The sequence below is a fragment of the Numenius arquata genome, chromosome 10, assembly GCF_964106895.1.
Source record: "Numenius arquata chromosome 10, bNumArq3.hap1.1, whole genome shotgun sequence".
In the NCBI taxonomy this organism is placed as follows: domain Eukaryota; kingdom Metazoa; phylum Chordata; class Aves; order Charadriiformes; family Scolopacidae; genus Numenius; species Numenius arquata.
In genome coordinates this window covers 3,296,999-3,541,831 of record NC_133585.1, presented here as the reverse complement: position 1 = coordinate 3,541,831, position 244,833 = coordinate 3,296,999, and the positions used below count along the sequence as shown (strand labels likewise).

The 244,833-nt window shown below is 46.3% G+C and overlaps 5 protein-coding genes across 14 annotated transcripts; 2 read left to right on the top strand and 3 right to left on the bottom strand.

The window, feature by feature from the left end:
- Positions 1–12,906: 12,906 nt before the first annotated feature.
- LOC141469064 (broad substrate specificity ATP-binding cassette transporter ABCG2-like) lies at positions 12,907–31,571 on the top strand. Its single transcript, XM_074154346.1, has 15 exons — positions 12,907–13,190; positions 13,761–13,820; positions 15,092–15,206; positions 17,441–17,593; positions 18,371–18,528; positions 19,369–19,520; positions 20,987–21,103; positions 21,944–22,209; positions 22,782–22,864; positions 23,222–23,311; positions 24,612–24,736; positions 25,104–25,258; positions 27,717–27,806; positions 28,935–29,047; positions 30,226–31,571. Exons 1-15 carry the CDS (start codon positions 12,907–12,909, stop codon positions 30,371–30,373), a joined length of 2,109 nt encoding a protein of 702 aa, XP_074010447.1. The 3' UTR covers positions 30,374–31,571.
- A 305-nt stretch (positions 31,572–31,876) lies between these two features.
- Positions 31,877–36,442, top strand: BLOC1S2 (biogenesis of lysosomal organelles complex 1 subunit 2). 3 transcript variants are annotated; one of them, XM_074154343.1, is made up of 5 exons: positions 31,877–31,995; positions 32,747–32,863; positions 33,730–33,849; positions 34,353–34,457; positions 35,015–36,442. In XM_074154343.1, exons 1-5 carry the CDS (start codon positions 31,944–31,946, stop codon positions 35,044–35,046), a joined length of 426 nt encoding a protein of 141 aa, XP_074010444.1. In that variant the 5' UTR covers positions 31,877–31,943; the 3' UTR covers positions 35,047–36,442. The 3 variants fall into 3 exon arrangements, with proteins under 3 accessions (XP_074010444.1, XP_074010445.1, XP_074010446.1); XM_074154344.1 differs by lacking the exon at positions 31,877–31,995 and adding an exon at positions 32,143–32,377; XM_074154345.1 differs by lacking the exon at positions 31,877–31,995 and having other exon boundaries at positions 32,761–32,863; positions 35,018–35,559.
- Positions 36,443–41,228: 4,786 nt separating this feature from the next.
- LOC141469213 (cytochrome P450 2H1-like) lies at positions 41,229–59,133 on the bottom strand. 4 transcript variants are annotated; one of them, XM_074154625.1, is made up of 9 exons: positions 59,125–59,133; positions 49,127–49,238; positions 48,125–48,274; positions 45,629–45,798; positions 44,948–45,124; positions 44,386–44,527; positions 43,779–43,966; positions 43,149–43,290; positions 41,229–42,007 (listed from the first exon to the last, which is right to left on the bottom strand). In XM_074154625.1, the coding sequence occupies exons 1-9, from the start codon at positions 59,131–59,133 to the stop codon at positions 41,826–41,828; spliced, it is 1,272 nt and encodes a 423-aa protein (XP_074010726.1). In that variant the 3' UTR covers positions 41,229–41,825. The 4 variants fall into 4 exon arrangements, with proteins under 4 accessions (XP_074010726.1, XP_074010723.1, XP_074010724.1 ...); XM_074154622.1 differs by lacking the exon at positions 59,125–59,133 and adding an exon at positions 51,197–51,376 and having other exon boundaries at positions 49,127–49,289; XM_074154623.1 differs by lacking the exon at positions 59,125–59,133 and adding an exon at positions 51,197–51,376 and having other exon boundaries at positions 45,638–45,798; positions 49,127–49,289.
- A 33,520-nt stretch (positions 59,134–92,653) lies between these two features.
- ALOX5 (arachidonate 5-lipoxygenase) lies at positions 92,654–123,354 on the bottom strand. Of its 4 annotated transcripts, XM_074154575.1 has the most exons (15): positions 123,155–123,304; positions 116,113–116,311; positions 113,917–113,998; positions 112,333–112,455; positions 109,140–109,246; positions 105,937–106,109; positions 105,065–105,211; positions 104,762–104,965; positions 104,480–104,566; positions 103,942–103,944; positions 102,496–102,584; positions 99,348–99,469; positions 97,146–97,246; positions 95,074–95,244; positions 93,821–94,000 (listed from the first exon to the last, which is right to left on the bottom strand). In XM_074154575.1, the coding sequence occupies exons 1-15, from the start codon at positions 123,302–123,304 to the stop codon at positions 93,821–93,823; spliced, it is 1,938 nt and encodes a 645-aa protein (XP_074010676.1). The 4 variants fall into 4 exon arrangements, with proteins under 4 accessions (XP_074010675.1, XP_074010676.1, XP_074010677.1 ...); XM_074154574.1 differs by lacking the exon at positions 103,942–103,944 and having other exon boundaries at positions 92,654–94,000; positions 102,496–102,674; positions 123,155–123,354; XM_074154576.1 differs by lacking the exon at positions 103,942–103,944.
- Positions 123,355–134,482: 11,128 nt separating this feature from the next.
- Positions 134,483–233,020, bottom strand: MARCHF8 (membrane associated ring-CH-type finger 8). 2 transcript variants are annotated; one of them, XM_074154460.1, is made up of 8 exons: positions 232,791–232,957; positions 210,641–210,819; positions 160,136–160,186; positions 148,544–148,623; positions 147,380–148,225; positions 145,249–145,429; positions 142,482–142,629; positions 134,483–139,450 (listed from the first exon to the last, which is right to left on the bottom strand). In XM_074154460.1, exons 2-8 carry the CDS (start codon positions 210,734–210,736, stop codon positions 139,146–139,148), a joined length of 1,707 nt encoding a protein of 568 aa, XP_074010561.1. In that variant the 5' UTR covers positions 210,737–210,819; positions 232,791–232,957; the 3' UTR covers positions 134,483–139,145. The 2 variants fall into 2 exon arrangements, with proteins under 2 accessions (XP_074010561.1, XP_074010562.1); XM_074154461.1 differs by lacking the exon at positions 147,380–148,225 and having other exon boundaries at positions 232,791–233,020.
- Between the last annotated feature and the right edge of the window lie 11,813 nt (positions 233,021–244,833).

Below are 244,833 nucleotides of genomic sequence, written 5' to 3'. Positions count from 1 at the left end.
TCTTATTCGGAAGAAAATGGCCTAGGTCAGGAGAAATTCCTGAAATAAGCCCTTTTATTTGCAAATTTTAATTGAACAGAAAATCTGTATGCTAAACCGTAATTGAACAGAGGAGCTATGTGCCCTCTAATGGGTTTGAAGAGTGCACACAGCTCCTTAGGGTTAATGAATTGGGTGCTCTGTGTGTTGAAAAGCACAGATGGAGGCTTTTCCTGAAATTAATTTCCAAGTTCCTGTTTTAGATCCTGGCTCAATAGCTGACTATGGCTACTGAGGCCTAACTGGAAAATCAAAAATTTGCTCTTTTGAAATCTCTGAAGGGGTGCCTGCCTTTTCCAGAGGCTCAGAACACTGGGTGAGGCCCTGAGTCTGCGTTACTGCATAGATATCATACTTGGGATGCTGATCTGTGAAGAACTAAGCTTAGCAGCATGGAATAGATCCAAGCAGCAACTGTCTGCTTCATGGGGTTAATCCTGTGCTGGTAGAGCCAGCGGAAGATATATTGCTGGCTGGGGCTCAGGTCCTCAACATAGCAACAACTGCTGTGGGGACAACAGGATCCTGAAATAGGGTCCTGCTAAGAAAACGAAGTCGAGAGTGATTAACTGTGAAGCCTGGCTTTCTAGAGCCTTAGGCTTCGTTGTTCTGCTCAACAGAAAAGGTGGCACAAGACCTCCCTCTTTGCACTGCCCCGTGTTTCCATTCCCCTCCCGAGCTGTGCCAAGCATCTGCAGGACCAGTCCCAGGGTTAACTCACCCCCTGAGCCAGGGGATGCTGCAGCCTCTGTCATTTTGCACCAGGAGGCAACCTCCACTGCTCCCTTCTGCACAGAGGCCACCATAAATGCCACCTTAATGCCAGGGAAGGCAGGTGAGGCAAGAGGACAATGGTGTGACAGCCGGACTCAGCTCCATGGGACAGTGGTCATCAGCTTCAGGTAACCAGGGCTCAGGCACTGTAGGCTTTACCTACAGGAGGAGGTAAATGGTTGTGTTTGTGCTGCAGAGGTTGTTCTGGGATTTTGCTGCCCAGCTCTGGTGCCCTGAGCCAGCTCTGGCTGGGATCAGAGAAGAACTGGAGGCTACAGTGATCTCCTGGGTCCATCAGCAGCCTGGTCAGGGAGCTCCTTTCCCCTTTTCAGGCAGAAAGATCACTCTCTTCACCCCGTGCTGGGATTTTGGTGGTGCCAACGCTGCTGAGTGTAAAACAGGTTCTGTCACTGGTATGTGTCTCTTCCTGCATTAATGTCTTCTCTCTCTTACTTGTACATCTCAATGCAACTGTGGCTTGTCTGCTCCTTGTCAACATGCTGTCACGTATATGATGTGTCCTAGAGTAGGGCAAGGCAATTAATTACTTGTCCCCGGCAATTGCTTGTGTGTAACTGTCAATTGTGTCCTCCAGCTGGTTGAGAAATAACATAAATAGCACTGAATGGTAAGTTCATCCAGCTTCTCTTTTCACATGTGTGTTGTCAGCCCTCCCAGCGAGAGCTGGTGTTATTTAGGTGATATATGACTCACGGGGAAAGTAAAGTTGTTGGTTTGTTTTTTTTTTTTTCCTCGATAGCGGGTGAATGGCTGTGTTTTGTTCCAATGTGCCTTCCCATCTGCAGCGTCACCCCAGAGCCCTCCCAAACACAGCCCAGCTTCTGGAGTTACCTTATCAACGGTGTTTAGTTTACCAGCAGATGTCAGTCAGCACCGCTCACAGCCCTGCGGCCCCTTCTCTGCTCCCTTTTCGAAGGAGGTTGGTGGCAAATCTCCCATTTGAGAGAAAACTGAGAGATGGAAAAATTACTTTCTCGGTGGCAAAATGTCAGAAGCAAATCCAGGGTTTCCAAAACATGCTTTGTGATACTACATCCTTTCTACCTGAGTATTCCTTGCGAGCTTTGACCATCTCTGGCAGGTTACAGCTGTTCTCTCCCCAACCTTTGAAACAGGGTTAGTACAGGTTTTGCTCATTTTATTTTTTTTTTAATTTTTTTTTTTTTTGCAGGCTTTTGAAAAGTCCTTAATAAGTGGTGGTATCAGCCTAGAGCTGCTGCTGCTGCCTGGTCAGCCTCTAGCACAGGAGATCGTTGGCTGGAAACCACCTTGCCCCTGCCTGTTCTACAAACACATGGTGGCAGGAGGCACTTTAGAAAAGAGCAACATCAGGGAACAATTACCAGTATTCACAGAGCTTATCAGTAACCGGGGAGAAGGGAGGGCATCATCTGATGAGCCAGCTGATTACAAACCCATCTTAAGTACCATGCCATCCTTTTGCTGGTCACAAAAACCCTAATTCAGGGCCTCCAAGCCTGGGAGCAAGGAGCCCAGCGCTGGGAGAGCAGAAGAAGCAGGAGGAATTCCAGTGAGTGCCAGGTCCAGCCCCTTTCCTAGGCTCAAAGGCCAAGGGATATATTAAAAAGAATACGCCAGGTTTTGGAGAGAGGTGCCAGAATTTAACAGTTGAGGAACTGACTAGGAGGACTTGCTTGGGGCCCAGTTTCAGAGGTGGCAAATGCCAGGCGTAGCTGGTGGCCAGCCAGCCGTGCTGCACACATGCCAGGCGCCCAAGCGGGTGGCAGAAGGGTACCAGCCCCCGGGGTGCGGCCAGCAAAGGCCAAGCCCTGGCCCAGGAGAGCTGAAGGAAGAATGCAAATGCTCAGCTGACAAAACAACGCGGGTGTTCAGTGACAGGTCTCCAGCCTGAGGTCACGCTGGGCTTTGCTGAGACATGCTACTGCGAGCCACCAAGAGAGATGGTGAGGCTGGCAGCGACAGGGCTCTACAGCCCAGAATCATAGAATGGTTTGGGTTGGAAGGGACCTTAAAGATCATCGAGTTCCAACCCCCCCTGCCATGGGCAGGGACACCTCCCACCAGACCAGGTTGCTCAAAGCCCCATCCAGCCTGGTCTTGAACACCTCCAGGGAAGGGCCAGCAACAGCTTCTCTGGGAAACCTGTTCCAGTGCCTCACCACCCTCACAGCAAAGAATTCCTTCCTAAGATCTAATCTAGATCTCCCCTCTTCCAGTTTAAAACCATTCCCCCTCGTCCTATGGCTCCCCTCCCTGATCAAGAGTCCCTCCCCATCTCTCCTGTAGCCCCTTTAGGGACTGGAAGGGGCTCTAAGGTCTCCCCGGAGCCTTCTCTTCTCCAGGCTGAACAACCCCAACTCTTTCAGCCTGTCCTCATAGGAGAGGTGCTCCAGCCCGCTGAGAATCTTCTTGGCCCTCAAAGGAAATGGAAGCTCTTGGGATATCCAACCCACGTCTAGATTTTCCAAGAGCAAGGTGGAGGGGATGTGCACAGTACAGCACTGGAAAATTCTCCTTGATCACCTTCTCCGTATGATGGACACGCTTTATTAAAGGCCTTTCCAGCTCTGATTTCGCCAGCCTTCTCAGGTTTGGCTGGATTTGTGGGACAGGGCTGAGAGATCTCTCAGGAAGGAAAACCTCGGGAGCCAAGTTGCACGCTTGCCTGTTTCTTGCGCTAGGGAGAAGGAAGGCCTTCTATGGGAATGGCCCATCCTGGTGAACAGACCTGTAGGCTTTGATGGAAGGTAGTGGTCTGTGGGCCATGTTCTGGCTGCAGAACCAGGCTATGGAGGTCTTTAGCTCCGGTGTGAGACACGAGTGGCCTTGGTAAGGCTGTTGCTGAGGAGCTGCTGAAAGTAGAGCAGAAGAGATGGCTGAATTGGACAGAGATCAGTGCAGAGGTGGGCAATGCAAGCACCAGGAGCAGGGGAAAAATTGCAGCAAAGCTCGATGGTTCCTTCATCTTAAAACAGAATCAAATGCACTCACTTCTGTTCTCCTCCCTGCGTACCCATGAGCACTAAGAGATGTGTCCAAATGTGCTGTTAGGGATTTGGGCACCAAGGTCCAGGTGCTGTGGTCAGGGGTCCTCGTGATGACACAGAACAAGGAACACCAGTTATGGAGTTCTCACGGTCTTCTGCATTCTTGGCCTGGTGATCGTGGCTTGTTTTTGAACGTGCCTTTTCATACCCTTTAGGAAATGACAGTGTTCAGTTTCTTATCCTGTCCCTCCTCTGTGAGTCATTGAGATTCACTTGTTGTCCTTTCTTTCACAGTCTGAGAGCCTGGAGGAGCTCCCCCTACATGTGTACTCACCTACCCTGGTGAGCTGCTAAGCACAGTGCCATCAGCACCTGCCACTCCTGGCCTTCCACACCCAGGCTTTCATTTACCCTCCATTCAGACCTATCTTAGCTTTTCTGTCACGATTCTCTACTCCCCCTGCCTCTCCCAAATTACTGCCAACTGTCTCCTGCCCTAGGACACCCAGCTGCCCTTTAGTGGTTCCTGAGTAGCTCTGGACAACCTCTGCCCCTCATCTCGACTAACACAGCAGTTTTCAGCCTAGGAGAGAAAAATTAGGTCTGGAGAGGAGCAGAGCAGCACTGTCAAAAAAACTTGGGACACCTTGGCCAAGACAAACACCAGGCAGTGGCTCCGTTGAAAGGAATAGCTGAGTATTGAGGTGCACCTGAGACCTGTGGAACATAACCAGTTGGGCCAGCTGGAAGGTGGGTACAAAGAGCTCGGGCATAAGTGGCTTAGGAGCGTAGAGCTTTTTGCTGTGGTGTTGCTGGGTGAGCTGCGCACCCAAGTTCCTCCTCCTTTTTGTTCTCCCCTTTATCTGTGTTACTGCCTTCATCCCTAAGTCAAACACCTAGCCTGGCCTACTGCTTTGGGTTCTCTTGGATAACACTCGCCACCTGGTGATTGCCCATCTTTTTACCTCGGCTTCCCTGCTGGTGAATGTGATTTTCCTGGCGTCTGCACCAGAGTAGGGGACAGCTGAGATTTCTGAGCCTTTTTCCTTTACTCTGCCCTGTGTTGGAAGCACGTGGCACGGTAGTTCTCTGTCAAGGTCATGCCAGCACCATTAGGCATCAAGGAAGTCACCAAGGAAGGCGGAAGTTATGGATGAGACAGAGCGAATTTCTTCTCTCTCCTTCTCCAGAGCACAAGCTGTTTGCTGTCACGCTATCCCATGTTCTGCTGTTGTGGGGCGTCCCCTCGGGGAAGGACACTCTGCGACTCCGGGTGTACAGCACCGACTGCAAACAAGTCTGAATCCCTTCGGGGCTGCTACAAAAAAATACTAATGGCAGCAGCCCAGGCCTTGGGAGTAGATAAAAGTTAAACAGTTTTTAGGAATGGTTGGTGGAGCAGCCTGGACTTTGCTCCTGAGGGAGGAGATGAAATATCTACGTAACGTTGTGAATGTCAACATTCGTGTCTAGGGAGGGGGCTGACCTCTGGGGAGGTGAGTTGGGACAGATAAAACACACTTTAATCCTGTTAACCTGCTGCGGGCACTGGGGCCCTGGGAAGGGAAGCAGGATGATGGAGTGCCTGTTCCTGACTTGCAAACAGCAACACCAACGGTACTGGAGGGAGTCCTGCCCCAGCAGCTTGGGCTGAGAGGCAGAAGCTTGTGTTGCTGCCCCAGCTTTGCTCAGTGGCTCTTCTTAGTCTTCCCAGTCCCAGGCTTTGGTGTCCTAAGTCCTAAAGGTGTAAAAACATGGGACAGTCATGACTGTTGTCCCTCCAGAGCTGCTTTTCTTAGAGGATGTGGGAGCTTCCTTTCTTCTTAGCAGGCTCCCAAAGCTTGTCTCCACAGCTAAGATGTATCCCCAGTTCAGGTCTCTTTTTCCCAGCTTTCCCATCACACCTCACCATCTCTGCTCCTTCTGCCTGTGTTACCCCTCTCTCTCTCTTTGTCTGTCTGGACTGTGAAGGAAAGGGCTGTCTCTCTGTATTTTTATTGTACATTGAATGGCTGAGAGAGCTGGGACTCTTTAGCCTGGAGAAGAGAAGGCTGAGGGGAGACCTTATTAATGCCTATAAGTATCTAAAGGGTGGGTTGAAGGAGGATGGAGCCGGACTCTTTTCAGTGATTCCTGGTGACAGGACGAGGGGCAACGGGCACAAGCTGGAACATAGGAAGCTCCATTCAAATACGAGGAGGAACTTCTTTCCTTTGAGGGTGCCAGAGCCCTGGAACAGGCTGCCCAGGGAGGGTGTGGAGTCCCCTTCTCTGGAGATCTTTGATACCCACCTGGATGCAGTCCTGAGTGATGTGCTCTGGGCAACCCTGCTTTGGCAGGGGAGTTGGACTAGAGGGTCTCTAGAGGTCCCTTCCAACTCTGACAATTCCATGATCTTATGGCAGTCCCAGGTTCTCTATAACGTTACTGAGAACAGCAAATCGGAGCTGTAAATATCTGAGCACGTTTATGGTGTCAGCTTTGCAACTACTGAAGAACTGCTATGGTGGCTTAGATGCGCTAGATACATTAGGGTGCAGGTATTATATCCTTGTCTGACTACTCGCTTATCCCAGATAACACCCATGTATAGTTCTACTGATCCTATAGTTTAGCTATCCGTGATTTCTGTCGGAGTCAAGCCCAGGATATCTCTCAGTGGAGCGCATTAGATAAATATTGATTTCCTTTACTCTTAGATTTGCTTGAATCCTTTCTTATCTTCAGCCAATTAAGGTTTTAGTGCTTCTATAAATTCAGATAATGGACTAAATGATTAACAAAACTTGACAAAGTCAGATTTCTTCTGCATAATCTGCAACTCTTGCAAAAGCCAGCTTCCCCAAGGCAAGCAGCACTTTAACCACGGAAGGGAGGCCAGTCAGCACTAGCTTCGGCGTGATGAGCAATCAGGGTGGAAAAAGGCAAGATGAGATACTTTCTTTTTTTTTTGTGCCTGGGGTGGTGAATTTGTAGATGCATCAGATTCAGCACAGGCATACACATCTGTACAGGGTGTGTCCTTTAGAAGGGATTACGGGAGCTTTTGGGAAGGAAGAGCTAGGAAATCTCTCTCACTCGTGCACCACGTCTGATATCGCTGTCTTCTGTGTGGATCTCAAGAGCTGTTTTTTGTTCAGAGAGCATTGGGGTCTGCTTCTTGCTGCATTCGGGGGAGAAGGCAATAGTACTCGTCAGCAGACCCCGTTCCTCCTGGACATATTTCTCGTGGACTCTCTTGCTGGCCCAAGCCCCTGAAATATTTTACGAGCCTTATGAAATTCAGCATTAGGCAGGATTAAAAAAAAAACCAAACAACCTGGATCCTTAGGGCAATGAGAGCAGCATCCTAAAGAAAAGCAGTGGAGAAACGGATCTGAAAATTTTGTGTCCGGCTGTTCTGCTAGACAAAGCCATGCCTGACTCGATCGAGTGGTGGCAAGTCCTGGCCCGTGTGGAAAGCTGGACCAGAGGGAACCCTCAGCACCGCCTTCAAACGGGTGTTATTTTGTGATGCTGTGGCTCAGGCTGCAGGAAGAAGAGACGGACAGATAGGAGGCTCAAGGCAGCAGGGGCTAAGGAGCAAAAGCCAAGATCCCAAACCTGTGCTAAAACCTCCATGAGATCTCAAACATGACCCAGGTTGCTCCTGCCGTGCTATCACAGCGTATCAAGGCAAGGTCTGTCGCATTGTTTGTTTAACATCACTCAGTAAAGGCAAAGGGCTTCGTGGCTTGGTGCTTGATAGAGCTTTACACTGGGCTAATGCCTTTGTTGTCTTTCTGTAAAGGCCACGTCCTTCAACCAGAAGCAAAGGGTGACAGTTGACAGAGAAAATGCCCCTCTCTGTGGATGAGCAGCAGAAAGCGGTGCCAGCACCCGCCGACCTACAGAGTGGTGAGAGAGAAATACCGGGTGTAACATCAGGCTCTCCTCAGGCTCGTGATGAGTATTCGTCTTAAAAAGAAAAAACCACCACACCCCAGGCCACTGTTTTCTACCTTGGTACTGGCAGAAAGCTTCCTCAGCGACAGCAGGAGCTAGGTCAACCGGGTCAGTAAAATGGTACAGTTGAAAAATACTCCCAGCTTGGGTGGGAGATGGAACAGACTGAGGATCAAAAAGCCTTTGAAGAAGCCCAGAAGACTGTTGGTTGAAGAACAGGCTCGAGGAAAGCCAGAGCCTCCAGCCCGATGCTGTAGTCGGCAGATCTGGTTCCTCCCCGTATCTTGGGGTCTCTATTTCTGTGCCACGGGGATGTGCTTAGGCACAGGGGGACAGAAAAGTGGGGTTTTTTTCCATTCCATGAAGCATGGGAGGAGCAGTGCTGCTCCCTGAGACCGCCAGCACGAAGGCATCCATCACCTCTGTCGGAGGAGCCGCCGAGCACCTGAAACGAGCCGTCAAGAGTCACCTGAACCTTTAATTGTGCTCCTTCAGCGAGAGCTTCTCCTGCAGCACCGTGCAGGCACTGCGTGGAGCAGCAAACTCATGACTCAGAAAAGGTTCACCTCTGCTCCCAAGCGCACGGGGTATTTTTTTTTTTTCCTCACATGACGGGAGGATTGTCAGTGCAGCAGACTGAGGGCTAGTGAGCATTTAGGGTTGAAATATGCTTGGAGACAGAGACACGGCTGCACCGGGTGAAACACTAGGGTAAAAGTTTTCTACGTAGGCAGATTTTCCTCGAAAGAGGAAGTCAAATCACAACCGAAACATGAACTCAAGTCTGCTTCTGACCTGCAGGGCGACCGAAGATAACATTCTTATTCAGCAAGCCTGATCCTTGGGCGTACCTATGGAAAAACACGCTCCCCTGGCTATATCTAAGGCTATTTCAATACCTCCTTAATTCCACCTGCTCTGGACTCCCGTCAGCCCTGTAGAACACGCAGCCACATGAGATGTGTCTTCTGCCTAGTGCATCGAGGGCATCGGGTGCATCGAGGGCATCGGGTGCATTGACGTGCATGGAGAGAGGAAGGAGTTGGAAAGGGGACAGGTGAACCTTGAGAGTTTTTATTATTGGTATTGATAGGGCAGCTGGAGGTGCACTTTGGCTTAGCTGAGCTGTAAATCGATATAGGAAGCGATGTGGTATGGAACTGCAGATGGTAGTCAAGCCAGAGGCAATTAACGTGGTGACTTGACAGCTCTGCTATAAATCATATTTATAAACCATAAAAAAAAAAAAAAAATTGGGTTTTTCCTGCGTTCACAACACCAAGGAGTCTGGGGAGAGTGAGTTTATTTATAAAGACAATAGCGCTTGGGAACATGGGGCCAACGAGAAGCCTCAACAACAAATGGAAGGAAATCCAGCCTTCCTGCTTTCACACATTCTCCTAGCTGGGACCACATGGCAGCACTCAGAGCTCGCCCCATGGGCAACGGGTGACCCCAGTGGGCTGCCGGGAGCCCCTTGGGCCCAGCGGCACCTGAGGAGCACACTGCCTCCGAGCGTGTGACATCAGGGTGGCAGTGTCACGCTTGGAGGGGCTCCCAGGCCTGCCTGTGGCCTCAGCTGGACTGGAACCGTCCCTTGGGTGCGATGACCGGGGTGCGATGACCTTTCCAGAAGGTGGGAGACAGAGCGGGTGCTGCTTCCCACCCTCCACGTGCCGGACCTGGGATGTGCGGGCTGGGAGGGAAATTAACCGGCCACATCCGACGCCCTTTCCCCCCCCCCCCCCCCCCGCTTCGGTGGTTTCCAACGAGAGAACCACGTTGCTTCCCCCCTTCCTCTCTCCCCACTCCTCCTCCTCTCCCCGCCCCGGGGAGGGCGGGCTGATATCGCGGGGCTGCCCTCGCCATCCCGGGGGAACGGAGGGGCTCGGCTACTCCGGGGGAACCGGCTCCCCCAGCTCCATCCAGGCAGCCGGGGGCGGTCCGGCTTCGGCAGTGGGGGGGGGGGGGGGGTGGCACCGTCCCGGGGGTCGCGCAGCCGCGGGGCCGGGCCGGGCGGGGCTGAAGCGTAGGGGGGTTGCGTTGGGAAGCGGGGCTCCATCACCGCCGCGTCCCGGCGGGGTTTGCGTGACAGCGGCGGGCACTCCCCGCCGCCCGTTTATGTAACCCGCCGCCCGGACCCGGTTATAAAACGCCCGCCGAGGCAGAGACACCGACCAGAGCTTGGCGGCCGCCGCCGGGAGGTAACGGAGCCGGGAGCGGAGCGGCGGAGCCCTCCGGGTGCGGGGCTCGCTGCGGGTGCGGGGCTGTCACCGCTGCGGGGGTGGGCTCGGGGAGGAACGCGGGGTCTGGGTCGGGTCGGGGCGGTTGACGGCTCCGGTTTAGCGGCGGTACCGGCCCGTGGGGGCGAGGGTGAGGGTCCCGGGGGAGGTGTGGGGGGAACACACATTGCTTGTGAGGTGCTTCTGCTGCTCGGTCCTACCTGTAGCCTCCGCTAAGCCTTCCTCATCCTCTTCTCATCCTCGCACACACCCGCGGCAGCGGTGTAACTGGCCAGTGCTAATTAGTAACTTTGCAAAAAAAAAAAAAAAAAACAAACCGGTATAGCAGCGTTTTTGGTGGAATAAACTACAGAACCCACCCAGAAGAGATGCGAGGTGTACGAGACAGCTCAGTATTCAAAAGTTCTAACCGGGTCTTTGCCCCTGGTGTCACTGTCATCCCGACTTTTTTTTTTTTTCCTTCTCATCTGTTGTGCAACCTTTCGAGCATATAAGCCTTCTCTTGCTGATGTAACCAGCATATCCCTTCTTGTTTCCCATAAGCAAGGCTTTCCCAGGGGTGACCAGCCTTAGAATTCAGGATGTCTCCAAGCTAAACAACCCTTCCTTCTCCCCACCGCTTTTATTTTACTTATATGGGAAAAAAAAAAAAACTACTGCAACTTCTTGAGCTTTAAGTGAAGAGGTGGAGAGGAAAGGGCAATTCCTGTTTCTTTAAATCTGGCTCTTCCAGAAGAAGAAGTTCCAGTCTTTTAAAAGGATGATCATCTCCCTCCCAGAGAAATCCACTTCTTCTGCAGTGGTGGATATTGTTGGTCCTACTGGTTATCGCTCCCTCGGTCCTGGGAGGAAAGAAGTGCAGGTGGTGGGAAAAAGGTGATGTTGGGACGTATTTACTTTCCCACAGAACCCATGTGGATGTCTTTGCGGGCGCTTCTCTGTCTTTGCTCTCTTGGTCAGCCTGGTGACCGCTTTCTGCAACATGACAGTAAATTTTTACCTTTCCAACAGACACACTAATGCCAGCAGCTAGAAGGGAAGTAAATGATTAGACTAACTTGTGTTAGTCTGACCTATTGTGTTCGATTTCTGGAAAGGGCATGCAGTAATTCCTCTTCCTTGCTGGAGTTACCTGGAAAGGGGGTAGGAAGGTTTACGGCTACGGGGGCACCCGGCTAAAAGGCAGGGTACAAGCCCAGGCCTTGCACAGGCTGCAGAACTTGGAGACTGCAGGGTTTCTAAGTTCTTCACGTGCGACATCAAGGCAAGTACCTTATACTTTTTTGTTTTCTTTTTTTTTTTGTTTTTATTTCTTAAATGAGGTAAGGAATCCAAGCTTGGTCTCCATCAGTTACAGCAACAGAAGGGGATGCAGCCCCTTGGCCTCTGCTGCTGTGACTAATAAGTGAGTCAATATGAATGGTTATACCCATGTTGATATGTTTCCTACTATGTAGACTCTGATCCGTGGGCAGGGAGAACAGTTCCCTCCCTTTGCTGTTCACGTGTCCTCCCTTTTCAGGTGCTCCCATCCTGAGCTACAGGGCAGCTTATCTGCTTGAACCAAAAAGCTTTATAACTTTGTGACTACAAATAGATCTTTGTGATTGCAAATAGATCGGAGGTCATCCTCCCCCTCTGCTCTTCCCTCGTGAGGCCCCATTTGGAGCAGTGTCCAGTTCTGGGCTCCCCAGTTCAAGAAGGACAGGGAACTGCTGGAGAGGGGACAGCAGAGGACCAGAAAGATGATGAAGGGATTAGAACATCTCTCTTATGAGGAAAGGCTGAGGGACTTGGGTCTTCTTAGTCTGGAGAAGAGAAGGCTGAGGGGGGATCTGATCAACGCCTATAAATACTCAAAGGGTGGGTGTCAGGAGGATGGGGCCAGTCTTTCTTCAGTGGTGCCCAGGGACAGGACAAGAGGAAACGGGCACAAACTGGAACATAAGAAGCTCCATCTAAACATGAGGAGGAACTTCTTTCCTGTGAGGGTGGCAGAGCCCTGGAAGAGGGTGCCCAGAGAGGTGGTGGAGTCTCCATCTCTGGAGACATTCCAAACCCGCCTGGACACGTTCCTGTGCAACCTGCTCTGGGTGACCCTGCTTTGGCAGGGCGTTGGACTGGATGATCTCCAGAGGTCCCTTCCAACCCCATATCATTCTGTGATTCTGTGAAATAGATACCATATTTAATTTTCTTTATGTACCAGTTTATACCATGTTTTTCCTTATTGTGGCATGATCCCTTCCTGCAGTTCTTCAGGGTAAACGGTGCCTGCAGACAAATCCAAATTTCCTCTTCCTATTTGTAGTCGTGAAGTATCTTGATACTGGTGTGACTGAAACATGATAAGCAACGTGTAATTGTTATTTTAATCTCACTGGTATCTCTGAAACAAACTTGTGCCAGCAAGTGAGGTGCGTGTGACTGGCCTTCATTTTCATAAGCACAGCCATTTGTCTTCCTGTGGTTCTTCAGACAGATTCATTAATAGGTTTTCTCTGGAGGCTTTGGGGGTGTGTGAAGCACGTTACGTCTGAAGGAAGGGAGCTTATGTCTCTTTAGCTTAAGTGGTAGCAGCTTCCATTTGTAGTCCCCACTGTGTTGAGCAAGACAGTGACCATCACAGATGGGCTTGGTTTGGACTTCATTAGATGCTCTTTGAGCTCGCGTCGCTTCAAGAACATACACGTCTTGTTCTTAAAGGCCATGTGTATTGTTCTAAATCTGTGGGCTTCTGTGCCTTTGGGGACTACTGGATGCCTTCCAGTGCGGATGTCCATCCTATTGGAAACTTGGCACGGGCGAGGACTGGTGTGGTGTGCGTGAACTTGCTTTTTCAAGACACTTTCTGCAGAAACCTTTGCTCACATGTCTCCTTCCCCGCATGTTGTCGTGTTTCTTTGTCTCAACAGATGGGAACTGCTCAAAACAACAGTGACCTTAAAAAACTCCATGCAGTGGAGCTTGACCTGTGTAACAAGGACATGATGGCGGACACATTTGACCACAGCATTATTTCTGTTGGGGAAGAAGAAGGAGTGGGCAATTTCCAACGTTCTATTCCAACGCAAGAGTCCCTCCGATCTCCTCGGGGCTCTGTTGTGAGTTTCCATAACATCCAGTACTCCGTTAAGCAGTCCAGTGGATTCCTATGTAAACGGAAAACTGTGGAAAAGAAGATCCTTCATAACGTTTAGTAAGTTCTGGCTTAAATAAAATACCGGAGGGTAGGAATTAATCTGCTGCTGTGAATCAGTGACCTTAGTGTCACCTTCCAGATCCAGCTGTGCTTGTAAAGAAATGAGTACCCTCCTGCCAGTCCACAGTTCATGTGAGCGCTTTATAATTTGCTTTTGGGCAAAGTAACCGGGATTTAGCTGCAGCAGTTTCAGATACTGATCTGAGCAAATTAGGACCAAACTTGTGCGAACTCTTCTGCCAGAAGATCTGGGGGTTCCCGTAGCTGTGGTTCAAGCTGTAGTTGGAGGAAATAAGCAGCAGAGAGAAGTTGTGTCTTGTTTTCGAGACTCAGCTCAGCAGGAAAGACATTTAATTTTTGCCTTTTGTCGATCGCTTTTTATGTCCAGTTCTGGTTCTGGCAGTCTGGGACAAGAAAGGAAAAATGCTTATTGATTTCAGATTGAAGGAGAAGTTTTTAATAATCTCTAAGTTTTCCTTTCCAACAGCATTTTGTTCACACCTTACCTCTACTATGAGCTGCATGTGAACAGTCCTCCATTTGGAAATAACTCTTTCCTTCTTCCAGTGGCATTATGAAGCCAGGCTTGAATGCTATCCTGGGGCCAACAGGGAGCGGTAAATCTTCGTGAGTACTTTCTTCTGCTCCTTTGGAGGGACAGTCAGCTCCTCAAAGAGGGTTTGGGGTTCTGAGGGGTGGGGGAGATGTGAGGCTCAGACCTTTGCATGCCCGTGAGAAACTGGGTGATGCAATCTGACCTTGTGGCCCGTTGCTGTCACCTTTGCTGGAGTTCTTGCCCTGCAGAGGTGTCACACCCCATATCTGCTCCGATTTATGGTCCATATTGCTGCAGTCACCTTGGTGGTGGCCTGAGTTAAGATATTGGGCTGACTGGAACTTGGATGTAGGCTCTGTCCTAGACTTGTAATGGGGTGGGGAGGGGGGTGTAAAGTCCCTCGGGGCAGGAGAGATCTCATCCCCCGTGAAGTCACTGCAGCAAGACTTCCTTGGAGATGCAAAGCCAAACCCCTCTCTGACAAGTGACAGGAATGTGGTGTAAAGTCAATCTGTGGGATGCTCTGGCTCCTCACCCCAACTTGGCTGTGGCCTGGTGGTGGTGGTGGTGGTGGTGCATGTGTGCTTGAGTTCTTTGGGTGAAAACACAGAGAAATACCATGCAGGCTGTCTCCAGCCAGTGCTGATGCTGTTTTCTCCCCCGTATAACCATGGTAAGAGAGCTCTTTGTCACTCTCTGCCTTTGAGAATGTCAGAGACCAGGCAAGTACAGCCAGAGTTCACAGAGGTATATCTTTGTGATGACCCTTGATATTCCTCTCTAAGGAGACTCCTGGCTAATCAGGATGTTTTCGAGAGCAGCACTTCATCAGGGCGGTGTTTACTTAGCCAGCAGACAGGCTGGCCTCTGCTTTGGCGGGGAGGGGAATCCAGTGATACGTTAAAACAGAATTACTTTATAGAATTAGTCCCAGCTCTGGTCTTGTTTATGCCCATTTGGATTAATTTCCTTGAGATCAAAGCGGTTACTTCTGTGCTCCCCTGGCTGGAGAGCAGACTGCGGGGGGCTTTTGTCTGTGTGCATTTGAGGTCGGCTGTTAATTCGGAGGCTGAGTTCATGTCTGTAGGGGGCTGACTGCAGTAAACTATGGGGGGGTCCATATACTACCATACTGCTGGGGCACACCTTCTGCTGGAAAACCCTGTGTTTTTGTACAGGCTTTCTGTGCAAAGAGCTGAAGCTGCCAGAGTAGAGGCTGCCCCTCTGGTTTGCAGCACGCCGTGAGCAGGCTGTAACCGCAGCCCAGCCTGGTGGTTCTTATCCAATTAAAGGCAAAAGCAGCTGTTATGGCAAAAACCTAACGCCTGGTGTTTGTCTGAAGTCTCCTAGATGTGCTGGCTGCCAGAAAGGACCCAGCAGGCCTGTCTGGAGAAGTGCTTATAGATGGCATCCCACAACCGCCGAATTTCAAGTGCATCTCGGGGTACGTTGTGCAGGTGAGTAACTGCCTTCGGCGGAGGCCTGGGGGCCCTCAGGAGGGAAGAAGATGAGCAAAGCATAAACTACTAGGTTAGGTAATTTTCCATGATGCTTAGAGACTCTAATTTGATAGCTCAGATGTTCTTTTTCTGGGATATGGAAGACAAGAGGATCAAACTGTTACTCCAGCCAAGTCAAGCAGGGAGGGGTTTGTCTTCCCAAAGCCACATGGATGCCCAAACCATGGGGCTACTGTGGCTTGTTCTTTCTGCTCTGCCCTGAAGTACTAGCAAGAGTTTAAAAAAAATAATAAAATATATATATAAAAAGGTGAGGAAAAAACCCACAACGCCCAAAAATCTCTTGTTGTAAAACTCAGAAGGAGTTCTGGCTGGCAGAAGTACCTTCAAGCTATCAGGCAATAATTCTAGGAAGTAAATAGATCCCTGCTGTTCTTCCTCTGATTCTGGCTGGCTGGGACAGAGCTTCGTTCCACGCGGAGACAGGAAAAGCCGGCTGAATCTGCGGAAGTGGGTGGAGGCTGGGACCAATAATAGACCCTCAAAGCCCTGGGGGAGCTGAGGAGAAGGGGATTCTTGGCAGCTGTGTGAGCAGCCCAATCTGGAAACCATCCAGGCTTCTGACTGCAGGCAGATGTGAAATAGGCAGCTTTTCTGAGAGCTGCCAGCTTGGGGGGCTCTGGGAGGATGCATGTGATGAGAGCGATGCCCAGTCTTGATCCTGCAGGTCAAAGATCCCCAAATCCTCAGTGTTTCGTGAATGGCCAGGAAGCTTCTTGCAGGTGGTCCCAGTTTGAGGCATTTGTCTCTCAAATGCCCAAAGCAACAAAACTTAACCTTAAAATGATAGGCAACGAGGCAAGACATTAAATGGTCTTCCCTCCCAAACAATCCTCAATGCCTAAATACGTACTTACGGGGCCAGTTTTATGCAGATGAGCATACAGACATGCTAAGTCATGTGTTATTCCTGTAAAACTGCCGGTGGTCTCTCCACTCACTCATGCCTTGCAAGTGAGGGTGTCACGCCACAGTTTGTTGCCTTTGGTGTTAAAATAGCTTAAATTCCCAGTTTAGTTTCCAGTGTGGTGACCCAGCAGTTGTATTGGTGGATCTGAGGATGGTCAATGGGAAGATGAGGTGAGAGACCGAGGAGGGTGTGGGAAGGGAAAGGATGGTAGGAAATGCCTAAACCAGCTTTGGCAGCAAAGCCAGTTTATCACAACGCTACCCCATGATAATCTCTCACATAATTCTAGCACAGCAGCATGTTCAGTCTCTCTCTGTTAACTCCAGTGCCAAACGCTGTTGGTTGGCACGTCCTTTCTTTGTGCTGCTGATCAACCACATCTGATGTGGAAGGAGTCCCACAGCGGGCAAGAATCTGCTGTGGGGCTGTGTCTTCTTCCAAAAGGCCATTAGATTTGAAAGGTGCCTGATTAACGGGCGTGTTCCCCAGCAGCTCCCCAGTGTTGCAGCCCTTCTGCCATCATATGGTGGGATGCAGAGTTGGCTGGAACATCAAAGCAGGGATGCTGGAGAGGGATGGACCTCTGGATGGGCCTGACCTCAACTCTGTTTGGCTGGTGGTTGTTACAGGTTGGTGTAGGCTGCCCAGATGTTTGTCAACTGGACAGATTTGAGTCTTACTCAAAAAGCGCCCGACTGTTGAAGATTTTCTGAAGGGGTAGCCCTTAGAATAAGGTCACCCTTAGAATAAAGTCTTGTGCCCAAGCATTATGGATAGTTGAGAGATGGAAAAAATCAGGAGTATCTTGGTGCAACTCTCTTATTTCTCTGAGGAGCTGCTGCCAGCTGCTGACTTCTTGAGTCCCTCCCTTGAATACTCAGCACTAGCAATCTCCTTTGGCTTCAGCTGGACTGATAGAAGTTTAACTCTTTACAAAACCTGCTCTGCCTCCCTTTGGCTGGTAAGGAAGGTCCATGTGAGGTACAAAATGGTACCATCTGCCCTTGAACTGAGCCTGAAAGTGGGCTGAGGTGGTGCTGGGTGTAAGCTGGAAGCCTCCAGAGCTGCCTTCTCCCCTTCACTGCTATCGAGTGACCTGGAATTTCCTGTCATGTAAGTTTTGAAGCAGGAGTTGTCCCTCAGTCCAGTTTCCACCCTGGTCCACAAACAACTTATCTGGCAACTGCCACTACAGGGATTCTGGTGCCCGGTCAGGTAGCTGAGAAGGAGGCTTCCAACTGTCCCCTTATACTGCTTTCAGGATGATGTTGTCATGGGCACCATGACGGTGAGGGAGAACCTACACTTCTCAGCTGCCCTGCGACTCCCCAGCTCCATCAGCGTTAAAGAGAAGGAGGAGCGAGTCACCCAGATAATCAGCGAGCTGGGATTAAACAAAGTGGCTGATGCGAAGGTGAGTGGTGAGAACATCTTTCTCAGAAATCATACTGCCTCTGGAAACCCAACTGCTTGGCTCTGGGCCATACGGCATACGTAAAGCAGCTACACTAAGATAAGCAGGAACCCAATTAAACCATACCGTGCACAAGAAATCAGTCTCCAGCTCAGGAGACAGCTTGGAAAAGAGGTGTGAATATTTGCTACTAAAAGGGGAAGATTTTTGGTCCACATCCAGCATGTTGCATAAGTTCAGACCCCGGGGGGAGGGAAAAAGTCGCCTAGTCATTGCACCTTGGAAAGCTGCTCAGTCACTTCCTGGCTTTGTGGGACAAGACAGGGAAATTGTTTTTTTTTTACAGTGCTGAAAGCTGTGAGGGGTGGAAAGCTGGGCTGTGATGGAGAAGTTCTGTGCAGAATTTGTTCCTCCCAGCAGCATTTTTACTCTGCTTTTACTTACGCCCTCTTACTTGAGCAGCAGGTGAGCTACCAGCTAAAGGCATCTCTGAACATCGATGCCAGCTCTGACTGCTGTCATCTCATTTGTCCCTTCTTTGTCTGTGTCATCCTTGTTCCCTGAAGCCATAAGGTGTCTGGTACCTCTGAAAAATCAGGCTGTGCTTACTGCTACGTGGTCCCTTTCACTAAGTCAGACCCATCGTCTGTTGCTGGCCCTAGAGCTCACTTATGGGGCTCTGAAAATGAAAAGGGCTGCTGGGTGTGGAGAGCCCTCAACTCCAGAGCACGCGCTGACTAGCTCTTGTTGCAAATACCCAGTTTCTTCTCCTTGTAGGTAGGAACCGAATTGATCCGGGGAGTGTCTGGAGGGGAACGGAAGAGAACCAACATTGGGATGGAGCTCATCACGGAGCCACCAGTCCTTTTTCTGGATGAGCCAACGACTGGCCTTGATGCCAGCACAGCCAATGCAGTCCTCATCCTCTTGAAGAAGTAAGAGTCAGTTCTTCAGGGCTCTGCTGCAATCTTCTTGTCAGCTCATTAGTTAAAAAAAGGAATGTGGTTATGACTGAGTAGCTACATTGCTTCTTTTTTTTTTTTTTTTTAAAAAAAAAAAGCTAGACAAATAGGGTCAGAAGTTGGTAGTAAATTATTTATCTGGGTCTTGTCCAAAGCCTTTTGAAGTTGATGGGAGTCTTTCCACAGCAAGCATTGGATTGGAGCCCAAAAAGCAGATGTAGCTTGGATGGCTTCCCTTTGCCACAGAGAGGGGTGGACTGAGAGGTCAGGCCTTGTAATCGTAATTTCTTGGCCTTCCAGCTGAGTCAATTACAAAGTCTCTTCCTCCCCTCTGGCAACGGCCTTGAACTCAGATCAGACTTCACCTGCAGGTTTACCCTCAGTGTTTACCTTCATCTCCTGTGTTTTGGAGACAAACTGTTTTCTGGTACAAAGAGGACCAAACAAAGCTTATTTAATGAGTTCCTAACCCTCCTCCTGGGTCTTGTTCTGCTTTTGGGGACGCATTTTTCTCTGCTGTTTGTGGATAGAGGTCTTGGATGGGCAAGGATTCTTGTTGGGCACCATACTTTGTCTACACAGACTGCGATGACAGTCTCTTGTAGCGATGGGTGCTGTCTTGATGGTCTTGCAGGCAGCATCTGACACAGCATCTGAGAGAGAAGGGGGAACTACACCTTTTCTGGGTCGAGACCCTGAGAAGCTGACAAGTAATTGTCTTTGATTCAGACGCTTATTTTTCGCTTGGGTTAACCTGACCTTTGTGAAATGCAAAGTGTGGTGTATTTGGGAGATGTTTCGTTTCTCTTTCAGGCTCTCAAGAAGAGGGCGAACCATCATATTTTCCATCCACCAGCCCCGCTATTCCATATTCAAGCTGTTTGACAGTCTGACATTACTAGCTCTGGGAAAGGTGCTGTACCACGGTCCTGCGAAGCACGCCCTGGAGTACTTCAGTTCTATCGGTAAGTCTTCTGTGCCAGGAGTAAAGGCAACTGGCTAATGAGTTTAATCTGTGGGTAGACTCTTACCCTACCACTGGAAAACAGTCCTGTGCTGGTCCAAATTGTGTCATGTTAGAACAGGAAAAAAATTAAAACGATAAAAATGACAATTTTAAGACAGCACAGAGCATGGTGCTCTCCTGCCTTCGTTTTGCCTTGCGTCGGGACAAAACTCCCAAATGGTTTGGACATCTAGAAGCATGATGCACAACAGACAAGATGATGCTTGTAGTTCTGCCCTGGTCTGGTTGGCAGAGCCAGTGGGTTTTGAACTGCAGCTGGCAGATTGGCAGCAGTCGGTAGGGGCTGATCCAAGAATCTGCTCTAGTCTGAGTGCAGGTGGGTGACCAGGAGGACAAAATCACGGTGTGTCTTAAGATGGGTTAATAATTGCACTGCTGGGTGGCTGCTCCCGCTCCAAGTAAGCAGGGTGAGGTTTTCTGACTGTAACGGACAGAGAATGCAGAGTGAATTTCTAATCTAGTGTAGGTGCAGCCATGGACACGTTGGATTGTAAGCTTTCCCTGGCTTTAAGGGAAATGCTTTAACCAATCTCACTACTTCTACTCCTCCTCTTGGTGTCCCACGTAACTTCCTTTCTCACAGGAATGCTATAGAATAAGCATCACAGAATCACAGAATGGTAGGGCTTGGAAGTGACCTTCTGAGATCATCTAGTCCAAGCCCCTGCCAAAGCAGGTCCACCTAGAGCAGGCTGGACAGGACTGCATCCAGGCGGGTTTTGAGCATCTCCAGAGATGGAGACTCCACACCCTCTCTGGGCAGCCTGTTGCAGTGCTCTGTCACCCTCAAAGTATGAAGTTTTTCCTCATCTTGAGATGTAATTTCCTGTGTTCCAGTTTGTGCCTGTTGCCCCTTGTCCTGTCACTGCATCCTTGCCTTTTTTTTTTTTTTTTTTTCCTCTTTTTAACCTCCTTGTCCCATAGCTAGAACTATATTATAAGAAGTTGCTCTTGGACAGCCCTTTCTCTTCCTTGTGACCAAGGAAACACAAGCAAGACCTGAGCTTCAAGAGCAAGCATCTGAGGCTGTAGAGCAGACATCCAGCAACCTCTACTGAGGAACTGTGTGTCTTTCAGAGTGGGATGTGGTTGAACAGGTACTGAGGAGGAAGCAAGAGTTGTCCGCGCTGAACTGTGTAGAAGCAAGTTAAAGATTTCTCCTCACCTGAAATCAGTGGAGAATAAGCAACTTTGAAGCTCTGTATAGATACCTCAGATTCACCATCTCCTAAATCCTGCCCATTCTACTGCTGTAAACTAATGCTCATGGAAAGCAGCAAAGTTTTCTGATAACAGGCTTGTGAATGAGTGATACAGCATCAGACCTGACCTTCCAAGGTGTGCTCTGTGCATTACAAACACGTTGCATGTGTGTTTTTTGGGTTTGTGGTTGTTTTTCTTTAGGGTATGAATGTGAACCCTTCAACAATCCAGCTGACTTCTTCCTTGATATCATAAATGGTGATTCAACTGCTGTGGCAGCAAGCAAGGAAGATCACAGACCTGTGGACACAGGGAAAGGTAATTTGTGAAGGAGAAATCCACTGTTGGCTGGTGTAGAAGGGAATTTGTATGTGGTGATGGCAAACTTTTATTCTCTGAGTTTCCTCCAGTCTAAGGGCACTTCACTATCTTTTTATTTTTTCCTACTAATAGATATATTTTGCTTTGGGCTTCTTTAGGGAGCTCAGAAAACTTGTGAAAGGGGTATTTTTTCCCTTCCTTTAGTAATATAAGAGAGCAGTGATAAATGTCAGTAATTTACAAAACCCACGTGGGAAAGACTGAAAAACTAGAAGTGCTTAGTCCCAAGAGACAGCTGGCAGAAGTTTTCCGTCACACCAGAAGCTGCTGCAGAGCAGAGTAGACAGGCTAAGGAGTAATGGATTTACAGGGCAGCGAGAAAGAGAGTTTGTTCTCTAAGCTAGTTCCAGTCTAACAATATAGTGAACGAAATGTTTGGAAATGTTTGGGGATGCTGTAGCACATCGGTGACTGAAGGGTTATAAGGGAACAGTTTTCATAATGGTGCTTTTTTGGGGATGGGGAAATTGATCAGAGCAAACATTGATTTCCCCCAAATTCAGTGGAACAAAGGTTTTCTGGTGCCTCATTTTAAGAGTAAGGCCATTTTTTATGCCACAAAAAACAAGCAGACTAGCTAGGAAACTGTAGGGAAACCCTCTCGCTCAAGCTCACCTCTTAAGCTCAGAGCTAAGGCTTGAACAATTCAAATTCTCTGGTCATTCCTGCTTTTTTTTTTTTTATTCAGCCTCCAAAGTGGCTGAGCACGTTGATGGGCCATGTCTGAAGGCAGGGTTCGTGGGGAATCACAAGCCATATATTGTCTTTCTCGCTCAGAGGTGAGCACTGAAAATGGAGTGGCAGAAGATAACGTGGACAGCAGCGTGGTAGATGTGCTGCACCAGAAGTATCTCAACTCCAGCCTGTATCAGAGCACGAAGGAAGCGCTGGGGAAAGTGGAGCTCGGACGGGGAAGCAAGCAGAGAGTATCCAAGCAGGGGCATGAGATCACCTATGCGAACGGCTTCCTCACCCAGCTGTACTGGGTGTCCAAGCGTTCCCTGAAGAACCTCATCAGGAGCCCACAGGCCTCCATTGCACAAGTAGGTAACGATTACTGAAAACCTCAGGCTCTCAGTCCCGCAATCTGACGTTATTAGGACAGACTTGTTTTCAGAGGCAGCTCGGGAAACAGGAAAGTCCTGTGCCACTGCCATTTAAGTGGAGTGAGATGCCCAACTACCTTTGTTGCCTTTAAAAAAGATAATTTCCATTTTAGTTTAGCACAAGGACTACTGCTCTCAAGACTGGGGAGAGAGGAGTAAAAGCTTCATTCTCTGGTTCGCATGGGGAGCTTCTAGGGTGCCTTTCTATCATGATTCTATGATTCTATGACTTTCACTTGAAATATTAAGCTGGGTTATTCTTTGAGTGTGCTTCTACTAACCTTCCCCAGCCCAAGAAGATCAGAGGAAGGAGAAAAGTGAAGTGGCTAAACCCGGAAGATTTGCCATAAGATTTTTAATTGTGTGTCTCATAGGTATATATTGACCCACAACAGCAAAGTTTTAAGCAGGTGTAAGCCTTAAACCCTGCCATAAGCCTTAATAATGAGTTTGTCCCTATTTAATTATCTGAAGGACTGACTTTTCCCTTTCTTTCTTTTCACTTCCAGATTGCAGTGACCATAATTCTAGCCTTGGTTGTGGGTGCTATTTTTTTTGGTGTAAAATTGGATCGAAGTGGCATTCAGAATCGGTAAGTTGGTGAAGCTTTGCTCATTTTTTTTTCTATCTGTAGCAGACAGGTTTCAGCCACGGGGAGGGCCTTGGGATCCGCTTGGACCACAAAGGAAGGAGGATTGGGTTCACGTGCCTCAGGACACTGCAGGGTGGGGTTTCTGGATTCTTTAAGTTCTGTGCAAAGGAGATATGAAAGGGAAGATAAAGGAATAAACCTGGTTTTACAGTTAATATTACAATAGCACAATTAAATATCTCCATTCTGTGGACAGAGACAGAAGAACACTGACTTGATGGTATGATGACATCTGAGGCTGCCCGTGTTGATCTAGGCTGTTTCCTCACTTTTTGACTGTTCTGTTTCGCCTTCCAGGGTTGGATCCTTGTTTTTTGTCACCACAAACCAGTGTTTTTCCAGCGTCTCGGCAATTGAGCTGTTCATCAGAGACAAGAAACTATTTGTGTAAGTAGCGAGGCGCTTAGACTGTCTCATTCCCTGGAGTGAGGTGGCAGGAGGAGTATCTTGCAGGCTAAACAAAATTGTTTTCCACCAAAGACTTGATTGCTCCCTTGCAACATCAGATTGTAATAGTAATGCTAAATTGGCTTGTAGGACAGGGAGCTGTAATGCTGTGAGGTGGGGGAAGGAGGGGAGAACTAAAATGCTTTTACTTGCTTGCTGGGTCACAGTTTGCTGAGAAGTGCTTTTCCTACACACTTCTGGTAATGGCTATTTTTGAAGTCTGCACGTGAGTCCTGCAGACACCGATCCCTGCCCGCCCTCTCGCTGACAGGGCTGAAACGCTGTCTCGCGGTGGTCCTAAAGTGGTAAAACTGCAAAGATGAAGGGGCAGTTCTTGGAAAAGCTTGGCAAGGGATGCTCAGATGAAGAGGGCTGCTGGCTGGCTGACAGGAGCTCCCCAATGATCAATTAAGTGCATCTCTTTATCTATATATATATGTATATGTGTTTGTGGGTGTATATATATGTAAATGTGTGTATATATTATATACACACATGTATATATACATATATGTTGAAAATGTAGTTTGGAATAGCCTCCAGCTCATGGGATGAAAGGGCAAGAGACGGATTCTTTGCGGTAAAGAATAAATTAGGGATTTGTGCCTGGAATGCACACGTCGACCTGCAGGTTGCTCAGAGCAGCTTCATATTGCCCCTAGTGGCAATCTCCCCGACACTGTCACTTCTTGCCAGTCTGCCCTGCTCACCAGCTGTGTCAATGGCCTTTTGGCACCCCCCCAATTAAAGCATCTTTTAATGAGCTCCATTAAGCAGCAAAGCAATCATAATGACAGTTAATTGCCCTGTGAACTGGAGGCGAGTTGATGTCCTAAAGGTGTTTTTGCATTGTTGGGTATCATTCCTTCTAGCTGTGGATGAAGTGTTCCTCCAGTTAACAGCAGTCTAATACTTTCCCATGCTCTCATGTTAAGGATCATTCTCTTTGAAAAGAGATTTAGGAGCTTTTTTTCCAATATGTTATATAGCAGTCATGTAGCCTTTGATTCATTTTCCTCGGAGGGCTCTCAGTATGACTGCAGAGCCTGGGAGATACATCAGCCCTTGCGTTACAGAGTGGGAAGTGATAAGACAGAGAAAATAAGCAACTATTGTATAGAGGAGGAGGCAGTGGTAGAGAGAGCAGAAACCGAATGAGGATAAACCAGACACAGAAGCTGAGCCTGCTTCCCAGATAACCTCTAAACTTGTGCAACTCCCCTCCTTCCTGTCCTCGCAGCCATCAGTACACCAGTGGATATTACCGTGTGTCTGCCTACTTCCTCGCCTTGATGATAGGAGATCTGCTGCCCATGAGAACTGCTCCAGCCATCATATTCTCATGCATCACTTACTGGATGATTGGTAAAGAATCGATGCTTTCGTTGAACCTGTCATCTTCCAACACGTTTGATTTCTGACTTAGCCACAGTTTAGTTCCTGTATCTATAACATGAAACTAGTTGAACCTTCAACTGATTTAAGTGCTTGGCATCGTAACTTCAGAGGACTCTGGGGCAGGGGCAGAGACACCAGCAATCTAAGACAGGGATCTGCCTGACCAACATCTTTCTGTGGGCTCTTTGGGCCTTTGGAGCATGCATAGTTCCTGCCAACTCCAAACTTGGTCTTTCTTCCTGCTTTCCCTGTCTTGCATAGGAGTCCAAGGGTACCTCTCTGGGATCCATAAAGTGGTTGTTTACTGGCCTCTTTCCTTTCTTTTTTTTGACAGGATACCAAGCTGTTGCAGGCCGGTTCTTCTTCTTTATGCTGACCCTCATAATGGTGTCTTACACTGCCACGGCCATGTCTCTGGCTATCAGTGCTGGGATGGATGTGGTGGCTGTGGCCAATCTGCTCATCACAATTTGTTTTGTCCTGATGCTTGTAAGTATGTCAGGGTGTGGGGGCTCCTTGGGTGGAGGTGAGGAAGCAGTTGAGACGGGCTGAGAATCCGCAGTCCCATTTATCGATTTTATTGTCACTATAGTCAATGATGTACTTCTGCCAACTTCTAATCTAAGGGTCAAATCATTGCTCAGGTGCAATTCAGTAGGTGAGATGCCACCAGAGATTTGCAAACAGTGTGTCCCAAAAAAGTGTGTGGTTTTGTGGTTTTTTTTTCTTAATTTTCCTTACAAAAATTGATTTAAAAAAATCTTGCATTTCCAGTAATAGAAATCTAAGTCATCAGCTAGATAATTTAAAAGGAAAAAAAATCTTGAAATCATCTTTAGATTGATTTTATTGCATTAATTTTTGTTGCCCAGTGGGATTAGCAGGAACATACCCTCTCTTTATTTTAATTCGTTATTGCCCTTGGGTTCCAGAAATTACTTCAATACTCTTCTTCAAGGACTTCTGAGGAAGGCAGCAAGTGAGAGAGAAAGGAATTTTGACTACTTATAGATGAGGGATATGGATTCTTTTCCAAAGAGATGATGCTAGTGATGAAACTTCTTGACTCTGAGGCCTATCAAGTTACCTTAGAGTAAAAAGTACCTTCTGTAGGTGGTTCTTGGTAACTGTCTGCCTACATATTCTGAGCCCTCAGCGCAGCCCTTATTCTTCGATTTGCGACTTAAGCCGCTTTCTGCAATAAGTTAAGAGATGGCCTATCGCTTCAAATGCTTGCTGTGGGCGAGAAATGCATGTGTAATGATGGGCAGCTGATGTACATTAAGTCATGGTGTATAAAGAATGGCCCGTGCACCTCCTGAAAGACAGCAGGGTGAGCACAAAAACGCTTGTGATGAAGCACAGCCTGAAGCGTCGTATTTAGCTATGAAGTCCGACTGTGCTAAGGAGTAAAAGAGCAAACCTTGTTCCAGGCAAAAGGGAGCGCAGTTAAAAGATTGTAGGTCAGAGGAGAAAGCTGAAACGGTAACAGCCCTTAAGGCGCCCCGTGGTTTCCTTCTTGTTTCTCCACTTCCTCATCTCATTTAAGCATGGCCATCAGGTTGAGGGAGGGGATTCTACCCCTCTACTCTGCTCTGGTGAGACCTCACCTGGAGCACTGCGTCTAGCTCTGGAGTCCCCATCATAAGAAGGACATGGACCTGCTGGAACAGGTCCAAAGGAGGACCAAGAAGATGCTCAGAGGGCTGGAGCACCTCTGCTATGAAAACAGTCTGAGAGAGTGGGGGTTGTTCCGCCTTGGAGAAGGCTCCGGGGAGACCTTAGAGCCCCTTCCAGTCCCTAAAGGGGCTACAGGAGAGATGGGGAGGGACTCTTGATCAGGGAGTGCAGCGACAGGACAAGGGGTAACGCTTTTAAACTGAAAGAGGGGAGATTTAGATTAGATATTAGAAAAAATTCTTTGCTGTGAGGGTGGTGAGACACTGGAACAGGTTGCCCAGAGAAGCTGTGGCTGCCCCATCCCTGGAGGGGTTCAAGGCCAGGCTGGATGGGGCTTTGAGCAACCTGGTCTGGTGGGAGGTGTCCCTGCCCATGGCAGGGGGGTGGAACTCGATGATTTTTAAGGTCACAGAATCACAGAATATTTTTGGTTGGATGGGACTTTTGAGATCATAGAGTCCAACCAACAAAAAAAACCCCAAAAAACTAACCAACGAAACAAAAAAACCCACCACAACCAACAACAAAAAACCACCACACCCCAAAAATCCCAGAACACCAACACCAAAACCAAACCCAACGCCCACAACCACACCCCACCCCACCCACAAACAGACACAAACCAACAATCTCGGGCACTAGAGCATGCCCTGAAGTGCCATGTCTACACGTTTCTTAAATACCTCCAGGGATGGCGACTCCACCACCTCCCTGGGCAGGCTGTTCCAGTGCCTGACCACTCTCTCAGTAAAGTAATTTCTTCCTAATATCTAATCTAAACCTCCCCTGCCGCAACTTCAGACCGTTTCCTCTGGTCCTGCCGTTATTCACTTGGGAGAAGAGGCCAACACCCACCTCTCTACAACCTCCTTTTAGGTAGTTGTAGAGGGCAATGAGGTCCCCCCTCAGGTCCCTTCCAACCCAAACCATTCTATGATCTGCCAGTCATCCTTCAGCCTCTGGCTGGCTCTACCACAGGACACGGTCCTCCAGAGTGACAGGTTGATAGCGTGCATGCTTCTTAGCTCACATGTGGATGTAGAAGACCTTTCGGACCTCTTTACAAGCAGTTAAACTGGAGTACTCAGGTGTTCTGTTGAGCTGCAAGGTTTGAACCTGATGCCTGTAGACACAGCCACAACAGCAGCAGGAAGTCTATCCACCCCAGCAAACCTCTGCTGGGCAACTGCAAGATCTGTGCAGGAATGGCATTGTTTGCAGAAAACAGAGTTTGTGACCCATTTTAATCTCTTCTGTTCTGTTTCAGATCTTTTCAGGCCTTTTGGTGAACCTCCCTTCCGTAATGGGCTGGCTGAACTGGCTCAAGTACTTCAGCATCCCCCGATACGGCCTCACTGTGAGTAGAAAGTAGCGTCAATCTCCCATGAGTAGCTTCTTGCAGAGGTTTTGAGTGTAAACGAAGCTCTCTTAAAAGTCATATTTGGTTTCTTTTCTTGCATGAACATGGTAAAAGAAGAACAAATCTGGCAACCCCCAAAAGGAAGCAAAAAATCTCTGTGAGAGGTGCAAATCTCAGAGACTGAACAAATCCTTTGTGCCGCAAAAATGGCGCTGCTTGGACAGCGTTGGAGCGAGGTGTCCAGTGAGGCACTAACTCCTAGCCTGAAGAGTTGATCCCTGTGGTTTAGAATACAGTCAAATATTGTATGGCCTCTCCAGAGGCTGCTGTTTGGGTGGCCAGTCTGAGACTGTCCAGCTGGTTAAAGGATTTACCATAATGCCTGACAGTCTCAGTCTTCAGTGGGGCTTCCTCTGAAGTGAAGTATGACTTACTGCCAGTTCTGAATAAGCTGAGGAGCTGGGGTACCAGAAAGCTTCCCTCTCTGATCTTCATCCTGGCCAAGCCTATTTGGGAGGAATAGTTTGGGTAAAAATGAGTGAAACGAATGCTGGAGCTGATGCAGGATGGTGCGGGCAGGACCATGTTGACCAGCAGTGCAAAAGAAAGGTAGGACTAGGGAGTGGGAGATGTGAGACCTCCCCTGTTTTGGGTATCACTGAGATATTTTGTCAGTGTGGCTGAAGGTGGAAGTGTCCCCTGAGACTTCGGTTAGCTCAGGATGCCACAGTGCAAAGGGACCCTTCCCTTCTGGCCGACTGGGCCACTTGCTTTATTGTGCTGGTCCTGGGGTGTCTGCAGTGCAACCACCTGGTTTTCTGGGGCAGTAGATTGACCCAGATGAAAGTGGGTGGACATGAACCCGTACCTGGCAAGATAGAAACCCATGGCTAAATCACTGACATGAACTTCAAAGCCAAAGCCTTGAACACCAAACCATCCCGCGTGTGGAACCTGGAGCAGTTCCTCAGAAAGGCAGCGATTGAAGAGCTTCAAAATAAAAAGCTCTTAAACATACAATCCCAAGAATGGTGATATGTGTCTTCTAATAATCAATTTCCTTTGAGATGCTTCAGTTTTAGCATCCCAAATCACTAACTCTATAAAAATCTAATGTTTCCCTAGGCTCTCCAAGTGAATGAGTACAGAGATCTCTACTTCTGTGGTGAGATGAATCCAAACGTCACAGCGCCTGTGGCAGATGCGGGCAGTTGTCCACCCGATATTTCAGGAGAAATGTGAGTCCCTAATTCATGGGGGTTCCTGGCCCTGAATGGTGATGGCTTGTTTAAAGAGAAGTCTGACTGTTTCAAATTTTTGTATTATTCACAGAATAACCACTCACAGGCCAGTCTCAGTAATACATCCCAAAATAATGTATTTTAGGATTATATAGTAAAACTTCACAATTATCCCAGAGTGAAGTAGGGGTCAAGCTTTACTCCTAAAAATAGGCAGAGGAGCTAAATTAAATTTTGGTTTGGATAACCTAGCCCTGGCTTAGCAGTTTTCTTAAAGAAACCCGGGGTCACTCAGGAATGGAAATGCAACATGTGGACGGCTACAGAGTTGTTGGGAAGCAGGAGGGCTGTGATCAGAAACTGTGATCACCTATCTCCCAGTGCTACTGCCCCATTTGAAATACCCTTCACTATGAATAGCTTAAGCTGTAGCAACACAAGTATTTAATAACATATACTAGAGGGCTGGCAAACTGAGGAACAGCACGAGAATCGTTGTTTCCACAGCTTTTGGACCCCAACCCCCTGCTATGGATCTCCAGTGATTGCTGTGCAAAACTAATGCTTTGGCATTTAATCACGATTTAATGTGGTTCTGAGGTTGACTCATAAATTGTCAACTACCTGTAAACAAAAATTACAGAATCACAGAATGACAGGGATTGGAAGGTCCCTTCCAACCCCATATCGTTCTGTGATTCTGTGACCTCTGGAGATCATCTAGTCCAACCCCCTGCCAGAGCAGGGTCACCCAGAGCAGGTTGCACAGGAACGTGTCCAGGCGGGTTTTGAATGTCTCCAGAGATGGAGACTCCACCACCTCTCTGGACAGCCTCTTCCAGGGCTCTGCCACCCTCAAAGTGAAGAAGTTCCTCCTCACGTTTAGATGGAACTTTCTATGTTTAAGTTTGTGCCTCATGTCCTGTCCACTGGGCACCACTGAAAAAAGACTGGCCCCATCCCGTCTTTTTAGTAGTGGGATACTACTGAAAAATGATGAGAACCAGAGATCTAGATTTGTCCCTTAAGCTTTTTTTAGTGATAGGTTATGAAGTTTCTGTCACCTGTTTTGCAGAGTTGAGGGTAGAAGAATCTTTGTGGAATGGGAATAAAAGTAACTACGTGAAAACTTGCACCACGTAGTAATAAAACTTCTGCCCCACGCTTTTCTGCAGGTGTTCCGGTGAAGCCTATCTGTGCAGCCAAGGGATCGCGCCTACCGACTGGGCAATGTGGGAAAACATAGTGGCTCTCTTCTGCATGACCGTTATCTTCCTTATCATTGCCTACGCAAAACTTCGGTTTATGAAAAAGTTCACATAGGCTCCTGCGTTGCCTTGCTCTGCAGCTTCTCCGGTCTTAAAAAACCGCAGAGTTTGCCAGAGCCTCCTGGAGATTGCCAAAAGATTTCAACTGACTTTTACTGGACTTCAGATGGGAACCCTGTCCCCTTATTCCTGGAGCACGATCTCCACAAGATTGTATGGTTTTGGGTTTTTAAGAAGAAATGCAATAAGGTGCATTGCATAAGTCTTTTTTTTTTTTTTTTTTTTTGTAAGAGAATATAATTTTCGTAATTCCTTAGGTACATATCAAACTATGTATTGTAAAGTGTTATTCTTCTGTGGCCAACTTAGACAGGAAATGTCCATAGGGAAACATTTTTCCCTTGAACACGTGAGCTCCTCCATCACAAATGGTATAAGGTGATGAGGGCATTTATGCGTTGATATGTTGCCCCTTGTTTGTGCCTGTCACACCTGAGGAGAGACGGAGGCCGTTCACAGCGCGTTGGGAGCTGCGTTTGAGTTAAAAGTCAGTACAGGGACTGAGCGCTCCTTGCCAAGCAAGAGCAGTTATACTTCTAGTGCCTTCTCTGTGGAAGCTACTTGCAGAAGCGACTTTTGATGATTAAAAACTAAACAGCAGTGGTGTAAAACGTCTCATCTAAGAAGAGTGAGAAATACATGCTGTTGTACTGTAAAAAAAAAAAACAAAACACACGAAAAACCCCACACCAACAGCAAAAAAATACGTTTACTACTTATGAGAAGGGAGGAAATTCCCTTTCTTTTTTTCTAATAAAAGTTTGTATGCTTAGTAATAGCAGATCTTTTCAACAGCCTTAGTGCACTGTATATAGTGCTACTTAACACTACGGGACTGAGTAAAACCACGGAGACACTGCTGGGGTAGCTACGGCAGCGCTTACCCCAGTCACCGCAGCGCAGCCTGCAGCGCGCTAGCAGTTATCTCCTCACCGCATCATTAGCAAGAGCAGAGCTGCTTTTAAGCTGCATTAAGACCCTCAGACGGAAACGGAGCAGCGAAACCAAAGGAAAAACATCCTCAAACGCAAGGCTGGAGGAGAGTCTGCAGCAACGGCCTGCAGCACGAGAGGCATTCTGGTGCTCTTGCAATAAATGGTTCGGTCGTGGTGGCTGAAAGAGGGAAATAAGCCGCTCTTTTCTGTGCGGCTTCACTGCCTTTTACAGCTGCTAACAAGTAAACTCGTGCCACGCTTTACATCTCGGTGTTTGTCTTTCTACCCCTGTTCTCGCTTGCTCCTCAAGCGAAGCTGCTGCCCACCAGCCACCTGCTGCAGGCGACAGCGGCGGCCCCCCCCCCCTCACGACGCGGCCAGAAGCGGGGGGACAGGCCTCGACCTACGCAAAGGACCGGCTGTCAGGCCCCGCCGGGGCGCGGGCCGGAGCTGGCAAGTGGCTGCCATCGCCCAGGCCCCAGCCATCACGGCCGCGGCCTACCCCAGCCCCGCCGCCACCCGGCCCGGCCCGCCGGCAGCCGCGCATGCGCCGCGGCGGCGAGGGGCGGGGCCGCGGCCTGGCGCGGGGTTGAAGGCGGAAGCGGGCGCCGCGGGAGGGGGCCTGTCGCCATGGCGACCGCGGCGGAGGGGCTGCCGGAGGCCGGCGCGCAGCCCGCCAAGCGTAAGGGGCCGGGGCCGCGGGGGGCCGTCTCCGGGTTTGCCCCTTGGCGGCCTGGCGGTGGCCGGGCCCTGCCAGGCCGCGGCCTGCTCCCGGCGGTGGGGTGGGGGCCGGTTGCGGGGCGGGCCCGGGCCTTCGCGTATGCCGGCCGGCCCGGCGGCTCCCTTGGAGCCCGGCGGCTGCATCCCGTTGCTCCGCCGGCGGGAGCGGCGGGCCTGGGCCCAGCCTTTGAGTTCGAGCCGGCAAATGCTGCCGACAGAGCCTAGAAGAGCCCGTCGGGCTGAGGAGGAGGTGCCGAACTGCTCCTGAGAGCAGAGTAAAGGCGGGCTGTGGTAGCGATAGGTGTGGAGGAGAAAAGCGGTAAAAAAATTATCGCTTTCCACAGGTGGGGATCTGTTGTATCTGCTCGTGAAACTGACTCGGAGCGGGGGGGCTGTGCTCGTATTCTGGATCGGTCGCTAGAAATAAACATCATTGTGCACAAAGTTGCTCAGAAGTTGCTTCCCGAATTCCTCTCCTGTATTCTAAGCACAGGAGGGGGCTGATATTTGCAAGTGTGGTCAGGCCACTGTCCCTTAAATGTTCCCTAAAGCATTATTTTGAAATAATCTTGATGCTGCTTTAAGGAAACTGCCTAGGTTCGTTAGCCCTTGGTGTAAAGTAGGCAAGTTATATGGAAAATAGGTGTAGTCAATTTTTATGGTGTGTTTCTGTACCTACTAACTTTCCCCTGTAACGTCTGTACCCTGATTAGAAGATCCCGCTGTTGAAACAGCGGAGGAAGCTAAGGAACCAGCAGAGGCAGACATCAATGAACTGTGTAAAGACATGTTCAACAAAATGGCCATCTATTTAACGGGTGAACTGACAGGTAAGTCACTGCCATACTGACCTGCAAGTAAGTTTCTGTTTCTTTTAAAGAAATCTGTTGTGTAGTTTGTCTAAACTATACCTATTTACACAGAGCATATTTAGAGCATGTCTGGCATGTTGCTCAACTGCTAACAACACTGAGGTTAATCATATTAATGAAGTTCCAGATTAACACAAATACTTTCCAAAAGAATTCAGTCTGATATCAGCAACTTCAAAAAAAAATAAAATCTTTTCAGTCTTGCGGAAGATTGTACATGGAAAAATGAACACACAAAGGGGGTGTAGGTTAAGAAGGACTGGAGAAGCACAGCTGAGAGTGGAATGTGTGCAGCTGTTTTGTTTCTGAGAGCAAGGATCATACACATGTTTTCCAGCATTCATGCTTTAGAATAAACTGCTATGCAACATTAACTGCAGTGAAGTAAACTGCTCAACAAGTTGGTGGATCCCATAGGCTCTAATTTTGAAAACACTCCACAGCGCTCCTGATTGGCATGGACTTGAAGGGTATATGGTATAGATTACCATCTGGATTTGTGCTATCGGTTTTGTAAACATAAGTGTTTAACTGACAGAATAAGAGTAGAAATGTGAGGAATTAGTCAACTTTTCTCTCTCTCAAATGTAAATTGCAATTGAGTAAGTATTCATCGATCCAGTTGATTTTTACAGTTCACAAAATATCATCTCGCTTTTTGTAGAGCATTATACTAAGTATACTTAGTAATACTGAGTATTACCATCTCAACTATTCTGTGTTACTTTTAGCTGTTGGTTTGAAATCTCTTGTCCTGTTGAAGAGTCTGCACCCAATTCAAACCACATCACCTTTGAATTAAAATAAACTCTATTCTTTTTAAGCCACCAGTGAAGACTACAAACTCTTGGAAAACATGAATAAGCTGACTAGCTTGAAGTACCTAGAAATGAAAGATATTGCTATAAACATCAGTAGAAATCTGAAGGATTTAAATCAAAAATGTAAGTAAATCAAGCAAGGTAGGGGTATAATGAATGATATGCTTGTTTGGGAAATGCAGCATCTAAAAGTTGGATGGTTCACACTCCATTAGGTGCTGAAGGAAAGAAAACTCGCTGAAATACCCGTGCTGCTGTACAACGCCAATCTTGTGTATTTCTGTACAGCTCTAGACTACGTAGACTAGCATAAGAGAAAACACATCTCAGTTTATGTGCTGTCTTACCCCAGATGATTTTGGATCTGATAGGAATGAAATAAGACTTCTTTTGATTCACATTGCGTTGTTACTTGTGTTGAGTTTAGCCAGTACTCTGTAACATTTCATACTTTGCTGGAACATGGCTATCAGTATCACCACTTGGTTTTGGGGCAGGGGAAGGAATGAGCTTTTAAAGTGTTTTATCTGAAGAATGTAATGAGAAGTTCGTGTTTCAAGTGTGAACTGTTTCTTGAAAGTGAATTGCTAAGAACTGACAGATATGATTTTTCTGCTTTTTTTAAGATGCTGCTCTGCAGCCATATCTGGAACAGATCAACCTAATTGAGGAGCAGGTTGCAGCGCTCGAGCAAGCGGCTTATAAATTGGATGCATATTCCAAAAAACTTGGTAACTACCGTCCTCTAGTGTTACTACCGTGCAGCATAGTCCCTTGCAAGGGAATTTAAAAAGATTAAGTGAACTCCTCCTTTATTTAACAAGTCTGAGCTGCGGAGTTGCCTGTGCAGCGTAGCGTTGCCCTGCTTTTGAACAGCAAACATTGTATGTGAAGTGGCAAGTGTTGGGAAAAGATTAATATATCAAGTTATAACAAGGTGGACTAGTACAGGCATTACTGAACTACAGCTTATTAGTGAGGCTTGATTTCTGTTTTACAGTGTGCACTGACCCAGATTTTAAAGACAGGTGTTTAATCCTGCAAATAGAGGGATTCACAAAGTTCCACCAGACACCCATTTGACTTAAATCAATATTAGTGGTCTGATTAAAAAACTTGGTTCTTAAAAATGTTATTTTACAATTATATTTGCCTAAATGCTTCAGGAAAAAAAAATGACCTGGAGTGATCCTCTAAATTAACTTGAGTTTTAAGATGTATAGCAGCTTACAAGATTCAAAGCTTTTACCTATTTAGTCCTAAAATATTGTTGTTTTTCCTTCTGCAGAAGCCAAGTACAAAAAACTGGAGAAACGATGAAATTGCAACAGTCTTTAAGTTGAAGTTGGGCTATGAGTCAGACTGATCTCTGTTGAAGCTGCACAACAGCAATTCTATATGTTGCTGAGGATTTGGTTACAGCTAACATCAGGACTGGTAACTTCTGGCTGTTGAATACAGTAGGCTGTATTCAGGCTTAAAGACTGAACGGTATTTTCCTCTTCTCAAGTGGTTCTGTTGCCTCCGTTGTTCTGCGGTGAAAAGCTGAAACCCATCCCTAACCCGTACGTTGATTCTGGCTATCTGTGTGTTAGTCCTATGTCCCACGTGAAATACTCTCTAGGAAAAGCCCTCCATAACCTATAAGGATGTTTTACCTTAGTAGCAGCAGGACCTAAACATCATGTTTTTTCTTTCATTGAGCTCTGCTTTGAGAAGATACCCGGACCTTTGGAGCTATGAGCATGGTATTGAAAACACTTCAGTTTAGTATCCATCTTTATCTGTTTGAAACAGAGAGACTAGTTATTATAAATTTACAATAAAAGAACTTGCTGCATTTGTCGCTCTGGAATCTCAAATTCCTGTTGGAAAAATTATGTAAGTTGCCTTTTTATTTTTTCAAAGGGTCTGTTAATAAAGACAAACTCCTTCCAGCTACTGGAGATCATAGAAGAGAACGTGCTTTAAATTCTGCGTCAGGTATTCCTGCCATTATATTCTTTGAATGTCTGGACCTCAGGTGAAATTGCAAGAAGTATTGCTTTATCACATGCTCAGTTAACTTAGCAGATCTTAGAGATACTGTGTTATATGGCCTTGAGGTAGGATTTAAGAGAGAGAGAGTTGAGTTCACTATGAAGAAAAGGCCTTTTTGGAATGAGCATCTTTAAGGAACAGGGTTGAGTCTATCAGAGGTATCCCGCTGTTTGCATCTTTTATCCATAGTTAGTTGCTGATGACTTTTATATCTATGAAAGCAAATCAGACATTTTAGTACTGTTATCAAAGCAACATCCTCCAACCCAACAGGAAGAGGTACCAACAGATGAGTTACCATTTCCGTGTTGCAGGAAATTAGACCGTGTAGAGCAGCAGCCTGGTTTACAATCTGACAGATTGTTGCCTTCTCAGGATTCGTGGTGTGTTTGCAGCTCTGCTGGATAAGAGGATCTGAGCAGCCAGACCTAAAATCTTCCTGCCTAGAGACTGGACAGTGGCCTGCTTGGTGATCTCTGGCGCTGTGAAGCGTAATACACCAAGAGCAAAAAGACGAGGTGGCAGACAATCTAAAAGTCCTGCTTCAGTGTTTCACGCTAGACGCGGTACAGCCAGATCCCATGGGGGTTTTGGTAGTACCATCCTTTCTCTTTGCCGTTATGGAGGACAATCACAGGTGTTTGGCTGCAAATGTAAAAGCTTAAGGATGGTGCTCGGAGCTCCTCTGTTCCCTGGAAGAATGTGGATTTTTGTTACAGCATAAAGCACTTGCACATGGCTGGGAACTTAGTCCCTGATCCCCTGGAAGGCCCCTGTCTGGCCTCAACCCATAGAATCATAGAATGGTTTGGGTTGGAAGGGACCTTAAAGATCGAGTTCCAATCCCCTGCCATGGGCAGGGACACCTCCCACTAGAGCAGGTTGCTCAAAGCCCCATCCAGCCTGGCCTTGAGAACAACCCTATGTCTAAGAACAGAAAAGTTACTGATTCATATCAGGTTGGAAATGATTCTGCATATGTGGGCATCATCTAGAGCTGACTGCCCACTAAATCTTTCCCAGGGCTGGTCATTTCAGGATTGAAATAAGACCATTGTTCTTCCAGTACTGACGATTTCTGGATCCCAGCTCTTCTGGGAGGGTGGTGCCAGAGGCACAGAGTGGGTGGTAGGACACAGAGGGATTATTTTCCACTGATCCTGCACTTTGGCTGGGTGCCGAGGCCCAAATGAAGGGGTGATGAGAGTTGCCACCCTAAGGAGATGCTGGCCACCTGCTCTCTAGTGAATTGTGATCATATCCATGTGGTAAGGATAATCGCCAAGCCCTGAGTACCGGTGACTTGTCCCATTGCATGACAGCAAGCCAAATAAGTTCTGCTTGTGGCACATGGCCTGCAAATAAGTATTGAACGTAGAATGGAGCATGGCCCGGACACACTCCATACTCTAATGCCAAGGTAGTTGCAGTTTCACCCCCTTATTGGACATGGACCGTACTCTCAGATCCTCAATGGGAGATAGGCTCCACAGGTCCAAGCTGGGTGCGGAACTGTCTGCCTGACAGTCCTGCTCCGGCTTTAGGATGCATCCCGGTCACCATCCTATTTTCCCTAACACATACTGCCCACATTCCAGTTGGGATGCCAAAACCCATAGTTGCGTCGTACGAAGGATTCACTGTAGCAGGGATGGTAACAGCAGCCTTTCTGTGTGAATTCCTGAAACGGCCAAGAAGAACAGAGTGGCCCTCGTCTCTGTTTTGTGTTTACATCCTCTTGAGCTTCCAGCTGGGGCTGCCTTGCACCCAGGAGCGCACCTTTTTATCTGGAGGGCATGGGGAGGCACGTAATAGTGAAGATGTCTCCAGGCTGCTAGTCTTAATAGAAAAGAGGAGACAGTTATGTGCCTCACCCTTCTTAAGCATGCTTTAATGTACCAAGCTCATCCTGCAGCAGCAAGGCTGGCCTTCCAGGGCGCGTGCCTGGAGCATGATAGGCTGCCAAAGGCAGCTACGGACATGACAGACCCCCAGAAAGAAGTTTTCCTAACGCTGGAGTTAGATACAAGGATGTCCAGAGTGTTTGGGCAGAAAGGGTTGCGTTCAAGGAGAGGCTAGTGAGCATGAGAAGCACGAAGGCTAGAGTTTGTCTTCTGCTCAGCAGAGGGCTGGAAATTTGCGATGAAGCGATTTGTGACTGTACAAAAACCCACCCTGCAGTACATGCATGCTAGCTGTGAGCCCTGATCAGCGCTTCTCAGATCTCCAAAGACATGTCTGAAAGCAGAGGATGCTGTCAGTGTCATGACTAACGTTGGAATGTTGCCCTCTAAGACAGCATCCGTGCATCCGTACTGCTCAAGGGAAGGGGATCAAGGGGACTGAGTGACAGTGGACAGGTAAATACAGTCACACGCGAGTGAAATTGTAGTATCTTGTTCCTTCTACTTACTTCATCTGGGGAAGGCTCAGTCTTGATGGAGCTTCCTGGCTTCCCCCATCCCACCTCTTCATAGTCCAAGGCCTGGGGTCTTCTGGTTTGTATCTTTATAGCAAGGCAAAGAGCAGGCTCAAAAATAGGTTTAAATACGCTCTTATTTGGATCCACTTTTGTAGGACAGTTGACTTAGCCGTGCTTTGTTTTACTCACAGGTGCATTTGACATTTGCTTTGATGAAGAGATCTTCTCCCCACGCGCAACCCAGCCTGCTGTTGGAAGGTTTGAGAGTCTGTGTCACCGGGGCATAAAACGTTCCAAAGAAAAATAATACGGCATTTCTCCGCTCGTTGTCTTCCTTTGGCAGGATTGCAGGAGGACCACAAGAGGGCGATGTCTCAGCAGAGAAAACTTCCACAAGATAAAGCAGTAAAGGCAAAGGACCAAATCTAGTTCTTGTTGAAAAAGATGCTTTCCTACTTACAGAAAATACAATGCTATTTTAAAGCTACAAAGACAAAAACCTCCAAGAACTCTGAAGGTGGAAATCCATCTAGCATGGATCTACCATCCGTGCATTGCCATTGTTTTCTGGTAAGAAAACTAAGAAATAGCAAATTCCTTCACAAACTGTTGAATATCCCACCTCCAGGAAGCAGAAATGGGAAGAGGAGCTTGTCCCACAAGTGAGTCTTTATTGGAAGGAAATTTTAGGGACTGACCACCTGATTGAGTGACGGTGGCATCCCAATTAGGCCAAGAGTTAGCAGCTGTTTTTCTCAGTTCTGTCTCTTAGTAACCATTCCCCTCTCCAGCTGAGGGCCCTCTCTGTGACCGGTAGAATCCAAATCACGGCAAGGATGGCAGATCCTTGGAGAGCAGCACCACAGAAGAGACATAGCATTGTACTGGGAAAATGCATAGTCCAAAAGCAGAGGTGCAACTTGGTTGCTGCTCAAACGTTTCTCCTGGAGAACCCATGAGAAGTTCTAGAGGAGGTACAGGGGGAGACTAAATCTCTCTCTCTTCTGTTCTGCAGCATTTCCTGGTGGAAAAGATAATAAGAAAGTAGCGGGTGCTTGAAGGGAAGAACACGGAAAAGAACAGAGGAAAGGGCAGGTTGATGGATGAGAGTCAAGGGGTGAGGGATCTCATCCAAGCAGTCTATGCAACTGGTTTGAAGCAGTTCCCGAGGACTTGGACTGAAACAAACCAGGGGGTGAATCAGCCTTGCCAATACAGCTCTTTAGGCAGAAACAAAAGAGTTCAGTTCCAGAGGAGGATTTTTTCCCCTGGCACCTCAACGCAGTTCTGCCCCGCTGCTCTAACAGGTTATTCTGAAGTCATCCAACTTTCAGAGCAGAACTTTGTGGAGATGTCTGGAGTCTTCAAAATGGGTTCTTAATTCATTAGTGAAAACTGCAACATGTTCAACAGCTGAAATACAACTCTTCTAGAATGGAGTTTACTTTTTAACCTGGAACTTGGTGTTCAATAGAAATGATAAACATATTCAATGGGATGTTCATCACAAGTGTATATAATGGCCTGAAGATAAATACATTTTTTTATTTGCAGCATCCCATCAGAGGACAAACATATGAACAACAGCGATAGGCAGAAGACCAGTGTGCTATTAAAGTGTGACAAGGTTTGTTAATGGTTAGTGTTTGTCCCTGCTTTCTGATATTACAGTAGAACAAGGTTGACCTTTAAAAAGGTCACATAGACTTAAAAATTAAAGCAGTTCATCCAAGTTTGTTGGGAGCAAGTAATTTTTTCTCACCAGTAAGTCTAACCCAGAAGAAATGAGAGCAACTATTGGTTAGCTGTGTCCGGTTTTGGGCTGCTTACCACGGTTTAGTGGTCAACAAAGGTTGCTGAGATAAATCCTAGTCATTAAGCATTCTAATTTTTTAAAATCTGATACTTAGTCTTCCAGAAGGAAGACTTGTTGCTAAATTAAGTTAACCCAGAGGAAATGTGAGCAGCTCTTGGTTATCCATTTGTACCACAGGTGACACAAAGTGAGGCTTCCAGGACTCAGATTAACCGTCCTCTAATCTCAAAGCCCCACTGTGTGTCACGGTGGAGTCTCTGGGAAATAAAGCTGTTGCTGATTTGCATTGGGTGCCTCCGTGTCTTTCCAGCATGGGGGAAAGATGTCTGGAACAGGGAAGCTGCCCCAGGGCCATTCTAGGGCTTTGCCTATTTTAGTTGTGGCGCAGCTGAAGAGGAAGCATGGGGTGCTTTCTTTTTTTTATCTGGTGAGAAGACTTGTAATAGTTGATCCTTTTTGCTTTACGGCGATCAAGTGGATAATATTTTCATATATCTTTCTTTCATTCGTAGTTCTGTGATTCTGTGGCATTTGTGGCTTTTGCCTTTACAATGCCATGCTACCAACTCATGGTACATCAAGCTTATTAATACTTGTTAAAGGAAAGAAGTTTTGTCTGTCTCATATAAATAGTTAATGCTTTTGTGGTAATATTACAGTTGCTGTCTTTTTCCACATAGCACAAATTCAGCTCTCTGCCTTCAATGTAACCGCTATAAATTATACACGGCAGGGAATGTCATCAAGTTGAGAAAAGTCAGTCGTGCATGTGTACAGGTGTGCTCCGCAACTCATGTAAACCCTTTTTTTTTTTCTTTTTTTTTGCTTGATTGTAACATTCCTTTAGTGATCTTTCCGTGCTTCATAAAATAATGGGAAGATACAAGCTGCCATTCATCTAGTAAATGGCACTGGGGGGGGGGGGGGGGGGGGGCGGAAACCCAGTATTATTTGGCTTGTCTTCTTTTGCCAAAACAGGCAGTTGGGGTTCTGATAGGTCTCCTAGGGTCAGTCCAGCCTTCTCCCATGTTGGTACTGAGAACAGAAGTTTTATGGGTGATGGACCAACTCAGTCTTCCATCCATAATACATTTCATATAAATGAGCGAAATACAACAAGCAGATATATACAAGTCTTGGAAAATATTTGGGAGTATAAGCATTGTGGTGGCAGGTTTTTCACGAAAAGGTGTTCTTCTGGGATCTCAGAAATAAACAACAATTCAGTGTACTACTTTATTTTGCAATTGAAATTTTAATTTCACAAACCTTCATTATGATCACACAGGAGAGGACCCGTATGCCCAGTCATCAATAAACTCCCTCCCCACCACAAAAGGCAACATGTAATGGGGCAAGAATACAGTAGATTATCATCTTCTGACAGAATTCCCCCCACACTGTTTTATGCTTCCCTTTACAAATAGGTCACAAACAGACTGAAAATACAGAGGAGAGAGGTACCTCAAGCAGAGTCTCTGGAAACCCGGGAGTATGAGCATCTGTACAGACCCTGAGCCGTCAGGATGTCAGGAGCCAGGTAGGAACCTGAGCGAGGAGAGGTAGGTGCAGAGGAGAGCCTGTATATACAATTTTGCAAAAGGACCTGTCTCCTTCCCTATGCAATTGCCTGCTCTGTCTCGGTTTAGAGCTGGCTGTGGCAATTATAAAAGCACCGTACAGCTTTATTTTCTAAGTGAATTTCTCTCCATGAAGTATCTAGCACATGATCCAAGAGTTTCAATCTCAGCAGGCTGGGAAATGGCTGTCATTCAACCAGAGTTTTCATGAGTGTGGGAGCTGGTGACTGCCTTCGCTTGGCTAACGCGGAATGAAAGAGACTTCATAAGGTCGGGGCATGTTTGCCAAAGTGCTGACTAGCGGGGAAATGTCAATGTCCTTGTGATCCACAACAGGTTTCAAAGTAAAGTTCTGCAGGATGGCTGTAAAAAATATGAATAGCTCCATCCGGGCCAGGCCTTCTCCTGCACAGATGCGTTTTCCTGCAAGTGAAAAATAATAAAAAGTGAGGTGATAGTGCAGTATTTTGCTGGTAACTTATTTTAACCCCTGTTCCATGGAAGTTGAGACACCTGAGAATGGACAGGCAGTGCTATAACATTTTGAGGAAACGAATTAATCTAGGAGCTAAGTATCTAGAACACTGAGAGTACAAAGGGCAAAGGTGGTTTGAAGGCTTCGGTTTCTCATGTTCTGCTGCAGTTTGATGGTGAATTTGGAGAGAGAGAATTTGCGTGGCTAGTCCCACTTCGTACATCTCTTCTTGTAAAATGCATTGGAGGAGCTTTTGTGATGGCTAAAAAAGGGAATAAACTGAACTCGAGTCCACTAGGGTTAGAGCTGCCCAGAAGTGTCTCGAGCAAGGATGACCATGAGCCAACAATGTGCCCTTGTGGCCAAGAAGGCCAATGGCATCCTGGGGTGCATAAGGAAGAGTGTGGCCAGCAGGTCGAGAGAGGTTATCCTCCCCCTCTACTCTGCTCTGGTGAGGCCCCATCTGGAGCACTGTGTCCAGTTCTGGGCTCCCCAGTTCCAGAAGGACAAGGAACTGCTGGAGAGGGGACAGCAAAGGGCTACAAAGATGCTGAGGAGCCTGGAGCATCTCTTATGAGGAGAGGCTGAGGGACTTGGGTCCTTTTAGTCTGGAGAAGAGAAGACTGAGGGGGGATCTGATCAACGCCCATAAATACTTGAAGGGTGGGTGTCAGGAGGATGGGGCCAGTCTTTTTTCAGTGGTGCCCAGGGACAGGACATGAGGTAACGGCACAAACTTGAATATAAGAAGTTCCACCTAAACATAAGAAGAAACTTCTTTCCTGTGAGGGTGACAGAGCCCTGGAAGAGGCTGCCCAGAGAGGTGGTGGTCTCCTTCTCTGGAGACATTCCAAACCCACCTGGACATGTTCCTGTGCAACCTGCTCTGGGTGACCCTGCTTTGGCAGGGGGTTGGACTGGATGATCTCCAGAGGTCCCTTCCAACCCCATATCATTCTGTGATTCTGTGAGCAGATCACCAGACATCACTGCACAGACCATGGGGATGCATCCACTAAAATCCTCAAAAATCTTCAAAGAGATTCTCAGAGGGGATATTCTAGGATCTGAAACAGAAAGAGGTCTTACCTGCAGAAAATGGCATGAAATAGTCACTCTTTTTAAAGGTCCCATTTGCATTCAGGAAATGTCCTGGGTCGAATTTTTCTGGATTTGGAAATTCCTTGCCATCGTGTAGGACGGGAGACAGCATAGGGAATATCATAGTGTCCTGAATTTACAGAGAACAGAGGAGAAAGTTAAAATGGAGGCATTCTAAAGCAAAGAGGCATTGAGAAGTTCCCAGAGTTGAATAGAAGGATAGTCAAAGTTTAACCAGTTTAAAATGAGCAGTTAATGAATAAAAATGGGTGCCATTGGTATGGAAAAGATGGGGTTCTTTTAATGAATTTTGATGGTGAGTCTGATTAGAGTACTTAATATTGCTTCCAAATAACTTTGAACTTTGATTGCTCACATTTATGTGATAAAAATAGAAAGCTCTATCTCACTCTTCACACAGAGGATGAAAAGCCTTTTTCCTTTTTTTTTTCAAATACAAGGGGTTGGACTAAATAACTTCCAGAATCCCCTTCCAAACAAAATTATTCCAATTCTATATCACATTTCAGTATTTTTGAAAAGAAAGAAAAATAGAATGAATAGAACACATCATTGTTTTAAAAAGACTATGACTTTTCTCAGACACAGTGAACAGACCTTAGGGATAAAATAGTCTCTGAACTTGGTGTCTTTGATCACAGTACGTGGGACATTAAGCGGAAGGAAGTCAATGAATCTCTGGATTTCATGGACCACGGCATCTGTGTAGGGCATCTGGCTCCGATCTGCCATGCAGGGGCTTCGGTCTCGGCCAATAACACTGTCAATCTCCTTCTGAATTTTCTCTGTTAGGAAAGAAGTAAGTGTTGAATGGACAAGTCCCCCGTTTTTTTACCTAAGCATCTCCCCACATTTACAACAAAACTTGCTTTTAGCGCACCAGGAGTATATGAATGTATTTAGTACTAATATCTCTTTCCTGTGAATAGAAATGAGACTAATACAAGACTAATCAAGGCCAGGCTGGACAGGGCTTTGAGCAACCTGGTCTAGTGGGAGGTGTCCCTGCCCATGGCTGGGAGCTTGGGACTCAATGATCTTTGAGGTCCCTTCCAACTCTAATCATTCTATGGTTCTAATACACATTTCCACACTGCAAATACATGTTTCCTTTGTGGGGGGACCATTGCCACATGTAGAATTGTCCAACTTGATCCCGTGACCTATTAAAGAGTTTTCAGTTATTTATTTCCTTTCACATTACCTACTATCTCTGGGTATTTCTGGAGAATCAGAAATCCATGTCTCAGTGTGATGCTGGTGGTTCCTGTTCCTGCCAGGAACAAGTCGAGAGTGGATCTGCTCAAGGTCTCAACGGTGAATTTGGAGTGACTGTTCCCTTTCTCCTGGGGGAAGATTTGGCAGGAGGTTGTGAATGGCAAAGCTCAGCGCTATGTACCCGTAATGTATGTTCTTAAACACATCTAATGTCCTTTCAAAAGTACGACACTAACTCTCCAGAACACCAGCATTTATGATACTTTTACTAAATAATATTATAAACCTTCTTTAATATGGGAGGAGCACTGAATTACATCAACCAGATTGGTCTTCAGCTTTCCTAACTTTGGCTAGTGCAGTTAATTCTGTATTTAAAAATCCTTGTGAAGAAAATGGAGAGGATGATCAAATTAACTTGATGTGCCAAGAAAAGAAAGTTCCCCTCTGTATTTGCAAAAGCCCAGTGCCCTGTCACAACTGAAAATAAGCTGGGATTCAAGCAGGGGTTTTCTTATAATACAATAAATCTCTTGCTCTTACATTACCTGTTCCATTTTGTTAAGAAAAGCATCAACAAAATCTCGAGGACAACTGGGATCCAGGGTTCTCTGGTGTTCCTCTATGATGTCTAAAGTGAATTGATCAACTTTATGAATATTTTTTATCATTTGTTGATGAGGCCCGGGTAAATGGTCCATGACAGTGGGGAAGAAATTGTATAGCTGTAAAAATAAAATGATGTAAAAGCACATTCTGATTAATGTGGATACAATAAAATGTCCCCCTGAATGTTACTATGAAAATGGGGCAATTAAACTGTTTTGGAACAGTAGGTCTTTATTATTCAACAGGATTTTAATGTCCTTTACTTTATGGTTTCACTACATTCAAGGGTAGACTTCACATGAGCAACTTTTGCGATGATATCCTTCTTTGGACATATAACGGCAATTCCATAAGGTAAGGAAAAAATACAGGAATTGGTTATTTAACTGCCTTTTTGGCTTTCAAAAAATGTCTCCAAATTTAGGAGAAACCACTCCAATTAAGAAATAATAATGTGAATAAATAAATAAATATTCCTTAATAAAAGATATTATGAGAAATAAATATTCATTAATAAATAGTCATTAATAAAAAAATCTTTAAGGTCCCTTCCAACCCAAACCATTCTATGATTCTATAAAACATTATAATCATTAACAAATTTATTAATTAAATAAAACTGTACACACCTGTGTGTGTAGAGAGTTCTGGAGCCTGTTGTTTTCATCTAGCAACTCAATTAAAGTTAAAAATTTCTTGTCCTGATAGTCAAACCGATCCCCAAAGACGATGGAGCAGATGATGTTGGAAACAGCATGGACCAGGAAGTTGCCAGGGTTAAAGGGTTGCTCTGCAACAACAAAAGAAAAGGGTATCTTGCTTTCGGTATTTCAGGCATCGTCCCCTCCTCTGACGCTACAGGGAAGTTTTGCATTCTCTTGAGACCCAGAGTTTTGCAGTCCTTTGAAGGGCTGATCCAATATATTCTTCTCTACTTGAAGGGAACTAATTTCCCTTGAATGGTTTCAGTATCTCATTTGTCCTGTTCTCAGCAGAACACTGGTCTGTGTGGCTTGATTCCTCTTCAGCTGACACGTGCCTGTCTCTCTCAAAGACTGTTTATTACAAATGGCCTAAAGATTCCCACCAAAACCCAACGAAACCATAAGGACTTTGCCCGAGCCGTGTCTTTAGGTTATTGCACCCTGTTGATGAACTCTATTAGCATAACTTCAGTTGTATTACCCTCTCCTAAGGGTTCCGGTAACTGTGATCGAAGTCTAGTTTTGATAGCACAGCTGCAGAAGCGTCTGAGAACGGCAGTGTGAGAAAAAAGCAAGATTAGACCCAAGAAAGAAAGAAAAGGTGTAATTGCAGACAGTTATAGGGTGCATCTCAAGGTTTCAAGAGAAGACACAACAACATGAAAAGGTATAAAATCCTAAAAGAAAACCAAGGAGTCAGAAAACGGCAACTTGGCAGCACTGAGGATCAGCCTATTCCAAGGAACACCACCACCAACCCTTCTCTGCCTGACTGATGCCACTGAGGTCTCATCAGAGGTGGTGAGTCTGTTAACGCTGAACCTGGTAGATAACTAGTCCTAGCTACATATATTTGCATTAAGAATAAATAACGGCTTTATACTTTTCAGTTGTATATATAGATCTTGCTTGCAAAGCCTTTTAGTCCACAGTAAAAGATGCTGTAAAAGGTGAGGCAGAGATGGAGGCTTGCAGCTGGGCATAGGAAATAGAGTATTCCCGTGCTAGTGAAAGGATAAGAGCAATGCAGGTGAGAGCGTTTTCTCTGATTTGTAGCAGGAATGTTTATCTATGAAGCCAGACTGAATTTTCTAGTGGCTCACGGGAAATGGAGTTGCTTCAGCTTCCTTTTAGATCCATCGAGAGAGGTTATTCTCCCCCTCTACTCTGCCCTGGGGAGGCCCCATCTGGAGCACTGGGACCAGTTCTGGGCTCCCCAGTTCCAGAAGGACAGGGAACTGCTGGAGAGGGGACAGCAAAGGGCTACAAAGATGCTGAGGAGCCTGGAGCATCTCTTATGAGGAGAGGCTGAGGGACTTGGGTCCTTTTAGTCTGGAGAAGAGAAGACTGAGGGGGGATCTGATCAACGCCCATAAATACTTAAAGGGTGGGTGTCAGGAGGATGGGGCCAGTCTTTTTTCAGTGGTGCCCAGGGACAGGACAAGAGGGAACGGGCACAAACTGGAACATGGGAAGTTCCACCTAAACATGAGGAGGAACTTCTTTCCTGTGAGGGTGACAGAGCCCTGGAAGAGGGTGCCCAGAGAGGTGGTGGAGTCTCCTTCTCTGGAGACATTCTAAACCCACCTCGACACGTTCCTGTGCAACCTGCTCTGGGTGACCCTGCTTTGGCAGGGGGTTGGACTGGATGATCTCCAGGGGTCCCTTCCAATCCCGTATCATTTTGTGATTCTGTGATTCTGTGATCTGCTTTTCCCCCCTTCCAGAATAAGCACACATTGAAGCCTGGCTGTGGAAAGGAAGCCTGTGGTACAGGCTGATACTGTGCCACGCTCAGGGGAAGTACTTAGAAGTAACATTGTCTTATATATTACCAGAAAAGGCATTTATAGGTTGAAACCAAGGGGGATTATGTTATGCTCTGCCCTCAAAAGCAGCTTATAGTCCCTGTTCCTATTGCACACCCCCACCAATACTGGGAGATACTATCTAGTATTCAGACAAACTGGACCCAAACTGAAATATCCTTATCCATAAATGGGTTCTCTGATCACCCACTTCTTCAGGATCCATTTACTTAGAGCTGCAGGAGATGAGGCAAGGAAGTGCATGTTTCTTGGTTACCTGGCGGTGCCCAGCCCTGTCTCCATGGCTGAATTCCATCAAACCCGCGGCTTTGGGGCCAAGCCATTCCCTTTGCCACTTCCCATATTGTTCCTCAAGCAGCAGAGGTTACAGGATGCTTTCCAGCCCCAGCCTCCTACATTTATCCCTCCGTACTGTCACAGTGCCTTTGCCTGACTCACTCCCAGAGGTGAGAACTTTGCCTATAGGAGCAGGGAGCAGGAACAGCAGCTACATGCCCACTTCGTGGGTCATAGATTTGGTGAAGCAGCCCCTATCATTGCAGACACCCAGGGTGTCCCAGCAGGCACAAAGTCCATGTCCTACCATGCATGCTCCTGATCCTCTCCACCAGAAAATGAGCTTCCTCCTGGATTCGCTCCTCAATGCTCTTCTTCCCCATCCCAAAATCCCGCAGGGTGGTGAGTGTAAATCGTCGGAGCTGCTTCCAGGTCTCCCCATTGCTGGTCACGATGCCTGACAGAGGAAGGAAAAAGGGACCTCCATGAGGAAACAGATTTCTTTTTTCCCCTGAATGGGAGCTACACAGTAAGTACTCAACATGCAAACACACCTTTCTGTGGAGTTCTACTGCAATTGCAATTTGCCCAAAAATGTAACCTCTCTGCAATTCTGGAAGTGACAAATCTGATCCATCTGTCACAGCACTTTGAGTAAAACCAAATTTATTCCCAGATTTAGAAAAACTAGGATGTAAATAAGAATGTAACACTGGTACTGACTTGATCTTGCCCACAAGCTGATGGCCTTTGCACTGAGACAACTGCTCAAATGTTCTGCTGCGCACCTTCACATGGTGTATCATTGTTGACAATCCAATGATAGTGCACTACAGTACCATGGCATAGGTACTATTTACCCAGATAAATGCCGTACTGAGAAATTCCCTGGTGAACAAACTCAGTCTTGAATGTGGCCCTTCCTGGGACAGCCTGTAATCTTGTCTTTGTTGTGCTGTGGACTTCCCTTTCGCTGGTTCCTTAGCTGTATGTGTATTGTAAATATTTCCAGACATGGGAGAATGAACGTAAGGTCTTAGAGGCACATTTAATGAACAAAACTTTGGCCAGAAGTTGAAGCACACTGAAAATAGAAAGGCAGTTAGTGAAGCCAACCTGGGACATTAAACTGTTCTCCAGGGGTCTGGTTTACTCAAGGGTCCAAGTAATGAGTTGGGCTTTTAGTTTTTTATTGCTAATTTGTATGCATGAAAGTAGTAAATTAAATCCACTATTCCCTCCTCCATTGCCCTCTCAGCTGAAGAACTGAAAGCATCAGCTGGGGATGCTAACGTTACTGGGGACATACCTGTGCCTTGGAAGAGTTTTTTAAGCAGTGGTAGATTCCCTCTTCCGCTGAAGTCATCTGCCTGGTCAATCAGAGCTTCTTTCACAGCATCATACCCATGCAGCACCACAACCTTTTGTGGGCCTAAATATATTGTGAAGACAGGACCGTACTTCTCGCTGAGCTGTAGGGAAGAGGAACACAAAGAGCACCACGTCTGCACGTTACTCAGGTGAAAAGAAGTTTGTAGCGAAGGGGCCTGAGGGGGGACGTGCCGTTGTCCCAGCATCGCTGAGAGGTGGCGACGATTAGCAGCAGCGCAGAGAACTTTCAACTGCGAATTACAGCCCAGGGGAAGAGGGAATTGTACGAGAAATAGGAGGCAGGAATAGAAATGGTGAGGTGTCAAGTCCAAATCCCAGATAAGAAAATAGTTCTTCATAGGGCTAGAAAAACATTCTGGAATGCCTTTCTACAGGGCACAGTGGATAATAGTTTACATGGGCTCAAAAAGTGATTATATACACTTGTGTAAGCTGGTGCCTAAGGGGCTTTTGAGCACAAACATACCACAGTTGTTTCTAAAATCTCCTGGGCCACAGAGCTCTGGAAACTGGATGAGTATATCAGCGGAGAATCATTGCGTCCTTGCACTAGTCATGTACTCTTTCCCAAGCACCTTCTTTCGGCTACAATTGCAGAAAGATTCCTGGGCTACTTGGTCTGACCTGGAACACTTCTCATGTTCCCTTTTTAAAAGCAATCTAGACATCACCCAGGCATTTTATGGTGGGAAACCAGATCACCCAGTGCTCTGAAACAAAGCAGGATGCCTGAGTTTGCTCGTGATTCTCAATATTCACAAGCGCCGAGGCAAAAAGGAGCTCATATGGGTATGTGTGCCTCTGACGGTACATTCGATGATGTCAGCCATCACCACAATTTTGCTCCGAAGAACCCAGTGACAGCCCCTCTTCCCATCCATCTGCCATCCCCTAACGACTGGGCACACCAGCTGAACTCCCTTCACCTGTCCCCTCCCAGGCCTTGCAACACACGGGTTCTGTTTGACAGATGCATGACATGGACCTGTTGGAACAGGTCCAGAGGAGGGCCAAGAAGATGCTCAGAGGGCTGGAGCTCCTCTGCTGTGAGGACAAGCTGAGAGAGTTGGGGTTGTTCAGCCTGGAGAAGAGAAGGCTCCGGGGAGACCTTAGAGCCCCTTCCAGTCCCTAAAGGGGCTACAGGAGAGATGTGGAGGGACTCTTGATCAGGGAGTGGAGTAGTAGGATGAGGGGTAACAGTTTTAAACTGAAAAAGGAGAGCTTTAGATTAGATCTTAGGAAGAAATTCTTTCCTGTGAGGGTGGTGAGACACTGGAACAGGTCGCCTGGAGAAGCTGTGGCTGCCCCATCCCTGGAGGTGTTCAAGGCCAGGCTGGACGGGGCTTTGAGCAACCTGGTCTGGTGGGAGGTGTCCCTGCCCATGGCAGGGGGTTGGAACTGGATGATCATTGAGCTCCCTTCCAACCCAAAGCATTCTATGATTCTATGATATGATTCTATGACATCAGCCAGGAGAGGGAACAGACAACACAGTCCACATCCAAATTTTTTTGTTTCAACCCTTTCACTCATTTCTTCCACACCCAGGAGATCCAACCTGTCTGTTAGGGAGCAGAGGCAGCAAAATGGAGCAGGGTCCTTCCTAATAAAGTGCCAGGCCGTGCTGCCAGTGTGGTGAGGAGCTGGGTACAGGAGAAGTATAGTGAATATTGTAATAACATCAGCGCCTTGATTGCAAATCTACTGCAAATTGCAGTACTGCCGTCAGGTCAGCACAGGACTCATCATTAGTATTGATTATTGCAAATATATAGACTTAGATTTGCAATATATATACCTAGATATATAGATTATTGCAATATATAGACTTCAGAAACATGTCTTTCTGGGAAACCTTTTGTTTCTGCTTGAATCTGACATTTGGTCAATGCAAATTAAGCTCATTAATTAAGCTGAGACAGTCTGGACCGTACTTTGTTTCATATGTGGTGGAGAAGACATAGGGAAGAAGGAGATAGTCTCTTACCTTCTTCAAGCTTTCAGGCAAGTTCCACGGGTTCAGCTGCAATATGTTTCCAACAAGGGGGAGTGTGATGGGGCCAGGAGGCTGCTTCCCTTTTTGTGATGTGCTTCTCCAGGTGGCAGCGAGAAGAAGGCACGAGATGCAGATCAGCAAGAAAATAGTGGTCGTTCCCAGAAGCTCCATGTTGGGCTGAGGAAGAGAAGGCAAATGTCGGAAGAGCCTGATGTTGGACCTGTAAATCCATGCTTATTTATATGCTGTGATAGCAAAGCACATGGATGAAATGAGCCAATAGTGCCTCCCTAATCCTACTGAGATATGAGGTTACTTATTAATCTGCTCAAGATAAGAATGAACAAACTAGGATGAACTCCTTGTTTGCGTACTGATTTTTTTCCTCTCCAGATTGTGTTCCTTTATGTAATCATTTATGTAGGTCAAATGCTGTCAAACAAACTCAAAATGCAGAAATATTTGCGGCCTAGTAGCTATGTATATGCTTAAACTCTTGCTGATTGCTCTCATGCATAGATTGACATCTGCCAACCCCTCTAGTAGCTGAGCACAGTGTCAGGAGGTGTTGTGGTTGAAAACGGGCAGCACTCCAAGTTCTTCCTGGTCATTTCACCTCCGTTTCTGGAATGAAATTATGTAATTGTACCCGAGTCACACATGCAGGTTTTGAGGAATACCCAAACCACAAATCCCTCCAGCAACCTGCAGTGCCCTTTCTGATATTTCTAGAAACTGGTTGAGAATCCATAGAAGGTGAACAGAGCTTAACAGAATGATTGGTTTAATTAATATTGAATATTTAATACAATGTAAAATCTAAAATGAAATACAGTACCTAAATGAAATTTCAGTCCCTAAAGGGGCTACAGGAGAGATGGGGAGGGACTCTTCATCAGGGAGTGGAGCCATAGGATGAAGGGGACCGGTTTTAAACTGAAAGAAGGGAGATTTAGTTGAGGTCTTAGGAAGAAATTCTTTCCTGTGAGGGTGGTGAGACACTGGAACAGGTTGCCCAGAGAAGCTGTGGCTGCCCCATCCCTGGAGGGGTTCAAGTCCAGGCTGGATGGGGCTTTGAGCAACCTGGTCTGGTGGGAGGTGTCCCTGCCCATGGCAGGGGGTTTGGAACTCGATGTTCTTTAAGGTCCCTTCCAACCCAAACCATTCTATGATTCTTAAAACTAAGTAGGTATGGGAAGGAGTCTGAATAACAGGTACACCTTTCCTAAACTACACACATAATTACTAAATAGCATAGCTCAGGTTTCAGGAAAACTGTAGTGCATAAACCAGTGAAGTAGGTACAAGGTAAGAAAAAGGAATTTATTAGGTGCAAAATTATATGTATTTTCTGATAGTACTTAAGTGTCAAGAGCATGAGTTATTTTTTGGTGGTTAAGGAATGTTACTAAACTTGACTTTTGTGAGTCATATAATAGTCCTAAAGCAATGTTAACTCAGACCCAGTGAAGCCTCAGTAGGGAAACAAATAAACAATGGGAGAGAATGTGGGGTGCAGAGACTGGAAGCTGCTAACAACTACAGCTCAAGGAAGGTAATGGGAATATTACTGGGATAAAAAAACAATTGGTTTTATCACTAAAGGAAATCTCAGTGTAATAAGAGACATGAAATTCCTCTTAAACTCACTCTGAATGAGAATCAGTGCCAAAGGATAGTATTTTCATGTCTACCACTGATTAACAAAGGTCAGAGATTTCCTATCCATAGAACTGGTGCTCAAAGACAATGCGGTGGACAGTGCTGGCAAGAAGAACGGAGTGGGTCAGTGTCCTAAGACAGCACGTATTTCCCTCTACACACTAGGGAGGGAGCTCATCCGGAGTTCCAGACCGCTAATGTCAGATGAGACGGATCCCACCCAACAACATTAGGGACCATTTCAGTTCCTCTAAGCCAACAAAAGAGGCTCTGCCACCTGCCAACACTCAGCCTGTCCCATTACATCTTTTGAGATGCAGACCCAAAATGATAATGACCTCTTAGGTGGTGTCAAACTGGAAGAAAGTGTTAAAAATTATATATTCTTATATATATCCTGTGTTTATATATATATATAAGTCTTTTATTTTTCTTTCAGGTAATGGTAATGGGCTTTGAAAGGTGTTTTATTTCCTGCATCAACTCATTGGCTTAGACCTTGGGTCCACATTGGTTCCGTCAGTTCTTGAGTGCTCACATCTGCACTTTCATGTGTACAAAAATACCCGGATATACTGTGAACAGCAGACTTTGTTTTCTACTGAGTTGTCAAAAGGGCATTTAAAGGGTGGGCAGATTTTTTCCTTTAGCCCAATTAGCCAAGGACTGGCAGATTCTACAGCAGCGAGGAAATAAACATTTCCCACCTAAATTTAGATATTAAGAAGGTAGGTGTACAAATCAGCTCATCTCCCCTGTTAGGGGAGAAACACTGGTACTTCCAGGGAACAGGGCATCTGACTATTCCTTTTTGCCTGTTTTAGTGGGAAACGAGTCATTCACTGAAGAAATTTATTTGTGTCCCTTGACTACGAAGGGAGCCTCAGGAGATTTAAACAGATTTACGTGTCTGGCTGCAAGGGATCTGATTTGAGGCAGGTGATGCCGATTCCCTGCGCATCTCTCCCGGTCCCAATGATGGTCTTTATCAGCAACAAATTCTGCACATTCTGTTACATCGGGCACTGCTCTGAGTACTGCACACCAAGGGTATTTAAAACCAGAAGTGGGCAGATGAATGAAATTGAGAGGAGCCTTCTAGGCCGTGTCTGGAGGGTTGATGATATTGCTGAGAACACTCAGTTTTATTGCTGTCGAGGAAAAACAGAAGTTGTTTGCATTTTTGTTTCCTTTACTTTTGCAGATAAGGTGCCTTGTGTTCCTCTACTGGCAGCCCTGAGGATGAACAACTGCTGTGAAGCCTAATGCGCTGGAAAAGCAGGGATTTGCTCGCAGCATCACTCCCGCATCTGGACGTGACTTTTTTAATTATTTCTCTAATCACTTGCATAACCCCTGAAGGATTTCAAAATGGTGTTGGGATGAAGCCAGAACTGCTTGGAGGGATCCAGGAGTTTCACTGGAAAGAGATTTAACTGCCAAAGGTCTTGGGTCACTTCTGATGACAGAAAGACAGGAATTACGTGAGTATGAAAGGCTTATTTGGGTATGAAAGGCTTATTTGAGTATGAAGGGCCTATCCTGAGGCAGTTCTCATTCACAAGATACACCTGAAAGACTCTGTTTTCTTCCCAATGGAAGAAAAAAAAAAAGCAGATGCTGGGGCCTCTGGTCTTATGAAATAGCACCATTCTCTGTCCCCTCCTGTGAATTTGAGCTCAGATTGACTGGGTCGGATGCCACTGTATGAACCTATCTTGCAAAACCCAGGCCTTCCTCTGAATGTCTTCTGGAGGCTGTTGCTTTGGTTGACCTTCCTACTGGCATGTACGGGCTGCCTCCTGGGATCCCATCCTCGGTTAGTTCATAGCCTTTCAGCTGGGACCTGCACTTACTGCTGAATTCACTTGCTCCTGTTCTCCTCCAGATTGGGTCTGTGGATTAAAACCCAACTTCTTATCCCCCAAAACAGCCCCTTCAAGTGTATTCACAGCCTACAAGGGTGTACTGGATCCGGTTTCTTCACAGCAGCCAGTAAAGCACTGTGTCTCAGATTTGTGATCAAAACAGTGTTGATAACACACCAGTGTTTTAGCTGTTGCTGACGAGTTCTTGCACAGCATCAAGGCCTTCTCGATTGCTCATTTTTACCCAAATCCAGGGAGCAGGCTAGGGGCAGGCAAGAGGTTGAGAGAGGACCCAAACTGACCAAAGAGATAGTACACGTCATCTAGCGTCCTGCTTAGCAATAAAATCTGGGGAATTGTCTTTCCGATGTAGCCTGTCTGGTTACCAGTCTTCTGGTGGGAGCTGGAGAGTCTTTGCATCACTTGTTCATTATTTTTTTTGCCCTTCCTTTTCCTTAACTGTCTTTATCTTGGCCCAAGAGTTTTTCTCACTTTCATTATTTCAAGTCTCTCCTGCTGGAGAGGGATCCAGAGCTTCCACAGTGGAAAGCTGGGTGCAGGCTATTAGACAGTGTCTATTCCCTGGGCTTCCAGACACAAATAAAAGCAACAATATTTATTGCTTTGTTGCAATAATAACAAATATTTTCAATATTTGTTCAATGTTCAGAAATACTGCCCAGCAAAGGAAGCCATCTGGCTATAAACACTTACAACATCAGAATATATACCTTCTGGCTAATCGTGGAGAGTGTGGTGGGTATGAGAGTTTCTAAGAACAGCTTTTAAGGGTAACCCTTCACAATTACATACCACAGACAAACTGAAACCAGATCCAGCTTCTGAAGAGGACAGCCCTTGAGCCCCAGGGGAGGGCTCATATACGTATCATATATATTAGTGTGTATAGCAGGGATCTGTGAAACCGTGAAGGGTTTGGAGGAGGTAAGAAGGGAGTGACTGGTCGTATTCTCTTCCTGTATAGAGCTATAGAACACTAAAATAGCGACTAGCAGGTTTTAACCAGGCAAAGGGAGGTGGTTCTTCACACACCGTGCCCTTGAGCTGCAGAAACACCATTTTGAGAGATGTATGGGTCCAAAAAAAGTAACCGGACAAATGGGAGCAAAATGCATTGAGGGTACTCAAACACAAAGATACCACTGATGTCTCGGGAATCACTGCAGGCTGGAGCAGTCCAAAAGCATTCTCTTGTTGCCGTGCTTTTATGCTGTTCCTTAGGAACTCATTTTTAAGCCACAGTTGGGCAGGATTCTGGGCTGGCTCGACAGTTGTCATGAGTCAGGACATCCATCCTCAGACTTTTATAACCTTACATTACACTGTGACATTACACTGAACTTTTTCATGGCGCAGATTAGCAGAGCAGACTGCGGAAATCATTTTACCTGTTCTGCTGTGAATGACAACATCTCAACTACTGAACTTTTACTACTTTCAGATAGGACTTTCCTTAGTGCCTTGTAAATAACCACAATATCAATCTCTGCCTTATTTCTGAGAGCAATTTGACGCAGGATCTGCCATGATCAGCATGTATTAAGGTTCAGTGATAACTTCAACATCCAACAATTTATGCAACACCCATATTTGTAACACACTACACTAGTACGAGAGAAAGATACAAGTCACTTCATTAGTTTTCAGATCACAGAAATGACATTTGACCAGCTAGCTCAAAAAAACATGGTTAAATATTTGTGTATGAACTCACTGAACCCAAAACATAACTCAGCAGAAAAGGATGAAGCCAATGAAGTTCATCAGTCATTTGCAACACGTAGCAAATTGCCTGTTTAGTCTCCAAAAGGGCAAGGAAATTAAGCTGATAACAGCCTTCCTGTGATCTGTGCTGTGACCCCACCAACAACACATCATTATGTTATTGCTACAACCCATCATTTTAAAATAAAGCCAAGATGCTTAGCTCTAGACCATGGTCAGCATTAAGAAAGGACAGACCCTTCCTCGTGCCAGGCAGAAAAAAGTCAGGAATTGGGAAAAGTGTGTCCCAGTGCTATATATGACAAAGAGAGGCACAGAAGTGAAGGCTGCCAAATTGCAAAGATGATGGCTGAGCTTAGTGGGGCTCCTGAGATTGCGGCTCCCAGCTGGCTCCATGGGCAATGGACCTCCTCCCGAACCAGCTGCAGGACCACCATGGTGTACAGCAGGTCATCTGAAAGGTCCGTGTCCTGGGGATAAAGATGTGAAGGGGCAACTTTATCAGATGTCCCCAACTGTGACATCATCACCACAGGGCAGAGTGCCCACCCTGCCTTTCCAAAGGCTGAGCCAGGAACCTGCAGTACAAAGAGGACCTGAACATAGACCTGCTGAAACTCAGGTCTTAACTAGAGGCATTCAGCAACTTCCATTTTTTAATGCAAAAAAATTCCAGAAACCAGCAGCATTTTAACTTCAGGTTTACAGGTGTTAGTATCTGTCAGTCAAGCTTTTCTCCTAACCATGCCAAAAAAAGAAGTGCAGTAAAAGTGTAAATCACCTTTCCCGACTCTAAATGGTACCTAAGGGAACGGAGAATCATAGAATTGCCTAGGTCAGAAGGCAACTTTCAGATCATCTAGTCCAACCATCAAATAACATTAATACATAAATAATGTAGAATAACTTTAGAAAGAAGAATTGGGTAAGAAAATAGAAGAAAGTGAGGGAAGTGAGTTTAATATATTACAAGTCGGAGAGAAGTGCAGAGAGCCCAGGACAGGCTGGAAGGTACTGCCTGGGAGGAACCTTTCTCAGTAGAAGTCATTGCCTAACTAGTGAGTACAAGGACAAGGGTATGAGGGCAGAGACAGATGAGACAGGGAGGACGAGTGGTTGCCTTGGCCGAAGGTCTCAAGTCATTCCCTCTGTGAGGGCCTACACCAGCCACATGGTGACACAAGGAAAGGAGAATTTGCAGGGTCAAGGTGGAGCTTCTGGATGACCTCTTCCACTCCTCACAGTGGAAACCAGCCATGAAATGCTCTGGTGAACTGACACAGCTTGACCTTTCATGATCTGCATCCCACAAGGAACAAGAACTTGCCTGATCTCACAAGCAGATGAACAGACAGTGCTTTCCTGGCAGGACACAAACACCAATGGCTTAGAAGATGAACTTTTCAATGAACCAAAGACAGAGTTCACTCGATTAAAGCAAAATGCGTGTTTGCTTCATGCTGGAGTGAGATTTTTCTAAGCTAATCATTGTGTTTGAGTTTCATTTAATGTTTGACAGTGATTGGCTCAGAGCCCACAGGGACCATTCTCTTCTGTGGCACCTTTCCAGAGTCAGGTCTTAATTGTCTTGCCCCATCCCACAGCCAAAGCCTGTAACAAGCTCTTCCAGTCTTCCCCCACTACAGGTTTCACATGTGGGACCACTGAGGGAACAAGGCTCTTGTAAAGACTATTCTGCTGCAGCTTTGATCCCTGCCTCCCTTAAGTGTGGAAGGTGGCTCATCCCCTTGCCTTAGCCATCATCTTCTGCAGACATCACCTCCTCTGGAAAGGATGGTGCCTAATGCATTTTCTCTCATAAACACGAAATATAACCCCTAACCTTTGCCTTAAAGTCATTTGGAATAGTGAAAAAGCAGAACATCAACTATGATTTATTTTTCCCACCTGAGAGGTGTGAAATTTGGCATTTCAAAGAAAAATTGTCAATAAAAAAAAAATTTTAAAATCTGAGTAAGTATCCCTGCCTTCTTCCTATGTGAGTTTCAAATAGAGTCAACTGAAGTAAGCCTCCCAGTAGCGCTAAGGCAAAAGTGATCCACACGTAGTACAGTACAATACATTCTGCCAGTACTCTACAGCTCAGATGATACAGCCACTGGAAGCACGACAAAGTACAAGTAAGAACTGAGCAGACACATTGCAAAGCCTGTCCGCTATTTCACAAGGACTTGGCAAGAAGGATATTTGATTTATCAGTGCAAATGGGTTGGTTAAATATTTCTTAATGAACTCGGTTAATCCAAGCATCAGCTGAAAGGGTCCAACATCGGATCTTTTAAATAGCTTTCATTGAAAATGAAGAGTGAACTTCCATGACCTCTGTCAACGTACCTTTCAATGTACCATGGCCTCTTTCATTGTATCTTTCAAAGTAAGGTGCATTGACTCTTCGGACTAAAAGCTATTAAGGACGGACCTTTATTTATTACTTCATCCAGGTGTACTCAAGGGGACCTATAGATCAAGTGAGGGTGAAGGCCCACCTGAAAGTACTTCAGCCTTAATAAGGGAAAATTTAAAAAGAAAAAAAAAGAAAAGTAACATCACCACCCTCTTTTTAAATAATAAAGTGTTTTTCCTAAGTCTGAAACAAGTTTCCCCAAGTCCCAGCCTCAACACTGGGTTCATCCTTATGACATTGTGGCTTGTGCCACTGTTGGAGGCAGAGTAATTTGTTCTGCTTTCCATGGGTCTGTCGGAATATATTTTACAGACTTCAGGCTGCTGCCTTTGGGAAAATGAGATATTAAGGCAGAAATTCATCAGCCCAACCACTAATTTTGAATGGCTCCCAGGCTATGTACTTGCAGGCCAAGAGGAGAGGGGGCTCTAGGTAAAATATGACCCCAGAATGGCTGTTCCAAGCAGCACGGGTCCATCATCATTCCCTGAAGGAGATCTTGGGGTGCTTCTGGCAGGAAAAAACCTGGTCAGTGAGGAAGAACTATCTGGGGGTAGCAGGTGGATAGAGTTAAAAGACAATTTGTGGGAGAAAAAAGGCAGGCTGAAGGCACAACCCATGAGCATGAGGGTCTCCTGGGAGGAAGGCAGCATCTCTACTTCTGAGAGCCTTCAGGGGACTATGAGCTGCAGAGGAGGAAGGAGGGAGAGATACTGGTAGGTGTCCAGTCAAGGGGGCCCATTTAATTCCTTAGACCCAGCCACACTCTGCTGCTGGAAAGCGAGGGATTTACAGTTGTAACAGAGGGATTTATGTTGCAACAACAAAAAATACAGAATTTTTTCTTTCTATCCCACGTACCACTTCTAAGACACACAGGTCAGACAGGAATTTGTCCTTCAGACCAGTTCTCAGTGCTGCCATCTGATGCCAGACAACACTTTGTCTTCTGAAAATTACACCCTTAATCTCACGAACTCAGCGATTAATCCCACCAAGAGCCGTGCAACTGAAATCCTTCCTCCGGTCCCTCACACAAGCTCAGTCTTCTCCTCGTCCCCATCCAGGGCTGTGAGTGGAGGGGTGAGGATAGCCTTGTCCTCCCTCCCAAACTCCACCTTTTTGACTCTGGGACGATCAATGCAGAGTGTGTTGCAAGCAGCCAGCAGCGTGTGCCATTCACATACACATTCACACACTCAACACAGTCCTGGCCACTATCAGATAGGCTTTGGCACTGATGGAGCCAAGCCCAGGTTTGGCTGCTGGCTCTTCTTAAGCTCCTTCTGCCCACGTCCCCATCTCTGTGTTGCTGTGCAATTTAGGATGTGTTTAATTTGCCTAAGGACAGAGCTGATATAGTAGGGGGGGGGGGGGTGGGAGTGGGGAATGGGACAGAAGCGTTAACTCTCCATCAGGAAGTAACTTCTGGTTTTGTGTTCTAGTTTTCATCCAAATCCACCAACAATTTTTTCTGAAAACAAACAAATCATCACTGTTTATTATCACAGCCGTATTTCAGTAAACAAATCACACAGCTTTATTTCCAAAGGTCGTGTACTTGTGTGTTAATATTAAAAATGCTTTTTTAACTGTGAGTAGAAGTGAAGTCCTTTCAGTACAGTTGTGGAGGTAGTTTATGGGAGGTGGCTGGGATCCTGTCCACCGCTGATGCATTCAGAGGAATAGTGTGGAATGGCGCTTGGAAATAGTGTCATTATTAAACAGCACATTGAAAGGCTGGTAGGTGCCCTGTGGCAAAAAAACCCCAACCAACCAACCACCCACCACTGTGGGATCCTCTGTGTTAACTGATATTGTGTTATTTTGAGAAATGAACAACTTCTGCTGTTTGACTAGCTTGTTAACAATTTCTGATTTGAACAGGAGGATGTAGGAGAGGGAATGTCCTTTTGCTCTTCCGTCCCACCAGTGATGGTGTAAGGTGTTCAGGCTCCTCTGAGTGTTATGAGATCCCAGTGCCCTCTCCTGGCTGGTACTGGCCATGCTGCGATTTTCATCTGCCATGACTCAGGGATTTGCAGAGGTCCAACATCCTGCTTTTTCCATCTTTGTTTTGGTTTTGTTTTGGTTTGTTTTTTAATGCCACTTAATGCCAGTATCACCATACCATTCAGTCTCCTTCAAAGCAGTCGGACTCCTCTCTATTCCTGTTTTTGCCTCAAACTCAGAAACCATCTCTCCCCACTTGTCTTGCTTGGAGAAATAAAGATCGTTCCCTTCTAGCACCTCAACTTGGTGGGCATCACCGGGGTCCAACGCATTGCCACCAGCCTGTGGGAGATTGGGGTCTGACTCTAGAACCATGTCGTAAATATGGCTGAAGGAGTCCTCTGAGGCTTCGCTCCCAGAGTAAACAGAGTCGTAGTCAGGCACGTCGACAGGAGAAGGCAGTGCTGCCAGCCTGGCCACCCCCGATTCCCTTGGGAGAGAGGAGAGAAAAAGTGATGCTTACCCTCATCCTGCTTCTGGGGGGTGATTACCCCAAGTAATCACCAAGTAAAGGACCTGGGGATGTTGGTGGACAGCCGGCTGAACATGAGCCAGAATTTCCCCAGGTGGCCAAGGCGGCCAACAGCATCCTGGACTGTGTAAGGAACAGTGTGGCCAGCAGGACTGGGGCAGTGACCATCCCCCTGTACTGGGCGCTGGTGAGGCACCACCTCGAGTGCTGTGTCCAGTTTTGGGCCCCTCATGACAAGAAAGACATTGAGGGGCTGGAGCCAGAGAAGGACAACGGAGGTGGTGAGGGGTCTGGAGCACAAGTCTTGTGAGGAGCAGCTGAGGGAGCTGGGGGTGTTCAGCCTGGAGAAAAGGAGGCTGAGGGGAGACCTTAGAGCTCCTTCCAATACTAAAGGGGGCTACAGGAGAGATGGGGAGGGATCAGGGAGGGGAGCCATAGGACGAGAGGTAACAGTTTTCAACTGAAAGAGGGTAGATTTAGAAGAGATCTTAGGAAGAAATTCTTTGCTGTGAGGGTAGTGAGACACTGGAACAGGTTGCCCAGAGAAGCTGTGGCTGCCCCATCCCTGGAGGGGTTCAAGGCCAGGCTGGATGGGGCTTTGAGCAGCCTGGTCTGGTGGGAGGTGTCCCTGCCCATGGCAGTGGGGTTGGAACTAGATGATCTTTAAGGTCCCTTTCGATCCACACCATTCTATGATTCTACAAATCTGTGATTCTATGTCAGCTTTCCATACTCTGCACTCAGATTTTAGAGGTGTTGTCCATGAAAAGCACAGATAGAGACAAGCAAAAATCTTTACTCCTGTCCATTAGGTTAAAGACGTCCTCACGCAGGGAGCTCTGGAGGACTGTGGTTCATGACCGTGCCTTAGAAAATACATACTGAAATTTACCATATTTTAGCATTTAATTTTAATGAAGACACTTGTGGCACATCTACAGCAGATCTCTACCCTGTTGAAGTGAGTGGCCAAATTCCCCATGATGCTGTTGAGGCTGGGATTTGTCCTGCAGAGAGAAGTGATTTTCCCTTTGGAGCTCTGTGTTCTGCAGTGACTCTCTGAGCTAGCAAGTGGAGGAGGCTGGCACCCATTTTTCTGCTGCTTTATATTATTTTTACATAGGCTAACAGGAAGGAATATAAACTTCCTAGGAAGCAGACAGCAAGGTCTCTGTGTCTTGAGGAATTTGATGAAGGCAAATGCAGCAAACAGAGCCATCCCAGGACAACTTATTTGACAGCAGAGTATTAACTCCGTTATTATATTGTTGGTACTTGAACAGCTCTCCTTCTGCTTTTCCTCCTCCCTTCCAGAAAAAATATCAGTTGATTGAGGCTGTGAGCTAAAGGCTGGGAGAATTCCCTGGGTTAAGAGCAATCCCTATGGATATTACTGATTGCTCACCAGTGGGGCTGAATGTCTGAATGTTTGTGCAAAAAAAAAAAAAAAAAGAGTGCACTGTTATTACCTGTTTGCTTGTATTTCCTGTCTGATCATCTTTAATATGGCAGAAAACGCAGGTCTCCTCGTGGGGTTGTGATTCCAACAGGCTTTCATGCACCAAATCAGTCTGGCGAGGTTGGGAAAGCCGAAATCACCAGGGATGCTTCCCAGCTCCGTGAATTTTAGAACCTGTTTTTATTTATCCAGACAACAAAAACAATGTCACATTGGCTTTCTGGATGTGCAGCTTTGCCCCTCAACGAACTTACCAGCAATAAAAACGGTCAATCTTACATCAAATCGCATAATAATTGTGCAACAAGCAGTACAGCAGTAATTTTTACATGCTAATTGAAGTTAGTAGGAATAAATATTTCCTTGAAAAGAGGTTTTGTATGGCTATTCTGTAAATTCTTCAGCAACGTGTTTAAGTTTACTCTGCAGCCTTTTATTACTGAAGGCGATAAACTGAGTTTCTTCCCTCTGCGGAGGGAATCTACCTCCAAAGGAGTTGCAGAAGCCTAATAGCACTGAGAGCGGTACCCAGCCATCGCACCCAGTTAACAGGTTCAAAAGTCTCGATGGTGGAAGAAGGGACCGGGATGCTGACAACCTGACGGGCGGACAGACAGCACAGCACCATCGAACAGGTCTCCTGCTCTCAGGACCAGGGGAAAGGGCTAAGCAGAGAAGGAAAGAGGTTTCCATGGAGCCTGAACACAGCTTTCATGTGGGAAAACGTAGATGAAGGGAAGGATGAACTATGGGTAACATGCACTTTCCTGCCCAAGAAGGGAACGCTGTGACCAGCATTGCGGGTGCTACACTCAGAAAGTGTTGGAATATTTCTCAGTTCAAATATTGACTGAATTAAGAAGAAAATAATGACCCCCTGATAAATGGCAACATCCACACTTGGGGTAGGGGTTTCTTTCCACACATGAAAGAAAAAAAGTGGAAACTCTGTCTTCCCATCCCTAGCAATGTCAGAGTTAGAGAGATACTGAGTTTCCCCCCCCAAAACACCCTTTCCATCCTTACCTCCCTGCTGTTCAGCAAACGGAAAGGTTTCAGTGGCTTGTACATGTGCAGGTTGGTCAACCGCGCTGTCAAAGCTTCCCATATCATAATGCCAAAACTAAAGACATCTGATGCTCGGGAATAGAGCCCGTCATCTCTCACCTCTGGGGCCGCCCTGTTGAAGAAATGAAAAGGTTATTGGTCTAACACATTTCTGTATACTATCGAGCTGTGGACAAGGCAAAGCAGAGTGGGCCATGCTTTTCACCCTGGATCCAGAGACTTGAGTTCACACTTTGCATTCACGGCTATGGCTAAGTGTCCAAGTAAGAGAAGAGGGGTGACAATGGTGCATCATTGGACATGTACCTAAGCTATGGAAGAGAAAGGGGGCACGAGGCACAGCAGCATTTTTTTCCCATGTCCAGAGTTACAGGAGAATTCAAAATTTGCCAGAATGTCCAAGATTCCACTGGACTAAAAGCCACAAAGAAGTTTCTCTGAAGCAAAGAAACAACCACTGCCTTTGCTGTTTGGACAGTTTCAAGGCAGAATATAGAAACCACAACTTAAAAGAATACCCTCAGGATTTCCTTCATTTTCACAGGGGCTGTAAGAAACACGTGGATATTGCGAAACAAGATAGTGGCTAAAGCTGTGGGTAGATAAGGTAGGGTTTGTGGTAGGAAAAATGGATGGAAAAGAGAGGGGAAGTAAAACCTAACACCACACTCACCACTTGGCTGCATCAGCTGGCATAACTTTGCGCACGTAAGGATCAAAGAGGTTGTCATCTGTCCCTGGATGTGGCAGAGAGACTGCTCTTCCCCAGCGACCAACTTTTGCCCTCACCTTTCAGAAGGCAAAGGAAAGAGGGAATGGGGGGGATTAAAATCCACAGCATTTATCCACTCTTCAGCAAAAGCAGCAAGAAATTCAGCAGTTATAAGAGTGCAGGGCTTGCTGGGCAGTTTGTGTTCTGTCAACGTTGACCAGCATCACGGCTTCCCAGTTCAGGGATGAGTAATGACAGATTGACTTGTCTTGACACTCAACTAAGCCAACCTTTTAGAAGTTAAGATAGTCAATTTAAGTGTTTTATATGGCCTTCTTCACAGAACAGAGCTGAGCACCTCCAGGAAAGAATTAGACAACTCTTCCTTGGAAACCCACCTTGGCATATCATGAACCTCTCTCTGGGGTGATTGCATGACCACCTGATTGAGAAAAAAAATGTCCAAGTTTTTGCAAACCTACCTCTTCTAATGTAACTGAAAACACATCCTTCAGCATGTAACAAACCATCTATCCCTTTAGTTCTGGGCTCCTGAAAACCTGTCTACGTGCACTTTCCTGTTCATTTGCCAAGGGCTCTCTTTGTTCAGGGGTCTACCTGGGTGGAATTGGTAGCAGAGGTCCAAGTAGAGCGTGGGAATAATCTGAAACAAGACAGAATGAGTAGAAAGAACAAATACCTCTGGGCAACCGTGATAGGAGTTAATGTAAATGTAACTGCACTGTAGGTCACAGTGTATGATGCTCCTGGAATGGAGATATGCCATGGCAGAAGCAACCTGCTCAAGGCAAGTGAGAAGTTTGACATCATCCATACTAGGGCTTGCAGCAACTTCTATTAGGGACTTTGCATTGCCATCAAGAAGCTCAGAGGTCTGCAAAAGAGATAAATGTGAAAATTAGGGAGAGAAGTCAAAGGGCAAATGCTTGCCAGCAAGTTATCACAAACAAAGCAGAGCTCTGCCTCCATAGGTGCCCCTCGCAGCTGTTTCCCATCTGCCAGGAGTGAATAGCAAAATGCCATATTTTGCCCCGGATCTATGTGGTTTGCAACGGGCAGAGCCTGAAGCTCTGCAAGCCGGGGGAACCCCCCCAAGTCAGCAGAGAATTAGCTTGTTTGTGTTCAGGAGAATGTGTTTAGTGTGGCATAGTGGGGATGATATTTCAGCCTTATCTGATGGAATTTCAAAACACTCTCTCCAGACACTACAAACAGTAGTGGAGCAATCACAACCATGTACCGTAGCGCTGCTTGACAAGGGCACCACCTTGCAAAATATTGGGAAGAGACAAACTGGGACAAGGTCTCTGACTCTCTGACCAATAACCTTTTCATTTCTTCAATAGGGCGGCCCCAGAGGTGAGAGATGATGGGCTCTATTCCCGAGCATCAGATGTCTTTAGTTTTGGCATTATGATATGGGAAGCTTTGACAGCACAGTTGACCAACCTGCACATGTACAAGCCACTGAAACCTTTCCGTTTGCTGAACAGCAGGGAGGTAAGGATGGAAAGGGTGTTTTGGGGGGGGGGGAAACTCAGTATCTCTCTAACGCTGACATTGCTAGGGATGGGAAGACAGATTTTCCACTTTTTTTCTTTCATGTGTGGAAAGAAACCCCTACCCCAAGTGTGGATGTCGCTACACGGCAATTTCCCTACTCAAGGAAGGACTCAGCAGCAGGAAGAATGCAAAGATATCAATCTCATTCCTCGGTCTACCGAGAAGGATCCTCTCACACATTGTCTGGGATCCCTGTCTTCTTCACTGACTCACATCCACTCATCCACTGACCCTCAAAAGCCAAACCCCCTCCTGTAGCTGCACCACATCTGCCCTATCTCCAGGTCTGAAGGCACAGCCATCCCCCAACAGCATTCTAAGTGTGGGCAAGTCAGGCCAGAGACACGGCTCGCTTGGCGACACGGAGCCCTGGCAAAGCTTTCACAAGTCATTCCTCCTGCACTCACCAGCGTGGTGGTCATGGGGAAGTAGTGCGTGACTTTTTTAACCAGCAGTATGTTCTCGTGCTCTAGCATCTGAAGGGCTGCCTTGGTCATATGGTTCATTCTGAATGACACCAGCTCCCACAAGCTATCATCCTGTAAGAGAGCCTGAAAATCAGCCGCCAGTAGCAGCAAGATGCCATCATCTTTATGGAGAAAAGGACAACACTTGAATCTTACCTGTTATGGCAACAAAGAGCAAAGCTCTTCCTTCAATAACCTTAGTGAAACCCAGCTGACTTTAAAGGAACGACTGGAGAATTACAGTCTTTGTAATGGAAAAAAGTTTCATTTACTTGTCCTATCAATTTAAGTAGCTTTGTGAATGACTGAAGAGTAAAAGAACAGTTTGATGATTTAACTTCGATTTAGGTAGAAACAAGTGAAATTTTCCAGCTTGAAGTGCCGCAAATTTTGGAAAACCAAAAATATGCATCCCAAATATATTCCAAAATTTTATTGGCCTAACACAATTTGGTCTGAAAATACCATATGTTACTTATAGAAAACCCAGTTTTACATGCACTTTTTTGTCAGTGAATTTAGTCCTACTGAAGATGCTCATTGTCAAACTATATCAAAAGGATTAAACAAAACCATAAAGAAGTATCACAGAAGAGCCACAGATATGTTACTTTTCCCATCATATTTCTTTTCCAGCTGTCCAAGGATTTTGCCTTATTCCCCTGACTGCTCGTAAACTGGCTCCTCCCATTAAAATTTGCATTTAGAAATGGTGAATAATCTTTAGAGATTCAGCCAGGCTGAGTTCAAAACTTGCCAGTGATGATAAATCTACCACCAGTCCTGCTTCTCATCTGAATTTTTCTGTCTCTAGCTACTGGCTCTTGACATGATTTTTGACTGCAAGGTTGAAGTATTCCTATTGATAAAGAACACACAATTTTAGAAGAGATAAAGCGAAAAGAATAAAACCAAAGTGCTACCTTTCGCTCAATGGTGTCTTCACACTTCTCTGGAAATAGGTTGAGTGGATCGCTCTTCTTGAAGTTGCCTGTAGAAACAGCAAGACAAAAATACAAGGAAGCCTATTTCTCCTCATGTGCCTACCAGCGGTATGTTGATGTACTGGCATAGTTGAAAAGTTGCTCCTAATTTATCCCTACCAAAGGAAGATCTGTATCACTCCTCAGATTAAATAAAGTGTGTCTAGGTCCCCGCCGTGGCTGAGTCATGCAATCACTTCACCAGGATACGCTCTTTTTCTCAGGAAAGTAACTTGTTCAGAGCAATCTCCCACCAAAAGGACAAGCTCCCTCCTGCCCTCTGCGGTGCACCCAATTCCAGCACAGCATCTTCTGCTGGTCAGAGGTGAAGGAAATGGGAATTGGGAAATGAGTGTTGCACTGTGTGTTTCTGAAAGCAGCCAAAGCCTTCAGACAATGACCTTTGCAACCCTCTTTATTCTCGTAGTTTCTGAGGTCTTCCAGGAATTGATGTCCCAAGATCTCAGCGTTTATAAAGCCTTGAATTCTTAGTGTTGTCCCATCACCCGTGCTAAGTCCCACTGAGTCTCCTTTGCCAGTTTCCCCACAAGCTGGGTTGATTCCTGAAGCACAGATTCCCTTTCCATGATTGATAACACCTGTCTTGGGAGATTTTTCACATAAACTGTTAGAGCCAAGCAGAACCTATAACCAGAACTCACCCAGACTGTGGGTGAGCTGCTAACTTATCCCCAAAGTTAAATAACTTATCCCATTTCTGGATCCCCATCCATATAACTCTGAAAAACCATATAGAAAGACCTTTTTGGCATCAGATGCTTGGATCAATTCGAATGTCTGAATATCATCCCATTCTGATCTGTTACTTCAGCAAAGCCCCTGACCTTTCTGTGGGTCACCCAAATGCAGCCCCAACCAGCTCGGCCACTGTTCTTTTCAGACCCTTCTCCTTCCAAGTACATGCATTTTGCAGAGCCTCCTGCATCCCCTTATTATTACATCTGTTGATTTCCTCTTGAGACACAAGTACTGTCAAGAAAGTTTTCTTGCCAGAAACATTTGTTGTGCATGCTTTGAAAAAACTAGTTCATACCTTTGCTGTCAAGGTAGCCCTGTAAAACAAAAGGGAGAAGAAATGTAACTAAATCTTGACCATTCTTAGTTATTATTTCAGCTTACTTCCATCTAGGCAGACAGAAACACCAGTACTCCCACTTTTAAATCACGTAGCACCCATTAGTCTTTGAGATCTAATGATGCCAGAAAAATCAGGTTTCAGCAGTGCAGATCCTGGGAAGGAGAAGGCTTCCAGATGGCCTTTCATTCCCCAGACAAGAAAAAGCCTGCTGTGAAACGCTGCTGCTAGAACAGCTTGAACATAATGAAACAACCCAGGCTTAAGTAGGATCCCAGTGGTGTAAATCCGTTGCTTTTAGATTAAAATTTCAAAAAATATTTTTCTTCATGTCTGAAACCCAACCTGATTTCCTGGAGCCCACTATCAAGTCTGTTAAAGGGGTGCTTTTACTTTGGGCCAAATGCAGTGGCCAAGTGAAAATAAGGCAACACTCTCACACTTTCCCACAAACACGTGGGACCAGCAAGTCTGTTTCTGATCTTTTATTTCCACAGAGAAACCAGATCTGCTTGTTTTAGGCCTGATCAAACATAGCTTTTCCTACCATCTGAAGTTCAGCAGTGACCAGGCAAGCAGTGGGCAAAGCCAGACTGTTCAAAGTCTTACACAAACACTTTGTGAGACCAGGCTGGCTTTCTCAGTGTGCATATCTGCTTTTCAACACACATGCCTTCCGGACAAATTACCCTGCAATTATTAGGATAATGATTAATGCTGATTATTGATTACTGATTGACTCAGATCGCTGCTAAGCATTAGTAGATTTAATGTGAGTGGCAGCAGCCAGTGGCATAAACATCATGCCCTGGAACGTGCAAAAAAAAAAGAGGTATTTACAAAGTTGGCAGATCTGGAGAAGTGACTTAGCAGCTTTGACAACTACCTTTATAATATCTTCCTCGCGGATGGGAGAGAACTGGCTCATTATCTCATGTAGCTTGTCCAGATCTGGCCCTAGAAAAAGAGAAGAAAATAAAGGCTAGGGTTTGTATTTCGTACTACCCAAACCCTGAGGCCAGGGATGGAGCTCCCTTTGCTGTCTCGGCCGCGGTATCTTTGAGGCAAATGGTGTGGCTCAGCTTTTGCTGAACTAAAACAAAAAGATCTGGCTAAGAGCTGCAGGCTGCATCCACAGAACATTATAAGTATCTAACAGTCATTTAAGTGAGATGAGAGTCATCCTTACGCTTCAGCTCCCCCAGAGATGGTGGCTCTTATATTGCCGGGCTTCCAGCACAGACAAAAGGACTCTGAGACTCTGCTGCTCAGTCTTCAGGAAGACCAATGTACCACTTGCCTAAGGGGATTTTTCCTGAAATGGGTCCTGAGGAGGCAGCGAGTGAGGAGGGAGGACCTACATGTGACAGCTTTCAGTCTCCACGTGGTGTTAGTCACTTCATGTACGTGAGGAAGGTGCTCAAACAAGGTTTTCAAGTGAATAAAGAAGTCTTCAGGCAAGCACCACGTGGCAAAAGGAATGACTTTGCAGCGACCCATACAAAAGGATGATCTCAGTCCAGTTCCCACCATGGAGTTCTGCTGAACTGGCTGTCCAGGCTTCCCAGTACTTTTCAGCCAAAAGCCTGAATTAACTTTAGAGTGAACCCTGATCAAGTTAAATACAGGTTAAATATTTGTAGCGTCGCAGGCTAACCTCTACTGATTAAAACGTCTTACAGCTTCTTAATCAAGGGGCTGCGGCAGTGACCACCAGGCAGCAGAAACCACCATGGGCATGTTCCCATGCTCTGAGTGAGCACCGTGAATAATTACAGGAAATGCCTGGGCCCCTCCAAAGGCTGACAATTTCCTCTGTGAAGAGGAGACTCAAAACCACTCCCAGATGTGGGAACAGATGGATCCATCAGTGTGCTCTGTAACCAGGGAATTGGACCTGAGGCTAGGAAAGGACCTCCTGCCTCTGTCTCTGTAGGGCTATTGCAGGCTATTTTAAGTGTCAGGGTGGTGTCATCATACTATCAAAATTCATTGTCATCATCTGAGGAGTCTCTTGTTTAATAGCTTCTCTAATGAAAGAGAATTCAACCAGGGAGCCAAAATTGTTGGTAGTTCAACTGGAAATCATTATTACCCAGGTGAGTAATGTTGCTGGGATGGATTTCTGTCCCTCTGACTATGCATGAGGTAAATGGGACAAATGAAATCAGATTCCACTACGTAAAAGCCAAGGTCCCACTGTGGAAGACGTTATAAACATGGAGGTAGACCTGAGCCCTCACTTAAAAGAGCAATACCCTTCAAAAATGGGGTACAATAATGGGGCAGGATTGGTGGAGATGTTTACCCAGACCCCAACAGCATCAATGAATAGAGAATTTATCAGTCAGGTATATTATATCATGTACAGTTTTTAATGCATGTCTGCTTGGTCACCGTTACTGTCACTCTAGAAGCTGTAACTGAACTGGGAAGGTGACAGGTATGAATTCCTTAGACCTAGCTTTTCACAACACATGGAATTTTACACTGCTGGCCTAGTATTTTGCTGGTAAGAGGAAGGATCACAAGCAGGATCCTGGGAAAAAAGGAAAGGGTGTCCCTGAGATTAGTTGGTGGAGATCCTCTGACTGCAGGGCTCTGCTCCTCTGCGGGAGGGAATGGACACGTACTTTTCACGGCTACATTTATCTTAAAACTCTAAGCTCTCTAACTCCGCATCTGTACAGCCCTAGCACAGCCCCTTGAGTAGCTACTACAATGCCACAAATGGCCAGTACTGCATTAAGCAGTCATTGCCAGAGTGGTGTTGACCAAGAGACTAGCCAGATACTGTGATTTCCATACCCAAGGTCTTCTTGTAGTTTTCCAGGTGCTCTACCAGTGCCTCCATGGACATACGCTTTGTCTCATCATGCTCCAAGTTGGGGGCTATCACGTCCCACAGTTTCAGAGGAATGGAGTCTGGTCTTTGTGCCCTGTGCCCACTACAGATCTAAGAGGGGAAGACAAAGAAGAGGACCAACCATGGTGACTGCAGCTGGGCCTGATTGCAAAATAAAACAGCCCTGAGTGACGGTTCTCAAGGTGACACTGTAGGTTACAGAAGAGTAAATGAGTCAGCTACTGATTTCCAGGATTACACCAGCATAATGAAGTAGAATTTGATTTATCTAAACACCCCTTTCACTCTTCCAGTTCCCCAACACCACGGTGGAGCACTGTTTAGATTTTTAAACTGCTGCTAATCTGGCTCTCACTTCACCACTGAAAGACCAAAAGGATGTCCTGCTCCTTGTAATTAAATCCCTTTATACTGTAGCTGGTCCCACTCTGGTTTTCTTTTTACCAGTTTCCAAAGCAGCAGTCATAGAACTTCCAAATACAGGGGGATCAGACCCTACTCCCATCCCAATAATCAGTTACAAGTGGTTTTCATTGAGCTCTGATACAATATTCAGAGCAGAAACTTCAGCTTTAGTCTGTCCTACACAAGCTGCTATAGCAAGTCCTTATGTTAATTTAACCAGATTTCTTTTAACAGTATGCAGATTTTCCCTCTGTTTCCCACAGGTGTCTGCAATTTCCTCTCCTTTTCTGGATGATGTGATCACCTTTCTGGAGTCTTCAGCTCCCTGTTTGCCTTGGGGAAAATGGAGCTTATCCAGACTGCACACATGGATTTGTCACCAGTCAGATAAGGAGAGCCTATTTGTGTGGCCAGGGATTGTTCTTTGTGCACTTTCCCAGATTCAGATGTTTTATCGAGGTCCAGAGGCCAAATTAAATGTTAACACCAGTGTCTCAGGCTGAAATAAGTTGCATTTTTCACGGCCACTGTTCGTTTCTCAATATTAGTGTTCCTTCCCACCCTTAACGCCGCCTGGCATTAAGGACTCATCCTCCAGCTGGTAGAAGAGATGCTTTTCTGAAAGCCACTTACCTCTGCTATGAACCTGGACACGGGCAAGTACCTGAGCTCAAAGTATGTTTGCCCACCGTACAGGAGAATGGAGTAAAACGTGGCAGCAACAGCCCAGGCGTCGGAGAAAGCAGAGAAGATGTGAAACTGCAGGGACTCGGGAGCACTGAAGTAGACGGACAGTGGCTCCTCACTGTCTCCTGTGTCAATACAAAGAAGAATCAAGACAAAGGCCATGACCAGAACTCTCTTACCCTTTTCATGGATACAGATTTATCTTTGTAACCTTCCCCACAGCACCCGGACGTGCCCAATAAGAAAATAAAAGAGGGAAAAGTAGATCTTAGCAACAACTACCAGACAGCCTACAAGTTATTCATAAGGAGGGTAAAAAGAGCAGAATATGGAAAATAATTCACATTGTCTGTGAACTGTGAAGCAGTCTGAGACTGCTTCTATCACACCTTAATAATTTAGAAAAAAATTGACCACTTTTAACTGCATCAGACTGAGGGATGGAGGTCTTGGAGGAGTTCTGATAGGTGTGAAAAAAGGGAGGATTTTTATAGCATCTTCACTGAAGGGAGGCTGTGGGATGACTCAGCCTTTACAAGAACCTACACAGACACCCACCCTTATAATATATTCCTGGGCCACCAGGCTTGTGTGGCCCCAGTAACAGGGTGGGAAACCGAGTGAATGAGTGAGGACTTTGCCCAGGATTTCAGAGTGTTAGCTGCAAGTTTACAGACTCCTGGGCATTTCTGGGACAGTTTCATTCTTTAACCTTTGACGGGCATTGCTCACAGCACGAGTTTTCCATCATTTCTGATGACTCAGTCATCTAATCTTAGCCTGTTGTGACAGCTTTCCAGGCAAGGTGGCAATAGGTGTCATATGTAGAGACTGGCTGAATTTTTATGTACTTCCTGAACTGATTGTTTTTGTTAAAGACATTTCCTTATAAGAAGCACATGATTGACCCTATCTACAGCAGGTTTCATAGAATCATTGAATAGTTTGGGTTGGAAGCAACCTTTAAAGGTCACTCTGCAATGAGCAGGGACATCTTGAATTAGATCAGGCTGCTCAAAACCCCTTCGAGTGCTGCTGTGCACACATAAATCACTCCTAAGAGCCAGCCAGCCCTAGCCAGGTACTCAGGATGGCTGCCAGACTGCAGCAAAAACGTGAGCAGGAGGAGTACAAGCTGGGGTCCCGGCAATTAAATTCAATTATTTCGATAGCAGACAGGGCAAGAATGGGTTATCTCTGGGGCTTTTTACATTCTACTCTCGGTCTTTTTGCATATTCATATAGAATCATAGAATGGTTTGGGTTTAGAAGGGACCTTAAAGATCATGGAGTTCCAACCCCCTGCCCTGGGCAGAGACACCTCCCACCACACCAGGTTGCTCAAAGCCCCATCCAGCCTGGTCTTGAACACCTCCAGGGATGGGGCAGCCACAGCTTCTCTGGGCAACCTGTTCCAGTGTCTCACCACCCTCACAGCAAAGAATTCCTTCCTAAGATCTCATCTAAATCTCCCCTCTTTCAGTTGAAAACTGTTCCCCCTCGTCCTATTCCTTCATTCCCTGATCAAGAGTCCCTCCCCATCTCTCCTGTAGCCCCCTTTAGGGACTGAAAGGGGCTCTAAGGTCTCCCCGGAGCCTTCTCTTCTCCAGGCTGAAGGAGAATATCATTAATAGTGTTAGCTTGCATTTATCAGGGCTCTCTAAGGTCTTCAAAGATATGGAGAAGGACAAATAAATGTTGTTTTCCCTGAGGATATTACGCCTCAGAGCAGAGAAATGACTCACAAAAGAGCTGTTCAGCAAACAACAGCCCAGTGCAAATTACTGACTTTTCCTAAGCCTGTCTTCACCCCACCAGCTCTGCATGTCTGTACCTCTGAGCTGCCCAGATTTGATGTTTTCATAGGGACAATCAGTAGGTGAGTAATATCTCTCATCGTCTGCCGGAGCCAGCCTGGCCTGGAAGAAATCAGACAGCTTGACTTGCACTCGAAGTGCTCCGGTTCCTTGTCGTCCACCTGCGATCACAATGAAGCTGGCTGGAGTGACGTTGCAAAGTAAGACCCTTTTCTGGTGACATGACCCGACAGCTGTGGCAATATCTTTTAAAATGCCTATTATAACGGATTGGGTGAGCTTATTCCTTTTTCCCTGCAGGAAAGACAAGAGCGGGTTCCCATCCTCCATCATGTACAGCGGGGGCACTCCACAGGAGCTGGACATTTGCAGCTTGGCAATGGACTCCCTGTCTTGACACAGAGTCACTATTTTGATCACCTCTTGAAACCTTTCACAGTCACTGTCGGTAGCATTCGTCTGCAAGATGTCATTCAGGGTCTGTTGTTTGGCTACGTAGATCTTTGCGTTGCCTTCAGGGGTGACACCTTGCACAACAATGCTACTGGCGATTGTCTTCATCTGCCCTTTGAGGGTAATATCGGGGAAGGTGACCTTCAGATGGTCTCGGAGAGCTGCCTCCACGTGGCTGGGATCAGCTGGGATCACTTTTCTTGCCAGCTCAGTAGCGTGTGGGTATGTGCCATCCTTGCTAAAGAGTAATGGTGCGATGCAGTGCCTCACCTCGCTCAGTGGGTGGTAGAGCAACTTTTGGAAGAAGCGATTGAGGATGATCATTGCCACATTCGGCTTCTTGTCAGTGGCAGTTCTTGTCCACCATTCCCACAGGCTTTGGAGAAGATGCAGGCACTCTTTTACTGCCCCTGTGACAGACAAGTGCTCTGTTAATGCCACTGCAGTGGAGCCACCATATCATCCATTGCAGACTATTAAAAAAGAACATGGCACCATGGTGCAACGCTTTGAGACAGGAAGGGAAAAAAATAATACTGCTTATCTGCTGTAGCATTGACTAAGCAGAGCCAAGTCAACACAATCTCATTGTTCAGCACAGGAAGGACACGGATCTGTTGGAAAGGGTCCAGAGGAGGCCATGGAGATGCTCAGAGGGCTGGAGCACCTCTGCTATGAGGAGCGGCTGAGAGAGTTGGGGTTGTTCAGCCTGGACAAGAGAAGGCCCCAGGGAGACCTTATAGAGCATTCCAGTACCTAAAGGGACTCCAGAAGAGATGGGGAGGGACTCTTGATCAGGGATTGGAGCAACAGGTCAAGGGGGAACAGTTTTAAACTGCAAGAGGGGAGATTTAGATTAGATATTGGGAAGAAATTCTTTGTGGTGCGGGTGGCGAGGCAATGGAAGAGGTTGCCCAGAGAAGCTGTGGCTGCCCCATCCCTGGAGGTGTTTAAGACCAGGCTGGATGGGGCTTTGAGCAACCTGGTGTGGTGGGAGGTGTCCGTGCCCATGGCAGGGGGTGGGACTGGATGATCTTTAAGGTCCCTTCCAACCCAAACCATTCTACGATAAGGGCATGCTAGGTTGGACATCTGTAGGCAACTGGAGTGCGGGTTTATGTCTCCCATGAGAGCTTTGTCTCAGTAGCACAGAGCTCAATTCAATGGACAGAAAGGCAATCAGCTCAGACAATTTGGGTGGTGAAGATCTCAGCTGCTTTATGTGAGAAACAGAAAGCTCAGTCCTGCCTCTTTCTGAAAGGCTATATTTTTTCCTTGTCGTCGTCACCTTCCTCAATCAAGTCACTCTGTGGGGAATGCTGGACAAAAAGGGATAATAACTGGACATGCAGTCTAATAACTCAAGCAGCTGAGATCTTTTGGAATAGTGACCAGCAGAGCGGTGGCTGATTTTCCACTGCCTGAAATCTGATGGCCAAAGCAAGTACTGGCTTTGCCTACGCCAAGGGCCAGCCCTGCGTTCCCTTACCTTGTGTGTGGCTGGCTTGGATATGTTCGGTGATGCGCTCCGTGATCTCCAGTATAGTCTCCCAGTGCTTTTTCCCCAACCTCACGCACACATTGAAGAAGAAGGGCTGGCTGACTGCAAGCAGTTTGTCTTCGAACACCTGGAAAATACGCAATTACTGTGAGCTTCATTGGTGGTGTTTCCTTACTTTCATATTAAGCAGCTGACTCTACATCTGACTAAAAGGCTGCAGAAAACAAGTCTCTTTTCCAGGGCTCGTGGACTTGCTGCTCACAGAGTAGCATCACATCAGTGAGAGACGGACAAGTCAGCAGTTACGAAAGCGATACCAAGATAGCATGACCGGTTTGTTACGCACCTTTTCAGTAAGAACAAGAATAAATATATGTCTTAGCATCCAGGGTACTCTCTGAAGCTGCTTCTGGATGAACTGGAACTGCACAACCCTCTGGTTTGCACAAGTCACTGTTTCCTCCAGTGTCTTAAGGAAACCTTCCAAGTGCCTTAGGTACGTTTCTACGAAATTTGGCCAGGGTACTTGTTTTTTTACAGCAGTGAAGATGGCCGTTTTGATTTTATGGTAGGCACTAAGACACAGACACTCGTAATTTCTCTCCTCTGAAGGGACAGTGCGTTTTACACAGACCATTCCCCTCAACAGAGCCTTCAGCTTTCCATCATTTGTTGTGGAGACACGAACAAACATTGCTGCCAGAATCCAACAATGTAGTTTCTCCTCCTGAATGCGAAGCTCCTGGTTACAAGCAGAGCTGTTGCACTGGATGAAATTTCTTACTCTCAGCTCCAAGTTCTGCAGGTTTGCCTGTCTAGAGAAAGTCAGAAAGTCCCTCTTGATTTTTTTGACCAACATCTGACAGATCTGTTGTCTGATCCACTCGTTGCTGGCTTCCCAGTATCTCATAATCACATAATCATCTAGCTCTTGAAAAGACATCTCAGACATTTCTTTCAGGACGTCTTCATTTTCTGGACAGAAAACAAAATAAACATATATCACCTGGAACCCTCCCAGAGCTTCTAGCTGGTTTCTGTACTGGATCACGGTCTACAGGGACCATTAGTCAGTTGTCTGTCCCCAGAGAAGAGGATGTGGTTTGAGACAGTGCTAGGAAGGCACCAGTGCTACCAGAAATGTGAAAGGAAGAGAGTCACTCCTTACTATTCTGTTGGGCGTCCTGACCAAACCTTGCACGTAATGGTCCTTGAAGATCTCCCAGAATACAAAGCCCAGAATACACATTCTGAAAGAGGTGCAGTCATCAAAACCCGACTGCAGCTTGCGTTTTTAATGAAAGAGCTGATCTATTGCTCCCTTCAAGAAGTAAATTAGAAGAGGTGAGGTCTTACTATTGACTATTGTAAGAACAGAAGTTGGCTCCCAGCACCGCAGAAGCAATGCTGCCCAGACGTGAACAGCAATCCATATTTCAGTTGATTCTTGCCCATTAAGACTCCACAGCCCTAGGAGACTCAAGCTGAATCGTAACACCTCTCTTATCTTGGCTGTGTTTTACAGTTCAGTCACCTTCACCAGGCAGTCAGACGTACACTTCATGCCACAAGCAAGGGACGTGCACTTCATGTGTGCTTTGCCCACCAGCTCTTTCCTTTCCAGCAGCTCCAGTGCACTGTTTATTAACCACCACCTGAGAACATTACACCTATATGAATCATCTTCCAGTAATTATGCCAATGCAGATAAACACGGTCTGTATCTTGCAGCTCAAGAGCCCCAAGTGCAAAGGCAAGAGCTTGTTGCATGGGACATGAAAGTTCCCAAAGGCTACTGCAACAAAGTCCTGCCAGATGCTGCTGTGGAGGCCTATTACATGAGTGGGAACGCCCTGGGATAGGAGAGCATCACTGGCGCGTGGGACCAGTCTGTGTGTGGAGTGTGTGTGCAGGAGCGGTACCTCTGTGGGGAAGCACTCTGGGCTCCAAGAAGGAGTTGCTGGAAGAAGAAGGGTACTGATGTCTCCAGTATGGTTTGAATGACTCCCTTGATCTATCTGACCTCCTGAAAGGGGCTGTAATACAAAGATGGAACACAGAGACATTAGTTGAGGACATCCACCTCTGTTATCCTGCAGGTGCTTTGAAGGATAGCATACTCAAAAATGCTGGTGTCACTTACAATCTCTGGCTGCGGGGGATGAGAAGGGCGAAGCAGACTCTGGAAAGAGAAGACGGGACAGTTAAGGAGAGCAAGCTCTTCTCCAGGATAAGACAAAATACAAACAACAAAAAGGCATAATGATGTCTAATCTGACATGGAACAAGCAAGGCAGTTTGTGACCGGTGGTTAGTACCTGGCTCCACATGTGTACTTACTGCTGGGTGCATAGACCCAAATCAGTGTAAATTTGCTTCTCTATCAGTGTGTGGACACATTAGGTGTCATGAAAGGTTTAGGATTTTAGAGACCGCGACTGTGCCTGTCCATCTGTTTTGTGAAGTGTTCGATGCAGCAAAGGGCACTGACGAAAATACTCCTGAGTTCCACTACTGAGTTTATCCCCCAAGCCAGGTCAGATTCTGAAAATCTCTCACAAGAAACATGCCCTTTATCTGAATACTAAACCAGTGGCCAGAAAGTCATGATCAGTTCACCACAGGGAGTGGCTTGAATGTCCTACATCCCTGTGGCTATCTGGAGAGTTTCATACTATTGGAAAGAAACTATTTCAGCTTTTTCTCAAGGTATACAAATCTCACTGGAGCACTAAGATTTCTTGGAATTCTTTAGGCCAGGTATTTTAGTCCAACTAAAGATGTTACTTCAGGTAGCACTAGAAGGCTTTTACCTTTGAGCAGAATATATTTTCTTCTCTCCCTCTGGGACCAAAGATCTAGATTTCACAGACAGAAGAGTTTTGAAAGAACTGTTTTGGTGAAACTCCCAGGCTATATTACAATCACCAACTGCAGGCAGTGTGACTTTGCTGTGCCTGCATCTCTAGTTGATGCAACATGAGCTATGTCTGTCTTGGAAATCATTTATGAACACAGAACTGTGCCCAAATTAGACAGTTCAGTCTCATGATGAGGTCTCACTGCGTACACATAGCCTTAGACATTTTAAAGTAAGGTGGATCTGTCAAAATCCTCACTGAAGTGAGGTACTTAACAAACTGTTGGTCCAACTTGCATCCTGGATGGACTGATGGAGGAAGCCTGGAGTGATGGAGATGAGCTGGCAGAAACGTGCCCTGGTAGCGCTGAGCAATCCTTAATGTCCCATACTAGAAACTACCTCTTTCCAAAGCTATCACTCTCTTCTCCCTCTCCAGGGCAAAATAAACTTCAGATTAAATTAATCCAACAGCGAAACATGACAAAACCCATGATCTTACCTGCGTCTATTTCCCTCAATAATATCTGTTTCCTTCTGCTCAATGGGATCAGTTTTCTGTTACAATCAATGTTTTTCTTTATTTTGTGCAAAAGCTGTGGGTCGTTGACTTCTACTGAAAAGCAACATTGCCATAGATTGGGCAAAGTATACCTAGCGTCAAACAAAAGCAGTACGATTCTCCTCAGCTTATCTGCAGTTACAAGCACGTCTAAAAGAGCTCGGAAGTATCGGTCTTTGTAGACTGGTAGAAGTATAACAGGGATAATTTTCATGGGTTTCTGCATAGCATGAATGATGATATCTCCACCAACAAAATTTCTGTAGCCATGGTAGCAGCGGTAATCCTCATTCTCCAGGACTTCCACAATCTTCTTATTAATAATGTTGTCAACATATGTCTGCTCCATGTTCCGTGGCTCAGGTGCAGATGGGATGTAGAGGTCATAGCAATACAGTTTATGAAAAATGAGGTCACCTGAAATGATACAAGATGAGTAGTAGGACAGCTCGCTCCACTCAGTCAGGAAAATTGGTTCCACATGGGAACATTCCTCCAGGAAATCCAGTTAACTTCGCAGTGCAGTGACTGCTCATTCACTAGGAAAAAAGCATTGGTTTTGCCTGCTGCAGATGCATTTGGGCAATGTATAAACAGGTACGAGGGTCTGAGTGAAATTCTATATTTTGAATGAAAGAAAAAGATCATAGATTCATAGAACAGCCCAGACTGCAAGGAACTCGAAAGATCATCTTGTCTAACCTTACGTGGTAAAGGGAGCCTGGGTGAGATTATCAAGCACCTTGTTCAATTGCATCTTGAAAACCTCCAGTGATGGGGACTCTACCATGTCCCTGGGGAGGTTGTTCCAGTGAATGATTTTTCTCACTGTAAAAAATTTTTTTCTTATATCTTATCAAATCTCTCCTGGTGCAATTTGTACCTGTTGCTTGCCCCTTGTCTTCTCCATGTTGCTGCTCGTGTAGAGCGCCTCCATTCTCTTTGTAGCTGCCCTTTAAGTATTAGAATACTGTAATGACGTTGCCCCTCAGCGACCTCTTCTCCAGGGAGAAAAGACCTAACTCCTTCAGTCTTTTCTTACAGGGCAGGCTCTCCAGCTCTTTGATCATATTTGTGGCCCTGCTTTGGACCATCTCCAGTCTGCCCATATCTTTTTTGAACTGTGGGGACCAGAACTGGACACAGTACTCCTGGTGGTGCCTGGCTAGCGCTGAGTAGAGTGGCATATGGTTATCATCCCAGGTGCAGGACTTGCACATGTCTTCATTACTGTATACAGTATTTGCAAGTCCTATCTATGCTCTAGAGGTCTATTAGAAAATCACTGTCTCTGAATAAGCTTTTGGGATTCTTGCATTTCTCCTTAGGAGTCTATAATGTTTTTAGCTCAGCAAAAAGGTCAAGTATGGAGCAAGATCTGACTTTGATGAAGTAGGTCATTTTCTTTTCTTCCCATTTTATTCTATAGAGTCATAATAGTTAACCTGAAACTGAGATAATGTTCTGGGTGAGAAAAATGGCTTCTGCTTGGTGCTTTATGAGGGCACTCCAAAGGACTAATTCTAGAGTTACATTAAGTGAAGTTAAAGTAAAAATACCCACTACCTTCAGTAGATGTTGATCCAAGAGGCATTGATGTAATTACTAGCAAATCTGCGCAGTGATACAGGCATTCAGAGTAGCCCTGAGCAAAGTTTGGGTTCTGCACACACTCCGATGTTGGAAGAAAACGGACAGGTATTTCAGAGTAGGGTTTTACTCACTTAGGTCACTCTTGCATTTGGTTCTTGTTGAAAATTAGACTTGGTGCATCTGTAAATTTTGCTATCAAGTCTCCAAGTAATTACTTGAGTAATCAACATTTGCTCTAAAGTTCTCTGCTAATGATTTGTTTAGATAGAAAGATTATTTCCAAGAGTTTCCCTTTCCCCATCTCCTCTGATCTAGCTCCACAGACCTGGGACAATATTGACCTTATAATAGAGGCCTTGAGGGATGTTCCCAGTTCAGAGAACAATGGTCTGAGCCTGCAGACCAGCTGCAGGTTGCAGCCTAGATAGATAGACTGGTTTTGGAAACCCTTACCACATTTCACTTCTCCACACTGCTGACAGGTTTCTGCCTCACCGTTGGTATTCATCTTCCTCGGGGTGTTTGTAGAGTCACAGAACAAATGGACAGAGAGTTCACATACATGCATTTGATCTCTCCCCTGTACTGGTCCTGGTGCTGTTTTCCATCAGGCACAATTTTTAAGCTTGAAGTAGATCACCGTGGAATGACTTTTCATATTCCATGGCGAGACCAGAGCCAGGGATCAGGGTCAAGCCTGGAGATTAGAGAGCTTAAAAGAGAAGGTCAGACAGTAAATGTTGGGAGCTGAAGAATTCTTACAGGAACAGCTTGCAGGATTTCAGACCCTAACAGGCAGTGGTGATCAAGGAAGAGTCCTTTCAGCTCCAGCCTATCACCTTTTCTATGCATTCTAGCTCCTGTAATGTGGTATCACTGGAGGTTTTGTGGAGGAAACATAAGATCAAGTTCTACAAACATTTATGGCAGCTTCTACTGCCATAGGAGGCTCAGTTTGCCTTCCCCTAGAAGCATTGGTAGGGTGGTCTCAGTTGTTCTCCTGCCTTTCTTGGCAAGCATTTCTTTACAGATATCCAGGTGGTGACTTTCATGTCCTTGGGGATATCAGCATTCATCTGTTCAGAACACCCAGGAAACGATGTTCTGTTGTTTTCATTCACATCTAACAATCTACATTTCTTCCAGCAACTAAAAAGCTACACAAGAGGCCATAGCAAGGTGGACCTTTTCCTCGTCATCATAGTAGGATGCAATACTTCTACGTGTGGGTATTCTTGCTACTTTGCCTGTTTCCGTTTCCATCTGCTAGCCATGCTGCAGCCTGAAAGGTTTTTTCCAGTAGCCCTCCTCTTACTGGGACTGTGGTTTATTAGTATGAAGCTCAAAATTAAATAGTGAATCTATCCAACTGCTTCCTTCCTGTCCCAGTTGCTGGTGCACAGGACTTTCTCACAGCCGCCTTCTATTCCCTCCCCACCAGGCAGTTGTCTCTAACCTCTCCAGGCAGCTCCCTCAAACTGTGGCCAAAGCCACCACAAAAAAAAAAATCATTTGCCTTGTTTTTTCCTACCACACCTCACCTCTTCAGTCTCTACATTTTTCTCGGCACCCCACAGCTTCTGGATAGAGAAGAGGACTAATTACAGGAGTAACTGAACTGAAGACTCATTTAAAAGGCCAGTATTTGTCTAGCCATGTTCAGCAACTCAAAAAAACAGACCAATTGCTGTAGAACCTAATTCCTGCTTTGTAGGTGATGGAATGTTGTTAGAGTTGTTAGGATTCTGTTAGCATGGGCCCTCTTTGGGCCTACAGGAATTTTCCACAAGTCCTTATATTCAGAATTTACTGAATTTCAGCTTCCACTAGTTCTTGGTGGGTACAGAATGCTTAATGCCCTTTGGCAGATAAAACCAATCCTGCTCTGCCAGCAGATGAATAAAAAGTTCTGCTCAGCAGACAATGCTCCATGAATCATTTCTATCAGCACTTCTGAGTCCCCACCACAGAACTTGTGAAAAGCCAAGGGATGTAAAAGACGGGAAGCTTCCAAGACGGAAACATTTTGTGGTGTGGTTTTTGAGTGTGAGTAATGTATTGCATCCTTGTACTCCACACAAGTGACCTGTTCACTGGGCAACAATATGCATCCAGATATCCCTGAGCATTGGAGAATATCCTGGCAGAGACCATAACCACCGCATATACTGCTGGCCTAAACAATCGATCTTTAGCACCGGTCCTCATGCTCTGACTTGGCGATACAACAAGGTCAGACAGAGATCCTTATCTGCCATAGGCAGGTCAACAACGTTATAGGTAACACATTAGTTTCTACAAGTGTGTTTGTTTGTTCTGGCACATGTGAAAGATAAGATATGTGAGAGCAGATGCACTCGTCACTTCTGAGAATTAAGGCTTGAAACCCAAGCCACCATGGTTTCCTGTGTGTTGTCTCACCGAACCCAGTCAGGGATGAGAAAACATTACTAAGGGTGAAGACCCTGAGAGTGTCAAAGAAGACCCCAGGAGTTCCAGAGCATCGCTTACTACATTGAATCCCACTTTCCACTTTCTCCCAGGCAACTTAATTTCATAATTTGGAAACACAGATAACATGAGGGAGCACTAATTGCTTTTTCTCACGGTTGTCTGTTTCTAAGTGTTGTTTCTAGTCAAGTAAGCAAAAAGGAAAAAAGAAATCTGGTGAAAGTCTGCTATTTATGGAAAGGAAAAGAAACTGCAGGAGCAACACCTGCAAAATAGTTCTAGTAGCAGATAAGTCTGAGTAGGTGAATACACTGCTAGTAGTAACTAATAAGCCATCTGCAGCTAGGAGGTTTAAAAAGAGAGAAAAGCATAGCCTGTACCATCAAATGCAATTAAAATGTAATTAAAATGAGATCTGAACCTGCCAAGGAGTCTTGCCTGGTGACATTCTTCCCAAAGACTTTCGTCTTGCAGTTACCAAACGAACACAACAGTGAAAGCAGCCTGGATTTGGGGAGCTGAGCCAAGCAGTGTGGTTCATCACACAGGGAGAACGTCAGGAAGGAAGGAGGAAGAAAGTCAACAAAGCCAGAGACAAATTCATCTCTTCTATAAAATCACTGGGGAGGTTAGGATAGAAATACATGCTTTACCGCCTCCACAAGAAATAAAAGTGACATGACTTACCACAAGGTGCTCGTAGGGTGTCTGCTCCTTCCCTTTCTTACGTCTTGAGTGTGGGTTTTATAGACAGAATGAAACATCCTTCCTGGTTTCTCCCATTGCCAGTTCCTTTTCTTTCCCTCTTCCCCGTACAAAGCTGAATCCCTCTTATGTCAGCAGCTGCCTGGGAAAGCAGTGGGAAATGCTGGTGTCTAGCAAAACCACTGGAGGCTTAAACCCTGGGTTGTGTGGTGAAGTACTGAGGGCATTCCTCTCTCCTGAGGCATAGCTTTGCTCTTATTTCAAGCTTTTTCACCCGGTCTTGGCATCAGTCCAACTAATTGTTGGAATGGGTGGAGATACGAACTTTGCACGCATGCATCAAGAAGCTCAGTGACTTGTTTCCTCCTGCAATAGATATAAAAAAAACACGGCAGGCCCACTTCCCGTCTCATGGCACTCCCTTGGTTTTGGCAGAGGTCTTCCAAGAAGGAAGCCTATAAGTTATTTCTTGGGTTTTTGTGGGTTTGTTTTTTGTTTTTTAAATGGAGTGGTAACTCAGCTCTGTAATTACAGATTGGGCCTAATCATCAAGTCCTGGATTTTAAACATCACAAAACTAAGGTTAAAAAGCTGCTGGATGTACCATTTGAGTTGTGCTCACCAGAGAAGCTGAAGGTGGAAAGAGACCTACCATGGGCCAGATGTTAAAACTAGGATATTAGGTTCCAACTCAACTATTAGAAAGAAACATTTAAAAACCAGATCATTTCATATTTCTCTCACTGCACTGATGGTATTCAAGCATTGTCCACCACTTGCATACGTACAAACAGAAAATGTGTTCAGTAACAAAATTGCCGTGTGGATTGTGAGGCAGAATCAACTCTTTTGAGCGCAGGCTGCAATCCCTGAGGTGAACAGTAGAGGACACCTCTAAAGCAGGCACTGAAAACTATGAGCCAATACATCCATCCTACTAACGCAATGATTTCCTCTTACCCAATCAGTGACCATGTTGTGCCCTGAATCTTGGAGATAAGTAGACAGGAGGAGATGGATCTGAGCTAGAAAACCAGACTTCCTCTGGATTTACTTCCTCTGTAAATTTAATTTACAGAATTACCCGAACCCCATGATCTAACGTCTTCATTCATGTTTCTGCTTGGTTTATTATTAATTTAAATTTAGTTTATCTTATCCAGCCTTTTGCCTTGTCGTCACCTAGCTGCACTACTCTCTGCCAGCCAAGAAAACACACTTCCCTTAAATTAAAAATGCGAGGGTTTGGCCCTGGACCCACTGAACCAAAGAGTGTTGCTAGTTACGATGGTAGAGATGTGAAGTCATCTGTTGAAGCTGAAAGGACTTAATCCAGCTTTATTTTTTTGGGGGGTGAAATCCAGTTGGCGGCTGGTCACCAGTGGTGTCCCTCAGGGCTCAGTTTTGGGGCCGGTCTTGTTTAATATCTTTATTGATGATCTGGATAAGGGGATTGAGTGCACCCTCAGTAAGTTTGCAGATGACACCAAACTAGGTGGGAGTGTTGATCTGCTTGAGGGTCGGCAGGCTCTACAGAGGGACCTGGACAGGTTGGATCAATGGGCCAAGGCCAATGGGATGAGGTTTAATAAGGCCAAGTGTCGGGTCCTGCATTTCGGTCACAACAACCCCAGGCAACGCTACAGGCTGGGGGAAGAGTGGCTGGAAAGCTGACCAGCAGAAAAGGACCTGGGGGTGTTGGTGGACAGCCGGCTTAACGTGAGCCAACAGTGTGCCCAGGTGGCCAAGAAAGCCAACGGCATCCTGGCTTGTATCAGGAATAGCGTGGCCAGCAGGACAAGGGAAGTAATGGTGCCTCTGTACTCGGCGCTGGTGAGGCCTCACCTCGAGTGCTGTGTTCAGTTCTGGGCCCCTCACTACAGGAAGGACGTTGAAGTGCTGGAGCGTGTCCAGAGGACAGCCACCAAGCTGGTGAGGGGTCTGGAGAACAAGTGATATGAGGAGAGGCTGAGGGAACTGGGCATGTTTAGTTTGGAGAAGAGGAGGCTGAGGGGGGACTTCATTGCCCTCTACAGCTACCTGAAACAAGGGTGTAGAGAGGTGGGTGTTGGCCTCTTCTCCCAAGGGAATAATGGCAGGAGCAGAGGAAATGGTCTGAAGTTGCGGCAGGGGAGGTTTAGATTAGATATTAGGAAGAATTACTTTACTGAGAGAGCGGTCAGGCACTGGAACAGCCTGCCCAGGGAGGTGGTGGAGTCGCCATCCCTGGAGGTATTTAAGAAACGTGTAGACATGGCACTTCAGGGCATGCTCTAGTGCCCGAGATTGTTGGTTTGTGTCTGTTTATGGGTGGGGTGGGGTGTGGTTGTGGGCGTTGGGTTTGGTTTTGGTGTTCTGGGATTTTCACTGAATTTCACTGAATTTTTTAGAGTTGGAAGGGACCATAAAGATCATCTAGTCCAACTCCCCTGCCAAAGCAGGGCTGCCCAGAGCATGTCAGAGCATGTTACTCAGGACTGCATCCAGGCGGGTCTCGAAAATCTCCAAAGAAGGGGACTCCACACCCTCCCTGGGCAGCCTGTTCCAGGGCTCTGGCACCCTCACCGTAAAGAAGTTTCTTCTCATATTTGTGTGGAACCTCCTATGTTCCAGCTTGTGCCCGTTGCCCCTCGTCCTCTCACTGGCAACCACTGAAAAGAGTCTGGCTCCCTCCTCCTTCAACCCACCCTTCAGATAAGTATCTGATATGATCTGATATAATCATATAATATATGATTTTTTGAGTGTGGTGGGGTTTTTTTGGTTGGTTTTTTTTTTTTGTTGGTTGGACTCCATGATCTCAAAGGTCCCATCCAACCAAAAATATTCTGTGATTCTGTGATTTTTCCTGCTCTCACTGACTGTGGTGTAAGTGCAGGCTTTATGAAACCTACTGCAATTATCTGCAGACCCACGCTGTGTTTAGGAACCCTAATCACATACACTATTGTCTGTCATCTAAAATGCTGAACTCTTACTGCTTCAGCCTTGCCTGCCTCAAAGAGATCTGTCCTTGTTTTGTATGAAATAAAAAAACCTGAAGCTCTCAAAGGTCTGCTTTACAGAGAGTAATGTCAAATAACCTGAAGAGCATCTAGTCTTCTCCTGCAAAATCTCAAGAGCAGCAAAAGTGTTGGATTAGAGGATATTCCCTCCAAACCAAGAGCAGACGTGAACAACCTGTTCAGAATCACCCATAGATTTGTGGCCATCCTGCCTCGAATGAACTCGGCACACAAAACCACAAGTAGTGAATATGTCGAGGCAACAGCCATATTTGATATTACCAAATAGATGGCAACGTGACATCCTGCTCAATTTCAGTAAGGGCTGTCCTTTAACAGTGCTGCTAGGAGAGCCCATCAGTCAGGAGGTGGCCAGCAGGACCAGCGAGAAAGCCTCAGACAAGATGATCTCATGTACAGCGACTTGTGCGCAGAGGGAGCTTCTTCATGCCCTTCCACCCAATCACAGAACCATAGGATGGTTTGGGTTGGAAGGGACGTTAAAGACCATCTAGTTCCAACCCCACTGCCGTGGGCAGGGACACCTCCCACCAGACCAGGTTGCGCAAAGGCCCATCCAGCCTGGTCTTGAACCCCTCCAGGGATGGGGCAGCCACAGCTTCTCTGGGCAACCTGTTCCAGTGTCTCACCACCCTCACAGGAAAGAATTTCTTCCCAATATCTAATCTAGATCTCACAGAATCATAGATCTCACCTCTTTCAGTTTAAAACCGTTACCCCTCATCCTATCGCTCCACCTAAGCACGTATTTAACCCAGCAAGTGGTCTAATGCAAAGGCAGAGGTACTGAGTACCAGCCGGCACACCGTACCCAAGCGGCAGACTCGCGTGCTTGGAGCCTGCTTTACTACAGCAAAGGATGAATAGGAACTCGTTAAAAAAAAAATAATTTAAGAATCAGTGATATGGTGTTTTCCCTAGCAATTAGAATTGTGATTGAACAAGATTACCAGCTTTGTTGGAGAAGAGGGCTAGAAAGAGAAAGCAGGGCTCATCCTGGTGGTACCGGTATCGTCCAGATCTGAAAAGAAATTTATTTGTAATATACTACTGCCGCCCTCTAGTGCTTTGGAACAGAATCCGCCCACAATTACTAGCCATAACAGACGTTAGGCAAGGGAAGCATGCCATTTCCAGGAATGAACAGGAAAGGATCAAAATAGTCGGCAGCATCTATAAAGGAAAAGAGTAGAGACAGCTCTGAGTGGGTATAAATCCATGTGGCCATCAATTATTTCAAATTAGCTACATCAATTTAAAGCATCCCTGAAATCTTGCCCATTTTTGCTTCCAGTATCAACAGATTACAGGCAAACAGATCTTCTGCCTTCCCTTTACTATATCCTGTGGCAAAGGCTTTCATCAAGAGACTGGTAGTTGCTGAAGATAAGGTGGCCATGGCAATAATCTACCACCCCCGAAACTGCTCTCGACACTAAACCTGACGGATGGTACACTCTAATATATTATAGCTATTAAATTATCTTCTGACCTCAATAATAACTTCAGGTTAGCAGTCAGAACGTCCCTCATGGTCTCCAAAACACACTCCACATACCTCTGCCTTTGCTGCGCCTGGTCCGTGGCTAAAGAGAGCTCGTTAAAATAAACGATGTACAAAATAATCTCCACTCACATCTGCTTAAAAAAAAATAAAAAAGAAACAAACACACACACAAAACCCCACCAAATGAACAAACACATAAACCACTCTGCTGCTTCTGATTTTAAAAGCGATAGCACAGGTCTGTGAGAAGCAGCTCAAAATAACTTCAGCTCCCTTTCCCCGCGCCCTTCCAAAGCAATTTTTGGTGTATCCATCCAATTAAAAAATGTCGTTGTGTTAGAACTTACCTCACAAGAACGAAAAACCGTACTTCTCCAGTCTCTGGGGAGATCTTTCAGAAGCAACAACACCTTTTTCAGCATCCCCATCTTACTACACAGGCCAATTAACCGACCCGGTGTTTGCCAGATAAAGGCATATTCAGGCTGGAATTTAATTCTTCAACTGGTAAATCTCTTCTCTCCTGCCACTGCTGAAGACGATCAGCATCGTACTCATTATTCTGCCCATTTATCTGGACAACTGCAACAGCAGCTTTTGCTTTGCAAGGGAACTCTGGAGGGAAATTCAGGCCTTGTGGTCAGAGCACAGAACCAGCACCCTTGTTTTTCTGAGTTTTGCCTCTAATTTTCGGTGTGATTCTGGACAAATCTCTACAGCATCTCTGTCTGATATATTCCTCCAGTCATTGTAACTGGTCAGGCTGGGCCACCAATGAGGTCTGCATTCAGTCCGGATCATCTCTTGAGCTGCTGGTTGCAAGCAACCAACCTGTTGCTTTGTTTTCACGTGTCAGTGAGCTCAATCTACAGACAAACTGCAGACACGTAGTTGCAGGCAGGAGGAAACGCAGCCTGTGAAATAACAACTGAAACAGCCATTGAATCGTGGTCGTTGTCCACTGCCCACACGGTGTAAATAAAGATGCAGTGGGAGTGGGTAAAGATGTTAAAAAAAGTCTTAGAGCAAAAAAGCTCCAGGAAATTAATCGTTTACTGAAAAAAAAGGGGAAGGATGTAGCAGGGAACTGGTCAGAGAAGGATCTTCAGCCACACAGAGCTACTGCAAGAAGCCATCTGTTGCAAGAAGCAAAAACTGAATGCACGCAGAGCCAGGAAGGTGGCACGTTTCTTCCACAGTGAGAGGGATTCACCACCGAGACAAGTGACTCCAGCACCAGGGTGAACCGTGTATTTCGGTAAATCATGCGTGGATATTTCCACAAGAGATAGCTTTCTGGATCAAGCACCCTGGTGTTGAACTTGCAGAGGTAAACGCTTCAGGGAAATCCAGAGACCTGTGTTACGCTGAGATCAGCCTGAGCAATCAGAGCCACATCTTCTGGCCATAAAAACCCATGACTCAGTTAACCTCTAAAATTAACCAGCCATGTCCGATTGTGCAATGTTTATTCCTCTTTATAGCACAAAGAGAGCAAACTAAGCACTTTGTGCTACCACCTCGGCGTGTGCAATTAGCTACAGCTGCGGCAGGAAAGGCCAGCTACTGGTTAAAACTTCCTAGTTAGAGAGAGGTCTTCTGGGGTCTATGCCATCTTCTGCTCTACGTGCAACAGAACAAATAATTCTGAGTGGCCAAGCCTGACCACGTTGTCTACACTCCAGAAGGATAAATTAACATGCTGCAGGTAAACAGCTTTCTCACAATCTTCCTACAAAGAAGGCACCTCAAATCAGAGCTGATGTGCCGGATTTCATTGCTCTTAATCCATTTCCCCAGCTGTAAAATGGGGATTGACTTAAAAAACCAAAAGGGTAGCTTATTTCATGTGGGATGCTCTGATTTATTTCCAGGGGCAGCAAGAATCATGATATTATTGCAAGGGTCATTTGGGGGCTGGGGAAGGGAACGTCCCAAAAAGAGTTGACAGGGTTAAACTCGCCCTACAGAAAGAGGAAAGCATGGGAGGTCAGCGATGAAAGCTGGGCCGGCTGCAGAGGTCTAAGTCCTCGCTGTCACCAATGAACCCAGAGTCAGAAGAGACTGCAGTAGGGAAATACCTGCCCTGTCCCCTCGTTGATGGTCTCTCTACTTCTCAAGGCTTCCTTTTCTTCTTAAGGAAAGATTTTTTAGAATCTTCTTGGGGAGAAAACATTAGGGGTAGGGTCTCCTCTACTTGTGACAGTCCTTTAGGACAACACTTCCTAGTTCCTTTCTCATTAGCATTACTGGTGTTTTACAGCTGGAGTGCCCTCTCCTGTGACCAAATGCCAGGGCTGAGAAGTCAGAGTCTCCTGAGTTACGGCCAGGACTTTCTGAAGGAGACATCTCCCAGTTCAATCTTCCAGCCAATTGAGGATCACTGCAATTGGGAAAGACCGCAAGGAAGCTTGAGTTGGAAGAGACATGCTAAATTTCTTTTCGACTGGCCATCAGCCATAACCATTCAGCCAAGACATGTGCCATTGGCTGTCAAACCCCATGAGACATGGGACAACGCACCTCCAACAGCAATATTTATCACAAAGTTGAGTGCACGACCCACTTTGGAGAGAGCTGACTCTTTCATTTCCACCTAGGAGTAATACCACACGTGGACCTCCTATGTCCCTTAGTAGCATGACTTAGGAGACACCTCTGTGCAAGTCATGGCTAAGGATGGAAGGGAGGTGACTCCCCGATGCACAGAGAGGTGACTTTCTGGTGGAACGTCACTCTCTGAAGAGGGAGCAGGGGGTAGGACAGCAACACGTGTATCCAACCCCTGGGGAAGAGTAGGAAATTTACTATTTGTGTGTATTTAGTTCCTTTCTTGTGCCAGCAATACTTTTAACCTCCTTACCTCTTTCCACAGCCTCTCCTGCAGTTGAATCACAATGTTAATATTGGCCTTCAAAGCTGCACAGTCAATTCCCCAACCTACTTGTATTTTTTTTTTTAATTTTTTCTTTTTTATTTATTTATTTATTTGTTCATTCTTCTTTTTTTTTGTGGCTCACATGTTATAGTCTCCGATCCCCTGGTCCTAATTCCAGTGTCGCTACACAATTGCATGCCTCGGCGCCTACAGTCATCACTTGTCATGGGCTGCAGTAAAAGGAAGACGCACACGTCTTAAATGTACTTCCTCAATAACAGGAACTGGTCTTACCTTCCACATTTTTACCGAAACTCTTTAGCTGGGGGAAGAAAAAGGGAATCAGTCTGCTGTAAAGGGTCTAAAATTGGTTGTGCTTCCACGCTTGTGTTTCATACGAAACAGAAAGGATGGATATTTTAGTAGCACCCTTTTCCAAATCACACATGAATGACAGAAATAACTATATTTCTCGAAGTGCAGGAGCTTCATTTCTCTATGCAGCACATTGTGCTTCTTCCTACAAGGTTTGAGAGGCATACAGCATTAGATATTCAGAAATAAAAGCTAGATAGATGTTCTGGTTCAGTTTTGTTTTATTAGTACAAGGGGCCTTCTTAGCTATTGAGGAAACACACTGCAGGCTGGTGAAGCTAGTACAAGGAACAAATTCTGGGAAAAATAAACGAAAATTCTTATTAACAAAACTACTACTCTTAAATTCCCCAAACCTAATTTTTTGCATTCATTGTCTCAATGACTCTCTCAACTTTAACCAAAGCCCAAGTACTCGCACTGAATCACCTCTAAACAAAACAGACAAAACTCAGCTGTTTCTAACAAAGTTGGAACATGCCAGTTATGCTCAATTGGCCAAATCTAAAGATTTCCCTCAGAAGCTGTCAATTAACCACTTCTCCACAGTTTTTTTTCATTATAAAAAATAGCCTCTTCATCCCCCACAAAACAGAGGAAACCATACACAAAACCCATCAGCCTCAGTGATGAAGCAGAAACTCAGCGTAAGCAGTGCTAGGTCCGTACTCCTTGCCGTTGTGCTAAGCAAAAAATTTGTCCGTACATACAAATGACATCAAACTGCTGGCAGAGGCTGAAACAAACCTTGCTAGTTTTATGTAGAAAATATATAGGTTTACGTAGGTACAAAATTGTCATCTCCTATGAAGCAGGCTGTCTCATTTCACATGAAATCAGTATGAAAGTGATAGAAACCCATCCGCTGTGTTAAGAAAATGTCCTGCTTCTACCTTCATCCTGATTAGGACACTCACAGTTGTAGTGAAAATATTTAACATTTGTTTTAATCAGATGAAAAACTATGCATAAACTTTAAAGATTATATTTTTATATGTCACCAGAGTCATCTATTAAAAATAGGAAGGATTTTAAAGATGCGACTTGCTTATTGCTTGTGATACTATTTTCATTGAATAAGTGAGGCCAGGAGAGGGAAAGCTAACAGAAACATGGATATTGATTCTAAGATTAATTAAACAATCTTGGAAAAACAAACCTGTAACAAAGTTGACCTAGAGGGTTGTCAACTAGATTTTGCAAGATCAGTCATAATCGAATTCGTTTTGAAAGTCCAAACCGACTATGGGTCAGCTCTGATGGAAAAGGTGGGTTTCTTATTTTATCCATTTCTGAAAATTCATTGACAAAAAGCGCATGTAACAGGAAAGCATCGTTAGGTTTACGTGCCTCCAAACTCTCCTGGGTTTCTGCTCAAACAGCAACGCTGTTGGGGATGCGATCCGGGGAAAGGTAGTAGTAAGGAAGCTTTTTGTTCTTGTTGCGCTCGGTGATGGCGTTGACGATCTCATCCAGATTCTTGCGGAATTTTTCCATAGCCTCTTTCACCGGCTTCTCCACAAAGTGTTCATCCGGGTACGTGCCCAGAAACAGCTAATTGAAAAACACCAAGAAATCACGCTTTGAGAACGCAAAGGCTATTCCATTTCAACATTATGTTCATTCAGCAGAACGACACCCAGAGCCTCACAAATGCTACTATTAAAATAGTACTATCAATATTTAAGCTATTCCACATTGGCACTGCCAATGAAGGATGCTGTCCCGTCCTCTCTCCATCGTGAGCTACTTGATTTCATCCCTGCATCCTTCTGCAGAGCTGGTTCAGGTGTCTATGTGGCACCTCCTTCTTTTTTCAGTGACGATTGAAGCTTCTGTTGACTTAAAACTGTCCTTCAAAATTCAACTTCAACCTGACAGTTGCTTTAGTCAGCTTGGACTCTAAGAGTGCCCTGAATACCACACTGCCAATGTGCATACTAGCATATTACCTGCTTTAGGTAATTATTTCCCATGATACCGTGACACTATTTTCCATACTACAGCTTCTCAGCTGAAATCTGCTTTCTTCTTCAGAGGAGAAACTTCAGAAGTACCCTCTGCCCATCGCATTCCATTTAAGGTTTTCAAAATATATCTTCCAGACACAGCCCTCGGGTGAGACAACCAGGTACCTACGACCTCATTGTAATGAGGGAAATGGCAAATGGCTATGGACCATGCTTGCAAAGCATCCTGTAAGCTTGTTTTGTTTGCATTCCACACCAGCCAGGCACTGGGACAGACTTTCCAAAGGGACAGGACATGGGGACACAGCGGTGCTGTAGTTTCTCCACCAGCACTGCTGGGGCAAGGAGTGGAGAAAACCCTTGTGGCTCTGCAGCCCTCTTCCTCCCACACCAGCATCCTTACTCAGCAATACCATACTTGAGGTTAGACAGTCATTTTGGCTGAAACACAGCCTCAGAGCAAAAATATGACTTCTTGCTCAGAGCTGGTTTGCATCTGGGCAAACCCCCCCACCATGGCTACATCTCCACAGAAAGGCAAACATGGTTCAGTCAAGCACAGAGCAGCACTACAATCGTGAGGGTCCATGTGCTCTTGCCATGGCCCTCATGGTCTCACCTACATCTCCACCACCTGGAGAAGGGAGGTCGACTTACTTCATTGTCCTGGAATTGGCTCAAGGCCCAGACAGCTCCAAGATGCCAACAAGAACGGCCCCTGTCTGGCAGACTCTCCACGATTTGCTCGATGGTGACCGTCCCCTTTTCTGTCGGAGGAGGGCGGCGCATTGTTGGTGGGGCATTGGGAATCCAGGAACACCAGTCATACTGCACAACAAAGCAAGACAGCACAGTGAAAAGCTACAGTGGTTGGTATTTCAGGATGACCATGAGCCGGCAATGTGCCGTTGTGGCCAAGAAGGCCAATGGCATCCTGGGGTGCATCAGGAAGAGTGTGGCCAGCAGATCAAGGGAGGTCATCCTCCCCCTCTGCTCTGCCCTGGTGAGGCCCCATCTGGAGTCCTCTGTCCAGTTCTGGGCTCCCCAGTTCAAGAAGGACAGGGAACTGCTGGAGAGGGTACAGCAAAGGGCTACAAAGATGATTAGGGGCCTGGAGCATCTCTCTGATGAGGAAAGGCTGAGGGACTTAGGTCTTTTTAGTCTGGAGAAGAGAAGACTGAGGGGGGATCTCATCAATGCTTCTAAATACTTAAAGGGTGGGTGTCAGGAGGATGGGGCCAGTCTTTTTTCAGTGGTGCCCAGCGACAGGACAAGAGGGAATGGGCACAAACTTGAACATGGGAAGTTCCACCTAAACACAAGGAGGAACTTCTTTCCTGTGAGGGTGACAGAGCCCTGGAAGAGGCTGCCCAGAGAGGTGGTGGAGTCTCCGTCTCTGGAGACGTTCCAAACCTGCCTGGACACGTTCCTGTGCAACCTGCTCTGGGTGGACCTGCTTTGACAGGGGGTTGGACTAGATGATCTCCAGAGGTCCCTTCCAACCCCATATCATTCTGTGATTTAGGAACACTGCCAAGAAAACCAGGAGTCTTGATGCCAGGGAGTTCACTTCTGCAATGTGAGCCACTCAGAAAGAGAAGACACTAACTAAAGGGCAGAGAGATGCTCCAGAGAAGGACTGAAGGAGACAAGGAAGTCCCTACCTTCTTCCTCAGGATCTCACAAGGGGGAGAGTTGGGTTGCCTTGATGGGAGCAGTTACTCTGCTAACCACAGGCATGTGCCACACAGCCCCCATTCACCAGCCAGGCTAAGGACTTCAGGATTTTATTAAACAAAGATCTCTCCTGATAATCTGAGGAGACTTCTGATAAAAAACATATAAATGATAAAAATCTCCTTTTCTCCAGTTGTTCTTTTCTGCAAAATTTGCTCTAAGAACACGCCCATGGTACTGTGGGCAGGCAGTAAGAGAGGCAAAGGATGCTGGTGCATCATGGACTATGGCATGTGGATGTGACCACAGTGAGGGCCAGAGTGGGAACTCAGAATCGCTTCTGGCCTGCTTCAGTGTTGTGGGATGGTGATGTCTCGCTTTCCCTCAGATGTGACCTCAAGTTTTGCCACCATTTGAGATACTGCATTTACCATAACTCTTTCTCCTCCAAGCACTTTTTCCTTACCTTCACACATATCCCTGCCGTGCCCGAGGGAAAGCCCCATTTCAGCTGTGTCCCATGCCTACACGTGCTACCAGATGAGCAGAGCTTACAACAGCAACCCTTGGTTGCTACCCGGGGCTGCGCTCACAGCAAACGCAAAGCTAAGCCACGTGGCAGAACTCGTTGCATTTCCTTGCAGAATGTGCCACAGGCGACCAACATGGGCACTTCACGTGGTGTCTGGAAGGGATGTTAGCTCAACTGTGCACTCGAACCCTTCTGCATTTCTGAAAGGGGTCTTAGCAAGATGTTTAAATGCTTAAAGCATTGTTCCCAATAATAAAAATAATTAAAAATGAAATACACGAGCTAGAACCCCTAAATTTGAGCTTTGGTACCTATTTAGGACTCAAAATACCTTTCTCAGCTTCCAAAATAATTCAGTTTCCACAGGCTTCATGGGGATTTGCAAATGTGTCTGCAGTTATTATGACCAGAGAGAGCAATGTAATGTCTGCGCATCTACTAAAAAACATTTCTGAGATCTTGCCTTTGTAGATGCATCTCCCAGCCCAGAAAGAAGAACGGACTTCCCAGAAATTCCTACCTGGCCAAAATTCACTGCTGCATGCTGGGCCGATGTGGTGAATATTATCACCGTGAGATACTCTGCCAGCTTCTCTCGTGTCCTGATCATCTTGGGAAACCCTGAGGGAGGGAGAAGAAAAGCTTAAGTAACCCAACTATGATGTAATTCAGTGAGTAATCAGCTGTTCAAAAGGCATGAGTTGGAGGACCGTGAAGCAGTCATTGAGGAGCGGGGCATTCTTTTTCTGAATCTCGCTGTGTTGTCCAACAGGAGTCACCCAAACTCTCTGCGTCTGGCCTGTCCAGCCGTAAAAACAGATTAAACCTCATACAGGTTTGTGAGGCACCACCACTGTTTGCAAAATATGTGGTGTTCCTTAAGGGAAAGGCAAAGTATAATTACACCTTCAAGCAAATACTATATCCCTTGTCCTCTCACCTACCTACCCTGCAGCAAGGAACCCAGAGAGTCCACAGGGGCCTCAGATGCTCCCTTTTTCCTCAGTCTGCAGTGCAAGCAGGGAAGGTTCATGCCAAGGAGCAAATGACCATGAGCTTGTATTTAATAAAGGTCCGAGGCTCAGCAATCAAGCAGGCTGCAAGAGGGAGCGCAGGGAGAGCTTATTTGCTGAAACGGGAAGTGAGGAAATGAGAACTTCTGGAAGAAAAACAACAGAATGAGGAACAGAAATAGTTGCATCAAGCTGTCTTTGAAGGGGAATAATCAAGTGGAGTCACATAAAGAAAGAAGGGAATAGAATCATAGAATGGTTCGGGTTGGAAGGGACCTTAAAGATCATCGAGTTCCACCCCCACTGCCATGGGCAGGGACACCTCCCACCAGACCAGGTTGCTCAAAGCCCCATCCAGCCTGGCCTTGAACACCTCCAGGGATGGGGCAGCCACAGCTTCTCTGGGCAATCTCTTCCAGTGTCTCACCACCCTCACAGCAAAGAATTTCTTCCTAAGATCTCATCTAAATCTCCCCTCTTTCAGTTTAAAACCATCACCCCTCATCCTATGGCTCCACTGCCTGATCAAGAGTCCCTCCCCATCTCTCCTGTAGCCCCTTTAGGGACTGGAAGGGGCTCTAAGGTCTCCCCGGAGCCTTCTCTTCTCCAGGCTGAACAACCCCAACTCTCTCAGCCTGTCCTCACAGCAGAGGGGCTCCAGTCCCTGTGGACAGGGAGCAGGGAAATATTTTGCTACCGAAGCAGCCCCAAGCCTGTATCTCTCCTGTCCCCACTACATCACAGTCCTGTGCTGTACTCCCTGTCCCAGGACACCTAGAGACCCGTCAGCACCCTGGGGTGAGCTGCCTGTGCTCAAGCTGCTTCACATCTTCACCACCAACCTGATGCAGATATGAACTCAACCTGGTAACAAGTAGGAACATCACATTTTTGCCTGGAGGTCTCACACACTAACACGTGTGCACGGAATGCTAAAGCCACCTGCCTCAGACCACTGGCCAACACATTTCCAGATGTAAATCACACAGGACAGTATGAAGAATCCCCACCCACCTGAATAAATTCCTGAAAACCTGCTTGGACAAAATGTGAGTGGAAGAAAAAAACCAAACAGGTTTAGGGAAAGGCAGGAGATGTTAACTCAGGTGGAAGAATAGAGCCGTGTTATGGGTGAGAGCTCCCACAGCCAAGTAATGGTTCTCAAGAAATGAGAAACAGCATGAGGAGACAGAGTAAAGGAAAGTATTTCTTGGAAAGAACAATGAGCATCTTCTCTTGAAGAGAGCAGAACAGCTCAACGATGTCACAGATGCTGAACAAAGTGCAGCAAGATACTCCTGGGGAAGTTCTTCCTTGTTCTTAATTTGGTGCAGCATTTGGAGGAGAGGATTCAAGGGGGTCTCGCTGCTCCTTGTGATTCCTATCAGTCTGCCTGGTGGTTCCAACAGCACATACAGACATCCCCTCTCCTAATGCTTAAAGCATGAGCAGACAAGGTCACAGGACCAACCCCCAGTGTACAGAGAGATTGCAAGAGTTGCCCGAGCTCACGGTGAGAATCTGTGGCAAAGAAAGAAGCTGTCTCCTGGGGGAGGGAAGGCCTGATCCAGGGTCTCACCCATAAAACTGAGCATCTTTGGGCCAAGAAGGGAGAGGGTCTCCATCAGCTCAAGGTCTGCTGTGCATGAAGCATGGCTGTCAGCAGGGACTCTACAAGCTTCAGACCCGCCCAGGCCATCATACCTTACCTGAGGCCTTCACGCCCCTCATCCCATAAACGTAAATGTCTTTGACGAAGGCTTGGAGCTCCACATCCTCACACACCACCTCGTCACTCTCATAGTAGGTGTGAATCACATCCTCTGCAAAACTACAAGACACAGGAACAAGTGAACAAGACAAAACGTAAAGGAGAAAGCAAGCCTGCCATTCCCTGAAGACCTTCTACTGACCTTGCAAAGGAGGCAGATGATGCACAGGGAAAGAAAGAAGGGCAAGAGCAGGTCTCACCACCCTCCTACCTCCATCCCACAAGCAGTGGGAATGCACAGAGGCAACTTTGATTCACTTCTGAATCACTTCCTCCCCCAACCAAAAAATGCTGGACCACACTGCATCCCCTGAACAGTCCTCTGTACTTTACTCTCTTATTTGAGGCTTTGCTCCTGCCCAGACCTCTGTCGTCACATCTACATCCTTTCCTTCACTTAATACAGGCTCCCTCTGGCATATCCACATGGCTCTCGTGCTGGGAACAGTGGTTCCCAAACTGTGATACTGGCACCATCCCCTATACATGGGATACTCCAAAGCTGCTCCTGAATATACCATTCAAACAATTGATCCCCTCCTTCCACACATCCTTTTGACAAAACCCAACTGGCACCCTCCAAAGTGGGGGTGGCCCAGGAAAGTTCTCCTGGGGAGGTCAAGAGCTTTTTCCTGCACCCACTGCATAGAGCAGACACCTCCTCCCTGTTCAGTTCCACTTCTCAAAATCCCTCTTTCTAGAAAAGCTTCCCAGGCTAAACCATCTCAAAAGGAAAGGCTCTTAAAACACTAAGATAACAGATGTAGTTCTGAAAGCAGTAAAAATAGGTAAGCCTGATTTCCTGAAGATTTGCATTTCATGACTGAGCGACTGGTTAACGGAACTATGCTGAGATATTCTGTTAGCTCTGCAGGTACCTGTAATCTCTTGCTAAATATTTTGACAACAACCCACAGGGTGAAACATTTGACTGCGGAAGCTGACTGATGGGATTAAGAATTGTTATCCAACACTGACTTCTCCCCTGACAAGCTATAAGTTTATTGCAATTTGGAGACCTTTACAAATCTATCAATATGGTTTCTATTAACCAACCAAATCAAGAGTTGCCATTGAGGCAAACAACTGCACGAACACCAAGAGTTTAAGTAATTTTGGCTTCCAGAGGAAGCCAAAGGAAAAGAAAAATCCTGTAACAGGCAGAGATAAAGCTGCCCTGCACAAGGTCTGCCTTCACCACCTCGCACCTCTGCCAAATGCATACAGAACGTGATCCTTCTCTTACACAACGGCAGTATTTTAGACCCCCTTCCATACAAACATAAATAAGTGTATAAAGCATGGATGAGGCCTTTTGTGTTGGAATATCTACCTACAGTTAGATCAGAAATAAGAATCACAGAATCACAGAGTGATATGGGGTTGGAAGGGACCTCTGGAGATCATCCAGTCCAACCCCCTGCCAGAGCAGGGTCACCCACAGCAGGCTGCACAGGAATGTGTCCAGGCAGGTGTGGAATGTCTCCAGAGACGGAGACTCCACCACCTCTCTGGGCAACCTCTTCCAGGGCTCTGCCACCCTCACAGGAAAGAAGTTCCTCCTCATGTTTAGGTGGAACTTCCCATGTTCCAGTTTGTGCCCATTCCCTCTTGTCCTGTCGCTGGGCACCACTGAAAAAAGACTGGCCCCATCCTCCTGACACCCACCCTTTAAGTATTTATAGGTGTTGAGAAGAAACTGAGTATTAGAGAAGGGTTTAAGAATTTGCCGTGTGGGCCTCATTGTCCCTATAGGGACAGCCTTATCAGCTTTCTTAAGTCTTGGCCATCTACCCCATGTGAAGCAATGCTGGGGATATAAGTTATTTCATAAAAAAAGTAGAGACTGACAGCTCTGAGGAGCGTAGGAGATTCACGGTGACTGGACACATGCATGACCGTGGGTTCATGGGTCAGGGATATCACACACTCAAAAGGGTCCTTGCCCACGCCATTTCTAACCCAAATTACTCAGGAAGAATCTCTCAGCCAAGTCTGAGGCAGCGTAACACCTTCCTCCAGCTAGGTTAACACCCACAAACAGTCAAACTGAATTGAGTTGACTAAGTACTATCTGATATTTGAAAAGGCATATCTCAATCAGCACAGACAGCATAGAGGAGGGAGAAAAAAAGCACAGACTGCATCAAGAAAACAACCACAGAAAAGTTATAACTTCCTTTTCTCTCAAATGGGCACTAACAATTGCAGGAAATATTGCAAGATAACTCCTTGCCAAAACACAGAGAAAACAGAGGAGACAAATGTACCCAACACTTTAAACACTGCATTATAAACCCCCTACTCTGTGTACACAAAAGATCTGATTTTTAATGAACACGCTTTTCAAAAGCTATGTGGCCAGAAACAGCTGCACATTTAGCAAGCAATTTGCGCCAAGCAAAAATACGCTGTTTCTCAAACGAAATGCCACCATAGAATTAAAAAAAAACACATATGAATCATGCCATTCTGAGGCAGCATTTCATATCTGAAAAGGAGCCACATTTGTGTGGTGGAGCAGGTCTACAGTACCTCTCCTGACTCAGAACTGCTGCCCTTCCTGGCAAAACTTGGGCCTTGCAATTTTAAGGCATTTTAAGAAAGGTTTGGCTCACATCACTTAATGCCTAATTTATTGACTTTCAAAACACAACTCTCGTGCAAGCCAAGCCCACGTTTCCACTCCACAAGAGCCTTGATGAGCTCACGTGGCTGGCCCAGAGATGGATTCTCTCTTGGTTTCTGCATGGCTAAATAAAAAAGCTAATTAAATTCCCTTTGCAGGGCTAAATTTCAACTCACCAAAATCTGTAAAATCCTACAGAAGACTATGTATAAAGGGGCCTCGGAAATGCAGAAGGCAAGAAAACGGGGCTGAAAAAAGCAGTCTTTCAAGGGTGTGCGCTTGACTATATATTTTTCCTCGGATGAGATAAGCCGGATGGAAAAGGCACTGTGTGACTCAACAGCCCAGGTGCTGCTTACCAGGCTGTGATGAACAGCAAAATGAGAGGAGGGAAAATGAAGTCACGTCTCTGTGACAGTGACTTGTATCAGCCATTTCTACAACTATGGTCTCTTACCTCTTTATAGCCTCCCAGACTTTAATGCCGTCATCCCGGTAATAGTAGTAGGGGATATCCTCTTTGCTGTCCATCCCTTTAGCTTTGATCTCTTCAGGGAAGCAGAGGGAGCTGTAAGTAAGATCCTTCATTGCTTTCTGCACCATTTGTACATGTCCTCCTCCACCTGTAGCGTTTGCCTGCAGGAAGAACGGCAAGACGAGGAACAGTAGGAGAATACGTTCACTTTGGGCTGAGACTGGCTTTCCAAATTCGCAGGAGATGCTACTCAAAAATCTGTTTTTCGGTGAGAAAACCACATCTCCACATGAACAAGTACTGAACTGCAGAGGTCTACTGCAACTGTGCGTTTTGTTGTGCTCTAGGCAATCCTGCTTTGGCAGGGGAGTTGGACTAGATGATCTCTAGAAGGTCCCTTCCAACTCCAACAACTCCATGATTCCGTGATTTTGACTTTAAGGATTTCACACCTCTCCCATGAATCACTGTTAATATCCACATTTCCTCCATAGATAGGTATGGCACCTGCTTAAAATGGAATACAGTAATAAAGCACAGCAACATGGAAGTATAGAACCCAAAGCACTTTCTGCCAGCCCTATGCTCCAGAACCTGCATGTGAAGGCAGCCAGGAGCGTGTCAGAGCAGGGCTTTTGCTAAACCACTCACTGCTGCTACAGCGCGGTTTAGGAGGAAGTGTTCAGGGATGCAGGTTACCATTAGCCACCCTGGAATCAACCAGGAGATCAACCCCGCTGGGTGGTTACTGATGAGAATTGCCCAGGGTTTGAGTATAGGTTACATTTGGAAAACATGGCGTGGCCACAACAAACAGCACTGCAATACTCTTTGGACAATCACTGCACAAAAGCTCCCAAATGTTGCTTTTCTACCATATGTTGTAGCAGTGGCCACCTTACATTTACTGTCCTTGGGCTGGTTGCTCCTCTACACTAGAACCAACAAATTTTGGAACCCCAGGGTCCCCGCTGGCAGATCTCAGCCACGCACTCATATGGACATTACGGTCCATATGGGATGGAAGTGCCTGCCAGGTCTCCACAGTCAGCAGCAGAGCACACAAGACAAGGAAGGTGCCTGGATTTAACCTCTCTCCTCTCTCCTTGGCGGAAAAACTCTGGAGCGTGGAAGCTATTTTTGGTCTAGTGCCAAAGGTTTAAGGGGGACAAAGTCATCCTGAAGCAGAGGCTCCCTTCTCTGGAAGCACTTCTGAAACCTCCCCAGGCTTCCCATTTGCTGCTAGCCTGTTGTCACAGAGACCACTGCATGACAACCAGCTGCGGTTCCTAGATGCAGGATGCCACAACTCAGGGAGCCAAGGGAGGAAGGGCTGGGTACGTGCTAAATACCAGCGCGGTCAGAATTAGATGTTCAGGTTTGACCTAAGATCTGCACGGCAGTCCATGACATACCGCTATGTCTCACTGCCTCGGATGAAGCTGAGTTTTGATCACAGCAGATCTGCTGTTTATGGCAGTTCAAGACGATAGGCTGGAATCCCCACCCGCTATTTGTGGGCTTAGAAAACCGTCTTATCTACACATCTTTCCCTGGTGCAAATGTCTCTTTTGCGATCACAAATTCTTTTGCTCACTACCCCGTCCCGAAACGAATAACAGAGTACTCAAAAAAAAAAACTGGGGACTTAACTGCATGCATACATGTGCAGGGATGTATGTGCATGTTATACCTTGCGCTCCTATGCTCATACCCTAAAGCCACACCAGCTGTGAGTAAATGAGATACTGACTCTCTAATGATGATGGCCAGTTCTGAACTGGTAAAAGACAACACCTTTAGCACAACAAGGCATCAGTTGTGTGTGCCAGTTTCTCCAGTGGTATTAGTTATGTTTGCCCTTTAGCAGAACGGTCAAGAAACAAGGCAATTTGTGAGGGTTAAGGGATAAAAGCACATACAGAACCATGAAGAGTAACGAAGATTTGCAAAAGGGATTATTTACCTTGTCAAAAAGGCCACATTCACAGATGAGCTGCTCTCGGGCTTTGGTGTTGATGGCTATCGTAAACCGCATGTGTGGCACCAAGAGCTGCAAAAGGGGACAAAAAAATGAAAGAGGGCAAATTCTCTGAATTCAACAGCAACCAGGCATAAATTTTCAAGTCCTGGAAGTCCTGGTGGCCGAGCTGTACGTTGCCTTGCAGGGCTCCCAGCCAACCTATCTCAAACTATTCTTTCGGTTTGTCAAACTGATGTGATAACCTCCCTTCACACAAGAACCAACCTTGAAGAGGGGATGTACAGCAGGCAGCTGCCGGAACATGGCTATGCTGAACACCTCGGAGACCAAGTGTGTCCGTAGGAGGTGGGTCACTGTCTGGTGGATGTGAAAATCAGATGAGCGAACCCAAATTTTAGCTAGCAGCCAGTCGTACGTGGCATCCGAAGGAAGGAATATGGGATTGTCTGGCCCAGGCTTTTGACCAAGCTGAAAGATATAAAAAGAGCACAAAACCCCAAGTCAGTCATGTTTAAGACGAAACGCCAAATGTGTTTGGGTCTTTAAAGACCCTGACACTGAGCCCACCTGGATTGCAATGGGTACAATTTTATTCTCCAGATTCTTATACAGCAGACAGATGGGTGCAGCCAAGTACTGTATCGTGCACGGGTCAGTTTTGTTGGCATCCACACCATCCAGCAGCTCATAGTCCACAATGAAAATGTTTCCTTGCTGGGGAAATAAAAAAAAAAGGCAAAAAAAGGCAAGCATGATGTGTTTTAATGGAGTGCAAGCAGCAAGGCTTGGAACAAAGAAGGTTGTGAAGTCTTGGCCAGAGGCTGGCTTGTGCCCTGTGGTTACAGTGGCCACTGGCCCACCCTTGCTCATGGTGGCCCAAGGATGATGCCACTGAGACAAGAAGGACCTTTATACAAACTACCTGACCTGTGTCTGCTGAGTCTGACAGCAAGCCTTTCAGCAAAGAGCAAATATGTCTTTGGCATTTATGCAGTGACACTAAGATGCAAACAAGTTTCATGCTGCCATCTGAAGAGACCCCCCTGCTCATCATACAGACCACCCCTGCCAACCCTTCTTCAGCATCTTAGTTTACCTCTGCACGTAACAACAGGGTAAGACACCATCAGGAAGGGGAGAGGCACTTTTCCCCTCTGAGGCAGTCGGTCAATCCCTGACCTTTCAGGGGAAACCACCGAAAAAGGACCCTTCACCTCCTGGTGACACCTCTTTAACTGGACCTGGAGAAAGGCATGGCCTGCAGCTCCAGGAGAAAACAGTCAACAGAAGTGTCACCAGTCTGCAGAGACAATGAGCTTTGCCATAACCATAATGCAGCCTGAAGAGAGGAGATGTGGCCAAAAGCAGTTAGAACAGGGTTTGGAGGTTAAGGGATATGGGAAGGAAGAGATGAAGTCCAGCCTCGCTCAGAGCTATACCTTCACTTCCTGCTCCAGGGTCAGGTTCCTCTCCAGACTGCATTCTACCATATCCATAGTCACGGGCAACTTCTTGGGTATCTCTGTGCATCTCCGGATCAGCACAGGATTGCATCCATTCAGGAACTGGTAGCCAAACATAAAATCTTCCTTCCAGTGCTGCATCACGTACTCTAAAGGAAAAACAAGGCTGCAGCATCAATATCCGCACTGCATCAGTATCCTACTGCGTTGTAGGATTCCTCCCTTCCTCCCCACATTCTGTTACGCTGCACCGCAACTTCGACTAAAGAAAGTAGCAAGGAAAGGATTCAAAAGGTGCCACAGAATTTCAAGAAAAATCACTTACGTTACCAATGCAATCTTTGCTTTTCACTTTGAAAATAATTAAATTGATAATAATTTGTTTCTCCATGTACAGAAGCAACAAGGAGTCAAATATTCCACTGCTATGAAAAAAATACTCTCTCCATCTGCAGACCACCTTCTCAGGTCTTCCATGATATTTGTAAATCTCATTCTTCAAATTCTCAGGGTATGCAGTATGGAGGGATGAGTCAAAATAGATGGCACAGGCAGGAGAAGGGAAATACAGAGCAACGTGGGTAGGGAAAGAGCAGCAGTGGCTGGAGCAGTTCTCTTGGCTGGAGATGGGTGAGGGACATCTGGGGAAGGGTTTTGACTTTGACTCAGTAAAACTGCTCATTTTGATTGTTTAACACTTTTTTTCCCCTCTGTTTATTTTTCAATTGCCAATACAAATCCAGATTAACATCACTTCTTAATAAAATGTCCCTGCCCATGGCAGGGGGGCTGGAACTCGATAATCTTTAAGGTCCTTTCCAACCTGAACCATTCTGGGATTCTATGAAAATGCTAGTTTTGAGTACTCCATCTCTTTACTAGTACATATGTAGTACTACTGGATGTTTTCCACATTTGCAGTGTTCTCTTTCATAATGTCATGTTGCTACTTCAGCCTACAATTTCAGAGTCAGAAAAACACGTTTAATGTTAAAAATCCCATCAGTGTCTTCAGGGGAAAAAACGAAGCAAGTAGTTTTCCACAGTTGCCTATTTTCAGACAAGTCAGAACTTTTTCTGAAAGCAATTTATTCTTCTACAAAGAGTGAAAGGATGAAGAAGATAGGCCTGAAGGAATGCAGTGACAATTAAAAGAAAAAAGTCTCAAAACTCACAATGCTTTCTAGTAGAGTGGAAAAAAGTTAAGTTTACTTAAAGTTGACATCTACATCATCTCTGTCAATTTTATAATGAGTCTGGAGCTGTATCTGAAGTCTAGACCAAGCAAAAAATGACTCATCGCCTTGGACAGAAACTGGATGACTGAAAAATGCCTTGAACCACCTTCTCCATTAGCCCTGTTTCTGCCCAGGCTGGCAAATAAGCAGATTCAGAGTTGCATTAATATAACCGAGACTGATGCTTAACGTTTAACTGAATTGGAGCTTCCCTCATGAGTATGGAAACATTATCATTGAAATTAATTATAGATTATAGCTAATTCCTGTGTTAAAAATACTTTAGGAAGCAGTCTTATTAAATGTAACAAATTGCTATAATTAGTTTTTAATAGCTCTGGCCAGCTCGAATGCTTTATTTTATACCCGAGACTACAGAAATTACTCTCATTTCTGTTAACTGCTCCTTAGGCAGCCTGAAGAGGAGCAAAACTTCAGAGCAGGAGGGAAAAGCATTTTCCTTTGCAGAGTCTGAACAGGCCATTCATGCACATTGGAAGAACCACACGCAAACCAACTCATAGTATCTGTGTATCTATCATATCCAACAACACAGTAAAATAAAGTAAAATAATGTAACCATAGGCGATAGTAGAAGGTTGGGTCTGGCTCACAAAACAAAGGCTTCCCATAAACCATGAACTTCAAAACCCATGTTTATCTCCAATTTTCACATAACTTTCACATAACTGCTAAGATTTCTGTATTGGAAAGGGTTAAAGAAAATAGTATTTTGTCTTTGACATCTTCATACTACCTCGGTGGCATTTTTAACAGTAAGAGCGACACCGCAGAAACTGAATGGCCGCGAATACAAAAGCGAAACTCTCACTCAGAGAGGGATTTTTGTCTTCTAGCAAGAAGATGTGAGTAGGAAATGACAAGCACAGCAAGACATCTAATGCAGCAGGCACAGCTCACTCTGACACATTTTTGAAAAGAGATGGCTTTTTGGATAAATGCCACGAGCCTTTTCAGGCCCAACTCGCACTAATTTCCAATTAAGAACCAGGGTTCCTCGCACTGTGATCTGACAGCCCGTCCTGGCTGCAGGTGAAGAAGAAACAGGTCCCAGGTCATTCCCAGGTCTTTGCCACCCACCCATCCCCAGATCTGCTGGCCTGGCAGCATGCATTTTTCAGAACTTTTGACAAGTTCTGTCAAAACGACCCTTATTAGGAACCATTTACCACTGAAAAGCATTTGAGCTGCCCCATGGCATTGACAGAAATGGCCCAGGAGAACCAACTGAGAGGAGCTTCAGGTGAGGTCATGACAGCAGAACCAAGGCAGTGGTGCCCTCCCCGTGTCGGGACAGGGTCAAGGAGCCAGCACTCTTAGCAGCAGTGCCACCAGAACTGAGGACACAGCTGGGATGTCAGGCAACAACCTTTGATCTGATCTGATCTCTGTAAGAGGCTAGAAGGGTCACCCTCCTACTTGTCTTCAGCAGAGAACATTCCCAAACATGCCTCTTTGGAGCTTTCCCATGTATTACCGGCTGAAGCCGGGGGTACACACTCAAACTTTCAAAAAAGTGCCTTAACAGCTTATGTGCTCTGAAAAACACTCCCACTAAGGCATCTCTATGTTTAGATGGGAAATACTTATGAAAATTTGTCCTATGGGACTTGCACATATCTGAAAACACATTTCTAAAAGCCAAAAGGGATTATGACGCCCAAATGGCCCGACCTCCAGTAGAGATCAGGTCACAGAAGGTCACTGAGCAATTCCCAGTAATTTTGTGTAAGATCATAGCTCTGTTTTTTGGTCTTGCGGGACACTGGTGTGATCAGCAGTCTGAGATAACAGTTTATTTATGAAAAACCATGGTAAAGCAGAAGTGCAGGTCAGCCACTTCCATCCTAATCAGATATGTACAAGACAACTAATTAGTCATTCCAAGACACAAACATGAACAAATGCTGATAAACCCACCGGAAATTGTGTTGCTGATTCTCACAAAGATCCTCTCAAAATCTGCAAAATCACTCCAGGAGGACTGGAACATGTGCATGAAACGGTTGATATAAAGATTCTCCATCCTAAAAATAAAACAAAATGAAACATCTCTGAAAAAAAAAAAAATCATCTCCAGCTTCCTCACTACCCTTCCCCATTCTTTCCCACCCTTTTATATACCTACACACAATAAATTTTTCAGTGGTGGAATGTGAGATTGGTCACCCTACAGAATTAAATTTGCAGGCTGTACCCTTTACGCAGAAGCCTGAAAGGTGTCTCAAGGGCCCAGTCCCTGTAATTGCATTTACTGACCTCCATTCTGGAGTTATTATCAGCAGCCTACAATGGCAGCGCTTTAAGACCTATGTCATAGAAAAACTATTGTCAGAAAAGCATCAGCTGAGAGTGCTAAGATCGTTATGAGCACTGGTTCAGAAAGGGGTCTGGTGACACCAAAGAGATTGAGTGATGTGCACAAAGTCAGAACAAACATGAACCCAGGATGAGTCCAGTCAATATTCCTAAAGAGAACACCTCCTGGAAGTGTCTACGTGACCAAGGCCAGACTGGATCCCTACAGCATGAGACCTGAGGTTTTTGAGAGCTTTCTACTTACTTGAGCTGCTGGTTAAACTCGATGCTTATCTAGAACCCCAGGAACCAAGTCACTTGGCTGCAGACATCACATGAACATGGTGGGGTTGGGAACCAGAAACATAGAATCATAGAATGGTTAGAGTTGGAAAGGACCTTAAAGATCATCGAGCTCCAACCCCCTGCCCTGGGCAGGGGACACCTCCCACCAGACCAGGTTGCTCAAAGCCCCATCCAGCCTGGTCTCGAACATCTGACTTAAAGTGCTAATTCAGCCAAGTATTCTGTGCACAACACAGTCAAGCAAGTTCACCTCGTAGGAGATGACAGGTCCTAAATTGTTGCATAAATGCTAAACTGTTGTTATAAAACAGAAATAATTTCTTTTGCCTAGAAAGTAAATAATGAACTTGAAAAAGAAAGCTGGCTTTCCACTAACACTTTAAACACGCAAAGAAAAGCAAATACATCAACGAAGATAAGAAGGGCAGATAATGGAGTAAGGAAAGGTCACAGTGTTGCAGGAAATCCTCCCAAACAGAATTTGTGGGAGGAAAAATCCCAGGAGGGTGGATTTACAATCAGTAAACTGAGACTAGGCACCTTAAAAAGAACTGGTTTAGAAGTGGCTGAAGAGCACCAAAAGCCTGGAAAAACTGCAAGTGATCACCTGGAGGAGGACTCTAGACCAGCATGACCATAACCCAGACAGAGGAGATGATTCTGCACTGAGCCCAGATGGGGTGCACATAGACTGGAACGATTCTGCTGCTGCTCAAGGTAGAAGATGCCTGGAGGCACTTTAAGAAGCAAAACTCATGCAACCCTCTAGCCTGGAACAGGAGATGACCTCTCCAGAGATCTCTTCCCACCTGACAGGGACACAGAATGACCGTACAAGGATCAAAGGGAGGGTTACCTACTGGGCAGGACTTTCTGGATAGATATGAGGTCTCTAAATCACAGATGAACTTCTAGAGGAAGCATGGCCATGTGCCATTGGGTAAGCCTGGGGGCAGGAAGCATCTGTCTGTCTTTTATACCATTAATCTAACTCCTTGCGTGACCCCACAGCCACTTCTCTGGCTTAACAGCTAATAAATCATTAGAAAGCTATAAGAGCACACACTCTACGACCTGTTCCATCAGTCTCCTAACATCTTAGTTTGCACGAGGCAGAAAGCTAGAGACCCCTGGTCTTCAGAGCTATTCAGCTGCGTTATTCCAATTAGGTCTGAAATACCAGGTGGGCCGTATATGTTGCAAAAACACAGCCATCACCCTCTTCATACCTGCTGGAGATTTATTCTGCTAAAAAAAAAAAAAAAAAAGAAAAAAGATTTGCTGATGTTACAAAGCATGAAAACCAGCTCTTAGCATGGAGGAGAGAAGAGGGAGGGAGACATCTACAGCAGAATTAATGCATCCAGAAAAAAACATGTGTTCTTTGAAGAATTCTTCCAAATCAGAAATTTTCCAAATCAGAAAACAAGCGGGTAGATTCTCTTAAAACAAGCCATGGGATTTGACTCTGTGTCAGCAGCGAAATTCAGCTGCATAAATGTATCACCAAAATGCTCCGACGTGTCAGGGTTTCAGCCACCATCAGTTCCGCAGATGGACTCAGATAAGCAAATATTCACTGTTATTAGAAGCTGCAAGTTTCTCAGTGTGGCTATCAAACTCCCGAATTTTTACACCAACCTATGCTTGATGACATATTCTCTCTCTGATCACCCAAATAACAGGAGGAACACCTTTCCAAAATACGAAGAGATCAGCGTATTAACAGAATCACAGATGAAGAAATTGTGGGTGATCTTGGGCCAGTCTTTTCTCATCTCAGACTGTCCAACCATCTGATAGTACGGTGGGATGTTTGAGATAATACGATGTGACCTGGGCACGTGAGACAGCTCAGAAGGGGACTCACGGGCCAGAGAGGTCCTATTTGAAACAGTACAGGGTTAATGAGGCAAAGAGCTCCACAGAATTGATTATTCAGGCTCATCCAGCGGCCAGGACTCTGTTTTTTTTCAATAACATGATACGTACAAGTGGGTGGACAGTGACTTTGTCGCCCCAAGCAGATAAGTATTCAGATGTGGTTAACTGATGAGCTGCTCAGAACCGCTTTTCTTCAGCAGGGTCTCATGGCTGCACTGATAACATCTTCTTTTGGTACGTGACTGAAAGGTTAAATTATGTCTAACAGTCAGGGGAGAGAGGTATCTCTACGGGCAACTCTGAGAACTAAGCCAAAAGCCTAAGTTATCAGGTGCCAATAGTCCTTTTCCCTACAGTTTTCCCAGTGCCTCCTCCATCTGTCTACAGCCAAAACAGCGTCTCATGAGAACACAGAGGCCCAGTCAGTTCCCACGGTGAAAAGCTTAAAATATTGATACTTTAAAAAAAAAATCCCTTCAATTTTTTCCTACTTTAATTGGCTGCAGATCCAGCTGGGAGAAAAGACTCCAATTTGGAGATTTCAATGAAACCTAAAAGGTGATGAGATCCTTACCCCACCCCAAAAGAGATTTTGCAAAACTCCTGAAGTCCCCCATGCACTTACGCTTTAGAGTAGTTCAGAATGAAGTCAATTCCCTTCTCGTTATCGAACTGGATGTCACGAGGCAGTTCACTGTGAGAGTGGGCATCGATGCTCAGGGGAAAGCCTGGATGCCACTCCTTCCAGCTGAGAACACAAGAGAGGTTGGATTAACCACATCACCCCACCAGCACGAGAGCTGTGTCTGCCTGCTCTGCTTCTGTGACTCAACTCTACAAAGTAAAGTGGCAGCAGACTCATTTGGGCCCAAAACAGCGACTTATAGCACATCAATACCTACCAGTTCCCTACAGAATCCTGAAGTACAACGGAAGGCATCTACTTGGCCACCCAACTTCCCAAAACTTGAAGTAACTTAATATCTGTGACATTTTCAAACTCTTGTCGCGTTTGGTTGAAATTGGGAGTAGCTTCAAACATATTGGGAGGGGAGGGGACAGAGAGACAGAGATCTGCCCCCCCATGCACACTCATTCTCGGGGCTACATTTTTGCAGAACCGAGACACAGCAGCTAAAAGTACTCAGACACATATCTGGGTTCCTCCAAAAGGTAACTCTTCGATAGAGACACAGATAGTCTTGATTCCTAGCGGTCATGGCACACACTCTCTGCCATGTGTGTTCTTGCACTGTGCCCCACTTTTACCTTGAAACAAAAGATGGCGATTTGTAAAGAACGCTGTTTCGATGGCATTTCCAAATTGCCTGCCACACACAGACAGCATTGTGTGTTATCAGTGATGCATTGGAATTATAAATAGCTATTTCCCTGGAACTACAAATGGTTTTGCCTTCCTTTTTGCATACGTAAGTAAAATTTTGCACCACGCCTCCTTTTGAACTGTGTTTTCCTCTGCTCTATTTCCCATCTTTCTTAGTCAAATGATATCAAAACCAGAGGCACTAGGCTTCCATCCATCAATTCTAAATGGACCCTCTGTCCTTCTGATCCTTACGCTCACAGTAACGATATGCCAGTGCAAGAAACTTTTGTTATTTTAACAGAGAGTACGGCTCTAGGAAAAGGAAATGTCTAATGCCTTCTGGAGCTACGCATTGATAAAAGATAGCATTTTCTCATTGAGACCTTGATTAGGAAAAAATGCCTATGACAGTATAAAGGTGGCTATCACACTGTGTTCTGATAGCACATTCCAGGGCCGGATCTTCCATTACACCCCGGTGCAGGAAACAAATCAAACTAACTCTGGTAAGAGCTGACACGTTTAGATTGTGTTCCAAAACTGAAGTACTACTTGTAAAAGGAAAATGAAATGTGCTTTCAAATCTTCCTTGAAAGCACAACTGTGTGCCAGAGGGCCCGCAAAGAAATTCTGACTTAGCCCTTCCAGACAGGCTTATCTGGGACTCAAGTATCTCATAATGCCACGTGCACCAGGATGATCATCACTTACAGTGAATTCCATCTAAGTAAAAAAAAATATATGGCCAATACGGTAACTTATGCTTTCTCTTACTCAGCAGTCCAGTAATTAGAGCAATATGATAATCTGAATATTATCTGCCAAACTCTGACCTGATGAGAACGAGCCCTGGACCTTCTGGGGAGCGATGGGGAAACTCACCGGTACATTTTTTGACGGGTCTCGAGCTCTTTGCGTCTGTGCTGCTTGAGAATCTGGGTCTTGTCATCCCGGGGGAGCTTTGCTAGGAAACAAGGAAAACAGACAGGGTTATGAGGTTCCTCTACCTACCATTGTGCCCAGGTCTTGGGAAGGACAGCCAAGTTTCCAAACCTTCAAACTTCTGATCTAGCATTAAATGGTCTGAGTAGGGTCATGGGTATTAAATTTAACCAAATCTTCATCAATAAGAGAAAGCACAACATTGTTCCAGCTAATCTTCTCTCCTAAAAGACCTCTCCAGGAAACATCTCCTGCCCTCTCTCCTTGAGCTGTGCTCTCCCCTCTCAGTTTGGGGTGATAATCATATCTTCTTATCACGAGAACAGGAAGCAAAACCAGCGAGGCTTCATTTCCAGACAACTTGCTCTTTTTACCATGCATTCACTACACCATTAAATAGCACCCAGACTTCCTTAGTGCTCAGAGAAAGGGCAAGGTACGTGACTCAATTTACATATGCAAATAGGAAGGCAGATAAATCCAGCAGGATTTTCATGGAAATAGCTGTTCGGGTTGGAAATATCAGAGGTAATACAACTGATAACACACATGGCTAACTGTTTCCAGCTGGTTGTGTTCAAGTTACCAACAGGTTTTCACCTGCTTTTGTCCTTTACCTCACCATCCTCTGGAAGCCACACAAAGCTGCTTTCCACGGAAGTGTCACAGTTGTTATAAATCAAATTAGGAAAAATGGAAAGTCCTTCCGGAGACAAAAAATAAACTGACACATAGTTGTGATTACAGGACAAAAGGCTTCCAGTGAAAATTCCTCAGCCAAGAGTAGACAAAAAACTTAATGGGAAGATAAACATTTATTTCCTACCACCTCCTGTATTGTTTCAGCTGTCTCAAGGCATTCATGCTGCAGACCACTACAGCAGCCAACCTACCCTAGGAAGCACAGAGAGTGCTTCCTAGCACAGAGAGCAAACATCAGTGACAAATATCTGCCCCAACCCTGATCACAGCAAGCAGGTAGTCAGAGAGAGTTAAAACCCAAGTTTCAGGTCCAACAGGCCACTCCGAACAGAGTTTTCTCAGTTGGCCACCACTGCTCTTGTGAGACCCCACCTGGAGCACTGTGTCCAGCTCTGGAGTCCTCAGCACAGGAAGGACAGGGAGCTGTTGGAATGGGTTCAGAGGAGGACACAAAAATGATCAGAGGGCTGGAGCACCTCTGCTGTGAGGACAGGCTGAGAGAGTTGGGGTTGTTCAGCCTCGAGAAGAGAAGGCTCTGGAGAAGGCTCCAGGGAGACCTTAGAGCAGCCTTCCAGTACCTGAAGGGGGCTACAGGAGAGATGGGGAGGGACACTTGATCAGGCAGTGGAGCCATAGGATGAGGGGAAATGGTTTTAAACTGAAAGAGGGGAGATTTAGACTAGATCTTTGGAAGAAATTCTTTCCTGTGAGGGTGGTGAGACACTGGAACAGGTTGCCCAGAGAAGCTGTGGCTGCCCCATCCCTGGAGGGGTTCAAGACCAGGCTGGAGGGGGCTTTGAGCAACCTGGTCTGGTGGGAGGTGTCCCTACCCTTGGCAGGGGGTTGGAACTGGATGATCTTTAAGGTCCCTTCAACTCTAACCATTCTATGATTCTATACTTGCAGCAGCCATACCCATCTCACCCTGCCTTCTCCTGGACTTGCGAGCACGCAAAGAGAAGGGGTGAAAAGTGAAGTTGCTGTTTCAAGTCAGTCTTTCACCCGCTGAGCAGCCTGCTTCGGGATTTCATTTCACTCTCAAGAAAACAAGACAATTTACAGTCAATTAATCAAGGGCTTAGGATGAAACAAAGACGGGACGCTAATCCTAATTAGATCAAAAGGGCTTCCAGCAATGGAGATGTGGAGCAGACAAAAATTTGGTGTTAGGGCCAGCCTTCAAATTCAAGACCGGTGTAACAAGCCAGCGTAAGGACTCTTCCTTGCACGTGCTTCTTTAAAAATACCCAACTCTACTGACAGTGCCCAGCCCAACAAAGTGCAGAGAGCAGTTCCAGGGAAAGCCCATTCCCCAGGATGCAGAAGGGGAGTGGCAGTGGGAAGAGAAGACTGGGAGGTACATGGGGAAAGGGGAAGGAGGGGTGGAAGAATTCTGGATGTTTTGCAGGAAATCAGGTTTCTTATGGCTCTCACCTCTTCCATCCCGAAGGACAATCTCTTTTTCATCTGTAATCCAACGGTAACACGGGAACTCCAAGTAGTCACCCATCGGCGTTTTTACAGTGATGTACTTAAGGTACCAGTCATCCTGGTACCAGTATTTTCTTTTCTCGATTTTTATTAGCTGAATTTCTCCAAGGTCTTCTTCCACAGTCACATCATAGGAGTCAACCTGCAGAGCACAACACAGACAATGATCCACCGCGTGTCGGGGAAGCACAACCAGCGCTACACAAGGGTACCTGGCCTTTCCTGAGACAGCATGGGTACAGCAGAACTTTCCAGCTTCTGGTGGGTGAGAAAAGGATGACCTAATATTAGACTGCAATGCAAGTTCAATAAAAGAACAAACAAAAACATGTAAAACACTCTGGAGACGGAGAAACATTTTTGGATGCAATCTAAAAATAATATTACTCCTTGAAATGTAGCCTCTTACCGCACGTGGGGATGGCACCCACCAAATGACAGTTCTGGTGGCACTTGCACTATTAAGCAATACCAGCATAGGAAGAAATGAGTAATCATTTCAAATATAACCAGGAAGACACCATGCAGTGTGAGGCAATTAAAAAGAACAGGAATTGACTCTCACTTTCCAAGAGTGTCAACAGCTCAGGACACGCGGGAGTAGCCAAGTGCTCACCGTAACAAAGCTGAATGTACTCTGGCAACCACGGGAGCAGCAGCCAAAGCCTGCTCCGCTCAGATGATCCTGCTAAGTTTCATGTGGTTACGACTAGAGACTTCATTCTCTTGTGGTTTTTCGCAACACGGTCAACAATCTCAGAGACCAAGCAGCTGCCGGTGTCAAAAAGGATGAGGTACGGCATGAGACCCACCTGCAGAGACCCACCAGCCTGGGTGAGCTCTGCCATGGGGCTCCTGACCTAGACACCACACTCGGCTTGTTCTTTTCAGGAGCACTTTCTTAGGCTTCCCCAGGCATTTGGTATATGCCCACTGGTACTGTCTCCTACTTGCTAGGGAAATGCTAATTCGTGTAAGGACCAAAGCTGAAAAGAGAAGACGGACTAAATTCCAGACAGGAGAAAGGAGAAAATAAAAGTAATTTTTAAATGCCTCCAGATGACACTTATTATTTCAACTGCTACAAAAGAAAGATTCACAGCAACTTGCACCCACATGATTGGAAGAACACACGTAAGAAGGATCCCTTGGCACCCATTCCTCTCCCATTTTAACCCAAGTTTCCCCCATTATTGATGCAAAGTACCCTTTTCTACAAGCTATTCATGAATCACCAGCTGTGATGATCATTTTGGGATGAAGACATCTATCTGTCCACCAAAGTTTGGGATGTCAGACCTCAGTTCTCTCATAATGCATTATATAAAGATACCAGCTTTCATAAAGTTTGTCACATCTAATTGACTCACAGAAGCCAGAGAAAAATAAAAAAAAACCCTTTAGGCTTTGAAGTCCATCCTGCAGACTATAAAACATTGTCCTTGCCTGTCTTTCCCCAAAGATGTTCTTCAATCAACTTTGAAACTGTCAGGTCACAACTGCTACACTGCAACTCATATGAGGCTGTTTCATACTAACAAGGATACGGGAATTTCTTTTAACATGCAGCCTAATTTAATTTTAGCCTCAAATATTTAAAAAGGGCATGGACGGTGCTTATTTTGATTTGCTGAGACTTCACAGACTAATTTTAGTCTGAGCTATATTCTCCCTATGCATATGCAATGCAAGCAATAGACATTGAACTGTTTCTTTTAAAAAGGAAGCCCATCATGTCTTAAATTAAAAATTGGCAGTGTTTCTGTCAGTAGCACACCCATACACACCAGGTGGGTAACAAACCGCTTCACAAATAGCACGGTGGTCCTCGGTGAGCTTGGGCTGACAGCATCCCTCTGCTAGGACATGAGCTGAGAGATGAAAATCACGGAGCTGAGATTCCAACCGACATATTAAAATTGTGCTTATCACTTTTCCTTACATCTCCATAGCAGAAAAGAAATAGTTCTTTCTGTAGAGCCAATAAATATACTGATTTTAAACATTTTTTGGAAGTTTGTGTTGCTGACTCTTCAACAGGACATACCCCCATGCTCTTGGCTGAGTGAATCGGAGATTCCTCCCTCCCACAACACTGGTTTCAAACACCACCCTGATCTTTGCCTGTCAGCCCACGTCCAATATTCTCAGCTTCACTCTTGTCAATGGCCACAAAGAATTCCTGATGATGGCTAGAAAATACAGATAACGTGCTCAGATTGTTTCCAGTTCTTCCAATCTTCTTTCCGGAAACAGGCAGCACATGGACCATTTCTGTTTCATATTCATTTCCCTGCAACTCCCGGTTTTCTCAATAAAACCAGTGTCAATAAACTCTTTAACAGGCTCAGCTTTCGCACTGAGTCAGTACTTCTGCAATTTCGTGTGTCCTTCCAGGACCAGATGGCACTTTGCAGAAGAGAGTCCATCATCACAGGCTGTCGTACCACGTATCTCAAACTCGGCCACTTCCTGCTTGTGCACCTCTTTCTGCAATTACAACACAAAATGAATCCTCTCTTTCAATTTTACCCTCCTCTCCTTGCATCTGGCCGTCAGGAGCTGGAAAAAGCCACCTTGAAGAGGTACAGTCCAAACCAATCCACAAGCCTATGTGAATTATTACCCATTTGCATTCATCACTATAAAGGGAATTTAACCACGTAAAGACCAATGCAATAACCTACAGAAGCAAAATATAAACTGTATCTGGATTCAGATTCGCTTTGTATTCAGCTGCTTGGGATTTTTATGCTCCATCTTCTCACTCATTTCCAGCTCCGGGGCGAGTCGTGTAGAGAGGAAGAATAAGGTGACCAAAGACACTGTCTGGATAGGGGAAATGTACATCACTATTTTTAGCTCAAGTCCTCACAAAAGCCTGTTGCTGTCAAGCGATTAGCATGGCACAAAGTCTGAAATTAGTCTTATCTTCTCATCAACTCCTTGTCGCCCAAGATACCTGACTATCCTCTTTTTAATCCATCTCCTTTAAAGGTTCAGCTAACAATTTCATGTTTTAAAGAAAATCCTCATTTACACGTATATGTTTCCGTAGTTCTTATAATGTCACACCTATATATACATACATCTAAGATTTAAATTAAAGCGCAACGTGAATCAGATCCAAAGAGTTGATAGAAATGTCACAGTGACAGCCAATCTTTGGAAGAAACTCATTCCTCTGGTAACAATCACTTTGCTAATGTTACAAGAGCCCTAAAATAGTTCACAAGTCACTGTCAATGTAATGCAAAAAGGACATTTAATTAGCCTAAATGTTCCTGAAGGTTTATAAGCTTTTTATGACCGTCACAGCTCCCATTTTAATGGTGCTTCTGAAAGCGAGTGTTCCCTCCTGATATCTCACTCAGCTTTTGAAGCCAGTGATGCCATGGGCTGACCCAAGATGACAATTTTGCTAATGCAGCAAAGGTACAAAGACGGTTACAAAGACAGTGCAAGGTCCTGGTAGGAACTGGCAGTTGGTTGCTCAAGGTTTCTATGGCATTTCTTGGACGAGGTCTCCTGGCAAGCACATGGCATCCCTGATAGCTGCACGGTGAGCCAGAGATGCCATGAGTTTTCACACAGTTTGAGCTCAAAGTGAGAGAATAGAATTAATGAAGACTATTGGACTGTCCAGACTCCTGTAGCATCCTGTTCAAGCAATTTAATGTCAGGCAAAACCTATGCTCTTTCTTTTTGAGGGAGAACCTTTCAAGGCCAGGCGGGATAGCGTTTTGAGCAAGCTGGTCTGGTGGGAGGTGTCCCTGCCCACGGCCGAGGGTTGGAACTGGCTGATCTTTAAGGTCCCTTCCAACTCGAACCATTCTATGATTCCATGACTGGTCTAACATTGCAAAAACGATGACACAGACAAGCCCTCTTTCTATAAGCACAAAACTCTTAAGTGGAAAGAACTGTATTTCCCTTCTGGAAATACTTGTGAGGGCATTTCTTTCAAGAAAAGCAAAAAGCAGATGAAGGGGTAACAGGAAGAAAGCTGAGCGACACCGTAACGCTTGCTTTGAAATCACTCGGCACCCACAGGAACTTACTCAAAAGACAGCAAGTAAAGAAAAGCAGCTCCGGTTTTCTACATCGCCTGGGTCCAGTCCTCGGAATAAGTCAGGCAAAAACTACAACTGAGCTACCATTGTGCATACCCCTTCATGGGTTTTTTCCATGGCCCTTTCCCTCGATCAACATCTGGCATGCAAATCCCTTACGCAGAACTGGCCCAAGCCCTCATTCATCATATCTAGTAACATGCACAATTTGCATTAATTCAAACGAAGACGTTACCAGGACAATGGTAAGGACATGGACCTGTTGGAACAGGTCCAGAGGAGGGCCATAAAGATGCTCAGAGGGCTGGAGCACCTCTGCTGTGGGGACAGGCTGAGAGAGTTGGGGTTGTTCAGCCTGGAGAAGAGAAGGCTCCGGGGAGACCTTAGAGCCCCTTCCAGTCCCTAAAGGGGGCTACAGGGGAGATGGGGAGGGACTCTTGATCAGGGAGGAGAGCCATAGGACGAGGGGGAACGGTATTAAACCAAAAGAGGGGAGATTTAGATTAGGTAGCAGGGTAGCAGGGGAGTTGGACTAGATGATCTCTAGAGGTCCCTTCCAACTCTGACAATTCCGTGATTCCGTGGTATCAGGAAGAAATTCTTTGCTGTGAGGGTGGTGAGACACTGGAACAGGTTGCCCAGAGAAGCTGTGGCTGCCCCATCCCTGGAGGGGTTCAAGGCCAGGCTGGATGGGGCTTTGAGCAACCTGGTCTGGTGGGAGGTGTCCCTGCCCATGGCAGGGGGGTTGGAACTCGATGGTCTTTAAGGTCCCTTCCAACTCAAACCATTCTATGATAATGGAACTGCTGAGCCTGACCCGATATTGAGAAAAGAAACTGGAAAGTAGACAAAACCTTACAAGATAATACTGTAAAATTCCGGTCACCCACTGAAAAAAGTGCCTTTTTTTTTTTTTTTCGCAAATGTGTTCGCAGTGGAATTGCTTTCCAGAGAAAGGAAATTATAGAGATGCTATTGAAAGAAACATTAAAGGCAGAATTGTGAAACCAGTTGCTACATTTTACAAACCAATCAACCTAAAAGTCTTTTGGGCAGCTTCAGTTTTATTTTTTTTGGTTCTATATTGCTAATTTTTCTTTTCTTTCCTTCTTTCTTTGCCCAATGTATTATTCAGACTCACAATGTTTTGGGCACGATGTTACCTGAACGGGTGCCCGGAGAAACACACTGCGCTCCCCAAGAAAACATCCCCAACAACAAAACTTAGCACCTCGTACAGCAAGTGTCCAATGAGCCAGACACTTTACGGAACACAGAGTTATTCTCATTCTCCACGACGAATACGTGCTGGAAAAAACGACTGCGTATTTGAAGTATCAAACACACAGCAGCGAACAGAAATAATAAATTTGAATGGGAGAAAAAGTTGTCATCTGGATTTAGCCAAGAACCTTTGCACTTGGAAACAAGTTTCACCAAAAAAAAAGAGAGAGCCCCTGGCTCAGAAAGCCAACAACACATTTTATATGAAATGCCAGGACCCGGGTGAAGACTTTCAAATGTGCCTAAAAGCTATGTTCCCGAGGAGATGCAATTACCCCTTTTAGGTGCAGACATCCTCTGCTCCAGTGCTACCAACATCCACAAAACCCCCTTCTCCGTTTCCTCACCCGGCAGGGTCCGATGCCCGCAGGTACCTCTGCTCCTGCTGGACCCAGTCCTGCAGCAGTTCAAGAGTTAATGCTGAAATCACGGCATCTTCTCCCTGTGACAGGAGCCACAAGGTCGCTGGAGACCCTGGTGCTTATCTCCTCGGCCAGAAAGGGCTCACCCCTCCTGGGAAAAAACCCTAAGTCTGAGGTCTTCTTCAACCCCTCTTGCCACTGTTGTTAAGCTTTGCTTGAAATATGTGACTATGCACTGGATAAGAGAGAAGGAATTGGGAGTTGGACTAGATGATCTATACGGTCCCTTCCAACTCTAAAAAAAAACTCAGTGAAATTCAGTGAATGGCTGATGTCCATTTGGGAGATTTAAATAACAAGGTTCTAAGCTGACGGATGTTTAATCATGAAGGAAAGTAACTTCAACAGCAGTGGTGGGTAAGTCCCTACACCTGAACTTGCTAGAGCACCTCCTCAGAACACCAGTTATAAATATCCGGGGACCGTATCTACACATGCCATCAACACTTACTCAAAATGCTGACTCCTGTTAACCGTACGTGAGATGTCTAATGCAAAAGAGACTGGATGCCTCACTTACGCTGTGAACCCTGTGATTAAACAAAAATACCTAAAGGCAAAGCAGCACCGTGACAGGGAAATCTCATTTGCATAAGCAGCAGCAGGTCTCATTTCCAAAGAGACTTATGTGGAATTTGTTAAAATTTTCAAAGCTGCTTAAATCTCACCAAACCTTTTGGAAACCGTGTGTTAGGTTTCCAGATAAAATACACATTTTGGGAGGGGAAAAAAAAAAATAATTAGCCGAATTTATTATTTCCACAGTGGACAATAAACAAATGAATGAATGCCTTTCTAAATTAGTGCTCCGAGGAGAGGCGATTACAGATGGATAGTGTGGACACCGCGATAAGACCACAGAGAGGACAGGGCACCACACACGGCAGAAATCAAGGTTAGAAAGAATAGCGTAGCCGATATCCCAGCCCCAACTCCACTCTCACACCGGCATCTTCACGCTCTTTTCCAACTTCCATTGAAGTTGCCCTACAAGTTGGAATGCCCTACAGTTCCCACAGGAAGGTCTCACCTCTTTCCTTAGAGATCTCAGGGCTACTAGTAAATACCGACCCTAAACATCACCTAGCAACAGGAAGCACACAATTTAGTTTAGTATTTGGAAGGAAAACAGGAGGAAATCTGCAAGCCAGAAACCAGAGGAGCCCCCCGGAGCGGGGCTGCCCCCCCCCGGAGCCCTGGACTCACCGCGCCGCGCTCGAAGTCGTTGTAGAAGGGTTTGTCCAGGAGGTGCCTCTCGCTGCAGCCCGCCGTCCCCTCCAGGCTCAGGTACACGTAGTCGTCGGTGCCCGCGAACCACTGGTTGCCCGTGGCCACCGTGACCGTGTAGGACGGCATGGTCCCACCGGCACAAACCCCCCGACGTGACCCGACCGGCTGCCGCTGAGCCGAGCTCCTGCCCCAGCCCGGACCCTGCCCAGCGCCGCCTCCTCCTCCTCCTCCTCCTCCTCCTCCTCCTCTTCCTCGGTCTCCGCCCGGCCCTTCCCCAGCACCCGGCAAACCCACCCCGGTACCCTGCACCGCCCTCCCCGACACCCCCGGGCAGCCTGTGCTGCACAGATACCCTCTGCTGCGACCCCTGTCCCCCCACAGCCACCCTGCGCTGCACCCCTGTCCCCCCCAGCCACCCTGCGCTGCACCCCTGTCCCGGTACAGCCACCCTGCACTGCACCCCTGTCCCCCCCCAGCCACCCTGCGCTGCACCCCTGTCCCCCCACAGCCACCCTGCGCTGCACCCCTGTCCCCCCACACAGCCACCCTGCGCTGCACCCCTGTCCTGTACAGCCACCCTGCGCTGCACCCCTGTCCCCCCCCAGCCACCCTGCGCTGCACCCCTGTCCCCCCACACAGCCACCCTGCGCTGCACCCCTGTCCTGTACAGCCACCCTGCGCTGCACCCCCGTCCCCACACAGCCACCCTGCGCTGCACCCCTGTCCCCCCCCCACAGCCACCCTGCACTGCACCCCTGTCCCCGCACAGCCACCCTGCACTGCACCCCTGTCCCCCCACAGCCACCCTGCACAGCACCCCTGTCCCCACACAGCCACCCTGCGCTGCACCCCTGTCCCCCCACAGCCACCCTGCGCTGCACCCCTGTCCCCCACAGCCACCCTGCGCTGCACCCCTGTCCCCGCACACAGCCACCCTGCGCTGCACCCCCGTCCCCACACAGCCACCCTGCGCTGCACCCCCGTCCCCACACAGCCACCCTGCGCTGCACCCCTGTCCCCCCCAGCCACCCTGCGCTGCACCCCTGTCCCCCCCAGCCACCCTGCACTGCACCCCTGTCCCGGTACAGCCACCCTGCGCTGCACCCCCGTCCCCACACAGCCACCCTGCGCTGCACCCCTGTCCCCGCACAGCCACCCCGCACTGTGCAGCACCCCTGTCCTGGTACAGTTATCCTGCACTGCACCCCTGTCCCAGCACTGTGACCTTGTCCTGCACAGCCACCCCACGCTGTGCTGCACCCCTGTCCCAGAACAGTCACCCTGCACCGCACCCCTATCCCAGCACAGCCACCCCACACTGTCCTGCACTCTTGTCCCGGCACAGACACCCCATGCTGCACCCCTATCCTGACACTGTTACCCTACACTGTGCTCCTGTCCTGGAACAGCCAACCCACACTGTGCTGCACCCCTGTCCCAGTACAGCCACCCAGCACTGCACCCCTGTCCCAGTACAGCCACACCACACTGTGCCCCTGTCCTGGAACAGCCCCCCCACACCACCACTGTGCTGCACCCCTGTCCCAATACAGCTACCCAGCACTGCACCCCCGTCCCAGCGCTGCACCCCTGTCCTGGCACAGCTGCCCCGCACCCCACCCTGCACCCCTGCCCCACTGTGTCCCCCCCAGTCGCCCCAGCCCCACCCCAGCCCCACTTCCCACAGCCCTTTCCTCTCCCTGTCCTTCCACGGCTGTTGCACAACCCAAGGCAGCGCTGGCAGCTCTGCAGAGGGGTGCTGCTCCTGCAGGGCTCGGTGTGCCCCACCATCTCCACGCTTCCAGGGGTTCATCCCTGCACCCTCAAACTGCGCCGCGCTCCGTAACCTCGCCTGCCAAGCTCTCCGGTTTGCAGGCACCCGGACTCGTCTGTACCCAAACCTTACACACGTACCACACCGACTGAAGACACTGCCACCGTCTACCCCTATACTCACACCCTCATTCTAAACACCAAATCTGCAAATCCACCTACAACTCGCCCTTTTCTCGGGTCTAGGCCCCCCCATACGCACTGCTGCTGCCAGGCTGTATTCCCTGCCTTCCTCTAAGCCTCTCAGACGCCCTGTTGTCTTTGCACAAGCGTGTGTAACACCGGCTGCCAGCACGTCTGCACATCGGAGCGGTACCTTCCCAACCACCCTCCTCTTTCCACAAAGAGCTCTAAACATCCCGCAAGTTCACAGTCCCCACCCTGAGAATAACCAAGCACCAAGTACCTGCTACGATTAAGGCTCTATCATTAAGACGCCGTCATTAACGCGAGAGAGGACCTGTCTGTGCTTCTTCACAAATCCAATCTACCCCAAAGAAAACAACCCCATAGCAGTGACACCGCACGCCTGCCACTCAGGCACCAAGACCGCTAATGCTATTCTCCTGCATCTCCATCAGGCAACCAAACACCACATACTGTGGTCACCCCTGCTGCCTCACCGATCATCTTCCTTCAGTCCCTGAGGACAAGACCTTGGGAGTGTTGGTGGACGAGAAGCTCAACATGAGCCGGCAACGTGCGCTGGCAGCCCAGAAAGCCAACCCCACCCTGGGCTGCATCCCCAGCAGCGTGGCCAGCAGGGCGAGGGGGGGGATTCTGCCCCTCTGCTCCGCTCTGGGGAGACCCCACATGGAGCACTGTGTCCAGCTCTGGAGTCCTCACCACAGGAAGGACACAGACCTGTTGGAATGGGTCTAGCAGAAGCCATGAAGATGCTCAGAGGGCTGGAGCACCTCTGCTGTGGGGACAGGCTGAGAGAGTTGGGGTTGTTCAGCCTGGAGAAGAGAAGGCTCCGGGGAGACCTTAGAGCCCCTTCCAGTCCCTAAAGGGGCTCCAGGAGAGATGGGGAGGGACTCTTGATCAGGGAGGGGAGCCATAGGACAAGGCATAATGATTTTAAACTGAAAGAGGGGAGATTTAGATTAGATTTTAGGAAGAAATTCTTTGCTGTGAGGGTGGTGAGACACTGGAACAGGTTGCCCAGAGAAGCTGTGGCTGCCCCATCCCTGGAAGGGTTCAAGGCCAGGCTGGATGGGGCTTTGAGCAACCTGGTCTGGTGGGAGGTGTCCCTGCCCAGGGCAGGGGGGTTGGAACTCGGTGATCCTTAAGGTCCCTTCCAACCCAAACCATTCTATGATCCTATGATTCTATGTGGAGCAAGCTAAACTAAAACCATCTCAGAAGCACTTCACCCGTGGTACACTTGAACCTCAGGTGCTGTGCTGGATTAATTAGTGTGTGACACTAACTAATCTAATCACACTATGGCAGCACTTTCAGTCCGAGGCACTCTCTGAGGCTGGGTGGGCATTATCAGCCACCGACCTTCAAATACAGAGGAAGAGAGCGCTTGAACTCAGCAGGTGGAAGCTGCAAAGCGCCTTGAGCCCCACTCCAGGCACGGCTTCTGCACCTTGAACCTCTGGGCAACACCATGAGATATCCTTATGGATTCTCTGCTTCAGCTTCTAAAACCGCAGCTACCCAACACACGTTGTGGCCTCTTCTTACTTACGCGCCGTGGCCAGTGGTGGCCACACAGCCATGGGGACAGCCTACGACGCCTTGGAAGGGTTCCTGTCCTTCTTTCACAGCAGCGTGATGATACCGGGCTACGCTCACCTAGAGAAGCCAAGGAAGGTCTCCTACATCTCTTCTGTAGAAATACTCCACCATTTGCTATGTTGTGACTCAGACTTCAAGGGGTCTCCCACATACAGGGTATGTATTTACGTATAGGCATAAAAAAGAATAAATCACGGTGCCTGCCTTGGCTCTACTGATTGCTCAGTGTGAATTTCTAGTTTTCTGCTGCTTTTTAAATAACAGCCAGGGGTGGCTGCAGGATCCCAGCCCAGAGACCTGATCGCTCCTCCTGAGATTTCACCAGCCAGGGATCCTTCCTGCCGCACTGCGATCCCTTCCATGGGCAACGGTACCCCAAAAAAGGGCACCATAAGCTCGTAAGTTCTTCCTTGGTTTCATCTCTCTTTTAAGTAAGATTTCAAAGAAACGGTACGTCGGTTTCAGTTTTGCATGAGTTCTCTCAGCCCTAAAGTTTCTGAATTTAGGCTCACAGCCTTCAGCGACAGATCTATCTGAAACCCTTTTAACGTGCCAAGTGCCTCGGAACCAGCTTTTGTCGGACACAAGGCCACCTTCTGGGCACCTTCGTTTTTGCTGCAAATACGGAGCAAAGTGCTGTTGAGACCTCGATCGGTGGGTTTCCGCGTTTCTTCACGTTTCAGCCCCAGTGCAGCGTTTGAACCCCGTCCCCCCGGGGTCACCGGTTCCGTTCCCAGAGCGTTCGGGGAGGTGTGACGGGTGAGTCTCCCCACAGCACGATGACTTCTCTTACCCACTCGTTAAAGAAAACACCAGATAAGCTCAGTCCTGCACATGAAATTCGGAGGAATGCCTTTGTCACCTCGCTCCAGCCCCTTCACAGCTCTCTCTTTTAAGTCTGTTCCTTTAGCACCTCTCGCTTTTATCACGATTTCCACCTTCGTTGATTTATCGATATTTACTGTTGGTGGAATTTCAAAGGTTTCATAAAAAAATATGGCAGGATAAGTAAAAACAAAGGCTGCCATTTTATGAAGAGACCGCGTTATTTCACCCCTGAGGAGACCCACGCTGCATGAGACCCCAGCACGATTCTCTTCCATGTTGTATTAGATGGTTGCTTGATGTCAAACAAGGAAACCACTCTTGGAAAGACCGGTTGGATCCCATAGCTGGATCCACGGTGCGTGTCCTGAAGATCAGGCCATGGGATCAGACACAGACTTGCATTGCGGCGTTTCCCTTTCTCTAACACCACCCTGGATCCCCCTTGGTCCCACAGACTTGCATTGCGGCGTTTCCCTTTCTCCAACACCACCCTAGATCCCCCTTGGTCCGTTGGAGAAACTGCAAGGGGAAGATCCTGCTGCACCCGGGGATGGAGAGGAAAGCTTGAACCGCACGGGACGAGGAAAACCCTGACGCCACGTCTCCAGCTTCCTTTCTGAAAGTGCCAACTCAAGGCAGATGGTTCTCCACACCACTTCTGCCTGCTCTTCCAGCTGCTGCCTTTTAAAGATGACTACGGAGCCCTTTGGGAAGACGGAGGAGGGGATGGAGACCGAGGGAGATGCAGCCTGTAAATGGAGGAAGGGATGGAGACCACGCAGCCTGTTGGACACATGGTGGGACCAGGAGCTTCCTGGCCAAGGTGCCATCCCGCACTGGGCACCGGGGACCACCATCACCTCATCCCCAGGACTTTGGGCCATCAAGGGGCTGATCCCACAACCCCCCAGCTCCCTCTGGACCTCGGAGAGACCACACTCCCCTCTACCCGTCACCTCTGGGAGGCGGAGGGGGGGGGGGGGGTCCTCAGTCGCCTCGGGGACGTGGCCCGGGACCCTGCTTCCCGCGGGGCGGGGGCTCGCGCTCACGGAAAACACCCCGAACGGGGGGACACGGCGGGCGGCAGCGCCCCCTGCCGGTCACCCCAGAAACAGCCCCGAGTGGCCACCGGTGGCCACGGAGCTGGGGGGGGGGAGAAGAAAAGGGGAGAGAAGGGGGGGTGCTGCTGTAAGGGCAGTGCGAGGGCACCTCCCGCCCAGTGTGAAAAGCAGAATAAAAACAGGGGGAAAAAAAAGCATTTTTGGGAGGGTCCGTTTTGCACGGCTGCCGTTAGGTGCTGGGCAATATCGCCTCCTTCGCCAGGGTGGAAAACGCAGAAATTGTCGGAGTAATCAATCGCCAGACACTATCAATACATTAATCGGTATCGCCTTAATACCAGACTGAGTTCCGAGACCCGGTGCTGGTTCCCGGCACCCACCCGCAAAACCAGGCACCCCGTCCCGTCCCGCACCCAACGCAGGCACCGAGCCCAGGCTCGTTTCTCCTCTTATTTCTCCCTGGGGAGGCAGGAACCTGCATCAGCCTCTGCACTCCAGGCGCTGGCAGCCCAGAAAGCCCCCCGCATCCTGGGCTGCATCCCCAGCAGCGTGGCCAGCAGGGCCGGGGGGGGGGGGATTCTGCCCCTCTGCTCCGCTCTGGGGAGACCCCACCTGGAGCACTGTGTCCAGCTCTGGAGTCCTCAGCACAGGAAGGACAGGGACCTGTTGGAATGGGTCTAGCAGAAGCCATGAAGATGCTCAGAGGGCTGGAGCACCTCTGCTGTGAGGACAGGCTGAGAGAGTTGGGGGGGTTCAGCCTGGAGAAGAGAAGGCTCCGGGGAGACCTTAGAGCCCCTTCCAATCCCTAAAGGGGCTACAGGAGAGATGGGGAGGGACTCTGGATCAGGGAGGGGAGCCATAGGACAAGGCATAGTGATTTTAAACCGAAAGAGGAAGATTTAGATTAGATTTTAGGAAGAAATTCTTTGCTGTGAGGGTGGTGAGACACTGGAATAGGTTGCCCAGAGAAGCTGTGGCTGCCCCATCCCTGGAGGGGTTCAAGGCCAGGCTGGATGGGGCTTTGAGCAACCTGGTCTGGTGGGAGGGGTTCCTGCCCATGGCAGGGGGTTGGAACTCCATGATCTTTAAGGTCCCTTCTAACCCAAACCATTCTATGATTCTATTATGATCTGCCACAGATTCTGCTGCTTGTTATTCATGGCCCCCATTGGCCCAAGCATCGCTCAGATTTACTACATGGAAATTCACAGCGGAAATCCAGCTGCTGTCCCTCTTTATCTCCTTGTGACACCAGTGAAAAACAAGGTTGTTCTGTGAAGATGTCACATATCTTATAGCCCTCCTGAGACTACTGGCAATTTGGGTGGGCAGATGGCTCTCTGGAAATATGCTAATAAGGGGACTGGGAGTGGGGAGCAATGATACAACGTGGTAATTAACAAATGACGGAGGGGATCAGTAGAGCCTACGGAAATTTCCAAGCTACATAAATAATCTAAGGGGCATGGGCTTAATAGCCGAGAACATATGGGCGCTAATTGTGTATTGCTCCACCAGAACGGGAAGAAAAAGCTCCTTGTTCATAGACCTGCCTCTGTCCCAGCTCAGAGGGTCCAGAAATTAAGTCTGAGATCACAAAGCTCAGGACAGCGTGTCCTTTTTCTCTGCCATCCAGGCGGTAGCAATTTTGACACCAGCTGGATCTCTCACAAACCCCAAATGGAGTTATGATATCAAGACTTATTGCAATATTTCTATACCCTTTGTGCAAGGGATCATCCAGATTGCAAGGGGCTGTGTGTTACTCTCTCCTCATGAACTTCCCTTTTTGAGCTGGTGTTCCTTGGATCCTCCATAGAATCATAGAATGGTTTGGGTTGGAAGGGACGTTAAAGATCATCCAGTTCCAACCCCCCTGCCCTGGGCAGAGACACCTCCCACCAGACCAGGTTGCTCAAAGCCCCATCCAGCCTGGTCTTGAACCCCTCCAGGGATGGGGCAGCCACAGCTTCTCTGGGCAACCTGTTCCAGTGTCTCACCACCCTCACAGGAAAGAATTTCTTCCCAATATCTAATCTAAATCTCCCCTCTTTCAGTTTAAAACCGTTACCCATCATCCTATGGCTCCCCTCCCTGATCAAGAGTCCCTCCCCATCTCTCCTGCAGCCCCTTTAGGGACTGGAGGGGTCTCCCTGGAGCCTTTTACTGTGATGTTAGGACACCTTCTCAGCCCTGAGGACCACGGGACCTGGGACCATCTGACCTCAGCACTTTCCCCTAAATCTGCAGATCCTCTCACTGCCTCCGCGGATGTAGTTGTGCTACTCTGGCAAGAAGAGGAGACGGAGAGAAGGCAGTCTGTTTTCAGCCTTCCCCACCCCAAATCAGTGGTGAGAGGCACAGGTGACACTGACGCTGCTAAAGAGGAGGGGAGAGCAGAGGCACGGGACAGGTAATCCACGGACAAGGCAAGCACAAGGAATACAGCCACATACTCTTGTGGCATCATCTGGTGCTACACACATTTGAGAACTGGAAAACTAGAATAGCAGTGGGAGACCGAAGAGTGGTGCAGAAATCCTGAGCTCCAGCAGCAAAGGTAGAGTCCTGATGGAGACTTGTGCCGTGCCAGCTCTGATCTGAAGTCAGACAGGTCCAAGTTCGTCCCTGAAATAACACCTCTAACTTCTACACCATCTTAATTTGGTCCAGGGCTGCAAGAAAGCTGCTAAGTGGGTTTGATTTAACTTCCCCCCGATTTCTCTAGTGTGTATCAACTGCCTCGGTACAGCCATGAGTGGTCCTGGAAGCACAGTTTCGGGATAAAATGACCCATCGTCTGGCTGGCATGAGAAATACTGACATAGCTAATGCCACGATCAGAATCAGTCCTCTTTTAACACAGTACTTTCAGGAGCAAGGAGTTAAGCATGGAGAGCAAGGCAAGTGGCAAGCCAGGCTCCAGAGAGACCTCAGTTTATCCATTGGAAGGGAACAACGGCACTTTGTGAGTGAATTTGTGATGCTCAAGGGTAAAACACGTGTGAAATACTGCACCCACTCTCTGACAGCTGTGCTTTCTCAGTTGGGATCGAGTCATCAGCCAGAGACATTTCCTATTCTCTCCCAGCCACAAGGATAACTGTTCCCCTGGACAAAGGAACCTGCTGTCCCCGGCACCAGACCCTATGGCTCTCACAGTGACGAATTCTCCCTGCCTTGTTTGCAGGTGGCCTTGGAGACAGAGGGGATTCAGAGCAAACCAGCCCAGCAAGGGGCTCCCAGTAAAATGATCGGGAGGTTAATTTTAGTGAGGTCTTAAAATGTTAAGTATTGCAAGCCTGATTCCTTGAAGCTTGAGGATTTCACCGCCCTGAGCGGTGATGTCCCCTCTCTGCTCCATGCAGCCTTCTGGTTGTTTTATCCAGTTATTTCAAACCCTCCTCTGATGTTAAAGCTTTTGAGAAAACTTCACTCGGCTCCGTAACACTCTCAAGCAAGGTCTCCTCTCTGCTTTCAGCTCCTCTGCCACCAATCTCGCCTTTTCCCTACAACACACTTTAAAAGAGTAGTCTTAAGTTTGCCATCATTTGATCCTGAGAAATATTGCATTTCCAATTATTCTACCCTGCATAATGCGCTGAACTTACTCCCTGTTTCCTTTACCCAGAATTATCTAATGAATTTTGATTTTTAAAAAAAAAAAAAACACTCCCCTGAATCCCTTCTGAATTATATTTCCCTCTCTCTCCATTTAGATGAATGAATTTTTCCTCTGTTCGGTTCTCGTTCTTTAACAAGATATTCTTGCCTGATTTTCTGATGTCATCCATCCATCCATCCATCCCAAAATTGTGAAAAAGCATCCTCTTCTGACTGTCAATCCCCCAATGCCAGAGAGCATCCTACGCATCAGAGACTGATGTAAATCCTCAGCCTAGAGGATTTACAGGAAAAACTGGGACGGCAGGTACACGTTGTGTCACTGCTGGGTACTTCCACGGTCACTCCTGTGACTCACACGCTGATTGTAATCCGGTTCCTCCTACCGCAACCCTCCCTGCCCAGGGACAGGCTGAGAAATAGTGGCAGTGGTGAAAGAGGAAGAGGGGGAAGAGGAAGGAAATTCAGGTTGCACAAGGAGAATGAGTGGAAAGGGCCAAACGCACCGTGATACGTGGCTGGGGAGAGTGACATCCGAAACTGAGGGGGTGGGTGACAGGAGAGCGGTCCACAGGGTGGCTGTGGGAAGAGGGGGGACCGGAGGGGGATGTCCAGTCCCTGCAGGATGAGCTGAGCAGCCGTGCAGCCACAATCCAGGCTGGTGAGACCCTTGGGGCTTGGTTTTCAGGGTCAGCAGCTGGAATTACACCGTTTGACACCTCCGCAGCCTCCAGAAGGCACTCGGGTGGATCTTACCAACCCTGCTGCTGCCCTCCTGCCTCCCCACACCCACCCTCCGCCCTGCTCCGAGAGGCAAGTCATGCTGGTCCCACCAGCCAGGGACCAGTAACTACTCACCAGATGGCTCCAGTTCCTGGGGACCCGCTGAGAAATCCTGCTCCTGGAGTCACGGCTGAGCCACGTGCCGCTGAGCCACTGCTCCGCTCCGCCGTGGAGGTGGACACACTTCACACGGTGACAGCCAGAGTCTTTCAGGTGAAAATGAGGTTTACAAGAGGGAAGAAGTTATTTTATAATTAACTCAAGGTGCCTGAACCCGAGATGAGGAGCACTTTGTGAGCAGCAGCCCGATGGCTGGGCAGGCTCCCTCCTTTAAACCTTCTATCGGCTTTTCATCCCGGAGACCGTCAGTCAAGCAGCGGGCCCTGGAAACGATCTCACCATCTCCCCGGCAGGGTATTGCCGGTGGGTTTGCAAACTTTATGCAAGTAGCTTCATTTACTACAACCGGACCTGCTTCGCTAACGAACACAGGGCAGAACCCTTCGTTTCGCAGGGGAGACACCTCTCTAAGGGCGGCATTAAGGCTTCTTCCCCTTCCTTACCTACGAGAAAATTAAAAAGCTAATCACTCCTTAAAAAGAAATATCAATTAAAAGAGGGGTTTTGAGCCCCCTTGTGTCACAGACACAACTTTCCAGATCCTATATGCTCTTTGGCATTTATGCTTTTGTTACCCGCCCCCTCGCAGCAGCGCAGATCGCTGTCTGCCCTGAGCTGCTGGTGCTAGAAACATATTCAAGAGAAACGGCTGAATCCTTCCTGTCCTGAGGCTCGGTCCTGGCACGAAAACACAGGGAGCGCTGCCATCGTGCCCGTGCCATCGGCAACGAGGGATAAATGCAGCCATCCACCACTCCAGGCTCACACAGAATTATTTTTTCTTTTTGGAGGGGACTCATATTAACGAGCGCCTCCTGCTGCGCATCCCTGCACAGAAACCCATGCGGGAGAGAACCCTCACTTCAGGCACGAAGTAGCAAAGCTCGGTGTCGATTCCAGAAGCTCCAGACTTCAAGGCCCAGAGAAATCCTCCCTCCCCACCTCCTGCGCGGCGCAAGCCTGAAAATTCTCCCCACGAATTCCTGCATCTGAGCCCAAAGCACTTGCACGGTCACATCTTCTCACGGCATCAGGGTCGCCCACTTACTCTGATGGTTAACTATCCCTTTACCATCATCAATCATTTTAACACCAAGTTGTCATGGGATGCTACTCTACATTGGCCCGCTCCACTGAAGACCCATCAAGTTCCATGTTTACGCCAGTGAAAAGTAACTCACTTTGATCATCTTAAGTATTAACCTTAATTTTTCTCTCGTATGGGCCTCTGATGCTTTTTCAAACAAAATGGATACTATAAGGGTTTTGGTTTGTTCTGTTCTTTTTTTTTTTTTTTTTTATAGAAACACTTTATTGCTGCAGTCAATAACCCTGTGTATCACACACAAATAACCAATTACAGTTTAAGAAACTAAAAGTAATTCTTCAAGTGGTAATACTGAGAAAAATGAACATACATGAAAGGATACAAAACTATACATTTAAGTTACTAGAAATTTACTAACTAAAAAAGTTCTGCAGAAGTGTGAAGTGTCCTGTATAAACTATACAACACATGCCAGTGTAAAGTCGTTTAACGTTATACAATTACCTATCTACAAATGTTTTACCTAAACACGAGATCAGCTGCAATTTGTTTTTTTAAACAGTTACCTTCTACACAGAGACAAGTGCTTTCGGTACTCCATCGGAATATACAGACACCGCAATATCTCAAAACTAAAAAGATAATCACAAAAGAAAAGCTCCCGCTTAGAAGTTTTCTTTGCGTATCTAATGAAAATCCAGGCGGCGATACCCTCGCTTTTGTATTTGCCCTGTTTCCCCCATATTTGAGATGTATCCAAGCCAGGATCACCAGCCTCCTCTCCATCTCTGACCGCAATCTCCGACAGCCGACTAACACCCCAAATCTGTATCCGAACAGACCTCAGCTTCAGCAGAAATTTGGAGCCAGGTCCCATTTTGCCAAAGACACTTACCCAGCCAAAGACAGGGCAGAAGCAACGTGGCCGTGTCCGTGGACCACCAGTGGCATCTCCCTTCCTTCCAGCACCTCCGCAAGTGGGATTGATGCCCTGGCTGGTACAGGGGGATGGCAGAAGAGGGCTTGGACAGGGAGTCACTATTGCTTCCCAGGATTTCCCAGGCCCAGCACTTCTCTAACCCCTCGCAGACTTGGCGTAGCCTCCATTGAATCCCTCCCGCTGAAGCAAAGCCCACCTCGATGACCTTCAACCAGAGGAAGCTGTTCCCAGGTCTGGCCATCTCTTCAGAAAACAGGGTAACACTTTAAACGCCACCCCCGCTCCCAAAATAGAGGGTTTTCAGTCAAAGAAAGTCCTGAGAATTCATAGGAATTTAACATCTCGTGATTTCTGAAACTGGAGCAACCTCCTGTGTATCAGAAATACAGGCAGCACCCGCCTCTATTTCTAATAAAATGCATGTTCACGACCTGGCAGACAGACCAAACATGACACGGCAGGGAAATTTCCTTGGCACAGCCGGTGTTTTTTTGGACAGGATTTATTTAAATAGTCAATAGAATGGGAGTCTGGTCAGATGTCTGGAGCACGGGGCATATCAGCAAAGGCTCTGGCAATCTCGGGAAGGGGTTGTGGTAGATGGCATTAAGCCTATATTCCCTCCTTAAATTAAATTCTGGTCTCGGCAAAGTCCCAGGTAACCCAAACTAACTTTAGCCAAGGAACAAGGACTAAAAATAATACAATTCTGACTTCTATTTCAATCATTTCAAAAGGGGCCAGGAGGAAGTGTTGGAAAGCCTGACCTGACAGGGGGTGGTTTTTCCCCTTACTGACGGGAGGGATGGAGCTCACCTGAGCTATAGGATCAGTGCCTCGCAGCTGGAAGCTGAAAACCAAGTCAACAGAATCTCCTCGAGGAGGAAGGAGGAAAAAGCACCATTCAGCCTTCTCACACCATTTGATGGCACCATGGGGAAGCAGAGAGCTGCAGCTCCAGAAGCCCACCGTTACCACCGAGCAAGGATCAGCATGAGAAGCGTGACCAGCATAAATGAAGACCCCCGACAGACGGATCTCTCCTACAGCCCTTCCTGGAATGAGCACTCCTAAGCAGTATAAAGAGTTTAAATATTAGGCCTTAACTTCCATTCAGAAAAGACCTGCTGGGAGAGGGAATGGTTAGCAGCAACACTGGCCAAAACAGCTTCATCCGCAAATATTTTTCCCCAGGTGATTTCCCTGGAGATGATTTTTCTTCCCAAGTTAAGATATGCGGGGGCACAGCATAAAAACCTCAGTATCCTGAATACACTGAACACTACCCGGCCTGTGCCACACGGAGCTTCCAGAACACCAAATGAGATTTCACCACGTTTCACCAAGAACCACCTGTGACAGCCGTGGAACCAGCACATCACAGAGCGCCGTATCGTCAGAACATCGGTGCCCCTCAGGGGCGAGCTGGAGAACAAGCAGGCTTCATACCAGAACTTGGCCAGTTTGTGTTTCACCCACTGGCCACAGATGGGGTGAGAAGATGCCCGGCATCAGTCGGCAGCTGGTTCTGTGCATCTCGCAGACGTGTAAAGCCTCGTGCTCTCGGGCATTTCAGAAGAACATCACGAAGGCGTGCAAGACCTGATATTTAACCCACCTGAGTTTATCCAGTAAATCTTTTCACAGAACAAAACAGAAAACAAAACAAGACAGTGTATTATCTGGGTTCTCACGACAGAAGAGGATCGCCCAGGGCAGAGTTTAGGAAAAGGGGCCCCAGTAATTGCACTTTAAATTATGGCAGGCAACAAACTCTAGCTGTGGACGGCCACGAAGCCTGCTGCCCCGTGACCAGCAGGGTGTGCGGGGTCCGTCTGCCTGTGTCACCCAAGCATGGGACATCCTGACACACAGCATGGTACACAAACCCATGCCAGTGCGCTTCCCCTAGAGGCCTGGGTATCTTCAAACATCTCAAGAAGGTGGTACCGTGTTGTTCATGAAGATCACAGCCACGGAGCTTCAAGCATCAGGTCCCGCAGAGGCCCACACAGGCTTCTCCTCTGACAGCTCTTAGAAACCACCGCTGTGTGTTCTCTTACCATAGTCCCTTCTCTGCCTTCTTTTAAAAGATCAATTTAAAAATAAATTAATATTGCATTTTAAGAAAAAAAAAAAAAAAAAAAAAATCACCCATCTCTTACTGTTATTCTTTGGGAAGCCTTAAAGCAACTTCTTTTATTATGACAAAAACTTGCTCGATGAAAGTTGTACTTGAAAAAGACTAAGTAAAACCCGAACCAGAGCCGGGGATTTAATTCAGTATCTTGACACATAAACTTTTACCGAACTGAGGGGTCCAGGCAACTCCTGCTAAGACCAGCCAGAAGATTATCATTGACTTTATGGAGATTTAGAGAAGGCGCAGGTGGAGAAAGTGGGTTTTCAAGTGCAGAGGCCTCAGGTGCTGACTTTAGGTGAGGCTTCGCTTCTGCTCCGGTCGCATCAAGGCTTTGGTTAAAGGAGGGCTTGGAGCTGGAGGGGGAGCTCAGGGACGCAGGTCGGTCGAGCAAATTAACTGCAGACACTCCAGGCTTTGGCAAAACTCTGCCTAAAAGCCCCGCAAACGAGTTTTAAAGCTGCCCCTCTCTCTTTTCTTTGAGGCCGCCGGATTAAAAAGCCAGTCCCGAATTCAACAGCACAGGCGAACCAATTCCCTGACCACGTAACGCATCACACCAGGACTAAAACCAGGCAGGTATTTCAAAACTCATCCACTTAACGCAACATTTACTTCCTAGACCACGAGGTCAGCATCTCTTCTGACAACATCAAATTCTTGGTTAATTCACACATGACACAGCACTAAAGAAGGAAAACCAATTTCAGCTGTATTGACTAAGGATCTTTTTTTTGGTTTGTTTTTTTTGGTTTTTTTTTTTTTTCCATAACAGTTCACATTTTTACCGATATAGCAACAAACCCTTTCGCCAATGGTTTGGAATGAAAGTTCCATCGGGTTGTGTTGATGGTCTGACCTGTTAAAAACAAAACAAAACAAAACAAAACAAAACAAAACAAACAAAAAAAACCCAAAAAAAAAAGCAAACCCAATCCCCAAAACAGAGCCTTGAAACCAAACGCTGTGCACATCCACTGCTCCCCGTACACAAGTCACAAGTGCAATACCCTCCGAAAAAAAAAATTGCTTCTCAAAGGAAACCCAAAGAGGCAGAGGTTTTTTTAGTGTTATGTTTAGTAAGATAGTGTGGGCATGTGTCGGAAACCACAGGTTGGAATTTTTTTTAATTTTTTGGGGTTTTTTCTTATAAGGCAAGAGGTTTACGTTCCAGAAGAATATATGGGGTAAAAGAACGAAGAAATGTTTCGAAAATGACACATTCTTTCAAGTTTCATTCTCATTTGACATACATATTACAAAATAAAGATTTTTTTTTTTTTTAAAAGTGCTATATGCTTTGTAAGTCTCATCACGATACGTAAAGCAAAATTTTAACACCTGCTGCCTAAAACAAAATGTTAGTGGCAGTGTTAGCGGCAGATTAGACTCTAGGGCTCTCATTTCCCTCGGTGTCTGGGACAACCTCCTTCATCATGCTTAAAGAACAGACAAACAGACAAACCAACCCCACTTTACACATATTCCAGAATAATTTAGAGTCATCTTCTAAAGTAACAGACTCCGTGAAGTTGATGGCAGTTCGCTGGCGGCTCTGCTCGATGCCAAACCCTTCTAACCCAGGATCCTGTGGCTCCTGGATGGGCCGGTACGAGAGACAAAACGTCGAGAGGTATGAAACCGCGATGACATTGATGCGCCAAAGGGATTTAAAAAAAAAATTCCGACGAAAAAGAAATGTAAAAAAAAAAAATAATAAAAGAATTCATCCGCCAGCCCTCAGCTGTTAGCCGGTTTTAAAAAGGTAGAGCAGTTTGCAAGTAAACAAAGGTATTTTAAATCTTTGAGGATGTACAGAAAACACCCCTCCCACCCGGCAATCACACGTGAAGGATTTCTGCAGCAGAGTCTTCTGGCTCTGTGTAATGCGAAGAGTTTGTGTCTGAATGGTGAACCCCAAGCATTTCTTTACTTTCAAAGTTTGGCTCCATTAGTGCAGGTTTTTCAAAAATATTCTTTTTGCTTGTTTCCGGACAGTTTTGTACATATATTACTCGGTTATAAGCTTTAAGTCTTTTCCACAGCTGTACGTACACTTTGCATTGCACATACATGAACAGAAGTCCTCCAGTGAAACCAATAGCCACAACCACCAGCTTAGTCCAAAATGGCCATTCTAGAATCCCTGGAAAAAAAGGAAATTAAAAAGGAAAAAGAAAAAGGATTGGGTCAGTATCTGCTGGACTACACTGGATCCCTTAAAAACATCTTTTAAGGAAATTGTCACAGAGTTTGGGCCACGCAAACTGTTGTTATTCTGCCATTTTTCTTGATTGGCCTTTTTTTCCCCCCCTTCGAGTCAAACACATGCAGATTTTTTACTTCATACATCACATTTATTCTCACCCAGAAGGAAAAACAATGATCCTCTGTGCTGAACAAGGTCTCAGGCACAATCACAAACAGAGTCAAGGCAACAGCCAGTAATAAGTTTAGGTCCTTTTACATTTGTTTTTAAATGAAAATTGGATCAGATTATGAAAGGGATTGTATGGCATGGTTCCCTCTCCACAGCAGGAGGCTGAAGTCAGTGACCCAAGAAGTCTGTTCCACTCCGTGATCACATAGGACGTGGAGCCATAGTCTTTAAACTCATAAGGGACCGATTGTTACCATCTAGATTGACACGTTCGTTACACAGACTGTCCAATTTTATCTGCATCAGCCCCAGTAACCTGTATTTCAAACCAGAGCATCTCTTCTGATGCACAACTGCAGGTGATGGAGATGCTGAAGCATTCTGGTGAGTTTACCCTCCCTATTAAAAATGACCACCACTACTTTTCCTGAATTTATCTAGCTTGAACTTTTAGACGTTGAATCTTGTTACATCTCTATCAACTTTTAAACGAGAAACTATTAATTTTATACATCTCCTGCTTACATTGCTCCTGTACCCACCCAATTCCTCTCCTCTTTACAGATAAGCAGCATCACAAGGTGGATATGAAACAGTGCTGAATCACCCGCTATCCGCTGTCTCCGAGAATAAAATCACGGTCTCCCAAGTATTCCAAGTGTTTACCAAGACACAGGTCAGTGTTCTTTTGGAAATACACGGTAGCGTGGGAGGAATGGAAACATTTTAGGCCCGAAATATAGAGGGCACTGCAGTGTGACTACTGATGAATTCCCACTCGTGATTAATACCTGAACGCCTGATTCACAGGTGAGCAATCTGATGCCATCTGTAGCCGTGACAGCACATAGTTGCCCCTGTGGAGACGTGAATATGTACCCACACACGCTCCCCATACCCCTCAGCTCATTACAGCACTCCCCAGATTGAATATCCAAATGAAGGGAGCGAAGGCAGCATTGGAACAAGTACTAACTATTCACACTGAACCTCCCATTCGCGGTGATCTGATCTCTTTCTTGGCTAAAATAACCTGGAGAGAATAAATCTTTGAAAGCATAGGCTTTTCATTACCATATGGTAACCTTACACTGAAAGGCCAACAATTTTCAGCATAGATGGAAGAGATGGGTTCGGATGGAACAGAAACGCAAAGATTTCATTCCAAGCAGCTCCCCGGCTGAAGTCATGAACGATCCAACTACAGCCCAGATGAGAAATGATCAGTTTGAAGTATGGATCTGCTCTGAAGACACTGTAAACGGCTCTGTGGATCTGCAGGTTCACTGATGCTCAGCTGCCTCCCCAGATGACGGATGCCCCATCCCTGGAGGGGTTAAAGGCCAGGCTGGATGGGGCTTTGAGCAACCTGGTCTGGTGGGAGGTGTCCCTGCCCATGGCAGGGGGTTGGAATGAGATTGTCTTTAAGGTCCCTTCCAACCCAAACCATTCTATGATTCTATGATGCTCTTCAATCAGCAGCAAAACATTTTCCAACTGTGAGTTCAACTGGCACGCAATGCTCTGTGAGCAAGGACAAACTGCTCACAGAGGGATGCCCATCCCTTCCATCCCCACCTTCAGGGACACCTCAGCTTCCCAAAAAACAGTTCTATGATGGATGCAAATTCGCAATCCAGGACACCCAAGGTAAAGGAATTTAAATTTGGTGAGTTTACAGCCGGCACACTAAAGAAAAACCTTCTATTCAAGGAGCAGAGATGTCCCTGCAGTGGGGCAGCAGCCACCACATGAACTGCAGTGAACCTTATCTCAGTTGCATGAACTGGAGTTCTAAGAATCAGGCTGAATTTCTACTGCTTCAGGCACAACTGCTCAGAAAGATTTCTCCAGTCTAATGTGGCTCTCACAGGAAACTTGTGCTAACCCACCCCACAGATGACCAAGTAGAAAGAAAACCCTGTTCACCCTGATTTACCTCAAAGATTTGGATTTAGGTTCCTCTCACTGCTTCTCTTTTTAAAAACTCTTCTGGTTTTGCTCAGTTAAAAGGTAGCCATAGCAGCAAACAAATGCCTACATCCTCATCTGCTCAGTAAGTGTTCCAATTCAAAATCAAATTAGCTAAGGCAGTGCAATTTTGTTTCTGGCTACAGTGGATTAGCTCTGGTATCTGTGCACTTCACAAGGGCACACTAAATTGACTTGAAATAGGCTTAAAAAGCACCCACAGATGAACTTACTCTGATTTAACTAAACCAGGGCTATAAACATCTCTCTGATGAGGAAAGGCTGAGGGACTTGGGTCTTTTTAGTCTGGAGAAGAGAAGACTGAGGGGGGATCTCATCAACGCCTATAAATACTTAAAGGGAGGGTGTCAGGAGGATGGGGCCAGTCTTTTTTCAGTGGTGCCCAGGGACAGGACAAGAGGGAACAGGCACAAACTGGAACACAGGAAGTTCCACCTAAACATGAGGAGGAACTTCTTTCCTGTGAGGGTGGCAGAGCCCTGGAAGAGGCTGCCCAGAGAGGTGGTGGAGTCTCCGTCTCTGGAGACATTCAAACCCCCTTGGACACGTTCCTGTGCACCCTGCTCTGGGTGACCCTGCTCTGGCAGGGGGTTGGACTGGATGATCTCCAGAGGTCCCTTCCAACCCCTACCATTCTGTGATTCTGTGATTTTACACCTGTGTTTTTCAACCAACCCAACCTCAGGCTAAAGCTGACGAGTCTGAATATAAATATTACCTGCGCACTCGTGCTCCGCATCCTCTCTGCATTCAGGATAAATAATTATTCCAAGAGACTAAGCGGGAAGATAAGCAAGTAACATACCAGTCGTCTGTCCCTGTTTGATCTCCTCCGCTGTCCTGTCTATGAGGACGTAGAGAGACCAGACGACGCAGGTGATGGCAATGATATGGAATGTTACGGAGCATACGATCTTCCTCCTCTCGCTGGCCGTCATCTGCAGCTTCTCCCACTGCCGAGAAACCCAGAAGCAGAGCAAGAGATTAAGCGTTTACTGCAGTTACTAGAGAGCAGGAAAAGAGAACACTGATAAGAACAAAAACCAGGCAGGAGACCGGTTTCCTCCGAAGATGGATTTTAAAAGTCAGATGGGATTATTGCTCTGAGAACAGCACGTGTGTGACGGCGGGCAGCCCACCTTGGGCTTTCACTCAGTCTTCACTCACATTTAACACTACTTACAGCAGCGACACCCGTATTTTATTTTCAGTTTCAAGTGCACTTAAAGATACATGTCCTAAGAATATACACTAGAACTGGACAGCTTTTCTAAGTGAAAGGAGGCAGCAAATTAAATCCCTGGACCTGCCTCTATCCATAAAGTTCATACAGCCCAAATAGAAACCCCAAAGTCAGGTTGCAGTCATTTAGGAAAGCTACAAAGAAACTAGACAATTAGTATAGATGCAAGGAATTGTTCAAAACCAGCTTTTTTTTTTTTTCACCTCAGAGACCTGGAAGCTTTTTTTTAAATAATTTTTTTTTGGCAATTTCCCCTATGTATATGATACAAGCTTTTGCATGTGGGTTATGCACCCCTTGGCGTGTCTGCCTGGAACAGAGAGTTAAGACGGGTTTTTCTCACACTTTCACAAAATATAGGCTGGGGCACATAAGCTTCTCATACGTACCTGTCTGTTTCTAGAGAGGTGCATTTGATGTCTCCTAGAATAATTTGCAGAAGGACTTTGAAAATGAGGTGTTTACTTTTGATAGAAAGCATAAATTAATTAATTTGTCAAAATGTAAGTGTGTGAAATCTATTTGTGAATGCTCTTACAGAGCCACAGGGACTTGTATTTTGATTAATTTGCATTTCTCCTTTCTGTTCCACAGCTTGAGCTCCTCCGCTCTCCTGTGAACTGCTGGCTCCACAGCCACCACACCAACTCGTACCATCTCATCTCCTCAAGAGACACGACTGCACAGCAAAAGAGAAGATAATTCTGCAAACTATGCACAGGCCCAGAGAGGAAACTAAAATCTATAGGTCCCTCCTGCATTATTCCGATGACACAGCATGTGGCATTTCCCAATTACAATAGTCAGCATTTCTGGGCTTTTAAAGTGTTGTTGAACCACAAAAAATATCAGCTGAAAATTTAGATTTAATGTCTTTTCTTTTTCCCCCATTGAAATTTTAAAACAAAGCATCCTTCTCTTGTCTCCCCCCATCTTCACTTAAATCGTGATACATTTTTTTTCTCATCCTCTTCCCTGAGTAACTTGGTGTTTGAACAGACCAATGCACTCTGCTGTGACACAACCTTGAGACGCTGAGGATGTTTAGTTCCGTTTCCACCCTACAGACAAGCACAAACCCTGTTATTTGTCCCATCCTGTTCATAATCACCAGTTTCGGACAGTTTTCTCCTGACTGACAGGCTACCATAACGGCTGAGTTGAAGATACAGAGGCAGCTCATCTTCTGGCTGCAGCTGAACCTCTACGAGATTCTTTAGATGTATTTAAGAGGTGAATTCCTTCTCCTTCTCTTTATAGCTCTGTCCCTACCTTCTGGCATCTGGTCTCTTTCCCACAGGTGACCTTGTTCAGATATAACTAACGATGCTGAGGGATTCATTTCTGACGATGCCCAACAGCTTTTTCTCACAGGGCACAAATATTCAGAAAATGTTTCCCACCCACTCCAGGCAGAGAAAGCACAGAAAAGCCAGCAGCCAACGGCCACCTACAGCAACTCTCTTTACTTGGGATTCCCTAGAGTAATTCCTTTAATATCCCGTGGCTGGGCTGTGCGAAGTATTGTCTGTGCAGATAACAGAGCCTATGACGACGGCCAATATTGCAGCTCAGAGGTACTGTGCTCTGTGCCAAGGGGCTACCAAGGAAAAATCTGCAGTTCTTAGAAGGCAAGGATTCACCGCAGACCTAAGTAGAGGTCATCCTCTCATCCTGTCAACCAGACACACTAAGCTATATACTTTGCTGATTGTATATCTCCGTAAAAAGCACCAAGAAGTGTTTGAAATCTGCTCTATTTTCTCCTGGGAGTCACTTTTAGGAACTGGACAAGTTCTCGTAACAGATTTTGGATGGCTGCAGCGTGGACTTCCCACTCCACATATATTGGCCTTCCAGTCCCTAAAAGGGGCTACAGGAGAGATGGGGAGGGACTCTTGGTCAGGGAGGGGAGTGACAGGACAAGAGGGGACGGTTTTAAATTGAAAGAGGGGAGATTTAGATTAGATACGAGGAAGAAATTCTTTCCTGTGAGGGTGGTGAGACACTGGAACAGGTTGCCCAGAGAAGCTGTGGCTGCCCCATCCCTGGAGGTGTTCAAGGCCAGGTTGGAGGGGGCTTTGAGCAACCTGGTCTGGTGGGAGGTGTCCCTGCCCAGGGCAGGGGGGTTGGAACTGGATGATCTTTAAGGTCCCTTCCAACCCAAACCATTTTATGATTCTGTGATTCTAACCTATACCAGACTTACTAAGGAGCCCCAGAAACATGATAAATAGGTGTGGGGCACTCATGGGGAAGGGTTGCCTCTTTTCAGAGTGGATCTGTGCCTAACGAAGCCTTTCCCTGGGGAAGCGGGTCTCGTCCCTACCTTTCGCAAAGGCTTCAGCTTTGTCTCCATGATGAACTCGTACTTGCAGAGCTCGCAGCACCGCGTGTCCGAGCTCTTGATCCACTGCTGCAGGCAGGCCTGGTGCACGAAATGAAGACTTCCCGTGCAGTGACAGGGGGTAATCAAAGGGCTCTCATCGTCTCCTTCGCAGTGACATATCCTGGATCAGAAGCAAAGCTGCTCATTAGGAGAAGAGGAAGCAGAAGGGAGGTGGGGGAGGCATGTAATATCTGTGATCACACGCAGCCATCCCGCTGAGGAATCCTGAGACATACATATCAAAGGGACGCGTTCCACAAAGGAGCTAAAACTAAAGAACTCCGTCGCTGAGCAAGCACACACACAGGCACAAAATAACTGAGCACAGACACCAGGCAGCTGCTTTCCAACAGATGAGGCGGACACGTGGAGCCTGACAGAAATGCGGTACCCCAAAAGGGAAAAAAAAAAAAAAAACAAGGGAAGAAATGACAAGGCTTCATCCAGAACAACAGCACTTAACTGAAAACAGCATTTAAACAGGACAGACAGCACTTCCCAAGACAAAAGATGCATAGAGAGGTGCAGCTACTCATGGATTACGATCTGAAACAGAAGATAAAACAAAATTCCCAAACCCATGGTGAAACAGCCCACCCCTGTATCACGAAGAGTTAATTTAGACAGCCTAGGAGTGATTATTTCTAGTGCCAATTGCTGAGAGACAGATCCACACTGGAAAGCACTGAATCCTCCCCAAAATACACCTACTCTAAATGGACTAGTGGTTTTGCTCTCCGATTCCAGCTTCGCAAGGAGCTGCTAAGGAAGCATCAGCTCTGCAGAATTCCCCGTTTCCATCCCAGCTCAAGCGTGCAGAGGGCAAGGACACCCGATACAGCGTTACTAACAGGTGCTGCCATTTGATTTCCAGCTTCAATTTATACACACAGCCCTTGGGTTGCACCAAACATCATCACCCACTCCTTCTAACCACGTAGGAGAGGCCATGAATTGAAAGGAGGGGGGGGAGAGGATGGATAAGGAGCTTGGGGAATGAATATACGTTACTAAGCATATGTGAAGCACGTCCTGGCCCGCTGCCACCCCTGTCTAATACTGAAATCTCTTGACTGATGTGTAGCATCTTGCCTCTTGCGACCTTGCTGAGAGCTGGCAAGTGGAAATGAGGGAGTGGGCGGATGGCAACAGCGGCTTGTTGATGACAAGCCAGCACAGAGCTAGATTTTGCTGGTAATGAGGGGGAAAAATCAAAATAATATTGGCAAGTAGTAACAAAGGCAGCTTCGGAAAGTGCCATCAGGGAGGAGAAAGATTAGGATAGTAAAATGCTAGGTAGAGGGATGGGACATTTGCTCCTGTACTTGGTGACTCCTGCTCCTCGGCTGCATTTTGGAGCCGGGACGGGGCACACCTGCAGAGAAGTCACCATGAAGACAGTCCAGAGCTGGCTGATGATTAATCCTCTTTAGCTGGAACTAGGACACCCATCCTTTTTGGGACCTCACACTACGGACATCCCACGGGCCCACCACTAACACCCAGCCCTCAGATCCCCCTTTCGACTAAGGCATCCAGAAAGCCCTTTAAAAAAAAGAGTGCGGTGGGATACAAACTATGAGGAAAAGATGAAAAAAAAAAAAAAAAAAAGTATCTTGAGCTACATTGACCTGATCTCAGCAGCAATTTTCAAACAGTCTGTTTTCCTCCTGACTCCCCACCCTCTGACCAAACCAGCAGTGACGGTCAGGACAACACAGCGCCCATTAAAAGCTAAGACACGTTCACCTTGGCCTTTAGTTCTCTCATGATATTCCCAGTTTGGGCACTGATAAGAGAAAAAACACCATCTCAGAACCTCCAAACCCCAAACCGAATTGCAATTTATTTGACTCCAAAGGAAATTCTTTTGCTTAGTAGCCTTGTTAAGTGCATCAGAGGGGTGCGGGACAGCAGAGAGAAGGCCGCATGCTGCGAATCGCAGGTATTAAAGCAAGGCGACAGGGTGACAAGGAAAGACAAGACACGGCACAAAGGCAGGGGGGGAAGCAGAAGGGTCACCACCGCACGTGGGAGGGCTCGGAGGTCGGCGGTTCTCTGGTCAACCAACCTGCAGGTATCCCCCGATGTGGACACAGGGGAGAGAGGGGGGAATTTTTCTGAGAGGGGGGAAGGACAGTCAAGGTCACTGTCCTTCTCAACGGAACAGAGCGGGGCCCGCTGCTCTTTTGTTCTCAGTTTCACGGAGGTGCTGTCCTCAAAGACGTCGTCGTCTCCCATGTCATCGGAGCAGAAGTCAGTGCTCTCCACCAGCACGCTGGAGGACTTCTCCGCTTGGAAGTGACTGGAATAGCTCTCCAGCTCATGGAACTTATGCAGGCTGCTGGTGCTGGAGGTGTGGGAGAAGGAAAAAAGGTAACGCAGCAGTTTTTTGCTCCTTGAGGTGTCATAGTCCACTTTGTCCTCCAGCAAGGGGATATGCACAGCGCTGTGGTTCTCGGCTCCTCCCGAGGCGCTCGAGTAGTTGGAAAGGGAAGGGATGTAGGAGTGCTTAGAATTGCTAAAAGAAAGAGGCCTGAGACTGAGCGGTTTCCTCTCTTTAAGATGAAATTTGTTAATCCTCAAACACTGCTCTTGAGCCGGGATCAGTTTGCCTTCCGAGCGCGTCCGCTCCACGTAGTCAAAGCACTCGCTGGTGCCCTGCGCCTTCTGGTCCACGTCGTTGAGGGACTTGGAGAATTTCAGGGCGCGGGTGGGCTTTACGTTCTTAGCAGACCTGAGCGCCTGGCCCCGATCCTGCCCACGGGAGTTTCTCTTGGCCGCGTGTAAGGCGTCCTGACAGATTACTGTCACAGTGACCCCTTGTGTCAGGGGGCTCTGGCAGTGAGGATTTTTCAAGACAACAGCGGACTGCACTGGACTGTGATGACAACACTCAGAAAACACTGCACTGGAACTGCATGCAGAACAGTGGAATAAAAGCACAGAAAGTGAAAAAAAAACCAAACCGATTACGTAAGAGAACACGTATAATTAAAAGCGAAGAGATGAGAATTACGGCTAGGGTGGGAAGGGCAAACATAGCGGGGCCGAACAGTCAGTGGGATTCAACGAAGCGGTGTTAGACAGCAGTCGAGTCAAACAAATGGGACGTCTCAAATGGGAACCCCCACATCGCTTACTTCCCCGTACACATGTGCTTTTTCAGTGTGGGTTTTGCTTAATTTGGACCTCGCACGGGCCTGACTGTAGCCACACAAACAACAGACTTTACCTGCAGATGTCCTGGTTGGATGGGGTAACAGAAGTCCGAGAGAAGCTATGGGGGGCAGAGATGGAGGTTGGACTTCCAGCCTGCAGTGAAATTAAAACAAACAAACAGCAAGTCACAAGTGGGAAGAGTTTTTAGTACGCACAGCAGTCACCTTCAGTGTTAAACACAGCATATGGAGGCAGATATCGCTCTATATCAGATGCTCAAGGGCCAGTCGCAAGGAAGTGGCTTTACTGTAAAACACTAAAAAGGGAGCTCAAGCAGCCTCTTCCCTGGAAAAGCAGTAATCAGATCAGAAATGTTTCCTCCCAAGGTCACACGCGGCCATCTCTGGTGCGGAACCTGCCAGCTGTCAAACATCGCACGAAACAATAGCTCAGGAAATGAGCAACGCTACAGTAATTAGAATAATTAGATGGAGGTGTGTGTATAGACTAGTCGGAATTTAGCTTCCTCACAATAGCTCATCCTTCCACTTGTAATGATGTCAAGAGATTAGAGGCTTGGGTTGGTTATTTTTTTCTGTTTCACGAGGCAGTAATTCAGTAACTCAGACACTGCTTGGGGCTTATTTTCCATCCTGGCATATGCACACGAGCACCACCTGCCAAACCAGACCATTCCCCAAAGTACTCTTTGGACTTCGCGAGGCCTTTCATCCTCCTCTTCCTCTTGACAGCGTCTTCCACCTGCTTGGAGAAGAGGTGCAGCAGCAGTCACATTCATAAGACCCACCAAGAGCACAGTGAGAAGTAGAATAACTGAAGAATTCAGCTGAATTAACTCAAAAAGATAAAGCATATTGGCATATTTAACGCTTAACAGACAAGCCTCCAAAAATCAATATGGTGAGAATGATCATTGTCTCAGAGCTGGGACTTGATGGGCTGTTATTACAGGCCTTTCCTGATGCTATGTTCTGTGGGACACTAACAGAAACTTCTCGACTCTTCCTGGAGGTCTCTTCAATTCTAAACTTCATTTATTAAAAGCCCCTATGTTGTATTTAAACAAGGTGGCTGCAGGCTTTTACACTCTCATAACAAAAGCAAGTCCCTCATCACACAACACACTCTTCTTCCTTGGCGAGAGAAGACGGGTACGCAAGGACACACACACACTACTTTATAAATACAGATACAACCATCATCTTCCGATTTACAGGACTCATCTGTTAAGGTTTTGTTTCTCTACCCAACAGCACTGCAGCGAGCAACGTATCTGGCCTCACGCTGGCATGTCCCAAGCCTGAAAAAACAGGTATCCATTTGCCACTGGGTCTGCAAGAGTCGAGGGCAAGACTCCAACACACACCTCTTGATCCGCAGGAAGACTCTGTAACTTATTTCACAGAATGATATGGGGTTGGAAGGGACCTCTGGAGATCATCTAGCCCAACCCCCCTGCCAAAACAGGTCCACCCAGAGCAGGGTGCACAGGAATGTGTCCAGGCGGGTTTTGAATGTCTCCAGAGACAGAGACTCCACCACCTCTCTGGGCAGCCTCTTCCAGGGCTCTGCCACCCTCACAGGAAAGAAGTTTCTCCTCACGTTTAGGTGGAACTTCCTATGTTCCAGTTTGTGCCCGTTCCCTCTTGTCCTGTCCCTGGGCACCACTGAAAAAAGACTGGCCCCATCCTCCTGACACCCACCCTTTAAGTATTTATAGGCGTTGATCAGATCCCCCCTCAGTCTTCTCTTCTCCAGACTAAAAAGACCCAGATCCCTCGGCCTTTCCTCATAAGAGAGATGTTCTAGTCCCCTCATCACCTTTGTGGCCCTCTGCTGTACCCTCTCCAGCAGTTCCGTGTTCCCTGTAGGATTTCCCACCCTACCCAGCTAAATACACGCATAGAAAAATCCCCAAGAGAATAACCTTGGGCGAGAAAACAAGCTGACCTATGTTATATGATTGCGACGAAACAAATTAAAGACCAATTATTAGCTTTGTCCTGGAAACTATGGTTTTTCCCGTTTTACACCACTTGCATGTGCTGATGATAGACGATGCTGATCATACAGTGAGATGAATTCAGGTATCACTCAGAAATTTGTTCTCTATTTAATGCTTAACCTCTCCTAAAAGCAAGTACCTCCCTGACTTCAAATCATCTCTTTTAAAACGAGTTTGTGCGGTAATTACTTTTTTTTAAAGAAAGACTGACAAGTTAGTGAAAGACCTGACACACTATAATCTGCTGCTGTAATTATGCAAATGCAACTTAGTAAGACTGAAATGATGAATTATTTAAAAAGACATATTTAGCAATCTTCTAAAAACAAAATATTGAACCAGTAAAGCAGCATGTTGCATTCTGCCATGGAAACAGAGCCATATAGTGCTGGAAATGGAGGCACAAATCAATTAATAAATCTGTCTCGGGTTTTATTTTATAAGCAAATCACAGAAGGTAACCTGCTTAGAATGAATCCGATCTCTCTACTCCTTCACTTTAGCAATGAAGCTTTTGAAAAAAAAAAAAAAGAGGGGTATATATGATGTGAGTGTCTAATAGCAGATGAGTAGATTCAGTGATCCAAAATTTCCCTTCCGAAACCACGTTCCTGGTTTCTTGATCCACTGGCACCAAGACAGCGCCAAAGTCTTGCCTCTTGGGAAATCGAGAAGCTGGGACAAACAAGAAATTGTGGAATTTCATTTGCATTTCATGCTTACTATTCCCTTTTTGTTCAGGACAGCTTGCAAAAACCCCACATCTGAGGCACGCTTCCTTTTCCTCCTCTTTTCCTGCTCCGGTACAGGAACTCCTTTGCTCCGTCTTTATACATAATGCAAATACAACCAAAATAGGAACAGAAGCTAACACGCTTGGAAAGGCACCACAAAGCGGAACAACAAAACACTGGAGGAAGTTTCGCCCCCACCCTGGGTTTAAGCTCACGTAAGCTGTGGGGGCCACCAAAAGCCACGGCTCAATGAGCCTCCAGTCTCTCGGTCCATCCCTCCTTTCCTTCCCACGCTTTTTGCTGGTGGAACTATTTACCCAGCTGCATCGCAAATCAGATGAGGATGGCGAGGTGAGGTAGAACTAACCACTTCTTTGACTGAGCTTGTTTAACACCAGTCACTTCCCCAGCTTCGGGTGCCGGAGGAACATCAGTCCATTAGGGCAACGAGCCTCCAACGGCGAGGCACAACTCAACGGCAAGACAAGAGCACAGTAAAATGCAAACTGCTGCCAAGAGCCCAAGATATAAGTTCTGCCAGTCCTAGAAGCAGAGATGCAGGCAGCACCAGTCCACACCAGTCCATCTGGGTTTACTGACTCAGATACAGCAGCCATCTGCTGTATCCGAGAGGTGCCTCAGATACCTAAGATCAGCCTGAGAGGTGCCTCAGAAAAGAAGAAACCTGGTGGCCTTGGGCCAAGAGAAGGGCAAAGAAGAGGCAACGTGATGGGTGGACGCAATAGAGAGGTGGATCCAGCTAGCCTGGAGCTCTGAGGTTGCTCCCACGCGAGGCTCAGCTCTGAAGAGGCTGGGAAAATAAGCAAAGCCTTCAACTGCTCTGTAGCTTCTGGTGCACACACCATCCTCAATGCCCCACCAGCAGCACCTTGGCTGGACTGGCTACTTACAGTGGAGACAATGGTAACAGGTTTTAAAGCATTCCTTGTCACAGGGGGGTTGTGCCACGCTCATTATGTGGTAGGCGACCTAAGCCTCAACCCTTCTAACTCCATTTGCTGAATCTCTGTGGACTTTCATGCCCTTCAAATGAAGGAATATCATCACCTCCAACGACAAGCCCCAGGAGTTATGTGCTAGCAAGTTACCCTGAACAGCCAGACTAGTTGCCTAAAATAGCTCAGGACTAAAGGTCAATAGTTAGTTAATTATGTATATTGACATTCCCATCTACTGCAATTCAGTGAGGTCACAGCGTGGCCTTCTGCAATGGTGGGCAGATAATGGCAGTGACTCTGAAGGCAGCAATCCCTGGAGGTGATTCTACCCCTCTGCTCTGCTCTGGTGAGATCCCACCTGGAGCACTGTGTCCAGCTCTGGAGTCCTCACCACAGGAAGGACACGGACCTGTTGGAATGGGTTCAGAGGAGGACACGAAGATGATCTGAGGGCTGGAGCACCTCTCCTATGAAGACAGGCTGAGAGAGTTGGGGGGGTTCAGCCTGGAGAAGAGAAGGCTCCAGGGAGACCTTAGAGCCCCTTCCAGTCCCTAAAGGGGGCTACAGGAGAGATGGGGAGGGACTCTTGATCAGGGAGGGGAGCCATAGGACGAGGCATAATGATTTTAAACTGAAAGAGGGGAGATTTAGATTAGATACCAGAAAGAAATTCTTTCCTGTGAGGGTGGTGAGGCACTGGAACAGGCTGCCCAGAGAAGCTGTGGCTGCCCCATCCCTGGAGGGGTTCAAGGCCAGGCTGGATGGGGCTTTGAGCAGCCTGGTCTGGTGGAAGGTGTCCCTGCCCATGGCAGGGGGGTTGGAACTCAATGATCTTCAAGGTCCCTTCCAACTCTAACCATTCTATGATTCTCTGTAGGGTACCATCAGGAAGATAGATATCTTTATATAAATGTAAGCGTGTGCATATATATACGTACATATGTGCACATATACACACACTCACACACACATGGGCTGCCACAGCTGGTTGTTCTCATTCTGCCCCCACTCCATGAACAGCGTGATCTGTTGGTGAAGGAACTCAGCCTTTTCCGATTACCTACTTTGAGTACACGCTGCACACTGAAAAGCAAAAAACCCACCCTGCCTCCAAAAATAAAATCATCTTTGACGTGAGCCACAGTGAACATGTCACTGGCTTGGGTACATTCCAAGATAACCTGATTATCCGAGATGGCACTTCTGGATATAGTTGCTGTCGTCTCACTCTGGGCTGCACTTTAGTACTAGCAATTATACCTCATTTTAAAGAACAGGGCTTGTCACAGTCTAAAAACCTTATTAAATTGTTCATTGAAGGTTAAAAGTCAGAAACAACTTAACTCCAGAAGAATTCCTCCACTGATTAGAAGTCTGAAGGAACTTCAGCACAAGGAGCTTCAGACAAACACCAATTTAGCAATAGAGCAAGGAGCCAAACACTCCACAACCCAAATTTCAACCTGGCGCCTCGATTATGGGTTCGCCTTTATTTTACACTGTGATGAACCCGTTTCAAAACCATGATCTTCTGTTGGGCTGAAATAAAATAAAATAAGAGACCGTGGTTTCTGTCTGCCTCTTCCCCATAAGAGCAGCAGCAGCACAGCGATGGTCTTCTACGCTCAGCCAACTCCAACTACCACCATCCCTCTGGGGATTAAAGAGACACCACAGTAGGTGTTGGTCAAGTGGAGACATCTCCCACCACTGCCCCAGAGCTCCCCGGTCCCAAGCACAACCAGTGATGGATGCCCACCACCTTCAGTCACCACCACCCCAAGCAACGCCCCCCTGCCCAGTGATGCTTCTTCAGCACCGAGATCTGCCATGAATGGGTCACCGGGAGTTTTGTTTGGCTCAGATTTGTCTCTCCTGGTATTAACACATCACAATGACAAATGCAGCAGAAGCACATGGGAAAGACAGAATCAGAGGGAGGGTTATCACACCCTGTGTTTTAGAAGAACTCATTTCCAAAGAGCTATTTTATCTCTCTCACACAGATCCTATTTAGATGTGAATTAAGGCGGCAAGGCTGCTGCTAGACATGATGCATCTCCAGAGGCAGCGGAAGCTCCAGGCTCTGCTCCCTCCTTAGTTTTACACCACAGAAACCAAGACCAACCACCCCATACCTGTTCCTCTGGCGGGATCTAGGTACGGACAGTGATCTAGCAAAGAAAACAGCACTGCTGGAGGCCTTGTGAAAACAAGGTGCCAAGTGTCAGTGCAAAGCTCTCCATAGCTCACCTGGTGAGTCTTCAGAGAGGGGAAGGATGTCTTCTAAAAGACCCAGGGAATCTGACTCTGTTGCGCCACCCCTGACCCATTCACCTCCCCTCCCTTTGACAGGGGCAGCCCCGGTCCCTCTCATCCGCCGTGGCAAAATTCAGCTCTGCCTGCTCTGCTGGAGAAGTCCTGAGCCTGGGCTGAAGGCAGGCAGGGAGGTCTCGATTAAACCCGAGGGACGCATCCATCATTTCTCTGGAGCCACTTGCAGAACAGATATAATTGCTTGGCTCCAGCCATCTGCCAGGATGCAACATATTTGTGTTTTCCTGCTTTCAGCAAGTGCCGTATTCCAGACACGCTGGCTGAGGGCTCTCCCTGAAGTTCACTGCAGCTGTGAGGTCTCCAATGCTCATCTCTGGAACAGACACGGTCGCGTCACCACACAAGTGCCAAAGGAGACCTCCAGCTGAACCAGCACACCCGGGCAATGAGACCAACCAGCCATGCCGACTGTACTACCCTGACATTGAGATAGCCACAACAGGCCACCGCAGACAAAGTGGGTGTTGTGAAGGGCAGACAGGCTGGTTTTGAGAGCTTTCCCTAAATATCAATGGCAGGATCAAACATCACTAACTTCTGGTCATCTCCATTAAATTCTCCCTCACCAGGCTTGTGCCATTTTGACTGGCAGCCCATATTAAAAGCAAGTGCCTTTAGCTGGGATAAGATGCATTATTAGAACGGAGAGTGGTTAAAAAAACTGGGAGAGGGAAGAAAAAAAAGATATGGGAAAGAGGTATCTGAAATTTTCAGGGTCGTCAACTCCACCATGTAATTTTGGCAACAATTTGATAGGAACCAGCAGCCCACTGATAGAAAAACTTTGTTCCATACTTTATATCATGTGTATGACTATCATTAAAATTATGGCTAGAAACTAGGAACGGAGCTGAAGTCAGCTTCGCCTCATTCTTCCTGAAGAAATCTAAAGGAGGATTCTGGCAGGAGCTCTCTCTAGAGATACCAGAGCCGGAGGCACTGGAGAAAGGAAGCTATTTATCCTTTCAAAATCTCCCCAAGCGTAATTCAACCTGCCCATAGCACAGGATGAATGTTGATTAAACCCAGTAACAACTATACAGGTTCTGCAGGGAGAAGGAAAAAAAATAATAGCATTTTGACTTAAAATCCTCCTCAAAATACCTTGAATGGACTGAGGAAACAACAGAGGAAACTCCTGCAGGTTCCTCCTTCACAGGGTGCCCTCATAGCTTTATGAAGAAAGAATCCAGCCCCAGGAGAGGGGATTTATCACAGCACAGAGAGACTATCACACTCCTTACCAACACGACTGCACGAGATGATTTCCTCTTGTGGGTGGGGGGAAAGAATATCCCTTAATCTTCACACTACACAATTTTTCCTGTCTTTTCCTTTACCCAATAGCTCAGTAGAAGGATTTTTCAATTTATTTTTTTTTTTTCCTCTTTCCCTACCCCCAGGCTCATGTACCTGATCAGAACGCCAGCTCTTTTCAGTAAGAAAAGTCATCTGATAGACTACAGGACAGCTAAGCTCCGCCACTGAGAAACCTGGGCTGCTTTTCTACGGCCGAACGCCCGCTGAATCCATCAAAGCTTCAGGCAACAGCGGACGTGTGCATTCATATGCTCTGCTAAATCTGTTCCAAGCTGATGAACAGCCTAAATGGATTTTAAATTTCATAGCAAGCTTAGGCTACCACTTTGCGCCTGCACTGGCTGCCATTCAGCCCAAGAATAATTTAATACTTTACACTGCGCTTCTGCTCAAAAGATAAAACTGTACAGGTCTTCAGAAAAGACAAAGCATTTGCATTTTTTAAGGAGTGCATTTTTTTATCCCTTCGCGGTGATCTCAGTATTAGCATTTTCAAAGTTTACGCCTTAGAGTGCTACAAAAACAAGACTACGAAGTGCTCCCCCACTACGTTAAAATCAGCCCTCAGACGGCAGGAACAGCACACAGATGACCCGAAGATATTTCCATACATCACATCAGTTTCAGGATATATCAGACACTTTAAAGCTAAACAATATCACTAATTTGAGGACAACTCTTTACAAACCGGCTCTGTTAGTGACCTCGTTTAATCTGCTTGTAAAGCACAATTCCTTTATCTAAGAGCAGAGGGCATGAATTACCACCCCTGTGAAAATCCCTTTTTTTAGCTGCTCGCAGTGACTCGCTGTGTTTGAGGGTCAATTTCATCTACATTTAGAGGACGAAGCTTCTGTAAAGCTTAATTTAAAAATTTTAATTTTTAATTAATTTAATTTAAAAAGCTCTGTGTGGCTTGTAGGATGAAGTCATTTACCAGTGAACAGCAGCTTCTTGGCAAAATCGCCGGCTTTGGGTAAACAGTTGAGATGTGGATGTGGGCTGTACACCCACCCCGTGCCAATCGGGGGGGTGGGGGGGTTCAATCAGCATCACTGTGCTTGAACCGGGCAAGTTGGGAATTGGGCCATGTCCAAGTCCCATGACTAAATCAACCCAACCTTCCTGAAAAAAAAACCCCAAAAACCCCTGATTTTCTTTTTTTTCTTTTAAATTTCAAAACAAACACAGAAAAGATTCCAGAAATCCCAATGCTTCACGCGGAGCAGATTTAAAAGGAGCTTTTGAAATACATATGCCAAAAAAGCCAAGAAGGGCCTGGAGGACTGGAGGAACGCCACATCCCCCAGTGGGCAACAGACTGCTCGAAACCCAATGGCACCACATGAAGATCCTCCTACCTCTTATTCCCTACTCTTTTTTTTTTTGCTGCTTCTAGCCAAGAATTCAGGTGACTGTTTTTTCTCGGCCTGGCCACATGTCCTAACATCTCTTCAGCCTCTCTTAGCATCTGCCTCTTGGAGAACTGCCTTTTGGTCCCTTCCTCCCAAGGGATGGCTCCACCTGGCCCCAACCCTTGGGGTCCGTCTTCGGAGAGGTTCTTCCACCTCTCATTTTCAGCGGCACCATCTGTCTGCTTCCCTCCTCCACCACTTTTAGCCCTCGGGCGTTGCTTTCCTTGGTGACACCGAGCCACACAGCATCCTCTCTTGGCCGGAGGCTGAGTTCTGACTCAACCCTTTCCACTCATAGCACATTCTGCAACTGAGAGCAGTGGGAAAGACACACAGTAATAATCACAGCGGGTTCGTAATGACACAGCAGCCCCAGAAAGGCTTTGAATTGAGTGCCAGCGCCAAGCCTTTGTAGCAGGTTTGCTACATCGCTACGCTGTAAGCCAGATTTGGGTGGAAAAATTAGAGCTGAAACAGTCACTTGCAGGAAGCGTGATCATTATTTCCGTACACACGCACATCAACATATCTGGAAATGCAGCATATAATTGATTAAACTCAACTTTGGTTAAATAGCTCCTCTTAAAATGGTGTAGTGTCAACAAGCTCTGAGGATTTCAGAAAGGGCGATACAGGCTGCCAAGGATTTCCATCCTTCTTCCTTTACAATCTGCCTTTTGGGTCAGGTTGTTACACTATTCTAAACCAAAAATAAAAGGCACCTTCCCAGTAAACCTCAGAACTAATGAAAAATTTTCCATGTACTTAAGCTTCCACGCAGCATCCCACTACTATAATCTTCCTGCTTTGTCCTAAAAATTGCTTGAAAGAGCCAACCCACCCAAAGATGGCAAAATAAATTGTTGCAGCTTAGCACTGAACTGCCTGGATGTGCAAGGAGGCGTTTGGGTGTATGAGGCAAACCAGGGGAATCACAGAATGGTTTGGGTTGGAAGGGACCTTCAAGATCATCCAGTTCCAACCCCCTGCCCTGGGCAGGGACACCTCCCACCAGACCAGGTTGCTCAAAGCCCCATCCAGCCTGGCCTTGAACCCCTCCAGGGATGGGGCAGCCACAGCTTCTCTGGGCAACCTGGGCCAGTGTCTCACCACGCTCATGATGATTCCACCCATGGGACTTTCACCTCTTGCCCTTGTTAGGCGGCCTCTCCAGAGTGGAGTAGGTGCATGGAATGGATCAGAGGCGACGGAGGAGCAGTATGAACATCGATACCTCTGGGAAAATCACGTTTGCAACCAAAAAGTCTCACCCGTTGAACTGGCAAAGCTGCCTTTTGACCCCCTTGAGAACTTCAGCTTTTGCAACACACAGCAATCGTGTTGAACCTTTCAGTGTTTTGAGATGGACGCAAATATTGATGTCTCACTTGCCAGCGCTCCCAGGGAGAGCTTTGCCAGAGTGCAAGGTCCTTCCCAGTGCACTGCCACGCTACCAGTTCTCCATGAATTAAGGATGAACCGTGCAGCTTCATCTGGGCACCAAACTGCTGCTGCCAAAAGGCTTGATGGGCTGAATTTCAGACACTCTTGGAAAAGTACAGTGACACTTAATGATAAAACTACCATCTCTGCTGAACAATGCCTGAAAAATCCAATTAAGGATCCCTAAGAGGAGAAGAACCAGGGAAAGAAGGAACAGGCACAATCCCATTTTAGAAGAGCACAGATGAGAAGTTATACTCAACATGACATTTATTTCAAAATCCAAATGTGAATGCACATTTTCTGATGCTGAATGCAAAACACAGTCCCACATCACTCTGTGATAACACCACCTTCAGCTCGGCCAATACCTTGGTGCACTGGAAAGTTGCCCTCCTCGTTATTTAAGACACCCTGTAATCTCATCTTTCTGCTCCAAAGTGAAAGTTGTCCGTGCCCATACAAACCCTAAATGAAGTGCAGCCACTGTTTCCTCTGCTGGAGATAGGTATGAATTGCTTCCTGTATCTTAAAGTACCCAGAATAGAAAAAAAGGGAACTTGAGCTTGTCACAGCCATGATGACTAAGTCTCTCATTAAAAATCACTATTACCAATGTCATCAACTGTGGCAACGAAGGGCTGAGGCTTACGCACCCCGTGCAAAACACTGGTCAACCAGCACAGCCTTGCTTGCACGAAAGCTTTAAGTGTACTTGTGTAAACAAAAAGGTGTCAGGCTTCCAGCTAATTAAAAAAATACCCTTCTCATTTGTAATGCAGAAGTAGGAGTAGAGTACGTATTGTAATAAGTTATCTTGGACAGAAGATATTGTGCTTTTGATGTGTCCATCACACACAGAAGTGTGATTACACCGGGCAGAGCACTGCGCTTCCCTTGCAAGACCTGGGCTTGTAATAGCAAACATTTAAAAATACTTACACGGTCAAGCCTGGAGAACAATGCATTTCGTGGCACTAACAATAATTCAGGGTTGAAGTGACAATAAAATAACGTTTAGCTACATATCCAATACACGTTACGGGACGCATGGCTATACATATCTTGCAGAGAACACTGTATCAGATAGCTTATGATATAAAAGAACATACTTGAGTGATGTTTTTGGAGCGATTTCCCCCCCAAGATAAGATCTCGGGCATCTGTCATCTATCTTGCTCCTACCAAGCTACAGAGGCTGACAGTGTGAAAGAGAAAACCTACTGTAGCTTCCATTTCATTTGACCTGTAAAGAGAGTCTGCAGAACACCAGAGAGCTCTAACGTTTCACGAGTGACTACCGATGACAGACAGTCACAAGAAGCATTTTCTACTGGCCACGTTGCTGCGTGTATCGCCCCAGTTTCGACATGAAAAGCAATCCCAGTATCCCCAAGTTTATTCAAGACCGAATTACGTCGGGGAACATACCTTTGAGATGTTACTCGAGCGGCTCACGGAATGCCCCAAAGCCTTCTCATTCTGAAAGAGGAAGAACGGGATCATTGCAGCAACAAATCACAGTTAGGAGGATATTTTACAGCTGGTATTAGAAACCAAATTCTATGAAGAAAGTCTTACAGCTGTGGCTTTTTAGGATGTTGCTTCTATTGACATATATGATAATCACTAAATTGCTTAGTTTGCTTAACAAGGTATTACCTTGCAGAAAAATCACAAAGGCAAGACAAGTACAAACTGAGAAATACTAGAACAACTCTTTCTTCTCTCTGTGAACACTGCAAAGCCCTCTTCTCAGATGGCATCTATTTTGGAAAGGATATTTCTCAGCCCTGCTTCACCTACACCTAAAGGCAAACACCCAACCACTAAAATGGAAAGCTTTTGCTTAAAAACTTGCTTAAAACCACCCAAAAGTATCAGAGTGATGTCCGGAGACAATTGTGAATAACCACATGCGTGTCATTTCAGGAGACACAGCAGAATCACCAAGGAACTTCCTATTTACCACAGAACTCAGAATTAAACTGGAAATATCGTATAAGATGGAAACGCAGAAGCTGCAATTCTCAAAACTGAAATCAGTGACGACTGTAAGTGCTAATTACTTTTCCGTGTGCCGACCCTGAATGATAAGGGTGGCGATATTATCTCCTACCAAAATAAACTGCAGTTTTCACCAAGATATTTCATCCTTTAAGGGCTCCCAGGTTCTGAACATCAGTTTGCCATAATTGTAACTGGACACAAACTGGGAAGAGCCTAGAAATTGCTCTGCAAAAACTTTTCTGAGTAAAGTCTGAGAAGAAATACATTTTTTTCCTACACAAATATCACAAACGAGGCAAGTCATAACATTTGGTTACAGATAAATATCTATCTGCCTCTAAGTCTGTGAGGTTGGGATGCAAATTGGTTTGAGATTTAAACCTTCTGAAAAAAGGATAAATTTACTACTTTCTCCCATGGGCTCTATGCTGAGTAAGAGTTTCCAGATGTACATCTTTTCATATGGGGTTTTAGGAACCAAACCCTTTCACCTTGATTCCTGAAGATAATTTAACCGAACAGAGACACTTTGACAGCACCCTCTTCCAGTTCTCATTGCATTGATCAGACAGAGCTTGAGTCCTGAGTGTATAACAAATGGGAACATAGAAAAACCACCCCAAAATGGTTACCTGCAGCTACTCCTAGATCAGCTTGGATATAGCACACTGGTTTTAGACCCCCTGGCCTACGGTTTGTCACAATTCAAGTGACGTTCATAGAATCACAGAATGGTTTAAGTTGGAAGGGACCTTAAAGACCATCGAGTTCCAACCCCCTGCCATGTGTAGGGACACCTCCCACCAGACCAGGTTGCTCAAAGCCCCATCCAGCCTGGTCTTCAATGACTGAAGCCCACATCAAGTCAGCCCAGATGGCTGGGCACCCGGATGCTACACCCGCGCTTGGAGATCCCCGTCCTCCCAGACACTTCTTCCTACTGCACATCCCCAGAGCAACTTCAGAGCTTTGTGTTGGGAAAAAGAGAAGGCAAGGCAACAAACTTCAGCATGTGCTTCCAAAAGCAGGCAGTTCCTTCCTTACAACACCAGTTGCCTCTCAACGCAGTCCTGGGCACTGCCTCAGTTCAGGGATATAAAATGCACTTCCTCCCTTAAAAATGTGAGGAAATAAGTACAGTGCTCTGAAATCCTCTGTATGTAGGAGTTTGAGTACCCAGAAGACAGTAAAACAGTTTTTCAGAAGAACGGAGGAGAAGCGACCAGGGAACCCCCTGGCAGTTTTGACTGATGGCCAAGGACCGCTTTAAGGTCTGGACCATCGACCTCAATGCCAGATTTGCATACTGCGAGGCTGAGTTTGATTTTTGAGATGATTATGAGCTTTGGCTACACAGATAACAGTATTCCTGGAACAGAAACAAACACATGAAGACACACCCCCAACTCCCCCCAAAAAATATGGACATGATGCTTATGTCAAGACTAACATTGGATGGGACTACTGCCAGAACCAGTACGGCTAAGAATTGCCTCCAACCCTAAGGGAAGGACCTAGCTGATTCCATCAAAGGCAGTGTAACTATAGCAACAGGAAAAAAAAAAAAGTTCATTGAAGCTTCAGAAGACGGGAGGAAGAAAAAAGGGGGCAGGGACACGTTCTCAAGCTCTGACGAAGAGAGACCAACACAAACTGGCGAGCACAAAGACTTGTCATTGCGTATGTGCGAGGTGTGGGGCGAAGCAGGCCACGCTTGGCCCTTCTAGGGACGCGTGGGAGGTAAACAAAGCATGGCTATGTGGGACAAGGGAAAAGAAAACGGTAGTGAAGAACAGGACCTGCGGCCAAGAAGTCTGCCTGAAGGAACACATACAGCTCCGCACCGGTGATAGCCCCAAATCCAGCCCCAGGTGTCAAAGACTTCTAGGTGACATTCCTAAAGACAAAATCAGACAGAGCAGAGGTTCCTCACACTAACTCAATGCTCCCCGAGTACCACCGTCTAGCTGAAGAAGATGCCTGCAAGGGAGCCTGACCGAACTTAGACAGGCACCTGTGTTGAAAAGGATGTGCTAAAATTCAACAAGCGCAAACAAGCTGGAGGACAAGACCTACATTTGCACAACACAGTAAATGATGCAGAGCAAATATACCCTTCGCCGTGCCGCAGAAACTAGTCTTTCTGCTCTGCTCCCAGAGCTGATTTTATCTGATGAATGCCAGGAGCCTCTAAGAGACAGATGCTCATATTATCTTTATTGATCTATAGTTGGAAACGTACCCATCAGAGGTTTCGGTCAGTAGATGACGGCGAACAGTTGGGTTTGTTATTGAAATAATGATCATTTCTAAACAAAAAAGCGGTCTTGAAAGATATTCCCTTAAGCGTTATGAACTGCATGTGATCATATATTGAAGTATAGGGTGGTTTTTCTACAGGACTCCTGGCCACCTAAGCCCACTTTCACGTCTCAGAGCCTTTAACACACAAAGCTGGTACGTCCGTAAAGTCAACAGGAAATCCACTACAGCCACAGCCCAGGTTGGCCAAATTCTGTAGTCTACTGGGCCACGTACTGACAAGCAGGAGGAGCATCAACTCACCAATATTTTCCAGGAGTGACAACCAACCCAACAGCCAGTACCAGATCCGACAGGGACTTGCGAATATACACACATTCTCCAGTCTGGTTGGCCTGTCCATGACCCCATCACCCAGAGAAAACTGCTCCAACCCTTGGACACCAACTGACCCTGTCTTGGTCCGTCTTCTAATCAGGAACATTTTTTGAAACAGCTACTCCAAGTTCCCCAGTTTACACGCATGCGGACTTTAAAACGTGTTGGGCTGAAAGCAGATAAACAGCCGAATTTTGCTGTGCAACAGCAATTCCCTGTTCACTGTGACCACTCAAGTAGCTCCCCTGCTGAAGGAACGTACAGTCCTTCCTTACCAGCTTCTGGACAGGATCAAAAAAATTATTTATTTTTTAAAAAAAATCATTAAACAGCAACAGAAACACCTCTAAGTAACACAGCTCATGAAGCCTAGCTGTGCTGCTCAATTCTCTTTTACAGACAAAATAATAAGCATCTATCCTTCAGGAAAAAGCTCTGCAGAAGCTATTAAACAGAGCCAGTGCTGGCTGGTGTTTCCCATGCTGCGATACATTAAGGATGCCATATGTTTTCCAGTCATTAAGACAGAAAAGAGCTGTAAAGCCATGGAGGGAGCTCCTGGAATAGGTAGATTTTAATCAGAATCACAAAATCATAGAATGGTTAGAGTTAGAAGACCTTAAAGATCATCAAGTTCCAACCCCCCTGCCATGGGCAGGAACACCTCCCACCAGGCCAGGTTGCTCAAAGCCCCATCCAGCCTGGCCCTGAACCCCTCCAGGGATGGGGCAGCCACAGCTTCTCTGGGCAACCTGGGCCAGGGTCTCACCACCCTCACAGGAAAGAATTTCTTCCCGATATCTAATCTAAATCTCCCCTCTTTCAATTTAAAACCGTTACCCCTCGTCCTATCACTACATTCCCTGATAAAGAGGGACAATTGGCAGACACAAGTACTGAGTGAGGAACAGAAACATCAAATAGATAAAAACTATTTCAAAGGCAAATAAACAAAAGGTCACTTTTCACACCATATCCATCACCGGTACAGTCATTCTGGGATCTTCTACCAATTATTCACAAATTAACACCGACATGGGAGTGGCAAGGCTAAGCTTCTATTTTGGTACTATCACTGCCCAACAAATAAAGGTCTTTTAGAGACTTTTTCTAGCATGTTCTCATTGAGCAGTGATACATATTCTAGCCTGGTAATTACAGCTCCAAACAAGCTCTCCTTCCTTTTGGCAAAAGCGTTAGTCTTTGCACTTGAATGAAAGGTCAAGACAGATGCAGCATCTGCCAGCATGGACCATGCAATTATCACCAGTTAAAGCGAGTGTCAGTCTACTCCAGCAGATCGCTCTTTCCGTATGGGATAATGGGAACCCTGCCTTTCAAAATCATCCTACTCAACTAGAACCACCTGGCAGGCACTTAAAAAAAAATAATCTAGATAGGAAAAAATTACAAGTGCAACTTGTAACTTCTCCTGAGCCACTCACTGCCAGCTGCTGCTCCGAGGTCCCCATCGGAGCCTGGCTTGAGGGAAACAGAGAGGAAGGCAGAAGCAGGGAAATGACTGAAAACCAGAAAAACTGCTACCCACTCCTACACTGACATGTTTCTCTAAACTCTGGATCCACTTGTTTGCCATTGCCTGAACCCCCCTCCCAACTTCCCTTTCTTTTTCTGTCTTCCCTTTGAATTTGCTCCCTACTGTGAGAGACAGAGCAGCAGTTGCTTCAGGTCACATCTGCTTTCCTGCAGGGCTCCTCATCTCACCTTTTCCACCTTGCTGGCTCACCTTCCCTTCTGCCACTGTTCCTTGGTTACTCTCACATGACACCTCTCCCTTCGCAGGTCAGAGATCTAGGAGCTGACACCTCCCTCCCATCTTCCCTTTTCCATATCCAGCACTTCAAGATATTTCACCCTTGCTTCCCAGCGATAACATACTCATTTTCCACTAAGCACACCAGCTATGTGACTTACACAGCCAAACCCAGCAGCCTTGTGAACCCCAAAACACCAGTTTCTATCACCTGAGCCAGGAGAAGGCTTCCCACCATGGATAACAATTCATAGAATGGGTTGGGTTGGAAGGAACCTTTAAAGATCATCTTGTCCCAACCCCCCTGCCATAGGCATGGACATCCCCCAATAGACCAGGTAAATTCAGGCAGTCACAGTTGCTCTTGTGCCCTGAAAATCCCAAAGCATCACATTGACCTTTCTCCAAACTCAGCTGCAGACTCAATGCCGGCTCAACAAGTGGGCACCCTACGGAAATACCACTTGGATGTCCTTGCCAGCATGGACGGACAGAAACACCTTGGTAAAATGGCTTGGGTTTTATGTTTCCAACATTTTGGTTTTCAGTCATTAAGGCAGGTAAATAGAAGACAATAGAGCGAAGTAGTCTCATACCTTCTGTAGCCTTCTTCTGGCTACATCCCTGACCACACACCTACGGTCAGTCCTAATTATGGCTAATACTAAACCCATCTTTATCTCTGCCCATAGTCTTTGAGAAGAAACTCAAGCCAGATCCCAATGTTTTAGCAAGGTGATTTTTATTCTCTTTCATTCTGAGAAAGGGGGGCAGAGGACACCAGAAGAGGGTCCTCCTTCCTCCTCAAGCCACCAATGGTTCTGCATGAACCCAGAATATGCCCAAAGTCTTAATTCTCTAACACATCAGTGACCCAATAGGGCACTATATTCCCCATTTTGCAATACAGATTTTATGCTACATTATCTTACGTGATAAAATGGATTAAGATCCTCATCTAATGATAGGAGTTCTCCAACTAAGATCTCAGTAATGAAGGGCAGTGTCCCTTGTTTTGGACGATGTTCTTACTGCAATGCCCCAGCCGCTGATCCCTATGAGGTAAGTACTAATGCCTCAACCCAAGAGAGACACAGTTAAACAAACCAGGGCAGAGTGGCCAGGGTACTGTCCACTTGTGGTTTTCAACCTGGAATCTGAAAGCCATTTTAATCTCATTTTGTGCATTACAATTGCATTTTACAATGACAGTTTAAGCACCAGATCGGTACGTAGTGAAATTAGATACTGACATCAACCATGAGTGGCATGGGCACCATTTCAACAAAGTCTTCTGGGTAAATGGTTGCTTTCCTTAATAAAAAACTTGGCAGAAGATAATGAATAAGTAATAATTGCTCCCATTCATGCAGCAATTCTCATTCTTAGACCTTATGAAAATTACAGAATGGGACACAGAATGGCATTGCTTGAAATGGTGAGGATCTGAAGTGCTGAGTAGCCAAACGAAAGCTTACAAGAATCAGAGCTACAAAGACGATGAGCAGACTAGAACATCTCTCTTAACGAGGAAAGGCTGAGGGGCTTAGGTCTTCTTAGTTTGGAGAAGACTGAGAGGGGATCTGATCAACGTCTAGAAATACTTAAAGGGTGGGTGTCAGGAGGATGGGGCCAGTCTTTTTTCAGTGGTGCCCAGGGACAGGACAAGAGGGAACGGGCACAAACTTGAACACAGGAAGTTCCATCTGAACATGAGGAGGAACTTCTTTCCTGTGAGGGTGGCAGAGCCCTGGAAGAGGCTGCCCAGAGAGGTGGTGGAGTCTCCGTCTCTGGAGACATTCCAAACCAATCTGGATATTTTCATGTGCACCCTGCTGTGGGTGACCCTGCTCTGGCAGGGGGTTGGACTGGATGATCTCCAGAGGTCTCTTCCAACACCATACCATTCTGTGGTTCTTTGAATGACCCTTGCACGGCAAAGCAGGAAGTCAAGAGTGAAACTCGGTTCATTCATCAAGTCCCATGAATGCAAAGCTGTTGTACAAACATGCAGTCGTACACACCCAGGTACTGCTCCAGGTTTCATAACTCTGTCATTTCCTAAAAATCTCTTCCCAAAATTTATGCAAATCTTGCACTGCAACCTGAACAGTAGAAATGAAAAAGAACACAGGCTTTTGGTTTGAGAGAGGGGTTGTTCTTGTTTGTTGACGAGATTGGCATGTGCATTTAATTGTCTGAAGGGGATAGAACGAGAGGAAAGAAATGGGAGAAGGCTTAGTGAGCTATTTTCTTCATATGTCAAAACCAATGGATTGTCAAATTACAAAAGCTTTGTCAGCATCTTGTGACTGACAGAACCCAACATTTAATTACTTCAGTAGGAAATGGTATTTTGCATCATACCCACTGAAGATGGCCTTTATTTCTTTGGCAGTCACCAGGGCACCACGGAAGAGCAATAAGCTTACTAGAAGTTTATAAAGCCAGTGATTGGCAAACTTTTAAGCCTTGCTCATTTCAAATTTTTGTCCATAAAATATGATGAAATATCATCAAGGTTCATCCATGATTCTTGCGTGCAGCTGGAAGAGTAATGAAAGGAAGAATAATGCCATCTAATCAAAGAAGAGTAACGGATTTATGCCTTGCATCCCTGCTCTCGCGGAGTATTTACCCCCAGACACTGGAAACTAAGGGGGGGTGATGGAAATCACACGACCTGTTCCCTTTTTTTTCCCTCCTGGAGACCCAGTATAAATACTGAAAAAGGAACGCAAACAATCTGCCCTGTCCATTTAGTCCAGTATTTCCTGCTCTTGGATGATCCCACTTGATTCTCTGGGACCAGCAATTCATGAATGAGAGCAGAAACCAAATATAAGATTTCAGATTGTCCATTCACAGTGGAAAAATCTATGGCAAGTTGACTGTGGATTACACAGACACCTCACTAACTTGCTCATTCATATTCACATCAAGCCGCTTCACATAGCGGGAGACAAACTCAGAAAAACAACCTAAAGGCAAAAAACAAGGCTGGAAGTAAACCATAGGAGAATTAACAACGAGCTTTATTCCAGGTGCTGAACTTACAGCTGTGCCTGAGAACATTAGCAACAGAAACAAAATCACCAGATCATATGGCTTTAACAAGAAAAAAAAAAAAAAAAAAAAAGGACCAATGAAAGGAAAAGACGATGGACCAAATGGCTTTAATGGCAGAGTTCAGGGAATTCTACCCTTCTGTACATCTGCTTATGGATAACCTGCATTTCCAGCTGCCATGTCAAACTGGAGGTCTGATCCCCATCTCCCCTCCTCAATTGTTTGAGCCAGAGGATGAGATAAAAGCTTTCCTCTGGCTGAGCTGAGGCTGCCTCACCTGGAGGAGAAAATTTTAATTTCCGCACAAGACCGTCAAAATCTGGTACCTTTCACTAAAAAGACACTCTTTTGCACACTTTCTATATTCGCGTGCCGCATGCCCAATTTCTAACAAAGAAAGTAAACGGCGAAGTTTGGCGTCCAACATGTTTTATGGATGTTCTTATCTTGCTGTTGCCAGACAACCCGCCTGAATGGATGCACGCCTTTCTGTGATGCAACACAGAAAAATGAATCCTTCCCTCGGGGAACAAATTACATGAACTACAAAAGACATGATCCAAAAATATACACCTTTCTTGATAATGGAAGCAGCGTGCATTAACCTTACCTGTGTGACAGCAAAAATGCCTTTTCAAACAAATTCATGGATTTAAGAGCAGAAAGAGGGATGCAAACACCCAGGAAGCCAGCAATTATAAACAGATTAAAAGGAATAACGTTCTATCTTTTGTGAAGTAACAGCATTTAATGCAACTGCTGGAATTCTCATGGTACACTACACACGTCAATACGCCAAAGCAATTGACTGTTTTAAACATTCACAGATTAAAAAAAACAACCACCCTCTAGGCAACTGGTAATTTGGAATTTCTCAAGCTGCCAACAGCTATAGGAAACCGACAGCCCAGATGGACTCTCTGAAGAGCTGGCCTTTCTTGGTGGCCACACTTGCTGGAGGACCCGGCTGTGCTGTAGCTGGTGGCCCTGGGGCAGGGTGGCAGGCGGCCGTGCAGCCTTGGACGTGACACACGTGCCTCTGCTCAGCTAAAGAGGTCCACAAAGTCCCTCTGATGTCCAACTCGTATCACACCATCGAAATACACCGTTAAAACGGTGAATCACAGAATCATCTCTTAGCCAAGGTCGCAAAGGGCCTCTCGAATCTAAAACCAGATTCAGAACAATACCAGAAAACTGGATGCTTCCCAAAGCAAACATGGTAATTCAAGTTGCTTCTATTCCGCTCAAGGATTTTATCTTCTATTCCTCCCGTTCCATCTTAAGATATTCAGATTGCTTATTAACCTATTTCTGACTCCACAGACCGTAAAGGCAAACGATATTCCCTAAGGCAACAAGAGACATCACTTCCCAAATGATGCTGGGAAAGCGTTCAGGATATTTTTGGTAACACTTAACATGGTATGGCCAAAAGCACATGACAAAAGAGCTCTCGAAAGAGCACTTGTAGGTATCAGGCCCGTTCAGTAACACCTACTCGGTACAGACCAGCTTGGTTGTGCCTGAAATTTCACTTTCCCATTTCTATCAGTGCAGTTTGCAAAATATTCTGATTCGCAGCATTTCAGACTCACTTAGTGTTAAACAATCACACAAATTTAGGTAAATGAGGCACTGGGCCCTACGGATCCCATCAAAGTCACTTTGCTAAACACTGGTTAGAGTTAGATCCTTCTAAAAATCTAACCTGTGATGTTCTGGAGAGCTTAAAGCACATTAAGTTTCTTACAACAATTATTTGTAAGGTCAGAGAACACACAAAGAATAATATATGAGAAAAACAACACATTCAACCATCCTTCCTTACAGAAATAAATCAAAACTGCTTAAGGAAAACACCACTCTGGGAGGAAAGATGATTCACAGCTAAGGGAAAAGGTACTCTTCATTTAAAGGGTAGTGCATTTAAACTGCAGCACAAGAATCTTTTAAAGCATAAATCTGCTAATAAAAAATTATATTAAGTGACCATTCAGAGTCCTTGGCTAATTATCCAGGAAATTCAGGTGTCAACTGACTATTTACCCCAAGTCATTCAAAGAACATGCATGTGTGAACAGTTACATACATTATGCTTTTTAGTTAAAAAAAACAACAAACCTCCAGAAAGCATACACAGAGCCAACCACCCCCTCTTTCTCCAAGAGAGGGAATTTCCCCAATTTTTCTGCAAAAAAACTCGACGATCTTTAAGGTCCCTTCCAACCCAAATCATTCTACGATTCTATGATTTCAACTTTTTTATTTAAAGAAGCTATTGAAGAAAAAAAGATGGTATGGCCATATAGAACAAGGGGAAAGTCTTCCACAATGGCATCAAAAGCAAAATGGTGAGCTTTTCTCTCTTCAAAATGTAGCAGCAATCAACAAAGCAAACAAAATGCCAACATGGAGAAGAAACGGGTGGAAATGAACACTGAAAAAAAAACCAATGGGAGGTCATCAGCTTTTGCGTATGGTCACTAGAGGTTAAATATCGGCTTTATGGAAGCCAGGGGGAACTCCACCACTAATCCTGGCTTTATGGAAGTCCGGGGGAATTCCAGCACTATTGTCAATCACGTCAGGAGTTCGGCCTCTGTTAGTAAGAGATGCTGCAGAAATGCACAGAGTTCAGCAACAAACAACTGGCGTGGCCAACAACAAGTCCTTATATGAAGACAGCTGAAGCAACAGATCATTAAAAGTAAATAAATAAGGTGAAGAAAAGACATGTAGCCAAGTAGCAAAACTTGGCAGTTGTGTCCCACACCTTCAGAAGACCAGGCAGCAGGTGACTCACGCCAGCTATCGCTGGCTGAAACACATAGACTTGGATGAATTATTTCCTGGAGGAAGCAATAAACCAGCACTCCACGTGGACACAGCAGTCCCACCAAAACCGACAAGAAATGCCTGTGGTCTCAGGAAGACTCAAGACTGAGCGACTATCAACATCCTGATCCGAAAAAACCAAAGTATTTCAGTAACTGCAGCGGGTAGCAGGGACACTCGAGCAGATCGGAACCTAAAGCATTTTTAAAAATACTGACTTGCCTTGAAGCATGAGAAGAGAAGAAGAAACTGCAAGAGTCAGCTAGAAAAACATGTGTTTGCCTTTGCACGTGGAAGTCTACATTTGCTTCACGTTCAGCAGGGAGAAGCAGAAGCACTTCTAGAACTCCTGTGCAGGACGGGACCACTGTGCAGGGCTAACACTGAGCCACAGCGAAGCCAACGGAGATGCCTTGGCTAAATAAAGCAGGGATGAGGCCAGTGACCTGGCACAGTAGGACGATAACCGGAAGGCCAACAAACAGTACAAGAAAAAATAAAAATAAAAATAATAAAAATAAAAATAAAAATAAAAATAAAAATAAAAATAAAAAAAGAGGTTTTTTTGAGCCGGTGGTGTGAATACAAGATGTGATGCTCAGAGCACCCCTAACTACCACTCCTGGTCAGGGAAGCTGTAGCCGAAAAATGGACGCTCTGTGTAGGCAGCCTCATTGCCCATCACTGTAATCCTAAAATCATCACATTTCAGCGAAAGACCATCTGAGGCAATCAGATGGGTGACGAACAAAACCTACCTGAAGGCTGAAGAGAAGGAGCCTCCCAGAAGAGCACTGCTCCTCACCCAGGTTGGAATCACAGAATCACAGAATGATATGGGGTTGGAAGGGACCTCTGGAGATCATCCAGTCCAACCCCCTGCCAGAGCAGGGTCACCCACAGCAGGTTGCACAGGAACGGGTCCAGGTGGGTTTGGAACATCTCCAGAGACGGAGACTCCACCACCTCTCTGGGCAGCCTATTCCAGGGCTCTGCCACACTCAAAGTAAAGAAGTTCCTCCTCATGTTCAGATGGAACTTCCTATATTCAAGTTTGTGCCTGTTCCCTCTTGTCCTGTCCCTGGGCACCACTGAAGAAAGACTGGCCCCATCCTCCTGACACCCACCCTTTAAGTATTTATAGGCGTTGATCAGATCCCCCCTCAGTCTTCTCTTCTCCAGACTAAAAAGACCCAAGCCCCTCAGCCTCTCCTCGTTAAGAGAGATGTTCTAGTCCCCTCATCATCTTCGTAGCCCTTTGCTGTACCATCTCAACGAGATCCCTGTCCCTGAACTTCGGAGCCCAGAACTGGACCCAGTGCTCCAGATGTGGCCTCACTTCAGCGAGGGAAACTTCAGCGCAGCCACAGTCTAATAAAGCAGGGTTGAGGTTTTCGTGTGTCTGAATGAGCCGAACGCCAGCAGCTGCGTAAGAACTAAATTTACCACCGCAGTCCCAGGAACGCCTGCATTTTCTCCTAAAATAAAATCTCTGGGCCATTGTAGCCTATTGGAACAGAAGCTTTTCCACTTCACTGAAGACATTTTCTCATTCTCTTTCCGCATCCCTCATGCTCCAGTTCCAGTAAAATCCCGCTTGGTTTCAGAGGGTTTTTTATGGAAAGGCACAGCACTGATATTACGCGAGTCGTATTAAACAATTCACATCTCTGGGCTCTTCTGCCTCTCGCATTTATTCCCGTGACACAGAAAATGAAGTGCAGCTGCCCGAGCGCTGGCTGACCTACTGGGGACCGCACCGCATTCCCGCACACACGCTGACATCGCGTTTTCTGAACTTTATTTCCCAAGGGGAACGAGTTATAAATAAGTCTCATATTCACAGTAAATCTCCTGCCCTTCATTCCCTAGAGCTTTGAGCGCGGGCGGGTTTTTGTCACAGGAAATTGCATCAAAGTTTTCAGAAAAGAAAAAAGAAAGTGCATTAGCTGATCGGATTTGCTTTTGTCAAACTGCCTTTAACCTGACTCCCACCAAAGCTCGATTTTAAAAATACATTTTCAATCTTCTCTACGTTCACTGCTCTAACACATTCATTATCTGCAGAAATCCGGGCATCTATGAAATCTGCAGCTGTTTTGGAAGATAATAGATTAATACATATTTTTGTATTTTTTTAAAAGTAACTTTTAGAAACCCACAAAGAACCTCTAAATGATTACAGGCATTTCTGTACACCACCTGAAAATGCACAGTCAGATCTCTAGGGAGGCTGTTTTCTCTTGGGCTCTACGCTTGGAATTGAGTGAGAAGCTGAAGGAATAAATAGGGGCTTCACCACGGGCTCTAGAATCCAGCAGAGAGGATTCATTTTTGAGGCAGGATCCTCAGATTGTCAGCTTTTATGCCTGGACCATCGCATTGACAAAATATTTGCTGATCCCGTTACAACAAGGTGATGATCCAGAACTGGAATTTCCCAGTCCGTGCCTCCCCCTGCCCCCCCCAATCTACTTCTGATTCCTCTTAGTTTTGAAAATACAAAAGAGAAAATTATCCCTAAATGTAAGTACTGTCCTTCCAGTTTGAAATGGCTACTGAAGTATTTTCTAGGAGGTTAAAGAATATGTAACTGCCACTGTGAAAATCCGTTTTTTTTAAAGGCCAAACCCCAGACAAGCAATATTGCCTCTCTGGACATTACAAAATGCCAATTTTCTCTCTGAGATTGTAGTTTTAAAGGGGCATTTCAGAAGGCATCCGGGAAAAAAAGGAAATACCAGATAAGGTGCAGGCATCAGATGCTGCTGAGCTGCATCTCGCAGTGATAAGGATGCAACCCACGAGAACAACTGGGTTGTGCCCTGAAATAGAGACATGAAAGCATCAAGACTCAAACCAGAACATCCTGGTCCATGTTCAGACTCTCTCAACACAGACATTTGCAAAAGGCGAGTGAATTTGCAAGGAGAGGCTAAGGGTTAGATATGGCTTTTTGCATTTTAACCCTTTGCCTCCCTGTCACCACTCCATACATAAGTGCTTTGCTTCGAGGAAGTTACAAATGTCGCTGCATTTTTCACGGGCATCCAGGAGGAAATCCATGGATGGGATTAAATAATGTGTTAGGTCAGGTAAGACCTGAAGCTGGTGAGCAGGGATAGAATCATAGAATTGCCCAGGTTGGAAGGGACTGTCCAGGTCATCTACTCCAACCATCAAATGCCTGGAACGAGATAAGCATCATGAACGATGGGAACCAACTCAGAGGAAAATGCAGGAAGGACTGGCACTTGGAAAGGGTAACGACTTCAAAACTGACCCAAAGGTACAGTTCCCCCTGTAGTTATGACAGCTACCTATTAATCTTACAGATTAATTTTCAATAAATCTCAAAATAGAGAGAAAGAGAGGGACATTTAAACATCAGGTCTGGAAAAAGCCCATGGGTCCTCCTTGGACGTGCTCCTCGTAGGCTCTGAATAAGCTTCCCTTGACGACTCTTGTTCAACACGTGGAAGGGAAGAAATTATCTCCTCTCTGGAGAAAAGCAGCTGAACAAAACTCTTCCAATCACTCTAAAAACTCAAAATAGTGAAATAGATAGTCTTATCCTGCAGCTACGAATAAAAATAGTACAGCAGAGAGGTAAATTAGAAAAGCAAGAGTTCAAAGGGACAAGCGGCTAATTCTCTATGAACACACTCAGAAAAACTAATACTTTTCTTGCGAGGTTCCTTAATATCATCTGCTGTTAGTACCCCGGAGGAACAGAGCGGATGACTTCGGAAAGAGGATGTAAAATTGGAAGAACCTCTCTTAATGCACACATGCATTTAGGTAACACCCCAATCGTCCCTGAAAACAAGGCTGCACCACAGAGTCGAAACCTTAACACACAGTGAACGTGCTTCTTGTACAGCACCTTTTCTCCAAAACACCATTCCCTCCCTAAAGGCAAATACTGCAGTTATTCAGTCCTCAACAACAGCAGGGAGCAGCCCAAAGTAAGAGCCAAAAAAGATAACATCTAAGATAAGCTAAGAGGGACATGATGAGACCAGTTTGCAATTTACAGCCTCTTGCAAAATACACTCCTGGAGTTTGACACCAGTATCCTGAAGTAGGCAAACGTGGCGATCACTCGGCAGAGGAGAAATTATGCTGCCTTGAGTGAAATTCAGCTCTTCTCCTTCTCTCATACGCGGTGTTGCTCAGTGTCACCACCAGCAGCTGTGTCCTGTGACAGGCACATGGCTCCATAGCATGTGTGGTTTGCACAGGATGAGTTTCACACACAGCAAAGCCATGCCAAAGCGGGGAGAACGCGATCAAGATCTCTCCCTTCCATTCTTCTTGGTGGCATAATGCAAATCTCCAAGACTGGTCTTCCCGTGGAGTATCAGACTTTGGGATCTGCCTGAAAAGCTGCCTCCTGGAACCCACCACCTGGCAAAGCACTAACTACACCTTACTAAGGGCTTCCTCCAAGTCAGAAGAACTGTCTCCTTCACCCCACCCACCTTCCTTCCCCCGAAACTTTTTTGTTTGTCCCCACCACTCATAAATGTCCCAATGTCCCAAAATTCTCCTTGCACTTCCTTGGCTGTACAATGGCCTTTGGATCCCTAAGATTCTTATGGTGGTCCATGAGAATGCAGAAGGTGCTCCACAAGGCCCTCATTCCCATGCATGGAGGCAAGCAAAGCGAGCGTAATACAAACAATAAATTAACACTGAAAGATGCCTGATTTTTTTTTTTTTTGGTTACAGGTGAGGCACCACAGCACAAGGAATCCACAAGATTTTAAAAAAAAAAAAAAAAAAAAAGAAAGGGAGTAGGGGATGTTGGGATCTTGCACAAAAGTTGTGTGGGGACTCCTCATGGAGGTACTTTGATATTTAAATTTTCCCAGCCTTTGGCCGGCGCAGAAACCCGACTGCTCGTGCTCCCAAGCAGAGGGGCGTAACTGGAGCACAGCGGTGGAACCGAAGCAAGACGATTACATTTTCAAGAGGGACATGTTTCGGTGCAAGACGAGAGGCTTAAGGGGATTAAAAGGCAGGAACCGCTTCGGAGAGTGACAGGGTGAAAACCAGCAAAGCCCATGCGAAAACATAGCCTGTAAGTAAGAATTGCTTTGTGTCCCTCAGCGGCAGAGAGATAAAGGGATCCGAGCAGCAAATGAACCAGTGACCACATCAACTGCACCTTCAGCCGCCCCCACTGTCCCCAGCACCATCCTAACTCACGTTGCACCGGCATCTTCTGTCTCCTCGTGCCTTTTATCACCCTCGTTTCTTCTCAGCTGCTGCTCTTCCCACATGAACCAGCCCTTTTCACCCGTTCTTTCTATTATTATCTATATCGTCTTTCTCTGCATCACTCCCCGTCACCACTGGAAAACAATTTGGAAATGCTTTTTAATTCAATGCAAGAAAAGGACGTTGGGATGCTATGTAAAGGAGGATGAGTTCCGTATCAAGAAACTAAAATGGATGGAAACACAGTCGTCTTTATAAGATCTAATCCTGGGTACAAAGGGGAACTCCTGTAAGGTTTAGTAAAAAGGACCGCAATCATTTTTAAATCCGTGAGGATTTTATTTTTCTGCTGGCTAACACTCCTTAAAGGTGAAGCATTGGATTTGGCTTTCAGCTCAATATGCCCTTCTAACAAATACTTACAGAAGCGGGTAGTTTTATTCCCTGAAAGATACGGAGTTAAACTCACTGAGGAGAGTTAGAAATGCCAGAGGGCCTGGTATGACTGGAACATCCATCCTATCTGGATGTAATTTAGAAATCAGAAAACTGTGCCAAATTCAACCGATGCTTTCAAGCAAGAAGAGAATTCAGGAGCTGGGCTCTGCAGTGCCAAGCACAACATGGGGCAAAAGGCTGGACTTGCTTCAGAAAGCTTACAAGAAAATTTAAAGACGACTACAGCACAGAATCACAGAATCATCATGGTTGGAAAGGACCTCTGAGATCACCAAGTCCAACCACACACACACAAAAGACCCCCACAATCTCGGGCACTAGAGCATGCCCTGAAGTGCCACGTCTACATGTTTCTGAAATACCTCCAGGGATGGCGACTCCACCACCTCCCTGGGCAGGCTGTTCCAGGGCCTGACCACTCTCTCAGTAAAGTCATTCTTCCTAATATCTAATCTAAACCTCCCCTGCCGCAACTTCAGACCATTTCCTCTGGTCCTGTCATTATTCCCTTGGGAGAAGCAGCCAACCTGAGAACAGACATTGAGAGGGATGGATACTGGCCTATTGGGTAAAAGCTGCCAGGCATATTTATGTCAAATGCATTAAAATACACACACACACACATATATACATATATATGTGTGTATATGTATACACATATGGGCAGGGACACCTCTCACTAGACCAGGTTGCTCAAAGCTGCATCCAACCTGGCCTTGAACACCTCCAGGGATGGGGAAGATGGATGATCTTCTTTCAGTTGCTTTCCAAACTTTTTAAATATTAAGATGCAAACAAAACTGAAAAAGAAGCCATACTGCAGGTGTCATCTGAATTTTAATGACAAGGTAATTGATATTTCATTTGCATCCCAGACAGCACCAAAGAAGAGCAGCAAAGGTGAGGATGCCCACGGAGCCAGGGCTTGGGAACCAGGAGGTTCCCTCACTATCTCCAGTCAGACCTTTGTGGCCTTGGATACGAAACCTTCCCAAAGCCGGGTTAAATAGAAAGGGACAGAAAGTCAGAGATCACCTCCAAAAGGCGCTGACAGGTAGAACTGGTTCACATCTATAAATGGCAAAGAAGAGGACAACTTGCAAAAATCCTCACATTACGCTGGGAATACTGAAATTTTCTTCCACTGCTGGTCAGGAGCTCATGTTTCCTCCTTGTTAAATTCACACTTCTTGATATTGCAGATGCTCTGTTTTCGTTTCAAATATATCTGTGTTCACCTTTCTTTTCCTTTCAGTGAAAAGCGTGTTAACATCTTCCCCAGGGTCAGACATGTGAGAAGGCTTCTGCCTTGTGCTTCCGCAAATCCAAAGCAGCTGCTACATGGCACGGCGCGGCAGAAGTGAAAATAAAAAGCAGAAGAGCAAAAAGGGGAAAGGAGGACAAAGAAAGTAATAAGCAATATAACCAGCAATAAAACTGAGGAGGAGAAAAACAAAAGAAGCAATCCTCCTTTCCTCCTAGCTTTTTTTGTTTTGTTTTAATGGCAAGATGACTCTTAAATTTCCTTGTTGAATTTGGGGTGAGAAATGTAGGTCTTCTGATGACAGAAAATTTGCAGAAACCATTTAGTATGGCTTGAAGTATCAAGAAAGTAGAGTGAAGGTCCTGCTTCACATGCTTCTTCATGGGCTAAGGGAGAACATCTAATGGCAGAGGAGAATGAGGAATTCCCTTTCTGACCGTACCCGCCCAGGGAACGTCCTTGTCCCTGTTGGACCTTGCCCGCTTTCGAGATAAGGGGCTGCAGAAACGGGACTGTTAATCCATCCGACGGCTGCTGCACCTCACATATCCTTTGGCAAAAGAACCTCAGCTCCCACCACGAAGTCTCTTCCAGTTGTCGTCTGCCATAATATTATGGTGAGTTTGTAGAATACACTGAGTTTCTTGATTGTAAGAAGTTAACAGGTCATTTAAAAACATAAGAGACAGAAATCCGCCTGTGGGTCAGATTATCACGTTTACCCAGTTTGATTTTTCTATGGCGTTACATGAATTGGTCCTTTGCTCTATTTCTTTTTTTAAAAAGGCTACTTTTGTTTTATTTCTTGAGTTATCACCTACACTGCTTTATGCCAGTTCCTCTCCACCAGGGACAGTGAACGCTGGATAACCCGAAGACAAGTCTTAACCTGACATTTAAAAGGGCTTTGCCCCAATAGAACTGAGGCAAACAGAGAAGAAAAAGAATGGTTTATAGAGAACAATTCAGCTTGTAATGAGCTAGAAATCTCATTATCTGTAACATACGCAACACTGGTGCTTACAGTTTATTAGGAGGACTGACGTCCTCTTATTTTTAAATAACCTATGCACTGGGTAGGTTAAGGTGCAGGAATTGGCACCACTCTTCAACTCCCCACTTAACGTAGCATTTTTTGACACAAGAGAAAACGCCTGACCCGTAATTAAAACTTGGATAGGGTTGTAATTCTTTTAAATGTCACAGGTATGCCACGAAAAAACACGGTGCAAAAGCAACTTATATCCACAAAAAACCTCCCCGTCTCGCACAGCCACATTACATAAAACATATTAGTTTTCCAGTTAAAATAAGCTTTATGGACAGAGAGATCTTCTTAGTTATTCTTTTGCCTGTCTACAGCGTGTTTGCCAATCGAGTACAACTATTATGGTAAATGAGGAGCCTTCAAAGTACAGCTCAGGTTTTTAACTCTCTTACCGTTCCAGCCGTAAGAAAAACGAAATGATAAAAAAGTCTTTTCATTGTGAAAATGCTCCCAGTTGAAATACGCAGGCAGCCTGAAAGAGCTGGTCAAGTGGAGGCAAGCCATGCAGCTAAAATGCTGATGTGGTGATGATGGAGTATAGTCACAATAACTTGTCACCAAAGTTCATTACTTTAAGGTCGATGAAAAACAACAGGGACAGTTCTAGACCATTGCCCCTTTGAAACCAGCAGCTCCCAAGCTTTCCCAAGCACAAAGCCATTCCAGGGACGTTGACTGCAGCTAGGATCGTAATTTCTTAATTTAAGAGGTTCTGTCCAATTGTAATAGCTCCAAGAGAGGACAAGACAAACGATCGCCAAGTCAACTCCTGCTGTGACCCCTGATCGTAACCTGGGAAATGGGACACCAACAGAAGTCAAGAGCCTAATTTGACCTGAAACAAGGGATATTTTTTAGGGAGAACAGCACACATAAAGACCAGAGTGGTTGCAGGGCCACAATTATGGGAGATGGAAGTACTAAAAATAAAAAAATTTAGCAGAAGCATAGATCCTGAATAAAGCAGATAGAGAAAACAGAGGGATTATTACTCTAACCACGATGGCCCAGCCTGGATTTGAAAGCAGAGCTGATGCCTCAAATAGCCTAAGGTATTACATCTGGTTCTTCAAACTAATCTGACCCCTTTGAGACAGACAAGTACTTCCTTGGGAAGAGCGTTGTTGCATTTCAAAGTACTAATGTTAACCACTGACTGTCAGTCGAGATAAAACAAGCACCCCAATGAGTCATAAAACACTAATTTTCCATTAGCCAGCAAGAGAGAAACCGATGACAAGAAACAACAACAAAATTAGCTGTTAACAGAAACCAGATGGAATGGCAAAAACTATTCAAAGAAAACTATTTACTTAATATGGAGGGAAAGAAAGAACAGTGTGTAGTAACCACAAAATGTCTCAATATGGAGACCAACCAACCATCAAGGTCAACATAAGGGAGCTTAAATTGGTTGGTTTTGAGATTGCTTCCTGTTAGGCTAGGCTAAGCTGGGAACTTGACTTTAAATTAGAAAGAAAGGGAAAAAAAATAATCCCCAAACAAGAGAAACACAAACCCCCATGTTGAACGTGCAGAAACCAGGCCCTGGAAGAACATTTTAAGGATATTTCTTCCTCCTCCTAACACTCTCCTGCCACCCAATGCCACCTTCTCTTTTGAACTGCCACTTCCTATCACTGAAGAGCTTCAGATTCACTGTTACTAAAAAAAAAAATAAAAAAAAAAGTGAAAGATTCATGTGTCTCCACAGTCCACACAAGGACCTAGTATAAAGTTTGTCCAGGAATATGCCAATTGAAGTCACTAAATTGCCACCGAAGCACTACTGACTCTAGTACTCAGAAGCCAAACTGTTCCCCGCTTTTTACACAACTACAATCCAGTTTCCTCAACATCTGATACACAAAAACCAACATGACTCAAGTTTCAAAATCATGAAATTAGCTTAAAATTCATAAAACGAGTGCGCACGTCCCCAGTCACAGAGGCTGAGTGCACCAAAATACACATGATAAAAATAAGTCAGCAAGACTGCTTGGTAACTGCAAGAGACAGGAAGAAAAATCTTAAAAATATATGTTTCAAGCATTAGTTAAAAAACAAAATATTGAGTAAGATTAAAAAAACCAAAAGGAACTTGTATCTTCCTAGCCTCTCTTTCAGTTACACGCAGGAAAGATGCATGAGTATATGGTGCTTCCATGCTCAAGCCAGAGATCACAAAATTACCATTTCTTTTAACATAATCACCTCATTATTTCAGTGCCACCATTGGAATTTTGCTTTTGAAAGCGTTACATCTCAGGAAGAAGCAACGGAGTTGTTTTTTTCTTTTTGGGCTGGGGAGCAGGGATTTGGGTTTTTTGTTCGGCTGTTTTTGTTGAGCTTTTTTCTTTCCTGGGACTGAAATTCAGGTTTGGTTTTTTCACACCAAATAGAGGTGCCATTCGTAGAGGAAGGGCTGACTGAGGTTATCACCCAACCAATAGGTTAGTCATTCTGTCCTTTGCCATAAGGCAAAATGGAGAAACACGGGATGAGACAAAGTGTGATGGTGGTGGCAATAATCCATCCAGTCTTTCAGCTCCCTCACAATGCTCTTCTACATTCCCTCACCTTCCCTGAGACAGTAAGCTCTTTGGAGCACGCCCCGTGTCTTTAGGCACTTCTGGACAGCTTTACAGCATCCTTCTGGTGTCTGCAGATAACAACCAAATAAGAGAACTTGGAAGAAACGGCATCTGTGGATTTTCGGCGTCCAGCTGTAGGATGAAAGGCTTGAGTTGGGCTCTTCTCATTTCCTCATGGCTAACCTCATAAAGAAAGCATATTAATTTAATTAATTCAAATGAATGAAAAATTATTCACTACCAAGCAGGAGATGAAGTTCAGGGAAGGGTATTTTAACTTATTTCAAGAAGGGCAACTCCCAGGCAGAGCCTGTGAAGCCACAATGGGAGAGAAAACTGCTGACCTCCTTCATACCCATCGTGGAACTGCTCTTGGGAGAAGCTAAATCACTTTGGTGAGAGTAGAAGGTGACACGAACCTCACAGGTTTTGCTCCTGAGAGAGGCAGAGGAACTTTACAGCATTGACTGAAGAAAAGTAGCTCTCTGAAGACCCGACTCATTACATCCTCATTTCTAAGATGACTGGCAAAGGCATTGATTGCTTGGCTGTTGTTGATTACCTCAATCTAAGCCATGAAGGTTCCCACATACCTGCAATGGCCACTGAGCAAATATATTTGGCAACACTAGTTATTCAGTGAGCTTGAAGTCAAGGTAATAAAACAGTGCCAGAAAAGTCCCTCATCATGGCCTTTGTCTTTTATCCACGTAGAACAGACAGACGAGACAGGGATGTTGCCAACAAGGAAACTTATGGATCCCAAGGCACGTGACAAAAGAGTATTTTTAGCAGATGCAACCGTAAGAAAGAAAGACGTAGCTTTAGCAACAAGTGGAAAAAAATCTTTAAGCGAAAACATCAATTCTGGGCACGTTGTTTAACAAAAATTAAACCCCAGTGTCAAAAACACATCAAGAAGAGACATGAAAGGGAAGGAGAGGAAGCCACAAGAAGACATCAAAAAGGAGAGGAGGTGGGAAGAACAGCATCATCTGAAATTCTCTCTGTTCTTTACAGATTTAGGATTGTTAAGGAACTAGACTAGACTAGATTTCTTTTTTTTTTTTTTTTGTGTATCTTGTTTTTCCCAGCAACTCAATGTAATAGTAACTTAGCAAAGTTTGGCTCTGCTCTGTGGATCTGACTGAATTGTCTATTGACAGTTGCCTGGCTTTGCCCTTCTCCCAATGCTCTTCTCACGCTGTCATGCCACGGCAGGGTTTCACCGTTTCCATCGGAGCTGACAGGACTCCTGCTCTTCGGAAACATTTGCGGTCCATTGACACAGCTCAGAGTGAAGGAGCCTATGTGGCATGTGAAGCATTATTAAGAAATACAGAGGCTTGGTAGCTATCACGATGAATTTGACAGAGACACAATTCTCTCTTACTGCAAAACCTCTAGCAATAAGCATCACCTCCTAAAAAGTTACTACCAAACACCCTTGTTGAAAGCCATGGGGGGAAATTTAGCTTTGGAAAGAAGAGACGTGTGGCCAGACAGCAGTGAAGTTGAGTAATGTTCACAAAAAGACGACCAATTACGCTGATCAGAATCACCAATATCAATGAGGGCCAGGCTGAATCCATCACTGAGTCAGGGAGGTACGTGTTTATGGTTTCGTTGTTGGTTTTTGCGTGCTCCTTGGGCAAACCACTTTGATTTATACTTCAGTTCCTTAAGGGTAAAACGGAGCAAGCAAAACATTCTCTTGCCATGCTCAATTTTGTAGACTGAAGGTTTTAAGAGATGGAAGGTGGACTTCTTCCTACATATTTGCAATACCTAATACCTAGTAAAACAGGACATAACATGGGCACGTCTTCAGTGCCACTGTCACATGCCACCCAAAAATAACACTTGAAGAGTGAAAGTACCTGTTCTCAAAAGTGACTTTAAGTGAAGCCCTGCTGTAAACTCTGTAAGGACTCTAAATGTCACCAAAACCTGGAAGTGGAGCAGGCAAGGACCATACTAAGAGCTGAGCGTTGCTGCAAGAAGTCCAAAGGAGTATCTGGAAGGGTTTAAAACCCAGAAGGGTAAAAAATATTTCTGGATAAATCAACAGTAGTAATAATTACCTCACCATGACTGATAGACACACGCTGTCAGACAGCTCCCCAGTGACACCCCAACAAAACCAACCCTAGTTTCAGGAGGAAACGCACTCATACAGAAAAGGCAAGTTTTGTGCTAAGCCAAAATCTCTCCTAAATCTACATCGCCAAAGCCTCCCATCAACCTCTTGCTCCCCAACTTGAAGACCCTGTTACCCTCCTGCTGAGATGCTTTGTTTTGGGGGCAGCAGGGTGGGGGAGGTACTTCATTTTGAATTAGAAGTTGAATTTTCTCTTGAGATCTATACATACAAAGCCCAGGTTATATTAATTTCACAGCCGTTTGACAGACCAAGCCTGTATTTCTATTGCAACCCCATAAAAAAAAAACAAACAAAAACCAAAAAACAAAAACAAAACCAAAACAAACAAAAAAAACCCAAAAACCCAAAAAACAAACAAACAAAACAAAAAAAAAAAAAGGCAAGCAGTATTACTAATTGATTGAATTCATATTCCAAATCAGACATCAAACATTTTGTGGCTGAGGATCAGAACTTTTACTAAAGAATTTCAAAGAGGAAATAAATTTCAAACAGTAACTTCTTTTTTTAAAAAAGTCTAACTATAAAGAAGTTTTAAGAACTGCCATAGCTCATTTTCCTTTGAATTCTTCCATCTTCAGCATGTGAGAATAAACAAGAAAACTTTAAACACTCTTATTACTTAAACTCACCTTTGAACTAGGTCCGAGAACAGCTAGTAGTCTGGGATAAAAAGGCAAAAAAAGAATAAAAATCCAAGTGAAAAAATAAGATTTTTTTTCCGAAGGAAGCTTTGATAGCATGCAGGCTGGATAAATGTCAAGTGACAATTTGAATTTTACATATTCAAGGCTGGGGGCCAGGTACTTAGGAACACAATCTTCAGCTTATAAAAGTAATTTTATAAAAACATCAGCTCAGTGCTTGGTAGCTGCCCAAAAACCCGCAAGTGTTTGGAATTATTAAGGAAAGGACGGAAAACAAACCAAGAAACCACTGTTGTCTCCTACAAACCCAGAAATGCTATTTTAAATACTGTGTGCAGTTCTCACCCCACTGAAATCAAACAAGAGTTAGTAAGACTGAAAAGTATATAAAAAGGGTAACAGGGTGACTGAATAAATATGTGAATGGCTTCTATGCAAGAAATGACTAAATAGACTGAGGGTCTTCAACAAGGAGAAGAATAACAGAGTCACGATGGTCACGGAGAAAATAACTATGAAATAATTTCCCCTCTCTCCAGTGAAAGGAACAGGGAGCATCCAATGAAACGAACAGTTCAGAGCGAAAAGTAGACTATTTTTTGTACAATCCATAGTTGATGGTGGGACTTTTTGCCTCAGGTGGTTTTGGATGCTCAAAGTTTTATTTGGGTTCAGAAAAAGCTGTCGGAGAGATTAGCGGAACAGGAATCCATTGAGAACTACTAAATGCAAACACAGAATAGTCCTTGAGCTATAAATCAGTGAAGGCTGGGAGAGCTTTCTGGGGAGGCATCACTATACGCTTGATGATATGCCTACTTTTAGACATATTGCATAATTACATGCCTGGTTTTGCACTGGTCCCCAAGCATCTCCTGTTGCACGCTGCCGCAAAGGGCTTTGGTCTCAGTTCTCGCTATGATCTTGGCTTTGCTGACAACTTGAGCATTCCCGTTATCCTGAGCGTAAGGGGTGATTGGGTCTTTGAGTCAGTTCTCTGGAAGCATCATCGTTCACGAGAAACACATTTAGTGCCGCAGGGTTCAAGAAAACATTATTTCATGCTCCTGTATAAGAGACTATTGTCTCCAGAAACTGAATTTAGACCTTAGTAAAAATAGGCAAATCGGTAAAAAACCAATTCATGAACAGGAAGGGAACAGGCAAAAAGAAAAGATGCCACCAGTGCCTGAAATACCTATAGTGCAGGGACCCAGTCAGATGAAGCTACCCTAGGATGACCCTATAGACTGGATAGTGCTCCCCTAAACAAAATAAAAACAGATTCCCCAAATCCCAGGCTGCAGTAGGTGCTGTCAGTTCCTTCCTGACCTCCGTTTCCTCAGTGCTTCCATGCTGCCAGCCTTCACCAGCTTCACACAAACTCTTCCAGAAGCCAGGGAGAGGCACGGTGGCCACAGCCCTCTCCAGAGTTCAACGCGGCGGTGGTGTGACTGGGAGAGGTCCAACTGGCCTCTCCGTAGTCATGGTTTTGTATCCAAGCCCAAGGTCATAAGCATCTGTACGCCGACGTTTACAAACTGTGTTGAAATGTCTCTCTGTTAGCTTTAGGCTCGGATGTTGTGTGTGTTTACAGTCACCCCACCTTTGAGATTGTTCTCAAAACATCACTGAAAGGCAAATACACAACCGGGGAGCTCCAAAGCACAATTGCAATGACACACTACCGTTTATTGTGCACAAAACCTTCCAAAACACCAAAACAACACCACTTTACCTCCAAGCTGTTAATTTGCTGTTACTTTGATCTGAGTGCACACAAAAATGAGACCAAACCAGAGCCAAGACAGCACGTCACTGAGCCCTGTGCCTGAGACTGGCTCAGAGAAAGGTGGTGTGTGAGTTGGAACATCTCCACACTAATGTTCTCACACAGTCTTTGCTTGGGCTTGCCCGTATCAGCAGTCAAGTCAATACTTGGAGTCAATCCACAGAGGTACACATGGTTGGTTGATATGATAGAATGATTTGGGTTAGAAGGGACCTTAAAGATCATCCAGTTCCCACCCTCTGCCATGGGCAGGGACACCTCCCACCAGACCAGGTTGCTCAAAGCCCCATCCAGCCTGGCCTTGAACACCTCCACGGATGGGGCCTCCACGGGTTCTCTGGGAAACCTGTTCCAGTGCCTCACCTAAAACCATTACCCCTCATCCTATGGCTCCACTCCCTGATCAAGAGTCCCTCCCCATCTCTCCTGTAGCCCCCTTTAGGGACTGGAAGGGGCTCTAAGGTCTCCCTGGAGCCTTCTCTTTTCCAGGCTGAACAACCCCTGCTCTCTCAGCCTGTCTTCATAGAAGAGGTGTGTCTGTCTCCACCAGCTCTTACACAGGGTCACTTCCCTGCTGGAAGGTTTGCATTTCTGCCCGCCCTGTAGTCATTCCCAGGAGGAAGGAGAGGATGGACAACCTGGTTTCAGTCCTTCCTGCTCAGGTATCAGCGCATCCTCTGCCTTCTGGACAACGAGATGCAAAGGTCTGGGGAGGCTACAAAACCAGAATCAGGAACACAAAGTAATACCTGCTCCAAACCAGTTTTACATCACTTGTCATCACGAGCAATTTGCTTGCAGCCCCACCACTGCCCACCATTAAGCGTACTGGGAGACAGCCTGGAGGCAGAAGGCCCTGAACCGGAAAGATGTTCATCTTGCAGTACTGAAAAACTTGACTTTCCATCTGAATTTATTCTTCAGGCATTTTCTAAATTGAAAAAAAGAAGCCCAACAAAACAAACCCAAACTTACATCTGTTCTTGCCACAGACTTACCTTTAAAATTCCTTACCAGCTGAGAAAGAAAAAAAACCCTAAACTTTCTCCACTGCTTGACAGGTCCTACAAAGAGGCCACCACACTCAGCCTTCCCTGTTTTTTACTACTTTTCCCAAGGACGTCACAGCTGCAGCCATTTCATTTAAATGTTGCTACAACAGGATGCTGCCTTTGTATCACAGAACTGGATAATAACTCCTCTTCCATTCTCTTTAATACCAACATAAGCACACACTTCATTTTGGTTTGTGTCATTTCTTGCTGCTTCTAAATACTGAATATTTTAATTGTATTTCTGACTCCACTAATAGGAAACTTCAATATTCTATTACAAAGAGACACTGAGACAGGAGATAAAACTGGAAAGGAGTTTTATCAAATAAGTCTCAGTCCTCTTCCCTGTCTCAGTCTGAACACAGAGTATCACGTTTCCTGTTCTGGTCTGATTCCAGCTCTTCACAGTGATCTACAGAAAAATAACCAAAAATTGGATTTGTGCCCTTTTTTTCCCCCTTATTCATTAGCTGGGGTTTTTTTTGTTCAGTTTTGTTCTTACCTTCCTGAATCTGTAAGTGGTGCCTGAAGTGCTCTGTTCAGCCCAAAGTATTTTCCTTGCTCTTGGCTGATGGAGCAAATCTTTAAGAACTTTTGTAGATATTTTCATCCAAAACCTTTCCCAGACACGTGAATGTTCCTTATTTTTTTATTATTATTAATCATGTCTGAATTTAAAAAAAAAAATGCAAACACCAGAATAAAACTCCTCTCCCCAGGAGCGGGTTTGTATCATCTACAGTGTCATAGTCCATCCAGGTCCCTCATGCTTCAGCTGCACAAGGATTTTGAGGAATTTCTGAAGGATGGGCATAAGCCCGAGGGCTTTCAGATGGCACATCAAAGATGACACTCTTATATGGGCCCAAATTGGTTTAAACTGGAGGTGAAAATGCTTGAGTCCCCCCTGTGCCAATAAGACTGTAATTGCTGGTTTGTGCTACAGTGACAGTATTAAATCTTATTTGATTATTAAAAAATATAATAAATTAGCTGAGCGGGTGGCAGGAGGGGCCGGGTACAGACACAATCTGAATGTGGAGGATGATTGAATGAGGATGATTCAAGGATTGGAGCATCTCCCTTATGAAGAAAGGCTGAGAGAGCTGGGACTCTTTAGCCTGGAGAAGAGAAGGCTGAGGGGAGACCTTATCAATGCTTAGAAGTATCTGAAGGGTGGGTTGAAGGAGGAGGGAGCCAGACTCTTTTCAGTGGTTCCCAGTGACAGGACGAGGGGCAACGGGCACAAGCTGGAACATAGGAGGTTCCACTCAAATATGAGAAGAAACTTCTTCCCGGTGAGGGTGACAGAGCCCTGGAACAGGCTGCCCAGGGAGGGTGTGGAGTCCCCTTCTTTGGAGATTTTCAAGACCCGCCTGGATGCAGCCCTGAGTAACATGCTCTGACATGCTCTGGGCAATCCTGCTTTGGCAGGGGAGTTGGACTAGATGATCTTTATGGTCCCTTCCAACTCTAAAAATTCAGTGAAATTCAGTGGATAGTTGAAAAAGAGCAACACAGAGATGCTTTTAAGAAAACTTCATTTTAAACCATCAACGTATCAGCTCAACACATTAAAAGGGCAGTAATAACTCTTCCTTCCCTATATCCTGACGACTAGAAACCACAGCGCTGGACTCCAGGTGTAACTGAGTAGTGAAGCAGCAAAATACACTTTGATGTTTAAAAATAAGTAAATAAAAATCTTAACAGTTTAAATCACATCATCCCAAATCTACCTCCTAATTCCACGGACTTCAATCAAGTAACTGAATGCGCGGGACCTCACAAGTCTAATAAAATCAGATAACGAATCCTGCTATCGAGCTTCCACGGAACAAGGGTCTTGTGCACTGAAAGGCCATAAAATCTGTCCTAAAAGAGTATTAGCCTGTCACCTCTCTATCTCACGACAAATATTGAAGCATCTGCAAAATTTAAGTAGGAGATTAATTCTTGCTGTACGTACAGCACATAAATTTCAAGAACTTTAACGTATGAAGTCAAAAGGAGCTTTCTGAGGTTTTTAAAATGTCAACAATTCAAGTTATTCAGGACTCCCCAAAGTACTGATGTGTCCCCCACTACCCCCAGCCCCAAAGCCACAGGCTGTGTGTGTGACAAAATATTGTCACTTCCAGTTGTTAATAAAAGGAAAAAATACTAAATATCATATTCTTGTGTACATGCAAATTCTATTTAGGTGATCAAGTCATCTTGGAAGGCGACACAGTGGCAGGCAGTGTACATTTAAGCTTCACCAAAAAGCACGTGATCATTAATCTCCTCCTGGGGGATTTCACATAAAGCCGACAATTTCGGCTTCCACCAGTAACGCTTATTTACTAAACCCTGGATTGGAACTTAAAGCTCCCGTTTTTCAAAGAAAACAATTTGTCTGTACAGCAAAGCACCCCTTCGTCCTTGTTGTCTAGCAGGGACTCTCTGATTTTTGCACTTTTAAGTTTGGGGTCTTTAGCAGCCCACCGAAATAAATAAATAAATAAAATCCCCCCCCAAAGTGACACAAACCCCCCCAAATAGGGCAGGGGGGACACAGCAGGGCAGTTCAGAGCCAGAAGCAGGGTACGGACTTAAAACACGCAAAGCAAATAAAATTTGGACATTTTTTTGCCAAATAAGATTATGGGTTTGTATTCCTCCCTCTCTCACCCATGCGCAGCCCCACACGTTACAGAGCAAATAACGCTCAGGGAACAGAACAAAGACCCTTTGTTATTGTTCCATAAGGTTTTGCAAAATCCCCCTCTTTGTCTAAAAACTGAACTAATAGTGTTGCTCCAGCCCCTGATGATCTAAATATACAAAGCTGGTACAGAGCAGGAATATAGATTTCTGTTAGAAGGACTGATAACATTCGAAAATACAGACAAGCTTTTGAGAACACAAGCCCCAATTTACAAGCATCTCTATTCAGAATATTAAAACAAAAGCAGTAAATAGCGCAGCCATTGAAATGCACGCACTCTGAAAGGACACAATTGGAGCTTAAAGCTTATCGCACCCAGCTGTGTTTGAACAGATCTCTTATGGTTACCTCCCCCCAAATAAAAGTGCTAATACCAATACAATTTAAAAGCCAGTTTAAATGAAAGCAACTAAAAAAAAATTTCCAAAAACCAGCAAGTTCTCGCTCTGCTTTTAATCCCCAGCACCTTCCGAAGGATGGTGGCGTGAATGAAGGGAAGGCGCTTAAAAAAAAAAAAAAAAAAAAAAAAATCAGCTTCACAAAATTAAATTAAAAAATCAGCTTCACAATTAGAACTGAACAAAGTATCACACCAAGAGGGATGGTTCACGCAGCACCCTAACGAGGAGCCTCTCCTGACAGCCTGGCCACACATACATGTTTATTTTGCTGGGTTTAGCAGCATCCCTACAAGGAACCGTGAGCCAAGACGCTCTGCTGACAAGGCATTCTCCTACCTGAAGCTTCATTTTCCAGCAGGAATGCATGTGTGTATCCTCAGAGGAGCTTCCCCTGGTTGCATGACTCCTGTTATCCAGCCTAAAGAGACGGAGCTGTGTAAGCAGAGCTGCTGACTGCCCTACATTTGCCGGCAGACGACGAGAAAGAGTTGGTGCTGCACTTGCCTGGGCTTGTTTAAGCCCACCTAAATATAATACTAGTGGAGCTCAAACTAGACTAACTACTTCCTCCAGCTGATCCCAGAGAAAAGAGCTTGTGATGAATAATGCATGAGAGCTCCTACGAACACGCTCCATTCCTTGCAGCAGCTGATGTCCACCTCTCCTCCCTTCCCAAAAGCAATCCCTAGCAATTTTTGTGCCACAAAGCATAAAAATTCTCCTGATGTCCAAAGAGCAAGGAGGATGTCCCTCCCAGATCCATTTTCTTTCCTCTGCTTATCGGTCAAACCAATAGATCTAGTGAATTCCCCCACACACACACTCTTTTTTTTCTTTTTTTTTTTTTTTTTTAATATAAAAATCTATGCAGCCAGAAGTCAAAGAAAGCACGATAAGCACAGAGCCGTATCTCCGGACTACACAACACCGGTCAATTCAGTTGCTTGGTAATTAATTTTTCTTATTGCTAAGGGCTGTGATGCAAGAGAAGCTGTGTAAAGATGAACACTGAAGACAGAGAATGGATGTGACAGACCAGAAAATAATACAGCACAAAGAAGGTGGGGAAAAAAAAAACAACCTTTTGCTGTAGAGCTGGCAAGTTCAGTTGACTGTTTACAGAGAAAAGAGATTGCTCAGGAGAACTTCGTGGGTGGAAGAATACGGGGGATAAATTCACATGATTCTTGCTGCTTCTCTTGAGCAATAAGTTCCACTGTGTCAGTACAACTTTGCAAGAAAACTGCAAAAAAAAAAAAAAAAAATCACTTACTTTCAGATAGTCTCCCAAAGAGGAAGACCCAGGACTAATTTGCAAGCGCTTTATTTGCAAGTGCAGTTACTGCAACGGGCAAATGTCAATACGCGCCGCTGGTGGAGTCTGTTCCGTTTCTCAGAATTGTTTTGCTTTGATTTCGTTGTTAGACACACACCAAATTACTTGGCATCCCTTTATCAGTTACCTGCTGCAATCCCAACCACACAGCCCTCCCAGGCTCTCACGAGCCCTTAGTTTCCTGTAAAGGAAACGTGGCTTTAATGTATAATTTGCAGTGAGAGAGCGCGTGCAGCTTCCTAAATCCTGTACTGTGGCTCTTCGGTTTGAACATAACCCTCTAGACTTCTCGGAGGTCAGATGTCTCAGCTCACACCAAGACTCAGAGATGGTTCCTGCTTTCTGGGGAGACCTTAAATGGCCTTCCAGTCCCTAAAGGGGCTCCAGGAGAGATGGGGAGGGACTCTTGATCAGGGAGTGGAGCATTAAGATGAGGGGTAATGGTTTTAAACTGAAAGAGGGAAGATTTAGATTAGATCTTAGGAAGAAATTCTTTGCTGTGAGGGTGGTGAGACACTGGAACAGGTTGCCCAGGGAAGCTGTGGCTGCCCCATCCCTGGAGGGGTTCAAGGCCAGGCTGGATGGGGCTTTGAGCAACCTGGTCTGGTGGGAGGTGTCCCTGCCCAGGGCAGGAGGATCACCCAACCTTAGGACTCTCCAGATGACAACATTATCCAGACAGTGCAGTTATTTTCGTGCTTTCCTTGGGACACCCTCTCACCCTGGGAACGCTGTACACACCACAAGGCAGAGGAAGGGACTTCCCTTCCTTTCAACTGCACTTTTTCAGACCAGTTTTCATCTTCTCACCTTCATCAGTTCCATGCCACATCCACTTTTAAACCGAGTTTTTCAGATGACTGCACCCCATTCAAAATTCAGTTTCACCCCAAAATTACACGGTACGAATCTCCTGGCCAGGACCACTCTGGACATTCTTCGTTTCTCAGATTCTCTCTCAGTCATGGTCAAGGACAACACCCTGAGCTGGATGGACCTTCTGTCTCACCCACCACAGCTGCTCCCGTACCCATAACTCACTCTTTCTCCCTCCTCCCAGACCAAATATTCCTTTTTTAAAAAAGAAAAGTCCAATAGGAAAATCAAAGCCACACAAACATTACCAGATTCATAAAAAAAAGGCTGTGGAAATACTTCACTAATCTATATCCTATGGATAAACCCCGAGGCAAAGGTTCTTAACATTTTTAAGGCCTTAAGGTCCTCCTCCAGCTCCTCCATCGTGATTTTAAAAATGGGAACCGAGAAGCTTCCAGAGAATTAGCAGTGAGAAGGAGGAGCTCCGCATAAACCCAGCTTTGCATGCTATGGTCTCCAAGGTAAGCAATCGGGCTGAACAGGACAGATGCAGGAGGATGACTTTACAGAGATCTTCTTTTTCTGCCAAGGAAGCCAAAAGGACTACACCTCGTTAGAGGAAACATCATCACGGAGCATAGTCTGCACTACAAACTCTATTTTTCTGCACTATAAACAAACAGTAGCCAATTAAGCACCTGAAATTAATCATTTAGAGAGTGCAACACACTTAATAGTTTTGAAACAGTTTTTTCCCCCAGAGGCTCCAACTGTGAGGCTGATGGAGGGGAGGGGGAAATTTGCCACACACACACATTTTTAAGGCTTTGTACACAGGGAAGTAGATACCTGGGCTCAGTTGAGAATTTCACACAGCCCTTTGGATATTCACTTTTCTCCTCTTAGTACTTCAGGAGGTTGGGTCACAGGTTATGAAGGTTGGTTTCTAAATTCAAGAGGTGTATGGCTACCGTTAGGAGGAATTAGGCGAACGCAGCAAGCTGGAAGAGAAATCTGGTTTAATTACCTTCTGCACCAGCGTGAGGTCAGTGGACTCTCAGCAGAACTATGCCTTCACGTGGCCCACGGGACTATTTGCCTGACACCAGGGGTTATGAATAAGTTTCTGGGAGAAGCAAACCAGAACCCAAACAGATGAGCACGAGGGTAATTAAATGCTGTTTATTATTTCAGGCCGTTCTCTCTGTTGGATATTCAATTTAAAACAAAAGAGAATTAAAGACCTTCTACAAGTGATCCTTCATAGGGATTTAAATAAAAAAAACAGTGTTTTCCTAACTTTTTTTAAAGAATCACGAACTCAGTTGGTTTCTAAATCCATCCTTTCGCTTAAGGTAACACACAATGTTTGTGCTTCTTAACACCTTAGCATCGGACATTTGCGCTACAAATCTGATTGTCCACTTAAAAACACCCGCCCATACACAAATCCCCCAATTCCTATGTATCATAGCTTCAGAAAAAAAAAACAAAACATGGGAAACATGGATATGGAAAGCCTAAAGCCACGTGGCAAACAACTCCAAAGAGACATGAGTTCGCAGATTTCTTTAAAGTGATGTGATATCTGACCGCTTATGGTCAACACACTATTGACTATTGCATCCCCAAAATAAAGTGATTTGGGTTTTAGTCTCAAATATTAAATATTTGATTATCATCATTTGATTATTTAATCAAATATTGGAATTTAACCAATTTGTTAGTCCTTATGTTTACGAGGCTAAAAAGAGCAGCTTAAAAATGAAAGTGAGTTCCTCTGAACAGCTTTATATCCCATTTAAAATGAGCAGCATTTTGGAGCCTTCTCCTGCGTGCCTGGACAATCCCGTTGCCGCCACGAGAGGGAAGGATGCAGGAGAGGCATCGCCACAGCAAGAACTCTGCGGAGCAAAAATCATCTCTCATTCATGCGCACTTATTGGGTGAAACTTGAAATAACGTGTGGGGCGTCAGCTCGCAGCCACATCGCTTCACTCCACGCTTATGCTGGGGGCCAAGCTGAATCATTCTGGTGAAGCATTTAGCTCCTGGCCGGCCAGTTAATTTTACAGTCAAATTTTGTACAGTCTATTTAGTTTCTCCCATTTTTAAATAACTGCAGCCTCCTGGGGAAATTCTCTAGTCCACCATCTGCTCCTTTCCTATAAATCCTCCTTTCAGACCTTACGCAAATTTCCGAGCTGCCAATCAGAACTTCTTTGATGTCTGGGTGAAAAAAAAAAACAAACAACAAAACAAGCCAACTATTCCGAAGGGAGACCTGCAGCACAAAAAGATTAGTTATCCCCCGATCAGTAAAATAACGACAGCAAAGCGGCAGATACATCCTCAGTGGGATGAGCGCTTAATGGTCCTCCCTGGCCACAGCTTGGGAAAAGACGGTCATGATCCAGGGATAATTTATCTCACGTTTTTTAGCTCATTATATTCACTCCCAAGTTTCCACGCACCCAAGCACCTCGTCTGTGACCATCTCGGTCAGCGGTACCTTGGGACAGCTGGATATTTCCCAGGTCTAACCCCAAAGGAGGGTAGAGGGGAGGAAGAACCAACTTGGATGGCACAAGCGTAACAGGGGACGGGGGGGAAAAGAAGATGTTAAAGCCCAAGCCACGTTTCCCGTCCGTGAATTCACATAATCATGCTCGTGCAAGCGCTGCGCTGCTCCTCTCCGGCTTGTGAAAACCTGAAAAACTTGTGAAACCCCGAAGGCTGCGCAGATTCAACGTTACACCAGACTTCTTCCAAACAAACAAGGCTGGAGGGAGTTTCAGCCACCAGGAAGACACCGAAGGAGCCAACAGACTGTGATCCAGCAGATGTTTCTCCCAGCCTATGCAAATTCCACAGCGGAAAAAAAAGAAGTGACGGGTTTATATCTATTTTTAATGAAATTAACACCAGTATCTAAACTCCAAGTGTCAACAAACAGCACATAACACCCCGTGCTTCCATGCAGGAGACAGAAGGAGAGCAGTACCCACGGGTAGGAGCTGGCTTTTGGCTGTGCCTAATTCAAATATTTTTCCCCACGACAGTAAATTCACACTTCTGCAAAGCGATGTAACGGTGCTTACCCGAGCACTGGGGGTGTCACCCACGCACCTACGAAACAAGAGTGGGGGGATAACAATACGGCCAGAAGAATTTTTCCAAAAAGCATTAAAAGATTGATTGAAGGAAAAACCAAACCAACAAGGAACCAAATCCACAACAAGCACTTCAGACTAGAGAGAAACTGGGTGATTGAACATGAATGAAAAGGCCAAGCAACTAAGGGGCATGTTGAGCTTCCTTAAGAGTTTTATTTCCCCTCCCATCTACAGTCTGGGCTTTTTGTTCTGCTTTTTGGCCTCAGAACATAGAGCCGAGTTGAGGATAGCGGCTTGTACACGAGTTGTCCCCAAGCAAACTGTGTGTGCAGGAACCAGTTAAGACACTTTCACAAACGTTTGAGAAATCTAAGGAAAAAAAAAAAACAAAAACGTGAAAAAGAGAACTTTGTTATAAAGAGGAACTGTAAGAGCTTCCTCAGAAGTTGCTCAAAAAAAAGAAAAAGGACAGACTCAAAGCTCCCAACAGCTATAACCCACCGAAATACTGCACAAGAATAATTCATCAGAAGGGATGCAACAGACATGGGGGTCTGGGCTCTGCATTAAACCCCCCCAAAAAATTCTGGTTATAAACCAGAAGCTCAGACTTGGCAGCTAGTCTTAATGACTGAACTGAAAAAATGGCAGGGGCCGTAAAAGCAGGTTGACTTCGTCTGCCTTCCCTCGCTCTGTGATCCCCCGTGACTCGTGTGTGCCTCAGTGAGACCTACCACAGGTAGCCAGAGAGAAGTCAGCCTCAAAGAAGGACTTCAATGATCTACTTCTTGTGTTCCAGTTGGTCACCCCCACACCATCCCTGGGGACAGACGGTGCGGGGACACCAGAGCCTGTGGCCGACTTGCTGCTGGTGGACACATGAGCAGAGAGTCAGTGGTGGAGATTTGCTGGAAGAGGATAAATCGTGAGAGCGCATTTCAGAGGAGGCTGGAGGGAACACATCTGGGTTTTTGTTGGGTGAGGTACTGGGGAATGGCACTTCTGAAGCACTTCCTTTAAATGAGTAGCTGGAGCACCAGAAAGAGGTCAAAGAGAAGTCGTTAAGGAACAGCAGGGCTCTCACAGTGATTAGCTGCCTGTGAGCCACCTTACAGGTGAGCTTATGCTGCAAAGCTTAGGCTGAAACCAAGTAAGTTGCTACAACATTAAGACTCAGATATCAGAATTCCTGACTGCGAACATTACTGTCACCAGTTTTGGACCCCTCACGACACGAGGGACATTGAGGTGCTGGAGCATGTCCAGAGAAGGGCAACGGAGCTGGTGAGGGGTCTGGAGCGGGGTCTGGAGCACAAGCCTTGTGAGGAGCGGCTGAGGGAGCTGGGGGTGTTCAGCCTGGAGAAAAGGAGGCTGAGGGGAGACTTTCTCGCTCTCTACAGCTCCCTGAAAGGAGGGTGTCGCCAGGGGGGGGTCAGTCTCTTCTCCCAAGGAACAGGCGATGGGACAAGAGGAAACAGCCTCAAGTTGCGCCAGGAGAGGTTTAGGATGGATATTAGGACAAAATTCCTACACTGAAAGGGTTATTAAGCCTTGGAACGGGCTGCCCAGGGAAGTGGTGGAGTCACCATCCCTGGAGGTATTTAAAAGATGGGTAGGCATTGGGCTTAGAAATATGGTTTAGTGGAGGTTTTTGTCAGTGTTGGGCTGATGTTTGGACGTGATGATCTGAAAGGTCCCTTCCAACCCAGGCAATTCTATGATTAACATCTGGAGATGACGTCTAACACATTCAATACATACCCCCAGTCTCTCCCAGGGGCAGCAGGAGGATTCCTGGCAGTTCGGAGGCAGAGGCCAAAACCGGGAACGCTCTCAGGAGATAAGCAGCTGCCACCGGTCCCACTGGGCACGAGGCTGGGTGGACTGGGGGGAGTTCAGAATGCTCATAAACCTAAGGAGCAACGGCAGTGCTCTCTGCTGTATCTACATTCAAAAGGAAACAGAGGTTTATAGATGATAAGGGAGAAAAAAAGTAGAAGAAAACAGCATGGCATGGACACGATACAGATGGAACTGAAGCTCTGAGGGGGACAACGCAGCCCAGCCACGCAGGTTGTCCATCTCTCTCCCTAGCTGCATTCCTGGGAAAGGCCCAGTTTCCCATGGAAACTGCAAGCTCCTACGCTTCAGTCAGTTCATTCTAGTAACCATTAGAAAGCATCTTTCAAAACAGCATTATTTATTCAGGCTCCAAAACACACAGAACTAAGTGTCAAAGGAGGCCCTAATACTTGGGTGCGTCACCCACTCCTGAAATTGTCCCCACCAACTCTTGGAGAAGAAACGTTCCGCAGACCAGAGGAGCTCAGGATGTGACTGGGAGAAAGCGCTGTCTTGCTGTAGACATATTTTCCCCATCTGGGTTTTTTTTTTTGCCAGCTTAATGTCTCCTATTAACATTTCCCTAATAGTCTGTTTTAGCTCACCAAAACTCAGAGAAGAGCGTGCCAAGAGAAGCTGTGGCTGCCCCATCCCTGGAGGGGTTCAAGGTCAGGCTGGATGGGGCTTTGAGCAACCTGGTCTGGTGGGAGGTGTCCCTGTCCAGGGCAGGGGGTTGGAACTCGATGGTCTTTAAGGTCCCTTCCAACCCAAATCATTCTAGGATTCTATGATAATTCTATCTGTAAGTTTATCTAAAAAGAGGGTGACCTAACTTCTTTGTAACTCACCGACAGGTCCAAAACCATAATTAAGAGCCTGTTGCAATCAATGCAGAAAGAGTCACCAACAACCAGCAGCTGGGAGCCGAAGCCAGAAAAACTCGGAATTGAAAAATAAAGTAAGTCAGGTGTGGTGTCTGTCAACTGTGACGGTGGTTTGGTGTGGAAACAAATTAAGCCAGAAGATTTACCCTTCATCTTTTGAGCCAAGGCTGGAGGTTAAAGCGCCTCTTCCGCATACCACGAGCGATGGGTTCAATGTACGTGGCATCTAGTTACCCCTGCACCGCAGGTCATTACGAGTCAGACGTGGCCCTCCCTGCCGGCCTTCAGCGTCACACACTTCAAAGGAGTCATTAAAATGAAACAAGCCATTCTCAGCCAGACCACGAGAAAGGGTTTGGGGGCGGGAGATGCTGCTTTTATGCTGCTGACTTCGGTTAGAACCCAGGACAGTCAGCCCTTCATCACCCAGTGCCTAGAAATACATGGGTATATATTTTAGATAGCTGTGTTCTGCTCTGCATATTAAAAAATTACATACAAAACAGCTGGTTGTTGGTTTTTTTTTTTTAAATTTAATCTGTAGTCCAACATGCCTTTCCCTCCTCCACGTGAACTGCATCACTGTACGATGATACAGGTTTTTTTCCCTGGTAATTTGAAGCAATATAAGCCTTTTCCCTCTCCCACATGAACTTCATCATTGTATGACGACACAGATTTTTCACTTGGTGATTTGAAGGAATATAAGCCCTTTCCCTCTTCTGCACGAACTTCATCACTCTGTAATGATACTGATATTTTTACTTGGTGATTTGAAGCAATACAAGCCCTTTCCCTCTTCCGCATAAACTTCATCGTTGTATGATGACACAGATTTTTTTTTACTTGGCGATTTGAAGCAATACGAGCCCAGTAAGTCAAGGTTTTCATATTAATGACAAAAAAGAACCAGATCAATTCTATTCCCAGCTGTAAGGGGAGGGGGTACCTTATATTAGTTTAAGCAAATTAACACTGGGAGTACCCAGTGGCCCTAATTTCCCAGTGTTCCCATGAAGTATCCTAGTCCTTAACTTAAAACAGCCCCGGTTTAAAGCTCACAGGTACGCCGTAGCTGTGCTTCCCTTCTCCCAAACGTCCCAGCCTTGGTGTGTGAAAACAGAAACATCTGATTTTGGGGTCACTTCCCCGTTTCTGCCCGTGGATGTTTCAGTAACTCCAGTGTCTCTGGAGTACCTGAGGCTGGTTGGGGAAGTGCCGCCGCAGCCTTTCACGCGGAATGAAGCTGTTTAACCCCGGTTACGTTAACCAGCTCCAAGAAATGAAGACGCAAAAAAATTAGGGAACGTTTCACTTGGCTGCATATGAGGCTGGCCTTGGAGTCTTTACCCAAATAACGTGCTTTCGGCCACCTGCATTACAGTAAACGTAACTGGAGTCTTTTCTCCGTGATCCATCAAATGTTTTCACTGTTGTTACGCATAAAAACTGAAGGCAAAAAAATATCACGTAAGCCACTTACTGAAGGAAACGTACGGTGATGTCTCAAACTGAACGATGCAGAAGCCACCTCCTCGGGCAGCCGCTGCTTGGGGACAGTTACTAGAAAAAGGCAGGCAGATGATTGCCAGAAAAAGAACCGCTTTACAACTGACGTGGGGTTTGTGCATCCAGTCAGAGATGACTAAAACACTTCCTGTTCTGAAACTTCCCGCTCAGGAAAAGCTACCGATGCGTGTTAAAAGGCTGTTCCCATGACCACTTTAAAGGAAAAATTAAAAATCAATTAATCAGTGGGCATCCAAAAACCACAGAAGCAGTCCCTATGACTTTTACACTTTTTTTTTTTTAAAGCTCCTCTCTCTAAATCCTAGGAAAAGGATAATCTCACACTTCTCTTAGGAATTTGATGCCAATCCGTAATTCCAATCAACATGCGGTTGTGGGACTTCAAAATATAGTATAGGAAGAGGAAAGAAAAGCTAAAAAGAAAAACGTATTATAGACTAGTCAGTTCCACGGGCTGTATGGTAAAACCTGGCATCAGCTTACACTGCAGAGGTGACAGGACACAACCTCTCCCGTGTGACATCTGTTCCTGTAGAGCCTCAGAGGACTTGGAGACACTCCTGCTCGTATCCGCCCTGGGAAGGCAGTACTGAACTACGGGAACTACAACTTTCTGTTCCATACAACCACAGCCCACGTGCTAAAAGACAGGCAGAGATCTGCCTCTTGTTTCTAGCAAGCATCTTCTTCTCTCTTAAATAGAAGTTAACATCCTCCACACAGCACAAATCTAGCATGGGAGATGCTTCACAAGAGACCAAACTTGGGAGCCACCTCTGAAAGAAGCTGTCCTGAAATAGCATGAAAATAAGAAGGGACAGCAGGGGATGCCATTCTTCTAACTCATTTATTGTTTTTCTAGTGACAAAGCACAGAAGAAAGGAGAGTATCTTGGCTCAGAAAACCCTTTTTCAAAGAATAACCCGCCTCTGCACAGATTTGCAGTATAACATGGGCAACCTTTTAATGTCCATTTTTGACAGCTCAACAGAAACGAGTCAATTAATTAAATGGCTAATGTAAAGGCCGGCTAGCAGAAGAAAGATCATCTACTTTGTTGCAAAAGAGGAAAACGGGAAAAAAGTCCACACCTGACCATGAGCGTACACACTTCCACTGCACAGCACCTCTCCTTTCCGCACTCATTTCTTCACCAGCCTCATGAATCGGGTCCGCTTCAACCCCCCTTATAGGAATTACAGCATATAACGAATTACAGCTTAATCAGCATCCTCGGGAGCCGTGATCTCAGGCGTGCTGGGGTGTTTCTAATATTTATTCCGAGTTCTCAGTTTCCTGTACGCTCAAGCCTACTAGATCTGTTGCCCAACTGCCTCCAAGCCTGGTCCTGCAGGTTGAGGTCACCTCTCTCTTCATCTACCATCATAAACGTGTGGAATTCACAACTCAGCCCTCGACATCTCCTAGTTCACCGCTGTAACCGCGACACTGTACATTCAAAAGCGCACCTGAACTAAGAACAGCATCTCGAGGACTTCCCCCACCTCATCTGTTCTGCAAGTTTCCCATCTCCTAACGTCACCCGCTGCCCTCTGCGTCTTCGCCTGCGAATCTCAAGGCCGCTGCACATATAGGTAACGTGTACAATCCTCCCGATACAACCCTGTAGGCAAAGGAACTGAAGCATGAAGCGGTTGAAGCGGTGACTGCCAGCACGTGAGCTGGAAGATGGAAATTTAAGACAAGAGGAAATGGCCTCAAGCTGCGCCAGGGGAGGTTTAGGATGGATATTAGGAAAAATTTCTACACTGAAAGGGTTATTAAGCATTGGAACGGGCTGCCCAGGGAAGTGGTGGAGTCACCATCCCTGGAGGCATTTAAAAGCCGGGCAGAGGTGATGCTGAGGGCCATGGGTTAGTGGTGGCTTTTATCAGTGTTGGGTTGATGTTTGGACTAGATGATCTGAAAGGTCCCTTCCAACCCAGGCAATTCTATGACTATGTCAAATGGGGCACATGGGGCTGGACACTGGTGTCAGAGGAAGGCAGAGGCTCCCAGGAGGGGCTCCCACTCAAGGTCAGCATCGAGGGTGCTGGGAAGTGCTGCCTCCCACAGCGAGGGGACAATCCCGGCTCGCAGGGAGGCATCTCCTGACTCTTCACTCCAAATTACTCCTGGCAGCCTTCACCTCTTGGTTAGGAAAGAAATTTGGTGCATCCTGGAACAGCAATCTCTAGGATAAATTAAGTGTGTACGTGTGTGATGGCATTTAATTATGTCATTACGTGCCGTTGCCTCACTTCCTGGGCATGCTGAAACTTGTCCAAGAAGTTTGGGATGAAGTGTAAACACAGCAGTGTTACAAACAGCCCTACATAAATATAATAACAATGACTGAAAATAGCTGACACACCACACAAACCCGTTTCCTTTGGGAAAAGATCAAAATTTCTATTAAAGCTGAGGATTTCTTACCCAAACAATCCTGCGTGAAGATGGTAACCTATAAACCTAGAATATAACCTCCGAGACCAGGAGAATCAATTCATTGAGAGACTTGTAAGAAACACACGGTTCTGATACTTTTCCTGCCCATGGACAAGGTCTCTGGGTTTGTCTCCAATAGGAACGTGGTTACAAAACCACAACAGAATCACGATCAAGAGATAACTCTCGGTCCCACGCTCTTGCAGACCGGATGAAACGCTCTCCAATGTTACAGCATATTATCTAAAAGAAAAGCATTTGGCACAAACAACGTGCTAAAGAGACATTAAATAAGGAACAGAACATAGACACTTTTTTTTTTTCTCCTTTTTTTTTTCCTCAAAGAATGGGCTTGAAGGTGAAAGCAAAGGCAAAAGAAGTCTTTTGGCTTTCATATGAAGGTATCGTAGATATCAAAGGTTTCATCTCCTATTGGAAGCGCATGAGTCAAGCGGGTAACAACCACAAATGCCTGCTTATAAGCTAATTCAAGAACATCAAGCAGTAAGTAATTTTTCACACCTAAAGCAATTTAGTGCATAGTTTAAAAAAAAAAAAAAAAAAGGAGCCGAAAATTCCTCCAAACCCCCCACAGGTTCACTGAGATATTAAGTACAATATACTTAAATGAACACAACCACACATTAGATCTGGTTAACACAGAGGGGGAACTTGACTTGAGAGTTAGAAAAAAAAGTCTGATAGACTTTTTAGAGATAAATAGACATAAATACTTTCATGTCTGTGAGATCTAAAGTAGTGATTTTCCAAGGTATAAGTACTTTAGCGTAGGAAATGCAGTTATCCTTCAAGGCAGTAAGGCACATTGGAAATCTGTGGCTCCAAATCTAGCTTTGCTATAGATTCAAGTAGGTTACACAAAAAACTCAGACGTACATCCCATTTCTTTACTATAAGTTCCCTGAGAAACCTAAGCAAAAGATACAAACTTATTACTGAAAATGTTCTAATGTTAAAACTACACCAAAACCTTTTTCCATGCCCATAGAATCACACGCAGTCTACATTCAGGCATATAAAATAAAAAAATAATAATAAAAAAAAAAAGACCGTTTTTACTCATTTGCATCAATGTCAAAGTAGTGCTTATTTCCAAGAAGAGAGAATTGGGTTGTAAATAAACTTAAACCTCCACAAACAGGTGATCCCATTCCTTCCCTTTGGCTTTGAAGATGTCAAATTGACTCCTAGACAATGAAATTCTTAATTTCGGCCACTGACCTCAAGGAACACACATTTGGGCTTGCTCAGTAATAAAAACATGCTTAGAATTGTGGCTGTCATGAAAAATCTCCACCAGCAGCTCCTTAAAAGAGGAGCAATGTCTGCTACAAAAGAGAAACCTGTTTAGTGGCAGACGAGAGACTGTCACTTCTGGGACCACGAGGAGCCGAATGGATCCCACAGGTGGATTTTGTTTCCAGGTACGAGGACTGTGGACTCCAAAGGCTGTAATTCTCAGAGCTTAGATTTCAGCAAAGCAGACGAGTGATTGCTAAAGAATAACTTCCCCTTATCCCCATCAAGAATCCTTCATAATAGCACAAAGGCCAAGCAGAATTACTGAAGTTCAGGGGTGCAAATCTAAGCCTATATATAACTTCTGACTCAGAAGTTAAACCTTTAAACTGCCCGGGTACGAGGTTTAAAAGGAAATCAGCAACTTGAAGCCTAGCCTAGTTGTAAAAACTCTGAAGTCCAAGTACTTCAGGGCACCACACCACAGCACGCCTGCCTGGCAGAAATGTTCATCTTTGCTCTTCTCTCAAAAAAAAAAAAAAAACAACCTAAACAAACCCCCCCCAAAAGCCCCCAACAACCCCAAATCCAACCTACTTTAAGTATTTCACCGGATAAAGAAACGTACCTGTCTGAAAAAGCAAACCAACAGTCACTCGCTATGCACCAATGTAGGAGGGAAAACATTCCATAGAAGAAAAACCCCTGTACTTCTGGTGTCTCTCATTTAGAGAGATTACCTTTAAAAAAAACCAAAGAACTGTAAAAATCAGTTTTGCAGGAACCCGACAGCACCACTTTAAAGCAACAGTATAGCCACTGGATGACGAAAATCACTGAGAAGGACCTGGAGCCGTGAGGATTTCGGAGGCGCTCTGTACTGACACAGATATTTATACACACATACACCTCGCCGTGGGATCACGGCTGACACACACTTCTCGTGCAAACAAGCAAGTACGCTTTTGCCAGGGGAGAAAAAAATATAAACTCTAAGATAACGAGCTCAGATCCAGGGCTCCCTTAATAGAAAGCTCTTGCACGTTCCCATACACCAGAAACATCAAGAGACCCGCTAAACACCACCACCAAAACATACTTGGGTATCACACAATTAAACAGCACCAGCCCTTCTTTCAGAAAATCATATTTTTCAAAGAATGACTCTCGGCTTGTTCAAGGGAGCTGCTAGTAAAAGCTAGACAGAGATTGTGTTAATCTCAGAGAGGTGGTTTAAGAATTCAGGTTAATGTAACAGCTACAGATCATAATAATTAACTCTAAGTTTCTGGTCCTGGGACACCAAAGCAATAAGCAGACGGTATCAAAACAGAGATCGTATCTAAATGAGTCTGATTACAGACAAACAGCAAAACCCGAAACTTCCAATGTTTCTTCTCTGAAGTGTAGCTGCATGAAACGAAATTCTGCTGCTCTATCAGCTGCTGGTAGTTTTAATCATGTTTACTGCATTTTTAAAAGAAAGGGTTTTCTCCTCTTCTCCTTCAAATCCCTTTCAGAAACCACTTCCCGCAGTCTGAATTACGAAAGGCATCTCCACTCAGAAGCCATCTGCTCCTTTCCTCACACACACACGCTGTGCCTGCCCCAAGACAGACACGATGCAGAATCAAACAGCGTGATCCCGCTTTTTTGGTGTGTTAGGACTGATCAAGTGGGAGCAGCCCCCCCATCCCATCCCATCCCATCCCATCCCATCCCATCCCATCCCATCCCATCCCATCCCATCCTCTTCCCCCTTCATTGGGAAGCAGCATGCTCTGAGGTTCCGAGAGCAGGGCTTGAGAGGACCAGCTTCTCATCCTGCACACAAACACACACAAAAAAAAAGACGAATTTGGGAAGGTGACAGCATTTCGCACATTCACGGCGGCCGAGATGAAGCGACGCCTACCTTGCGGGGGGAAGAACTCTCTGCTCTCCACGCACCCCATGCCCACCACGTTCTCCAGCAGAGCTTTGGGCCAGCTCAGCAGAACCGGACGCTGGCAAAGCGTCACCTCAAAGGATCTAGCGACAAACCCTTCCAGCTGCTCAGCTTTTATCCATAGACCTGCAGCCCTTCACAAATCAGTGCCAGCCCTCTTTGACAGATGGGAGGAAGGATGGCGCCGGCACCCGAGGGACTTCCCAACACCGTTCTAGCAGGGCAGTAAGAGACAAACAAATTAAATCCCAAATTCCACCGGTTTAATCCTGGCCTGGCCGCTTGCTGTTCGCTTCTTGCCAGCTCTTCAGTACCACATGGAAGGGGAAGTGAGGGATGCTCTTGCCAGGAACACATGGGAGAGAAGCAAAACGCCCCGAAGGTGGCGAGGGGTGGGAATGCTGGCAACCCAGGAGAAGACAGGGGCAGAAGGAGCACCTCAGGCATTGACACCACCGCCAGATGCCAAGAGTTTTATAGGGGTAAAGAAAAAGGCAATGCCCTGCGAGAGCGTGTTCACAGGAGCACCCGACAGCAACGGCAAAGTGCTGTAAATCGGTGTAAAGCAGTTTTTCAAGTGATTTTCCTATTTACTCAGCGCTCCTCACGATACTGTTTGACCTGCTAAGGGTAATCAGAGCGGGAGTACATTCAGGCACCTGCTCCTGCACAGGCTTGTACTAAAACCTCTGTTTTGGCATAGAAATCAGCCATGGAAATACCACGCTGTTGTGGTTTGGGCTGGTTTAGGCTGATGCGTGACAGCATCCTTGCAGGGACACAATTCAGAAGGATGTTACAACCTTCCCACTCATCTGGTGTATCCTCAGATATATTCAGGAGATATCTGGGAGATATTCCCACCTGCTCCCAGACTGCAGAAATTAAAGCATTTTCCTTGCAGCTCTTCAGGGGTGCTTCTGTCACAGGTTGACTGTTCTGTCAAAAAATTAATTGCTACTTTTTAAAAAGCAGGAAGTGCAACATCAGCGTTTCCCGAGAAATGCTTTATGATCCACTGGAAAAAAACCACGCCAAGTAAAAGGCAAGGTTTGAATTGTCAGGAAAGGACTTCACCATTCCCACTTGGCGGCCAAGCCTATAAGCAGCAGAGCAAGGGACACGTTCTGCTTCCCATGGAAAAGTTAAAGGATACTCAGACAAAAATCCTTCAGTAGCTAACCAGTTTCTATACAAAGCCAATTTAACAAAGGAATAATGCCAGGCACAGTGTTAATATGCTACATAGCGACACATAAACACAAAAAACCTCAGTATAAAAATAAGAAGGGGTGGAATTCTCAAAGGGTTTGCAGCCTGGCTGCTTAATGAATGATTTGGTTCAGTGGGCAAGCAAACCCAAACACACACGCAGCCTTACAAATGCCCGAGGATTTGGATCAAGCTCAGCCAGTCCGAGCCCACGTTCACAGCACAAAGTCCAAAAAAGTGAATGAAAAAGGTCACAGAGTACTTCCGTACCTCAAAACCAATGTAATAGCCCTCCAATTGTCATGCTGGATTCAACAGCATAAAGCACGCTCCTTTACATCGATGATCTTTACTGATCTATGACTAAAAATTCCTGCAAATGCATCTACTGCCTTTTTTTTTTTTTTTTCTTGTTTTTCACGTAAGTCCTGCTTTTCCAGTAAGACATGCCTTATTTGAATCAATAGGCCATACTGCCTTTCCTGTTACAGGATGCAAGAGATCGTTAAGAAGGCAGGAGAAATTTAGCAAGACTGAAGCACAACGTACTTCTCTCACCATAATTTCATCCAGACAAAATTAAGTAGTCACAATATCTCCAAGATGACAGCTTTAAGAAGCACCTAGAGATGTTTGAGATGATCACAGCGTCCCCGCTGAGCGCACAGCAGCCAGTAATACTACACAGCACTTGGAGACAAGAAGGTAGTTCCTCTAGAGCAGAAGACAGGAAGGAGTTTGGGTCGATCAAGTGGAATTAGCAAGTTTAAATTTGACTAGAACATTCATCTGCTGCTGTGATAAACGCTGCGTGACCTTTGATGACAACTCAATGTTGCTCCCCAGGCGCAGGCCATTGAGAAGAAAGAGTCCCACGCACCCAAAAATGACTTGCACCAACATCTCACCCTCTCTCATTCAGTCCCTGATCCTGTCCATTCCTCATCCGCTTATGAGATCCACGGAGATCACAGCACAGGAGTCTGTGGTTGTGAAGTTCTCACCCGTTTTTAGAAGAGCAGCAGAGAAGCTTTTGCTCGTGGAGCTGCGCTCACTGCAATAACGTTTACGGAGAACTCGTGGTACCCATCAGTCCGCTTTGGCAAGCGAGGCACAAAGCCCTCCAACAGGCAATGCTGTGACCAAACCAAACCAGAGCAACACCTCAGCCACGTGCCAGCGCTGGCTCCTCATTTCCAGTCCAAATCCTGAGAGCTGTTAACTTCTGGATACGTTAAGATGTTAGGAAACGTTGCAACCCACCAAACAGGGGTGGTGGGGGGATGTAGCATCTCGCAAACAAAAGAGTGACTCCCTCTTAAATTAGGTAAGTATGAAGCTATTCCTAGTGAAGGATAAGGAGCTAATGATGGTTATTAATAGCCCTTAAAGCTAACAGTTCATCTGAGTTAAATGCAAGAGTAATAATCCCTTTGTGACCTTCCCCATTTTTACTGGGGAAATGGATGAAGTCCCATGAGAAACTGTTAACCCCATTTTTCAACTGTTTCAAATCTTGAAAATGACACTAACCTGAAGCAGAATCTACCAGGCTCTGCTATTTATACATATCACTGAGGACTTAAAACAGAAACGCTAGGCAGCAGCTTTGCCTTTTACCACCTCTTCAAATTCCGTAGGATTTTTGCCTCAGACTTCCACAGGTATTTAAGCTACATGTTAATCTGCCACGAGCCCATGCCTAGGGACTATAGATCACCCAATCTGAGAAACTGGATTGCGACGATAAAGGTGATGAAGGATTCTTGCTGTTCTTCACTGTTAGTCACAAATTATTAACCCAGAAAACCTGCTCTTGTAGCAAGAAAAATTATTACTAAATTCAGTCGAGCCTTAACCTGAAACCCAAGAGCTACATCTTGACCAGAAGCCTGAAAGAGAAGAAACAGTGAGAGATGTGAACTGCTCGGCTTGAGAATTCTTCCTCTGCACCTCTACGACAAATGTGGACAATGAAACACATCCATAATCACAAAAGGTAAGATATAAAGGTTATAAAGCATCTTCCTTCTGGGGAATAGGACAAACACTGATTTTTCACTGAATGACAAAATTCCCTCTCTATACACACTGGTACCGAGAAGCCACTGAGATTCTCGAGCCTCTCCTCTGTAGGATTTCTTCTGATGCAGGTACAGACGACCCAAAGGGCTACTTTGAAAGAGCAAGGACAAAAGCAAGCCAAAATTTCACCTGCTGGCTGACACTTCACCTTTCTTCACCTTGGCTTTCGCCAGAGCTTGGGAATAAAGAGGGGAGATACGGACACGAGCCTGCTCAATGGACAAAGCACACACCTGGCAAGGCACTGGGGCTGAGGACATGGCCTGGTATTACAAAGCAAACAAAGCAAACTTACATTATTTATCTCTGAAGTAGTAGTATTGGTTTTGATTTGTGGCTTGGGGTTTGTTTGATTTTGCTCAGATTAGCAAGCGGCTCTGTACAACACAAAACATTTTAAGTCCACAGTGTACACATTTCTTTGCGGTGCTTACTGTTGTTCCCGCACAGAAAAGGCTCTAGGGAGTGTTTCTATTACATAGTAAAGGAAAGACAACCCACGGCACTTGAATCAAGCTGTGAAACGCTGCACTCGTTCCAGAATATCTATTATACGTGTTTGCAGAAATCCATGAGAACTGCGCCTAGGCCATCCACAACACGAAGAAATAACAGCGAGCTGAGTTGTGCAACGTAAAGTTACACAACTGGAATGTGAAAGTACTGAAGTTTCACTGACTTTGTACCGAAGTTACAAAACCGAAATGCAAATGCCTTCTTTCTCAGCTTTACCTAGTGTCCTTCTCTTCCACAGCAGATGCTACCTAGGGCACAAAAAACATCTACAACTGCCCAGCAGAATTCCTCAACACAGGATCACACTCGCTGCGCACACTGCTCTGTATCTTATAGAATCATAGAATGGTTCCGGTTGGAAGGGACCTCAATGATCATCGAGTTCCAACCCCCCCACCACGGGCAGGGACACCTCCCACCAGACCAGGCTGCTCAAAGCCCCATCCAGCCTGGCCTTGAACCCCTCCAGGGATGGGGCAGCCACAGCTTCTCTGGGCAACCTGTTCCAGTGTCTCACCACCCTCACAGCAAAGAATTTCTTCCCAATATCTAATCTAAATCTCCCCTCTTTCAGTTTAAAACCATTGCCCCTCATCCCGTGGCTCCCCTCAGAGTCCCTCCCCATCTCTCCTGGAGCCCCCTTTAGGGACTGGAAGGGGCTCTAAGGTCTCCCCGGAGCCTTCTCTTCTCCAGGCTGAACAACCCCAACTCTCTCAGCCGCTCTTCACAGGAGAGGTGCCCCAGCCCTCGGAGCATCTGTCTATGGGAGGTGTCTCTGCCCAGGGCAGGGGGTTGTAACTGGATGATCTTTGAGGTCCCTTCCAACTCTAACCATTCTATGATTCCAGCACAGTTTATAGATGCCGCCAAGAAGCCAGGATGCATGGCTACATATAGGGGTTCACACCCCATACTATTTTTCTTGTAAAAAGGCAAAATACATGTATAACAATTTCTGTGACAATGGTACTAGAGCCATCATCCAAAACCCCCATCTGCCTTGAATTCTTATGCAAATTAAAGAGTCTTAGTTTGTATTTTCCAGAAGTTACTCAACAACAGTTTCTAGTATTTTTCAACCAGCTGCTTTAAAATGACAAATATGAGAATGAAGAGGTAATTTGGTAACATCCATCTTCACGAAAAGCAGCAATCATGCAAGGAGTTGCGGCTCTGGATCAGAATCGGGTCCGATTTGATAAACTTGATTGTTTTATACTTAGATTACTTCAAGCATATCTGACAGTACCTGTTCCTCTTTTTCTTTGGTCTTGCTCCTGGAGACTCGGGAGGAGGTAACATCCTGAGCTGGAATGACAGAGATTTGATGCAGTGGCATGTTCATCACACCGTCTTGTTTGGTCCTATCATTTACAGGAAGGAAGCTTGAAGGCAGAGCTCATTCGGTGCCATTGTCAGGCCTCGCACCTGAAAAATAAAAATATTAGATGAAGTTAAAGTAGCTTGAAATGCAGTTATTTCTAAACCAAAGCTAAGCCATCCACTGCAACAAGGTGCACCTCTTATTTTCTCTCTGGATTCTGAACAGGAGAGAGTTTGGTGAGAAAGGACACAGGAGTTTTAAGGAGCTAGAACCAGACACGTCAGAGCACAATTTATTCAAATGAATCGATAAATAAATTATCAACCAGTCCTGAAAGCGGTCCAAGAGCAAAGCCAGAGGGCAGGGATGACGCCCGGGTCTGCGTGGATTGGGAGGAGGAGGAGGAAAATCAGCGGGAATGTGCTACCTGGAGGTGCAGAGAGCGAAGCTTGGGCACGTGGTTTCCTGAACTGCTAACCCCCTCCATGCGGAATCAAACCCCCTCGGGCATTGTCCCGAATCGGGCCGAATTCCGTAGCTTTGGTTAAAAACAGTCAGTGGCCTGCATTTGTCTCCAGCAATTCATATAAACACGTACCAGCTGGCAATAGAAAAACACATCACGTGAGCTGTTCCTTTCCTAAGGCTATTAGAGAATAATATAATCAAAATCCCTTGCTAGGGATCGGGAATCCACTGAACTACACGCACTTTATCCTTCTTTTGCTAATACAACAGGGAAGCATTACACGCAGGAAAGACGGTGATAGACACAAATTAGCCAAAATTTGCAACGCTAATCTGAAAGGCAGGCACAATTAGCCATACCTTTTATTAGATTAGTGAAGTTACATTAAATAAAAAGCTTTTGGAAACATGTAGGATTGTGGAGAGTTTATTTGGAATGTAACCTGCCACAAATGAGACACAATCAATTGTGTTTAAAGAAAGGATTAGAGGGGAATTAACACAGCAGGGACTATGCTAAATAGGGCAACTGGATGATGCACTGTTCTTCTGTTTCCATAACACACCAACTTTTTCTTTGTTTATTTTTGAACCTGAGAAAGCACTAAACAGAGGATAAATAGATGCCCTATATATCATGTCGCTTAACAGTTAGGAAGCAGTATAGCCCTAAGACTTAACGCATGCCTTTAACTTATATTGCACACGTTTTTAATTGAATATTTAATTAACTGGAAGTTTTAAAGATGGGCGAAGCTTCCTAGGTTTTTGATTCTGCAAAAGATGCTCGTCTGGTTCTATTTCTATTAGACTCTACAGGAGTCCTGCAGTTGTGTAAAATGAAAACAAGATCAAATCTTTTGACTGCTTTTGATTAAACAGCAAGAAAAAAATATAAATTACATATCCCAAGGCACTTTATCCAGGGAATGACAGTTCAGTATCCTCTTTGCACCGAGGGGAAAAGAGTTATCAAAGATCACAGAGGAAGTCAGGAGCAAAACCAAGAATGCAGGCAACGCCTGCTGCTCCCCAATCACACACTCAATTTGCTGGATGATGCGTTCTGCCCATTAGAGGGCCCAGCCAAATTCAGAAGCGCTGCTGACACGTGGTCAGGATTTTTATTACTTCCACAGACACCAAGACGGCGCACGCGTGAGAGCTTTGAAGGCAATGCTTCCATAACTTGTAGGCATCACTGATTTTAAAAATAAAACACATCTATACGCATAAGCAAGCAACAACAAGGACACTTCCTTACTGGAGGACAGAGCAATAAGAGAAATAAATAAAATTTTCTCAATAAAGAGATAACACAGAACCTCCCCAGGTCCTCCACACACCTATTTAGCTGCATCCTCTAAAAGAGCCGAGCCAATAGTGCCGGAGGAGAGATAAACGTGGGCTGAGACAGGAATATCACACTGCAATAAACAAAGCAGGAAGGGAAGGTGTTTTCCCAAGAAGACATAAGGAAATGAAATCCGGAGAACGTTAGGCTCCAATGAAAATACGCCAGGTAATACAGTCTGTGCTGCTGCCAGCGAGAGCAGAGCCAAGGGGAAGGAGATGGATCCCACTCTGCGTCCCCCACAAAAAGGGTTCCGGGCTTGCAGGCAAGGGCATGTTACTACCATAAAGAAAACAAGGAAAATTATTAGAAAACACAGTTAAACCCCTCTGATCATGACAGACAAGTCAAACCCGTTTTTCCGCAGGTACTTCGAGGATAGCAAGTGTTAGAATTCTTTGAAAGAGCTCAACCAGCAGATATAATCCAATTAGATATTCAAAGATGATGTGAAACAGCTCTCCCCTGAAAAAGCAGCCTGGCAGACGCTCTAATAAAGCCTGCTTTTGTTCAAGGCTGGCTTAGAAAAAGCTCTAAACTTAACCCAGATGCCCCACTGCAGCATCCCCAATCTGGAAGATCCCTAATAATGCACACACTCAAAGCCTGTCCATCTCAACCTGAAGCACGTTAACTCCTCAGGGCTAATTAAAGGATAAAGTTACATGAGTCAACGGCCCATCTGCAGCACCAAGTGCAAGCAGATGCCAGAAAAGCAATGCCACTCAACACAAAGCAAGTTACGACAAGCTCTTCAGGACGTTTTTCCGCAGGTAAACTAACACCGCAGCTCCTCACCCCTGGATCAGGGAGCTCGGGCACCTGCAAAGAGGCATCCAAGCTTCAAGCACACCAAGCTGGTGGCCTGCCAAAAAGGCTCACCTGCTCCTAGATACTCCCTTCTCTTCAGGATTCCAGTTAGATATTCAGGCCATCCCTCATGGCTACAGCAACCACCCAACAGCTGACTACAGTCACCCAGAAGATGGCAGATAAGGGCCCAGCTTCCTCATCCCCTGTGTGGTACCTGGTTCACAAACCACATGTGCAAGGGAAGTCCCACGACCGCTGTTCTGTTCACGGAAAAAGGACTTCCCACCTCCTTTTTGCCCGGAAAGCTGGAGTAATCATGGGATTACTCCATGGATTACATGGGATGGAATCAAGGAGAGAGAGAACACATGCAGGAGCCAGGTCATCTGCCTGTGAAGGAGGAGACATTCTGTTCTTCTCCCACCCCCATGGCTGTTCACGTATTATTCACTGGAGGAAAACTCTTAAGAAAACCTCTTAGGAGTTGGACATTCAGCAAACAATAATAAAGCTAAGCCTGTTTTCATAGCTGGGCCCTTTAGGGATTTCTTTACCGATGCTGCCAACAGCCGCTGAACCACAAATACAGACAAATGCTCTTGGCCAAGGAAGTTTCCTGCAGACCTGGCTTGGGCAGATGGAAATGCCAAGACAAAGGACAGCCTGAAGCTCTACTGTCCCCCCATCTATAGCCACATTTGTTACTGCACAATGGATTCCAGCAATACTGCTGTTGCGGAGAGCCTTCAGAAACCAAGGCCAAAAAAGGCAAGAGAGGTCAAAATCCTGGCCTTGGAGCCCACAGTGGAGCTCAATGGAGCTGAGATGTCACCCACCCAGGGAGTCCAGTTGTGCTCTCTGCAGGGCAGGCAAAACACCGACTAAAAATGCCAGCAGACACCTGGAACCACATCAGCTGAGTCCTTATTACATTGCTGGAACCACAAAGCTGCGTCGAGAACACTCAGATCCAGAGGAAATGGGAAAAACCGTCTCTGAGGGTAGTTAAGAAGAAAAAAGGGAGGAAAAGCACGGACATGACTCAGGCCTGGTGGCTGGGGCCTTCCCCTGAGCCGTACATGTCCTGACAGCAACAGAAGCAGAAAATTAGGTTTCTCTGGGTTATGAGCATTAACTACATGAGAGGGGACAACGTACCACAACAGGTAATCTCACTGTAGTAGAAGAAGCTTGGAGACCACTTGAAGCCCCACTTCTAGCACCCATCAGGGCCTCATCAGGCCCTCAGTTTCCCAACTGACAAAACAAGGACGGAACTTGGCCACGAGATGAGCCCAACAGTCCTTGAATTGCCGGACTGTTACAGTGAGAAGTGCCACTGGAAGAACCCAGGTGTAGGACACCAGTCTGCTGTCCCTCACCTGCCACCCGCTGCCCGTTACGCATTCCAAAATAAAGGCTAAACTGCTCTTTGCCAAAGGTTCCCAGCTAGACCGGGGCAAATAAGCACAAATCATGGTTTCCTGCCTGTGGTTTGGCATCTGCCGGAAGCTAAAAACATGCAGTATGAACTGCAGATTTTATTAGTTCATTTATACATCAGAAAGCCCACCGAGAAAGAACTCCAGCAGAAGCTCTGGAGCGGTGGTGGCACTGGCTACAGATCTCCACTGGCCGTATCCGAGGAAAAGCATCCTGAGGATGTATGTAGGTGTGTACACATGCTTTGCATTACTCACAGGAGGGGGATATCACCGTTGTTTTCCTATCTAAAGTACGATACACTCTGGATTATAAAAAAATCTGTCTTTATGCACACAAAAAATAACCCTTGGAAGCTGTGGTATAAGCAAGATTATAGTCACTGACAGAAGGGAATTGGAAGGAATTTCACCCAGTTATTCCTGTCTGTCCCAAGGCTTCCTACACTTTTCTTCAACTCTCCAGCCCCCCTTAACGACAACGAGCCGTATCACACAGGTCAATCGTCTGATAATCTGCTGGGGGGTGTGTGTGGGCAGGTTAAAAATAAAGCAAGAGATCGCTGCTATCCAGATAATCCAGACACTCTGCACCGCCATGAAAATCCTGCCACGGAGTAGACACGAGCTGTGGACTTTAGGGGACCCACCAGCTGCAGGGTGGAAAGTGCTGCCCCCAGGCTTGGTGGGTCTCTGCCGTGATCTCCGATCTTCTGAAACTCCCCCTCCATCTGACCAACCCAAACAGGAACGGAAACCCTCCAAAGAAACCTCCTATTGCTGTGAGATGGTGTAACATCTTCATCAGCTGGTTTACTCTCTCCTAGCAAGATCTGAAATGTGGAATTTGAAATGTGGTGTCCCATCCCTGGAGGGGTTCAAGGCCAGGCTGGATGGGGCTTTGAGCAGCCTGGTCTGGTGGGAGGTGTCCCTGCCCATGGCAGGGGGGGTTGGAACTCGATGATCTTTAAGGTCCCTTCCAACCCAAACCATTCTATGATTCTATGAAATAATCTATTAGCACAGCTCTGGAAATGTTCTTCTGCCCAAGGTCTTGATGTGAAATCTCAGAGCCTCATTAAGAAAAAATTCCTTTGTTTTTTGGTTTCGCTTTTTTGTTGTTGTTCTGAAGGTAAGAGAAGTCCGAATCCAGTGACCTCCACAAATTTCTGTGTGCATCTTAACTTTGCTTATCTACCCTGGCATTTCAGCCGGATACAGCTTATGCCTACTTTCTGTATGCTACATTTTTCCATATTTGCAAATATTTCCAATCCTATTAGCTTGTGTTGGCTCCAGTTCGAAGCTTTTATTTATTTTATTTTGAGCTCGTCCGGCCTCCTCCCCTACTAATACAGCCTACATAATCCTTTCCTAGAGAGGACAGATGTGCATTTTCAAAAAGAGGATCCTGCGTCTGTGTTTCATTTTGTTTTACTGTAGCTTAATCAGTACTTTGTTAACAGCATTATTTAGGAGATGTTATCAAGCCTCACGCACTTCACATGCGTTTGTTAACTTGCCAAACAAATCTAATCAAGGAAGCTAAAGGGGGAGAAATGAACACTTCTTTCCCTGCAGTACTTTTCACGTTTCAGGGCCGCTACGACATTAGAAGTGAAAAGAACCCTTGTACTCAGACCAGGCAGATATAATTCGGGATTATTGCTATTTACAGTTATGCCTCTGCCCATTTATCTCGCATTGTTTACCAGCTCAGCTGCAACTTCTCACTTTATCATCTCAGTTCCTCCTTTCCTCCACCTGCTAGCGTCCTAAAAATAATCAGCTTCAAGACTTAAAGATTTTTTTTTTCCTAATAATTAAAAGAAAACAAACCACATTATTATGTGGCTGAAATGAAAATAAAGACTTAGAAAGGGGATAAGAGATCCTTCTACCTTCTCCATGCTCCCTTTCAAAGTTTCTCAATATACAGGAATATATAGCTGTAGGACTACACACAACACAGAGGAATAGAGGTATCTGCCAGCTCTGGCTGACTCCTCTCAAACTAAGGATATGATTGTTTTTACAAACGTCATGCAATTCAACAAGTAAGCTGTTAAACTACAGCATCAATAAATGATGGTCCCAGAGCTCTCAGCAACCCCCTCCCTTGATTTCAGTGGAAGCTGAGCCAGATCCGCACCTCTGAGAAACAGATTCCTTAAAACCTGTCCCCTTCAAATCAAATCAGCTGCTAAGTGCAGTTACGAACTTGCTTGGTAGCATTCAGAAGAAAACAAATGTCACTTGCCTCTGTTCCGATAACAAAATAATACAGTCATTACAGAGAAAAAATACATTACTTTTGTCCACTACTAATAGCAACTCACCTGCATCGGGAGCATCAGTGCTTGGTAGATTAATACACATTTTAAAGTGCTCTCCTTGTATATTTGTCGATGAAACAGTCCATAACAACATCAGCAATAATCCCTGGGACAGGCTCTAACTACAACAAGTAAAAAGACACAGGGGCAGAGCAGGAGCTTCATCTTCTGCACCGGGAAGCCCTAACAGTGGGGGCCTGGGAGAGGTCAACAGCCAGGGCTGCTGCTTTCTCAGCCAGCAACTTGCTCTACCTGCTCCACTGAATTTCCAAATGCGTTTGCATAAGGGGGTGCCACTCAGTAACCACCGTTTGACCTCACCCCTTTGACATTAAACACATCTTCCTGCCCCGAGGTGCTTCCCAAAGGAGCAGGTCTAGCACGTCAATCACACGGCGAGCTGTGAGCCTTGACAGCTTGGCCGTAAAGCAGGATGTAAATCACAGCATGGGACTTGCCTTGTTATCACGCTCGGCCACGATCCCACCAGAAGTAGAGAGTGGCTTGCTGAGAAATTAGTGTCCCCTCTCCAGAAGAGGCATTCTCCCCTCCAGAGCAAAAATTCATTTGTCTTGATCACACGGCTCAAATTAAATTTTTTCTTAAAGATATGGATGATGACTTGCTTCTTCTTGTTGTCTGACAATGAGTATTATGAAGCCACAGCATCACACCTATTGCTACAGCTTTGGGAAAATAGAATGGTTTGGGTTGGAAGGGACCTTAAAGATCATCAAGTTCCAATCCCCCCTGCCATGGGCAGGGACACCTCCCAGCAGACCAGGTTGCTCAAAGCCCCATCCAGCCTGGCCTTGAACACCTCCAGGGATGTGAAAAGCTGCTTTTCTTTCTTCACTATGTGTCCAAAAGTGTTGCACAGCAGTAACCTATGTGGACTCCACCACAGCGTGCACATGGGTGATGCACTGGTCAGTGCAGCTTTTCCTCACAAAACCACAGAAATTAAGGTTGGAGGGCGCAGCAGTGAGATTTCATACAATGTGAAATTCTTAAATTAAAGGAAAATAGAAAAGATCAGACAGCTGCGAGCACAGGTTTGGGAATGGCCACTGAGATTGCTGCATTTGGTCCCCTGCAATCGCAGATGCCACACCATCGGCGCAGAAGGGTCCAGGGTACATCCATTGGACACAAAAAACCCTCCTCTCCCTCCTCTTCATGGGCAAAAGTCAAAACCCACAGAACTGTGACACGCCAGGGAAAGACAGCAAGTGATGTCAAGGACAAGGCAACACCCCAGACCTCCAGAATAACAGCAAATCCTTTGGGGAAAAACACCCACATGGTCAGTATGATTTGGCAAAGCACTCCATATGATAATCCGTGGGTTTTGAGAGCAAATGTTAATGAATTACAATGAAATAGAAAGAGGGACATACTAATAAATGTACAGGCCAGTGAGAGAAATCTGCATAAACATACATTTACAGGCAAATTTCTACTCTAATACCCAAATCCACGTGATACGTGTGACACCTATGGCCAATTTATGATCATCTCCCATTCTCTATTATAATCCTTTTGGGGGTTCACAAAACTCTGAATTAGTTCTGAAATCCAGCGAAAAATTGCTCTGCGTTTGTACCTTCAAAATTAATAAAGACCATTAAAACCAAATGCATAGATTTACATCACGGACAATGAGAGCCTATGTTTCTCGAACAGTGTAAATATTTACAGCGCAATATAGCGGTGAAACAAAACAATCTCACCATTGTTCGGCGAGGACATTGCTCACATTCTGTATTGTGCAGAGATAACAATGATGCATTTTGGGGGAAAATCCTGTGCTGCATCACTTATTTTCCATTACATCAGAGGCAAACAGCTGTAAAAGCTCTTTATGAACAAGAGGAGCCTAAGCAACATTCTCCACTATTGTTGAACTGCTACCAGGCAAAACGTTCCTCTTAAGCCAGAGTAAGAAGAATATACTATTGACTAAATGATTCTGTGTTTTGAAGAAGTATGAAATCATTCCTTCTTTATCTCTGGGTAAATAAGAAATGTCCCAAGCGGTGCACATAAGAACATACTTCTTTTGAGTGATTTAAGAGGTAAATGCCAAATAACTCTTCATTTACAGGTTTAAGCTACAACATATCTTCGCTCTGGACGTCTTAAAAAAAAATAATCTAGATTTCTGGATCATTACAACAAACCTTTAAGCTCTTTCTGAGGAAATAGCTATAAACCACATTCTTTAGGACCCAGCATGATGCAACTGGAGAGCCTGAACCCAGTGTCCTCAAAAGTTCAAGCGTAAAAAGGGCAATGTACCAAGCATCCTCTACCTGATCCTTCCACAAACTTGCAGGACATCGTTAAGTTATGTTCTCAACCGCAATTTCCCACATTTTAAAGCAACCTGAACTTCTGATGCAAAACTGGCTACCAGAAGTCATTCGCTGTCCCCCAAAGTTGAGTTATAAATTCTAAATACATTTTAAATACAGGGGAATGCTACGAGTCATTCAAGTGTAACAGCTTTCGCTGAGAGCTTTTTGTTGGGAAGTATATTCAGGCACAGCACGTCTCCTTTGTGGTTTTCTGTTTCCATCTTTTTCCATGCTGACACCTTCTCTATACGTTTGCCGACGTCCAACAAGAAACTCTCTGACCAGAGGGTAACACAAGCACTATGAGCTGCACGAGAACTTGTGCTCCAGGTGGAATAACCAGCTGGAGGGGGGTGTCCACAGTCCCATAGACATAAATGCCAATCTTTATTTCAAATATCACCAATACAGAGGCGTGCTCGCTGGCTGTGGTTCAGGAAGGTAAATAATTTAAGTTCTTCACTTCAGTCACTTATGGGCTCCTCAGTTCAAGAAGGATAGGGAACTGCTGGAGAGAGAACAGCAGAGGACCACAAAGGTGATGAGGGGACTAGAACATCTCTCTTATGAGGAGAGGCTGAGGGATCTGGGTCTTTTTAGTCTGGAGAAGAGAAGACTGAGGGGGGATCTGATCAACGCCTGTAAATACTTAAAGGGTGGGTGTCAGGAGGATGGAGCCAGTCTTTTTTCAGTGGTGCCCAGGGACAGGACAAGAGGGAACGGGCACAAACTGGAACATAGGAAGTTCCATCTAAACATGAGGAGGAACTTCTTTCCTGTGAGGGTGGCAGAGCCCTGGAAGAGGCTGCCCAGAGAGGTGGTGGAGTCTCCGTCTCCGGAGACATTCCAAACCCACCTGGACACCTTCCTGTGCAACCTGCTCTGGGTGGACCTGCTCTGGCAGGGGGTTGGACTGGATGATCTCCAGAGGTGCCTTCCAACCCCATATCACTCTGTGATTCTGTGGCAGGACAATAATACTTCCAACTTCCTCCCCCCAGCCCGGCTGTTTTGGCCAGACAAATGGCTTCTGTTTGCTCCTTACCATGGCAATGGACAGTACCTGGTACAACCAAGAGCACAGACCAAAGCGTTACGGTAAGACAAGAAATGAGGGTAGTACACATCGGAATTGCTCCTTCAGGTTCACACCCACACCCTCACCAAAAATTGCCAGATCTTCACTCGAGACAGTTGCTATCCAGACAAACACGGTATTTCTCATAAATTCCAACATGGAAATTATGCTATGAAGAGTTTAAGAACCTCCGTGTCACAGCATTATCATTAAAAAAGTAAAGCTACGTGAAGGTCTGCGACCAGAATGAATTCCCCTCCAGGACAAGCTGGCCTCTTCCAGCTGCGTCTTTATCAGGGGACATGTTGGGCAGATAAAAAGGCTGCGTGTGCTTCTTATCACTGGCGTTCCTGGCGCAGTTTAAAGGCCTGGCAACTGATTCCAGCTGGCTGACAAACAGCCCGGCTCCCCTCATTCCGGCTCCGACACCAAGACGCACGGAGAAGCATTGGCACAAAGCAGTTTCCCTTCGTCGGGGTGCTATTTCACGTCACGGCGCTGGCAATGCCCATCCTACCCCCAACAAGGGTGCTCTGTGCCACCCAAAAAGAAGGGACGGGCATTACCAAACCCCCCAGACAAGGCATTCCTTACCACGGTCTAGAAAGGGCCATTCATCCCCACCATACCTAAAATTAGCTGCTGGGTGCAATCGCAAGATGAATACACGGCTGTGGATTCCTTTAAATCACTGCCTTCTTACCCGGACAAGAAACCAGTGTCCAGCGGTTGCTTCCTCACCCTCTTGGGTTGTCCTCCCTCTGGGTTCAGTAATCGAGTGTTGACCCTTTCTGTCCCGTCTGATATTAGTCCCTTCATTTCTACAAATATTTAGAAGTTGAGAGAGTTTAAGAAAAGTTGAGACAAACAGCACAAAACTCCACCAATCCGTTCCTACGCACTTAACAATCTGTAAACAGTCCCGTTAAAACAAGATTCCGTACCATCATCCTCACAGCATCTGGTTTCTCTCCTAAATTCCCTTCCCAAACACTGATTCTCCCCAGGGCTTTCCCTACTGGCAAAACAGAGATATCGCTTCAGTCTCTGATCATGTCCTACCTGCAGGTTATGAATTTGAATACTTCTCTAATTGGAGATCAGCTGTGGAATTAGAAGGTGGATTATTTTCAGCAAATGTCTGATTGAGCCGGAGCCGTTGTAAATTAGTCACTGCCTTTCCTAAGACTACATGTTACAATGTTCAGTATCTCTTCAAAAGCCATAATCTATCAGTCATCTTTGCCAGGAAGAGAGAAAAGAGGGAGCAGCTATCACTCAGCCAAGAAAAGACTTCTTAAGATCTTTGGGTTTCTCGCTCAAAGCCTGGAAAGAACGGCAATTCCTTCTAGATGGAGAAAAGCCTGGATGAAGATGGGAGAGGACGAGGTCTGGAAAGGCACAGCCACCTTCATACATCAGTGAAGACACTTACAAGCTCGAGTCACCCATCCCTCTGACTTCTGTCATGCTGGAGTGGCATCTTTTACGGAAGGGGTGGTAGAAGACCCAGCGACACCACATTGTGCTGTTTTATTGCTCACCATGTTAAAGCAGGGCTTCGCCTGCCAGTGATTTTTCTTCTTTTTTTAGGCGCATCCCAACAAAGGAAGAAGAAAAGGCACACGCAAGAAAGGCTCGCCTTCGAAACTTGCCAACTCTCCTCAACTCCCAGGGGTTGCTGGAGACTGAGGAATCTCAGATAATTGACAGATTTTGGCAAAAATTGTCAAAAAATGACAGCATCTCAGAAAAGCAGGTCTGTGCTGCAGTACGTCCACGCTCCTGGCCTCGGTGGGACGTGCTGCGTACAGTCGAGCTGCTTTCCGCTCCCATCCCCTGCTGAAAAGAATCACTTTCAGACTTGAAACCCAACAGTTTCGTCAGCTTATTAAATTCCCTGTTCCTGGCTCAGATGTCCCTCATACGCATTAGTTAGATTACATCAACCACGAAGACCTGTGGATACAGCTCAAAGGAGGCCACTCAGAGTTTGGATCATCAGCTCCAAGTTTCTCCTCCCTTATTCACAGCAGCAGCAACACAAACTGTGTGACAAGGGTTGAGTAGATGGTTTGTGGGGTCACTTGGAAAGGGAGATAACACCGAAGCACCAAGACGCGACGGGGAAACATACCTTTCCCTGAGCAGAGCATCCACCCTGGGGCAGGAGCATCCCTGCAGCTTCTTCCTACCACCCCTGCTCCATGGGTTGGTTAAGCCAAACCTAAGCAGGTCTCACAAACCTCAGAGCCTAAATACAGCAGCCCTGGAGGAGCTGAAAAGGCAGCTGAGAAGCAGCCAACCAGCAGCACCGGGCCCACCAAGTCTGTGCAATGCACCTCTAGAACCTCACAGCGAGAAGACGCCGACCGAAACGCTCCCCAGTAGTCACTCAAAGACGGGTGAGATGGACCAAACACGTGTCCCAGCTGAGAAGGAGAGCTCGAGCACACAGAGAAAGCAAACAACCGTAACAAATGTCTGACAGACACAATGGAAGACCACAGCCAAGAATAAAATGCATGATGTATCTATTTCCCTTTCTAAGAAGGAACCGACCCTGACTCAGCTTCTTTGCTCTCAGGCAGCTGGACCACACAACGCTGTGCTCGCTTCTTGCCAGGGTATCGCTAACGAAGGAAGGCGAGTCAGAAATCTTATCTTGAATCAAACGTGTTCAACAGCAACTGAGCCGGGATCCTGGCCTTATGGCCTGGAGAAGCTGATATCAACACCTCTGCTCAATAAAAGCCTTGGCCTGGTGCAGGTAAGAGTGCCTCGGGCCCCCAAAACACCAAAACCATGGGAGACTCCGATCCTGGGAAGAAGAGAACAACCAAAAAACCCACAAAGCGTACATCAGACCTACCCCGCTGCATTTGGCATGAGGATACAATAGAGGAGATGCTTCCACACTTCACGACGTGCATCTCGGATGCAGCATTTCTGAGCTGGGGTAAAAAGCAAAGGAGCCCTTGGGCAACCCTGGAAGAAGGCCCAGAGCTCTGGCAGGGCCATCTCCTGCCCCTTTGGACGCGCAGCTTTGACACTGAAGTTCTAGCCTATCACTCGTACAATTGCCCCGCTAGAAACAAAGCCACAAGTGTCATTCAAGAGAGCCATCAGATGGATCAGGAAAGGTCAAGAAGTAGTAATTTTGAACCTCTTGCTGTTCCAAAGCACAATGGAGTTGGGAATCCCACCTGCCCAGCGATTTCCATGAAGAACATCACGGTGCAGAATTCCTATGCCCCAAGGAAGGCACGTAAAAGAGTCTCACCTCTAAAAAGCTTTGGGAGCTGCAGAGCTCCACAGGGGTACCAGAGAGGAACTCTCCCACGCACCTGCCATAGCCTGTACCAGCTTGTAGAGAACGACACGGAGACCTTTCAAGCCTTGTGATTTTGTACGGAAAGCAACCTGGTGAGTATTTTCACAATATTTGAAAGATTTACCTCCAGCAGAAGTTATCCTCCCCTGTCACCCTAGGACGAAGGCTACAAAAGAGCTGAATGCTGCTGTCACGAGAATCGCAGGAAGAAAACACACTTCTCATGCAAAGGAACTGCTAACAGGCAATATTTAGAGTTCTCATGCCCAAAAGCAACGAGATATTTCAAGGCTGCGGTGTTAACACACTGCATAAGAACACACGCATTTAGAAGGCTGGAATTTGATCTCCTTTTTATTGGCTTCTGCTTTGTTACGCCAAGAGCAAAGTTAAAAATCCCCTTCCATCTTTTAATCAAACATGCTACTTTCTTTTTTTTGTGTTAACTCCCAAGATCAAGCCAGCCTGACAAGACTCCTGTAATTTTACAAGGGAATCTCTCCTCCCTCCGCCCCCTTATGTTATCAAACATTAATTCCGCGACGAGTCGGCAGCACCCTGCCACGGTAGTTTGTGCGAAGAGCCTGCTGCACCGTGCCAGCTCTAAATTACTAACAGTAATTAACAATTTTCCACCGGGCTCTCGGAACACCTTGCAATGGAAGAAGGCAGCAGGCAAGAAGACCGCGTCCCAGCGTCCTGCACCTGGGACATGGCAATCCCAAGAACAAATACAGGTTGGGCAGAGAATGGCTGGAGAGCAGCCCTGAGGAGAAGGACTCGGGAGCGCTCGTGGATGAGAAGCTCGACATGAGCCGGCAGTGCGTACTGGCAGCCCAGAAAGCCAACCACACTCTGGGCTGCATCAAAAGCAGCGTGGCCAGCAGGTCGAGGGAGGTGATTGTACTCCTCTACTCCGCGCTCATGAGACCCCACCTGGGGCACTGTGACCAGCTCTGGAGTCCTCAGCACAGGAAGGACATGGACCTGTTAGAACAGGTCCAGAGGAGGGCCACGAAGATGCTCCGACAGCCGAAGCACCTCTGCTGTGAGGACAGGCTGAGAGAGCTGGGGTTGTTCAGCCTGGAGAAGAGAAGGCTCCATGGAGACCTTATAGCAGCCTTCCAATATCTGAAGGGAGCCTACAGGAGAGATGGAGAGGAACTTTTTGTCAGGGAATGTAGTGATAGGACAAGGGGTAATGGTTTCAAATTGTAAGAGGGGAGATTTTAGGAAGAAATTCTTTCCTGTGAGGGTGGTGAGACCCTGGCCCAGGTTGCCCAGAGAAGCTGTGGCTGCTCCATCCCTGGAGGGGTTCAAGGCCAGGCTGGACGGGGCTTTGAGCAACCTGGTCTGGTGGGAGGTGTCCCTGCCCAGGGCAGGGGGTTGGCACTGGATGATCTTTAAGGTCCCTTCCAACCCAAACCATTCTGTGATTCTATGATTAGCACTGATATCCTGCATTTTGGTGTGCTGTGGTTGCAGGATTCATAAGGGCCACTCACCCACAGAGCTATTTTGTGCCTGAAAAAGCGTAATCTCCGTGGGCTCCAGCGCAGGAGAAGGCTGCAGCTCTGGGTCCGGACATTGCAATTTACCTTCCCATCTTCCCTGCAACGCCTGAAGTTCCAGCAAATATTTGACATTTAGCCAACAGGCTCAGAAGTTACTCGCGGTGCGATTGCATAAGCCCACTTCCCCTTGGAAAGCAGGCTAAAAAACATAATAATAATAATAATAAAAAAAATAATCCAAGAATCTTACAAAAAACATGACAGAGATGACAACTGAGCTGCAGGAAACGAAGGTACACAGAGGTGAAGCAGCTCAAACCAGAAAAGAAAGGCCAGAAGCAGCAGCAAGACCCAGATTTCCTGTCTCTCACAACAACCCTTCAGCTGCAAGTGAACTTCCTCTTCTTTTTCGGAACTAAGCAGATTTTTTTTTTGCTCTTTGCAACAAGGCAGAATTTAGTTCAGTCTGCATTTTTGCTGTTCGGGTGTAAGAAAACTCACCCAGAGATCATCTCCAATGTTAAAGAGCAGCATCTCCTCTGAAAGTCTTCAGCCTACTTGGTTTTTTATATATTATGTGTATCCCTGTATTCACACGCTTTACAGAAGCGGTTTCAATGCAAACGATCGGTCACAAACTGATCCAGAGGAAAAAAACCACCGGTAACAACTGTACTTTCTAGTCCTGGCACTTCCAGCTGGGATTTGGCAGACAGGCTCTGGATGAAAATGACCCTGGAAACTACGATGACAATAATCACATTTAAAGGGACAAGTGTTTTGGATGCAGAACTCCAAGGGAAACTCGCTTCATTTAGCAGAAAGGAAGGAAAAAAACAAAACCCTCAAAGGCTACTGTTAACTCCAGAAGGACCCAGACCGCTCCTGTGTGTATTTTCCTCTCTGTCATCACCTGTGGTAAACTATTACCTCGTGCTCTTCGCATCGCTCGGGTATGTCAAGACTTATTGAGAACAGAAAGGCCACTGCCAACTTTCACTTTCTATCTACTGTCGCCGAGTTCATCCTGCCGTCAAGCGCAAGTCCCTCTTAAGAGCTGTTTGCTGAAGGAGGCCACGGGAAAGGGACGAGAAGGGGGGACAAAACCCCCGCTCAGATAATGCAAGAATTTCTTGCTACGATGAGGGCCGTGTTACGAAAGCACGGCGCAGCCCTGTATTGCATCACTCCCATCAACCTTCCCATAAATGTATATACACACACAGGGGAAAAAAAAAAAAAAAACAACAAACACACACACACGGAAATATGCCACATTTTTCCATTAGCCTTCCTCTTCTGACACGTTCGTCGTTACAAGAGATTATAAGGAGGATTGGCCTAGTAGTGAACCACCCTCCACAGCACACTGCGCTTTTATAACTAGAAATAGAGGGATCAGGGAGATTAATCCTCTGTCCTGGATGGCAGGAGGAGCCAGTGACAGTGAAAGCAAATATAAATAGGCAGAGAAGGCTCTTTGTCTCGCTACAGCCCCCTTTGGTTTCTGGAAGGAGGCTCTTCCACCAAGAGATGCTTTAAGAGGTGGTTATGAATGAAATTAAACAAAGGCATCCCTTCGGTAAGCCCTGCAGTAATTAGGAGAGGAGGAGCTCCCGCTAATAATCCTCCAGGAAGGTAAAGGCCAGGTTCAGCCCCGCTGAACGCTTACGGTCACCACATTTCACCGAATGCTTCCTCAATATTTAACTGGTGCCACAGGGCAGGTTGCACACAGGGAAGCTGTTGCTTCCCGGTCAGTTAACACCACTCAAACGGTCCTCTACAGGCCAAATTCACCCCAAAAAAGCCACGTCCAGAAGCCAGCATCCTTCGGAGCCAAGAGTCATTTCACTGAATTTCACTGAATTTTTAGAGTTGGAAGGGACCATAAAGATCATCTAGTCCAACTCCCCTGCCGAAGCATCCCCTCCCAGAGCATGTCAGAGCATGTTACTCAGGGCTGCATCCAGGCGGGTCTCGAAAATCTCCAAAGAAGGGGACTCCACACCCTCCCTGGGCAGCCTGTTCCAGGGCTTTGGCACCCTCACCGGGAAGAAGTTTCTTCTCATATTTGAGTGGAACCTCCTATGTTCCAGCTCATGCCCGTTGCCCCTCATCCTATCGCTGGCAACCACTGAAAAGAGTCCGGCTCCCTCCTCCTTCAACCCACCCTTCAGATACTTCTAAGCATTGATAAGGTAGTGCATGGCAGTGCACGGACCCCCGCTGCTCTCCCCATGCGAATTCTTCTCTAACACGAAAGCAGAACATAAAACCCAACTCCGGGGACAAGAACAGAAGCACACCGTGTCCCCCCCCTCCTCAAGCTGCGCCGAAGGCAGAGAGTTATTAGCACTAAGTAAGTCCGAGTGACAAATTATTCTGGTCATTTGAATCAGCAGATCAGACCCAGGAGAAGCCTATCTGTTTATTTTTTTTTGCCTACAGATACTCTTCCTCGCAGGCCCAGTGCACACAATAAAGAGGAACTGAAAGGCTTTTTAAAAAATAAAGTACATTTGAGAGGAAGGGAGGTGCCAAGGATTTGTATGCTTTTTTAAAAAATTAACAACTTTGTCTGTAACCCATCTTTTTCACTCCTTTTTTAGCTTGTCACCCCGGATCCTCCTCTATTTCTTTCCTTCCCCTCTGTCTTATCCAACTGACCCTTTGATTCTAAGAGGAATGTTTCTTGTCCTGTGTCCAGGAGATGACAGAAGTCAAGTTACCTGCTCAGGGAAGAACAGCCAGGAATATTTTTATTCCTTGTAATGAACGTGTACACACATGATCTTATTGAAGCCACGGCCAAACTGGGGGACAAACTCCCCTTTTGTGGTTCTCAGCCACAATGTTAAATTGTGTTAAATGACATTCCTAAATCCAATGCCTGTTTTCCCGAGGAGGAACTCTGGCGTGGTTATTCATGGCCAGCCTCACCCACAGACTGGACTGGTGACACGTACTCTGTCCTCCTAATGCCCTTTGAAGGCCACACAGAAATTTTAAGAGGCAGGTATCAAGGCATACCTAACTGATACATAGGATTTATCTACCCTAAAATATACAATATTTATATTCCATATTGATCCTGGCCACGTATTCTGCAAGGCTTGCAACTGGGATCCTTAAATGAGTCTCCAGGGTTCAAGTGCTCCTCTACTAGATGACTTGATTTCACCAAACTACGAAAAACCTCAGTCGCAATTTCTAGAATTTTAGTATTTTCCGCCTGTCAGGCGCATACCCGGCATCAACATTTCCAACGCCGTCTGCAGTCGCGTTCCAATCAACCACGACGTTCTGCCAGGTCGCTGGTTAAACTCAAGATGCGCTACCAAGCTCCCCTACCTCCCTGCTGGTATCAAAGGGGAACTCCAGAGAGGCACCGATTTTCAAAGAGAAATGTAAATTACTGTTCCACTTTCTTATCTTTCATCTAAAATGGCCCCAACCCGATAACCAGCTGGGCACATAATGAAGGCCAACCTTCCCCCTGATCCACAGGAAAAGAAATTGCAAGCGCTAGAAACTGCTGGTGGTTGAGATTCCCTCGTGCTGTTTGTGAACTCTCTGGTGATTAGTTACGTTTAAGAACAACACAGTTCTTAAAAGCGCATCTTTAATCGCAAAAAGACTGAGCTCGCAAGGGCTCCTGCCCATTTACCTACCCCAGCATCGACAAACGCAATCTGTTATTTGGCTTTTCAATGCTTCACACGAGTGCGGTTTGATTCCTCGATAAAAGACCCACAAAAATATCGTGGTAAGCAGTGGAAAAGAATCTGTTTTGGAAATCATGAGCTCTTTGGCCAACGGGTGTTTTCAGCAAAAGCCAGACCACAGAACTAGTAAAAGTAGCCCGAACTTAGTAAAAAGAGTGCTTCAAGGACGTGGAACTGCGAAACTTCGCTCCTAACAAAGCCCCCCCCCCCCCCAACAAGTTCAACGCCAGCTCTGCCACACACCGAAGGAAGCTGCCACCACGTCTTTGCAACCAACAAGGCGGCAAAAGAGAAGCCACAGCAAACCCTGCACGAGTTCTGTCCCGCTCTGGGAATTCACACGGCGAATCAGACCTGTGGTTTACGCGGTTCGCTCGGTTCCTGCTGCAGATGCTCCCGAGAAAGAACAGGAGCAGGCAGTAAGCGGACAGCTTGTTCCCCAGGAAGAGTTCCCATCTAATACCTTTTGCCCCTAAAAGTGAAGTTTTTCCCCCAGAGTTGAAGTATTCCATTCTTTATAGCCTTCTACAGCTTTGCCATGCGCTACCCTGTACCGGGCAGTGGTGAGGCCCCATCTCAAGGGCTGTGTCCAGTTTTGGGCCCCTCACCACAAAAAAGACGTTGAGGGGCTGGAGCGGGTCCAAAGAAGGGCAACGGAGCTGGTGAGGGGTCTGGAGCACAAGTCTTGTGAGGAGAGGCTGAGGGAGCTGGGGGTGTTCAGCCTGGAGAAAAGGAGGCTGAGGGGAGACCTTCTCGCTCTCTCCAACTCCCTGAAAGGAGGGTGTAGCCAGGGGGGGTCGGTCTCTTCTCCCAAGGAACAGGCGATGGGACAAGAGGAAATGGGCCTCAAGTTGTGCCAGGGGAGGTTCAGATTGGATGTTAGGAAAAATTTTTACACTGAAAGGGTTATTAAGCCTTGGAATGGGCTGCCCAGGGAAGTGGTTGAGGCACCATCCCTGGAGGGATTTAAAACATGGGTTGATATAGTGCTTGGAGATATGGCTTAGTGATGGCTTTTATCAGAGTTAGGTCAACGGTTGGACTAGATGATCTGAAAGGTCCTTTCCAACCTGGACAATTCTATGATTCTGTGATTCTACCCGCCTGCCACACGCAGCCACAGTCCAAGCACAACGATGTCCAAGGTTCCTGCAAGCTCCTTCCTTCAAAGCCTGTTTATTTTCTGAAGTAGCTCCACTACAGCCTTTTACAGAACATCACACTTCTACAGGATCAAGAGTTCCTGATATTTTTTGGGAGGGAAAGAGGAAGGGCAGGACCAGAGCAAAATAAAACAAACCAGATTAAATAAATAAATAATATAAAAAAGAGTATGCTTCATTCCTGTTTTCATTTTTTCCTGGCAAATGGCCATTGCTCGCTCTATTCTTCATTTCTGAAGCTGGCTATCAGTCAGTCCCGTTGGGGCTGGCTGCTTCCAAGGTACAGACAGCAGGAAAGCCTCCTTTTTTTTCTTAGAGAGCAGAATCCATTCAGGACTTTTAAGAAGAACCTACGGCTCCCTTCCTTGAGCAGCGTTACTGCCGGGAGCTGCCGCGCTCGGGCACTGATCCGCCTCCTCCGCTAACACCGGTGTCTGGAAGGGCAATAAGGAAATCAAAGCTGGCGGAGAAGAGACTTTGGGACGTTGCCCAAAGTAGGTGCGACAGCCTCAGGAGCTGGGAAGGTTGAGTCCCTTCACCCTTGAACACGGGAGAGTTGCTGGTCCAAAAGGTTAAGCCTAAAACAACGGAAGTTTTTTTTAATTTAACCAAATCTCATCCCGAAATCCAGACAGTTCAACCAAACTGCTGAGTTAATCTGCCCTCGTAAAACTTAAGACTGGGCAAAAGCAGCCAGGGAACAGGTAGATTTTCTAGTACTGGAATCTTAACTGCCTCCTTTGGACACCTCCAAAGGTTCTGGCCAACGTATCCGTACGCTGAGGCATCAAAAAGGTGGCAGCCTTTCTCGCGGTGTGACGCTCCAGAACAGAAAAACACTTCTTTTTAACTATTTCATCTCTACAAGCAAAACTGCTGAGTAGGGCTGGCTGAAAGCCAAGTGTAAAAAAGAAAAAAAAAAAAACAAAACAGCAAAAACCCCAACACCGTAACAACAAATATGCGGTGAATTGTGACTTTTAAGTTCACCTCAGACTGTAACCAAGGTCACACGAAGTCCCCAGCCACAGGGGCGGTCGCTCAGGCTTTGGGAGACCTATCAGTTTCAGCAACTGTAGCGGAATTAAATCCCGGGGAAGGTTCTCTTTGGCTGAGAAGCCACAGGGTGGCTCGGGGGAGTCTGGCACCCAACAGTTCGGGCCACAGCCCTCGGCAGGTACCGCCCTGGGTGCTGGGGCCAGGACCTCGATGTTTCCAGCAACCCTGGTCCAGAGGCAGAACTCTGCATCGGTGGAAATTCATCAGCGTTGATAGGTTTCAAAGAAAACATTTTAGGATTGGTAAATAAGTGGTGGGTTTTTTTTCCAAAGAAAACTTTCCTCTGAAAGCTTTTGACTAGGGCTGTTACTGGATCAACCTCGGCTTCACCTGACACCGCTCCAGAACTAATTTCAGCAGCAAAAAGTTGCCGAGAGTGTCGCTACTTCGGCTGAAATATTATTGTCAGCCCAGCTCTCCTCTTCCACCCCCACCTTCCCTCCTTCCTTCCTTCCTTCCTTCCTTCCCAGATAGACCTCTTTCTTTCCACCTCCGCTCCAGCTCTACCTAAATCGTTCCTTCTGCATCTACGCTGCCGGGTCCGGAGCGCACCAAGATCCGCCGCGCTCGGAGCACACCAAGCCCTTCGCCACCTGCAGACCCCGAGCTGGGTCCCCCGTCTTGGAAACCAACTGGTTTTGCGTTGGCAGGGTAGGATTCCAGCTTCGCTTGCAGCACCATAACAACAAAAAAAAAAAAAAAAGAGGAAAAGTTAAAGCGTTAACGCTCCAGAACAACTCCAGCCTTAGCTCTCTCCGCCAGCCAGCTGCGGGAAGCGGGAAGGAATTCCGACTCTTTCTCCGTCTCCCGTGAAACTTCCATCACCTTTCCGTTCCTCACCAACGCCTTGCCACCGCTACGTCTCTCGCTTACGGTCTTCTCGCCGGTGGGGTTTTTTTTTTTTTTGCGTTCCACATGGCAAATTCGGCTCCTCAAACTCCAAACCGGAGGAGGAGGAGGAGGAGGAGGAGGAGGAAGGTCCGTGCCTTCCTCTCCCACCCGGCTGATCCGCTCCCCCGCTTTACGGGACCGCTAATACCCCCGGCCCCACGGCGCAGACAAAGAGGGCGGAGGTGGGAAAGCCTCTTACCGCGGAATTAGGTGCCGTTTCCTCCGCTCCCGCGGAGGAAACGGCACCTAATTCCGCGGTAAGAGGCCGGCGGGGACGCCCCCCCACCCACCCACCCCGGCCCCCCCGCCTGTTGCTCGCCCCCGGCACCCACCTCCTTCCACGACCTTCACCTGCTGCCGGTCCCGGAGGGGCGAGCTGGTGCCCGCGGGGGCGAGTAGCACCGCGGGAAGCCCCCCCCCCACCTCACCTCACCTCACCTCACCTCACCCACCCGGGGGCCACCCCCCCACTCCCCTCAAGCCGGTTCGGCCCCCCCCACCGGCTCCTCACGGTCAGGGCGGCGGCCGAGCCTACCTTGGTGCCCCGCACAGGGCCCGGGCCGGCGGCTCCTCCTCCGGCTGCGGCGGCTTCCCATGCCCGGGGCCGGGAAGGCGACGGGCCGTGTACGCCCGGGGACTGAGAGACTCCTGAGGAGCCGGGGCAAACGCACACCCCCTCGCCCGGTTCTCTCGCCCGGCTCCTGTTTACCGCGGCTCCCCGGGCCGGCCGGGGCTGCCTGTCAACGCACCGCCCCGCCCCGGCCCGCCCCCGCCGCCGCCATGGCCCGGAGGAGGACGGGGAAGCGAGGCGGCCGCAGCGGGCAGGGGCCGGGCCTGGCCGGGGAGGTGGCTCCCTGCGGCGGGGCAGGGCCGGGCCCGCCCCCGTCGCCTCACGGTTCAACTTTCCTCCCCGGGCCGGATGGTCGCGTCTCCGCGTTTCCCAATCGCGGCCACCCCCAATGTCCCGTCCCCCTCCCGCACCTCCCACCGGAGACACCCCCGGGGAGAGCGGGGGGAGGCCGCGGACCGGCGATTTACCGGGAAAATTAAGGTGAAAACGGGCGTCGCTCTCAGCCTTCCCTCCCCCTGCACCCATCAGCGATGCTAATTCCTCCGAGGGGAAAACATCTTCCTCTCTAGCAGAATTAGAAGAAAATAGCTAAACTAACCCCACAAGGTGCCGCTTAACTTTTTTTTTTTTTTTTTTTTTACTGAATTTCACTGAATTTTTAGAGTTGGAAGGGACCATAAAGATCATCTAGTCCAACTCCCCTGCCGAAGCAGGGCTGCCCAGAGCATGTCAGAGCATGTTACTCAGGGCTGCATCCAGGCGGGTCTTGAAAATCTCCAGAGAAGGGGATTCCACACCCTCCCTGGGCAGCCTGTTCCAGGGCTCTGGCACCCTCACCGGGAAGAAGTTAAATTTTTATTAAATTAATTTTTAAACGTACATATGCTATAAGCCTGAAGATGGTTTATAGCCACCTTGATAAGGCCTTCTGTATTACTCACCTGTGCATGGATTTATCAGCAGATTACGTAAAAGAAAAGGTTTGATTACCGGAAGGATGATGCTCATCAGGTTGCCCCGCAGCTGGATCTGGGTGCCGTAATCCCCGTGGCTGTTCGACACTTCCCTTTCCCGAGCAGCACCCTCTAGCCACTTCTTCCCAAAGAGGAAAATTGGCAGTAAAAACGATCTCCCGAGATACGCTGGAATAGGTGAACTATACTATCGATGTGAATCACGCAGGGGGGCAAAAAAAATACAAAACCCAAAGTGAGAGTTTTGTGAGAAAACGCCAAGGGAGAGATTTCCGGACGCAGCGTCCACCCCACTTGGGAATAAGTGAAAAAGAACGGGAAGAGGGGCAGCCTCGCTGAACCGCTCCTGTCGGTGCACAGACAAAAGCAGAAAGTATTAAGAGAGAAACCAGAGAGAAAAGAAGGACAGATCCTGACCTGACACAAGTTCATTCACCTGACATAGTCTGAGGTTTTAATCTCCTGAGTCTGCACCTTCTCACATCAATAATTTACAGGACTCCGGGGAGGTTACATTTACCCTTAGAGAACAATGAGAAAAGCATAAAATGAGTAAGGTAACCCCTTTCTGGTGCAGAGTACAACCACCCCCCGCAGAACAACGGCGCCTTTCAAGAGGTTTTCAGAGCAGGGAGAAGCTGCGCTGAAATTCTGTCACTACACGCCAGGACCCAGCACAGCCACGGAGCGATGGTGGGAGACGCAGCACCCACAGGGTACACCGTGGGTCCTCCTGGCAAGAGGAGAGTGTGTCTACAACTCCCATTTAGTCCTATGTAAGACTGAAATTTAAAAAAAAGATTCTTATAAGAGGCTACAATCTAAGCAAGGGTACGGTAACGTGCATATTTGATGATAATTATGTCCCGGTGTATCGAAACGCTGGCTGGGAAAAAGAACCAGTTTCCATCCCAAGGCCATGGGGATATCTCAGAGCGGGCTGTTTTCCTCCTTCATCCTCTCAGTCTGTTTTGTTATGGGTTGTTTTAATTATTTTTCAGGCTAGGACTGTATCCCAGCGTGGGTACAGCATAGAACCGCGTGCCAGGCTGGGAAAGGAGCCTGTAGACACAACTGGAATAGAAGCAGAAGTTAAGAGGGCAAATTTTCCTGCAGTAACTAATGATTGAAGTCGCAATAAGACCCCGGTACACCACCTTTCATTCTCGAGGGAAGCGAAGTGCCTAAATTCCTTCGCAGATCTAAGCCTTCCCGGTGTTTTGCAATTATTACTCCATAATCTTTGCATTTTCCCAGGAAGCTTGTCCAGTGCTTTAACACGTGTGACTCTTCTCCAGTTAAAAAGTCTCAGCAACAACCTCCCGAGCACAGGAACTGCGGAGCAAGGACGAAAGCCTCAATGCTGAAGAGCACGACGGTGGAACATCCTCCCTACGTGCCTCAGAGCCCTCAACAAAAAATGGCAACCTAAGCTTTTGCAAATGTTTCTCCCCCCCCCAAATTTGCCACTAATTTAAAAAACAGGGAAGGAAGAATGAAGTTCAGCTAAAGGCCATTAGAAGGATGAGAAGCTCAACACGACCCAGCAGTGCGCACTGGCAGCCCAGAAAGCCAACCGCATCCTGGGCTGCATCAAGAGAAGCGTGGCCAGCAGGTCACGGGAGGTGATTCTGCCCCTCTACTCTGCGCTCGTGAGACCCCATCTGGAGCACTGTGTCCAGCTTTGGCGTCCTCAACACAGGAACGACATGGACCTGTTGGAAAGGGTCCAGCGGAGGGCCACGAAGATGATCAGAGGGATGGAGCACCTCCCCTGTGAGGACAGGCTGAGAGAGCTGGGGTTGTTCAGCCTGGAGAAGAGAAGGCTCCAGGGAGACCTTATAGCAGCCTTCCAATATCTGAAGGGAGCTACAGGAGAGCCGGAGAGGGACTCTTTGTCAGGAAATGTAGTGACAGGACAAGGGGTAATGGTTTTAAATTGGAAGAGGGGAGATTTAGATTAGATATTAGGAGGAAATTCTTTCCTGTGAGGGTGGTGAGACACTGGAACAGGTTGCCCAGAGAAGCTGTGGCTGCCCCATCCCTGGAGGGGTTCAAGGCCAGGCTGGATGGGGCTTTGAGCAACCTGGTCTGGTGGGAGGTGTCCCTGCCCAGGGCAGGGGGATTGGAACTCGATGATCTTTAAGGTCCCTTCCAACCCAAACCATTCTATGATTCTATGATTAGTCAAATGGAAATCTTAAATTCTTCTCGCCAGCCTTGCTGTTCACAATCCCGGTAGGAGATACAAGGTTTTAAAAAAATCATGGGAACAGAACATCTCCACTTTGCTAATTGGAGTCCTCAGGCTCAAAGTTAAGGGTGAACCCCAGCTGGGGAATACGGACCTAGAAACGCGTGTGACGCTGAGCTGGAGATACCGGCGGGGCTGCAGGAAGAGCCGCCCCCATGCCCCGCACAGGGGAGCTGGACCGAAAGGATACACCCGGAGCCTTTCTAAATACCTGGCATCAACAATAAACTCTTTTTTTTTTTTAAAGTCACAATAAGAGAATAACTCTCCCCTGTGCCCAGGAGACTCCAGTTCTCCCCAGCAGCAGCCCAGATCTAGCGCATGGTTATTAAGACTGTGCTTTTCAGAAATACTTTTACCCCTTTCAGCAGGAAGATCTGGGAAGTGGCGCGGGACGGAAATCCCAAATGGTAAAAAAATGGGCATTATACAACCCTGCCCTCCTTTTTTGTCTTTAGTTATCACAATACATAGAGTAGCTCCTATATGGAAAAGCATAATTCGTTTCCCCCAGATAATTACAAAGGGTCTTTTTATTCTGTAATATCAGTCTGAGCACCTGCATGTTTCCATAGCAACCCCACAATACTTCAGGGGATTACTTCAGAATTCCACTGTGGTTTGGGGCTCCAAAGTCATTCAGATTTTCCAGGGGAAAATCTGTTTCCAAATATAAATTAAAATTCTTGCTACTATATATTTAATGAGCTATAGCAGTCCCCTGCGTTATCATCTTAAACTGCACCACCTCCTTGCAGCGTTTCGTACAAAACCATGGAATATTATATCCCTGTAATTAGAAGACCCATGCTCTGGGAGCAGCCCCAAACGTCTTGTAGGGGATCCCACTAATGTGAGGGCAGATGGGAGACCGTAAATCCCAAAAATCCTCCCACTGCCCCACCAGGCTGCTGGGAACACGCAAACCTTCCCCTGCGTATGTGCTGGCCCGTGCAGACGGGACGGGATGTGCTCCTCAGGCTTTTTCTTTCCTAGTTTTTCTCCAAGTCAGCTCAGTTTCTTTATTTCCTTCCACCTGCGCACCCTGAGCTGCGCGTTCCCCCATCCCTTTGCTCTCTCCTATGCAAAGATGAGGTTGCCGGTTGAGCGTGAGCCAGCAGTGTGCCCAAGTGGCCAAGGCAGCCACCAGCATCCTGGCCTGTGTCAGGAAGAGTGTGGCCAGCAGGACTGGGGAAGTGATGGTCCCCCTGTACCGGGCACTGGTGAGGCCCCACCTCGGGTGCTGTGTCCAGTTTTGGGCCCCTTCCCACAAAAAAGACATTGAGGGGCTGGAGCGGGTCCAGAGAAGGGCAACGGAGCTGGTGAGGGGTCTGGAGCACAAGCCTGATGAGGAGCGGCTGAGGGAGCTGGGGGTGTTCAGCCTGGAGAAAAGGAGGCTGAGGGGAGATCTTCTCGCTCTCTACAACTCCCTGAAAGGAGGGTGTAGCCAGGGGGGGTCGGTCTCTTCTCCCAAGGAACAGGCGATGGGACAAGAGGAAACGGCCTCAAGTTGCACCAGGGAAGGTTTAGGATGGATATTAGGACAAAATTCCTACACTGAAAGGGTTATTAAGCCTTGGAACGGGCTGCCCAGGGCAGTTGTGGAGTCACCATCCCTGGAGGGATTTAAAAGCCGGGCAGACGTGGTGCTGAGGGATGTGGATTAGTGGTGGTTTTGTCAGCGTCGGGTTGATGGTTGGACTCGATGATGTGAAAGGTCCCTTCCTACCTGGGCAATTCTATGATTCTACGAGGGGAATTTCTCCAGGAGCTCTCTGACCTTCCTTGTTCTTACTGAAGGTGACCCCGGGGTTGGCTCCTTCCTGCCCCGCTGTTTGCCGCCTGCGCTGGGGGAGTAAAACACATTCTGGGAAGAGACGGAAAAAGAAAAGCATTCCTGGAGCGTGAAAGGAACTGACGTGAATCCAAGCAGAAAGATGGAAGGAAATACAAATAAAGCTTATGTCCTTCCTGACCGGTTTTCATTCACACAGTGACGATTTCAGGTTCCGAAAGGAAAAGGAAAAACAAAGCAACCCAAAAAAACGTTCGCGAAAAGTGAATGAAAGACGAAATTAGACGATGCGTGAGAACTCCACGGCTGGCACCGGAACGACGTTGCTCACTGAACAAGCACCGAACGGTATTAAAGCACGGACCCTCTGTTCGTGAGTGTCCTGGTTTGAGGTAAAACAGAACTAATGTTCTGTTCAGTAATTTTTCCTTTTTAGCTGGGCCTCTCCTGACTAAACTCTGAAATTAACGGCGTGTTGTTCGGAAACTGCTCGCTCTCACAGTGATAAGACCTGATAATCCCAAGGGATGGTGGGCAGAGAGGCCCTTGCTTATCCTCATCGCTGTAACAACCAAGGTCGGGTCAATTTGTTATTTGCCCCGTTGGAGGGTCGGAAGCGGAAAAAGCTCAGAGGGGTCCCACCTGTGGGAAGGAGCGGACAGGAGAAGTGACCCAAACCTGACCAACAGGGTATTCCATCCCATCTGCACCGTGCTCAGTATAAAAGCTGAGGGATCAAAGGGTCACCTCTCTTCCTTCAATGGCCGACGTCTGAGGAGGACCCTGTCTGTTCGTCTGCCTTTGATCCCGATCCGAGCAATCCTGATTCCAGATCCAGAATCCAGCTCCTGTCCATCACCGAGTCCAGCCTGGGACTTTCCCCTGTGCCTGCTGGTGACGTGATCATCACCCTGGGAGCTTGATACGGTTTTGTATATACTGTATATTTTTTTTTCCCTTTTATTTTTTTAATTATTTATTATTTCATTATTTATTAATATTTTCATTAAAAGTAGTTTAGTTTTTTCTAAACTCATAAATCTCTTTTATCTCTTCCTCTCCTCTCTTTTCCTTAGGGGAGGGGGGGGCATCTGTCGCTCTGATGGGTTAATCTGGTCAAACCCACGACACCGAGGCAGGAGAGAAGGAAGTCCAGAAGTGCGACCACTCACCAAATATTTCCAGGCAGTGACAGAAACCCGTTTTTCTTTCTCAGATTATTTGTCTTTGCGAGCCTTATTTTGGGTGACTTGCGAGCGGCGACGCAGCAGAACGCGCCGCTCGAGGTCTGTTTGAGGACGACTAAAGCTGTGCAGCTTCAGCCAGAAACGCTCCAGATCTCAAAGCTTCCATCACCAGTGGGTGATTCACAGATTCATAGATTGGTCCAGGCCGGAAGGGACCTCCGAAGGTCATCTAGTCCGACCTCCCCGCAGTCAGCAGGGACACCCCCAACTAGACCAGGTTGCCCAGGGCCTCGTCGAGCTTCACCTTGAATATCTCAAGGGAAGGGGCCTCAACCACCTCCCTGGGCAACCTGTTCCAGTGTTCCACCACCCTCATGGTAAAGAACTTGTTCCTAATATCCAATCTAAATCTCCCCTTCTCCAGCTTAAAGCCATTGCCCCTCGTCCTGTCGCTGCAGGCCTTTGGAAACAGACCCTCCCCAGCCTTCCTGTAGCCCCCCTCAGGCACTGGAAGGCCACTATGAGGTCTCCCCGGAGCCTCCTTTTCTCCAAGCTGAACAACCCCAGCTCCCTCAGCCTGTCCTCACAGGAGAGGTGCTCCAGCCCCCTGATCATTTTGGTGGCCCTCCTCCGGACCCGCTCCATCAGGTCCATGTCCTTTCTATATTGAGGGCTCCAGACCTGCACACAGTACTCCAGGTGAGGTCTCACCAGAGCAAAGTGGCAGAATCCCCTCTCTGGATCTGCTGGCAACACTTCTTTTGATGCAGCCCAGGATGTGGTTGGCCTTCTGGGCTGCGAGAGCACATTGCCTGCTCATGTCCAGCTTCTCGTCCATCAGCACCCCCAAGTCCCTTTCCTCAGGGCTGCTTTCTAACACCTCATCCCCCAGGCTGGATTTATACTGAGGATTGTTTCTTCCCAGGTGCAGAATCCTGCACTTGCTTTTGTTGAACCTCATGAGGTTCAACTGGGCCAACCTCTCCAGCCTGTCCAGGTCCCTCTGAATGACATCCCGTCCCTCCGGTGTATCGACAACACCACACAGCTTGGTGTCATCTGCAAACTTGCTGATGGTGCTCTCAATCCCTCTGTCTATGTCTTCGATAAAAATGTTAAACGGTACTGGTCCAGGATGTTGGAACTTGATGATCTTTAAGGTCCCTTCCAACCCAAACCATTCTATGATTCTATAATCTCAAGATAATCCCATCTATTTTGACGAGTGCAACGTAAAGCAAACCACCTACAACCACTAGCAAGACAAATAACGCCAAGAAGAAATCCCATCGCTCAACTCTCAGCGTCAAAATCACGTTTAAAACCAAAGATATTTCAGGATACATCTCCGTGTTGTAGCTTTACACCAGCCAGAGCAAGTTTTTTATCAAACCAGAACCATATCCCAAATACGGCCCATTCCGGGCAACAGCTCCAGACACTGAGTACAAATTAGATCCCTGCAAAATAAATCCAAGTCCACTGTTCAAACAACATCAGTTCAAGTAAAATAAAAAGACTGTCTGCACATTCATTTATGAATAGAAGGGAGAGAAAAAGCCGTAATTGTCCATTTTTAAAAAAAATCATGCTCATTTGTTAAAAAAAAACTGCCACAGAGAAAGAAGAGAGGGTGTTTCAAAGCTCCTGATTTTTCCTTTTAGATAACTTTAGCGCTTTTATTTCCAACTCGTTAACCCTCTTAATCGCATACCACGTAAATCGTACTATTTTCATCATTAGGTATTATTTTGAATTTCTGGTGCTGGGCAGAAACACCTAATTTCAGCAATAATTCACCATCCAGATGTGATTAGAATCCATAATCCTCACGTAGCTTTAATACACACACCACATATATGATACGTAGCAATCAGCCCTGCTGAAGACTGGCTTAAAAAGGATTGAAAACAGTTGCAAAGTGTGGTTTCGGAATAAATTTCTCTTGCTGAAAACCTGAAAAGCTGCTCGAATGGCAAGGCCAGGAAGGACAAATAGTAAGGAGTGGTCGGTTGAGCAGTTACTGGTGCACGCTCCTCACGTACCGCTAAATTTATCCCTTCGTATCCCCACCTTGTATCCATAAGGAAGCAATATTTGGCATTTTATAGTATGAAATTACGGGGACAGGTACTATTTTTACTGCATATATAGCATCCAGCATGACTTAGCTAGGAGATACCTCTGAAATTCATACTTGCAGGGTTAGTGGGGAGGAACAGGGGAGGGCTCCTCTGCAATATAGTAAGATTACCTAGAATTTTACATCCTAAAACCCAGCACACGATCGTGGTTTTGAAATACTCTTCCGTTCTTCTCAAAGCTTTTTGAAAAACTTTTGGAATTAGGATAAGGGAAGGAACGTACCCTATCGCTGACCTCCTCAGATCTGGTCGGAGTTGGCCGAATAAAGGTCATAAAGAAATAATCACAGTTTTCCTTATCTATGGTTTTTTGTGGAAAATCTCACGATTGGGCCAAAGGAAAACCTTTGGGATTCTGCAACGCCTCCGCTGCCCCCTGCTGTCTCCTCTCTGCAGCTTCACCCGGAGAACAAACCGCCCAGCGGGTTCTCTGCCACAAAACCCCTCTGAAAGAGCAAAGCCAGGCACAAACTAGTGGACCCCGCTTCTGGATGCGGTTCTTTTGCAGGCTGATGCTTATAATAATTACTGGAGAAGATCTAATTACCAGGCAAGCCTCATTCCAGTAAGATACCGCGCAACAAACAAAACCTACCTCTTACCCCGAACGCAGAAATTGCTTCAAATTAGCCAAAGTACCAATAAACTGCCCTGAAAGCTTACGGGAAATAGCCGGCTGCTTCTTTTATGCAAATTTCCGTGGATAATGCTATTAAATCGCTGCTCACGCAAGGATTATTTTCCTTCTTTCTAAAGAACTGTTAATGAGAAAGGCAAAAAACAACGACCCGAGCTAAAATACTTTCCACGTGCCAAACTAAAATCAGGGTAAGAATTACGGTGATGAGAAGAAGCACAGGCTCACACAACCGTCCCGCAGCTTCACGCCGCTCTCTTAGTCACACGAACGTCCTCACGGGAGCAGCTGTGGCTCAGCACTAACACAGGCAGCACAGAGAGTCCCAAATGCATTTCAAGATGAACCCGATTTACATAAAAATGGGAAAAAACAAGACCCAGCAGCACAAAGGCACCAGCAACTCCAAACCCACCGTTTACACCCAGGAGATGGTGCCCCATTATGAAAGTTGAAAAGAAACCAAAGTGTCTAATTCCTGATACGTAGAAAAGCTAGAAAGACTTAATTTTTTGGTAATATAATACACCTGGGCAAGAAGAATGTCAGGCACCGACACAGGTTAGGCATGGACCTGCTGGAGCCAAGCTCCGAAGAGAAAGATCTGGGAGTCCTGGTAGCCAGCAAAATGACAATGAGCCAGCAATGTGCCCTTGTGGCCAGGAAGGCCAACGGAATCCTGGGCTGCATAGGGAAGAGTGTGGCCAGTAGGTCGAGGGAAGTCATTCTCCCCCTCTACTCTGCACTGGTGAGGCCACAACTGGAATACTGCGTCCAGTTCTGGGCTCCCCAATTCAAGAGGGACAGGGAACTACCGGAGAGAGTCCAGCGAAGGGCAACAAAGATGATTAAGGGATTGGAGCATCTCCCTAATGAAGAAAGGCTGAGAGAGCTGGGACTCTTTAGCCTGGAGAAGAGAAGGCTGAGGGGAGACCTTATTAACGCCTATAAGTATCTCCAGGGTGGGTTGAAGGAGGAGGGAGCCAGACTCTTTTCAGTGGTTCCCAGTGACAGGACGAGGGGCAACGGGCACAAGCTGGAACATAGGAGGTTCCACTCGAATATGAGAAAGAATTTCTTCCCGGTGAGGGTGCCAGAGCCCTGGAACAGGCTGCCCAGGGAGGCTGTGGAGTCCCCTTCTTTGGAGATTTTCAAGACCCGCCTGGATGCAGCCCTGAGTAGCATTCTCTAAGCAATCCTGCTCCGGCAGGGGAGTTGGACTAGATGATCTATACGGTCCCTTCCAACTCTAAAAAAAATTCAGTGAAATTCAGTGAAATTAATAAAGATTGTCAGCAGGAGACAGCAGTGCAATTACATCCCAGGGGACTGCAAACTGCCCAGAGATGGGAATTGCGAGCAGGTAAGATTTTTATCACCGTGACCTTTTACGGACTCCAGGGAAAGGCAATATTTCGTTCAAGATCCCGAAACATTTCTGACACCTCTGTGGTGCTTATCTCAACGTGACAGGGGAACCCTGGAGGTCATTCAACACGACACCAGCCTGGTTACGCCTCACAGGTCCTCAAGCATAAAAACAACATGTAAAAAAAAAGGCAGAAAGGGAGAGAAGCACACGCCAAAGCCACCGTTAAACTTCCATCGTGCAAACGCTTTATGACACCATCCGATTACATGAACAAAGAGACAAAAGCTAAACATTTGCCTACAGCAGATGCGTAGCACCACAGACTAATACTCAAAAAACCAAACCATTTGTAAGTTTACACAGTAAACAGTAATTAATCCATAGCACGGTCTAACACAGGATCCGGTAAAACCCAATAGCATACAAATTAGCAACTAAAACAGTTAATGACAAGTTTAAGTGTTCTTAGGGCTGTCCTACTGGTTGAAAACAAGAGCGCCCATAACACGGCATTGGAGACGAGAACAAAACCATTAGAGCTCTGCACGAGAAATGTCAGTATTAGGCGTAATCAAAATGAGGTATAATAGAAATTATGAGAAGCTACAAACGTGGGATTTAGATTATTCCGACGTTGCATTTTATTAGAAGTCTTGTCGTGCGCTTCATTGTGCATCTGCAGAAAGGGAGAGTCACAGCCGAGACGTGACTTCCTGCCACACAGCCCAGTCACGTAATTTTACCAAAATCTGAGTACGGCCATTCCAATGCACTGCACAATAACCTCCTCAACAATTACGCTTCTGCAAAATCAGGTTAATCGTTGACAGTTGGTATTATTTTAATTCCACTTCTTACCAAAGCTCTACTGTACCTAAAAAAGACCAAAACCTTTGTCTTGAGGAAGTTGCTGAGCCGCAAATAAGCAATTGCTGGGAAAATACTTGTGTTTGCCCTTTTCCTTATTCTTTTCCTTCAGCATCAAATATTGTCCCACACTGGAGATGAAATAAAATCTAGAGGCATGTTCCCATGTAACCTGTTCTTCAGATTAGGTGCAACTTGGTCCAGCAAGAACAAGCCTAGAGGTCACACACACACAGAACTACATTTGTACCTTAGTGCTGCCCAGAAGAATGATTTTGAAATATTTTTTTTCTAAGGTCATCGCTCTCCAAAAACTCCAGAAGGTTTAAGAAGCTCCAGGTGGACTGCACCAAATGGGTTTCCTCCAAGGATGAGAATTCTGGAAGGTTACTCCTCTCCCTTTCACTGATCCTCTTCTTTTTCTGGCCCAAACTTTTGCTTGCCGCTAGAATGCGGCACAGATCGTTTTAATACCACGACCAACTAAGAAGCTGAGGACTCCAGCAAGGAAGGGCCCATGACATTCAATTGTCTGGATGCAACATGGAGGGATTTCTTTTGTTTTGGTGGTTTATTGTAGCTTTTTTTGTTAATTTTTATACCAGAACACCTCAAGCAACGTAAGCTTATAAAAAGACTGCAGGCACAAGAGGGGAAGGAAAGAGGAAAAGCTTTCAGAAGGTAGATTCCTCCAACATCACCTTCTGCAAGTAGCTGCGTGCTCGTTAGAGGCATCTCATGCAATTACTGACCTGCCTTTGTGCGGTATCAGCTGGA

Bases quoted from the DNA above. Each gene is read 5' to 3' on its own strand.
- LOC141469064 (XM_074154346.1), top strand. From the start codon at position 12,907: ATGGGAACTGCTCAAAACAACAGTGACCTTAAAAAACTCCATGCAGTG. The intron at 15,207-17,440 runs GTGAGTAACTGC...TACTGCTTTCAG, and splicing joins TCTCGGGGTACGTTGTGCAG to GATGATGTTGTCATGGGCAC. The intron at 22,865-23,221 runs GTAAGTTGGTGA...TTCGCCTTCCAG, and splicing joins CGAAGTGGCATTCAGAATCG to GGTTGGATCCTTGTTTTTTG.
- BLOC1S2 (XM_074154343.1), top strand. From the start codon at position 31,944: ATGGCGACCGCGGCGGAGGGGCTGCCGGAGGCCGGCGCGCAGCCCGCC. The intron at 31,996-32,746 runs GTAAGGGGCCGG...TACCCTGATTAG, and splicing joins CGGCGCGCAGCCCGCCAAGC to AAGATCCCGCTGTTGAAACA. The intron at 34,458-35,014 runs GTAACTACCGTC...TTCCTTCTGCAG, and splicing joins TGCATATTCCAAAAAACTTG to AAGCCAAGTACAAAAAACTG.
- LOC141469213 (XM_074154622.1), bottom strand. From the start codon at position 51,376: ATGGAGCTTCTGGGAACGACCACTATTTTCTTGCTGATCTGCATCTCG. The intron at 48,275-49,126 runs GTATGTCCCCAG...TTCCTCTGTCAG, and splicing joins AAAACTCTTCCAAGGCACAG to GCATCGTGACCAGCAATGGG. The intron at 43,291-43,778 runs GTCTGTTCACTG...CTGTAAATTCAG, and splicing joins GAGACTATTTTATCCCTAAG to GACACTATGATATTCCCTAT.
- ALOX5 (XM_074154574.1), bottom strand. From the start codon at position 123,304: ATGCCGTCCTACACGGTCACGGTGGCCACGGGCAACCAGTGGTTCGCG. The intron at 112,456-113,916 runs GTGAGTTTCCCC...TTGTGTTCTCAG, and splicing joins ACCCGTCAAAAAATGTACCG to CTGGAAGGAGTGGCATCCAG. The intron at 106,110-109,139 runs GTGGGTTTATCA...TTTTTCCTTTAG, and splicing joins AATCAGCAACACAATTTCCG to AGTACGTGATGCAGCACTGG.
- MARCHF8 (XM_074154460.1), bottom strand. From the start codon at position 210,736: ATGAACATGCCACTGCATCAAATCTCTGTCATTCCAGCTCAGGATGTT. The intron at 160,187-210,640 runs GTACTGTCAGAT...TTCCTCTTTCAG, and splicing joins CCAAAGAAAAAGAGGAACAG to AATGAGAAGGCTTTGGGGCA. The intron at 142,630-145,248 runs GTAGGGACGAGA...GTTTCTCGGCAG, and splicing joins AGCTGAAGCCTTTGCGAAAG to TGGGAGAAGCTGCAGATGAC.